Source organism: Asterias rubens, chromosome 11, assembly GCF_902459465.1.
Source record: "Asterias rubens chromosome 11, eAstRub1.3, whole genome shotgun sequence".
NCBI lineage: Eukaryota > Metazoa > Echinodermata > Asteroidea > Forcipulatida > Asteriidae > Asterias > Asterias rubens.
In genome coordinates this window covers 3,032,756-3,299,178 of record NC_047072.1, presented here as the reverse complement: position 1 = coordinate 3,299,178, position 266,423 = coordinate 3,032,756, and the positions used below count along the sequence as shown (strand labels likewise).

Genomic DNA, 266,423 nt, shown 5'->3' with positions numbered 1-266,423 from the left:
AAACTCTTCCTAACTTAGGACTAATCTTGGGACTTAGGACGAGTCCCAACCCTGCACTGTAGCATGCATACCTTAAGATTAATCCTGAGTTATTATACTTGTCCTAACTCGAGATAAGACGAGTCCTTACTCTTTGTGAAATCGACCGCTGATTCTGTAGAAAGTTTCCTGAAAATAGTCCAATGTTTCCAGGTTTTTTTAAAATGAAATTAATTGCACTTTTTCAATATATCTTGTTGAATGTAAATGCAAAACATGTCCCTTATTGTTGTGCCAAACCTTACTGTTAACAGTTCTGACAATCCAAGATAGTGGACTTTCCTCGGTTTTTAACATAACATAAATGACTCACATTTTCTCTCTCTTCAGCAGTGAAAGGAGTAATGAGAAATCCCCTATCCATTAATCTAAGGAAAAGTAATTTTTCATAATCTCCTGTGCGACAGTAAAATTTAGGATAGAACATGGTGGTACAGCAAACCAAATAATAATAACCATGATAATAATAATGACATAGAGTCAAACTACAAAAAAAGCTCGGGAAAGCTCCATTAAATACTTTCAGGTTACCACAACAATTGGAAATGCTTTCGTCATTTTCAGAGTGGGCGTGATTTAGCATTGAATTACTTGAGTCATTAAACTTCATGGAAGGAGGTCAATTTCCCTGGGGGTATTCAGCACCACTACCGGTTTGTGCTTCATCCAATTGAGACCGCAGTTTGGAATCACATTGAGATAACAGGTACGAGTTGTCGGATGAAAAGGATGTTTTATTTTAGCCTCTTTCTTTAATGGAGCTTTCCCGGCCCGTAATGAAATAATTATATCAACAAAGTATTTGCTATCAAATAAGTGCACGATTTTTTAATTTTAAAAGCGAACACATTTCTCACCATGTACTCTAACTAATAGTTTAAGAGTGTGATCACGCTGCATCGTGGATTCGTTGGAAAGTTTAAAACTGTTTACATTTCCCCCTTTTAAGTAAAGATGGGGTGAAGTAAATAAAGAGGAATGATGACTCGGAATTATAGGACAACGTTGTGTTGTCTTCTTTCATTGATAATTGTTCACGACGATGCCCCAGGAAAATCTGTGAGCCGTTGTAACAGGAGATTCTGCCCCCCCCCCCCCCCCCCCCCGGTGTTGTGACCCACAGCTACCGCGGCCATGGCTCCCGGTGAGCCTTATCATAGAGCTAGGATGTCCTAGCTCTATGGCCTTATTAACTGCGCCAAAGTTTTTAAACACTTACCAATAATAGGCCATAGTATGCAGGAAGTCAATTAATTAATCCAATGCACACTGTTATCTTCTGCGTATTTGTTGATACCTCGATCTTTTGATGCGCTACGATGTTGTTTGGCGGATCATTTATGGGTAGCCCTACCTTAGTGGCGTAAAGGAACACATTGTCTTGTATCGGGCGAGTTGGACTATGTTTAAAAAAACATTTTTGTTTAACTGAAATCGATATGGTTGGAATAATGATACACACAAACGTTCCTCAAAAGTGCGTGGTTTTCCTTATACACGGTCGCCGCCCTATGGAGTCAAAAACTTGCCTCCACATAATGGCGTGCCGTGTTAGTTCACGACGTATTATGAAAACCATGGAGGCATATAGATCCAGCAACTGGGGCGCTGTACTCCTTTTTTCGAAATTTTGACATTCTCGGTTACGACAGAGAATGTCAACATTTCGAAAAAAGGAGTACAGCGCCCCAGTTACTTGGTCTCGGAGGCATATTGGTGTGGATCATTATATTCTACTAATAATATTTATATTTTCAAAAGTTGCATAACCATTGTGTAATGTGCTGTACGTGACTACGATCAGCATTATGCTTGCCCGCCTTTTATAACGATTTGTCTGCGATGTTTCTGGTTTGGGGTGAATATAGGGGACTTTTGCAACTTTTAAAATTCCGCTAAAGGCGTGGCCCGAACCCGCCAAACAACAACAAGTTGTATCTAAATGCGCTGAAGAACTAACTGTGCAACGGATTAATTAATTAATTGTTTGCATACTATTTCAGTTTCCGACAAATCTGTCCATTCTTGTAAGTGTTAAGATACTTTATTGGCGCAATTTATGTAGCCCGCAGCTATACGCTGCTCAGCAGGCGGATGGACTCAAAATAACGAGCAGGATCCTGCGTGATGGGGAAGAACGCTAGCCCTGCGGCCTGCGTCTTTTTTTTTTACACCGCAGCGAGGGGTTTTGTACTCAGACTCCCAATTACTGTCTTGAGATGAGTCTACGTTTCTGATAGCGCCGTTAGCACTTGTTCCGTTTCGGAGTATTATTTAGTCTTGGTTCCAAGACCATTGGTGGTGCGCGGTCACACACAACCAACGTTCCGATTATGCACGGCAAAAACTGTACACGCTTGTAATGAACGAACGCTAGCGAGCGCTCTGTTTCTCTGATTTAGATCTCACCATGGTCTTGGTTATTTGCAACGACGGGTCTCAACTTTTTTATTGTTTTTCGGCAAATCTCCCCCGACTTTTCGGTGGAGCCAATCAGAGGCTGCGTTGCGGTGGCTCATGAATAATAATCAGTGTTGTGCATGCAGTGTACAATCATAGTGGTACAGTGCATGCAGTAAGTTAGACTTGTGGACAAGTCGTTAAATCGGCCCCACGCGCTGAGATAGTGGTCTCGCGAGATCACTGGTCTCGCGAGATCACTGTTCATTTGCGCGAACTGATGGCTCCCCGATTTCGACTCCTCATCCCCCATGGACAAGTCGTTAAATCGGCCCCACGCGCTGAGATAGTGGTCTCGCGAGATCACTGGTCTCGCGAGATCACTGCTCTCGCGCGAACTGATGGTTCCCCGATTTCGACTCCTCATTAACGACTTGTACAAGCTGACAGCGGTATGTATTCATGTATTCAAGTACGAACGCGGTATACCTTCACTGTTGCCGCGGAGACAATCGTGCAGACGAGTCCATTTTTATAAGAGGGTAGTAATAGTTTCTTATAATAATAATAAGACATTTGTAAAGCGCCTAATGCAAAAGCCTCTAAGCGCATTAAAGAAACAATAACATACACAATTAGAGAAAGATACAAGATACAAATAGGCAAATTACAAAAAAGAAGCTTTAAACAAATGAGTTTTCAACAAGGACTTAAAACATTGTAAAGTATTAGCTTGGCGAATATGCACAGGAAGAAACGGTGCGGCGTAAGAAAAAGATCTGTGGCCATAAACAACGGAAGAAGCTCTAGTAGCAGAAAGCAATGACTGTTGAGATGATCGTAAAGTCCGAGTAGGGGAATAATGATGAACAAGTTCAGATAAATAAGCAGGAGATTGACATGTTTGAGCCTTGAATGTTAACAGAAGAATTTTGTAAACTGTTCGAAACTTAACTGGGAGCCAATGCAATTGCATTAGTACAGGTGTAATATGGTGAGAACGAGGCAGACAAGAAACGAGGCGAGCAGCAGTGTTCTGTACACGTTGAATTTTAGCAAGATCTTTATCGGGGAGTCCATACAGAAGTGAATTGCAGGAATCAAGTCTAGTAGTGACGAAGGCATGAACAAGACGAAGAGTAGTTGCTTCATCCAGGTAGCGGCGAATTTGTGATATTTTCCTAATAGCCATGAGAGCTCCTTTGCAAACATTATCACAATGTCTACTCATGCACAATGATGAATCCATAATAACACCGAGGTTACGGGCAAATTCAGATGGTTCAATGACAGACTGGGCAATTTGTATTGTTGGCGGCGAAATCTTTTTTGCGAAACGAGATCTCAAAAATAAAATCTCAGTTTTTGAGTCATTCAAAGCAAGTTTATTTGACAACGCCCAAGATTTGACATCTTGAATGCACACTTCAACTTTTGCAATGACAGAAGCGCGATCAGCTGGATGCCGAAGACTTTTCCTGCCAGGCTAAGGAGGCTGATTCCCCTGTAGTTGGAGCAATCCAACTTGTCCTTTTTCTTGTAGATGGGTACAATGATGGCTCTCCCCCAGTCCTGTGGAATTTCACCTGTGTCCCATATTTTGTTGCACAGTTTGTGTATGATTTTAGTGCCTATTTCTCCTGTAACTTTTAGCTCTGGGGCTTTGCCTGTCTTGAGGTGTCTAATGGCTCGGTGAACTTCATCCAACAGGATATTTGGTTCTTCTCCTTCTTCCGGGATAGTTGGGATGGATTGAAGAATTGAGGTGTCCTCAGGGCTAGGTTTATTGAACAGATCCTCGAAACTCTCTTTCCATCTTTCCTTTACTTCGTTGTCCTCAGTGAGAACGTTTCCATGTTTGTCTTTGATGCTTGCCATACCAGTTGTGCGTTTCCCTGTGATTGTTTTAATAGTGGCGTAAATTTGCTTGGTCTTCATAGCTTCATGTGCATCGTCTACTTCTGTACACAGATCTCGCAGCCATTTGTCTTTGCACTCTTTTGTCTTGCGTTTTATTTCTCTGTTTAGATAGTTGTATTTCGGTTTCAGAGAGGCACCTTTTAAGCGTTGCAGTTTCAATATCCTTCACTGTCTGCTGAGCTCAATCACCTCGGTAGATATCCATGGTTTCTGTTGCTGTGGGTTTTTCTTGTAATGAAGAAAAAAAAGGTTACCTCCGGCTTTTACTATCTAGTCAAAAATAAAAATAAATGCTTCACACGACCGTACGGTGTACACTGTATGTGTGTACACTGCATAGGCCTAGTGAAGACGGGCTATCAAAAGACGTAATTTAAGTCCTTTTTTCATAAATAATAAAAATGTAAAAAAAATAATGGTTATAAGGTGACATACATAGAGAGTCGTTTGTGATTTTTTTGTAATTTTCGAGCAGTAATAAAGAAAAAAAGGTTACCTCCGGCTTTTACCATCTAGTCAAAAAGAATAATAAATGCTTCACACGACCGTACGGTGTACACTGTATGTGTGTCGCTGCATAGGCCTAGTGAAGACGGGCTATCAAAAGACGTAATTTTAGTCCTTTTTTCATAAATAATAAAAATGTAAAAAAAATAATGGTTATAAGGTGACATACATAGAGAGTCGTTTGTGATGTTTTGGTAATTTTCGAGGAGTAATAAAGAAAAAAAAGGTTACCTCCGGCTTTTACCATCTAGTCAAAAAGAATAATAAATGCTTCACACGACCGTATACGGTGTACACTGTATGTGTGTACACTGCATAGGCCTAATGAAGACGGGCTATCAAAAGACGTAATTTTTTTAGTCTTTTTGATAAATAATAAAAATGTAAAAAAATAATGGTTATAAGGTGACATACATAGAGAGTCGTTTGTGATTTTTTGGTAATTTTCCGAGGAGTAATAAAGAAAAAAAAAGGTTACCTCCGGCTTTTACCATCTAGTCAAAAAGAATAATAAATGCTTCACACGACCGTACGGTGTACACTGTATGTGTGTCGCTGCATAGGCCTATGAAGACGGGCTATCAAAAGACGTAATTTTTTTAGTCCTTTTTCATAAATAATAAAAATGTAAAAAAATAATGGTTATCAGGTGACATACATAGAGAGTCGTTTGTGATTTTTTGGTAATTTTCCGAGGAGTAATAAAGAAAAAAAAGGTTACCTCCGGCTTTTACCATCTAGTCAAAAATAAAAATAAATGCTTCACACGACCGTACGGTGTACACTGTATGTGTGTACACTGCATAGGCCTAGTGAAGACGGGCTATCAAAAGACGTAATTTTTTTAGTCTTTTTCATAAATAATGAAAATGTAAAAAAATAATGGTTATAAGGTGACATACATAGAGAGTCGTTTGTGATTTTTTTTTAATTTTCCGAGGAGTAATAAAGAAAAAAAGGTTACCTCCGGCTTTTACCATCTAGTCAAAAAGAATAATAAATGCTTCACACGACCGTACGGTGTACACTGTATGTGTGTACACTGCATAGGCCTAGTGAAGACGGGCTATCAAAAGACGTAATTTTTTTAGTCTTTTTCATAAACAATAAAAATGTAAAAAAATAATGGTTATAAGGTGACATACATAGAGAGTCGTTTGTGATTTTTTGGTAATTTTCTGAGGAGTAATAAAGAAAAAAAAGGTTACCTCCGGCTTTTACCATCTAGTCAAAAAGAATAATAAATGCTTCACACGACCGTACGGTGTACACTGTATGTGTGTCGCTGCATAGGCCTAGTGAAGACGGGCTATCAAAAGACGTAATTTTTTTAGTCTTTTTCATAAACAATAAAAATGTAAAAAAAAATAATGGTTATAAGGTGACATACATAGAGAGTCGTTTGTGATTTTTTGGTAATTTTCTGAGGAGTAATAAAGAAAAAAAAGGTTACCTCCGGCTTTTACCATCTAGTCAAAAAGAATAATAAATGCTTCACACGACCGTACGGTGTACACTGTATGTGTGTCGCTGCATAGGCCTAGTGAAGACGGGCTATCAAAAGACGTAATTTTTTTAGTCCTTTTTCATAAATAATAAAAATGTAAAATAAAATGGTTATCAGGTGACATACATAGAGAGTCGTTTGTGATTTTTTGGTAATTTTCCGAGGAGTAATAAAGGAAAAAAAGGTTACCTCCGGCTTTTACCATCTAGTCAAAAATAAAAAATAAATGCTTCACACGACCGTACGGTGTACACTGTATGTGTGTACACTGCGTAGGCCTAGTGAAGACGGGCCATCAAAAGACGTAATTTTTTTAGTCTTTTTCATAAACAATAAAAATGTAAAAAAATAATGGTTATAAGGTGGCATAAATAGAGAGTCGTTTGTGAGTTTTTGGTAATTTTCCGAGGAGTAATAAAGAAAAAAAAGGTTACCTCCGGCTTTTACCATCTAGTCAAAAAGAACAATAAATGCTTCACACGACCGTACGGTGTACACTGTGTGTGTCGCTGCATAGGCCTAGTGAAGACGGGCTATCAAAAGACGTATTTTTAGTCCTTTTTTCATAAATAATAAAAATGTAAAAAAAAAATGGTTATAAGGTGACATAAATAGAGAGTCGTTTGTGATTTTTTGGTAATTTTCTGAGGAGTAATAAAGAAAAAAAAGGTTACCTCCGGCTTTTACCATCTAGTCAAAAAGAACAATAAATGCTTCACACGACCGTATGGTGTACACTGTATGTGTGTACACTGCATAGGCCTAGTGAAGACGGGCTATCAAAAGACGTAATTTTTTTAGTCTTTTTCATAAATAATAAAAATGTAACAAAATAATGGTTATAAGGTGACATACATAGAGAGTTGTTTGTGATTTTTTGGTAATTTTCCGAGGAGTAATAAAGAAAAAAAAGGTTACCTCCGGCTTTTACCATCTAGTCAAAAAGAATAATAAATGCTTCACACGACCGTACGGTGTACACTGTATGTGTGTACACTGCATAGGCCTAGTGAAGACGGGCTATCAAAAGACGTAATTGTTTTAGTCTTTTTCATAAATAATAAAAATGTAAAAAAATAATGGTTATAAGGTGACATACATAGAGAGTCGTTTGTGATTTTTTGGTAATTTTCCGAGGAATAATGAAGAAAAAAAAGGTTACCTCCGGCTTTTACCATCTAGTCAAAAAGAATAATAAAATGCTTCACACGACCGTACGGTGTACACTGTATGTGTGTCGCTGCATAGGCCTAGTGAAGACGGTTTATCAAAAGACATAATTTTTTTAGTCCTTTTTCATAAATAATAAAAATGTAAACAAATAATGGTTATAAGGTGACATAAACAGAGAGTCGTTTGTGATTTTTTGGTAATTTTCCGTGTATTAAAGAAATAAAATTAACCTCCGGCTGTATACCTTTCTAGTCTAAATACACCATATTACTGCAGGGTTCATGCGTGGTGCGTGTACAGGCATGTACTCACCAACTACACGGTGCGTTTACACACACCTCCGTTTGTTTTTGAGGGCGCTACACAGTAGTGGTGTGACCTTGTTACTCTCAACACAAGTACTCCACACGACCAGTCGGTTCGTACCGTGGAGGCATAGTTTTCCCCCACCCAATGGGTACAGAATTGAATTACAATCCCCGTAAACTGCATAAGAGTCTTCCAAACTTCACTCTGAGTGTGTAAGTATTCTTTCTAAATTAAATATCACGCAATTAACGCAACCTCCGGCTACCTCCGGCTACCTCCGGCTACCTCCGACTTTTACCAACACCCAAGAATTATGATCATAAGCGCAGAGTTTGGTGGTTAAGAGTTCTGTGAAATCAACTTGTACTAGATCAAACATCAAACCACCGACCCAAAACAAAATTAAAAATCGTAATTAATTAACCACGTGACCCATATTTGCATATTTAATTGTACAAGGGGACAAAGTTGTTGGAACTTCCTGTTGATGCTGACATCATGAGAGAGTTGTGGGGCCCAATTTCTCTAGTATTTATTTTGGGTATTTTGTTTATCTGTTTCATTTAAATATATGGTTAAGTTTTATTTTACGCTAACTGTTTTTGTGTTTGTTCTTCCTGTAATTTTGAATTGTTTTGCCGCTACATAAGATTACACCCACTAAATAGAATTGCTTACATTGCTTTCTTCGTTAGAAAAAAGGGGGGAGGGGGTCCGTACTCGTTAAGGTTTGCTTTTTATGGGCCCCTCCATCCCCAACATGTGTTTTGCATTGATTTTTAGTTTTTGTTTTCTATTATTGTACGATTGCATTTGCTTGTACTAAATTATTTATTACCTTCTGTGTAGACTAAGCAAGTCTCGCGCGTATTTGAACTTGCGGGACCATTATGTTCCAAACCTTATGGAGTTTTACGTGGGACATTTTGTTTCGTCCATTATTTTAGTTTAACGTAGTTTATGACCATGAATATTAGAAATATTGTTGGAAATGTAATACTAGTTAACAAAACGTATACAAGTAAAATCCTTTCAACAAAAGAAATCCTACTTTCGGGATGTCGACTTCCCGAGATAAATTATCACAGGAAGACGACATCTTAATTTTAGGATGTCGACTTCCCGAGATAAATTATCACAGCAAGACGACATCCTACTTTTGGGATATCGACATTCCGAGATAAATTATTACAGGAAGACGACATTCTTCTTTTAGAATGTCGACTTCCCGAGATAAATTATCCCAGGAAGATGACAACTGACGTTTAGGATGTCGACATACCGAGATAAATTATCACAGCAAGACGACATCCTACTTTTAGGATGTCGACATCCCGAGATAAATTATGACAGCAAGACGACATCCTACTTTTAGGATGTCGACATTCCGAGATAAATTATCACAGGAAGACGACATTCTTCTTTAAGAATGTCGACTGTTTGTAGTTATAAGACTCCTTGGGGATAGGAGAAAAATTTGGAAAAACCGTGACCTCAACTTGACCTGTACTTCCGGGTCAACCGGAAGTGGGACCATATCTCAAGAACTACTCAACCGATTTTCAATTTGTTTTCACTTACAGACTCCTTGACATTAATATTGACTGTGAAAACTCGTGAACCCATGTTGCCTCTACGTCCGGGTGAACCGGAAGTGGGACCATACGCCAAGTACTATACAACCGATTTTCAATCCTGTTTGTCAGTTTTATCCTCCTAAGGCATTAAAAATAAATTTTGAAAATCCCTGTGAATAGTAGCTGTGTATGATTCATGGTTCGCTGAATAATAAACTTCAAGGGCTGACGACTGCACTTTTGGTATTGTCATTGTTAAACTCCGGTTCCATTGTGTGCTGTCTGTTACCCTCCACACATAGATTTTCTTGTGAATAGTAGCTGTGTATGATTCATGGTTCGCTGAATAATGTGGCAATAACAAACTTTTATCATTTTGAACTGAATGCTTGATTTATTATCTAGAGGTAAATGCTTGAGGCCAGTAAGAGTATTGTGCACGTACACCGTGAAGTTTTTGTTGGAAACCGTTCGCTAACAGCCATTTATGTTACCCTTTGAAATAAAATCAGAAAATTTATAAGTTTGCTTGTTGCATAAAATTAAATTGAAGATGATGCCTGAATTGATTTTTACAATCAGAGTTGGACTCTAGACTGACGTGTTGGACTCCTTGAACACTCCAAGTGGTTCAATAGGTAGTGCAATTCCAATACTTATGCTGATGTTCTCATTATGTCAGCATCAACAGGAAGTTCCAACAACTTTGTCCCCTTGTACAATTAAATATGCAAATATGGGTCACGTGGTTAATTAATTACGATTTTTAATTTTTTGGGGGGTCGGTGGTTTGATGTTTGATCTAGTAAAAGTTGATTTCACAGAACTCTTAACCACCAAACTCTGCGCTTATGGTCACCATTTTTCGCTTACTGTGTTTTTAAACATCATCGTGTCATGCATGCACACATGTTATGTTGGGCTAACAATTGAGAAAAAGAAAAGGCAACACTATCGATATAAAGATAAGAATCTAACTTAAATATTACAAAAAGAAATATTTTTTTTGTTTTGGGGGATAAAAAAAATATTTTCCCGCGCGCAGATTCGAACTCGCATGTATCAGTGAAGTAAGCGCGACTGATGACCACTAGGCTATGACTATGAGGGCCAATGCATCAATCGAGGGTTTACATGTACGTATATCAACAGAGGGTATTATGATCCGGCGAAATAATTATCGTGTCATGATTTTGCGAACATTGTCACTAAATATGAACTGCTAACGCCTATAACTATTAAGTAGGGTTGAAATGTAGTATTAGATGCCTTTAGGGGTTTTTGACGAGGACGTCGTCGTCGTCAAAAACCCCTATTCAACTACGCACGTTCGTCCACGAAGAAAACACCTCGGAGTCAAAATTTGACATTTTTTCACTCATTTCTCAAAAACTACAACACCACAGCAAGTAATATTTTATAACTATTATAAAGTAGGGTTGAAATGTAGTATTAGATTGCCTTAAGGGGGTTTTTGACGACGACGTCGATGTCGTCAAAAACCCCTATCTAATTACGCACGTTCGTTTTAACGAAAACCCATGCACAGTGTAATTGGTCCAGAACGCGGTTAGAAAAACAAGAACAAATTTAACGCACGTTCTAACGAAAATCCCAAACCTCCGTACTTTGTGCGTGTACAGAGTAACGTGTCCAGAACGCGGGTAGAAAACAAAATAGTATAGACTCCTCTCAAGAAGTCAACAACTCATTGAGGTACATACTGTGTTGTATTACCAAAGAGAATGTTTCACAATAACATGAAAGTGACTGCATCAAAATTACAAATTAAAAAATTCAAATGAAGACCACGTGGTTAATTAATGAAGAATTTTTACACTTTTTTGTTAGAGTAAAGCTTATGTTCTAAGCTTCAATTTGATATATGATTTAACTATTTTATCCTCATACTTTAGGAGTAGGGGCCTGAACAAAAACGCTGTACAAACGCTATGGGGTTTTAGGCGGAAACAAAGAATAATAATAATAATAATAAATATCTCGACGAAAACAACACCTGTTCCGATGGTAGGTCGGAACAGGTAATAAAAATAATAAAAATCTCGACGAAAACAACACCTGTTCCGACGGTAGGTCGGAACAGCTAATAAAAATCTCGACGAAAACAATAGCTGTTCCGACTGGATCGGAACAGCTAACTAGACATTAAGTGTTTGTGAACAAACACGAAGCTGTTCCTTGCCCAATGAATATATAACTGAAAGAAGGTTTCAAAAAAGTTGTGTAGCTCTTGTTATTTAAGGTCTTACTTCCCGGTTGACCCGTAAGTAAAGGTCAACATGGGCCCACAGCTACCAAAGATTAATCTGCAATGCCAAGGAGTCTATAAAATCGGTTGTGTAGATCTTGATATATAGCCCCACTTCCGGTTGACCCAGAAGTAGAGGTCAACTTGGGGTCATAGTTTTCCAAAGCTAATTATTTATTGCCTAAGACTCTATAACTGAAGTTTGAACATTAGTTTTGTACTTTTTTTAGATATGGGCTCACTTCCGGTTGACCCGGAAGTAAAGGTCAACATGGGGTAAAAGTTGGTTCAACTAATCTTGAATGCCCAAGGAGTCCATAACTGAACAAAAATTGAAAATCTGCTCTATAGTTCTTGAGATATGGTTCCACTTCCGGTTGACGCGGAAGTAGAGGTCAACTTGAGGTCACAGTTTTTTCAAATTAATCTCCAACCCCCATTTTCCGCTTACTGTGATGTGCAAGCTTGGAAAATAATGTGCGAACTTGGAAGCACACAAACAAAAGAAATCCCTGCTATAAGCAGTCTATTTCGCTTGACGTAAGCGCAGAATTCAATGCTTCTGCAGAGCACTGAATCGTTTTCATTAAGCAAGTTCCCATCATGACTCGACTAGTCGAACCTCAAACCTAACTCTGACACTTGCCGAGATAAAATACAGATTCTCAAGATTTGTGTCGCTATGTGCCGCAAAGGCAATATTAATTATGTTGCGAATGGGTGACTAGTGAATTTTACTACTCGACTAGTCGCACCTCAAACCTAACCACGACACTTGTCGAGATAAAGTACGGATTCTCAAGATTTGTGCCGTTATGCCTTAAGGGCAATATAAATTATGTTGCGAATAGTAGTAAGCAACACAACTGGTTCACCAAACAGGTAGTCGGGACAAATTTTTAATTATGTTGCGAATGGGTGTGACTAGTGAAATTTACTACTCGACTAGTCGCACTTCAAACCTAACTATGACACTTGTCGAGATAAAGTACAGATTCTCAAGATTTGTGCCGCTATGCCGCAAGGGCAATATTAATTATGTTGCGAATAGTAGTAAGCAACACAAATGGTTCACCAAACAGGTAGTCGGGACAAATTCTGTAGTCGATGTGTGGACACGATTATAACAGAGTAGAGAAAAACAGTAGTCGCAACTCAAATAATAATTTGTAGTCGCGACTTTAACACTAAAGCACACTAGTCGCCCCTGCCTACTTTTGTCACAAGTAAAGCACGGTTTTTCCTGCGAATGCAAATCAAATTTTTAAGTCACTGTTTTCGCAGTGAAAGTTTCGCAGGAGTTGAGGACAATTAGTCAACTGTAGCAAATTTTTTGATGCGAATTGTGACATGAAGAACACATTCCCGGCTAAGCTGTAAAATACGCTTAGCGTAAGCACAGTTCCCTGATTACGTAAGCGCTGCGATTCTTTCCTTTAAAAGCCATTGGCCCAGGACCAAACTACATAATAGCTTTTTAAAGGAACATTAGAGAATTGGTTTTTGCTAACAAAACAGTTGTTGGCAGTGTAAGCACTTCATGTAATCCACCATGTACATAGACTGACACACCTGTAGAAGTTTGAGATCGATCGGCCATCTGGGTCACGAGAGAATAGTGAAAAACCGATTACAAATTTTGCATTGCATGGATGCCAAAACAAAAATGAATAAAACGCTCACTGAGCGATAAACTCCAAACGCGAACTTAGATTATTTATTTCTCATCAAATATGACATTTCATACAGAAATATTTCAAGGGATGTTTTCAACTATCATCGTCATTAGACCGTGTAAGTTTTATGTAAATCTGTGATCTTCACGATTTTTGTTACTTACAAATTCTGTAACGATCCTTTCAACACAAAAAGCAACGTAACCATGCCTCATGTTCAAGTTGTGAATCCAGGTGTTCTGCTCAATTTCTGCAATTTTGTAAAGCAAAATGTTTTGCCTGTTTATTATAAGCAGCTCTATAAAACTGAACCACTCAACCACCAGAGAAACGTCAGCATAATCAAATCTCTGCTTTTGTATTCCTGTCAAAGAGTTTTTGTTTGTCATGGTCTAATTTCCGAACGTATAGCGAAATACTGGAATTAGTTTAGGCAAATGGTCCCCGGCGCGAACAAGGTGACTTTAACCGTAAATAATTCCAAATCCCGGGCGGTCTATTTTCGTCGTCCACGCTCGTCGCCTGAAATGAACCCGGTCCACGACGCACCATGCTCAGGCTTGTCAAATTTTGGAAACAAGTTGAGACTTGTGCTAGTCGGTGACCGTAAGAAATCTATGTATATTGAATAAAAAAACGCAATAACACCAGTCGAAAATGGGATAAGGACTTGGTCAAGTTAACAGTTTTACAATTTTGACTATTCAAATCAAGTTTTACGCCGTACCCATGATCTTTGAAAAAACTTCCCCGGAAATACAGTTTTTTTTAAATAATTACACTGTTTCTATAAGTTCTGATGCTTATAAAATGACCATCAATAAAATATATCTTAATCTAAAGCAATTTTGGGAAGTGTACAACATGTAATTTAATTTTAATCGAATAAATTATGTTTTGGAAAGCTGGGTTTGTTTACACTTCAAGAGCCATTGTGTTTGTGCACAGACACAAAACGTGCATTACATGACGTCATGGTGACGTCGTCCAGAATTTTATGTCGGAAATCACATTAACAGGACCTGACTAGTGTATAGCTGAAAAAAGTTTCAGGATCGGCGGTCTAATTTTTGAGATATGGTGTTAACTTGGTTTGCTAATTAAATATTCACAAGCTTAATTAAGGCTTATTAATTAACAATTTTTACATTTTTAACGATAAGAATTAAGCTTATGTTCTAAGCTTCAATTTGGTATAACAAACTCACTCTTTCGTATTATGGTTTAGGAGATTAGGCTGCCGCAAAAACGTGTACAAACACTATGGGATTTAGGGAGAAACAAAGAATAACTAGACATTAGGTGTTTGTGAACAAACACAAAGCTGTTCCGTGTTCTTTTGCTTTGATTATGTGTTAACATTACCAAGGAGTCTATAACTGACAAAAAGTTTGAAAATACTGTACAGTGTCTTGAGTTACGGTGCCACTTCATGGGGTCACGGTAAACAAGGCTAATCTCTAACGCCCAAGGAGGCTGTAACTGAAAAAAGTTAGAAAATCGGTTGTGTAGTTCTTGAGATATTGTGCCACTTCTGGTTGACCCGGAAGTAGAGGTCAACTTGGGGTCATGGATTTTCAAAGTTTGTTTTTAATACCTTAGGAGGATAAAACTGAACAAACAGGATTGAAAATCGGTTGTATAGTACTTGGCGTATGGTCCCACTTCCGGTTCACCCGGACGTAGAGGCCAACATGGGGTCACGAGTTTTCACAGTCAATATTAATGTCAAGGAGTCTGTAAGTGAAAACAAATTGAAAATCGGTTGAGTAGTTCTTGAGATATGGTCCCACTTCCGGTTGACCCGGAAGTAGAGGTCAAATTGAGGTCACGGTTTTTCCAAATTTTTCTCCTATCCCCAAGGAGTCTTATAACTACAAACAGTCGACATTCTTAAAGAAGAATGTCGTCTTCCTGTGATAATTTATCTCGGAATGTCGACATCCTAAAAGTAGGATGTCGTCTTCCTGTGATAATTTATCTCGGGATGTCGACATCCTAAAAGTAGGATGTCGTCTTGCTGTGATAACTTATCTCGGTATGTCGACATCCTAAACGTCAGTTGTCATCTTCCTGTGATAATTCATCTCGGGAAGTCGACATTCTAAAAGAAGAGGGTCGTCTTCCTGTGATAATTAACACTATTTATAATATTCATGGTCATAAACTACGTTAAACTAAAATAATGGACGAAACAAAATGTCCCACGTAAAACTCCATAAGGTTTGGAACATAATGGTCCCGCAAGTTCAAATACACGCGAGACTTGCTTAGTCTACACAGAAGGTAATAAATAATTTATTACAAGCAAATGCAATCGTACAATAATAGAAAACAAAAACTAAAAATCAATGCAAAACACATGTAGGGGATGGAGGGGCCCATAAAAAGCAAACCTTAACGAGTACGGACCCCCTCCCCCTTTTTTTCTAACGAAGAAAGCAATGTAAGCAATTCTATTTAGTGGGTGTAATCTTATGTAGCGGCAAAACAATTCAAAATTACAGGAAGAACAAACACAAAAACAGTTAGCGTAAAATAAAACTTAACCATATATTTAAATGAAACAGATAAACAAAATACCCAAAATAAATACTAGATAAATTGGGCCCCACAACTCTTGCTGGGAAAAAAAACATGTCGAAATATACCCGTGTTATCCATTAGAGACGTTTTGTAGTCACCTTGGTTGTGGAGCGAGGACGATTGCACTTTTGGTATTGTCATGTTAAACTCCGGTTCCATTTTGTGCTGTCTGTTACCCTCAACGCATAGATTTTCTTGTGAATAGTATAGCTGTGTATGATTCATGGTTCGCTGAATAATTTGGCGATAACAAACTTTTATCCTTTTGATCACCATCAGCCCCATGTATAATAAACCTTGAACGGCTGACGATTGCACTTTTGGTATTGTCATTGTTAAACTCCGGTTCCATTGTGTGCTGTCTGTTACCCTCCACACATATATTTTCTTGTGAATATTAGCTGTGTATGATTTATGGTTCGCTGAATAATGTGGCAATAACAAACTGTTATCATTTTGAACTGAATGCTTGATTTAAGCTAAACACCCTAAAGCTTCCATTTGATATTATTTTACGTGTTTAAAAACACATAATTAATTTGTAGGATACTCCTTTATTTTCCTACTCCTGCCGATAGGGGGCGCTCTTATGAGACATTTCAATTGCATGATTTCTGCACCGTAATGTCTGTATCTGACTCCGTATTTGTATGTGTACGTCGCAGAGACCAAAACTGTCACAAAATGTCAAGCTATAATTTCCCCTATAGAACACGGCCCAGTTTTATGGCTCTGTCTGCTTCAACCAAACTCTGCCCATTTATTATACAACCACCATTCTCCGCTTACTGTGCAGACGCTGAAATATCTGTACAATGAGTTCAAAGCAAAGGTTACATATGATAAGTTTCCCCGCGCACAAGCAAAAATATCCCTGCTAAGCTGTGAAATATGCTTTAAGTAAGCGATAATATCCGCGCTTCTGATGTGTCAATTCTTTGCTTACGCAGTGAAGCAGAGTCAAATTGGACCAGTTTCACAAGATTTCCCCTCATGTACTAACAATCTTTTTTGACTTTACATGTTTGAAGTGTAGGCCTTACCAAACCTACTTACAGGGCAAAATTACATGGTTCTCATGACCACCAAAGTCTGCGCTTACGATCACCATTTTCCGCTTTACTGTGATGTGCAAGCTTGGAAAATAATGTGCGAACTTGGAAGCACACAAACAAAAGAAATTCCTGCTATAAGCAGTCTATTTCGCTTGACGTAAGCGCAGAATTCAATGCTTCTGCAGAGCACTGAATCTTTTTCATTAAGCAAGTTCCCATCATGACTCGACTAGTCGAACCTCAAACCTAACTACGACACTTGTCGAGATAAAATACGGATTCTCAAGATTTGTACCGCTATGTGCCGCAAGGGCAATATTAATTATGTTGCGAATGGGTGTGACTAGTGAAATTTACTACTCGACTAGTCGCACTTCAAACCTAACTATACGACACTTGTCGAGATAAAGTACGGATTCTCAAGATTTGTGCCGCTATGCCGCAAGGGAAATATAAATTATGTTGCGAATATAAGCAACACAACTGGTTCACCAAACAGGCAGTCGGGACAAATTTTTAATTATGTTGCGAATGGGTGTGACTAGTGAAATTTACTACTCGACTAGTCGCACTTCAAACCTAACTATGACACTTGTCGAGATAAAGTACAGATTCTCAAGATTTGTGCCGCTATGCCGCAAGGGCAATATTAATTATGTTGCGAATAGTAGTAAGCAACACAACTGGTTCACCAAACAGGTAGTCGGGACAAATGTTGTAGTCGATGTGTGGACACGATTATAACGGAGTGGAGAAAAACAGTAGTCGCGACTCAAATAATAATTTGTAGTCGCGACTTTAACACTAAAGCACACTAGTCGCCCCTGCCTACTTCTGTCACAAGTAAAGCACGGTTTTTCCTGCGAATGCAAATCAAATTTTTAAGTCACTGTTTTCGCAATGAAAGTTTCGCAGGAGTTGAGCACAATTAGTCAACTGTAGCAAATTTTTGGATACGAATTGTGACGTGAAGAACACATTCCCTGCTAAGCTGTAAAATACGCTTAGCGTAAGCACAGTTCCCTGATTACGTAAGCGCTGCGATTCTTTCCTTTAAAAGCCATTGGCCCAGGACCAAACTACATAATAGCTTTTTAAACACAAAAAGCAGCTTAACCATGCCTCATGTTCAAGTTGTGAATCCAGGTATTCTGCTCAATTTCTGCAATTTTGTAAAGCAAAATGTTTTGCCTGTTTGTTATAAGCAGCTCTATAAAACTGAGCCACTCAACCACCAGTGAAACGTCAGCATAATCAAATCTCTGCTTTTGTATTCCTGTCAAAGAGTTTTTGTTTGTCATGGTCTAATTTCCGAACGTAACGCGAAATACTGGAATTAGTTTAGGCAATGGTCCCCGGCGCGAACAAGGTGGCTTTACCCGTAAATAATTCCAAATCCCGGGCGGTCTATTTTCGTCGTCCACGCTCGTCGGCTGAAATGAACCCGGTCCACGACGCACCATGCTCAGGCTTGTCAAATTTGGGGAACAAGTTTAGACTTGTGCTAGTCGGTTACCGTAAGAAATCTATGTATATTGAACAAAAAAAACGCAATAACACCGGTCGAAAATGGTATAAGGACTTGGTCAAGTTAACAGTTTTACAATTTTGACTATTCAAATCAAGTTTTACGCCGTACCCATGATCTTTGAAAAAACTTTCCCGGAAATACAGGTTTTTTAAAATAATTACACTGTTTCTATAAGTTCTGATGCTTTTAAAATGACCATCAATAAAATATATCTTAATCTAAAGCAATTTTGGGAAGTGTACAACATGTAATTTAATTTTAATCGAATAAATTATGTTTTGGAAAGCTGGGTTTGTTTACACTTCAAGAGCCATTGTGTTTGTGCACAGACACAACACGTGCATTACATGACGTCATGGTGACGTCGTCCAGAATTTTATGTCGGAAATCACATTAACAAAACCTGACTAGTGTATAGCTGAAAAAAGTTTCAGGATCGGCGGTCCAATTTTTGAGATATGGTGTTAACTTGGTTTGCTAATTAAATATTCACAAGCTTAATTAAGGCTTATTAATTAACAATTTTTACATTTTTTACGATAAGAATTAAGCTTATGTTCTAAGCTTCAATTTGGTATAAAATCACTCTTTCGTATTATGGTTTAGGAGATTAGGCTGCCGCAAAAACGTGTACAAACACTATGGGATTTAGGGAGAAACAAAGAATAATAATCATAATAATAATAATAATAATAATAATAATAATAAAAATAATAAAAATCTTGACGAAAACAATAGCTGTTCCGACTGGATCGGAACAGCTAATAATAATAATAACAAAAATAATAAAAATCTCGACGAAAACAATAGCTGTTCCGACTGGATCGGAACAGCTAATAATAATAAAAATAATAAAAATCTCGACGAAAACAATAGCTGTTCCGACTGAATCGGAACAGCTAATAATAATAAAAATAATAAAAATCTCGACGAAAACAATAGCTGTTCCGACTGGATCGGAACAGCTAATAAAAATAATAAAAATCTCGACGAAAACAATACCTGTTCCGACGGACAGTCGGAACAGCTAATAATAAGACTTGTAATGCGCACATATCCACCCTGCTGGCGCAGTAAAACCAAAAACAAAACAAAAACAAAACACAACACAAAGAAAAACAGACACAACAAAATTAGTCATTGAAAACCTGTGACATAAGATAAGTTTTGAGAAGAGACTTGCACAGACTCAAGTTACACATGACTGCATAATGGTCAGATAATCCAGGTAGAATAACAAAGTTTGAGACAATTGTTGGGGAGGTTTCACGAGTTATGACAAGGTCTAGGCAATGACCGAGACGATGAGTCGGCTCCTTGATATGCTGGGTAAGACCAAAAGCCTGAAGTAGATGCTTAAACTGGTTTGCATTGGTGTTGTGGACGTGATGATGATTTCCGATGGATGAAGCAGATATTCAAAAATCAAATTCTCAAACTCCCTTAGAAAACAGATGTTTTAACAAAATTCAACACTTTCTGCAAACTTTCAATTAAACAAAATATCTCTTATAATTAGTTGTTTTATTTTAAACAAAATCAACAAATTGGGTTACATTGTTACCAAAAATAGCGATCTTTTCTTGATTTGCACTTACGGCTTTCCATAGTTTTCCAATCTGGGTTGGCAAAAACTCGGGCTGTGACGTTGCAAAAGAAAGGTCTATAATCGGACCGATGGTTGTGTGTCGACCGCGCAACACCAATGATCTTGGAACCAAGACTACCGGACGGGTAGATATTAAGCTGCTATGAAGAAATGTGTCTCTCACGGGCATGTTTTCCGTTTGTGATACTCTCCCTGTGTGAATGGTGACTGTCCTCCTAAGACTATACCAATTATCAGGTGTGTACACAACAATAGGGTAACTTTCCGTATGGCGCCACCACTTTTTCACTCATTTTTACAAAAAGGGATATATCAATGAGGTAAATTAGATACTATATTATTTCATATCGAATGAAAAAGTGGTGGCGCCATGCGGAAACTTTTCCCAACAATATTTTATAAGGTAACTAATGTTCTTTTTATTTAGTGTTTGGCTCGTAATCGTAGCTAGCTCTCATTCTCGACTTGCCTTTGGTTTGTTCATTGGGCCATGGCCACGAAGAAGAGAAGAGAATAGATTGGTCAGTGGCTTGAACTTCAGTGGCTTTTGTAATGCAACACTGAGGAGAGCACGGAGGAGTCCAACCGAAACCGAGTACTGATAGTCTATAGGCTGTATAGGCTATGTTTTGGAAGGTGTTAGGACACTTCGCACCTTTGCCTGGACACTGTATTATTATTTTTTGCGAAGGTACGGACGGAGTGACTTTTGACACTTCGTATCTTGGACACTTAATTCGTACCTTTTTAAGACATTTCGTGCCTTTTACAAGACACTTCGTACCTACAGGATTTGTGCCTCGTTTCTGGATTTGTGCCTCGTTTCTGGATGTCTGCATCATTTCTGGATTTCTGCGTCATTTCTAACACTAAGCACTATTAAACTATACTCGGGGTCACATAGCCAAAATTTAATTGAGTTCAATAAAGACACTTTTCAATCAAGCAAATCCAGTAGGCCCTATATCATGTATATCGTCAGCGCTTTCACGAAGTAGCACTCACTGCTATACCAGCAAAAAATAACAATCCGAGAAAATGGCCTCTGACGTTGAACACTTTTTAGAAACCCGCCTCCTTTCAAAACTTCAAAGCCATTTAAATTTCTCAATGTAGATACTTGATGACTTGAACTTAACAATTATCCTTATTTTGACTCATTTGCATAATTATGAACACAGACACGAGAGAAGATCCGTGCTACTTGGTGAAACCTAAAAAGTGCGAAATACTTCTTTTTGTGTTTTCACGAAGTAGCACCCGCCTATACTACAACACAGCATTTTGTGTTACTTTATGAAACTAGGTAAGCGCGCGCGAGCTCACACAACTGCTGTGCTGCTTCGTTAAAACGTTTTTACCACACTTTGACTCGAGTGCGTGCCATGCATACAACGGTAAACAGAGGTTCGGGTGCTACTTTGTGAAAGTAAAAAATGCCACGCTTGTGCAAAAAGTGAAAATACTAATTAGCTTATTTAAAAAGGTAAAGCTGTCTGAGCTTTGAAACTTTAAGAAGTTGTAGGTCTTCATGCATAATATCAACAGAAATGTAAAAAAATTAAAATGTTTTTAGAAAAAACCTTAAGCACGTAGAGTGCTACTTCGTGAAAACGCTGACGATATAAACTTATTTTTAGATCAAGATTATAAACAACAATTTCTGAAACAATTATAGTGAAATCAAGTTAGCATTGATGTATCCGGCAGGATATTTTGCCGACTTAACCAATGGAGATGGAGATGGAGAAAACATTTAAAATCATTTAACCCCCACAAAGCTAAAAATGGAATTCAATATATAGGCTAATATTTTTGTGCCGAGAAAATTAAAACGTTTCATTTTCATCTATGGTAAGGCCCAACTGATACTTTCAAACAAAACAGCTAACAAAAAAATATATAAGCCTGAACGAAGTGATCATAAAATTGACGAATAAAAACTGTCGTAAATTTTGTTCTGTCAAACACTAAGCCCTGTAATTTCTCTGATTTGCAGTCTCCTCTCATACCTAATATCTCAACAACAAAACTCTTTGTCAAGCTTCCCTAACTTTTTTTTAGATTAAATGAGCACCCTAGTTCGAACATCATTTGTAAGTGATGTTTGAGAAAAATTTAGGGATTTTGCATGACGTTTGAGAAAATTGACAGAGTTCTTTGCAATTGACGTTCTGTATTTTGCTTAATCCACGTCGAACATACTTGAACATTTAAGTTGATCTAGTTTCCAAATACCAGCGTTCAGAAGGAAGTATTTCCAATGTTAATCACCTGTGGCTGCCTCAGGACTCACTTGTGCCCTGAGGAGTTTCGGTCAATAAATGTTCCCAAACTTATGAGAATAACACCCAACAAGGTGTACCCAAGAGACTAGTATTCGCAACTACTCTATCAAAAAGGTTCGAAACCAAACACAACAAACAGGACGCCGAGGCACTTGTCAATTTGTCCAGATGTGTAGTAGAGTAGAAGAGATAATAATCTGGAATTTAATTGATAACAAGGAAAACTAATAAGAAACTTGCATAAAGTACAACAATTACAACAAATAGAACTCTTTGTAAACAATGCTAAAACTGTGTTGCTTGAGGAAGATACAGAAAGAACTGGGTTGATTTGCTTTCCTCAACTTTCACTTTTAAGCTGTAAAATCTCTCTAAATACACTAAATTCCTTCTCTGGTGATGACTAATAAACAAGGAAAAGATAGCTTACCAAATTGGGGCCTTTGAAGTCCAATAAAGGTTGAATAACTTGAAGACAGAGATATTTTCTGTAGATGTATCTAATTTAACATGCTGCTTGTAATGAAATCACATGTGCAATAAAGATGGCTGCACTTTGTTTATGTGTTAAATCAATGAAACACTTGTACCCACACACAGCCTAGTGCCCCCATACACACATACAATGCACAAGGTCACTAAGTAAGTGGGATAGAGGTTGACTATTGGAACATGTAGCCGGCTCTTTCATTTGCATACTTTCACTAATTAACTAAAGTCTTGATTCTCTTTAAAGGAAACTTCTCTATTAGAATCTGTTTTCACTAGGAGGAAATATGAAAATACCTACATGTATTACATGAAATAACTCTAAAAATAAACTTCACTGCACACTATGCTGCTGCAGTGACATGGCTCTCCTAACTGCTCCTTGCAGTTAAACATCACTAATCAATCCAAAGAATTAACATAAATGTCCTTATAAAGTTCAAATGTTCATACTCTGGTGTGACATCTTCGTCTGGGTTAGGCTCCTTGTCGGGGACTTCTCTGGTCTCCTGGTTATCATGGTTTTAGGTTTACTGACCTTGATGTTCAGAGTCTTTAGTTGACAGAAGTAGAACCAACTTGTGGACTGGTCTTTCCAAGAGGGACGGAGAGTGCTGACGTTTACCCTGGTTATCAAGTGCTCCATCCGCCATGAGGATCTTCACCTTCCGAACACGTCCATCGATACTTGGAAGCGTCTCTTCAACACGAGCCAGGGGCCACTGGTTTCGAGTCTCATCCTTCTCCTTGGAGATAACAACGTCACCTACTTGCAGATTCTTCTCAGGTCGCACCCACTTCTGGAGGTGATGGAGGTGATGTAGAAACTCCTTTCTCCATCTTAGCCAGAACTCGTTGGCAAGATACTGGACTCGTCTCCACCATCTGCGGGAATACAAATCTTCTTGCTGGAACTTACCAGGCGGAGGTAGAACAATCTTGGGCTTCATCGTCAAAAGGTGGTTAGGTGTGAGGGGTTCAGGACCATCTGGAGAACACAAACTCTCTGTAGTGAGGGGCCTCGAGTTGACTATACACTCTACTTCAGTCATGAAGGTTCTAAATGCTTCATCATCTAGCTGACTTCCAGATTTGGTGAGTAGGGTTTCAAGCACATTACGAACAGTACCTATCTGTCTCTCCCAAACACCGCCCATATGACTGGAGTGAGGAACATTCATCTTGAACTGGATCCACTCACAGTTGTTCTCCAACAAGTACTCTTGAACTCGGTCCTGGTCCATATTCGCCAAAGCCTCTCTCAACTCATTCCGAGCACCTACAAACGTTGTACCTTGGTCTGAACGAAGTTGACGAATGGGGCCTCTACGACTCTGGAACCTACTTAGGGCATTGATGAAGGCACTAGCTGTCAAGGAGTTGACCGTCTCGAGATGTACACTGCGTGATGCCATACATGTAAAGAGAACTCCCCATCGCTTGACTTCACTCCTTTTCTCCTTGATATAGAAAGGTCCAAAGTAGTCAACTGCACAATAGGAAAAGGGGGGAGCAGGATTCAGCCTATCTTCGGGTAGCTCTGACATCTTCTGCGTCTGAAGAGAACCTCTCAACCTCCTGCACGTGACACACTTAGATATTAGGTTGGACACTGCCGATGAACCACCAATCAACCAATAACCACTCTGCCTTATCTCATTGTGGGTGATTCCTCTTCCCATATGATTCACCTTCTCATGATAGCGTCTTGCCAGCAACTCAGTCACATGACTCTTGCGTGGTAAAATGATTGGATGCTTGATGTCTCTTGGAATATTTGCTCGATCTATGCGGCCACCAACACGAAGAACACCTTCCTCGTCGAGATAAGGGTCTAGCCGATAGAGAGAACTGGTTTTCTTGATGTCGTTATTTCTTTCTCTCGTTACGTCACGGTCAACAATTTCACCTGTCACTTTAAGTTTCTGCAGTACTTGCAGCTCTTCTGCAAAGTGCTCTAGCTGCACAATTTTGACGATAGACTTCTCAGCACTCTGAAGCTCAATGACAGAGATAGGGGCCAATGGTTGTCTTTTAGCCTTGTGTAGCTTCACTCCTCTGTTGTACAACCTGGTTCTAAGACGTAGACATAGAGCAATAGCCTTGCATGCTCGGTGCCATCTGGAGAAGCGATCTAGTCGGCAAATCTCAAAGCCTTTCGGAAACTGTTTGGTGTCTTCTGTTTTGGTTGCTAGAACTGTCAAACTCCTTACATTCGGGTCAGAACTGTCTAATTTCAAAGTATCCGCCGGCTGCTCACACTGGAATGGGCCATCTTTCCACAGGAAGTCAGGACCTGACAACCACTTACAGTTCTCTACCAGTTGCTTGGCTGTCAGACCACGAGATGCTTCATCTGCTGGGTTGTCAACTGTATTCACATACAGCCAAGACTCTGGGTTGGTAGATTCTCTTATCTGTTGAACTCTACTGGCGACGTAGATATGAAATCTCTTTGCTTCATTCTTTACATACCCGAGTACAATCTTGCTGTCGGTCCAAAAGTATTCCTTGATGTGCTGGTATGAAAGCTCAGCTCGCAGGAACTCACTTATTCTGGCAGAAATGGTCGCTGCAGTCAGCTCTAACCTGGGAATGGTCACTTGCTTCAGAGGGGTAACTCTTGCCTTACCGATGACAAAGGCTAAGTGCGTACGGTTCTGTTCGTTCACCTGTCTCAAGTATGAGCACTGTCCATACCCATACTCACTTGCATCTGAGAAATGATGGAGCTCAATGGCCTTTACATGACCAAAGTTTCCTGGCTTGAAGCAACGGTTGATATGAAGCTTTTCCAAGAGGTGGATGTCCGAACGCCACTTCTCCCATACTGGGCGGAGGTCATTTGGCAGCGGGCTATCCCAGTCTAGTTGGTCTTTGCACATCTGTTGAAGTATCTGTTTTCCAATCAAGGTTACTGGGGCAACATAGCCATTGGGGTCATATATGGAGCTCACTGTAGAAAGGATTCCACGCCTAGTGAGGGGACGATCTTTCAACTCTATACGGAAGCCAAAGGTGTCATTCTCGACACACCACGTCACACCAAGAACACGTTCTATGGGTAGAGGGTCGACCTTCAGATCAAGATCCTTCAAGCCCTTAGCTCTCTCATCCTCTGGCACTGACTCCAACACTTCTCTTCTGTTCGACATGATGCGATGTAACTTCAGACCTGCACTTGCACATACTGCCTGGCTGGACTTGATGAGGGCAACTGCCTCAAGAACACTTGGAACTGACTTGAGACCATCATCCACATAGAAGTCTCGACGGATAAAGTTTGCAGCTTCTGGTCCAAACTTCTCTTCTCCATCGTCGGCTGCTCTCTTCAAACCGAAGTTTGCACATCCAGGTGAACTACCTGCACCAAAAAGATGAACTTTCATCCTGTAATCAATGACTTCTTTGTTTGGATCTCCATCTTCCCACCACAAGAAACGAAGAAGATCACGATACTTCTCTTCCACAAAGAACTGGTGGAACATACTCTTTATATCTACCATAAAGGCTACCTCTTCCTGCCGGAATCTACAAAGAACGCCAATCAGCCGGTTCATCAAGTCGGGTCCTTGAAGCAAATGGTCATTGAGGGAGACGCCTTCAAATCTCGCTGAACAGTCAAAGACAACACGGATCTTATCCGGTTTCTTAGGATGATAGACGCCAGTGTGAGGGATGTAATTAACTCTGCCATCATGGACACCCAAGCGATCTTTTGGAACCCTTTCTGCACACTCGGTGACAACATCTTTCATGAAGGTTTGGTAGTCGGTGAAGAGCTTTGGGTTTTTTCTAAATCTAGCCTGGAGTTGAAGCCACCGTTTCTCTGCTAATCTTCGGTTGTCTGGCATTGATAAGTTAGATGTTTTCAATGGGAGCGGCATCTCATAGTGGCCATCTTGTCTTCTAGTTGTCCCATTCTCAAGGATGCTCATGAAAGATTGGTCGTCGACGGAGTATGGCTGTCTATATGGACTTTTCTCTTGGAAGTCAGACTCGAGGGCACGAAGAACTTTCTCCGAGTCTAAGATCTCTTTTACCTTGGTGCCATACGCAAAGTGATGGTAGGTCACAGCCGTCGTTGTCTTATTACAAAAAGCCTCATGATTCTTCACTGAAGACTTGCATACTCTGCCGATAACACCCCATCCTAGCAATGACCTTTGACCGTAGGGGTCATCTTCTCCTCCAGCAACTATTTGTCTTGGACGAACGACGCTCGGGCAGTTGCTCCCTATGAGCAAGGAGATTTCTATAGAGGAGTCGTACGGCATTAGCTTTCCTGCAATCTGCTTAAGATGGCTCCACTGATTAATGACTTCTGTCTTGGGTATCTGGGAATGCTTGGCTGGTACACTGTCACGCTTGAAGCAGACTGGTAGCTTTACCACATGCTCTCTTTCAAGATCAAGTACTTCCAAACCAAATATACGATTGCTAGTTATGCATGCATTTTGTTCATGCATTGTTGTCAGCAGAAGTTGTGTCTCTGGTCCCTGCAGATCGAGCTGTTCACACAGAACTTTGGTGATGAAACAGCTGTTTGACTGGTCATCGAGCACTGCATACACCTTGGACTCTTTATGTGGATTATCTGCTGACCTCACAATAACTGGAATGATCATGCAGTGATCACCTTCTCCTCCTTGGTTGGGTTGAGCACATACTCTGGTGCAGTTTGATGTTCCTACATCACGTGGTTGAACTTCGATGACTTCCTTCTCGGGACTATCAGTTGATGGTTTCTTCGGGTCACGATGCAGACTAGTCAGATGCCTACCATTGCAGACCTTGCATGTTTTGCGGTTGCCACAATCCTTTACTTGATGCTGGGTACTCTCTCCACATCCCATGCATAGTCGCTTTCTGAAGAAGAAATTCTTTCTGTCTAAGAAAGACTTGCTACTGAAACTCTTGCAGTCTTCAAGATGATGACTTTTACTGCAGTGGGGGCATGCATCGTCTCGCTGACTAAGACTGGACTGGTCACCATGAACAGTTGTTGTAGCAAATGCTTGAGCGGATGCATTCGTGCCTTTCTTTGAGGTATGGCTACTGGTGTATTGACCACTTGGTCTGCTGTTCTCTCTGCCTCTGGATAGACCTTCAAACTCCGGCATGTTAGCCTTGTTTGCTGCTCTTCTGAGAAACTGATCAAACTCAGAAAAGGGTGGGTAGCTTGCTTCACTATGGTTAGCTCTCCAACGCTCTATCTTATCACGCCACTTGCCCTCCAGATGGTATGGTAACTTATCTATCAAGAGGATATTCTCACAGGCATAGTCTAGTACACCTAGACTCGGAGTTGTTGGACGAGCTGCCTCAACTTTACCAAGAAAATCAGAAAATTGTCTCAAACCTTGAGCATCTCTGGGGGATATCTTGGGCCACTGATGAAGCTTGTTGATAAAAGCGGTGCTCACAACGCTGCTATTACCATATCTCTCCGCCAATACATCTCTAGCTTTCACATAGGCTTCATCGGTACCAATTAGCATGTAGTGTTCCACCAATAGCTTTGGTTTTCCGCTCACGTACTGGTTGAGATAATTCAACTTGGTGGTTGCATCCAGGGGCTGGTTGTCTATCAATGCGCTAAATGAATTTCTCCACAGGGGGTATTGTAGGGGGTCGCCATTGAACACTGGGACAGAAATCTTTGGAAGTTGACTGGATATTATCAGCCGTTTATTGACATCATTTTGGATCATGCTGGCCTCGGTTAGCTGTGTGATGCACTTCTCTAGTGGTGATACGTTAGGACTGAATGATGTGGCATCTGGATTGAATGAGATTGATGCACTTACTTCATGATGAATATCATTCTCTTGCATCATCTGCTCTGGTGCCGAGTTTGACTTAGGCATAGACAGAACTTCCTTCATTATGTCTGCATCAACCAACGAACTTGCATTGACAGGGGAAGGAGGGGGAACTAAATCTTGTGACTGGAAGAATTTCTCAAAATCTTTCACCTTGTCTACCACGGGAACATCTTGTAGCCCATGCTCTGAAGTGACAATGTGTTCATTTTCTGCTTTCCAGAGGACATCAAGTTGTGCTTGCTTCTCAGCTAAATCTTTCTTCAGTTGGAGTTGATGTAGCTTTTCTTGTTGCTTGAACTGAACAATTTCTGCTTCCTTTTCTTGTGCCAATCTTTTCTTTTCTTCTTCCAATTGCTGAAGTCGTAGACGTCTTTCTTCCTCCATGAACACCAATTTAGCTTTGAGTAACGCCTCTTCCTTCTGGAGGTTTAACTTGTCTTCTCTTAATGATGAGGATGAGCTACACACTGATTGAGATCGTACACTACTCCCTTGTGGGGCTCTGCTGGATTTTCTGGAACTACCAGAAGTGACGGATGAATTTTCCATTCGTATCTGCTCCACTTGTTGCAAATACTCCATCTCTGATCGAGCATCACTCTCAAAACGATCCCAATCTGCGTGGTCCTTGTCGTGTTGCTGACTCAACTTATGAATATCTTCATCATCGGTCATCAGAGTAGACAAACTATCAAAAATCTCCTTCAGTTCATCCCAAATTACCTGGGCATGGCCAAATTCTCTCTTCCATGTTGTCAGACTATCAGACTCTCCTTTCAAGTAGAGAACTCTTCTTCTCTGTCGTGAGAGATCTGACCTCTTTGCATTATACTTTCTTCGGTTTGCATCCACTTGAAGGGATAGACCTTTTTCGGTTAAAGTTCTCTTTCTGGATGTAGCACCCTCTTCTGCGTTGTTACTTTCGTAATCGGAGGACATGCTTCACTCAATAAATATTTAATGTTCTCTGTCAACACCATCAACTTTCACCGTTTACTGGAGCAATCAGATGACTTGCTTTGATTATTATTGTTGTTGATTATTTCTTGATGTCGTTATTTCTTTCTCTCGTTACGTCACGGTCAACAATTTCACCTGTCACTTTAAGTTTCTGCAGTACTTGCAGCTCTTCTGCAAAGTGCTCTAGCTGCACAATTTTGACGATAGACTTCTCAGCACTCTGAAGCTCAATGACAGAGATAGGGGCCAATGGTTGTCTTTTAGCCTTGTGTAGCTTCACTCCTCTGTTGTACAACCTGGTTCTAAGACGTAGACATAGAGCAATAGCCTTGCATGCTCGGTGCCATCTGGAGAAGCGATCTAGTCGGCAAATCTCAAAGCCTTTCGGAAACTGTTTGGTGTCTTCTGTTTTGGTTGCTAGAACTGTCAAACTCCTTACATTCGGGTCAGAACTGTCTAATTTCAAAGTATCCGCCGGCTGCTCACACTGGAATGGGCCATCTTTCCACAGGAAGTCAGGACCTGACAACCACTTACAGTTCTCTACCAGTTGCTTGGCTGTCAGACCACGAGATGCTTCATCTGCTGGGTTGTCAACTGTATTCACATACAGCCAAGACTCTGGGTTGGTAGATTCTCTTATCTGTTGAACTCTATTGGCGACGTAGATATGAAATCTCTTTGCTTCATTCTTTACATACCCGAGTACAATCTTGCTGTCGGTCCAAAAGTATTCCTTGATGTGCTGGTATGAAAGCTCAGCTCGCAGGAACTCACTTATTCTGGCAGAAATGGTCGCTGCAGTCAGCTCTAACCTGGGAATGGTCACTTGCTTCAGAGGGGTAACTCTTGCCTTACCGATGACAAAGGCTAAGTGCGTACGGTTCTGTTCGTTCACCTGTCTCAAGTATGAGCACTGTCCATACCCATACTCACTTGCATCTGAGAAATGATGGAGCTCAATGGCCTTTACATGACCAAAGTTTCCTGGCTTGAAGCAACGGTTGATATGAAGCTTTTCCAAGAGGTGGATGTCCGAACGCCACTTCTCCCATACTGGGCGGAGGTCATTTGGCAGCGGGCTATCCCAGTCTAGTTGGTCTTTGCACATCTGTTGAAGTATCTGTTTTCCAATCAAGGTTACTGGGGCAACATAGCCATTGGGGTCATATATGGAGCTCACTGTAGAAAGGATTCCACGCCTAGTGAGGGGACGATCTTTCAACTCTATACGGAAGCCAAAGGTGTCATTCTCGACACACCACGTCACACCAAGAACACGTTCTATGGGTAGAGGGTCGACCTTCAGATCAAGATCCTTCAAGCCCTTAGCTCTCTCATCCTCTGGCACTGACTCCAACACTTCTCTTCTGTTCGACATGATGCGATGTAACTTCAGACCTGCACTTGCACATACTGCCTGGCTGGACTTGATGAGGGCAACTGCCTCAAGAACACTTGGAACTGACTTGAGACCATCATCCACATAGAAGTCTCGACGGATAAAGTTTGCAGCTTCTGGTCCAAACTTCTCTTCTCCATCGTCGGCTGCTCTCTTCAAACCGAAGTTTGCACATCCAGGTGAACTACCTGCACCAAAAAGATGAACTTTCATCCTGTAATCAATGACTTCTTTGTTTGGATCTCCATCTTCCCACCACAAGAAACGAAGAAGATCACGATACTTCTCTTCCACAAAGAACTGGTGGAACATACTCTTTATATCTACCATAAAGGCTACCTCTTCCTGCCGGAATCTACAAAGAACGCCAATCAGCCGGTTCATCAAGTCGGGTCCTTGAAGCAAATGGTCATTGAGGGAGACGCCTTCAAATCTCGCTGAACAGTCAAAGACAACACGGATCTTATCCGGTTTCTTAGGATGATAGACGCCAGTGTGAGGGATGTAATTAACTCTGCCATCATGGACACCCAAGCGATCTTTTGGAACCCTTTCTGCACACTCGGTGACAACATCTTTCATGAAGGTTTGGTAGTCGGTGAAGAGCTTTGGGTTTTTTCTAAATCTAGCCTGGAGTTGAAGCCACCGTTTCTCTGCTAATCTTCGGTTGTCTGGCATTGATAAGTTAGATGTTTTCAATGGGAGCGGCATCTCATAGTGGCCATCTTGTCTTCTAGTTGTCCCATTCTCAAGGATGCTCATGAAAGATTGGTCGTCGACGGAGTATGGCTGTCTATATGGACTTTTCTCTTGGAAGTCAGACTCGAGGGCACGAAGAACTTTCTCCGAGTCGAAGATCTCTTTTACCTTGGTGCCATACGCAAAGTGATGGTAGGTCACAGCCGTCGTTGTCTTATTACAAAAAGCCTCATGATTCTTCACTGAAGACTTGCATACTCTGCCGATAACACCCCATCCTAGCAATGACCTTTGACCGTAGGGGTCATCTTCTCCTCCAGCAACTATTTGTCTTGGACGAACGACGCTCGGGCAGTTGCTCCCTATGAGCAAGGAGATTTCTATAGAGGAGTCGTACGGCATTAGCTTTCCTGCAATCTGCTTAAGATGGCTCCACTGATTAATGACTTCTGTCTTGGGTATCTGGGAATGCTTGGCTGGTACACTGTCACGCTTGAAGCAGACTGGTAGCTTTACCACATGCTCTCTTTCAAGATCAAGTACTTCCAAACCAAATATACGATTGCTAGTTATGCATGCATTTTGTTCATGCATTGTTGTCAGCAGAAGTTGTGTCTCTGGTCCCTGCAGATCGAGCTGTTCACACAGAACTTTGGTGATGAAACAGCTGTTTGACTGGTCATCGAGCACTGCATACACCTTGGACTCTTTATGTGGATTATCTGCTGACCTCACAATAACTGGAATGATCATGCAGTGATCACCTTCTCCTCCTTGGTTGGGTTGAGCACATACTCTGGTGCAGTTTGATGTTCCTACATCACGTGGTTGAACTTCGATGACTTCCTTCTCGGGACTATCAGTTGATGGTTTCTTCGGGTCACGATGCAGACTAGTCAGATGCCTACCATTGCAGACCTTGCATGTTTTGCGGTTGCCACAATCCTTTACTTGATGCTGGGTACTCTCTCCACATCCCATGCATAGTCGCTTTCTGAAGAAGAAATTCTTTCTGTCTAAGAAAGACTTGCTACTGAAACTCTTGCAGTCTTCAAGATGATGACTTTTACTGCAGTGGGGGCATGCATCGTCTCGCTGACTAAGACTGGACTGGTCACCATGAACAGTTGTTGTAGCAAATGCTTGAGCGGATGCATTCGTGCCTTTCTTTGAGGTATGGCTACTGGTGTATTGACCACTTGGTCTGCTGTTCTCTCTGCCTCTGGATAGACCTTCAAACTCCGGCATGTTAGCCTTGTTTGCTGCTCTTCTGAGAAACTGATCAAACTCAGAAAAGGGTGGGTAGCTTGCTTCACTATGGTTAGCTCTCCAACGCTCTATCTTATCACGCCACTTGCCCTCCAGATGGTATGGTAACTTATCTATCAAGAGGATATTCTCACAGGCATAGTCTAGTACACCTAGACTCGGAGTTGTTGGACGAGCTGCCTCAACTTTACCAAGAAAATCAGAAAATTGTCTCAAACCTTGAGCATCTCTGGGGGATATCTTGGGCCACTGATGAAGCTTGTTGATAAAAGCGGTGCTCACAACGCTGCTATTACCATATCTCTCCGCCAATACATCTCTAGCTTTCACATAGGCTTCATCGGTACCAATTAGCATGTAGTGTTCCACCAATAGCTTTGGTTTTCCGCTCACGTACTGGTTGAGATAATTCAACTTGGTGGTTGCATCCAGGGGCTGGTTGTCTATCAATGCGCTAAATGAATTTCTCCACAGGGGGTATTGTAGGGGGTCGCCATTGAACACTGGGACAGAAATCTTTGGAAGTTGACTGGATATTATCAGCCGTTTATTGACATCATTTTGGATCATGCTGGCCTCGGTTAGCTGTGTGATGCACTTCTCTAGTGGTGATACTTTAGGACTGAATGATGTGGCATCTGGATTGAATGAGATTGATGCACTTACTTCATGATGAATATCATTCTCTTGCATCATCTGCTCTGGTGCCGAGTTTGACTTAGGCATAGACAGAACTTCCTTCATTATGTCTGCATCAACCAACGAACTTGCATTGACAGGGGAAGGAGGGGGAACTAAATCTTGTGACTGGAAGAATTTCTCAAAATCTTTCACCTTGTCTACCACGGGAACATCTTGTAGCCCATGCTCTGAAGTGACAATGTGTTCATTTTCTGCTTTCCAGAGGACATCAAGTTGTGCTTGCTTCTCAGCTAAATCTTTCTTCAGTTGGAGTTGATGTAGCTTTTCTTGTTGCTTGAACTGAACAATTTCTGCTTCCTTTTCTTGTGCCAATCTTTTCTTTTCTTCTTCCAATTGCTGAAGTCGTAGACGTCTTTCTTCCTCCATGAACACCAATTTAGCTTTGAGTAACGCCTCTTCCTTCTGGAGGTTTAACTTGTCTTCTCTTAATGATGAGGATGAGCTACACACTGATTGAGATCGTACACTACTCCCTTGTGGGGCTCTGCTGGATTTTCTGGAACTACCAGAAGTGACGGATGAATTTTCCATTCGTATCTGCTCCACTTGTTGCAAATACTCCATCTCTGATCGAGCATCACTCTCAAAACGATCCCAATCTGCGTGGTCCTTGTCGTGTTGCTGACTCAACTTATGAATATCTTCATCATCGGTCATCAGAGTAGACAAACTATCAAAAATCTCCTTCAGTTCATCCCAAATTACCTGGGCATGGCCAAATTCTCTCTTCCATGTTGTCAGACTATCAGACTCTCCTTTCAAGTAGAGAACTCTTCTTCTCTGTCGTGAGAGATCTGACCTCTTTGCATTATACTTTCTTCGGTTTGCATCCACTTGAAGGGATAGACCTTTTTCGGTTAAAGTTCTCTTTCTGGATGTAGCACCCTCTTCTGCGTTGTTACTTTCGTAATCGGAGGACATGCTTCACTCAATAAATATTTAATGTTCTCTGTCAACACCATCAACTTTCACCGTTTACTGGAGCAATCAGATGACTTGCTTTGATTATTATTGTGGCTGCCTCAGGACTCACTTGTGCCCTGAGGAGTTTCGGTCAATAAATGTTCCCAAACTTATGAGAATAACACCCAACAAGGTGTACCCAAGAGACTAGTATTCGCAACTACTCTATCAAAAAGGTTCGAAACCAAACACAACAAACAGGACGCCGAGGCACTTGTCAATTTGTCCAGATGTGTAGTAGAGTAGAAGAGATAATAATCTGGAATTTAATTGATAACAAGGAAAACTAATAAGAAACTTGCATAAAGTACAACAATTACAACAAATAGAACTCTTTGTAAACAATGCTAAAACTGTGTTGCTTGAGGAAGATACAGAAAGAACTGGGTTGATTTGCTTTCCTCAACTTTCACTTTTAAGCTGTAAAATCTCTCTAAATACACTAAATTCCTTCTCTGGTGATGACTAATAAACAAGGAAAAGATAGCTTACCAAATTGGGGCCTTTGAAGTCCAATAAAGGTTGAATAACTTGAAGACAGAGATATTTTCTGTAGATGTATCTAATTTAACATGCTGCTTGTAATGAAATCACATGTGCAATAAAGATGGCTGCACTTTGTTTATGTGTTAAATCAATGAAACACTTGTACCCACACACAGCCTAGTGCCCCCATACACACATACAATGCACAAGGTCACTAAGTAAGTGGGATAGAGGTTGACTATTGGAACATGTAGCCGGCTCTTTCATTTGCATACTTTCACTAATTAACTAAAGTCTTGATTCTCTTTAAAGGAAACTTCTCTATTAGAATCTGTTTTCACTAGGAGGAAATATGAAAATACCTACATGTATTACATGAAATAACTCTAAAAATAAACTTCACTGCACACTATGCTGCTGCAGTGACATCACCTCATCAGGTACCTTTTGGTTTTTTATTTGATGGACTCACGAACGTCAGTAAATAGCTGAAGTCATTTACTTGACTAACTAATTTGCACATCATTGCGCAGGAATCATGTGCGAATCGAGTGTTCCGTGAAAACATCGAGGGGGCTTTACTGCAAGAGGACGACAGAATGGGTATGTCTCGTGTCAAAGGTTAACTTACGGGCCGATCGAAATATTCTTGGACGTCACATAAAAACATTGACGAACAATGAACAAATACTTCGCAGGGAATCTTAAACACAGATTACTCTTATTGTCACTGTGTTGAAAAAAGTTTTTAAACATGTTCTAACCGTGGTTCTTTTTAACTTGAAAATTACCTAACTGAGGTGTTTCTTATTGCATCTTCTGTAGACAACACATCAGGGAATCGGACTCCTTCACCAGTTCACCAGCAACACCGGTGGTACCACCCATAAGACAAGGGGTTATGTCACCTGCACCACCACTAATCTCATCTATCTCATATCTTGCAGAGTCTGTGGTGTTTAATATACATGTAGGTGAAAAAAGAACTATACACTCAAGAGGCATTTCTACGGCCAGTCAAGACCCAAAAGCTGGATACATAAGACATCACTTCAATCTTCCTAATCACTCAAATTCTGACATGATTTTACAGGGCACTGAGGCACTAGGCAACCACAGAGAGACTGTTGGTTTGAGTAGGGAGAAACTGTGGATAAGGCGCCTTCAGATTCAACCCCATGGTCTGAACATCCAAGAAGGAACTTGACTAATAAACCTTTTGTTTTGCCGTCTCCTTTTTCCCCACAGATATTCCCTTACAGCCTGCGCCTCATTCACTAAATAATTACTTTCTTTCCACCTCTTCCCAACCTTGATATTGTCCTTTGTTTCCATCTTCTTGTGGTCAAGTCAGTCCCTTCGTTTCAACCCCACCCCGTCTGCCCCTATAGTTCGCAACTTGCTTTTTTTCTGTATACTTTCTAACCCCATTCATGTATTACCACTTCACTGCTTAAGTTTCACTTATTTACCTGTTAATGTTTGATGTGTTGTCGTTTAGCCTTCAAGAAAGACTCTGCTAGGGTCTAAACGTCAGGCCATTAACTATTTTAGCTGTTTCGTCGCGTAGGGCTGTGAAACAGCTCTTGTTTCGTTAAAGTTTTTGGGTTTTTCCTTTCTTTGTATTTTTCAGCCAACATTTTTTTGTCTAAGGGCTGTTTTGCAATGTTTCCATTTAGAGAATTGCAATGAAACTTTCAGAGATGATTCATGCAATTGTTCGCATATTGCAACTTGACGTCATGATGACGTTATCACCTGTTATGTGACATCATCTTAAAGTTTTCTATTTTAATTGTTTGAAAATTTGTATCAAATCAGCCACACGAGAACGTAGGTAACATTGTTTGCGGGATTGGGTAGGGACAAATTAGGTATTCATTTTATTTTGTGTGCGTGACCTCACATGACCTCTACTTCCGGTGGAAGCCGGCTGGAGGTAGTATCTAGTAGTCCAAATCCAGCCAGCAATGAGTAAGCATCTAATGTGTCACTTTGTATTGTTTGGGCTCTTGAGTTCTAGGCTAGAAAAGCTAATTTTTTGTTTAAAGGACACCCTCGCAAGCCTTAAGGTCACACATTTCAGGTTCAAATGTAGGTAATTTTTGTGGGTTATGCGTGTTGAGCTGTCCAATGTCCATTCATTTGATATACGTTCGAGTTGTCATGGCTTGTCATGAATGATGCACAATATTATAGCCATGTGGCCTGGCCTTTCCATATTTTCACCTTTTCTTTTGTCTGAGAATGTCACAAATAATAATATTCAGTGTTGCGTATTTCTTTAGGGCTAAGTTTCCATACTCATTCATTTAATCAACCCAAGTTGACGCGTTGCCGCATGTTTGAATCAGGCTCAATGTCTGACACGCCACACAACTCTATCCTGCATACGCTGATTAGCTCCTCCTTGTTGCTTACTCCTGGGTCTACGATAGGCCTAAAATACTTTATGGCTTCTTGGGTTTACAAGGTGCTGTGGCACAAAATGAAGCCAATCAAACCAGAAACACCTGAGGCAAACACCTTCTCTTTTCTATTAAATAATTTGTTTTATTGGAAGTTAGTTAAACCATGAATGTAGAATGATTACACAAAAATTTGAATTAGCCAGGACAATGTGGCATCCAAGAAGGAAATCTATAAGATAATAAACCCTTGTTTTTGCCCTCAACTCCATGCCACAGATATACTCCCTCTTCAGCCTACCTCATTTTCTAATCACTTTTTCTCAATCCCCCTATTCCCGGCTTTGATTTTGTCCTTTGTACTTTCATCTGTTTGTGGTCAAACCAGCCCCTGTGGCACCTTTTGATCATAGACCATTCAACCCCAGGGTCTTAGCATCCAAGAAGGAATTGACTGCATGTAATAGGCTAAACCTTTTGTTTTGCTGTCTCCTTTTCCCCACAGATATCCCCTTTTAGCTTGCGCCTCATTCACTAATTAATTACTTGGTGTTACCACAAACCTTTCCATCATAAATTACTTGTTTTCCCTCTTCCAGCAGCCTTGATGATGTCCAAACCAACCCCTTCCCTTCAACCCCCACCCCCTGTGTCTACATATTCATTGTTACCCCTTGCTTCTCTGTGTGCTTTTAAACTCCACTCGTGTATTTTCCCTTGCTGTTCATGGTTGTTAAAATGTTTGTCTTTTAGCTTTTAAGAAAGACTCTGCTAGGGTCGAAACGTCGGGCCATTAACTATTGTTTACATGTATGTACCATTGGTCCATTTGGTTAAAAAGTTGTTTGCCATCAGCTATTTCTATTTTCTCACTTATTAGCTATTTAAGCCTACCTGGTTCATGTGTTTTGTTGTCATATCCTTTGAGAAAGACTTCGCTATAATCAAAGTGTCAGACCATAGACTATTTTGTGTCTATTTTACACCATACATTGTTAGCTATCATTACGTGAAGGTCCTTTTGGTGGGTCAGTTTCAGCTAATTCTGTTTTCTGAAAGTTAATTTTAAAGCAAAGACCACTGAACACTTTTGTCAAAGTTTGTGTGGCATATCTACTAAACAATGTGTCAAGATGGTGACAAATAATTTGATTTCCCATTATTTGTCAGGTACCGGCTATTGAACTTCTTCACTGGTCAGACCATAAGGCTGAGGATGGCGTGTTCTTTTTCAAGATGGCTTATAATTTTGGTTTTACTGTTATTGATTGGTTACTTCCTAGTATTGCTCATAACTGTACCGAGCCGCTCTCCTTTAGAAGTGTCATCGGCTTCTGGACTTTATTCATCTAAATCATGGCCAGCTTGTGTAGGCGTGAATGCCACATCCAGCCAAAGTGAGTAAATGTGTTCAAATGTACTTGTTTTCCAGACTCAACTGGCAGTGTTAGTAAACATGGTCACTGGAAGTGACATTTTCGGTGCCGCTTTCTGCAAAGTGGCACTGTTCTCAAAAAGAAAGAATGTAATCACGCTATTATTTGGCTCCCTCATTATAATTTTGCTACCTGTCTCATCAGGTCCCTTCGTTACTTGGCCACATTCCCTGGACACTTCTTACGTGGACAATTTGTACTGGTTTTAGATTTCCAAAGTCAAAATGGCTCTTCTCAGAGCCCGCCCCCCCCTCCCCCCCCCCAAAAAAAAAAGAAGAAGAAGAAGAATAAGAATAATAATGTGTGTATATATTTTTACTTTTTTAAATAAACAATACAAAAATGAGGGGGGATATTATTGTATTGTTTATTTTGAAGGTGTGTGCGTTACTTGATTTGAAGGTGTGTGCGTTACTTGAAGGTAAATCACTGACATTCAACAGTAGATGGATGCGGCTACGTAGTGACCACTTTAATTGCCAAGGTACATAGTACAATATGACTGTCATCCTCACTAGGTGAAGTGACGGTTACATAGTTTATTCCAATTTCTTTTTTTTTAAACAGTGCTTTCCCCTTGAAATTTACAGATAGTATGGTTTTGTACCCAGTCAGTATGTCATTCCAGAAACAGACTACCAGCTTGCATTGGAAAACAAAAACAAACAAAGTAAGTGGGTAAATATTTATAAAATAAACATTTAACTTGTAATTATTAAAGGCAGTGGACACTATTGGTAATTACTCAAAATAATTATTACCATAAAACCTTTCTTGGTGACGAGAAATGGGGAGAGGTTGATGATAAAAAACATTGTGAGAAACGGCACCCTCTGAAGTGCCACAGTTTTCGAGAAAGAAGTAATTTTTCACGAATTTGATTTTGAGACCTCAGATTTAGAACTTGAGGTCTCGAAATCAACCATAAAAATGCACACAACTTTGTCTGACAGTTTTTTTTTCTTTCATTATTATCTCGCAAGTTCGATGACCGATTGAGCTCAAATTTTCACAGGTTTGTTATTTTATGCATATGTTGAGATACACCAACTGTGAAGGCTAGTCTTTGACAATACCAATAGTGTCCATTGCCTTTAAGTGAGCAAAGAAAGCCAGTTTAAAATATTGCTCTTTAGAGTCTAGTAGACTTTCACTCACTTACCAGTAAACTGCTAAATCAAAAGAAGGTATGAACAATTATAACACCCATAATAAATATTCTGCATTGTGATTAGTTTAAAGTGTCACAAGATATGTCTCAGTTTTACTAGAAAGGCGCACCATCGGCGGCATACTATACAATTAGAATATTGTATGCGCGGTACCAACAAGACGTCTATTTTAGCCTATAGCTGGTACATCAAAAAATAATGGCAAATCCAATCGGTTGTGAAGCTAGTCTGTGTATCAATAGCGCAGGCGCGCATGTGTGCAACTAGGATAAAAATAGTCGGTCACCTGTTTTAGACATGATTGCATTATTCTATTAATTTTGTGATTTGCTCCAGCTGTTAAAACTGTTGTAAATTATCGTAAAACATGATTGGGTAAAAATCCTCGGTTCGGGGTATGAATGGGGTGTTATTGACTGCTTTTTACTTGGGTTAGAACTATGACACCCTTCTGTGATTTGCTCACCGAAGCGTTCCATTTTTCACTACACATTTTGACATGAAGAGAAAAGTTCTTTTCTAAAACATAAAGCCATCCCAACAATTTTTCCAGCTAGTGGGGAAGTAGTCTTGAAGTCAAGACGGTAATTGTTAAATGCGGTGTGTAGTTACAGCGCGGTGTAGCTACGGGGGAACGATAACACCCTCGATCGATCTCAGTATGTCTGTGTCTGCCACGCACTACCTACAACTGTTGCATGTGTATAAATCGCACTGTGACTGTTGCATGAACGGCAGACAAATAGGCAGCGCCTAAAAGACTTGTCATCAAGTGTAGTGGGGGAGTCTAAGAAGGTACCTGAAAGACGTAGACTGACGAACCTAAAGGAGCATTTGCCAAACGGGAAAACAATCAGGTATTGGTTCAAATTTAAGGGCATGTTTTTAGCTTGTGCCAAGCGTCACTTACTTGTGTTGGCACTGCATGCGATTCATTGCGCCTCGATTGATGTCACGAACAGCGCCCTCTCGGGTCTGGCTTATTTTCAAATTTGTAAATAACATGGAAACTAATTTTGTTAAACCTTAGTTAATTGTTAATTCACATTCCACTCATCAAATTACATATTTTACTGACGTAAGCTTTATTTTGACAAAATACCACTTCCAGGTGACTTTAACATCCCTTTGTTTATTGTATCGACTGCGCTGTGCTGGACTGTTCATGTAGAAATTTTGGTTGCAACTGTTTTTCTTGTTTGCATCTGATGCAGCAGTTGTTGCTTTGAAAGCTTATAAGTGCAGATATTCATATATGTTGTTAGGAAGTCATTAAAGTTATACAGTTTTCTTTGCAATTACCTGACTAACACCGCTATCCACCACTCATTGGTTTAACATTATTTTGTTCATGTTGTTAAAGTAATACAGAAATAGATGATATTTTGCAATTCAAATATGTACTACTTATTTCACTTTTTCCAAAGGATACCAAAGTTTTCTTCATTCGTATTCCTAAAACTGGAAGCCGAACATTAGAGGATATAGTAGCACATCAGCTTCGACAGAAACAATACAAGATCTTCAAACTCCAGCCTTCAACGGTAACTATGAACTAAATGCACTGATCAAAGCTAGTGCTGCAGTCTACAGTTTCAAACAAAAGAACCTAGACTCCCTGTAAGGAGAGTGTGGACATCGTGCCATTTTTACATTATTGTGAGTTCTACATGTATCACCCCCATTCCGAAAACTTCACTGAATCGTCTTCAAGCTAAAATTTGCTCTTTGTCCACAAAGCACTAAATGGCAAGGCTCCCCCGCTATATCTAAAAACTACTTCAAAATTACACTACACAGGGAACCTTTGATCAAGTTCCATGCTTCTCTTTATTGAACCCAAGTCTCAACATTCCTGGGACTCTCTACCACTTAAATTTAGATCTTGTCTTTGGACCACGAAAATTAAATCTTTTCTCAAAATATATGTCAAAGGTTTTCAAGGACTAATTTAGTTGAGTCTGTTTTCTTTTGTTTGTTTTGGTTTTACTGTGCGTTGAACACCCAGCAAGGTGGGTATGTGCGCATTACAAGAAAATTAACACCAGAGCTTGAGTCCAGTGAGCTAAACCACTTGGCCATTATGACACACAGGTGTGTGTGAGTGAGATGTCAATTATTCTCGCTTGATGACTGATGTTTTGGGTACTTTTTGTAACACAAAACACAATGTCCACAGATTTACATTAAACTTACACCGTTTGAAGATAATGATAGTAGAAAGCGTATCTTAAAGTCACTTGGAAGTGGTATTTTTTCAAAATAAAGCTTTTGTCACTAATATATGTGTTTTGATGAGTGGAATGTGAATAAACAGTTAACTAAGGTTTTACAAAATCAGTTCTTATGTTATTTACAAATTTAAGAGTAGACCCCGACCCGAGAGGGCGCTGTTCGTGACGTCAATCGAGGCAGACTTTGCCTGTAATGCGTAGAGTAAACACAATTGCAAAGTACATGTACGGACCAAGTCGTGAGTTTGTACGTTTAAAAAAAAATTCTGGCAATGCCGACCAGGTGTATTGCTGCTGAATGCAGAAAAACACTTTTTGAAATGTACCAACTCACGACTTGGACGTACATGTACTTTGCAATTGTGTTTACTATACGCATTGCAGGCAAAGATTGACGTCACAAAAGGGGTAGGCGGAGTCAGCCCCCCAAACAACTTTATATATTTTTTTAACATATAAATCGTGACAAACAATTACTAAAAAAATTGTTTTATTGTTCGTAAGCATATACTCTTATGTTTGAAAGAAAAAAAATTATATTTCCAGGTGACTTTAAAATTTTAGTTGCTGAGATGCTGTAGTTTTTGAGAAATGAGTAAAACAATATCATGAAAATTTGTTTTTACATGCTGAAATAAATTTTGTCTTATGATAACCGAGACGTAAATTATGTTCATGACATTGTTTTACTTGTTTCTCAAAAACTACAGCACCTTAGCAAGTCAAGTTTTCAGGGAAGCTGTCTACTATCACTATCTTCAAACTGTGTAAGTTGAGAGTAAATCTGTAGACATTGTTTTTTTTTTGTCCTACAAAAAGTACCTATGGACCCTTTAGAGGAACGGTGTGTATTATATCTTCATTGAATACATTACTTGTACTGTGTTGATGGCAATTTCCTTCTGATGTTTATAAACCGTAGGTGGACGACAAAATACATTTCATCAACAATCAGAAGGGAAACTGCTTCTTTTCTGCACATTTTGGATATATCAACTATGAATGGTGAGTCTGCTTGGTGTTTTTCAATCATGGGTAGGTTCACAAGGTCGTATAGCTAGTTAAGCCCATAAAGCTAAACCCCTTCCCCATACACACAAGCTTGTATTGTATGCCTGTACCGTGGATCCCTATTGTCCTTCAGCTCCTTTAAATATCATCCTTCATACTTTGTATAAAATTCCTTGTTAGGAACCCCAGTCGTTAGAGTTTCCCATTGGAGACATTTAATTGTTTTAATTGTTTTCTCTATTTCCATAATGTAGAGTATATTAAAACACACAGTATTTGTTTATATTTATTTATATTTATTGTTTATGAATATATTTTTGTTTAACAAATTTGAATAATTTCAATCTACCCAGGCCAAGTCCCCCAATGGTTATCAGCCTGGTCCGTGACCCAGTGGAAAGACTCATGTCTTTATATTATTACGGCATGTACGGTGATAATGCGAACGCAGCATCCACACTCAGACATGTCAAATCAATGCGCTCTAAAATGGCACAGGCAATGGGTGGAAACACTACTGTACCGGTAAGGTTAAAAATTAAAAACTATAAGTATCTGAATTTTGTTTAAATAAATTTATAAAATAAAGAACGACATGCAACAATATTTCCAGGCATTGCTCAGCTGTGTGGATTCAGATTCTTAAACTGGGATAATAAACTATGGAGAAACATCTTGTCGTGTTTTATCTTGTTATGATCAAAATTAAAATTGAAAGTTAGATTGCCAATGTTCATCGAGAGTGTGTCTTGCCCACATTTGACAATATTACATGAGTTTTTGCAAGCCAATGAGGGACTTGTGGGACGCAGCTGACTTACCAGGTTAATCCATTGCTCTCGGTAATAGGTGAAAGCTCGGAACTAGGTAGACAATGGAGATTTACCATGTAAATCTGCTGCCTTCTTAAGTCTCCCACTAGAAAGGATCTTGTACAAATATTTTCATGATTTTGTTTATATAAATTAATTCATGTAATTACCAATGATGATGTTTAAAGACCCTGGACAATATTGGTAATTGTCAAAGACAAGTCTTTTCACTTGGTGTATCTCAACATATGCATAAAATAACAAACCTGTGAAAATTTGAGCTCAATTGGTCGTCGAAGTTGCAAAATAATAATGAAAGAAAAAACACCCTTGTCACACAAAGTTGTGTGTGTTTAGATGGTTGATTTCGAGACCTCAAGTTCTAAATTTGAGGTCTCAAAATCAAATTCGTGGAAAATTACTTCTTTCTCGAAAACTATGTCACTTCAGAGGGAGCCGTTTCTCACAATGTTTTAGACCATCAACAGCTCTCATTACATGTTACCAAGTGAGGTTTTATGCTGATAATTATTTTGAGTAATTACCATTAGCGTCCACTGTAAGAGCATTTTTATTTGAGCTATGAAGTAAAGAAATAAGTGGTCTTTTTTTCTAGACCCTGAGTGAGTGTATTTTGCAAGACCTGCCGTTCTGTACAGAACATAGGAGACTTTTTACGACCTTAAAGTTTTTCTGCGGGAACGATCTACGATGCAGGTAAATATCTCAGACTAAATTACTTTAAAAACAAACAAAAACAAGCTAACATCTCTGTACAACATACTGCAATCAAACATTACACAAACAATAGAGGGCGTTGTTTTATCAAGGCTGTTTTGTTCATAGACCTTTTCGCAAATACAAGTGCTCAAGCGCAGACTGTTGAATGAGGTACATTGTGGGATAGATATGGATCAAATTTGGATACCAGCTAGACCACAATGCACCTAATTCCAAGCTTTACGTGCGCACCCCAGTATTTGCGAAAAGGTCTATAGACCTCAAAGACACTGGAAACAATTGGTAATTGTCTACGCCAGTCTTCTCAATGCACAAAATGTGGAAATTTGAGCTCAATTTGTCAACGAAGTTGGGAGATAATAATGAAAGAAAAAACACCCTTGTCACACGAAGTTATGTGCTTGATGCTTGATTTTGAGACCTCAAAATCAAATTCTGAGGTCTCAAAATCAAATTCGTTGAAAGGTACTACTTCCTGAAAACTATGTTAATTTATCGGGAGCTGTTTCTCACAATGCTTGATACCATCAATAGTCCATCAACCTCTCCCCATTACTCGTTACCAAGTAAGATTTCATGCCAATAATTATTTTGAGTAATTAACAATGTACTCGTTCAAGTTTGATTGCTAGCTAGACCAGCATGCACCTCATTTAACAGTTAGTGCTTGCGCAATGGGTATTTTGCTACATGTGAATGGTCTTTTGGCAGCTTTCCTCTTTGCAAAAAGGATATATCAGCTCAGCGTCACTTCCGTTTGGCAGTTGGGCGATATCGATCACCTCTCGTCACTTACTCCGGCTGGTAGGGATGCAATGGCAACATGGATTGGCTCCCAATACATTGTAGTTGTTACTTTTATGTATGCTGAAAAAAATGTGTGTGCACGATCATGCTAAACTGCGCTATTAGTTGTTACAGCACCCTCTGGTTTGAGCTTACCTTTGTTTATGTTGCCATCTTTGGTGTGGCTACCTCACAAAATCAAAGAAGAATGAGAGTGAACCAGTTGCTGATTGAGTTGATGCCTCTTGAGCGGCTGCGAAAAGTTTATATTTATATTTTGGTTGACGACATCCAGCCAGTAGTAATGTCTAGGCTATCTTGTATAAGAGACCATATTTATTTTAGGGACTAAAATGACAGCTTGCTAGAAAAGCAAAATGTTTAAAGGGTTATGAGGTTGTCGACATGATCGAGCCTGATTGTTTGCAGGTTCCTTTAAATTAATGGCAATACAAACTTCTTTGGTTAGAAGAACAGCGATTCAACTCTCTTAATGAGTACATGTATACAGAATATTCATTTGTTAAAAACTTGCATTTACATAATAACACAATGCCAGAGAATCGACGACCAATCAGGAGACCACAAAAACTTATTGGCTGCGTCTATTCCAACATGTCCAAATAGGATATAATCGCTTCTTTTAATTGGCATTGCTCTGTACGAACAGTATGGAAATATTGACTGCAATGAGCGGCACAGTTAAAAATAAAGGCCCTCGGCGATGTCAAAACAATGATTGTGCTCGAAGCGAAGCTGAGGGCATAGGCCATGGTTTTGACATCACCGAGGCCTGTAAATTTTGTTTATATACCGAAAGAAACAATTCTTCTAATCAACTATCCTTACTACGGTGAATGATAGAATTACAAACAGTGAGTCTCTCTCAATTGCTGAATTAATGCCATTTTATAACCAAATCAAATGTGCCAGTATTCAGATGATTTGAGTTGTGCCGAAATCACTTTGGGAAATCTACACATATTTTAGAATCCTTTTACAAATGTGCTTCTCTATGCTTCCAACCAAAAGTAACTTGAGTGAATGGACATACAACCAAACCGTGAAAAACATTGATGCTTCACTTGCCGTGGGATTAACGGAGGAATTTGAGGACTACTTGCGTGTTCTAGAACAGCTTGTACCATCTTTGTTCGAGGGGTTGGTAACAATCTACAAAAAAACAAACTCTGTAGAAGGTTAGTGTTATATCAGATGTTTCAGGATTCAGCTTTTGGGATTACGGGAAGCCATCTTTTCTATGGTAGGCGTCTGCATCAAATTTGTTTCTATGGTAGGCGTCTGCATCAAATTTGTTTCTATGGTAGACGTCTGCATCAAATTTGTTTCTATGGTAGGCGTCTGCATCAAAATTGTTTCTATGGAAGGCGTCTGCATCAAATTTGTTTCTATGGTAGGCGTCTGCTTCAAATTGTTTCTATGACAGGCTTCTGCAACAAATTTGTTTTAATGGTGGGCGTCCAAATGGTTTCTATGGCAGGCCTTTGCATTAAATTTGTTTCAATTGCAAGCCCCAGCATCAAATTTGTTTTAATGGCGAGCATCTGCATCAAATCTGTGTTATTGCAAACATGTAGTCTCAAAGCAATAACAAATAATATATATACAGCCATGATTTTATTCTGTTTGTTTGTTGTTGTTTTCTTTTGAGCACTTGTTCATACATGCAATGATTTAAGGAGAAAAAAAAACACTGTGTGTACATTGTCCCTTTAACACCACTCCAACCCTCTCAAAGTTCAAACCCCTTCAAAAATGTCAAGAGTTGGGTCACTGTAATTTTAACATTATCTCATAATAATGTTTTTATGTAGCTGGAAAAACATATGCAACAAAAACGAAGCATCACAAGGAACCATTGACACCCCAGGCTCAGGAAAAATTACTCCACGTACTTCAGATGGAATATCGTATTTACAACTACATCAAAAACCGCTTTCACCAACTGAAGAAAGAACTTGGTGTAATTTAAAGCTTGATTCTTTACCTTTGGTAGTTGGTACCCACTGTCTGTTTAAAACCTTTCTAAGTGTAGATACATGTATATACCATAAAAGTAACCTGATCTTTCATTCCAAAGCGGCTAGCAAGTAGTGTATAGTGCGTAATGGAACCCATTTTCTGAAGATAACCCTCAGTCATGATTCATTATGTCTTTGATTGCACCGAAAGAGTGAGTTTTCTCCAAGCGTATAGTTTAACTATACTGGATTGGTCAAAATATCACAAGGTTGTTTATGTTTTAAGGGCTCATAACGAAAGGAACTATATATTAAACAGTAATCACAAATTTACATAATCGCTGTGCTTTAATAGATCTACTGGCTATGATAATGATCAGACTTGGAACTGCAAACTTAACAGTTGTCGTGATTAAATTAACTTATAACTAAAGAAGGCTTATATACATTTATGATTTGGTATGTATTATGTCTAGTCTTATGTCATGTGTTTTTATACACTGATATGAGTTTACAATTCTTAATCTTTTTTGTGTTTATATATTTGTACTATTTTTTTATAACAAAGGGATTAGATAAACGTGTGATTTGGAGATAGTGGGAAAAAGTTAACAAACATTAATGGGAAGACAACATAAAATAAACATAGCCTTCATTTACTGAGTGCTCCTGAGGAGTAATGAAAAACTACCCCCGCATCCGTTGGATCTACTTAAAACCGCACTTCCGTACGGGAGAAACAAGTACGAAACAAGAACAGTACATTAATTTGGGTTTTTACCCATACATCGATGTGTGTTAGCACTGTATACTCAGTACTCGGTATACAGTGCTAACACATCGGTGTATGGGTAAAAAACAAAATTAATATTCTTTATCCCTGGTGCAAATTCAACATCTATTATAAGTACAGTCCATGTACGTGTACAATGTATATTGTGAACTTCTCTGGCCATCAACGACGGACACGCTGTAAGCTTTTACTCACAGCCCAAAACTGTAATGAACCTCCATGGTTGGTTGCACCCTAACACAAGTTGGTAAAACTCGACCATTGGCCTAGTCTTTCCTTTAGCTTAAAGGCAGTGGACACTTGGTAATTACTGGTACTCAAAATAATTGTTAGCATAAAAACTTATTTGGTAACCAGCATTGGTGAGCTCTTGAACATTGTGAGAAACGGCTGTGCGGCACCATAATGTAGCCCGAGCCCTTAAGTGAGCCTGGACCTATATGTAGCTAGTCTTGATTCCAAGACCATTGGTGTTGCGCGGTCACACACAACCAACGTTCCGATTATGCGCGGCAAAAACTGTACACGCTTGTAATGAACGAACGCTAGCGGGCGCTCTGTTTCTCTGATTTCCGGATCTCGCCATGTCCTGTGCTCACCAAGGTCTAGGACATTTTGCAAATTGAAGGCGTGGCCAGACTATGTAAATTACTTTTAATGTATGCAATATTCAAATCACGTGACGAATTGAAGATGACTATTCAAACTAGATCGAGTCAAAGGTCAATATGATCGGCGCTCTATTTTTAATAATCTTTGCTCAAAGAGTAACTCCGTGGTCATTATAGGCCTATTAAAAGGAAAACATATATTTTAAGTATAGACTACCTATTCAGATTATGGATACGTGACGATTTGAAATCGTAAATAATGGTCAAAAATCGAACGTAAGATTAGCATTCAGAGAGTCCGTGTAACGGACGCTTGTATGGCCCCACGGCGTGGAGCAATCGGAACGTGAAATAAGCCTTGTGGAATATCACGTACCGCCCATGCCGTGTCTCGTGGGGGTTGGAGGTGTTAAATCCCGGGCGCTATGAACTCCCAGCTTGCGGGTGTCGACTCCGTTGTTTCTTATGATCGCAACGTTCCAATATGCTCCATTTTGATTCATGGCCCCCTAATTTTTTTTGTTATGAGTTTTCAGGTTATTTTGATGATGTCAAAACGTAGGAATATCGCATTTTGTTATATTGACAGTGTTATTGTGTGAGTAGCTTAAAAAAATTATGAGAATTTTTTATAAAAGGTTGAAATAAAAATAATGCTAAAACAAAATTCCCTCAAAGCATAATTTTGCCAAACAAAGTATTATTTTTTAATTCTGTGAATGAAGAGTTATTTTTGAGGTAATGATTAAACTGGGCAACTAGTGGAATTTATGACCTGACTATTCGCCTCAAATAACTGGGAGTTGAATAGCAGTAGTCGCCACCCGACAAGCAATCAAAATTCTCAATTTCTCATGAGTTGTTCCAAAAGATATTGTTACGTCTACATTCCAAAAAATATTATATGGTTACGTTCCAAGCTACGCAGCTACTCGGCTACGTTTACGTTCCAAGATACACTTAGGTCTACGTTCCTTCAAGTTACACTATAATATCAAAAGGTATGTTTTCAAGCCCGAGTCAAGCTACGCTTACATTCCAAGATACGCAGCTACGCTTACGTTTCAAAATACATTCTCTCAAAGACGCTTTTGAATCCCTCAAGATTTCCTTCCCCCAAGATTAAAAAACTTTCACTGTGAATAATACTACAGGGCCCACCAGTTAATATCTGTTTGGCAGAAAATACTGTACAAAATTTCTTTACTATCCAAAAATTTAGTTGGGCACTAGGCATAAGTCTACAACATTTCAAATTTAATTAAAAATTGGCTGGTAACCAGTTTCTGCTAAGCAATACTATATTGTGCTAACTATAAGCAAATTGTTTAGCCAATTTCATCAGTGTGGGCCCTGGCACGTCGGGAGCATAACGCCACGATCGCATTTCAAGCTGCATCATGGCAATGCAGTAGTCTGGATCTGGATATTATACATAGAAAGGTTTGAGGTGGTACCGCAAACCTTTCTTTATCGTATTTCCACCATGTGGCAAAGTTTCAAATCCTACTGATCTGGACATTATTATACTCCGATAAAAACATATACCCACACACACATGCAGAGTATAGCAAAAGTCATGCAACGCAACTACTGCATGCATTGTACACTGCATGCACAACACTGATGAATTATTCATGAGCCAACCGCAACGCAGCCTCTGATTGGCTCCACCGGAAAGTCGGGGGAAATTTGCCGAAAAACAATAAAAAAGTTAAGACCCGTCGTTGCAAAAGTTCAAGACCATGGTGAGATCTAAATCAGAGAAACAGAGCGCCCGCTAGCGTTCGTTCATTACAAGTGTGTACAGTTTTTGCAGTGCATATTCTGCTGGGACGGGTTAATTTTAAATTGAGGGAATACATGTTTGTATTATAAGAAATTTAATAAGGTGATACAAACCAGACAAAGATTGGAACGGTTTTCATAAGTTATTACAAACCGTAAATCTAAGTTGTTTTATAGCTTAATTTTAGGGGACAAAATTATTCATGGCCCTTAAAGTTGAAAGACGTAAACGTTTATATTCGGTGACAAGAGAAAAAAGACAAAGGATCTGAATGTCAGTACCATAATGCAATTAGAGTTACTTTAACAGGGATATATTTAATTACTTCTAGAATTATTTGCATTAAAATTACTTGAGAAGTGTATTAAGTTTCCATTTAGCTAAATTTGTAACAAAATTAAGCCTAAGTTTTAAGCTTTCGCAAAATAACGTGAAGTGTAGATTTATTCATGTCGCTAAATTTGTGACAGATAGTAGGCCACAAGGTTTTCCAGAGTCTTTTAGCTCAAAGAGTTTTATCTCTGGTTTTTAACCCTGGGCACAGTAAGTGGGAAAAGTTCCACATGGAGCAGCCTGAAGGGCCATGTGTGCAATGGCACGCAGACAATAAGAATGTCATTTGCATTGTAAATGTATGTGTGGTATACTGAATATCAGAGAATGACAAAAAGGTTGTAATACAATGTAATGAGTAAAAGTAATGAAAATGTAAAAATCAGTTGAATAAACTAGCCCAGCAGCAAGTTCGGCAGGCTCAACTCAATTTGGGTGTAAAATTGTGAAAATTATTATAACTAGACATTAAGTGTTTGTGAACAAACACGAAGCTGTTCCGTGATGTTTTGCTTGGATTATGTGCTTCATTGCCCAGGGAATATATAACTTGAAAAAAAAGTTTCAAAAAAGTTGTGTAGCTCTTGGTATTAGGTCACACTTCCCGGTTGACCCACAAGTAAAGGTCAAAATGGGCCCACAGCTACCAAAGACTAATCTGCAATGCCAAGGAGTCTATAACTGAAAAAGTTTAAGCAATCGGTTGTGAAGATCTTGATATATAGTTCCACTTCCGGTTGCCCAGAAGTAGAGGTCAACATAGGGTCACAGTTTTTCAAAGTTAATATTTATTGCCTTAGAGTCTATAACTGAAGTTTGAACATTGGCTTTGTACTTCTTGAGATATTGGCCCACTTCCGGTCGACCCGGAAGTAAAGGTCAACATGGGGTCAAACGTGTTTCACATTAATCTTGAATGTCCAAGGAGTCTATAACTGAAAAAAGTTTGAAAATCGATTGTATATTTCTTGAGATATGGTCCCACTTCCGGTTGACCCGGAAGTAGAGGTCAACTTGAGGTCACGGTTTGTCAAAAGTTATATTTTTATGCCTAAGGAGTTTATAACTGAAAAAAGTTTTATAATCTGTTGTATAGTTCTTGAGATATGGTCCCACTTCCGGCCGACCCGGAAGTAGGGGTCAACTTGAGGTCACGATTTTTCAAAATCAATCTCCAATCCCCAAAGAGTCATTAGCAACAAACAGTCTTAAAATCGGCTGTATACTTCTTGAGATATGGTGCTGCAAAGATTTTCTGATTGAATATGCAAATGAGGGTCATGTGGTTAATTAGTTACTAGTTGCCATTTTTCAAAAACAAATTAGATGCAAACATCACGACATCGTCTTCTCAGAATCTCCCCAAGAGTCCTCAACCCATACAGGTTCGCAGTGTGTTGCAAGAGCCATAGAGATGTCAGTATATTGATATGAAAGTGACTGCCCCAATTTATGAAGTACTACGTTGTACCCATGATGCCAAGATTCTAATTGATTAATTAATTATTAGACGAACATTGATTGCTTTTATGGACTGAAACAAATCTTATTAGAATCAGTGTATTTTTCTACACATAATATGATATTTAGGAAACTAATAAATAAATTATTTAGAAGTTATTGTGTTTTTGACCAGTTTAAAGTATAGATTTGAAGAGCCATTGTGTTTGTGCACAGACACAAAACGTGCATTACATGACGTCATGGTGACGTCGTCCAGAATTTTATGTCGGAAATCACATTAGCAGGACCTGACTAGTGTATAGCTGAAAAAAGTTTCAGGATCGGCGGTCTAATTTTTGAGATATGGTGTTAACAAGGTTTGCTAATTAAATATTCACAAGCTTAATTAAGGATTATTAATTAACAATTTTAACATTTTTTACGATAAGAATTAAGCTTATGTTCTAAGCTTCAATTTGGTATAATAAACTCACTCTTTCGTATTATGGTTTAGGAGATTAGGCTGCCGCAAAAACGTGTACAAACACTATGGGATTAAGGGAGAAACAAAGAATAATAATAATAATAATAATAACTAGACATTAAGTGTTTGTGAACAAACACGAAGCTGTTCCTTGTTGTTTTGCTTGGATTATGTGCTTCATTGCCCAAGGAATATATAACTGAAAAAAAGGTTTCAAAAAAGTTGTGTAGCTCTTGGTATTAGGTCACACTTCCCGGTTGACCCGCAAGTAAAGGTCAAAATGGGCCCACAGCTACCAAAGACTAATCTGCAATGCCAAGGAGTCTATAACTGAAAAAGTTAAAGCAATCGGTTGTGAAGATCTTGATATATAGTCCCACTTCCGGTTGACCCAGAAGTAGAGGTCAACATAGGGTCACAGTTTTCCAAAGTTAATATTTATTGCCTTAGAGTCTATAACTGAAGTTTCAACATTGGTTTTGTACTTCTTGAGATAAGGGCCCACTTCCGGTCGACCCGGAAGTAAAGGTCAACATGGGGTCAAATGTGTTTCAAACTAATCTTGAATGTCCAAGGAGTCTATAACTGAAAAAAGTTTGAAAATCGGTTGTATATTTCTTGAGATATGGTCCCACTTCCGGTTGACCCGGAAGTAGAGGTCAACTTGAGGTCACGGTTTGTCAAAAGTTATATTTTATGCCTAAGGAGTTTATAACTGAAAAAGGTTTTATAATCTGCTGTGTAGTTCTTGAGATATGGTCCCACTTCCGGTCAACCCGGAAGTAGGGGTCAACTTGAGGTCACGATTTTTCAAAATTAATTTCCAATCCCCAAAGAGTCTTTAGCAACAAACAGTCTTAAAATCGGCTGTATACTTCTTGAGATATGGTGCTGCAAAGATTTTCTAATTTAATAAGCAAATGAGGGTCATGTGGTTAATTAGTTACTAGTTGCCATTTTTCAAAAACAAATTAAAGATGCAAACATCACGACATCGTCTTCTCAGACTCTCCCCGAGAGTCCTCAACCCATACAGGTCCGCAGTGTGTTGCAAGAGCCATAGAGATATCTAAATACTGAAATGAAAGTGACTGCCCCAATTTATGAAGTACTACGTTGTACCCATGATGCCAAGATTCTAATTGATTAATTAATTAATAGACAAACATTGATTGCTTTTATGGACTGAAACAAATCTTATTAGAATCAGTGTATTTTTCTACACATAATATGATATTTAGGAAACTAACAAATAAATTATTTAGAAGTTATTGTGTTTTTGACCAGTTTAAAGTATAGATTTGAAGAGCCATTGTGTTTGTGCACAGACACAAAACGTGCATTACATGACGTCATGGTGACGTCGTCCAGAATTTTATGTCGGAAATCACATTAACAGGACCTGACTAGTGTATAGCTGAAAAAAGTTTCAGGATCGGCGGTCTAATTTTTGAGATATGGTGTTAACTAGGTTTGCTAATTAAATATTCACAAGCTTAATTCAGGCTTATTAATTAAAATTTTTTACATTTTTTACGATAAGAATTAAGCTTATGTTCTAAGCTTCAATTTGGTATAATAAACTCACTCTTTCGTATTATGGTTTAGGAGATTAGGCTGCCGCAAAAACGTGTACAAACACTATGGGATTTAGGGAGAAACAAAGAATAATAATAACTAGACATTAAGTGTTTGTGAACAAACACGAAGCTGTTCCTTGTTGTTTTGCTTGGATTATGTGCTTCATTGCCCAAGGAATATATAACTGAAAAAAAGGTTTCAAAAAAGTTGTGTAGCTCTTGGTATTAGGTCACACTTCCCGGTTGACCCGCAAGTAAAGGTGAAAATGGGCCCACAGCTACCAAAGACTAATCTGCAATGCCAAGGAGTCTATAACTGAAAAAGTTAAAGCAATCGGTTGTGAAGATCTTGATATATAGTCCCACTTCCGGTTGACCCAGAAGTAGAGGTCAACATAGGGTCACAGTTTTCCAAAGTTAATATTTATTGCCTTAGAGTCTATAACCGAAGTTTCAACATTGGTTTTGTACTTCTTGAGATATGGGCCCACTTCCGGTCGACCCGGAAACAAAGGTCAACATGGGGTCAAATGTGTTTCAAACTAATCTTGAATGTCCAAGGAGTCTATAACTGAAAAAAGTTTGAAAATCGGTTGTATATTTCTTGAGATATGGTCCCACTTCCGGTTGACCTGAAAGTAGAGGTCAACTTGAGGTCACGGTTTGTCAAAAGTTATATTTTATGCCTAAGGAGTTTATAACTGAAAAAAGTTTTATAATCTGTTGTACAGTTCTTGAGATATGGTCCCACTTCCGGTCGACCCGGAAGTAGGGGTCAACTTGAGGTCACGATTTTTCAAAATTAATTTCCAATCCCCAAAGAGGCTTTAGCAACAAACAGTCTTAAAATCGGCTGTATACTTCTTGAGATATGGTGCAGCAAAGATTTTCTAATTTAATATGCAAATGAGGGTCATGTGGTTAATTAGTTACTAGTTGCCATTTTTCAAAAACAAATTAAAGATGCAAACATCACGACATCGTCTTCTCAGACTCTCCCCGAGAGTCCTCAACCCATACAGGTCCGCAGTGTGTTGCAAGAGCCATAGAGATGTTTAAACATTGCAATGAAAGTGACTGCACCCAATTTATGAAGTACTACGTTGTACACATGATGCCAAGATTCTAATTGATTAATTAATTAATAGACGAACATTGATTGCTTTTATGGACTGAAACAAATCTTATTAGAATCAGTGTATTTTTCTACACATAATATGATATTTAGGAAACTAACAGATACATTATTTCGAAGTTATTGTGTTTTTGACCAGTTTAAAGTATAGATTTGAAGAGCCATTGTGTTTGTGCACAGACACAAAACGTGCATTAAATGACGTCATGGTGACGTCGTCCGAAATTTTATGTCAGAAATCACCTTAACAGGACCTGACTAGTGTATAGCTGAGAAAAGTTTCAGGATCGGCGGTCTACTTTTTGAGATATGGTGTTAACTAGGTTTGCTAATTAGATATTCATAAGCTTAATTAAGGCTTATTAATTAACAATTTTAATTTTTGTTTACGATAAGAATTAAGCTTATGTTCTAAGCTTCAATTTGGTATAATAAACTTACTCTTTCGTATTATGGTTTAGGAGATTAGGCTGCCACAAAAACGTGTACAAACACTATGGGATTTAGGGAGAAACAAAGAATAATAATAATAATAATAAAAATAATAAAAATCTCGACGAAAACAATAGCTGTTCCGACTGGATCGGAACAGCTAATAATAAAAATAATAAAAATCTCGACGAAAACAATAGCTGTTCCGACTGGATCGGAACAGCTAATAATAATAAAAATAATAAAAATCTCGACGAAAACAATAGCTGTTCCGACTGGATCGGAACAGCTAATAAAAACAATAAAAATCTAGACGAAAACAATACCTGTTCCGACGGACGGTCGGAACAGCTAATAATAAAAACAATAAAAATCTAGACGAAAACAATACCTGTTCCGACTGACGGTCGGAACAGCTAATTAGGATAATTTTGGTTTAATGTTTGTCAAGGCACGCTATGCGTGGAAAACAGACATGGGAAAGAAAGCCCATAATATTATTTCCATTTAATTTAAAAAAGCGTTGCATTGTAGTCTCCAATTCGAGCCACGAAATGACAGTTTACAGTACAAAACCCCTCGCTGCGGTGTATGGCGCCCCCTGTTGGACTGTTACTCTTAGTGTTGTTTTGATGTGAAAATCATGGAGGTAGAGTATGGGGCGCCGTTTGTCCATTAATTGTTTGACACTTTTAAGGCATGTTTTTACCATGGTTTACAGTAATTAGATGTAAACCATAGAAACTGTTGCCAAATCCTGTTATGGTTTACATACCAGTAAAGTATTTGTTGTGTATAAGTTTATGGTTTACAAACCATGAACATACAAAAAACATTTACAAATCGTGGTTCATAAACCAAGAAAATTCACGCATCTTAAAAACATGGTTAATAAACCATAAAAACTGAAGCATCAAATTCATGGTTTACAAATCATGGTTTATAAACCATGAAAATTGAGACTTCTAAAAATTATGGTTTATAAACCATGAAAATTGAAGAATAAAAATCGTGGTTTACAAATCATGGTTTATAAACTATAACAAATGAACCATAAAATCATGGTTTGTGACCATGGTTTATAAACCATGAAAATCGAGACTTCTTAAAAAACATGGTTTATAAACCATGAAAATCGAGACTTCTTAAAAAACATGGTTTATAAACCATGAAAATTTACACATCTCAAAAACGTTGTTTGTAAACCATAAAAAAATGTGCACTTACAAATCATGGTTTACAAACCATAAAAATGTGCACTCACAAATCATGGTTTACAAACCATAAAAAATGTGCACTCACAAACATGGTTTACAAACCATAAAAAATGTGCACTCAGAAATCATGGTTTACAAACCATAAAAAGTATGCACTCACAAATCATGGTTTACAAACCATAAAAGTGTGCACTCACAAATCATGGTTTACAAACCATAAAAAATGTGCACTTACAAATCATGGTTTATAAACCATGAAAACGTGCACTCAGAAATCATGGTTTACAAACCATAAAAAATGTGCACTCAGAAATCATGGTTTACAAACCATAAAAGTGTGCACTCACAAATCATGGTTTGTAAACCATAAAAACGTGCACTCAGAAATCATGGTTTACAAACCATAAAAAATGTGCACTCAGAAATCATGGTTTACAAACCATAAAAAATGTGCTCTCAGAAATCATGGTTTACAAACCATACAAGTGTGTACTGACAAATCATGGTTTACAAACCATAAAAAACGTGCACTCACAAATCATGGTTTACAAACCATAAAAAAGGTGCATGCACAAATCATGGTTTATAAACCATGAAAACCTATATGATCGTCTCAATTAAACCTCCTTCCCAATTCTGATCGGTTCCCATTTCCCCCATGCCACGTGCGAGCCAGCAATGATGCAATGCACCGTCATGCTGTGATCAATGCACCGTGTGTGTCATCATGCTGCCATAGCAAGCCTCCGACATTTTCTGTGTATTTTGTGGTGTATTTTGTATGTGATGTGACAATGGCCGACCAAACAACAAACATGGAAAGGCTAGTTGTTACGGCTGTAGTAGATGCCCTCCGAAGTACTTTAGTCGTTGATCACACGGTTCCGGCAGCCGCGGCAGGGGGGCCACATGGCATACTGTACACGGTGCATTCATAGAGCTATTATTGCATCAGCATTAGCCACACAGTGCATTGATCACAGCATTGCCACACACACGGTGCATTGCATAATTGCTGGCTCGCACGTGGCATGGGGGAAATGGGAACCGATCAGAATTGGGAAGGAGGTTTAATTGAGACGATCATATAGGTTTTTATGATTTATAAACCATGATTTGTGTACGCACCTTTTTTATGGTTTGTAAACCATGATTTGTGAGTGCACGTTTTTTATGGTTTATAAACCATGATTTGTCAGTGCACACTTGTATGGTTTGTAAACCATGATTTCTGAGTGCACATTTTTTATGGTTTGTAAACCATGATTTCTGACTGCACATTTTTTATGGTTTGTAAACCATGATTTGTGAGTGCACGTTTTTATGGTTTATAAACCATGATTTGTGAGTGCACACTTTTATGGTTTGTAAACCATGATTTCTGAGTGCACATTTTTTATGGTTACCATGATTTCTGACTGCACATTTTTTATGGTTTGTAAACCATGATTTCTGAGTGCACGTTTTCATGGTTTATAAACCATGATTTGTGAGTGCACATTTTTTATGGTTTGTAAACCATGATTTGTGAGTGCACACTTTTTATGGTTTGTAAACCATGATTTCTGAGTGCACATTTTTTATGGTTTGTAAACCATGATTTGTGAGTGCACATTTTTTATGGTTTGTAAACCATGATTTGTGAGTGCACATTTTTATGGTTTGTAAACCATGATTTGTAAGTGCACATTTTTTTATGGTTTACAAACAACGTTTTTGAGATGTGTAAATTTTCATGGTTTATAAACCATGTTTTTTAAGAAGTCTCGATTTTCATGGTTTATAAATCATGTTTTTTAAGAAGTCTCGATTTTCATGGTTTATAAACCATGGTCACAAACCATGATTTTATGGTTCATTTGTTATGGTTTATAAACCATGATTTGTAAACCACGATTTTTATTCTTCAATTTTCATGGTTTATAAACCATGTTTGTTAGATGTCTCAATGTTCATGGTTTATAAACCATGATTTGTAAACCATGAATTTGATGCTTCAGTTTTTATGGTTTATTAACCATGTTTTTAAGATGCGTAAATTTTCTTGGTTTATGAACCACGATTTGTAAATGTTTTTTGTATGTTCATGGTTTGTGAACCATAAACTTATACACAACAAATACTTTACTGGTATGTAAACCATAACAGGATTTGGCAACAGTTTCTATGGTTTACATCTAATTGCTGTAAACCATGGTAAAAACATGCCTTAAAAGTGTCAAACAATTAATGGACAAACGGCGCCCCATAGTACCTCCATGTGAAAATGAAGAAAAATACAGGAACATGGCGGACGATTTGAAAAACAGTTATACACTTCCATCACTGCTAACAATGTAAGTAAAGCTCTGTGACACCGTGACATTCGTGCAACTATTCTTGAAGGGATATGGGTTTCCCTGGTTGATCTTGGCAATTATGCAGCCAATTATAAGCTCCTAAAATCAGCATTCAAGGTCAAGCATTACTACATACATTTAGCGTTACTTATTAGTGCACAGAGGGCTACTTGCTTCAGACTCGCGTGCCTGGCAATGCGAGTGTACCATGTATCTTAGTTGCGATAACGTAACCCTCCGGCCTCGCGGCGCGCCGTCGGGAGGAGGGTTACGTTATCGCAATACAGGTATCTGACCTTCCTTGCTCTATGATCTGACTGTGTGTGCTGACATTTAAATTTAAGGTGGAGCGGCGGGGGGGGGGGGGGGTGCCGGTGACTTCAATGAACTTTTTATTAGTAATAAAATTATTGTAAAAATCGTAGTGTCAAAAAAAAGTTGAAAGATTCATCAACAACAGGTCCCAGGGAGGTACTAACATTACAATCATGTAAGTCATTTAAAGCCATTGGACACTTTCGGTAAACAGTATTGTCCAAGTCCCACACTTCGTGTATCATAACTTATACATATGTAATGAATAGGTACTAGATGGCCTTAGCTTTCGATCCAATCCGGACCTTCTTCAGATTATAGTATCTAATTTACCTTAGTGAGATCCCTTTTTGTAAAAATGAGTAGTGGTGGCGCCATACGGAAAGTTATCCCAATTGGTTGCAATAACGTAACCCTCCTCCCAACAGCCGCAAGGCCGGAGGCCTTGCATCGGGAGGAGGGTTATAAATGTTATCGCAACTAAACTGACAATAAACATTGACTTCCAAAAAAGGAGTATGTCAGCGCCCTAGCCCTGCCGTCGATTTCACAAAGAGTTAGGACTCGTCTTATCTCGTGTTAAGACGAGTAACTCGTCCTTACTTAGGATTAATCTTCAGGTCTGCATGCTACAGTGCAGGGTTGGGACTCGTCCTAAGTCCTAAGATTAGTCTTAAGTTAGGAAGAGTTTTGTGAAATCGACGGCTAGCCACACATGTGGGGCTTACAGCGCCCCAGTTACTGTGTCTCCTGCAGCCGATTTCACAAAACTTGACACTTTACGCAACTGCGTAAGTCCACTTGCACAATGTTGCGCAAGTGGACTTACGCAGTTTCGTAAATTTCATTAAATCTGCTGCTGGGCAAACGGATTATTACAGCACCCTCACTTACTGAGTCTGGGTTGCTGATGGCTAAATAGATTGCTTGAGGTTGGACCCCTCCTTTGCAAACAACCATGGTGAACTTTAGCCCAGGTTGGACCCCTCCTTTGCAAACAACCATGGTGAACTTTAGCCCAGGTTGGACCCCTCTTTGCAAACAACCATGGTGAACTTTAGCCCAGGTTGGACCCCTCCTTTGCAAACAACCATGGTGAACTTTAGCCCAGGTTGGACCCCTCCTTTGCAAACAACCATGGTGAACTTTAGCCCAGGTTGGACCCCTCCTTTGCAAACAACCATGGTGAACTTTAGCCCAGGTTGGACCCCTCTTTGCAAACAACCATGGTGAACTTTAGCCCAGGTTGGACCCCTCCTTTGCAAACAACCATGGTGAACTTTAGCCCAGGTTGGACCCCTCCTTTGCAAACAACCATGGTGAACTTTAGCCCAGGTTGGACCCCCTCTTTGCAAACAACCATGGTGAACTTTAGCCCAGGTTGGACCCCTCCTTTGCAAACAACCATGGTGAACTTTAGCCCAGGTTGGACCCCTCCTTTGCAAACAACCATGGTGAATTTTAGCCCAGTTTGGACCCCTCCTTTGCAAACAACCATGGTGAACTTTAGCCCAGGTTGGACCCCTCCTTTGCAAACAACCAAAGTGAACTTTAGCCCAGGTTGGACCCCTCCTTTGCAAACAACCATGGTGAACTTTAGCCCAGGTTGGACCCCTCCTTTGCAAACAATGCGAAATCCTACCAGTACTAGAGGGCCAGGTGAACTTGGTGTTGGCGCCGACCATCTCTTAAATATTAACAGCACAAAAAACATGTTTACAGTAACATTCAAAAAGGTTTTTGTTTTTGAAGATGTTTTAAATAAATTAACACCAAAGATATTCTCCCAGAAAACATTTTTCGAAGTTCTGTTGTCATCTTCAAACATTGGGTTGTTCGTTTAGCTTCCCTGGGTCGACCCAGTACGTTCGAATAGCTTTGACGGGGCTCACCCGGGTCAGCCCCCAGTGCCCTGCTTGTGGAGTGGGTCACTTGGGGGTGACCTGAGGGGCATGCCGTCACCACGGGAGGGCGAGTGTGATCATTCGTTTAGCTCTTGTCAGGGGCTCAGCCGAGTGAGCACTGCGGGGTAGACCCAGGGAAGCTAATCGAATGTACCCTGTATGTATATTACAATGCAGTATGCATATAAGAAACAATTCTTCACTGTTCCTCGAACCCGCTGCTGTTTCGTACAAAGCGCTGGAAATTGACCAAAGGTGGGAATGATCATGGTTATTTATACAGCGGTTAACAAAACTTGTGATCCCTCCGTGCTGTGCAGCCATGGAACATGCGTTTTTGTATCACATCACAAGGTTGGTTCTCAAAGAAAAAGTTGTTGTTGATCCTTTGTCCCTGTAGAATGCAGTTAAGAACCTTCGGAATTAGAGCACCCCAGTCTTTGTCCTATGTGTAGATATTTTGTGTTCCCTTCTCTGTTTTGTTATCGGTCTCCATAATGAAGTGAAATAAGAAATCATACGTGCATTTAACTTGTTGCTTGATTTCCCTGACTCCATACAGAAGTCTTCGCAGTGTTGTCAGCGTACTGCCACACTACATGTCTGAAGTAGAATGTATGCCTCCTCACATTAAGAGTAAATTACTTCATCTAATGTGTAAGAGAGGCCTTGTGACAGACGAGATAATTAACAAGGTATGACGCCCCCCCCCCCTGTCATTGAAGCAAATGATAGCAGACACAGCCCTTAAAAACTTTTTAGAAAACTCTCTCTTATTCAGACTACGGTAAATTTGTAAAATAAATCCTGATCCGGTTAAATTTGTTAAAGCTCTACAAGTCATGAGGGCTTGTGGAATTTACCCCCATTACGAGCTCTGGAATTGATCTAAAACCAAAAAAAATAATTACTTGATCAATGGACCGTCAGTTAAGGTTACATATTGCTAAATGACTAGAATTGTGCCAGTGATAAGTTAACAGAATATTGTCAGTGCAGGTTAGATTTAAGTTCAACTTTTTTAAAGCATTAAAGGGAGGGTATACATTTGGTAATTGCTCCAAAAATTAATCATGGCCATAAACACTTTAGTAAGAAGCACTCCAGCTGTTGATCATTTTGAGAAACAATTTATTTCAAAGGAATTTGATTTTAGAGAAATGTATTAATACTATTAAAAAACAATTCAATCTGAGTGCCTGAAACGATTGTGTGTTCCACTAGTTCCAATTCAATCTGAGTGCCTGAAACGATTGTCTGTTCCACTAGTTCCAATTATAGATTATTCCATTCATTTACATTTAACTGCTCTCAAGATATTCAGCAATATCACAAAAATGCTCCCAACAGGTTAGTTAAATTTTGTATATATGTCTGTAGGATTCAAACAATTGAACAGTTCCAAAAACCAACTTTGCCTTCAGTTCAAAGACAGCAGTTTGTGTTTATACACCTAGTGTTAATTTGTGTGCCCTCCCCCCCCCCAAAAAAAAAAAAACACCCAAAAAACCTAAAAAGCAAACATCCACTGCCAACCCAACTCAAGTTTAACATTTTGATTGCAGGTCATACACAGTGGGACAAAGGTTCTTAACCTTGAAGATTGTGATATCACAGATGCTGGTCTCAAAAGAATCATCTGCAAGAATTTAAGGAAGCTGGATTTAAATTCTGCCAAGGCAAGCAGGACTGAGATTACATCAGCAGGTAAAAACAACAATTAGAAGGACCTGGGTCTAAAAGCAAAGCATTTATAGTTTCTCATCTGCACGAAGTCCTGTCCTCTCATTTGAGAATGTACATTATACTGTTCTCAACCCAAACTGTTGGGCTTTTTTTTAAGACTGAGGCACATGTTGTCTTCAAACCTGATCGCCCCAAACCATCTTATATAGTCAGCACTGATTTGATAGAGTTGGTCCTGTACCTTCCAACAGATTGAGGGACCTATACTTTGTTTTTTTAAACCTGATCGTCCCACAGGAACCATCTCATGTCTTAGAGTGGAACGATGGAGTTGGTCCTGTACCCTCCAACAACCCACTGTAAGACTGAGTCTTACACCTGATCACTCTAACCAATCTCGTGTCGTAGCTCTGATTTCATGTAGTTGGTCCCGACCCTCAAACAACCCACTCTAAGCATGACCAATCAAGACCAAGTTCAATCACTTTTGTGTTGAGTTACCGTAGTGTAGGAGTATTTAAACTGATTTGGGATTTTCTTTTGCTAGAACACATTGGCTTTAAGGGTTACACTATAACTATAAGCTGTTGTCAGTAAAATGAAATGTTGGTTATATGACTCATCATATTTTTGTTCATCTTGATTCATGTACGTATGTGTGTAGGCCTTGAAGCTATTGCAGTCAGTTGTCCACTCCTACAGACTGTGTTCCTAAGACGCTGTCTCAATGTGACAGATGATGGAGTGATTGCATTGGCCAAGAGCTGCCATCAGCTGATTGAGCTTAACATCGGTGGCTGCCATCTCATCAGGGATGCATCCCTTCTTGCCATCGCTCAAAATTGTCGTATGCTCAGAAGCTTCAACTTCTCCAAGACAAAGGCAAGTCACACAAAGTTAATGTTTAGAAAAGAAACAAACTGCAGACTTGGGGAACCTTTCAATAGAATAATATCTAATAAATTATTGTGCGGTTCTAGTTCAACCCTGTTCCCAGTGATGAACATCTTGGTGCGCCATTTTTTCGAAGTCTGACTTTGATATTATACACCAAATATATTGCACATAGTCCTGTGGTTGTTCCATTCTGTGATTGAGACATTTGCAGAGCAAATTGTCCCCCTCATTACAACGAAACAGATGAAACCGAAGAAGAAAGGTACATGTATTAAAACAAAACAAAACTTCAGTTTTAAGATGATTTTTTTTTAACTGGGAAATGGAGGTCACATTGGCTAATGAACTATATGTACATGTACATGTAGGTAATGGTCTCCAGCTTTCTTGTTTGAATACTGAAAATTAAGGGTAGTCCGTCATGATAAGCTCAGACGTCTAACTGTACATGTATAAAGTTAGGATGACCGTGTAAAACATGGTTTATTGCTTTTTGTGTATAAATCACTCACACAACAATGTGGATGTGATGATCTGCTGGGCTCATACAATCCTCCTGGCAAACTCCAGTCTTACAATTCTAGCCTCCTTGTTGAGCCCATATCCAATCATTCATGGGGAGACCGATCTTTCTCACTTGCTGCGCAAAGTCTACAGACCAAATTTCCATCACAAGTAAAACCATCATTTTCTTTCAAACCTAACTTTGTTTTAAATTTCTTTTCTACATGACATGTGTTGAAATCGTTTTCTGGATGTTTCAAGCTTTGGCCAAAGTTTTCCTTTTGATTATTGTAAAGTACGTTATTGTTTGTATAAGTGCCACAAGCACTTAAATGTGGCTTTGTGCGCTTTATAAGTTTTCATTGTTTTGTGTTACTTGCAGGTGACAGATGAGGGAGTGATAAGTTTGGCAATGGGTTCATGTCAACAAACCCTGATGGAAGTCCACATGGATCACTGTATCCATTTGACCGATGACTCGGTTGAGGCCATTGCAAGTTTCTGCCCACAGCTTGCCATCTTAATTTTCCATGGTTGCCCATGTATGACAGGTGAATTTAAAGACCTAATCTTAATCCATTCCCTCATCTGTTTTCAAATTGTGCAAGGAGTATATCAACATTATTTTGCCCCTGAGCCAACAGCTTATGTTCTGGAACTCTTTGGAACTCTCCGCCTGGTGCACAATTTCCTCCATCCTACACAATCTAGACTGTTTTAAAGCCATTGGACACTTTCGGTAAACAGTATTGTTCAAAGGCCCACATTTCGTGTATCACAACTGATATAAAAAATAACAAACCTGTGAAAATTTAGGCTCATCGGTCATCGGAGTCAGGAGAAAAGGACGGGGAAAACCCACCCTTGTTTCCGCACGTTTCGCCGTGTCATGACATGTGTTTAAAATAAATCCGTAATTCTCGACACGAGAATTGATAATTGTTTTAATGTTTTCTCGAAAAGTAAAGCATTTAATGGAATAATTTTTCAAGAGAAGTCTTTCACCATTACCTTCTGTAAACCCTGTAAGTTATTTGTAAATCTGTGAACTTTTTTTTTTTTTTGTGCCAAAAGTGTACAATGGCTTTTAGAGCAATATCAATTCCTACCTTCACCTCATCTTTTAGGGAACGCACACGTTTGTTAATTACTCAAAACAAATATTAACTTAAAAACTGACTTGGTAACGAGCATTGGAGAGCTGTTGATAGTATAAAACTTTGTGGGAAACTACTCCCTCTGAAGTAACATAGTTTTTTGAGAAAGAGGTATTTTCTCACTAAAATAAGACTTCTAGCTAGAAGTCTTTTATTTCCATCTGAGAGCACACAAATTCATCCAACAAGGGTGTTTTTTTTCTCCATCATTTTCTCGCAACTCCGGTGACTAATTGAGCCCAAATTTTCACAGGCTTGTTATTTTATGCTTATGATGGGATACACCAAGTGAGAACACTGGTCTTTGACAATTACCAAACGTGTACAGTGCCTTTAATAATCCTTTTTGTAGCCCCTTGCTAAGAGCAATCTCTTTGAGTCCAGTGAAAGTTGTGAGCTACATGTAACAAACCTGTGGTTTTATAGCGGGTACTGGATTATGTTTTACAGATCGTTCCAGACTATCACTGGAGGAGCTTCAAGGACCTGGTTCAAATATGAAGCAAGTAACATGGACCATTTACTGAAATACAGAGTGACAACTTGACAAAAAGAAAACACAACTACCATTTATATTTTTTTTAATTTGATACCAAAGTGTACATATATACTGATTTTCACATTGACAATGAAACATTCACAGCAAAATCAATCAGTCAAGTTGTAACTTATCTGTGAATTTGAAGTCTAGAGAATGTCAGAAAGTGGCTTCACAAACCACATGGTAATAGCATCATACTTTGCAAAAAGAGTTCCTATCCAATCCACTTAGTTACTGAAATTGTACAAATTATCTGCGTTTTTATAACAATTTTAAAAAGACCATCCAGTTTATCTTTTGAATTACCCGAGTCGTTGGTCTCACTTTTTGTGGAGGTCTGAACCCAAATTCATGACTCTGCTAACTGGAAGCAGCGCTTACGAAAAGCAGGGAAGTTTGCACTTATATCAAGCGTATTCCATGGCTTAGATGGAAAGTTCTGCTTGTGCATGTGCAGACTCCACGTTACTAGGCATTTTTCACTTACACAGGTAGCGCAGAAATTCTGCGGGGAATGATGATTATGAGCGCAGAATTGGGCAGTAAGCAGAGCCATGAATTAGGCCAAGCTCTTACCCCTCATAAGGTATTATTTAAAAGCAAGAATAACAAAAATACTTTGAATGTACTAGGACAGCTCTTAGGCATGTATAGTGGCCGAGTGGTCTAGTTCACTGGACCCAAAGCTCTGGTGTTGTCAGCAGCAGAGTGTGGGTTCGAATCCTGGTTTTGACACTTGTGCCCTTGAGCAAGACATATAACCATAGTTGCTTCATAAAAAGTTGGGAAGGTATTGCATTCTGCTGTACCGGCCAGGCTCCTAGTGGATGACACCCATGCCTACATCCTTATGGACTGTGAAGAGGTAACCCTGTTTCAGGCCCAGGAGCAACCTGTGGTAATGTGCCCCTGGTCCCTGGTGACAACCGATTTGGATCGATAGCCCAAATCAGTTAAGTGTAGCCCTCAATTTGAAGTGGCCATCTGGCCTGGTTATGTCAGGCGATTCATCATAACAATAACAAAATAAATACCAAATTAAAAAACACCTTTTAAGTTGAGGTCACTCAATGCAGAGAAGCTTTTCATGAATTCGTTGCTCTCCTCACCCTTTTCATGTATTTCATTGAAAGAAGTTAATTGCTTCAGACAGAAAATGGATGCACTGGAAGGGTCACTGTGAGTACCTTAAATAGAAGAAAAAACAACATTTAATTCTAATTGTCTGAAATAATGGTTAAAAGCATTGGCACCATCAACCTGTACTGTGTCAACATTCTAAAAACACAAGTTGATGAAAGTGTCAATCAGTAACACTGCTACAAGTACAGTCTGATCCATATTCAGTCCCGATGCTTTGTTTTTGGGCAAGGGCAAGGGGAAGGGGCACAGAGGGGCTCCAAGGCATAAACAGAAACAGTTGCCTCCATGAATTGTTATGTGCAAGGTTTAGTAATTTAGTGTTAATGTGTGTACTAGCCTTAATCATTCACATTAACTTATGCAATAATTAATAACTTAATTAAAGGAACGTTACAGAATTGGTAAGTAACAAAAATCATGAATATCACAGATTTACATAAAACTTACACGGTCTAATGATGATAATAGTAGAAAACATCCCTTGAAATATTTCTGTCTGAAATTTCATTTTTGATGAGAAACAAATAGTCTAATTTCGTGTTTGGAGTTTATAGCTCAGGGAGCGTTTTATTCATTTTTGTTTTGTTTTGGCATTGATGCAATGCAAAATTTGTAATCGGTTTTCACTATTCTCTCGTGACCCAGATGGCCGATTGATCTCAAACTTCTATAGGTTTGTCAGTTTATATATTATGGTGGATTACATAAAGTGCTTCCACTGCCAGCAACATTTTTGCAGCAAAACCAATTCTGTGATGTTCCTTTAATTTTTCTTTTTCTCTGTTTATACTTGGTTGGTTTACAAGGTATTCTTTCGAAAATAACCTTTCTTAATATTTATGTTATCATTTATTTTTTTTACAAAATTTGTTGGCCCAATTATACAATCTAGTGATTAATATAATTATTTATTATGAATTTAAACCATTTAACAAAATTAAATAAAACCTATGTTCATATTTTTACAAAAATATCTAATTGATGCAGTTCTTGAAAATAGTGAAACTATTAAAAGTGCAGATAATGTGATTTGTTTTTTTTTATCATTATCGAGAAATAATTTCTGTGAAAGTCATGAGTAAAGAAGTCCTGTGGCTGTACATTGAATTATAAAACAGCATCCTGTTACTGCATGCTTGTGCCCTCCCTCCCCGCTTGTACCCTCCCTCCCCGCATGTACCCCCCCCCCCCCCCCCCCTTCCCTGATCGTATCCTATGCAGCGTGCAGTGTCTGGGTGAGAGATCCTAACTACCATGTATAGCTACAGGCCTGATTGCCTTAACGGGTCTTAACGAGCTATTTTTCTCATTACAAAAATCTCAGTTATGAGTTTTGGCATAAAGTGTATGGTTTCAAGATATCTTTAACATGAATCGGTAATTGACTTTAAAAGAGTGAATCGTCACTGTTTTCATAAAAAAAAAAAAAGTTAGAGGCAGTGGACACTATTGGTAATTACTCAAAATAATTATTAATTAGCATAAAACCTTTCTTAGAAATGAGTAATGGGGAGCTGTTGATAGTAAAAAACATTGTGAGAAACAGCTCCCTCTTAAGTGACATAGTTTTCGAGAAAGAAGTACTTTTCCATTAGTTTTATTTCGAGACCTCAGATTTAGAATTTGAGGTCTCGAAATCAATCATCTGAAAGCACACAACTTCGTGTGACAAGGGTGTTTTTTCTTTCATTATTATCTTGCAACTTCGATGACCGATTAAGCTCAAATTTTCACAGGTTTGTTATTTTAAGCATATGTTGAGATACAGCAAGTGAGATTTGACAATTACCAATAGTGTCCAAAGTCTTTAATCAACTTGATTTACATCAAGTTCTATCGTCACGATTTTGTAGAAACAAAAATACAAGTTTGTGCTTTTCGTATTTCTTTGATTTTGAGCATTTTGGTTCATCAAAACTAAGTGATTTTTGAGGCAAGTCTCTCTAGTACATCATCAATCATGTATCATATCTTGTATATATATATATATAAGTTATATAAGCGAGAAAAAAATGATTATATTCTATATTTTAATGTCAATTTCTTATAGATAATCTTACACTTTACACGCAAAATGTTTCATCTATGAATATAAGTAGTTATAATGTGAATGGTGTGATAGAATAAAATGTACAGCCGTTTTTCTGAATTGAGTTTGTGCTTGTTTTATGTTACATTTGGAAATAAAATAATTTTAAGAGTTTTATCAAACAACAGTTTCATTTTCTTGATTTCTGACTAAAACCATTTTACTGTTTCTGCATTAAAACTCTGCATATGGTTTGCAGGAGAGAGTAAATGAGTGGTAATCATTAAAAAAAATATAAAAAAACATTCCTAAAAGCCTATTCTCAACACTGTAAAGACACTGTGTAAGCATTGTGTAAGTCATCAAAGTGTTTCAAGTCCCTACACTCTGTGGACCTCTTTTGCTCTCATGTCCAAATCGAATGTAGGATGAAAAAAGTGATGTGGCAACTTAACGGTTTGGCCAGTATGTTCTGATTGTCTGAAGGAGACAAGTTCTCTTACATTTCTATTTCTACAACCACAGCATAACTTATTGAAACAGTAACCTGATACCAGTTCCTTTTGCTTTACCCCTAGGAATATTCGGAATATAGTAACTGAAACCTCAAGTTGGTTCACTAATGTTCTTTAATTAGCTGTAAATGTACAACTCTTGACTGTAGAATGAGCATATACACATCTATTGTATATTGTCATACCGCCCTCTTGTGACTAGTATTGGTTAGGCGTCACATGTAAACACTTGGCGTAAGTGGCCATCTTGGATTTAGTCTTGATACAATAAACATCGTACTCGTACTCTCAGTCAGAGTCTCTTGCCTATTATTACATTGACAATTTGCTTTCAGAACAGATTTGTTCACATGGGTCGTGTCTTAGCTGGGCGGTCTGGAGCAATGGTCCATGTGGGTCCGTGGACAAGAACTATAAATGTTTCACACTGCGAGGGTAGATATGGTTGATGTGAATGAATAGCAACCTGTGTGCCCATTTGGCTGCCGGTGCTGCATACTCCTAAGGAGTTGAGATAGTTTCAGGTATGCTGAGGGACTGGTGAACAATATAAGGTGCTTTGAGAGGCCCAACATAAATAAATACATTATTACTAATACATTATTAATATTATATCAAGAAACTTTCTAGCTTGGCCATACATTATGTGCACACAAATACAGAGACTTGCACTGTGGGAGAAAATACCCGTCCACAGTCGTCATCCATCATAGGAAGCTGCCCCTTCCAACTAAAGCACAGTTACCCCCTGGCCTGGACATAAGCAGGCATGGGGAACATGGAAGTCCCTCAATAAACTACGTACGGAGGTGGGACGATGCAAGACAAATATAAAGAAATAGGGGTATACCGGACGATAAGGACACCAAAATACGATTCACAAAATCTCTCTCATTGAACAACATCCACAAACCTCTAAGATTCACATAAATTCTAAATGCATTATTTATAGCAACCAACCTTATTGTCCTTGTTGAACTGCGCCCCTGCCTCGTCACTATTGACATCAAATGGGAGATAGATATCCATGTGGTAGAGGTTTGGGTGTGCATGAAGGAGGACTCTATCCTCCCCAAGATCCAGACTCAGGGTCTTGGCCGTCTTCTGTAACAAAGAACATCACAGGAAACAGCTTTAGTTGATAAAAAGAAAATACATTTGCGTTCACAAGGTCAGGGTGTTTAAGTCGGTCATCCCATACAACCTGGCCTTGAACCTTATTCTTTGATGGGTATGGATGCACTCTTCATTTTATAAATACTGTAATTTAGTTCCTGTATTTTAATTGCTCAATTCTGATTGTGAAGACAAGGGGTCTCAGAAAAGTGAACTTAATCACTACCGCCAATGATCCCATGGAGATACGACAAAGAATGAAGTTTCAGTTTTATATTTTGGAAACCCCCCGAGAAATATTGCAAGGAATAACCCAAACAATCTGAAACTGCAACCCAATCCATATACATGTATAAGGCCCGGAAGGGTTCGAACCGAGGCCTCGCAAGGTCCTACAGGTTGCAGGATGAGGAAAGATACAATTGCCATGAAAGTGAACATCAACATGGCTATAGATAGAGCTGGTGTACATTCTCTAAAGCAAATAAAAAACACAATGGCACATTTCCAAGGGGCAACGAGAGAGGCCGACAGTTTTGGCGTACGGCATGATGCCCGGCTTGCGGTAGTTCAAGGACCAACTGCATTTCGATCAAGGTGAAAATACATACAGACAAACACAGCAAGCCTAGCATCTATATCGTTTTCAGGTTTTTTGCCACAAATTTAAAAGTCAATACATTTGGGAGTCTTTACTTCTCATCAGACATAGTTTCTAGAGTTTCGTTGTAAGTTGTAAAATCGCCTAAACACAAATCTCTCCCGAAACACAAACACGTCCACCCCCACAAACATGTCCACCCACCCAATATTCTCTTGCAAATTCGATGACCAATTTTCACCTGTTTTTTTTTTATGCAGAGAGACTAGTGGATTTCACAAAGAGTTCAGTTTAACTTAGGACTAGTCCTGGGAGATATTAAAAAACCAATTCCCTTGCATGGGGGTAATTACATCAGCCAAGAGCGGAACAAAAAGGGCGGAAGAAGTAGAAAGAAGAAGTAGTTGAGAACAAAGGGAGAGATAAAAATTACTTTAAATAAGGCTGATGATTGATTTATAACGATGTAAATTTCCGCAATGGTATCTATCGATTAAAGCTGTTTCCCCGGCATCGAGGACTACACATCACTAACGTTTGCATGTAGTTATTTTCTTGTGGTTTAAATTATAGCAGTTTTTTACCACTGACCTTTGTTAGTCTGTGAAATTTCAGACGTGACTCTTTAAGGAAGTGTCCCAATTGCGACAAAACTGTCGGTGTTTTATCAAGCATTACTCTTCAAGTTATGACCATATAAAAAAGTACTCGGTAAAGAGTTGATTATAAAGCATTGTTAGAAGCGACACCCTTTGAAGTTATAATGGTATAGGTTTATATAGATAGAGGTAAATTTTCACCCACAAATTTTGATCTGAAAAAAAAAAACTTCATCATGAAGCCTTTCACAGGCATCTCAAAGAACAGTTATATGCAACAAGGGTGACCTCGAAAACGAATTTTTATTTTTTCAAACATGAGTATAATTATGTTTGGTACAATAAAACAATTTTTTTAGAAATTGTTTTTCACGATTTGTGTGTAAAAAAAAATATATATATATATATATATATTTTTTTGGGGGGGTTGACTCCGCCTACCCCTTTTGTGACGTCAATCGAGGCAGACTTTACCTTGATGCGTTGAGTAAGCACACGTGCAAAGTACATGCAAGTCCAATACAGGGTGCGTTCGTTTAGCTTCCCTGGGTCGACCCCGGTGTGTGACGGTTTTTTTTCCAGGACGTACGTGTGCAGATAATTACCCACGTTCGCCCTGGAAGAAAAAAACGCCACACACCGGGATCGACCCAGGGAAGCTAAACGAACGCACCCACAATGATCCACACAAACATGCCTCGAAATTGCACGGTTTTCCTTTTACCTCGTCGACTGACACGGTCGGCCATTTATGGGAGTCAAGTTTTTGACTCCCATCATAGAGTAAGGACAAAGTCCTTACTCTATGCTCCCATAAATGGCCGACCGTGTTAGTTCGCACAGTATAAGGAAAACCACGCAATTTCGAGGCAAACTTGTGTGGATCATTGTATTCTACTTTTAAAACATCTTTCCAACCATATGTGTTTTATAAAAAACGGTTACAAAAGCTTTTTATAGACCAACTCGTCCGATCCAAGGCAACGTGTTCCTTTAACCACTCAGTATGTTCATAAAACGACATGGACAATGGGGCAATCATTCGCTGACGATTAAACCTGTTCACAATTTTTCAAGAATTCCTGGAGACGATAATACAATACCTCAGCAAACAGAGGACGGATAGTCCCTATTCTAACCATAACGGAATTCCTCCATGTTCTAACACATTGTCCACAAATCCGTATGCATTCCTCTTGCAATATAAACCAAAATAGACTGCGTTTAAATGACGCCCATAACGTTGGTTTAATTTGCGATCACTTGACCAAACGACCTAATACAGCGTGAACGAAAATCAACGCTGAACCAACCCATCCCGTCTTTCCAAAAGGAATGCTCAGCGTTTCCCACGAACTGGTGTCCAATTACACCGCGGTACGTGTGTTGGAGCTGTTGCCTTGGTGGTAGATCAATTTCACCTTAGTCAAGAGACAGTAACAACGCCATTTCCTTCCTTGTTCGCGCGTTTTCACTAACACAACCGGTTTCTATCTGGAATATACTAGCTAGGTTTCTAAGTGAATGCAGCGTGCTTCATGAGTTTGGCTATACATACTCAGGAGAAACTAGTTGGTGCTATCTGAAATACCGTGTCCTTAAATTGTATATTGTTCCGAAGGGTCAAAAAGGAGCAAAAAGACGGTTTGACCAGGGCGAACCGTTTGTACGTAAGACTGCGTTGGGGTGATCTTGACTCGTCCGCGAGTCTGCTATAGTGAACTGAAACCACAGCTGGAAATGCTATGTAAGACGACCTCGTCGAGAACTGGTTGGCGGTCTTCTTACCACGTTGTTAATGAGTTTGATATAAAGTCGACAGTCCAGTAAAACCGTGGTGAGTAACACTCATTTCATGCAATAAGAATTGTACATTTTTACAGTCTCACACCACGAATGAATAATGGCTGGAAACGAGGGACCAAGTATTGGCAAGCTACTATAGTTTCCAGTCAGTTAAATTGCCCTCAATGTTGTTAAGTGTAGATTTTTGAAATACCACCTTTTAAAACGGCTTTGTTGTAAACAAGATAAATTATCAAACCATTGTTAAACGTGAATATAATGTGCCGGTGATGATTGATAGTGATACTTCATAGTTCCCTCGACTTCGTCTCGGGAACTAGTTTGTCAACTTCCAATACCTCGGGGGAGCTAATATCGACTATACAGTCACCAACAAACCATGTTATTATTAATTTGTATAGTATTGAACAAGTTTCAAGACTGTCCATTTATAAGACATGCCCCTCTTTCAAAAGAACAACAACCCTTGTTGTCGTTTCCTGTGGTTTCTTTGTTTGTACGACGTCAATGTAGTTGTTTTGTTCACCAGGGAAGATGGTATGGCAAGTTTACTAACATTCAGACTGAGGACTAAGAAGTTAAAAACAAAAGAAAAGTTGTCCGTACGTTTTTTTTGTTTTTTTTTTGCAATAATTAATGTGCAGTGGAAACAATGTTCAATGTTCACAGTCCCTATACTCTTTGTTGTTGTATCGGGATTTGGATGTTGTTGTTTGAGGGGTTAAAGGCAGTGGACACTATTGGTAATTACTCAAAATAATAATCATCACAAAACCTTTCTTTATTACCAGTAATGGGGAGAGGTTGATAGTATAAAACATTGTGAGAAACAGCTCCCTCTGAAGTGAAGTAGTTTTCGAGAAAGAAGTAATTTTCCACGAATTTGATTTCGAGACCTCAAGTTTAGAACTTGAGGTCTCGAAATCAAGCATCAGAAAGCACACAACTTCGTGTGACAAGGGTGTTTTTTTCTTTCACAGTTATCTCGCAACTTCGACGACCAATCGAGCTCAAATTTTCACAGGTTTGTTATTTTATGCATATGTTGAGATAAAGCAAGTGTGAAGACTGGTCTTTAACAATTACCAATAGTGTCCACTGTCTTTAAGTGGAGGGTAATTTAAAGACGGATTTAAAGACAGTGGACACTGCCAATCTGCTATTTGTAATTATTCAAAATAATTGTTAGCATAAAACCTTACTTGGTAACGAGCAATGGAGAGATGTTGATATAAAACGTTGATAGAAACGGCTACATCTGAAGTAACGTAGTTTTTGAGAAAGAAATAATTTTCCACGAATTTTATTTCGAGACCTCAGAATTAGATTTTGAGATCCCGAAATTAAGCATCAGAAAGCACCTCTGTGATTACAAGTGTGATTTTTCTTCCGTTTATTATCTAGCAACTTCAACGATCAATTGAGTTTAAACATTTACAGGTTTATTATTTTATGCACCTGTTGAGATACACCAAGTGAGAAGACTGGTCTTTGACAATTACCAATAGTGTCCAGTGTCTTTATAGAGTATTATTATTTTATTTTTCTAGAGTAACTTGCCAGTAATTTTTTGACAGTAATCAGAAAAGTAGCGAGTAATGCTATACAGTGCTAACACACATGTACGTATTGTTGGCACCATATTAACCATGGCAGATCACTCCATACTTCCACGAATAGTAAATCATTGGGTTTTGTTTGTGTGGTTTTTACTGTGGGAGGATGCATTGGATAAATCTAAATAAAAGACATCGTTTGAAAATAATTTACCCAAAAGTACTTTCTGAGTTGTTCTACGATAAAAAAAAAACACACTCCCAGGCAAATCACTTTTGCAATGCTAGAGTAGATTTCTTACCACTAGACCTTTGGTGGCTAATATAGGCAATTCGAGTGATAAGCAGCGGGTATTACAGACGTGATTGTTTTTTTTCCCCCTGTAAACTTGCGAGTTTAAACAACTGCAATTGGTGTTTCGGAGTTGTTGTTGTTGTCAGTATACAGTGTATATGGTCTACCGCACCTGTGGAGTCTGTCAGTGTTACTTTTTCCTGTCCGTGTTGTGTGATTCTTCCGATTTTCACGCTAACAACTACCGGATCTAAATTGACCGAGTCCGGGTTCCATGGAGTCTGACTACCCGTAAAGTGATTAAAATATTTGATTAACTTGGATTCTGCGCCAGTTTGAGCCATTTCTGAAAAATAAAATTATTTTGAGAATATATTTCTTGTGTCACTCGACTCCCTGGGAAAAGGTTTCTTAGGAGTGACCATAGAAACTTTTTCTATGGAGTGACGTCACTCCCTAGAAACTTTTTCTATGGAGTGACACAAGATTCTCAAAATAATATGTTTTTCTTGTTTCAAGAATACCATTTTTAGCAGTGCTCTGACTCAGAAATGGCTCAGGCCCCGAGAGACGTTTTAAGAGTGTGTATGAATCCTCCATAATCCTCATTACCAGCTGCTTTGATTATTGGTTGCATTTTGGGACGGGGTGGGGTCACAATAAGTGTATTATATATACCTTTGGGGGTGGTTTAAAATAGTGAGCTTACAGATTGACACAAGCCGATTCATGATAAACATAATAAACTTAACATTATGACCATGGTACTGTGTAACGGTTTATACAATGAGCAAACAGATTAACATTTTGAACTGTTTGATGCTATTAAATAAACAATGAAGGAGTGTTTGAATGTATAGTAATTTGTAATAATAGCATATTGGTTTTTCGTAAGAATACATTTTTAATGACCTAAATACAGTGAGGTTTGTTGAAAAAACAGTAAAACAGTAAGTTTTTTGCCATTTTATTTTTAACGATGAAAAATACATTTGCTCTTCGTTTTGCATGAAAATGTAATTTTCTGATAAAAACAGTTTCACTCTGAATTAAAAAAAATTATTTACTAATGCAGATTCCATGCACATTCTGAAAATAAATATAGCTTTGAGTGATTATTTTGAATTTTAACTTTACTTATCCTGTCAGTAATATGGAAGTATTTGATTGTATTAAACAGACTATGGAGACTGGTACCCGCAATGTGCGATTGTTGGAACCAGCCACCACACCCAACAGACGAAGCATGACCGTCGTGAGCTCCTTTAAGCACGGACATAATGGTCGCCGGACTAAACTAACTAACGGGCTCCTTCGCGCCATCTCAGACATAATTGAGGACACTGAAATCCTCAGTATCTCCCACTTGAACCAAGAGCTGCTCGCCAGGGGGCACAGTCTATCCCGATCTACCGTGTTCAGAGCGATGGAGATCTTGGGTATGAGGATGGACCGGGACAAGAAGAGATGGTGTATTGGTGGTTCCGGGGTCTCGTTGGGTGTGGAAACGAGGGTGAGCCATCTGAACAAATCTTCGGACGAGGTGACTGAATCAAGCTGTCTGCCGTCCGCAACGCCCCCAGGAGGAAGTTTAGACGAAACGTTGCTCTGCGAAACCGAGCGAGGGGCAGAAATTCACAGCACGGGGAAGTTACAGCTAATCCCATCTCAGTATAACCCTATCCGAACGAACCCTATCCCATCTAATCACAGCAATTCAGTGGGCTCAACTCACCAGCAAAATCCAAGGCCGTCAAACCGTGAAAATGTCCCCAAACTGAAACTGGCAGGCAGTATACAGAGTTACCATCTTGGAAACGCAACGGCTGCGGGGGAACGCGATTCGGCTTCATCCACAAAACGGTTCAAAACTCTCGATCAGCCTTGTCCAAAACGTTGCGGAGAAAGTGATCGCTGTACTAAAACCTCAGAACTCCACCGGGAGGTGAACAAAACGCTTATCGATGATGGTCAAACACCTTCAGTGAAAGACATACAGCACACGTACCAAGTATGGGGCAATGTACTTGAAAGTAAAAGTTCCGTAACATCGGTGATGCCACGGGAGACGGGACGGAGCATGAGCAGAAAGAGGAAGTCTGACTGCCCAGCAAAGATAACTCCAACTAGCTACGCAAAGATTGGGGCAGCCACGAAGCAAGGATCAAACACCGTGTATGGCAAGGATTCTAACCCACAGTATGGAGGACATGAGCAGGTAAGGCATAATCTAGTAACTTTGGAAGTAAATGTCCAAAGTTAATATGGATTTGCAAACAAACATAGAAACAACCCAAAAAATAAACCCATGTTTGATATTTCGAATGTTTGCAACCCTCCCCCAATACCCTAACACAATAGCTGGTGTCATAATAGAATTGATTAAACAAAATGGTATGAAAGAAGTGCAGCATATCAATTCACTAAAAAATATAGCAAAGGCCAGGAAATTAGTCACAACAAAAGTTCGATTGAAACTGAAAATAATGTTTTGTATCACATTACACAGTTTGAGGAACTTCTAGGAATTCTAAAGTCATCTTAAACCGAAAGTAGTACCCTGGTTGAAACAAGCCGAAAATGTATCGTTTTACTCGCTCTCTGCGTTTAAACTTAAAGAGGGTCAAATGTCAAATTCAGTTTTGTCATGCAATCATTCGTCAAAACATAAAGTCCTTTTGACAGGGGACTAAAACTTAAACATCTCCAACCTCACAATGAAATGGTGTACAACAAAACTGGAAATATTATGACGTCATTTGATATTAACAAAATGGATCTGAACATTTCATTACAAAAACAAATTCGTGCGTCGGTGAAAATTTTAATTAAATTTTGTTTAATTCTAACAAATTAAGGAATCTGCATCACATTTTCTTCACGGAAATATAAAAACACATTATTTGAAATAAATGCAACGTCATTAATGATGTTTTGGGACTGTACAAAACAAGCACTGAAAATGTATACATGTACATCAAATACAATTTTACACCGTTTTAACATAAAGTCAGAAATTGTTTTACCCCACTTTCATAAAAGCTGAATTTTACATTGGAGCCGTTATGTAACATCATACAGTGCATTGATTGAAACGCAGTGTGCACATAACGTAACGATAACAAACAACACGGCAAACACTCATTCGGATCAATTTGACAATGTCTGGATTCACCGAGTAATGCATTGGACATTTTACGATGAAGGTTGTGGCCTAACTGTATCAAGCGTTTCTTATCAGGACTCCGGACTGAAATGAAGTCAAAATAGTGACCATCCGCGTTTCCATGCAGTACAAAGACGGAAAATTTTAGAACATCAAAATGTCATTGCGGGTATCATTTTAGTATGACCGTTTTTGAAGACGTCACATACGTTTGCAGTTTCTTTATTTTTGTGCAACTTGTTTTTATCATTCTACGATTGCAAGTGGAAAATTGATTTACAAAGAAGAAAATGTGAAGCAAATACGGAGCCTACCTTAGTAAACTAACATTAGATTAGAAACATAGTCACTTTCAGGTTCAATAACAACGAAAAAGTGGAGGAAAAAACCCAAAACAATTTTAAAACATAAAGGGAATTTCGCAACAAAGGTCCTGATACTGGGAAGGGAAGTGCGCAAGTAATAACTTCGCGGAAGAGGAGGGAATTTCCCCAAGTTTAAAGAAACCACCGGTGTTAAGTGTATCGTGACCGGACAAACAAAAACACTCTTACTCCTTAGTCTGACATAGTTTTACGATGCATCGAGTCACTTTAAGTATACAGAAAATCTGAAAACATGTCTATTGTCTTTTTGAGAGGACATTCAAACCAAAGATTAAACAACGACAAGAAAATGCCTCCTCAAACGCTATTTATATTACAAAATTTATATGGAACAATGAAGTGTCCAATTATTTCGTCATAGAAAAATGAATGGATGATTAATGGGTTGTACATTAGCTGAAATGACGTACAAGTCACGTGACGACACGTAAACATTGGACGCGAAATCGGTTTGTTGTGTCACTTTGACATAATCCATGTACAGAATTAATCTAGACTATACATTTTACAAAATATGTGACAAAATTATCTGCCTTGGGTGAAATTGTTAATATTGGTGAAACAGATCCTTTTACGATTACCTCCTTAAAGGCAGTGGACACTATTGGTAATTACTCAAAATAATTATCAGCATAAAACCTCACTTGGTAACGAGTAATGGGGAGAGTTTGATAGTATAAAACATTGTGAGAAACGGCTCCCTCTGAAGTGACGTAGTTTTCGAGAAAGAAGTAATTTTCCACGAACTTGATTTCGAGACCTCAAGTTAAGAATTTGAGGACTCGAAATCAACCATCTAAACGCACACAACTTCGTATGACAAGGGTGTTCTTTCTTTCATAGTTATCTCGCAACTCCGACGACCAATCAAGCTCATGATTTCCACAGATTTGTTATTTTATGCATATGTTGAGATACACCAAGTGAGAAGACTGGTCTTTGACAATTACCAATAGTGTCCAGTGGCTTTACAGGGTCTATGTACTTTTTGTAGAACGAAAAACACAATGACCACAGATTTACACTAAACTTACGCAGTTTGAAGATAATGATAGTAGAAAGCTTCCCTTAAAATATTACTTGGTGAGGTGATGTAGTTTTTGAGAAATGAGTAAAGTAAGTCACGACAATAACTTTCGTCTCGGTGTTATTTTAGCATGTAACAACGTGATCACCAGTTATAAATGGTGATACATGTACCATAACTGGTAAATACGTTTTACATGTTAAAACTGAGACGAAAATTGTTTTCGTGACATTGTTTTACTCATTTATTAAAAAATACAACACCTCAGCAGGTATTATTTTAAGATAAGCTTTCTACTATCATTATCTTCAAACGGTGCGCGCAAGTCTAATGTAAATCTGTGGACATTGTGTATTTTGTGTTACAAAAAGTATCTTAATCCTTTAACACACCCCACAGCCCTGATATACTGACCATGGTTTATGTGTTACATCAGCAGGAGTACTTCAACCGTACGCCACAAGAGGTCACGCCAAACTTTCTTCCAACGTCCAGCGGGGTGCCATTGCTAACGGACGGTTCTTCTCAAGAAGTAACGACAAAGGGTACCTGCATAGATGGATCTAACCGAAGCAGACCGAGTAGCAGAGAGCAAGAGCCCCGCCACCTGCTTGAGATCCACACAAGAGGAAATGGCTCTGTGCAAATGCCAATGGAAACCCAGAGTAAACAAACCAAACCAGAGATATCCTCACATAAACCACAGTTCCGTAGAGTTGTAATACAGAACTTTCAAACACAGATTCAAAAGAACATGCTGGATGAGGAAGACCTCTGCAAAAACTGCACAACGTCCAACAGCCAAGCACCAGAATCAGCAAAAGCAGTTCAACGGGCTGACCAAAAACCTCTGGATATATCTCTTTTTCATTCACAGCACCCCAATACCGTTGACGACAAGTTGTCTTCGAATAGTAATTATGCTTCAACAAACGGCATGTTGAACAACGGTGTAGGTTTGGGGAAGAACTCCACAAGTCTAACATCTAAATGTCGAAAACTCAACCAGGCGCCGAAATTGCCACAACCAAGAAACGGCGGTCATGGACTCCCTTTCCCCTTGACAGAATTGTCTCAAATAGAAGGGTGTGACTCGCGACTGCAACCCGCTCACACACACCAGCCAATGATTCTGGACGTAAATCTAAAGCATCGACCTTTGAATCATGAACAAGCAAGTAGGTTTCTTCATATGGATGAGAGTGGAACACCGAGTGGTTTATCTGATCCTGAGGGATGCCCAGCTCTCACCACGAGGCCTGATGGAACCGACTCCCAGACGGCAAGGTTACATGCACTGACGTCTAGCCTAGCAGTCAAAACATCCAACAGGATGACTTCTCAGTCTCCAAGGTGGAGAAAGGATGTAGAGAGTGTAGCCCCTTCACGAAGAAACTGTCAACAGGTTCCTTCCCGACCCTCTACGGATATCACGCCGACTCGGAACACAACACGAGCCTCATCAGAATTGGTAAATGCCACGTTGCTAAGCTGATTATCATCAATCAAAACCAAATGTCATAAAATTCGTCACAATAATTTGTAATCTCTTTTATTGTCCAGGCAGAACATGAGCGTAGAAACGTCCACGGACATGTATCTTCGGATGCACACTCTGCCCAAAGCACACAGGACGATCCAACAAACATCAATGAAATACAATTTTGGGTAAGAATCATGCTCATTATTTAGTTATATACATGTATAAATAACGGGTGTTGCAGAGAAACAAAGCCACTGGAACTTCGGGTGTAACTCAAACCACATCCATTCGAATGTTTATTTTACTTGTTGATACTGCTAGACAACCTGTAATAGTTGCGTGGCTTCAAAGGGAGACTCACCTCCAGCTGGTATCGTTACATAGATAAAAGTGCAGGACTTGTACAACTCAACAGTTTGATAATAATAATAAGAATAATAATAAGAAACATTTCTATGGCGCTCTACAATTAACACAGCGCCTCACAGGAAAAACAAAATAACATAAGTAGAAAACAAAACAAAAGAAAATTACTAGAGGCTCTCAGTGGGGAAACAAAAACGTTTTGAGAGACCGCTTGAAGATCGAAGTAGACACTGCTTCTCTGACGTCAAAAGGCAGTTGGTTCAAAAGCTTAAAAGCTGCCTTGAAAAATTGATTGTCTTCAGCCTTTTTGTAGGAGCGAGGAACAACCAAGCATGTGACGTCAGAAGCAGAGCGGAGCCTTCTACGGTCTTCAGAATGACCAGTATTGTAGAGGATGAAGTTTTCTGTGAGGTATTTTGCTGCTTGACCATGAAGACATTTCGTTGGTGTATAAAGTATGTGCATCACTAATGCAGAAACAAATGACACCTAGGGTTTACAACTATGCGCTCTACAGGTCTTTAACTTGCAGCTAGCCATCGATCTTGTCCAGTGACAAGTATCTACTTTAATTAGTGAAAAATTATACAACTTATTATTTATTCCTCAGATGCAAGACATTTCTCAAAAAATGACATCTATGCAACAACAGCTCAACTACCTCACACAAGTTGTGACTTCCATGGTGAAAACAGAACCATCAAGTAATGGCCACACAAATGCAATGTCGCCCTCTATTGACCACAGAACAACAGATGATCTTGAGGAGCAGCAGGTTGATGGGTTTAGTGAGGCGGGTGAAGATGATGATGATTTGGAGGAGGATGGGGAGGAGGAGGAGGAGGAAGAGCAGGCTGAGATGCAGAGGTGGGGAAGAAACTTGCCGCTTATTAACACACCGGAGAGTGAAGGTACGGGAATACTTTAAAGCTTTTCTCATACAAACATTTGAAATGGAAGACAAAATCAGTCAAGATTGGAAGAAAACAAATCTTTGTTTAGAATCCGTCGTGCTCACACTCAATTATCCATTGTATTGGCTATGATCAAATAATCTCAACCATACTGTATTTTGAATTGTGTGGCTTTTGTTTGTTTTACTTCATATTACTTTGGATAGAAGGGAATTCCGCGATGTGCTTAAATTGCAACATTGTTACCTTATTGAAACGGGCATACATTACAATTGAAAGATTCCTCTGAAAATAAAAACACATGGATTCGAGCTTGATAAGTCTAAGTAACCGAGTTTCATTACTTCAAACAATTTGAACTGTTTCTAATGCACTATAAACCCCACTAGATATGATCAGCGCGTTGCTGTTGAACCCCCGCTGGGAGTCTCTGAGTCCGTTTGTTGGTGGTCCAAGGTTGGCAATACAGCTGGCAAGAGATTGTATCTTCGGACCTGAGGTCCTGATGAAGTCTACAGTGACTGGAAGAAACGGCATGAATCCCCTCCATCGTGATGGCATCAAGAAGATCAAAGGTACAAGGCAAAATCTCGGCCCAAACTCGCACCCTACCATGCACCCAACCCAAGCCCCCAAACCCACACCCCAACCCAAGCCCCCAAACCCACACCCCCAACCCATGCCCAAACCCCCAAACTATGCTCCCAACCCAAGCCCACAACCCAAGCCCCCAAACCCACACCCCCAACCCAAGCCCCCAAACCCACACCCCCAACCCAAGCCCCCAAACCCACACCCCAACCCATGCCCCCAAACCCACACCCCAACCCATGCCAGAACCCAAGCCCCCAAACTATGCTCCCAACCCATGCCACAACCCAAGCCCCCAAACCCACACCCCCAACTCAAGCCCCCAAACCCACACCCCAATCCATGCCCAAACCCAAGCCCCCAAACTATGCTCCCAACCCATGCCACAACCCAAGCCCCCAAACCCACACCCCCAACCCAAGCCCCCAAACCCACACCCCAACCCATGCCCAAACCCAAGCCCCCAAACTATGCTCCCAACCCATGCCACAACCCAAGCCCCCAAACCCACACCCCCAACCCAAGCCCCCAAACCCACACCCCAACCCATGCCCAAACCCAAGCCCCCAAACTATGCTCCCAACCCAAGCCCACACCCCCAACCCAAGCCCCCAAACCCACACCCCCAACACAAGCCCCCAAACTATGCTCCCAACCCATGCCACAACCCAAGCCCCCAAACCCACACCCCCAACCCATGCCAAACCTATTTACATGAAAACAAGATCAAACAATTGGAAGAAAAATTGCGTTTGGGAATTTTTAGATGTCATAACAATCTGCTTGTTTAGAAATGTAAATCGATGTTTAGGTAATTTTTCTTCCAATTGTTTCATCTTGTTTTCTCTGCAAAGTTGTAACAATCGCTTTTAATTATTTGACAATTTGAACATGCTCTTCTTCATACACTGTACATACTGCAATGTTTGGTTTTACACTATTTGGTTTTAGCTCAAATGTCTTCGAATTTTAAGGGCATTTATTTGTGTCGCTACTCCATGATAAGCTAATATTATACAGTTTGAATCTTTATTATTGTAGATTGCATGATGGAAATTTATGGTACGAGGTGCAGCCATGTTGAGTTTGAGCTACTGTGGAAGATGGCACGGGAGAGTCTCTCTCAACTGTGTAAGCGCATTCGCCGTCGACATATTGAGGTCATCGGACAAGAGGTGAATAGTCAAGAGGTCAATGGATATGATGTTGAGAATTATGGGATCATCAAGCCTGAGATGGAGTAGTAAACACTGTCTTTTCTTCACTTGGGGTTGAACAAAGGCGAATTGAGTGGGACTTGATTAACGAGCCAGGGGGCACAGGTGCAAGTTCAGATCTAGTCAATTTGTCTTTGTTCAAACCCCAAATTATTAAAATTTTACCCAGTCAGTTTGCATATGTGGTATATTTCTTTACTTTCTTGTGACACATGTCCATTGCTCTGTGACTCTTAACTTCTTCTCCAACCTCTTAGACCTAAAACGATCACCGAGTGCAGTCTTATTTTTGAAAAATTACAATAGATTGACCAGTAATTCTACTCACCACTCCAGGTAGTTTGATCTCAATAACAAGGAACTCTGGATGGCCTTCTGGTGGTTCTCTCATTATGATGTACTCTGGTTCAGGTGCAACTACTCTATCACTCATGCCTTCTACTTCCGTTATCAGGGACTTCTTAGGTTGGTCTTGAGGACTTCCTTGGTTCTCGTCATTTAGGGATTCTACCTCTAAGATCCGGGGCTTTGATTGCGTACGGATGTTGTGCTCACCGAGTGTCCCAAGACATTTTCTATTCTTCAGTTGCACCCAATCTTTGAGGAGATGATTGAAATTTATTAAAAAAAGAGTTCGAATAATAAATTGAGTAAAAAATATCCTGCTCAAAATAGCTAACTCAAGGGTTTGCATACAAAAGTTAATTTCTACAGCTTTGTTAATCTCCCTGGCAACATTTTGACATGCATAGTTTTAGTGGTCTCTTAGTGTATTTTTTGACAACCTACTTTGTTCTTCAGTTGTTAGTAAAAGATAGTAACTAGTAATTTTTTGACAACCTACTTTGTTCTTCAGTTGTTAGTAAAAGATAGTAACTAGTAATTTTTTGACAACCTACTTTGTTCTTCAGTTATTAGTATTAATAATAACTATTTACTATATAGTGCATTTTACAATTACATTTTTCAATAACCTATCAATGCGCATTGCATTAGTGCCCTGGTCATTGGGCCAATAACAATCCTTTAATTGTGGCGCTCCAAAGGCTTTTCAAACACAATATCAACCTCTACCCTCACAGTACACATTTACACCCTTGGGTGAAGAGAAGCAATTATAGTGAATTGTCTTGCTCAAGGACACAAATATCATGACCAGGATTCGAGCCAACACAGGATAACTAAACCACACAAATTGAATTTGATGCTCTGAACCGCTCGGCAATGACACCATAATAAAACGTTTATTGTATGCAACTAGCTAGACTTTGATTCAGCTTATTAAATTGGAAGGCTCTTTTGTAACTACTTACTTCTTTCAAGTTGGATATTGTACTTATTCTCCAGTCCCTCGAACACAACAGACATCAAGAATCCTTTGAACACATTGCTCTTTTGAACTTTTTCGAAGAAATCCGTGTTTATCATGACATCATAAGCAGTGCATCCTTTTCCAGCTGTTAACAAAATTAGAGATTGACCAAAGATGCATTAGTGTCAAGTCATTACTAATCATTCCAAATCATCTGAAACTCTTCAAGAAAGACCAAGTCTTGTTCAAATTTAAATGGCTGCCAAGCAGAAGCTGTACAGCATTTTGAAAAAAAGTGCCACCGTTTAACAAATTAACTGCGTTTTTATGCGTGAATAATTTTTTAGTATTTTTGATGTTGATGTTATGATTGAATGCTCAATATCACAAGGTCAGATAGCCATTTAAAGATGAGCGCTACATTTAACTGATGTATGCTTAGCTATCTGCTGCTACATGTACCTGGAGCAAGTTGACATCTACTCCTGGGGCCGAAACAGGATTAGCCCTTCACAGTCTGTAAGGATGTATGCATAGGTATCATCCACTAGGAGTCTGGCTGGTAGAGCAGAATGCAATACCTTCCCAACTTATTTCGAAGCACTTACAGTTAAGTGCCTTGCTCAAGGGCACCAGTGTCATGACCGGGGTCTGAACCCACACTCTGCTGCTGACAACACCAGAGCTTGGGTCCTGTGCATTAAACCACTCAGCCAAGTTACCCCACTAAGTATTATTTAGTTCTGGTGATGAAACAAGGATGCCTCATAAGTGAACTTATTTACTGTAGCTCTCAAGCCTGAGGAGACCTGTAAACAAGGGTGCTTGCTGTGTGAACCAGAAACACAGGGGTTAACCCCTACCCTTACACTGTAGCTCTCAAGCCTGAGGAGACCTGTAAACAAGGGTGCTTGCTGTGTGAACCAGAAACACAGGGGTTAACCCCTACCCTTACACTGTAGCTTGCAAGCCTGAGGAAACCTGTAAACAAGGGTGCTTGCTATGTGAACCAGAAACACTGGGGTTAACCCCTACCCTTCCACTGTAGCTTGCAAGCCTGAGGAGACCTGTAAACTAGGGTGCTTGCTGTGTGAACCACAAACAGTAAATCCCTACACTTCCACAGTTTAAGTGTTCTGGGTACCAATGCTAGTACACAGGACCTATGACTTCATTTCCCATCTGAAAGACAATGCAATTATGGTAAAGTATCTTGCTCAAGAGCACAAGAACCCACACTCTACTGATCAGAACCACCAGAGCTTGAGTCCGGTACTCTTAACTGCTGAGCCACCACACACCACAATAACGAGCACATCAAAGTTGTCTTACTTTTGTCCATCTCAGCATGGCCTTCACCGATACTAAGTGGTACCCTGTAGTCTGGTTCACTTGAATCCAGAATCTTAATCAGCTCTTCCTCTGTGATGTCATTAGGTGAAGGTAGCTGTTAAAAGGAAAATTAATCACATGTAAGATGATCTTGTCCATTCAAATACAATGTCAGATACAGCAGGTGATTCCAGTGCTAAAACAAGAAAATATAAATTATATTCACCATTTAAGAGTACACAGATTGTTGATAAACACTTTTTCATTTGGTATTAACTTTCGATTAAGTTCCAAAGTAGGCTGTAATGTAAAGACTAAAGGATGTTTAAATTAATGTGACAATTTAAAGGCATTGGCCACCATTGGTAATTACTCAAAATAATTAGCAGTAACAAGTAAGTGGGAGAGGTTGGTAGTATAAAACATTGTGAGAAACGGCTCCCTCTGAAGTGACGTAGTTTTTGAGAAAGAAGTAATTTTCCACGAATTTGATTTTGCGACCTCAGATTTAGAATTTGAGGTCTCGAAATCAAGCATATAAACGCACACAACTCCGTGGGACAAGGGTGCTTTTTAATTTCATTACTATCTCACAACTTCGATGACCGATTGAGTTAAAATTTCCACAGGTTTGTTTATTTTATGCGTATGTTACTTAGATACAGCAAGTGAGAAGACTGGCCTTTGACAATTACCAAATAGTGTCTGTCCAGTGTCTTTAAGACTTTGTTTGTGATATATTATCTTTGTCATGCTTGTTTAGAACTCACCTCTGCTGATTTGCAGACATTGATAAAGACTTTGGCATTACTTTCATTCCTTGTCTTGATGCAAAAACCTGGTTGTGGTTTGACAGTATGACAAACCGGTTCCTGGCCATGTTGGTTAAGACCTTGCATCTCAGCTGCCTACATTGAAGAACAAACATGGACTGTGTAAATGCTCGTGGAAATGCAAAAACACAAGCTTTTAAGGGGATAAAAAAGTGCCTGAAGAGAAGTCTTAAATAAGGGAATAAATGATTGGTGACAAGTTCTTATACGGCTGTGTAAAACCTGCAGAGTCGTGGCTTGCGATAAAAGCCTGAGCCAAAGGCAAGGACCTTTATTCCATGGTCCTGGCCCTGCAATGTTTTTAACAGCCATTTATGGTTAATGTAGTCCGACAAAAGTTGTCAAAATTGCTTACAATTACATGTGGCATTGTTAATAATATAATAAATTTTAAAACTGACTGTTACCGGTCATGTCGGTCTACGATGGTGAAGGCTCAATAGGAGAAGGATGGGAGGTTATGATTAACACAACAAACTTGCTTGACTTTGGAAGTAATTTGCAGTCCATTTTTGAGTTCAGTGTTACTGTTTAGCCGAAAAACCTTTGAAATAGCGCTTTTAAATTTTGCATGGCAAGACCATCACAATAACACATTTATTTACAAAACTATTGTATTACAATAGGACTATGAAGAAGAGCATTGAATCACTTCAGCTCAGTCAGAGTCAGACCAATCATTCAATTCATAAAATGAAAAAATACCCGTCAGTTTTTAGAAAAAACAGATCGCCCAAATGATTGTTACTCTCTACCAAGTCCACATTTCTACTATTTAGATTGGATAGACCTGTTATCATGGTTAGACCAATGACTGGGGCGCTAGACTCCTTTTTTCGAAATTTACATTGACATTAATGGTCATGACCAATAATCGCCTAGCTAGAGACTGAGTCACCACTGAGTCTAGGCGATGGTCACTGTCGTTAGTGTCACTCATCCTCTGTCTATGAATGTCAGACAACTCGTCCGTCGGACAACTCGTCCGTTCGGACAACTCGACTTTGAGACAACTCAACGGATGGCCAAGACAAGTCGACAGTTGAGCGGCCAACCTCCGTTACTGTCATGTTTACACAAACTTTCTTGTATAATTCCTGCGATTCTATAATATTGATCATTATTATTAACCAATTATAATTTATCACAAGAAGTGTGGTGTTCCAGTGAAGCCATACTTGCAGAAATGTCTGAGTGTTAGTGACTATCGCGAGACTTTGTGTAAAAAACAGACTACGAGTATGACCATGGTATGACTCTATATGTGTAGCCAGCTAGCAGTTGTCTTCAATTTATTCAAAACAAAAGGTTTAAAAAAACACAATTAAAACATCAAATAAGTAAAACATTATACAGCTCTATTATTAGAAGATTTACTTTTATTTACTTTATTACCAACAACAATAACAAGTCGATCATTGCTCTATAAGGTTTATCGCGATTCAGAACCGCAATGCGTTGTGGGAAGGGGTATGGGGCAGTTTGCTATGCGATGTATGTTGTCATGCGCGACTCCCGCACGCATCGCTTATATCTTTGTGTGGGTTCAACAGCGCCCTCTCTTGATATTTTGCTATTGGCGATAAACCTTATGGTACAAGCAATGAAAATGCCGCGGGGTCATGAAAAAAAATAATCCAAAAATCAATTATCCGTTTGTCCGGATGTAAACTCACCCACCATAATATACCCCTCCCCTGGGGAACGTCTTTGCATCATTGCCAAGTCGCTAGTCAGTACATCCCCACCCCCAGGCCGCTATTTACCCCTCCCGCCCCGCGCTGAGCCCCGTCACGGCTATCCGTCGACTTGTCTTGACCCCAAGTCGAGTTGTCTGACAGTTAAATCATCCGTCGAGTTGTCCGAACCGTCGAGTTGTCTGAACCGTCGAGTTGTCCGAACGGACGAGTTGTCTGGTCTCCCTGTCTATGACCACACACACACGCAAACAAAAGCCTAAAATAGGGCATGACATGGAGGCTGGTATATATGCTAGCCCACCTTGTTGAGCTGTAAATGGCTCCGCTTTTAACATCGGTCTCATCACTGTCTGTCGCCATAATGGCGACAGTGATGAGACCGATGTTAAAAGCGGAGCCATTTATTTACAGCTCAACAAGGTGGGCTAGCTTTTTAAGTATATGCGGACCCAATAATGACTATTTTTATTTTATTATTTTAAATAATAAAGAATACTATTTGTCGACATGTCTTTTTCTCGGCATTTCCTAAAATAGGAACACACAAATTGTGTACCCACAAATTGTACAAAACATTACGTCTTTACCTGCATTAACAACTTCCTATATAATGCTTCCTCGTCGACCGAATCACCATTTTCGCCAAGTTCGTTAGCAACGTTTAACAAACTTGTGTCAGCTGTGGAAGCCGCCATTTTAGATTGCGCCCTCATGTGGTCTGCGATAAAAAGTATTAAAGTCACCAATTATTTCAGCCTCCCGCTGCCGCCCTGTGGACTGGAGTTGATGGTTTTCCACTGCACTGGTACGGTCTTGAAACGTCTATTCCAATCGTTTATCTTAAATCCTTTACAAGCAATAAACCACCACCCTTCGGCCTGTGGTGTTTTCAAGGGTTGTCTTGATTTCATGATCACATTGGGAATCATTTTTTGTTTCGGCTGTAGGCCTATAACTGTTTTTTTTTGCACGGTGGGGTCGAATCGCCGAAAAAGAAAACGGATCCCCGGAAAGGGTTCTAAAAATAATGTGATCAAAGAAGAATTAAAATGCGACCTGCGAAGTTAACACGTGTCAGCGCAGGTTCAGTTCCAGACGGAAATGTGTTTTTTTCATCCAATGAAAATAACATTATTTTTATTTGATTTCAAAGAAAAAGTAGTAAAGAGAAAAAGTAAGATGAACTTGAAGACAAAAATAAGCAAGCATGATCGCAAAACAGCCTCAAGATAGTTATTGACATCTTCGAAGAAGTAGAGTACAAAACTTTACAACAGCTTGGGTGGGACCGAAGCATTGCTTTCAAAGCTTACAGTGCCTTCTCATCGGTGTAAGGCTCCGGGTCCAAATGGATGGAAATTTAATGTATTATCCTAGCATCAAACCTTAATTCAATTAAGTGATGGGAGAAAACGACACATTATGCGTATAAGTTTTGTTTTTGCGATTTTTATTTTAGTCGTTTGTATGAAATAATTATAGTTCCTCATGACGCAAGCTTGACTGCCACGCTATATCACGTTTTTTTAATTGTTTTTTTTTAATAAGAAATTAGATTTGAATTGCTATTAATAGTTTCCATGTTACGCTCTAGTGATTATGTCAATCAATGTAGTAAATAAATTAGCATTTTAGTACTGGTACTTTGCCTGCAAAAAATGAAATTAAAGATAATGCTATTTTGTATTTTTATGTCAAGAAGTGGACTGTTTTTTCCTGTAACAGTCAAATTTCTCACTTAAACCTTCGCACTGTGATTCTTGGTTAATAATAACATGCCACGATGTGACGAAAAACGTTGTCATGGCAACTTGATTCCTACGCTTGGGTAGTTGAAGAAGCCAGCCGTCCACTCAATGGCGGCTGGAATGTTTTGTTTGTGGACGAGGTTACGTAGGGGTCAAACGGTGTTATCTAACACGCGGTAATAATTGAAGGTCATGCCTGTGTGTGTGTGGTGTGGAGAGGGCTGTGTTACATGTGCTGTGTTATGGACACTATTGGTATGGTATGGTGCCTACATTGTGATGAGTGCGATTAGAATGCCCTTCCTCCATGGATAAAGTGAACAGTGGAGTTTCAGCAGGAGGATGTGACAATTAGACAGGCTGAATCACTATCTCATCTTGATAATTTATTTTGATCTTCAAAATGAAGAGAGCACAACATGCTGCTACAAACAGGAGGAAGCGCGAGAATTAACCAACTTCATTGTCATGATAATCCTGTTTGTTGGCAAGCGCTCGTCTACACAGCCGGCCCTGGTCCCTTGTTACTGTTGTGTCAATTACTCTACTCATGGAGGTAGATTTACTGTACATGTACATGCAGCCAGCCTTTCATCCGTGAATGTTGTTGGTTATTCTGAACAACAATGGTCATGTTGGAATACAAATACGGAAACACTCCATGAAATAACAAAAACGGGAAGTCGGGAACCTCTAGACACATGCTCAATGATTCACGGCCAGGAGACAGTGCGTTATTGGGGAAACCCCATGACATATTACACATGTCAAATCCGGTCCTGTCCAACCCGTAGGCCTATTGACCATCCTAAGACATACTGCTTTAGGAATTTGGAAAATGCAGTCGGGCGGCAAGTTATGTGTGTATGATTATTTGGAAATCGTTTCGGAGCCCTTACAAACGTGTTTGTTGTGAAAATACCCAAATAACTTTCTTAATAGGCCTACTATAGTCGCTATTCTCAGAATGTCCATTTCGTAAGCTCGAGTCGAGGAAGGTGAGTCTCACGGTCTATTCTACAAAGTACAAGTATAAGCAGGCCTTATAATCGTGGTGTGTAGGCCTATCCGGGGTCCTCCTTGTTGTACTCCCAAAGTATTTATAACCATAACTTGATCAGCTTGCTTCACACTGAGGCGATCTGTTCCAGACCTTATTTCGGGAATCATGTGCGGACGGATTGGGAATATCATCGGCTGGTTGCGGACTCGGAGACCTGGTAAATCTGACTTCGGTTTATCGGGAGGTGACATCTCGCTTTTTATCTATGCTCAGGTAAGAATGAGACAATTAAGGGATAACTTTCCGTATGGCGCCACCACCTTTTCACTCATTTTGACAAAAAGGGATATCTCATTGAGGTAAATTAGATACTATATATATATTATTTCATATCGAATAAAAAAGTGGTGGCGCCATACGGAAACTTTTCCCAATTAAGAAAACAGACCACCGCTGCATGCCTACAATGTCATCTTTGACAGGGCAATATGCCATTTCCATTTTGCAAAGTGCAGAATTGGACATTGAGTCAAATTTGATGTCCACCGTGCTCACTGGCCACTTTTCACCTTTTGTGAGGACTTTTGATTTGAATTGTTTTCCTTCTTTTTCTTATTGTTTAACCAGTCCCTTTGTGTGCTTTTAATGTTTTTAACATTGGAAATTAAAAATGCAAATGGACCGCAAACTTCACGGCACCCTGATTAATGTTTAGCAGAAGCATTGCTGCGTAAAAGTTAGCTTGTAATTAGCGTTATCCAAACGGGGCCCAATTCCGGATACCACATAACAATTGAATTTGTGCACTGCAGAGTATTAATTTGGGTCGGGTAGTACGAATGAGGGAGAAACATTTCAGTTATTTGGGGGTACTGCCATATTGATCAATCTATTTCTGACATTAAAATGACAGCCGTTTAAAGGCAGTGGACACTATTTTGGTAAATTCTCAAAATTAGCATAAAACCTTGGTAATAAGTAATGGGGAGAAACGGCTCCCTCTGAAGTAACGTAGTTTACGAGAAAGAAGTAATTTTGCACAAATTTGATTTCGAGACCTCAGAGTTTGAATTTAAGGTCTCGAAATCAAGCATAAAAGCACACAACTTCGTGTGATCGGGTGTTTTTGCTATCATTATTATCTCGCAACTTTGACCACCAACTGAGCTCAAATTTTCACAGGTTTGTTAGTTTATGCATATTATGTTGAGATACACCAAGTGAGGCGAGTGGTCTTTGACAATTACCAATAGTGTCCACTGCCTTTTAAAAAAGAAGATTTTTCTTGCTCTCTGATTCTATTAAAGGCAGTGGACACTATTGGTAATTGTCAAAGACTAGCCTTCACAGTTCGTGTATCTCAACATATGCATAAAATAACAAACCTGTGGAAATTTGAGCTCAATCGGTCATCGAACTTGCGAGATAATAATGAAAGAAAAAAACACCCTTGTCACACGCAGTTGTGTGCGTTTAGATTGTTGATTTCGAGACCTCAAGTTCTAAACTTGAGGTCTTGAAATCAAATTCGTGGAAAATTACTTTTTTCTCAAAAACTATGGCACTTCAGAGGGAGCTGTTTCTCACAATGCTTTATACCATCAACCTCTCCTCATTACTCGTCACCAAGAAAGGTTTTATGCTAATAATTATTTTGAGTAATTACCAATAGAGTGTCCACTGCCTTTAAACCTTTCCTCCATGTACCGAAGGACAACCGTTAGCCAATATTGTTTTTCCCATGGCATACTTCCGTGAAATTATTATATTTTTTTTCCAAATGCACAATTTATTTTCCCCATCTGTCCCCGAACTGTCCAGACCACTAATAAAAGGTATCTGCATACAAAGACAAGCCAACAATGTGGAGGCTTCTCGATTGTGCACAAGGGGACACAATCGGGTGCATTTTTTACAATACTGTTTTCTTGCTGTTATCGTTGCATTTGCACATTCCTATGGGCTGCAGCCCATGAATTTGCAAATGCAACAATTTCGAACTTGTTTACATAAACCATCACGTTTGTCTTCGAAACGGCTGTGGAGGTTATCGATCAAATTATTGTGATGTAAATTGTAGCCTAAATAAAACACCGGTGTTTGCACGCAAAGGATGTACCATGGCTAACATAATACGCCGCAAAGCCATTCGACTTCCTTGTGTATCGAAAGCTTGTCTAAGTGACAATTTATAAATTATACACAATCGTTATCAGTCGTGTCATACTGTTTCATTATCATCATGAAGGACTAAACGCTCGAGAGACAAGGAGTATCAACAAGTTGGTGTCCTACTCAGTGTGGCACAAGTATGGCCTGTACGCGTAGTGGGGGTCTTCAGGTGAAGCACATTATCGGGGGCTGTCAAGGTGAAACAAGTACTAGGGGCATACAGCTCAAACACTTATAATGTGGCAGTGTAATTGGGGGGGGGGGGCTTACATGTGAAACAAGTATTAGAGAAAACAGACACTTTTGGTAATTGTCAAAGACTATAGTTTTCACAATCGGTGTATTTCAACATATGCATAAAATAATAAACCTGTGAAAATTTGAGCTCAATCGGTCGTCGAAGTTGAGAGACAATAATGAAAGAAAAAACGCCTGTGTCGCACACGGTCACACGAAGTTGTGTGCTTTCAGATGCTTGATTTCGAGACCTCAAATTCTAAATCTGAGGTCTCGAAATCAAATTCGTGGAAAATTACTTCTTTCTCGAAAACTACGTCACTTCAGAGGGAGCTGTTTCTCAAAATGTTTTTACTATCAACCTCCCCCCATTACTTGTAAATTATCAAGGTTTTATGATAATAATTATTTTGAGTAAATACCAATAGTGCCCACTGCCTTTAAGGACTTTACAAGAGGAGACAAGGGCATTACAGATGGAACAAGTATCCTACTGGTGAAACAAGTAATGCATACATATGGAGATTATTTGATCTCGTTCTTTCCTTTGTCGATACAATACTTGTCTGCATTGTACAAACATTCATTTTAGATAAAGCAACCCTATCAAAATTACCACAGAAAAAAGTGTTCGTGGTCTCCAAATATTTTAAGCAAGATCAATGGACAGTTAATTGCCACGAGCTCATCTCGGATTTTAAATTCTGAATTCCTAATCACGTTATTATTTTAGCATACTAAATAATGGTTGTAAGATTTAGAAAATGTTACAAAATATTAACATGTACATTGAATAATTCTCGCAGATGTTTTATCCGACAGCGTACTCCTAAACATGAACTTCAACATTGACAACCTGCTAAATATAATAAAGTTCCATGATGTAGATAATGAGATTTTGTCATGCTGGTAGGCCCTTGCCTATAAAATAATAATAATAAAACATTATTTATACTGCGCCAATTCCAGGCAAACCTGTTCAAAGGCGCATGACATGAATGATACAAATATTAAACCATTAAAGGGAAGGTACACGTTTGCTAATTACTCAAAACAAATATTAAAGTCACCTGGAAGTGGTATTTTTTCAAAATAAAGCTTTTGTAACTAACATGTGTTTTGATGAGTGGAATGTGAATAAACAGTTAACTAAGGTTTTACAAAATCAGTTCTTATGTTCTTTACAAATTTAAGAGTAGACCCCGACCCGAGAGGGCGCTGTTCGTGACGTCAATCGAGGCAGACTTTGCCTGTAATGCGTAGAGTAAACACAATTGCAAAGTACATGTACGGACCAAGTCGTGAGTTTGTACGTTTCAAAAAAAATTAAAAAATGTTTTTCCCGGCAATGCCGACCAGGTGTTTTGCTGCTGAATGCAGAAAAACACTTTTTGAAATGTACCAACTCACGACTTGGACGTACATGTACTTTGCACGTGTGTTTACTATACGCATTGCAGGCAAAGTCTGTCTCGATTGACGTCACAAAAGGGGTAGGCGGAGTCAGCCCCCCAAACAACTTTATATATTTTTTAAACATATAAATCGTTACAAACAATTACTAAAAAAATTGTTTTATTGTTCGTAAGCATGTACTCTTATGTTTGAAAGAAAAAAAAAATCTATTTCCAGCTGACTTTAACTTAAAAACTGACTTGGTAACGAGCATTGGAGAGCTGTTAGTAGTATAAAACATTGTGAAAAACGGCTCCCTCTGTTGTAGCTTTTGAAATAGAGGTAATTTCTCACTAAAATAATAAAAGACATCTAGCTATAGAAGTCTTTTATTCCTCTCTGAAAGCACAACAATTCGCCCAACAAGGGTGTTTTTTATTTCATCATTTTCTGCCAACTCCGATGACCAATTGAGCTCAAATTTTCGCAGGTTTGTTATTTTATGCACATGTTGAGATACACCAAGTGAGAGGGCTGGTCTTTGAAAATTACTAAAAGTGTACCTTCTCTCTAAACCATCTAGGAAGTAAACAATCAAATTAATATAAAAATACACAGTGTTTAAAATGCAGAGATCCATAAAAATTAGAAAAAGAGACAACCAAAATTAAAGGCTCAAGTGAGTGAATGCAACACAGATCAAAGGCGAAATGAACAATAACAAGTAAACCATTCAAATCACATTACACATTAGAACTAAAAAATACAAGAGGAATACTAAAAGCAACGAAGCAGCAATAAAATATACAATACCATTTAAAAATAAAAATTCAGCGAGCAGCAAAACAAAAATTTTGAAATGAAAATGATGCCCCCAAAAATTAAAAGCTCAAAAATGAGGCAGGCAACATGATTTTTTTTTTAAACATTAAAAGCTTTCTTGAACGTTTTTAATTGGCATTTAAAAACATTTATGGAATCAATACTTCTGATGTGGCCTGGCAATTGGTTCCAATGCCTAGTACTAATATTACATTATACTATATTTTGACATGTCTGCAGACTAAACACGTGTTGGTGTCATAGAGCTATGGTTAGTGTGCATCATGATAACTCCTCCTTAATGATAACCCCGCCCCTCCACAATTCCAATTTCAAAATGCTGTCCTTTGGCAAGGGTTTACTGTTATTAAAGCTGCATTTTATTAAAATACAACAACCATTTCTATTATTTATGTGAGTGCTATCCCTCTAATATACCTGTGCCGTTTCTCCTTAAATGGGCATTCCACCCCGATGTGTGGCAGTTTAGTGCATCAATACATTATATCCCTTTGATATTGGCCCACAGGCCCAACTGTTCATAAAAACAACGGTTGGCATTAACATTTATACCCCACGCATTATGCCGCCATCGCTGAGGTCAAATGCGGGCACCCCATACCCCTACAGTTACGTAATGAAAACCAGACCACTGTGCAAACAACAAGTATATTATGCGATTTTTTGTGTGAATAATTTAATGATGAGGTGTAACAAACAATTTTTTTTTTCTTGATTCCAAAATGCAGTGGCCTGTCCCACAGACCCTCTTTCTTGCATATCGTGTCTTCATGGCATGCTACGTGATGACATGGTTGATGATGTCAATAGTCAATGCTGGTAACACTACTGGACTAGGCGGCTTCTTCGTCTTCTTAACCAACTGGTCATTCATTGTACTCGCTTTGTACTTTACTATTGCCGCCATCGGAACGGCTTATACTGTCTTTATGCGAAGGAATAGGATTGCATGTTCACCACCTCAAAGTAAGTCTATGCTTATTGGTAGAAACTCGATACGGAGGCTCAAAGGGAACATCCACATATTATTCAAAATTAAAAAGGCTCATTGTCTCGGATTAGGCAATTTGGGCTATAACAAGCGCCCTCATTGCCTCTATCAACAATTAGAGAGCGCACAGCGCACAGTGTTGGCTGAGCGTTTTAATTAGCCTGTCCATGAACCTATGCTAATTACATCATTCACGCATGTGCAAAGACAATATTGGTTCTCAAAAGCATAGTTGTAGACTAAGACAGCAAAAAAGCATTATGCGTCACGCCACAACGGCCCCATACAACAAAAAGCGATATAGACTTGGCCCCTGTCTTTATCCGCAAGGATAAAGACAGGTACCTGCTACTATACTCAGATCCAGTGATTCCATTGGATACAAAGATACCATTGGATAAAAGTGCAGTGACATGGGCTTTCCATAGATGCCCAAACAGAACACCCCTATCACGTCCGCCATAGAGTTGACTGCATACCTCACTGTGGAATGAATGTAGGTCAAAGGTGCATTTACAGGCCTGCTGAAGGCCAGTCTCTGGCGTTATTCACGAGCCTCGAAGTGTGACGTCAGATGTTCAGGCTAGGTGCGATGTTCCCTCATTGTGTCAACCAAGCGTCAGTGCGCACGCGCAGTGTGCAATCCACAAAAAGGGGGGGGGGGGGCATGACTTATTCGCTTATTACGCAAGTAAGATATGTCGGGAATAAACAAAACACATTTTATTGATGTTCAATACATATATAGGAAATAAATTACAGCAAAATTAACTGTTTTATTTTAATTCACTGCAGCATCCCTTTAATGTTAACTTGTCATAATGATTGTTTATTGCTTTCTACGAGTGTTATTATGTTTATACCACGAGTTCAGTGTTTTTAACAGAGGCGTTATACCTAGTGAAGGTAGACACAAGGTTATACCTAGTGGCGGTTTCATAGTGAAGGTAGACACGGCCTCAATTAATTCTTATTTGTTTCATTGTTCATCCATTCAAACCACAGCAACAGCAAACGAATTAACCATGCAGCCTCAACCATCAGACAGCAACGCTAACCAGTCAGTGTCTAAACCAACCACCGTGACTCCATGCGAAAACATCAACAAGCTCCCTATATATTTCAAGGTCACGTGGGTTCTACTTAATGTATGCCTGACTGCACACCCGATCATAACTATTATTTATTGGGGGTTTATCTATGACCCAGAGTTTGTCTACAACAACCAGGGTGGTGCTTACGGTGTGGCATTGACGGTGCACCGCCACGCCTTAAACACCATCTTCGCCTACTTGGATCTCTTTGTCTCAGCCACACCCATCAAGTTCTGGCACTTCGTGCACCCCTGTGCGTACAGTCTCCTGTACATAGCTTTCTCCCTGGTCTACTTCTGGGCGGGTGGGAGAAACCCATACGATGGCAACCCAGCCATCTACACGGGCATTCTCGACTGGACAACTCCCGCTCGTACAATTCCAATCTTATTTGGCGTAATACTAACCTTAGTGATGTTCCACTCTATCGGCTATGGATGTTATAGACTACGGGTCTACATTGGGGATAGATGTTTGAACGCAGGTGATGGTCACCGTAGGGATTCGCAGGTATTACATAACCAGATCAACATAGAATGCAATCCCATTGTTTGAGTGTTTTTATACGACATGTGTACAACGAACGTGCTCAGTGCGTTCTGATATAGACATCTTTTAATGATTTGCGATGCAGATGACGTCATTAAGACAGGCAACGTTAGATGTAGAACAAAATAATGGACACCGCACTGCACAATCTATGTAGGTAAAATTGACACCATTGGTGTTGTCACATTTAGTGTTGATACCCAAATGATAATGTTAAAAACACAAATGTACGTTGGCAAAAAGTTATGCTATTTTAAGACCCTGTCGTGTAAATTGTTTTGACACCCCTGTTTTTGCAGTACAGGAATACACTAACGACATTCTTAGCTTACTATGTTGTAAAAAATAACATTTTAACAGGGTGCTAATTAACATGAAAAGTTTACATCCATAGTTACGGCTTAGTAACTAAAATAACTATTACCAGTACTAGGGAAATGCCAACGGCAATTGCTAAAAATTAAAATGCAAACTAATTGTGTTAATAAATAACCCGTGCATTAAACTTTATATATTTTCCTTTCAGTTGACAAAGTAAGTTTTTTATCCTTTTAAAAGTTTCCGTTGAGTTTAACGTTAGATCAAGGTACTTAAAAAAGTAGTTTTCTTTATTTTCATCAACAGTTTATAGAATTATTATTATATCATTTGTGGGGGTAAAGTCCCTCAATATTTGCAGTTTATTGTTTAAAACAGTTCCATTAAAATGATCGTTAAAGCGCCCATTGTGTCATCTTTGTATTAGGGTGTTGGGACTATATTGTTTTATATAACAAGCTGATCATACTTTTCGTTTCGACTGTAAATACCATTAGGTTGGCAAAACAATTGTCAAAAAACACCACACTGTAAGAAATATGCGTATTTTCACGAATTCTGCAAAGTGAAGTATTCCGTAAATTTCGCCGTTATTTTACGGACTTTCCATAAATGCAAATATTAATTATGCTAATTAGCGTCATAACAATCGACTACATTTGGCTTTCATGGGGGACACAACCTTCACTAATCTGTAGATGTACAATGAACAGCTCAGGGCGTATTGATATAATAATTTCAGTTATTTAAGATGCAAATGATGTCATTAATTTTATAAAAAATATGTAAAAAACACATAAGGCACACCGCTCTGCAGAATCCTTGGTGTTAAAATTGACGTTATTGGTGCAATTGTGTTATTGTGTAAATATTGATTCTCCGTATCCATAATGTGAAAACACAATGGTGTCAATTTTAACACAGTTCTTTGTAGTGCAGGAACACGTGTGCCATTCTTAGCTTTATAAATTAAAATTAAAATGTAAATCAAATAATCATCAAACAGGTGCCAGTTTACATGACAAATTTACAGCTATTCGTGTATTATAATTACAGCTGAGTTAACAAATGATTACCAGTGATTAAAATGCAAAGACATTTTGTTGAATGAACCCATGCATAAACTTTATTTATGTTTCTTACAGTAATTGACAAAAGTTTATTCCTTTTAAAAATGTCAGTTGAGTTTAACGTGAGGTCAAGGTGCTTATACGTGTAAATTAATTTCCAGCTACAGTTGATGTGCTTTGATACCATTTAGGGGGAAAAGTCCCTCAAAGATTGCAAGCTTGTTTCTATAAAAATACAAAAGCTACTGACAGTTCATGTTTCGTTTTTCATCTTTGTCGTACTTTGGGATTTTTATTTATTTTAGTATGATTATTTCGTCATGCGTATTAGAGATGCCGTCGAAGCTTTGATATTGTTTTCTATACGGAAACAACATAGCTGAGCCTATAGACGTGTTATTTCATTACGTTTCCATGTGCCTTTATTACACATGGGGTAAAGACTCAAAGTTTTGCAAACCAATTTACAAACAGAACACTATAGGTGCATAACAAAGTTTCAAACATCAGATCATAACAAAGAATATACGTGTTCACAACCAACGTTCACCGCCCTTTAGACTTGTTGCTGTGTAACTTCTACAATTGAAATAGTTAACTTTCACAAATGAACTGCTGCTTAAATAAAGCCATTATACACTTTCGGTACAGAAACAAAAACAAAAGTTCACAGATTTACAAATAACTTACAGGGTTTACAGAAGGTAGTGGTGAAAGACTTCTCTTGAAATATTATTCCATGAAATGCTTTACTTTTTGAGAAAACGGTAAAACAATATCAATTATCGATAGCGAGAATTACGGATTTATGTTAAACACATGTCATGACACGGCGAAACGCGCGGATACAAGGGTGGGTTTTTCCCGTTATTTTCTCCCGACTCCGACGTCCGATTGAGCCTAAATTTTCACATTTTTTTATTTTTTATATATAAGTTGTGATACACGAAGTGTGGGCCTTGGACAGTACTGTTTACCGAAAGTGTCCAATGGATTTAACTTTACCATTGCAGTGCTGCGTAACCTTTACCATTGGCTAATTATTGAACATTTTGTGACAGTTAAATTTTGCGTATAACTGTTTAATACAGATAAGATATGAATTTAGTGAATTATGAACAATATCCGAAAGGTTCGGAGTTCACTTAATAAACTTAAATAAAAAGAAGTTGATTAAGCCAACACTTGCATGCAAACTATGGAATAAAGGATTAACAATTATTTCTAATTCTAATAAACTGTACAACTGGTATTTAGCACATGGCAGAACTAAATTCAAACACACAACAATCCGGATTACAAAACTGGTATTACAAAATACTCTACGATTTTTAAAACTAAACAAAAGGACAGGTTCCACGAACTGTGGATACGAGGTTGATTCTGAGTGTCCTGTATTTCCTCTTGCTCATGCCAACACTTATGAATTGAAGCCTCAACCTTCACTGTATCCATAGGTAGGATTTTCTGCGGGGAAAATATAATACAATTTGTAAAAAAGATTGGTAGAATTCAGTAGGAGTATTCACGTAATATTTTAATAATGCTACTCGGCCAATTAACTTTATGGTACTCATGTTGACGTCCTTCCTTGACACTCTACTGAAAATTAACCTGTAGGCCTAATCAAAACTCGACTGAAAAATCAATTAATTATGTCGTTGTCTTAAGTCGTTGTCTTTGATTGTAAACGCCTCTCTTAATAATCATGCATGACGTCATAATTCTTACCCAAAATGAGGTCATCTGCGCACGTCTGCCACCACTCGCAGTGGCTGCGCCTATGGCCTCGTTTTGGGTTAGAATTGTGACGTACTCGTGCATTAGGGAGGCGTATTCATGGTTGAGTGCGAGATAATAGGCTAGTCAGGGATAACTAAACCGGGAATATTGTGAGTGTGATGTATCCATTGGGACTAAAAACAAAAACACCCGGAAAACAAAACAAAACCCAAATGCATATTTAACATAAAATAATACAACAGCGCCCTCTGGAAGTTTTATTGTGATGCTTTTCTGAAGACGATCAGAGCATACTGTCCGAAACTCCGAGTTGTTACATCACAACTCATACGGCGAGATTTATATACGTGATGTGAACGCAAACCTTATAATACTAGATTTAACTCCACCATGCAAATCTTCACATCATGTACACGGTGACAAACCTTTATTACTGGATTGTATTTCACCCATTCAAAATGTTAAGTCCCATACAATCATGTGATACTGCAAACCATCTCCACGATATGCAAAGTTTCAAATCCTATTCATTGTGTGACTGAAATCTTCCTAGATTGCATATGCAAAGTTTCAAGATTATTTCAAATGCTTCTCGTGCACATGGTGTTACTGCAAAAATTGTTTCTGTGTCATGCAAAAATTAATTCAAATCCTACTCATGGTTAGGAAGAAACTATAATATAATAAACTTGGGGGTCTGCAACCATGTGTACATTTCTTATGTGTGGGAGTGTTGGAGATTTACAAATGAGATTTACACATGGTGTGCCCGAAAGTTGACTATGTATTAATAGTTTCTTCACATCTATCACACCATGCAAAGTTTCAAATAATACCCAAACTCTTGGTTTTACTGCAAACCTTACGAGATTGTATCTTCACCATGCACAGTTTGAATTCCTATTAAGTTGCATTAATTAGTAAACATAATGGTGTTAATCATGGAAGAGGACCTAAGTGACATAATGTCACTAAGGGTTAGTTTAATAGGGACATTTATGTGATCGAAGACACTACAAAGAAAGTTATGATTGATATGTATATGTATTATGGTAAGTGTTCATGCAATGTTTCGGTGACGGAATGGGTAGGATGAGGGCGTGTACTGAGACACAGGTGAGTATAGCCACGGAACAGTAACAGTACTCATAAATAGAACAACAATTTAAACAGACCTGTCTTTGATTACATACATGTATAGTAAAGCGGGAAAATCGCAGCAAGACTGCAGCAAATAACTTGAGAAATATAACGCCAAACTAATAATGAGCTGGTGAGATGCAAATAATTGTTTTCATCCGCGGAAAACGCCGAGTATACAATAATTTATCTGCAGCAAATGGTTGTTCAACTTTTTTTTCTGCTGATTATGTACTTGATGTATATACATCAATTACGGATTGGGACAGGGATGCTGCCGATCAAAGTTAAACAACGAATAGCACACACCTATGAACCTATGAGATGATGGCAACTTGGATGGTGTTAGTAATGGGGTTTAACGTATGACGTATGGAACAACACAAATTCATGTAGAGTAACAAGCTAAAACACTCCCTCAAAACTTTCAATTTTTATACTTCTATGAGAATTCTGACTTTATAAAAACGGTGTATAAGGATACAGTTTGGACTTCCAGATAAGTCTTCTCGTTAATACAAAACAAACAAATAAATCAATGGTTTACCCTTTGTATGCCATATAAGCAGATAAACCCACACCATTTGGAGCTATATGCAGGATAGAGCAACAGACTTATGGGGTAGCTTGTGAAGATAGATGCAGTGTTGGCTTCGTAGATGCCAATAACAACCAACACTAGGAACTAGATTGTACATAGCGTGCCGTACCAACCGTACAACTCAAAACACTGGGGGATTTTTTCACTCGGGGCAATACACGTATCAAAACCGCTTATTCGTTACCTGTAAATTTTACGGCAATTATACTTTGTGACGATGCTGCCAGGTATAACCATAACTATTTGTTTGTATACAATTTTTTTTATAGCAATGTGTTTTTTTTTCTTGAGGTTGATTCGTGTTAAAAGGTACAGTTATAGATGAATATATGATATTATTTAAAGACGGTTTGAATGAGCATGCGCATACACACCCATAACTGTTTTACCTTGTGATTTCGCTTTGTTTTTCGCCAACTTTAATTCTGTATACAAATTGCAACAATTATGATTTCAAAGAAACTTAATATTAAGATCTTCTCGCATATTATATTGATATAATTTTTAAGATAAAACATTCAACAGAACTGTAACGGTGACATGGGAAAGGAAAATACGTAACAGTGATATAAATGTAGCCCTATACTATCTGGGAAAAATGACATACAAATGCGGATCAATGACGAGCACATGTTACCAGATGTTACTGATTGTTTCCCGTTTGCCCTTTAAGCACTGCTAGATGTCGTTTTCAAGATAAGAAGGTCAATTTGAGTTACAACATGTCATATAGTGTCCGCAGAAATACTATAATATATGGGTTACGCTCACCCTCATCTAGATTACAAAATGGATGACGTCTTTTTTGAGCGTGTGAGATGATTCCAAAAGAGCTTACTTTTACAACCTTGATTCACACAGGCTAACTGTATAATGTAACGTTACTTTGTGTAAACATGAATTTCTCACCTGTGTAGGAGGATGAGACTGTGTTGATGGTTTTCCCTGTGTTGTTATTACCTTGCTTAACCATGTTAGTCCGGTTACGCGTCGATGTGGAAAACGCACCTACAGAAAAAGCAGACAGAAACCTTTGTAAAAATGTAGGTCAAAATCCCGAAATAACACATTAACTATACGTGTCGACCTTAGTGTACTGACTCCCCTATTCAGAGGCATCAACAATAACAGAGACACCAAGACGACGAAATCACCAACATATGCCTATAATGCACATTGACATACAATTGGTCCATATACTAGGATGTGATTACAGTCGAAGTGCTCTCAAACCCAAACTCGAAAAGACCCTGGGTACAGGTGACCCGGATCTTGGTATCCGATTGTTTTTTGGTACAATTGATCTGACCCAGAATTATTTTGGCAACTCAAGTTGACTTTGTAAATTGTAAATGCTTTGTATCAACGACAGGGATCCGTGTCAGTTAAACAATAAAATCTTTGTACATTTTATTTATTTGACTGTTTTCTCAAAATATTGCAACGCCCATCAGGCTAGTCAAAGTTCATCATCCTATAGAAAAAACCATTTCACAAAAAGGGGGTTCCAAAATAATTTAGTTTGTTGAGGGGCTAAAACATATTTGTTCTCGCGTATTCGTGCACAGAAATCATTGTATCAGGTTTACAGACCTACCCACATAATTCTCTGATAAAGTGGACCCATCTGTTCTTTGAAGCAGGCTATACACGACTTCCCATGCCAATCAAACTTTGTGGCACAATGTGGTGTCAGATAAAACCTTGTTGAATGTGTTTAACTCCTGGGGCTACGTCTGCACTTGAGAGTTAAGTTTGCATTTGCTATCTCTTCCTAACATGGAAGAATGATTTACGGACCCTTCCTATAATACGTACCTGACTTTGAATCGTAGGGTTCAGATGAGCAGGATGGGCAGCACACCATGACCCATCGCTTCCTGATATCTGGCTGAAGGAGACACTGAAACACAAACACACTGAACCCTTGCAGTGAGTTGAACGTAGCGAAGAGATAGTTGAAGGTTAAACTAGCCTCCCCTATGGCAAAGAACCCTAAGACCCAAGTCAATCCTAGGAGGAAGGTGATGCTGGCTGACGCCCTCAACTGGGCACCTAGGTCAAAGCGATTCGATTGGCTGATTTTGCTCTTGCGTAGATGGCATAGTTTCCACGTGACCGTGACGAAGACGAACGTGTTGAAGATGAGAACGAGGCAAATAGGAACAAGAAAGGCTACGTAGAATGGGATACCACTCAGCCAACAGCTGAAAGTAAACAAGTTGAAATCATGGATAAGTTATTATTAAATTACAGTGCACTCCCAAAATCAATGAAAACGCATATAATAGCCTATTGAGAACATACGAGGCTTAAAATTGATGATTGAGACATTTTGAGACATGATTTATCGCTGTTCGGAAATTATTTAGTGTGTAACACTCGATTTATTTCATCAATTTATCTCAATTCCTGGGGGATCGATCTTTCTCTAATGCTGGTCCTCTTCTTTGGAACAAACTTTCTCAAAACATCCGCAACTTATCTTCTTTGAGTAGTTTTAAGGAAACTTGTAAAACATGGTTGTTCACTCAAGCTCCCAAGCCCATACAGTTTTGTTCTGTTTTTCTATTTAGTTCTTGTAGTAGCTTTGTATTAATTAGACTTTTTTCTTTCTATTAAATTTCTGGTTTGATCGATGTCCCGATGTTTAACACTAAACACTCTTTTCTACTTTTGAAAAGTGTCCTCGCTCTACTTGCTTGAAGATTCAACTGTGATAAGAATACTGGAATACACGCTTACATGTCGTTGTTGGATCCGTAGTTCTGAAGATCTACTCCGATTGTTATACCAACAATCACCAGAGGTATACCTGAGTACCATGAACAAAAAAAGTAAATAAAAATTAGGCCTGGAATTTATTTGTTATTGCTCATAATAATATGCAATACCGTATTATCCTGAAGTTTGAAAAGAACGAGAAAAAGTATTTTTTTTATGCAAGTCGCCAGACACACACTGCCTGAAGGGTACTTCAAGGTGTGGGCATCAGGTTTTTTTTCAGAGGCCGTTGCCACCTACTCCTAGGGCTGAAACAGGGTTACCCCTTTTACAGTCCATATGGATGTAGGCTTGGGTATCACCATTCCGAAACCTGGCCGGTAGAGCAGAAATCACTAGCTCCCCAATTGTACGTTAGCAAGTGTCACGACCGCGGGATTCGAACCCACGCCCTGCTGATCAAACACTAGAGCTTGAACCCGGTGCTCTTAACCGCTCGGCAATGACACGCCACAGTATGGGACCTAGTCGAAGTCCCGGGTTTGGACCGGGGGGGGGGGGGGTACCAACCCAATTTACGAGGAGGTGCTGATATGCAATGTTGACATTTTCATAATTTCGAGTAATGGGAGAAATCTTGGAATACCAGTTCAGCGTAATGCCCCTTCCTAGAATAAATTCTCATGAAATTCTCATTCGAGATAAAATATTCTTAGGGAAACATTAACCCCCAGTTTGGGAGTAAGCAATATAACTTCAAGTAAAAGATGTAAGGGTAAACACTCAAACAGACATTTCGGTTGGTTTTATTTCCTGAAAGTTGGTGCTTTTGAAGTTTAAGTTTCCTTCCAATCAATGAAAAGCTATAATATACGTTGAAGTACGCCCTATTAAAAATAGAAATGACCCCATCTTTGGAAAGGGAACTTTGGAAAGAGAACTAGGCCTATTGCTAGTTCGTTGTGTGAAATCAATGATCACAAAGTCTCAATCTCATGGGATTTGGACAAGCGAGACCATCATAGACTCGCATCAACCGTCCACATCCCTCTCTTTCCCCATAAGTGGTGCACCTAGTGTCACTTACCCCATCCTCCAAGCATTATCTTCAGTATAAAGTGTGAATAATAAACCTCAAACACTTTGACCAGCGCCATGTACAGGTTGAAAGCTTGCACCGCCATCCACGCCATGGCCGCCAGCAGGGAGAAGTGGAGGCAGATGGCCATCGCTGTACACAGCTCGTCGATCAGGTCTTCTTTAAACTCGGCTGTGAGGGATCCGGCGATGAAGAACAAGTTGACCAGTATTAGTGAGATGACGAAGTTGACTAGAACTTTGGCACGCTTGTCTCCTCGAATATTCTTCCCACTGGTTGAGGAAATGAAATACTATTAACCACAAACAAACATAGCTAAATGATGTGAAATTAATTGAAAAGCAACATCTTAAAGAGTCACACAACGTACGCACTCTATTTAAATTGACATATAAGGGTAGAGTTGTTGTGTATTTATTCTTTACCCCAAAACCGATGTGTGTTGAGCACTGTTAGTAGTACTTTACCGAGCTACAAGCTACCCGGGTATCTAATAGGAGACAGTTCGATCGCATTTCTCCTGTACACACATCATTACTTACAATTTGAATTGACTCTCGGATATAACAATGAAACACCACCCATCCCAGTGCAACCCCATAACGAAAAAGGATAAAAAAAAAACAATCAAACAAGCTAACACCAATATAAGGAATGGTAGATGAGAGTATGATACTTACGTGGTTGTCTTTGATCTTGAATTTGGACTGAAATACATCAAATCAAAGAAGCATATTAGTTATAAACTGATCACAGACGGCCTTAAAAATAACTTTTTTTAAACAAAATGTTAAACAAAACTGGGCACATGGAGGACATAAACTTTCAATTAAACTTATGAAATATAAGACCTTCAGTGAGTGTTGGTAACAATGAGTCATGACACATGTTTTTGTTCATGGTTATGTACTTCACAATCGTCATTGATATCCCAGACTGGACTATCCATATTCTAGGTGGGTGTCATGTCCCAGAGTGGTGGACATGTTTTTCACTCATACTTCTGCACATTGTACAGACAAACAGCAGACCTACCAACAGATCCACCCTCTGAAAAGTGGATTCATCTGTTCTTTAATTTCAGCAGTCTTCCAAAAACTTTTTTTTTTCAACAGCCAGTGCTAGGTTCAGGGTCCCCCATCACCCGGCTAACCAACAGTCATATTGTGGAGCCAGCTAGTGAAACCTTACGACATGTGTAACTTCTTGGTTATATGTTTTAAAAGAAAACCCCGCACAATCGGACTGTTCAACTTACACGCAGCAGGTGTACGTAATTAGAGTTAACACCAGTCCTATGAGTGAAATGCAACATCCAGCATACGATATGATAGAGAGGGCGAGTTGGTGTCCTTCAGGGATGGGTTCGCCACTGTACACATCCTAGAAGGGTTAACACACAATCAAACAATTCACACAAATATTATAATTGTGTGGTTTTCCTTACTTGCTTCCTGAACTGTTACAGGCTGCTTTTTTGCACAACCAAATTTTTGGCTCAACAATCCCAAAGCAACCACGGAGGCAACATGTTCTTTCTGCAGATTTACATTGATATGCTATGAAAATGTCTACCAAATAATCTCATCACACAAAAGCACAAATAAAACCGCAAATAAAAAGACGAAATTTATGTAATAATATACAACATTGTTTCCTTCCAACACGTCTGTCTCTGCTGTCTTCCCTCGTACACAAGATATTATATGTTTCTCATTACCACAGGGCACTAACAGCCTTGCCAAGGTGGCTTTTCATCAGTATTATTAATTGTAAGTAGATTATTAATGTAATTCTTAGCTTTTCATAAACGCTGGAATCAGTTTGTGTGACGGTGGGCGTGGCGACAGTGGAATGACGTCACACTTATAAACAGAGTATCTGTACTCGCAAGATTGTATATAGAATGTGTTGTATTCATGTTCAATGATGACAGGGTGATGTTATTATACAGTGTGAAAAACACACGCAATCTTATTGAACGCATTTTCGTAAATCTACACACTCAGGTGGCTGGCGAAAGAATACGGTGAAGATGGCAAGGAACCAACGACACACTACATACTTGCACGTTAGTCTAAATATCATGATCCAGTGAGGGATTACTGTTCTAGTAGGATGATGGTTATTATAAACGGCACTTACCATCAACATGGCGAAGTTGGTTAGATGATTACATTTGCAGACAATGTTATTATCGTCAGAGTTATCGAGACTTTGGTAGCATCCATCATTTGACCAACCTCCCCTTCCATCTGGTGGTAAAGAAAACAGCAATTTGAAATTTTGATCGTGGGTATTAAAACCAAATTTAATTTTGTATCCCCAATTCCGAAGCAAAGGCCTACTGTACATTGTTGCGGTCCCCGTTGCTAAAAATATGGATTCTAACTGCCTGTCTATCATAGCTACTGGGCAATGTCGATAGTCTATTGGGAAGCATCTGTTATAAAAGATCGAAGGGTTCAAATTGTGCTTGTGTTTTTTCCCCACAAAATAGGCTACTCTGTTAATTACGGATAGAACAGTGATTTACACATAATTACGGATAGAACAGTGATTTACACATAATTATCGGTGTTGAAATAGTAACATGAAACATCACCAAAAATTTACATAGAGCAGGCGCGGATCCAGAATTGTTTTAACAGGGGTGGGGGGGAGAGGGTGCACCATTCAGAGTTATGTAAGGGGCTCAAAGCAATTGAACGGATGGGGTCCAGGGCCCCTGGAAGCTTTGAGCGTTCGGCGTTTGGGGGGAGAAAAATCAAATAATCCTTGTGCCTACATACTGATAAATAGACACACTTTTTATCAATTTCTGTAATGTCAACGAACTCAACAAACACTTAATCCCACATATCTGGATTGGTCTAGGGGCGAAGCCTCAGTGGGTGTCCAGCACATCTGTCTCAATCCCATTCACAATTTAAATCACTTTTTCATTTTCCTTAATTCGTTTTCGTTTATTAACATTCCCAGCATAAGGGAAAAAGTCAATATCGCAATACGAATGATTAAATCACTCACCATTCCCTTCCTCTTTCCAAAATACACATCTTGGATTATCTGCATCCTGTAAAAGGTAACAAGTGGTACAAACAGTAATGATAAGAGTTTGCACAGTTCTCTGACGGTACAGCAGTATATTTGACTGCGTCGATCGCAGTGCATTCAATCATCACAATTTATTCATTATATTTAAAGGCAGTGGACACTATTGGTAATTGTCAAAGACTAGCCTTCACACTTGGTGTATCTCAACATATGCATAAAATAACAAACCTGTGAAAATTTGAGCTCAATCGGTCATCAAAGTTGCGAGATGATAATGAAAGAAAAATAACCCTTGCAACACGAAGTTGTGTGCGTTTAGATGGTTGATTTCGAGAAATCAAATTCGTGGAAAATTACTTCTTTTTCGAAAACTATGGCACTTCAGAGGGAGCCGTTTCTCACAATGTTTTATACCATCAACCTCTCCGCATTACTCGTCACCAAGAAAGGTTTTATGCCAATAATTAATTTGAGTAATTACCAATAGTGTCCACTGCCTTTAAGGTAGTGAACTGCAGCAAAACAGCCTAATTACACTGATATTAGCCTAATAGGATAAAAGGACAACAAATACAAAACACAATCACTATTGTGTAGGCCTATACATGTACTCACAAGACACAGGTACGAATTGGGAGAAAACTTTTGCGAAAATAATTGTTGATCAAGAAGCCTGGAGAGATACAGTATGGCACTTTTGCAATCAGTAAAAAATCGTTTAAAAGATGCAAAAAAAGTCCAAAACAACACACCACACCAAAATGGACTCAGGATGGCAAACAAAAAGGGCAGCATAGATTGCAAAAGATTAAAAAAGTGAACACAAGCACAGTTGAAAAAGGGCGGCTGCCTTGCAACAGCGCCCATTAAATAAATCGTACACGTTGGGATGTTCTTCTCTAAATGAACTAGCCCATCTTATTTAAGACCAATAACGATTCATTGAGCAAAAAACTTCACAATTGTGTTAAAGTCACCTGGAAGTGGTATTTTTTCAAAATAAAGCTTTTGTCACTAATATATGTGTTTTGATGAGTGGAATGTAAATAAACAGTTAATTAAGGTTTTCAAAAATCAGTTCTTATGTTATTTACAAATTTAGGGGTAGACCCCGACCCGAGAGGGCGCTGTTCGTGACGTCAATCGAGGCAGACTTTGCCTGTAATGCGTAGAGTAAACACAATTGCAAAGTACATGTACGGACCAAGTCGTGAGTTTGTACGTTTCAACAAAAAAAAATTGTGTTTTTTTCCGGCAATGCCGACCAGGTGTATTGCTGCTGAATGCAGAAAAACACTTTTTGAAATGTACCAACTCACGACTTGGACGTACATGTACTTTGCACGTGTGTTTGCTATACGCATTGCAGGCAAAGTCTGCCTCGATTGACGTCACAAAAAGGGGTAGGCGGAGTCAGCCCCCCAAACAACTTTATATATTTTTTAAACATATAAATCGTGACAAACAATTACTAAACAAATTGTTTTATTGTTCGTAAGCATTTATACTCTTATGTTTGAAAGAAAAAAAAATCTATTTCCAGGTGACTTTAAGTTTTGTTCCCAACACATCACTGCACACCGACATCAATATATCACCTTCCCGACTTACCGTTCTGAATTTCCTAAATGTCACAGTCACGGGTTCGTCCAGGTCATGAATATTCAGATTTCCTACTGAACCGGAAATGACGACACTATTAATGACAGTGGTGTAATCTAATCGACATGATGTCGAGATGCAATCATTGACGACGCTGCTATTTGTGGAATTGGAACCCCCGTTCATCCCTGACGTAGTGGTGTCAGTAGTTTGAATACCATCGTCCCCACTTTCCTGCTGGCTGTCCTGGGTTCGATTCCTGTTTGACTCTTGAATAATCTGCATAAATTATTTAAAAACAACAATGACATATACATACCTGACATCACGTGATTACATAATATGCGTGCCTAACAATGCCTGTCTAAATGTTGTAACAATAAAACATAAAAGAGAAATGTCCTGTGAATCCCTCTCTAAAGAGACCAGCATCTAAACTACTCTTCATCGGTATTCTGACGTTAGTTATAGCAGGATAGTCGAAGCGTTGGGACCAATTAATAAATCACTCAGCGACAGTGAAGTTAGAAGCGATGGTTTGTAGGTACATGGTGGAGTGTTAGGGCCGCTGCCTTCTATACGCGCAGTTATCCGCGCACGTAACTGCCCCGAAGGGTTTAGGTTTCAATGACTACTCCAGTTACGTTTTCCCAAAAATATAAACATGGCGCAATTGCTCGAACTGACTCTATACCTTTTCTGCGGAAAATGCGCAGAATAGAAAGAGATCACGATGACATCACACAAATTCAAAACTGACAACCAAAACTATCACACCGCCGACAAAAATACCACACCAAAAGAAATATGAAGGAGCAAACAATCAGGGCCCAATTTCATGGATCTGCTTACCGTAAGCACAGAATCGGCGCTTACGGAAGCAGGGAATTCTGTGCTTTTGGCAAGCGTTAGCAGCGAATTTTGACTTCTGCGCATGCTTAGTTCACATTACTAGGCATTCTACGCATACAAGGTTAGCGCAAAAATTCGGTGCTTGCACGTAAGCGGGGAATCACGATTGTAAGTGCAGAATTCGGCGCTAAGTAGAGCCATGAAAGTGGGCCCTGACTGTAAGAGTTTTATTTCTTCAGAGAAAATTGCAGACTTTTAGTAAGTTTCACTTTTTTTATTTATTTTTTACTTTCAAGTCCCTCTTGTCTTGAAATTATTCCTGTATCAGATTAAACAGATTGATGTAAACGTCATAAATGCGCAAACAAATGATGACGTCACATCAACTAAAAGTAGGCCTAGTCGTTGCGCTAACTGTACGCCAACGAAACCTCTATAATAACGTGAAGTCCCTTCGATCCACTAAGCAACATTGTTAGCCTCGGCCGATTTCTACCTTCTATTCCGCCTACTAGGTAGTTATTAAAGGCAGTGGGCACTATTGGTAAAACAATTGGTAACAACTTTGGTAACAAGCAATGGAGAGATGTTGAATTGTGAGAAACGGCTCCCTCTAAGTAACGTAGTTTTCGAGAACGAAGTAACTGTACATTATTTTGTTTTCGAGACCTCATCATTAGAATTTGAGGTCTCAAAATCAAGGCATTTTGAAAGCACATAACTTCGCGTAACAAGGGTGTTTTTTTCTTCCATTGTTGTCTCACAACTTTGACGACCAATTGAGTTCAAATTTGCACAGGTCCGTTTTTGTGTGCATATGTTGAGAAACAGCAAGCGAGAAGACTGTTCTTTTACAATTATTACCAAAGGTGTCCAGTGGGACAGTCAGAATGGGTCTCTCGTCTTCCAAAGTCTACTGAGCGGCAGTGGAATAACAATACAAAGGTTTTCAAGAACTACTTACATCAAAAAATGTTGTCTTTTCGTACATGACAAACTGGCAGCGCTTGAGTTCATCCCCAACAGACTCTAGTAGAGAGTTAGGCATAAAGAGTGAACCTTTGACAATTTCATCCGGTGAGGTTGTGGTGTCATTTGGCACTGTCCCTTGGTTGTTAGCGGATGAGTTGGTAATAAGGTGAGGCTGGTGGTGAGAAATGTATTCACATAGAGTGAGAAATAAATCCATTTGGAATCAGTAGAAATTAGATATCAAAGTATCAACGTTCATTCTTTCATCAGTGTATGTGTAAATCTTAGTCTTGAAATTATTCCTGTATTTGTTTTTGTGGTTCGTCTTGGAGCTTTGTAATCAATATTGTGACATGTAGCTTTTCCATTTTTATCCTTTTAATTGACATATAAATATGGAATTGAATGGGTTGTTGATTTGTTCGGTTGTTTTTAATCTTAGATCTAGACATAAACAATAGATCTTCTATAACATGTGACAAAAATTCATTTCAATCAACGGGTGTCAGCACTTAAAGTAATCGGCAAAAAAAGAATTAGAATAAAGGGGTAATGCCCACGCAGGAAGAAGGATCCGTTTTGGAATACACAATCTGAGAAACATTTCCAGCAGAAACGATTCTCAGATTGATTTTTCGTTGAATCCCTGTTCTTTATAAGAAGTGAATCGTTTCTCAAAATGTAGTACATTATCAACAGCTGAAGTGCATAGTTAGTTATTATGGTAGTTACCTTTTTAACCTATTTTCTCCTTGTATAATGCATGCACTGTAAACGCATTTTCAATAATTTTGCCATAAAGATTTTTTTCGTCAGCACCTTTGATTGTATTTGGACGAAAAGTGAAGAAAGCTGGATATTTGGAACTTGACACTCTGAATTTAAGGCTTCAAACTTGAGGCCCAAGATAACACGCTCACCTGAGCATTTCCATTGGGCTGTCCCGATCCAAAGAATAGCAGTCCATTGTCCATGGGATCGTCGATGTCGAACACAATCACATCAACAGAGGGCGTTTCCGCAACGAGAAGATCGGACGAGAAGCGGACACCCAGGTTGAACTCGTCAATAGATCGTACAAGCCTAGAGAAAACAAATTATGAAGGATTGGGTCGTAATTTGGCAATGACGCGTAAAGAATGTGCAATTGCATCCGACAGTTTGATAGTTATGAAAATGGCACAATTCCACTAAAGTATAGAACCAGGGGTGGATTTCACAAAGAGTTAAAACTAGTCTTATCTCGAGTTAGGACCAGTTACTCGTCCTAACTTAGGACTAACCATGCAATTTGTATATCTCCTAGGACTAGTCCAAAGTTAGGACTAGTCCTACATTAATTCTTTGTGAAATCGACCCCAGGACCCAGAGTAAATGTGTAGTTTTTAGGGGCTGACATAATATATTTTCACCCATAATTATATTTCGTGCACTTAATTGTACATACGTACAGACCCAACCAGTAGCAATGTGAAAGTGGAGCCATCTGGGTCCAATTTCATAGCGCTGCTAAGCACACAAATTTGCTAAGCATAAAATTTCTTTCTTGATAAAAACAGGATTACCAACCAAATTTCCACTTTATGCATATTGCTTGTTACTGGTATTCAGCTGTTGTTTGCTTATCCTGAAAATCACGTGGAAATTTGGTGGGTAATCATGTTTTTATCAAGGAAGAAATTTCATGCTGAGCAAATTTTTGTGCTTAGCAGCTCTATGAAATTGGGCCCAGGTCTTTGTAGCAGGGTTGTCAAACAATCTGTGTTAGGTTCTAAGGCTTCCCTCGCCATATGCCATTCAAGCTGTTTAGCTTGTTTGGTGCCAGGAACCTTCCCAGGTTGCAATTCCTGGGATTACTACTTTACAAAGGCCACGGAGGATGGAGATTAAACCCTTTAGTGTAAAACCAGGATAGGCTTCCTACCTTGAGGCCGAGTCGTCATTCGTTTGACTCGCCAGGAGCTGTGGGCTTGGGACGCGGGTTAGTTTATCGATGGAGTCTAAAACGTTTCCAAACACCTCCTGATTATCATTTGCGTAGACGCTGAGGGCCCTTGCGAGATTCTCAAACGTGCTTACTGCGTTAGTGACGTCATTTGGCTTGAGAACATCCGGGACAGACGTGACGTCAGCTAGGGCCTCTGAGACGTTCACGGCATTCTCTGGTTGTTAGAAAAGTACAAGTTAAAATTATTTGTGTTGTGGCTGTGAGAACAGTACACGGTGAGGTATCAATGTATAATTGGTTTGCGACAATACCGTGCTAGCTGTGTGTAGGCTTGCTGTTACTGGTCATTTTTAGGTCTGGCATAGACTAAAGCAAGCTATTCGAAACGTTGAGATAACTTAAGAATTCACCCCGCGCGGTGAAATTAATATCGCTGAAGTCCTCTCGATCTACTTGGCTAAAGCAGCAGTTCCGTCCTACCTTCTTTAGCAGGACTGAGAGTCACCAGAATTCCAAAAAAATCTAGCTACTTTGTGCCAGTAGAGAAGTCTCCCGAGCCCAAAAAACTAATCCGCAGTTATTGGAATATTCAGCCATAGGGCAACTACCAGCTATACTGGTGTACCACAAACCAAAATATACATTGGAAACAAAAATGTATCTAGACTTCATTAAAATGCGAGTATCTCAGAAAGCTTTTCACCTCTGTCCACACTGAATAGTTAATACCTACCGCTTCCTATAGTAACATTAGCGATATCTTGTAGGATCATTGATGCTGTGGGACACCGTCTGGTATCAGGCTCTTGCCATGCTGCTTCCAGACGATCCGGACTCTGATCACTGCACCATACCAAATAGAAGATTGAATAAGATTGACACTTTTGTAACAAACTGATCAGCTCTCAGAACTCATAACTTCAATAACCTATCAAATCTTTCTGTAAATAATACTTAGCGTCTTGAGTACCTTGTTGGTAGATAAAACAAGTACGTGCGCTTTATAAGACTTTGATTTATCACGAAGGTGGATGGGTCATTCTTAGGGGTACTTAGATGTTGTTACTTTTGCACATAAGGGGCATACTATGGCCGTGTGCGAATTGGCCAGTACAGCTACGGCTATGGCTAGACTTCCGCGTCATCATCTGTTGAAGTATGGGACGTCCTTAGCAACACCTTTAGCAACATCTGTAGCCGTAGCTATAGCCGCAAATTCGGATATGGCATGAGATAACAAAGATCAAAGTGTGGCTTTGATCAGAAATTCCCAGGTTTCGGTAAGCTCATACAACTAAAACAAAAAAATGGTTTTACCATTTCCTTGTCGCCGGTCCTGCCTGTGCATCGTAAACACAGGGTACCATGGCAGCATCTCCAGCTGATGTCCTCGGCCAGCTGAACAAGCCAGTTTCGCCTTGTGTAATCTCCACCGGACAGAACGTCTCTAACGGGGCAGCCGTGGTGCGAGACGGCGTGGCTGGGTCTAAAGGGGAAGTAGAAAGGACAGGCGGCACGGTACTCGGATGGGTCGTTGCTGGTGGTTGGTTAGTGCTCCGAGATTGCGTATTAGTTGAAGCATGGGTTGAAGGCAGCGGTTTGGTTGTTGGTAAAGGTAGGGTAGGGGTGGTCGGTGGTGGGTTGGTGGTAATGATGACAAAGGGAGTGGTCAGGCTGGGAGTGGTTACAGGTAGCAGTATTGATGTCGTAGATGTAGGCGCTAAACAAAAGCAATTAGTATGTAAAGTATTATTAAAGGGAAGGTGTATGCTTTGTAAGCACTCGTAAAATCAACTATACTTGGTTAGGAGCACAGCAGCTTTTGATAGTATAAAGCATTTTGAAGAAAAAAAAGTTAGTTTTGTTATCAAAAGTTCCAAAAACCAAACACACAAACCAATGGGAATATAAATATGCAATATTCACCCAGTTCCAAATGAAATTTGAAAAGAAACGTCATGTCAATGGAAGTACACAGTATATCGAGATGTCAGTTACGTCTTGTACCCAGAGACACATTGCTATGCAACCAAGACAATGTCTGACTGACTATAACGAGTTCCGTGTCAATAAGTTAAATGTGACAGGATTGATAAGGATAACTTATTTAAAGCTAATTATATTAGGAACCGATCTAGATGAAAAACTTTCCAGCAATCATGAAAATTTACATAATCGAAATGAGTGAATTAAATTTTTCCAGAAAATGTGCCCTTCCCATCTACTTAAATTTTAACAAATGAATTCCTCTTTGAAATTAGTGGTGAGTTTTCTTTAAACCTAAATAATGCAATTACGAGCGAAGTGCCATGCATAAAGTCAAGCTGTAGACCATGACGTCTAGGTTGATGCACGATCAGTGCACTTTCATAACATCGCCATCAATGATGCGTTAAGTGTTAATAGTTCTCGTTTGTTGGACACTTACCTTGGGAAGATGGACCTGTAGTCGCTAAGACATTGGGAAACGGAAACTGATACCCATCTTGAGAAAAAAGGAGAGTATATAAAAACTTTATTGCATCATTGAGATTCTGGATTAAATCCGAGCTCAGTTTTCTCATGTTTAGTTGATTGCACCGAAAGAAGATGCATTGCAGTACATGTTTTTTTAAAGGAGACTCGTTTAAAGTTTATTGAGTCACCAGTTACTTTTTATCAATATTATTATGATATTAATGTTTACCTCCAAATAGTGTATGTTGAATTTTGTAATGAAATGTTCACATATGAATTGTATTGTTTATTATTATCTACATTTAACTTACTTAAGATGGCTGACTCTGGTCTGTTACACAAATTACCCTGGCAGCAGTAGTTACATACAGAGTTCTCAGTACCAGAGTTGCATTCATTCTGGTTGGCTTGGGCATTGAGCAAACAGGCATCAAGTTGCTCACACGCCTTGGTGATTCTAAACTCACCATTATTGAGTCGCACAGTATTCTGACAAACACTCTGATAACAAAATATAAATTCAATTCATGGGAAAATATTAAAACATGTAGACTGACGAGTAGATTTGCCGCCATGCTCTTCGGCACAAGGATGTTATGTTAAATATAGGACTGGTTTAAAGTTAAACCTTAAAGGACCACGTTGCCTTGGATCAGTCGAGTTTGTCTTTGAAAAGCGTTTGAAGCCGTTTGTTTTGAAATGCAAATTAAGGGGTGTAGGCTTGGTGCACAGTACTGGGTCAATGTGTTGCATAGGATCAAAATGGAATCGTAGCTTAAAACATGTTGCTTTTAACACTGATTAAAGGCAGTGGACACTATTGGTAATTACTCAAAATAAATATTAGCATAAAACTTTACCCGGTAATAACTCGGAGTAATGGGAAGAGGTTGATGGTATAAAATATTGTGAGAAACGGCTCCCTCTGAAGTGACGTAGTTTTCGAGAAAGAAGTAATTTAACACGAATTTGATTTCGAGACCTCAAGTTTAGAATTTGAGGTCTCAAAATCAAGCATCTGAAAGCACACAACTTCGTGTGACAAGGGTGTTTTTTCTTTCACAGTTATCTCGCAACTCCGACGACCAATCGACCTCAAATTTTCACAGGTTTGTTATTTTATGCATATGTTGAGATACACCAAGTGAGAAAACTGGATTTTGACAATTACCAATAGTGCCCACTGCCTTTAAAACAACATTTTATAGCTTTTATGTAAATTGCAAGACATTTAAAGGCAGTGGATACTATTGGTAATTACTCAAAATAATTATCAGCATAAAGACTCACTATAATTTTCACAGGTTTGTTATTTTATGCATATGTTGATATACACCAAGTGAGAAAACTGGATTTTGACAATTGCCAATAGTGCCCACTGTCTTAAATAGGAGAAAAAAGTTACGAGATGGATCGGTCATGGTTTGTCGAAAACAATGACTATGGCGTACGACGGAACACACTAATTGGTTTGTCAGACTGTCGGAGACAATGACCAGATAAGGGTTTGTTTGCAGGATGCGGCACAATGACCAATTTGACATATTGATTGTCATACACAATAGTGTATACCGGGGCGTAACGGTTCATAAACTTTATTTACCTCATGACACAGAAACGATTCCAGATATCATTCCAAATCAAAATAATGACTATTGTAATAAAATACATCCATTCTTACATTTGCCCCGGAACATAGCTGTGTTGCGAAGTTACACGCTCCATTGGTGGACGCTTGATCACAGAAATAACACCGTTGAACTGTAAGGAAGAAAACAAATCAAGTATATACTATTCAATAGTACAAAGCCAGTATAAATAAAACAATCGATTAACCAATATTAGTTTGATTTGTTCACTGAGTAATCACACCTAATGCAAATCAATTATTACAAATTCAAGCTACCAAACATTATGCTATCTATTACCCAACTGTATTACTGCTTTAATTAAAGTCGACAAGTTGCTATGTAGGCCTAGTCCCCAAAATGCTTTAAAGCATTGTAGTTAAAAATTAACCTGTTGACTGTTGTTACTAAAGCATTCAAGATTTTACTGCTTTCTTCTTTAAAACAACAACAAACAAACAGACAGACAAACAAGAGAAAACAATCAAACAAACACCCAAACAAACAAACAAACATACATACAAACAAAAACCCCAACACCCCAACTAAAAAACAAACAAACAAACAAACAACCCAAACTAAACTTAACAAACAAACAGGAATAATGTTGTATTTATCTTTACCAGGTATGCAGAAGGGAGCTTCACGGATAGTCTGTCGTTGTACAGACTCTGGGGTGTAACATTGAGCACCAGATACCACAAAGGATGTAATCTGTTTATTAATCAACCAATTCTTAAACCATAACAGATCACAATCGCACACCAGAGAATTGGAAATTAAATATCTGTAAAAGATACAAAATATTCAGAGTTACTGATAATTATTCCATTTAGTAATAACTTGAGAGTGTGCCTATTATATGTATTTATTTTAGTTGATTCCAATTTCAACAATGACTAGCGTATAATATGAAATACAGTTCAATAGAACCTGATTGTAAATTGAATAGAGCCGTTTTGTATTTTAGGAACCATGTTGCCAATCCATTTAAACGGAGCACCGTTAATACAGCACCCATGGGATGCACAGGGGATGACAAATTCCATACCCACTTTATAATACAATACACTATGAAGAAAATATTCAATTTGTTTACTTGATAATGCAATGCGAGGAGAACCAACTCAAATGAGGTCTCTTAAACATTGCTGCAACTTATTTTAAGAGATTTGGTATTGGTTGACCGTACCACTACAGTGAGAGGACTAAGTAGATTCTATGAAAATTGAAACTCACTAATGGGCCATTAAAAGTGAATTAGGAAAATGGCAGAGACTACACCTGGAAATGAATGGACGTTCAATAGATATTATATAACACCCAAGCAGATCTTTGCCATTTGATTGGAGGATTGTCCGTCACGTGATAGCAAATAAAAGTACCACTGCACGCTGAGTCACTCACCGTGCTTTTTCGTTCCATCCGAAAAGTACCATTGCACGCTGCCAGCGTGCAATGGTACTTTTCGGATGGAACGAAAAAGCTGAGTAAAAACATCACTGCGTGCGCGTGTCTTTGGTAACGCAGCAGTGTTACTGAATCAGTAAAATTACCACATGTAGCATTCGGCTTCTACAATTAAAAATTGTAGGCCTACGCATTGTTTGTTTTGAAAGTTGTATCTTTCAATTAAAATGACAAAGATCTACTTGGATGTTATATAAAACAAATAATGAATGTTTTTCATTCGTGCAATGGTGGGAATATGTTCATTCGTTGAAAGCTGGAATGTTCCATTCAACTCGGCTCCGCCTCGTTGAATGGAACATTCCATTTTTCAACTCATGAACATATTCGCACCATTGCACTCATAAACAGTCATTATGTGTATACTATACGACACCCCAAACATTCATTTACTCACAGGTAGTCAAGCTGATCAAACAGATGAACAAAGGCTGCATCGATGGTGGCAATGCTGTTACTTCCCAAATCACTAACAAACAGATACACACAAAAAGAAGAATACATTAATGTTGTTGTCAACTGAAGACAACACACAAGTCTTTAAAGATGCAATGCTTGTGTTTTGGCCAGAAATGGTATTCAAACTTTTGCGAGCGACACTTTGTCATAATATTCTGTGCATTGAGTCTAGTTAAAGATCCTATGTTTAAAGAAAACCACCGCTAGTTGTAACGGGGGAAATACCATTTTTCACATGTTCATTTTAAACAGCAATATTTAATTTTTCACTTTTGTTGGTAGTATATACTACAACTTTCCTTGAAGTCGTTTTCTCCTTATCTGTGAGAACAAAGTAAGAATCGGGTGCACACACCTAGCAGATCACGGGATGGGATAGAATTCCATAGCGCTTGTTGCTCAAACCCAGCCGAAAAGTGGAAGGGATGTTATTTTGCATATTCTTTGCTGCTCCTAACCAAGCGGAAAAAGGTGCGATTTGTTTGACCCCGTGAAACTCAAACTTGAACAACTATGTGCGCGATGTTGCTAGCAAACAAGTGGTGTTTATCAATTTACAACAAAGTTAGCCTCGAAAAATTAGATTCAATCATCAACTATACGGACTACAATGTAATTTGAAGAGAGAGAAAACAAAAAATGCAGTTTTTGATGGCACTTAGTGGACACTTATGGTAATTACTCAAAATAATTGTTACTATAAAACCTTTCTCGGTAATGAGCAACGGAAAGCTGATGGTAATGGTCTAAAACATTGTGAAAACGACTCGCTCATTAAATACATTATTTTGTGTTGTATGTATTTGTTTATATAATCAGATACTTACAGGTGCTTTAATTGTTGCAAAAATCTGAATTGGTTTGCGTATGCTGCTTCTAGACGTATGCGGTTACCATTCAAATCCCTGGAGTACCATGGAAACAAAGAAATGATTAGTCATCGTTATTTTTCTCAAAATACAGAAGAAAAGGTTACGTTTAAAACAATTAGTATTTTGAACACTTTAAAGAGGTAATAGTACAATGTAGGAGAGTAACTGCAAGTCCATTCATGTTTATCTTATTTGGGATTATTGTCATACCCGATGCAAAATTAACATCTCTTAAATCCTCGCAGTACCAGTGCGTTAAGACAACTGCTAGTAATGCAAAGCCCAACCCGAGTGGATTGGTTTTCACATAACTCGGGAAGTACTGAGTACAGAGCTTAAAACACATAGGTGTGAGGTAGCAAAAAGATTGACACTTGGTAACTTTAGCAAAAAGTACAGTTACTTCTTATTTATTTGCTACATAAACTGGAGGGGTTGATCTATAATACAACGAACTCTTACATCGTAAATTGATAGTTGTCTGCAATCATTTTTAGTAGAAAAGGCAAGGACGGAGTAGACACCATTACAATAAATCAAGAGACCCGAGAGTTGAGACTTGTGTCATATTTTGCATGTAATGTTGAGATGAATATCCCATTGTATGGAGTTGGGATAGGCGTATCAGAGGTGACAACAGAAGAATGTGCAAAGTATCGAGTCAATCGCAGTAAATAAAAATGCAAATTTATTAGAATGTCACAGTGGCATTTTAATTGGGTTGAGGTGCCATATCTATGTCACAGGGAACAAGAACGTCGCTCATAAGTTCACTTTTTTAGAAATTGGTGAACTATCGAAACAAATCTTCTTTGTCATAAATTACCAATTACAGACAAAGTATGTTCATCAAAGATAAAGATATGGTTGACATTTCTTTATTCAAATCATAAACTTACCTTTTCAGTCAAGCCAATTTGCCCTTGGTCATATATATAGCGCAACGAGTATGTTTTTCTTACTCAGCGCTTTATAAGATTGATTGAATGATTTATTTATATTTAATTGGGTTGCTTCACTGCAAGAAAACTACACAGTGATGTTTTGAATTAAACAAAGAACAAATTGTCTTACAATAATTCAAGGTTTTGAAGATTCTTGAAAGCATCTCGGTGAATAAGTTCACTGCGGATGACGTTGTTCACGAGGTAGCTAGACAAACAGAAAAATGAGCAACATAAAGCACAGTGATTATCAAGTGAGGGTAGGGGAGGAGTGGTATCGAATTACTGTTTTAAAGGGACATACTAGACTTGTTGACAAGTCGTTAATGGTCCCACGCGTTGAGATAGTCGAGTTGTGGCGGTACTCTCGCGAGATCACTGCTCTCGCGCGTACTGCTGGTGGCCCAACGTCTACTCCCCATTAGGGCCGTAGTCGTGAGAGCAGTTAGTCTCGCGGGCCAGCAGTCTCTCGAGAATACCGCGGGAATCGCGGGGAGAGTAGGAACGCTATCACCGCGACAGACATTAAACGACTTGTCCACAAGTCTAGGGTCATACCGGTGTGGCAGGAGGTTCCGTCCAATGGCAAACCATGGAGATAGCCGACTGTGTACAGATTACTTCTGATAGCGCCCTCTTTTGCCACATCCTCCTTCAGCGCACATTACATTTCCCGTATGGGAAAACAGTGGAGAACAGAATCTCCGGGGGGGGGGGGGGGTATTGAATATAAAATCAGAATATTATAAAGCACCTTGCTGTATTGATTATTAAGCCTCTATATGTCAGGTAAAACAATCATGGAATGTGGACTTACAGCTCTCGCAGATTAACAAGGTTTGCAAAATCATCAGCCCCAATTGCCTCTATCGAGTGGTCATTTAGAACCCTGTATGAAAGAAATCAAGAACACACTATTACATCCGGTATATATAATTTGCCAATTAAAGGATTGGTCCGTTATACCTCGACAGTTGACACCCCCCCCTCCCCACCAAGTGATCGGCTGTTGCAGTTTAAAAAACGAGTGTCTTGGACGGTTTCAGATGCCGATATTTTCATGAGCCGCCGAAATATTGCAAATGATAATAAAGGTAAAAAGAAGTGGAAGTTTGCTTTTTTTTTACATTCCTCTTCACCGTTCAGCTATTATAGCACGGAGGCCATTTTGCATAGATCGGCTCCAAACATTAAATAAATTGTTGTTAAGTATAGGTTTTTGAAACTGATGGTGGAAAATAACTAAAGATAGGTTTGTGAATATCTCCTTTTGGGTAGTAATGGTTTATGATCGACTTCGGGAGAATGCTGGACTCTGTTTATTGCTGAATGCTGCTAAACTACTTGACTTGAATGCGTGTTTACCGCAAACCTCCCTTAGTTACTTTGTTGATGTTGTTGTTGATGTTGTTGGTGTTGTTGTTATTGTTGTTTTGTTGTTTGTTTGTTGTTGTTGTTGTTGTTGTTGTTGTTGTTGTTAATGTTTTGTTTGCCCGGGGTGTGTCGTTCAAACCACGAGGTCAAACGGACATCTGTTGTTAACCCTGTTAATCGAAGAAGAAAAAAACTAAAAATATTTTATGAACAAAATTGCTTGACGTTTGTTTGTAATAATTATTTTCTTAAACCAATTAACAAAAAACTTCAAATTGGGTCAACCTGGAACCCCACCCCAATCTATTTGGTTCGGCTCGAGCCAGGTCACCTTTCCAAGTTACAACTTTGAAGAAATCGAGTCTGGTTTGGGTTGCGTTCAGATAATTATTTATTTACTGACAATTGCAATGTCATTAACTTACAGGATAACTGTGTCGTCCGGTATTCCAGGTGGAACCTCTAATAAGTCTTGCCCAGTGCCATCACAATCTACCCTCAGCTCGTTATTTGTATCGTACGTACAACGGCAGACAGGGTCCGCTACACTGCAAGCCGTTTGCCCCATGACGAGTGTCGCATCATACATGATTGCAACCACCAGAAGCAGCAGTCGTAATGAGTACATGCTGCATTGATGCTGGTTGGACATCAACATTGAGTTACGAGTTATCAACTATTTTCTGAAATAAACAAAAACGTTATTCATATTAAACAAAAAAATACATTAAATTGTTGACTAATTTATGGGCACCAATGACTGACTTATGTTTTCAGTGAAGTTTGTCCTACCGAATCTGACCGTTTCTTGCCTGTACCTAAAACATCGTGGTTTATGAGTGGATACCACACAAGAAAATCATTATCACTAGTGGGGTAGCTTTTCATCAAGACGAACAAGTAGTTTGTTCCCCAAATAATCATTCGAGATAAACCAAAAGACATCCTGGGAAAAAACTTGTCCCTTGTTGCCTAGAAATCGAGGACACATGAGAAGTGGGAAATTATTTCATGTTTTTTCCTTGCGCCTAGGCTAAACTTTTAACATAGAATTTGATGACCTAATGATGTTGTTGAAAACTAATTATGCGCAAGCAAGATAGTAAATGTGGCACCAATAACTGTTAAGTGAAATTTTTACTTAAATTTGCAAAAGCCAACACTTTTATTGTATTTTTTAGACAGCCAGTTCGATTTGTGCTTTTGTTAAATTGAAAGGCTGTAGATTGACCAGTTGAACACTTTAATCCAATCACCCAATCTAATCTGACAGAGCAAGGTCTGATGTAGAATTCTACCTCCATACACGGCATTGTTCCACTTCAACGAAAATCACAATAACAACTTATTAGTATGGCGAGATGTCCTTAAAGGCAGTGGACACTATTGGTAACTTCTCAAAATAACTATCATCATAAAACCTTTCTTGATTACAAGTAACGGGGAGAGGTTTAAAGTATAAAACATTGTGAGAAACAGCTCCCTCTGAAGTGACGCAGTTTTCGAGAAAGGAGTAATTTCCCCACGATTTTGATTTCGAGACCTCAAGTTTAGAATTTGAGGTCTCGAAATCAAGCATCAGAAAGCACACAACTTCGTGTGACAAGGGTGTTATTGTCTTTCATTATTATCTCGCAACTTCGACGACCGATTGAGCTCAAATTTTCACAGGTTTGTTATTTTATGCATATGTTGAGATACACCAACTGAGAAGACTAATCTTTGACAATTATTACCAATAGTGTCCACTGTCTTTAAAACCTATACTTATTCAGCCGAGAACGATATCACTGAAAAAGGTGAACAGTTTTGATTCGAGGTAATTGTTTCGCGCTGACCCATAATCGTTGTACAACTGAACAGGGTTAGTGGTACTTGTTGATGTAACCTTTCACTCCTTGGGGAAGCTGTTGTTAATACAGCCTTCGCCAAGTAAAGGCGATTTATGGCTGCACTCTCCCTCACCGTACAGTGCAAGTATTGTTATGGTAATATTTCCATTCCACAAGTGAATCTGGACATTTTAGAAATGTACTTAACTATTACAGCCACATGTACATTTGCATTCACATTACATTATAAATCCAACATCCACTTGTATATTTACAAACACATAATATTATATCAATAATCAGTTTACGATTGCCCGCTGAGTGTACGATGCAATAAAAGCTATATTGAGGCGGTTTTGTGTACCGCTCTTGAAGCTTTAAAATAACTGGATTTCCCCTTATTGGTTTATAGTTCGAGTAGCCTATTATCAATGATGTCCAACATCGCAATGTAGTTTCATATAACCCATAGAGAAGGCAGCCGACTGCCAGTTGTTATCATCGATACCAAACAACTTGAAATCGTAGACCATCAACTCACAATGTTCACAAACATGACCTTGTGCTTTCCAGGGACATTTCCTGACAAGGAAGTAGACTAAACATGGCCTTTTAACAATTTAATTACCCTAATATTGCTATAATAACAGCGGGACAAGCTTTGAGATGTGCGCCCTTTTTCGTAAAAGTTGGTGTTGTTGGGGAAAAGTCTCCCATAATACTCCCATTGTGTTGTTTTTTTAATCCCAGTTGTGTACGCTGTGAGGAAACTCACTGACTCTGTTGTGTAAAACATGCAAGGCTCTGACACAGTTAGGTCTACGTAACAGTTCGCTTACGGCATCGTATGGCACTGTGAAAGTGTCTATCTATATTTAGCATATTAAAAACAACGTCTGAATGTTAGCTTAGCAGCATCCAGCGTAACCAAACGACATTCTCATTATAGTTTTTTATTTCTTGTGTTTGTTTGTTTGTGTGTGTTGTTGTTGCTGCTGCCTGCTAATGTTGTTGTTGTTGTTGTTGCTGTTGCATGCTAATGTTGTTGTTGTTGTTGTTGTTGTTGGTTTTGTTTTTGTTTTTTGGGTTTGTTCTTTCTTAGGGAGGGGGCCCGAACTTCCTTCATTGTGCACATTTCGAAGTTCTTTTTGGGGACAAGAGGGGTGTTATGGGCAACCATTCTGAACGGTCGGGCGCATTGCCCTGCACCGCACTCTTCAATGCATCTTATCGTTTCAGCAGTTACACTATTATTTCCTTCAAAGTTTTCGACAGCCTACCATTGTGAGTAGCAAACTTTGTTATGTTAGTCTGAGATATTTGCTGTGTACACGACAGTGTGCCGCGCCGGATACTTTGAAGCCTTACACAGACCACCAGCGCCTATGTGTCATTCTGCAATCACAAAGAACAACCAAGTATCAAACATCATCACTGTCCAAACGTCATCTCTTCTCACGTCATCAACCAGTAACAATCGCAACTTCATTTCCAATGTTTGCCTGATGCAGGCGTTAATACTTTCAATTTAAATGGGATAGTTGCCTGAATAGGGACAGTGATTGCTGGAACATGGTTTTGTCTTGGGTGTGAATGAATAGCTTTAGGCGGTCTATCTGAGTACGATGACTAAACCCACCCTGATTCCACACTCGACCCGTGTCATGAGTCGGTTACCACCCATGTTCCGACACCCATATGTTCAGACAACCATTGTATATTTTCGAAACCCTAATCGTAATCGTTCATGTGAATCTTGAGATGTTTTTGGAACTTGGGATTGCCGGGACATGGGGTGCCGGAACATGGGGGTGTCGAAACATTGGGTTGTCGGAACATAAGGTTGTCGGAACATAGGGGTGTCGGAACTTGGGGTTTTCGGAACATGGTGTTGTCTGAACATAGGGTTGTCAGCAAGGGGTTCCCGAGTTGGAGCAGCACCGTTGAGCCCGGAAGGTTTGCGGTCAAACAGAACGTGTAGTGCTCAATGTGGCACAGAAAAATATTGTTTTGACCAACACTGGTAGTTATTGCTTCGTCTATATAAATTATATACAATAAATTATCATAACTTATTTATCATGTAGCGTTTATATACCCTAGTAGACAAGTGGGGAACATATACAACGAGACGTTTAACCTCATGTTTGCATCCATAAGTTGTATAGAGGCCGTGGAGACATAAAATAATTGTCCGAACATGTGACATCATATGCACATGAAAAGATGAATACATCAAAGTTACAGAATAACGATAATATGAGATGAGATGATAATGAGGCAATTAAGCATAAAACATAGGGATTACCTGGCCTTTCTCTAACGGTGACCTTGCATTGAGAACCCTTATTCCAAAAGTACCCCATCCTGTTTGTTGTTGTTTGCAGTTTCTCACTAGTGTATTGATGCATGTTTAACAGAGTCACAATAAAAGAAATTTAAATAACGCGTCATCTGTGGTAATATCTATCTCAATGATGTAAGTTAATCTATAATTCAAATGCCATTCTGAAATGTTTCAGGCCATAGAAAGATTTTTCGAGAGAACAATCCGTAACAGCTTAGTATAATGACGTCAATCCCACAGTATTCACAAGAAATATTGTTGATAAACGGGGATAAAGGAATAATATTTTGTGTGTAAAACTTTCCGCTTGGAAGTAATGGCACTATTAGGATGTCCCAGAAGTGCACAATAGTTAAAATTACTGTATTTAGCAAGCCCGAGGAAACCTGTGAACAATGGTGCCTACGGCTTAATATTGGCCAATGCATCCGAATCAACGCAATTAAAGGTGAAGTATCTTGCTCAAGAACAAGTGTCAAGACAGGGACTCGAACACACGCCCCGGGTCGGAAACACAAGAGCATTGAGTTATAGAGCATTGAGTTATAGAACTTCATCAACCAATCACAAACAAATTGCTAAGCACAGACAAATCTTGTTAACTATGAACACGTTGTTGATTCACGAACTTACTTTACTAAGCTGCAGAATTACGATAGCAGAAGATATACCCTCACCTTTAAAGTGATTGGCCAGCATGATCACTAAGCTTGTCATTTCACTGGTCCAATTCACATTTTTAACTGGTCCATATTTCAAATAAAATATGGAAGTTTTTCAAACTATAGTAAGCCAGTTGGACCAATTGGAGTGGATTTTGACTGGGGTTTAAATGGCACTTACTGGGTTTATCCAAACATATGCATACAAAAACAAATCTGTGTAAATTTTGACCCACGTTTGACCCAATTGGTCATCTAACTTGCAAGAGAATAATGACAGAATAATACCCCTGTTACACACATTTTGTGTGCGTTTAGATGCCTAAAAAGGCTTTAGGCCTGAATTCTATTTAAAATACTTAAGTGAGAAATTACCCCCTTCTCAAAAACTACGTTACTTCAGAGGGAGCCGTTCTCAATATGTGTTTACGATCATTAAAGTAAGTTTTTATGCTAACAATTATTTTGAAGAATTACCAATAGTGACCAGTGCACATTCACCCCATTACATTTAGACCATGGGATGGGTATTGAAAAGGCGCCTATTTTGGGGGTTCCGTGGTCCCCATCTCCAGACCGCATGAAATTTGACGCACAGGGGTTTGCAATGGTACTGAATCCGAATTTGGTTGTTGCTAAGCTCTAAAACTACACAGTTCGTGAACAGACCAATTTTTGGGTCATTTTAGGTCAACAACAGTATTTTTTGACAACCTCTGTATACACTGGGACTATTGACCAATCGTTCACGGCAGTGAAAGAGCCTTTTCCAAGTGTTTAATGTGAACGAAGTAAATTTTCCCCTTTTCTTTCGGATTACATGCAAAGGCCTACAACGAAAACCCATGATTTTTATTCATTGAACATCAAGTTCAAGTTGCTATTTGTTTTTCGTTGCTACGATGTGCGTGTGTTAAATTTTTATTATCACACGCGTGGCCGAGTTATGGGACGCAGACGCACTATTTTTTTCGTATTTCCACTCGCGCTTGTGTGATAACTTATAATTTTGTCGAACGAGCCTGTAAATCAGCATCCTTTTATTCAGGGGTTTGAAGAATTACACTGTATGTCATAACGGTACAGTGTGGGAACGAAACACGATAATGCTTCGAATGACGTCACCCACATCGCAGGCTTCCGAGGATTTTAGATCACTATTTTTCGCCGTTAATTGTTTATTTTCGGGATACGGTGCAGGATTTTCGCCAAGCAACAGCAAGAAATGGATGTTTTGTATTTTATTTCATACCTACATACAAAAATCGCGTGGTCCAAAAGTGGGGACTACGGTTTTGAACAATTCTAGCGATCATCCGATGGTCTAATTATCCCTTTTATCACAGAGTGACATACCTAGACCATTCCTAAAGACTTTCTCAGGGAATTCCGTATTTTCTTTGCAATAAACCACTCGGCCACGAAGCCCACAATCTGCCACAACATGTTTGCGATACTGGAACTATACCAGCTTACGGTGTTTTTGTTACCTATCTATCAAATGCGAAATACAGTCAGGTTATCCCTGGAATAGATACTACCATATATCTCATCCTCTGACAAAACTTGTTGTTGATAACAAATAGATTGAATTCCACTGTGTAACATCGCAAATCTCACGAAATGGTATTTATTACACGAAGCAGAGTTTCAAATTCTACAACTATAATACGATGAATCTGTCCGTAAAATATTAGCTTGATATTAACCCCCATTTGGGCACAGGAAACCGCAACGGTGTATGAGTATTATTAACAGCAGTAAAAGCCCGATTTATGTCAATTTGAATAATATGGTGTCAACCTTTTGCTTGTGTAATGGTTCAAATGATTCAACCATAAATACTTCTTCCAAAAGTGAAAGCGAAGCAAATTTTCTTTCGTCACAATATTGGAAAAGTCGCCCCAATTAGGCGTCACAAGGTCTGCTTTCGGGTCAAGTGAACCAGGCTTTAAAGACAGAGGACACTATTGGTAATTGTCAAAGACCAGTCTTCTCACTTGGTGTATCTCAACATATTATAACCAGTTAGGCTATGCTCTTAGACTATACGAAGGTACGCAATGACACAGGATTGATGGTTGAAGTTACTTTTAATGTACGACTGTTGGCGGAGGCTCTCACTGTGCTCAACTTGAAATTACACGGGTTTATAAAGGAAAGAGAAAGATGCTTTCTTACACAAATTGTAACCATATAAGGGATTGTTTCCTACTTCATTAAAGGGACATTTGAATAATTATACATACAGGATTATGTTTGGCTGGATTAAGAAGGGGGCCGTACTAAACAAATGAGAGTGTGGACGATTGCCCCATATTTGGACTTGTCTGTGCACTGACCACTACTTCTGTCATTGCTTAGGAATGTGCAAGGTGGTAGAGTTGGCCCTTCCCAGACTGGCCTCACACTCACTTCATTGTAATCACTAAGAACAATATGATATAGAAACACTGCCACCAGAATATTAATATTTTACATTAGTTTATAAAATGGCACCGGTGATATGTGCCCTCCCTTCGAAGATTAAGTCTCCCAACTTAAAAGGAAAGCAAATTCATATAAAAGCACATAAAGACAACAATAAGAGTAATGGCGTCTGAAATTAAGTTTTAAGGTAAATAGTACGTAAACAAAACCGTAAAAAATACCACAAATAAAATAAAATAAAGAGTGTGCAGTATAAGCAATCATGTCATGTCCTGGCCAGGATAAGTTCAATATGGAAAATTACAGTTAATAATAGGAATAATATCAAAACAAAAATTACGGGAAAAAAAAGTAAAGTTAATATAAACATGTTATATAGTAAGCCTAACTTACGTTTGCGTTTACCCTTGTTATAACGCTTGGTCTTGCGAATGTGAAATTCTTGTATCAGTTCATCAGGAATGTTATCCTCGGGTTCCCAAGTAGTATTATTGTACCCTTTCCATTTGACTTGGTAATGGCGCTTACCATTAATGATGGCAGATCGCCGTAAACTATGCACCACAAACCAGGCATTGTCATTGTGTGGCGAGTCTTCGATGGGTACTTGGGGATGTCCCAAGACAACAGGTGGTGTGGGTGGCACGCGACTGGTGTCAGATGGTATGGGTGCAGTATTAATATTCTCTTGGGGAGTTACACTAGTAGGTTCAATATTGTCAAATTGTTCTGCATTGACCTCAGTCAGGTTATCTAAGTTATCAGGAATGTGGACTGGTCTGTCTTTAGGGTCATGGTATTGCTTCAGCCGATTAGCGTGGACTGGGGACAACATGGGCTTGTTATCATCACATCGACGGAGTTTGTAGGTAAAATGTCCCCTCGCCTCGCAAATGTAATATGGTCCTAGCCATTTATGACACATTTTGGGGGATAAACCGACGGTCCTTTTTGCACAGTAAAGCCAAACTTTTTGACCCTCTGTATAGCTGGGAGTTTGTGACTTCTTATCGGACTGATCCTTTTATTTAGTCTGTGCAGCCTTTATGTTTTCTGTCGCGATTTGGCGGGCAATATCAAAGTTCTTCACGATGAGTTCAAGAGACTGGTGCTGACCTAGTTCCGTATGCGGCGTGGGCAAGATTGATGTATCAATCGGGAGACGACATTCACGACCAAACAAAATCATAAATGGGCTAAGTTGTGTTGATTCCGTGGCAGGCGTGCTTCGATATGCAAACATGATACTTGGCAGTAATTGCACCCAATCGGATTGGTCGGGTTTACAGTAAGCGTGTAATGACTGCCAAATGAAACTGTTCATACGTTCACAGCTGGCATTTGTCTGGGGGTGGTAGCTACTGCTGTTAATTTTAGTGATTTGGAAGATGTTGCATAACTCTTTGATCAACTTGGACATGAACTGCGTACCTCTGTCGGAAAGTAAGGAAGAGGGAGTGCCATAGCGACAAATTATTTCATTATACAAGATTCGTGCAACTTCCGCAGCATTTTGAGTTTTGAGCGGGAATGCTTCACACCATTTGGAAAAGGAATCAACCACTAACAAGACATACTTATACCCCTCGGAAGAAGTTTTCAGTGGCCCCAGTATGTCAATGTGTAATCTGGAAAACACATCACCGACGGGCAAGGGTCTAAGCGGGGCAGGTTTGCCATGGCGGTTGACTTTAACCCGCTGACAGGTTGTACATGATTTCACATATTGTTCAATTTCTGAAAACATTTTGGGCTAGTAATACTTCTGGCGGATGCTATCGTACGTGCGATCCATGCCTTGGTGGCCACCCAATAGTAAGTCGTGATAGGACAGTAATATGTCTTGCGTTAAACTTTGTGGAACGGCTAACTGTTTAATTTGTCTGTCAATCTTGTGGCCTTTACCTCGTGGGTAGTAGTAATGATACAGAATACCGTCTTGCATTATGAAATCTGGTGTTTCTGCTACTATCCGCCTTGCGAGACAAGCATCTGAGGGTAGGGAGCCAGAGTCTAAGTAGGCAATGTACTGATTCAACAGAATATCGGCTTGTTGTCTATCACGGATGTCGGAATGGTTGGAAGATGTAAGATCATCAAGTTCACTAATTGAATAGATTGGCACCGTATCGGTGGCATACACGAGTGTGTATTCAATTGTTTCAGACAAGGGCGTGTTCGCGGCTTCTTGAGTTTGTGGTTGGGAGTTAAGAGGTTCAGTCACACTGATTGGGTTGGGACAGCGGGGCTCGTCGTTGTATGTTCTACGCGAAAGGGCATCGGCATTACCATGAGAATTACCAGACTTATGGACAACCTCAAAGTCATATCCCTGTAACTGAATGGACCATCGTCCTAATCGACCAGTCGTATCTTGAATTGTGCGTAACCATTGAAGAGAAACATGATCCGTCTGGACATGAAACTTCTTATTAGCGAGGTATACGCGATAGAACTTTATACCCTCAACAACAGCCAAACCTTCTCGTTCAGTGATCGACCATTTCTGTTCAGCTTTAGTTAGGGCTCGGCCACCATACTGAAGGACGACTTCCCGACCGTCATCATTGGTCTGCGATAGGATATAGCCTATCGCGTAGCCACTGGCATCAGTGGAAAGAATGAACCCCTTGTCGAAATTAGGGTAGCAGAGGATAGGTGGCGAAATTAGCGCAAGTTTTAGCGTCTGAAAAGCCTTATCACAGGCTTCTGTCCATATAAACGGCCTGTTTCTCTGCAACAACTGGTTCAGTGGACAAGCAATGTTAGCATAACCTTTGACAAATCGGCGATAATAGTTACATATACCAAGAAACGTACGAACTTCTGACTGATCTTTAGGCACAGGGAATGACTGTATGACTGCAGTTTTGTCTGGATTGACTTTAATTCCTTGCTTAGAAATGACGTGACCAAGATAAGTAACTTCTCTGGCCGCAAAGCGACACTTTTGTGGTTTGAGCTTAAGGTTTGCACAACGCAAGCGATCGAAAACTGCAGTCAAATGTGTGAGATGTGTGTCAAAGTCTGGTGAGAAAATTATTATATCATCAACATAAACCAGAGCAAATTGCCAAGTTAAGCCCCGTAGTACTTGTATCATGACCATTTGAAAAGATACTGGTGCATTCGTCAAACCAAACGGCATTTTCTTAAACTGATAGTTACCTGTATGTGATGTGAATGCTGTCTTAGCTTGGCTGTCCGACTCTAACGGTATTTGCCAAAATCCTGTTGCTAGATCGAGTTCAGTGAATATTTTAGCATGAGATTCTCCAATAGTATCATATACATCGTCAGGGCGAGGCAGAGGGAAAGACATTGGCTTAGTCACTTTATTGAGGCGACGATAGTCAACCGCGAAGCGAAAATCACCATTTTTCTTTTTCACAAGAACCACTGGACTAGCCCAGGGCGAGGTGGATGGTTCGATGACATCTGCTTTTAGCATGTCGTGAATTTGTTTCTCAATTTCTGTTTTGTGAGCTGGTGAAGTTCGATAGAAGCGCTGATGAACAGGTTGCGCATCACCGGTATCTATGCTATGAAAATGCACATTCGTTGTACCTAACTCGGTAGTGTCCTTTGCAAAGACAGCTCTGTTTTGAGCCAAAAACTCAACGAGTTGATTTTTCTGGTCGAATGTTAAATCTGAGTCATTCAGGCTTATGTCCAAATCATCAAGTACTTTTGAGAGTTGGTACCGTTTGTGGCATGAACAGCATTTGATTTTGTGTCTCCTCGGGACTGGAATATCGTATGTGACTCATTTCCATCTACCTCAAAACTTTCGATATATGTGTCAGCCAGGAGTGGTTCCCAAACACCTACTGCTTGATGACGTTTGATCTCTATGTTACTGTCAGTAGGGTTCATTATTTGATACACTGTATGACCGTGGTGTGATTGAACAATACATTTGGCTCCAATTAACGTCTTATCCGAATACAGAGAAGGGACAGGTTCGATAATACCGTGTTTTGTGCTTGACTCCTTACACTTAGCTCTAAATATCGTTTGGGTTCTGGCGGGTAGTGTCATGTTACAAACCGCTCTAACATGCATTGTTTTTGTTGCCTTACTGGTTAAGGATGCAGAGTCTGAATCGTTAAAGAGCAAACGATTAGAATCAAACGATATTGATACCTTATGCTCTTGCAGAAAATCAACACCCAGAATAATCTCATGATTCATATTTTCTAAAATGTAGAAGGGGTGACTGAAATTCATATCGCCAATCGAAATAGGCAAGGTAACCTTGCCAACAACTTTAGTGACGTGCCCCGCAACGCCAGAAATCAGTGGCACGTCAGTAGGTCCCAAGGGGAATTTTGTGTCCGAAAAGCAGTCTGTGTATGTTCGTGTGGCGATACAAGATATGAGTGCACCGGTATCAATTAGAGACTGGCGAAATTGGGAGCCCACCTTTAATGTGACAAGATTGGTCCCACGTGAAATTGGTAAAACGTTGTTGATATGTGGGACCGTTTGGAACCCATCGCATGCCTGTTGATTTTGTTGGCCTAGTCATTGATTACCGATGTTTCCACTGGGGGAATTACTATGGTAACTAACAGGTCTACTCAAACATACTCTGGCAAAGTGCCCTATTTTACGACAATTTATACATTCTACTCCATTGGCCGGACATGATCGCCTATCTACACACTCACCCCATCCACACCAGTGACACGCCTGGGGCCGATTTCACAAAGCAATAAAATTCATCGCAAGACAATTTTTCAGTATCACCATAGTAATTTGTATTGTGACATCACCATTTTCATAGCAACTACGATTGATTTGCAGTTACGATCAATCTGAGATCTTTGTGAAATCGGCCCCTGGTCCTGCTGCTGGGCTGACTGCCGGGCTGTGTACTGTTGATACGGGCGGGGCTGCTTGGTCGCTCGGTAGGACTGCTGGGGCCGCCACCTTTGGGAGTACTGCCGCATTGGTGGTGGTTGCGCAGGGAACTGCGGAGACTGTTGCTTGGTGTAGCTAGAAGCAGGTCCAGCTGCAGAGATGGATGCAAGTTGCCCCTGAAGCGTTAGAATTTGATTGCTCAGTTCTTGCAACGCAGAGTTCACCTCTGCCGTCTGGGGTCCGGAACGCGTTGTTGTGGATTGGGCTAGACGTGCTTGCGTCACTGCGTCATCGACGGTGTTGGGGTGAGCCTTAATGACATGGCTCCCTATGTCCGGTAGCAGTCCTCTTATGAACACCTCCATACGTTCTTCGGGCGTTTTGCTGAGCTGACAACATCTTCTCTCAATATCAGCAACATACGCCTCCACTGTCTCGTCTGGTCTCTGCTTACGATCAGCGAGTTCTGCTAACCTCACACATTTCATCCCCTCGTGGGGTTGGTACTTTGCCAGAAACGCCTGCTTTAAACTTGGAAATGTGTTTGTGATTTCGTCCGGCAGGTCCCTGTGCCAATAGCTTGCAATTCGGTGCGGTACAGAGGCAGATTGCTGGCCTGTTGTTCCGGGGTCCATTTCTTTTGTTTAGAATATCTCTCGTATCTGTCTAGCCATAGCTCAGGGTCTCCAGCATCGTATCCAGAAAACTTTGGCACGATAGACTCAAACTGATTCGTTGATGACATTGTGGCTTGAGCTTGAGCAAGACTGCGGGATCGTGTTATCATTCAGGAACTGAGTCGGCGAATAATAACTCCTGTTCATGTACTTAAGAGTGCCCGGGTTCTCCACCAAATATAACCAGTTAGGCTATATGCTCTTAGACTATACGAAGGTACGCAACGACACAGGATTGATGGTTGAAGTTAATTTTAAGGTACGACTGTTGGCGGAGGCTCTCACTGTGCTCAACTTGAAATTACACGGGTTTATAAAGGAAAGAGCAAGATGCTTTCTTACACAAATTGTAACCATATAAGGGATTGTTTCCTACTTCATTAAAGGGACATTTGAATAATTATAAATACAGGATTATGTTTGGCTGGATTAAGAAGGGGCCGTACTAAACAAATGAGAGTGTGGACGATTGCCCCATATTTGGACTTGTCTGTGCACTGACCACTACTTCTGTCATTGCTTAGGAATGTGCAAGGTGGTAAAGTTGGCCCTTCCCAGACAGGCCTCACACTCACTTCATTGTAATCACTAAGAACAAAGAACTGATTATAAGGTGTATACGATATAGAAACACTGCCACCAGAATATTAATATTTTATTAGTTTATAAAATGGCACCGGTGATAATATGTAGAAAATAACAAACCTGCGAAAATTTGAGCTCATCGGTCATCGAAGATAGCGAGATAAAAATGAAAGAAAAAAACACCCTTGTCACACGAAGTTGTGTGCTTTCTGATGCTTGATTTCGAGACCTAAAGTTCTAAATCCGAGGTCTCCAAATCAAATGCGTGGAAAATTACTTCTTTCTCGGTTCAGAGGGAGCCGTTTCTCACAATGTTTTATAACTGTCAACCTCTCCCCATTACCCATTACCAAGTAAGCTTTATGCAAACAATTATTTTGAGTTATTACCAATAGTGTCCACTGCCTTTAAGGCAAAGTATACTTTTCGTTTATATCTTAAACTAAATGTAGGTATTTTCAATAAAAATGTGATTTTATTCAAAACGTACAGTGGCGTTTTCGAGACAATTTATCGCCGAAAATCCAGAGCGGTTGGGTCCAACCAGGAAGAATCTGGAGCTGGAAATCACAATATGAGAAACGTTTCCCACAATAACGTTTTTCACATTCAAATTTTGGGGACACAAATTGATTTCTTTTTCTATATCCACACTTGGACGTGAAATGGTTCTCAAAATGCTTTATCGAATGGTTATATTTCAAACCAAGAAAATTTTTGCTTTTTAGTTTAAGAGGGGTTACCAAACGTATCCCTTTCCTTTAAAGGCAGTGGACACGACTGGTAATTACTCAAAATAATTATCAGCATAAAACATCACTTGGTAACGAGTAATGGGAAGAGGTTGATAGTATACGGCTCACTCTGAAGTGACGTAGTTTTCGAGAAAGAAGTAATTTTCCACGAATTTGATTTCGAGACCTCAGATTTAGAATTGAGGTCTCAAAATCAAGGATCTGAAAGCACACAACTTCGTGTGATAAGGGTGTTTTTTATTATTTCATATTTATCTCGCAACTCCGACGACCAATCGAGCCCAAGTTTCCCAGGTTTGTCATTTTAAGCATTATGTTGAGATACACCAAGTGATAAGACTGGTCTTTGACAATTACCAATAGTGTCCAGTGTCTTTAACATGAGAACACACTCGCTTTGTGGCACATGATTGTGTAATGGCGAGTATAATGCAGGTTTTATTATAGTGCTTGGTCGCACCCGAGGGCGTCTCAAAGCACTCATTACTTTTTCTACAAGATACGGACCTGTGTTCCAATAATAAGACCCTACTAGTTACAATGTAGACCAGTACATCCAGCAAACTGTACAAACTGGTACTAGCAACAGGTGATACATTTCGTCAACCAGATTCATGACTGAAAGTTAATCAAAAACAGTGAACTAATGTCCGATTCCCAAATATCTCACGTCCACCCGTCATGTACGATCTCACGTCCACCCGTCATGTACGATCATAGAGTAAGGACAGATTGTGAACATTGTCATGCGGGTGGCTTAACCAAACTGTTTGTATAATTATGTGTTTGGTTTAAAACAGCACCATCTGTCAAAAGAAGACAAAAAAATACCTTCGACAAAATTCATGCCTGGCAATTATGAGAGTGTGTAAATGGCATAATGGGGGGGGGGGGACTTGTATGAACAAACCTAGTTGGATTTATCCGAGACAGCCCATCCAGCCTCCTCCCCAAACCAACCTCCACGCCCCTCAAAATAATCATAAATCGCCGCAAATTGGCAAGATTTGTTGCGTATAGAATAGACCTACCGGAACATGCTCTATCCGTTGATCTTTCCTGCAAACTTCTTGCTCCTTGGTTCGATAGCACATACATGCAAAAAAAAAAAGGCACAAGAAGAACTTACACCGTGTCGTGCCGAATAGACCTCAAATCTCTTCAACAAATATAGGCTGTCCAAATTTGCCCAGCGGTTGTCAACCAACTCTCGTAGTTTCCAGCAGAAACGAAACGATAGCCCAAAGGTTCACAGCTACGATGGTGCAATATTCATGTTAATAGCACAAAATTAAAAGAAGCAAGGAGAGCCAAGTAATGTGATAGCAGCATCAGTGGTCCTGAAGTATCTGTAGTGGAGTCTCATCTTTACGGAAATCCACTGTACCGAGTTCGTGCATATAAACAAACATACAAACCAAACTATTTCACTACTGGTGACCTTTGTGAACTTTGACACGCAGGCTGTCAGATGACCAGCTTGAGTCACGTTATGCAGAAGGGCCTAGCCTGTAATGACTCCATCACCTAGGTGTGGTGTGCTTGGCATCATAGCATGCAACATTCATCACAAAATGTACCTTTGCTAAAACCACACACACCCTAAAATAGGAATATTCCTTGTTTTTAAAGATTTGTTTTTGTCTTCCGTATTAAATCGGGCGTAGAACCTAATACAGTTAAGATGTCAACACCATGCACCATTCTACAACTGTAAGAAAGGAAAAGGCAACTAAAGGCTTTACTGAAAGCTTCAACTGGACTCAGACCCCTCAGCTGGTGATGTCCCTGCTCGGTTACTGCATTGCTACGCAAGACCAAAACAATGGTTTACAATTCTTCCGCGAGACGAAACAAACTGTGACGTCATACAGATCTAAAGAACTATTTGCACCGAATAACGATTAGTTTGGTTTTGTGCACGAGACCTGGCTACCCCCCCTGTCTGTCCCCTCCCCCTCTTGTTGTATGCGTCGGTCCATGCAATCATTGGATGGGCTCAGTTCATTAGGCCTGATTGTTCCCAATCATGATGAATGTTGTGGTTTTAGCTATGCACTCAAGCAATCCTTCTCATCCCCAATAGAATCAACAACATGATTGACGGATTTACATGACGGAGTACATGAGACAGGTTGTCACATCAGTTTCTGTTTGGAGTGCAGCAGCGAACTCTTCTCCTAAGGTTATTCTTTACATGTAACAGTGAATGGCGAACCCGACCATCGTAATGAAATATATGGAAACATTCCAAATGAAAAGTGATGTCAAGAACTTTCTCCTCACTTGCGTCATTTCATTTCAAGGCTGGTCGAAAAAAGGGAAGGACCTTGTAAACACAAGGCGTGTGGTGACTTTGTCGAGACCATTTTGGATTGAGCGTCATCACCAGAACTATTTAAACTGCGTCATCTATCCCTTTGCTGTTGGTGACAGTATCACAATAATAGAGATATAGACGTATGTAAAAAAAAAAAAAAAAAAAAAAAAAGATAAAATATACACAAAAAACTTACACGTTAGCTAGTCCAGGATTTCACGTTCCAGTAGAACCGACACATTTCTGGGTCAGGCTAAACCGTAAACTGGCCAAAGAGATCTGGATTCGGATTATGTGTCAATATGATCCTTTTCGGGTTATGTTGGCACTTATCTTAGGTCATTGGCCCAGCAACGGGTAAGGACACACAAGACATGTATTTAGAAGTTAAGATGAAGTTATCTTGTTGTATGCGTTTTCCTTTGGATACATAATTCCATGGTTTCCACTACTAGCTGTTTGTCCAATGGGGTGCACTTTGTGTTACAGTTTTATCTAAGTTGAACCATTGATTCCTATAACAATGGAAACATTGCTTGAAGATGTCCTTCATTCAGGCTTGTCTCTCTCCACATGACTAGACCAAACGTTGCGAAGGAGAGACGGGCAAACCATTATTATTGTGCTGTCTCAAAAAGCAATAATGCAATCAGCCGGGTCAAGTACTGTGTTGCATTTATTTTTTATTTTATCAACCTCAGCAGAATTGAAAACACACACCATAGAAGAGCAAAACCTAAGTGAACATTACACATTGTTGTGGGCGCAAGTATGACTAATGACAGCTTGCTCTCCCCCATCATCCCATTCCTAACTAACCACCTTCAAACAAGTGTTGATTTTACCAAAATGAAGCTGGCCAAATAACCGATTAAAAACTGTGCACTGATTAATCATATGATGTTAGTTCATTTAGTCAAACAAGGTAATAATGATAATTACTTACTGTTTGTTCACAGTAATTCACTGTAGTTTGCTCCTGAGTTCTGGCTGACAAACTGAGTCCCACAACACCGATTAACTGACCAATTACTGTATGCAGGTAATAACAGTCCGGCTCCGCACCGCTTCACCTGTATGTCGACTGGGGACACAAGTCAAGCTACGCGGTCACGTTGATCGTTAATTCACTTTTACTTTCTTGTTTATCGCTGTAGTGTAGCGATCAAACTTTCTGTTGAGTTATGAAGGATATTGTAATTCGGTTGAACTGTTGACAGACTGAGCCAGACTCTGCGTTATAACTGTTACAGACTCACTAGCTTATTATTGTATGGAGTTTTATTATACAATACGCGGAAGTACGTGGGGTGAATCAGTGTAGACGGTATTTGACTACCTCAAGGTCCTACCACCAATACGAGATTATCCCTTGTGCCAATGATCACACAACAGTGGCAAAATAAAGGCCGGCTTTCAAATCAATCGAAAGTTATGTAATCGGATTTATGAAGACCATTGGTCTTTGAATAGGTAATGTGGTCTGTATTAAGGATGAACACTCCATGAACACGGAAATGTTGTTCATTGCCACAAAACACCTGCGTCGTTATAATTATTGTTGTCAGATAAATAATTAGTCATAAAATTGTAACATTTTCTTTGAAATAGTCACTGGTTGATCCATCCCACATACAATAACATAACTATTATTTGGTAAAAGGATTAACACAATTGCCTACCGTTAAATTGTAAGTGAAAGTGCAAAGAAATTTAACATCTGTTAAATCGTTACGGTACCCACTGCTAATAAAATATAGGATTCGAACTGCCTCTAGATACCGGGCAATCTCGGTAGTCTAGTTTGAAAGACACTGCTGTAGAGTTGCAGTGGTCATGGGTTCGAATCCCACTGGAGTAATATGCCTGTGATTGTTTTCACAGAACTCGGGAAAGTACTGAGTATACAGTGTTAACTAACGTTGGTGTAAGGGTAACCAAACAGTTATCCCCATTCAACATTTTTTACAGCTATTAAACCAAAAACAACAGCGAAACTTTATAAAATATTGTACAAGGGGAATTAAATTGAGGGTTTTTAGGAATTATGATATAGGGTAATATAATGTAAACACCTACACAAACTAAACTTCGAGGGCAAACGGATCTGGATTTCCTTTCAAATAAATACCACACAACACTATTCTGGGATTGAAATGTATACATGCGTGCAGTATAAACAACACGCACGACACTCCACAGCACGGAAGACGTTCGGATCGGGTGTTAAAGGCCCTGTCACACCTTGACGTTTTAGTCCGCGTGTGTGCAGACGAATGCAAATTTCTCTAAAACGTTGGCATACGCTGAACTTTCGAAGGATTTTTCAAATTTGAGCGTATACAAAGCGAATTCATAACGAGTTAGACGTATGAATACTGCATTAGTAACATTATAGAACGTTTCCATATCGAATGCTTATAGCGTATTGCCGGCGTTCACAAATTAATGTCCTACGATAATCTAACTACTGCATAGCGCGCGGCAGGGTATTGCCGACGATCACATCTTAGTAACCTACAAAAAGGTGCCTCTTGACGATTGAAATAATATCTACACTTGACATCGTCGTATCCTCCTGCGAACCCAAATTGTATACACCGATTCCCATAAACGCTGCCGTCAAACGGTATAGCTGTAAGTTATAAACACGTTCAGTAAGTTCTGTGGTCGTCCGGGACACGTCAAATACGTTCGACTTAGGTTCAAATCACGTCACTCATATGTTAGAAATAAGTTTTGGGTACGTTGGTCATTCTCCCGACGTATTTCGACTTATGAGTTTACAAGTGACTTGTGTGAACGTTTGTCAACGATCGTATAACTTACCCACATTTTATGCAGCAACTTCTTTTTTTTTGGGGGGGGGGAGGGGGGGGGGGTTGCCTTTGCGTTGTTGAGTTGTTGTGTTGTTTGTTTAATCTTCATATCAATCATCCCCAAAAATTACATTCAAGTCTCGTTTAAGTTACGTTACTTTTAGATTTCGGGCTAAAATTAGGTCGTTTAATTTGTGCAATAAAAGGTTAGCATAATTGGATGATCTTATCAAACAAGGAAGGCTGTTATAACCGTAGAGTAAGGACAGAGATATAACTACTACATACACATGTGGGGAATCTAGCTTGACTTGAGCAAACCACTTCGAATGCCCACGATGTTCCACAAGAGGTCGCACTTGCATTTGTTGTTTGCCGGTTTGGCTAGTATAGGTCCCCATATAGACTTGCGGACAAGTCGTTAATGTCTGTCGCAGTGGCAGCGTTCCGACTCTATCCCGAATCTCAACGCGATTCCCGCGGTAATCTCGCGAGACTGCTGGCCCCGCGAGACTAGTGCCCTCACGACTACATCAGTTCGCGTGAGACTCTGTCCTCAATGTAGGTGGGGTGGATAAAACTGGAGGATGATAATTCAAAAGCTGCCACAACTGACAGAATATCTTGTAAAAAGTCCGCCCCCCCCTCCCTCAACCAGGGTGTCTGTTTTCCAACGAAATCTCGCTACAGAACAAACAACAACAACAACAACAATTCTTCGTGGTAGTTTTCTCCCCTAAATTGCAACCGTTATAGGTTTCGTTCCCCTTGATCATTGCTTTGTCGGGTACTGAGATCGAAGACCTATTCATGGTAATGAACCAAACTTGTTCGTCGTATTTTAGGGAGGATGGAACCTGCCGTGCTTTGAACGATGAATGTGGACGGAAAGTACGTCATGTGAAGCAATGTTAATCCTCGCATGGTCACTAGAGCGCCTCATTCAGATAATAATAATTTGGGGGGGGGGGGGGGGCTAATCGTCCTTACTCGCAGCTAGAGCTGAGTTGCGAAGGACGCGGCTACAACGTGTTCGAGAAGCAGGCATGCAAGGGCGCATTCAGCTGCCAGCCACATCAACCCATTATGACCACGGAGCACAGCCAAGATCGAAAGTGTTTGATTTTTTCCTGAGGGAGGAAAACCGGATAGTCTGGAAAACCCTCGTGGCACAGCAGAGAACCAACGCACAACTCAACTCACATATGGCCCCGACGGGAATCGAACCGGGGTCACCTTGGTGAGAGGCGAGCGCTTTACGCACAAGCCAACCGTGCCACCCAAAATATAATGAGACCAGTTGGGCTGGGCGAGTGGAAGAGGGCGCCCTTTTCTAAGTTGAGTGCAGTCCGTTGTAGTCTGGTTCCCAGACCCAAAAATCTCCGACTAGGCTCTGTCGAATTTAGGGTCCGGTATCACCCAAAAATCACGTGACCAAAAGGAGGAATTCCTCCTTTTTCGAAGTTATCCGAAATGTTCCGAACGTGTTGTCGTCGACATTCGGACAGTATCGTTGATGTTCGGTATGGAATCATAATGTCAGTCCTGTCGGCCGTAGATCCAGGAGTTTTTATGCCAGCTATTGTTATTTAAAGCCAATGCAAGTTCAAAATATATAAACCTGGGAAATCGCTCCGGGATCTGGTAAGTTTTCGTCCTCTTTCTTCAAAAATATTTTTTCAAAGGTGTTTTGACTCGAGTGTTAATTAGACATTGATTGAGGATTAAGTTTCATGATTTTTGAAAGTGGTAAAAATGACGCAAATCTGGTGACTAGCTGTCGAAATTATACGTGTTAAACCAGATTGTCGTTAATTGCCGATCAAAATAATCTCGTAACCCTCCGGCCTGGCGGCCGTCGGGAGGAGGGTTACGTTATCGTAACTAGTGCATACATGGTTTCCCTGGAGATGACCCCGACCCTGACAAGTTGCGTCATGCTCTGTTTTTAACCGTGGGTGATACCTGACCTAAGCTTTTTAACAAGAGACGTCAAGGAATCTTTGGCGATTTTAAGTTCCCCTGCCAGACTGAAAGTCGCAATTCTCGTAAGCCAAAAAACTTACTGGGCACTATTGGTATTATTGTCAAAGACAAGTCTTTTCACTTGATGTATCTCAACATAATACAAATTTATGTGTAAAACAAAATAAAAAAATAAATAAGTTTTTTTGATTCAATCGATCGTCGAAGTTGCAAGGGAATAATAGAGGAAAATCACCTTTGTCGCTCAAGTTGTGTGCTTTCAGATGCCTTGAATTCGAGACCTCGATGTCCTCCTTCCTTTTCAATTCAAAACGAGAGAATTTACTTCCCTCTCAAAAACTACGTTACTTCATGAGAGGGAGCCGTTTCTCGCAATGTTGTATACTATCAACAGCTCTCCTTTGCTCGTTTACTGCCAAGTATGGTAACAGTTATTTGAGTAAAAACTGAGTGAAAATAATGGATACAACTTGGGTACACATCGGTGGGTGCAGTTCTGGTTTAGAGGTCTGCGATATGAAGTGGGTCTCTAGTCTCATCGCTTCTAAGCAGTCACTCGAATTGTTTGACGACGGGCACTGGTCAAGTTTGTTTTAACAGATTTGTAGTTCACAACGTTGGAATGGGAGGGGAGGAAGAAGAAATAATTGTATACAGAACAGTTCAAACTGAAATGTATCTTTGAAAGTATTTAGGCCTGAAGAATTACAAACAGTTTTAAAACGTTTACTGATGTTTTTTGTTGGTGGAATTATAAATGAAAACATTTCACACAATAATCACTCTAGAAATCGGCTACCAGTTTCTGAGATTCATGGTGTTCGTTTGAAACTAACTGCCCATTTTACCCGGCTTGATGTAAACAAATTATGCATGTGTCCTACCTGGCGGGATTTAACAGCAGACTATAAAGTGGAAATGCTGCATTTTGTGTTGAGAAAAGTCTATTCTTTTGTTTTCCTTTGTCAAATGATTTGTTCACTGCACGGGAAGTACTGAAGGCCCTCTTGCCCTATGAAATGAGTGTGTCTTCACCCCCTCATCCTGGGTTTACGACCATTGCTCCTGCCTTACCGATTGGAATCGGATTTACCACGGCAATTCTCCATCTCATATTCATACACAGAATTGTTATCAATTTCCCGATACTCTTAACGACATCAGACACTGTGTAAACATCTTGATGACCAAACCCTTCACACATTCAGACACAAGTAAACAATACTCACGACTCACACGTTTCCAAAATTAGACTCTTCGATTGAATTTGATTTGACTTATTTATCCAACTCAACACACATAATTCAATGAGAGTGCTGGTTGAGCACATTCGTGTAGGGGCTCGTGAAAGGTTTGTTTGCTTGCTAGCGATTCACGCAGCGTTGAAGATCGTTGGTTTACGTAGATAAGGGTCGGCACTGAACGAGTACCTTAATATTTACGCTTAAACTCTATCCTTGAACAACAAAGGTGGACATTTTGCTAACAAAATTGATACTTCCGTTGCTCATTTGTGATCAAACAAGGTGAGCTGACCATACGCCTCTCTTAATATTTATGCATGAGGTACGTCACAATGCTAACTCAAAACGAGGCGATGGGCGCAACCACTGCAAGTGATGGGGGAAATGCGCCCATAGCCTCATTTTGGATAAGAATTATGACGTCATGCATAAGTATTAAGAGAGGCGTATAGTGACGAAACAACTAATTTCATATTCACTGCCTTACGAAGACAAGGAACAAAACAGAACAAGAGAACACAAAAGGTTTTCGTATAGGGGAATGAAAAGAACAAAAATATGTATCCACAGGGATGCGACAAACATAATGTGTGCTCATTTTTATGTACTAAGTGTTTTTCCTACTATACGAACAATACATTGTTTTTTAAAGCTAGCGTTTTACGGCAATCAAATTGACAAAAGTTTACATCTATGGTGGTGAATACGCTCTGGAATCAAGATATGGTACGACATTGGGAAATCATTATTATAAATTTGTAATGTATACGTCTTGTTTGTTCACAATTTGTTACACTTTGTTTCCCTAAATAATTTGTTACAATCCGTATCACATTTCTTTAAGGACACAGAACTCAAATTGCGACCAATCGCTTGAAACAATTTGCTCTTTAAAAACACTTGTCAGAGAGGACGTCCACTTGAAATATTTATCCATTGCAATCGAATTTAACAGCTTGTAATTTATAACACTCTCGCTTTGCCCAGCCATTATTGGAATAGATCGAAATTTAATTGGAAATGTTTAACTCTGGCAATAGTTTGGAGTTTGGTTCGAAGCTCAAGGGTGTGATTGGTGAGCGCGTTCGACCAAATTGCAGTTTTCTGTACGTGCGAGACTGCGGATTGTTACAAATCGTAATTAACTGAAATCGGTTCGTGTCGAGTGTTATTTGTTGTCCCTTTTTTAAACTGGTGGAAGCCACAGTACGGGGCTGGAACGATCAGGGTGGGACAAACTAGGAGAGAGAGAGGGGGGGGGGCTAATTAATTTCATTCATTTCATTTCGCCATTTGTTTATTTCTTTAATATTTGTTTTTGAAGGGAGGGCAGAGAACGTAGGTAAAGGTGCCTCAAATGCAGAAACTTTTGGGTAGAGATGCGCTGTTAGGTAAGTTCATATCAAACAGGAGTGCTCCCCATGTGCGTGATAACGAAACCGGTACATTTCTATATTAAGCAAATACTGATACCATTTATTAGGCATGATATACTTTTCAACAATTTATTTTCATAACTGATTAAAAATAGCTTTTTTGTGAAACTATCTTTAGTTGGGTTTGTGTTCACTGGTGTTGAAAGTTTGCTGAATCATGGAGGAAAGTAATCAAAAATCACAAGCAACACTTTTGTAAAAAAGAAGAGATATAGAGCTTGCAGGACTTGTCAATCAGCGCAAAATGGGTCAAAGGTCAAGATAACATACATATTTTAAGGTCACGGTGACCTACTGTTGAAACTTTGGGGGGGTAAAATGTATGCAATTCTAATTATTTAAAACCAAATTTGCATATGTGATGAAAATTTACATGGTTATGACACTATTTTTACCAATAAGGTTTTAGCAGATTTTAGCGGTCTCTGCTCTGACCACACAAGTCGGATTGTGCTCAAAATTGGTGTGCATTCATTGCTCTTTAGGACCTACAAGCACAGCAATTTTTATCAAAATCGGAAAACACGAGGTAAACAAGTGCGTCGGTCTGGGATGGTCTGACATGACCCATGAAACGATGTCATAATTTCGGATATCTCATACTCTTTAAACATTAAGTTTTAAATATGACTTGTTCTGTAGGTTATAAATATGATATCATACGTTTCTTCCTCATAATTGAAACCTATCCAGATAACCAGTTCGTGCCCAAAAGCTTAATTACTGATATGCTTCGTAACTCAGCTTGGCCTGGCCAGCTATACACCATGTATGTCCCCAGGGTTATTGCGAGTATAGGCCTAACTATCTCACTCCAATTACACTGTGTAAACACGTATTTTAGCGGTTTCGATGGTTTTGTGAAGATGAATGATTTGTCTGCTTGCATCATGTGTATACCCGTTGAAACCGCCTATATATACTTGAACTAACAACATTTAACGGGAATGCTATTTAAACTTGTTTATATTCTGGTGTGCTTGTCAGTTGAGTTTAGTTTCGATATTGTGTACACTGCTGGATGTTTCGTCATTTATCAATACAAAAGGGCCAAACCTCAAGGTTGTGAACAACTATAAAGAAACACTTCTGCCGCTGACGGCGTGCGTCAAAATGACAAGACTTTGACATCACGTGGGATGTGAACTTACAAGGTGTTTACACCTCTTGAAGTAGTTCTAGTTGTAATCAACACATCATGTATAATGTCATCTCAACCTCGATTTACAAAGTACATTAAAGTAGCATGTGACCATACAACGTGTTGTAAAGTGGGATGTTTTAGTACTTGAGTGTAACTTACATGACTAGTGTCGCCCCTTATTCCTTATTCGTGTCACCCATTAACCCATATCCGCCTGAATGTCAAGTCAAGCCCATGTAGCGCTTACATGCACTGCTGTATTACAATAAATAACCAGCTGCCTTGCAAATAAATAAATCCCAACAAGCTCAGTTAACCGTTAGGACATCACTTATATCCTCCCAATCACTCTATTTCTGACATGATTTTACAGGGCATTGAGGCACACGGTAACCACAGAAAGACTGTTCGTCGAAATGGGCAGAAATTGTGGATAGGGCGCCTTCAGCCAATTTAACCCCATGGTCTTAAACATGCAAGAGGGAAATGACTAATAACCCTTTGTCTTTCCCCAATAGATATCCCTTTTGGTTTACTCTTTTCTCTCACTCTTCCCATCATTGATTTTACGGTATTTTGTGATTCCTTCCCCTGAGGTCAAACAAGCTCCTTCCCGAACCCCCCTGTTGTTACTCTCCTCTTTGCTCATCCTCTTATTTCTCTGTGCCCTTTCTTCTCACATCATCTATTTTATGACTACTTTTGTTACAGCCGTAAACCTGTTTTTGTTTGTTACGTTTTGTTGTCATTTTGCATCTCTAGAAAGACTCCATTTGTTTGTATTAATACCGTTGGTAACATTTTCGGTTTTCGGTGAAGTAAAGATTAACTAAGATTTTAGTGTTAAAATTGAGACCTCTGATCGTGGATGGTGACCAGGTGAAATAGAGAACGAAATGTGATAAGAAAACATAACATGTTGTTTTAAGATTGAGACCGTACATGATGAAAACATTAAACTAATGTTTCCCCACTCATATTATTAGTAAAGGCAAAATGTGAAAAAAGACATTAACTTCTTGCTCATAACGTGTGTGTTCTACGATAGCAGTTCCCGCTGTTAGGATATGGGTTAAAACGACGGGCTTTGGTTGCAGAGTAGGTTTATTTGAAGAGTTCAATATTCTGATCTCAGAACCCAATCACACACAGAAAAAAAGAAAAGAAAAAAAAAAGCTAAACGTAGAAACGTTTTGTCAAAACGCACTTCTTAACTGCTCTCAATCACCCGACAGTGTGCATTATGCAAAATCTAGCAAATTCCCAGCCCCGCCCATTCGGAGTACGTCACTATAAATAATTTACGTATCAAGTACCAAGGCTTGATAAGATATGAAATGCTTTGGTTCCACGCACTAAAGGAAATAAAATGTTAGAGCTACAAATTACAATCTTTGCAGTAGTGTCATTTCTGACTAGCATCGGCTGCAGCTCAGTTTGAAAGTTGTCACCAATCCGGCTCCTGTGAAGAAGGTGACATTTATTAAGCTATCTTAAAATCGGTAAGTGGATCATCATTTTGGTTAGTGTGTAAACTGTTTTGATATTTGTATTTCGTAAAATGTTCGTGCATTTTAAAACAAATTCCTTATAGCAACAATCGAACCAAATGTTAGAGAGAATATTTTTTTTTGGAAATGTATGTGCTAATATTCCGACTACATCGAAAGCATAACAGGTCCTTGAATGGAAAAATTCTCTCCCTTTTAAGATATATTTTAAATAATATCTATTTTTTATAAACTACGTTTTCGGATACAGTAGTGTCACAATGTATTATACATTTTATAATAGTTGTAGAACAATTGTATCGATTTGGAAATTGTCTATATCATTTTGTTTTTAAGTTATAGATAACAGGTCCATCTTGAACTTCAAGATTTCATGTTTACTTGTTGGTTATATAGCAATTTGCAGATGTTTTCAAATGAAATTGTGCTTTATTTATGGGAGAACAAAGTACGAAGTGGGTGCACAAAGTTGAAGGGGATAGATTCGTTTTCAATTACTGCTAAAATCAAGCGAACACGAGAAATGGATAAAATGTGTATTTCCCTTAAAACTCAAACATAACAAAAATGTGCTATATATTGCCAACAAATTAAAGACAAATTTAATAATTTTGAGTAATTTTAACCCAACAAAAGTAGATTGATTTGCAAAATCTCGAGCATGTTTTTCGAAATTTGGTTGAGAAAATGGTTAAAGAAAAATGTATTGCCTTATAGTCTTGTAGCAATTTCCGGACTGTAATGACAATTTCAAGCTAAACATATTGAAAAATAACCCCAAAATACAAAAATGCAGTGAAGAAATTACCGGTTTAAAGAGTTTTTCGGATAAAATAATTGAATTATATCATTGCTTTCATGCATCGTATAACATTTGAACTGAGAATGGAACATGTAACCAATTATGTACATGACTAAGAAAGCAATACCTAGGTTATGTCTTTTGTTACCGTATTGGAATTTATCTTATTCAAACAACCTTGCTTGTATTCCAATTTTAGAAACAGACAATTTGGCTTTCCGCAGGTTGACGTAGTCACTTGTTACTCGTTTGGCGGTTATGGGTGAATATCTTGAATTCTTTGTTCGTCAAATGTCTACTGATAACACACAGAGATTTTCGATCTTTCGCAAAGTACAAAATACCATGACCTACTTCAATTGTCTGATTGTTGACACAAATCAATTTATAATTGCAGTGTAAACACAAGAACATATCAACGCTCGATCAAAATGCACTGTTAGGACACAAATATCTACCAATTGTTATGGTATGACAAGTCGAGGAAGAAAACATATCAAACGAACAAAGTTCAGCAGCAGTACTCAAAGTCCCTAAGTCGCCATTGGTTTTGACTTCCCGCATAGGCCAACGTGTACGTTTCCTGCTTTTGTCGTCTAATATTGGGATTTTTGTTCTCAGAAACGAAGGTCTAATGTGCAAAATGTTGTTAGTTTCATGATGTAGACCAAACCTATTCAAAGTGCACATTGATTATTTCCGTCAGATCAAACAGCCCACCATTAACCGAGACCTGCCTAAATGCACAAACTACAGGTAACCAAGACATTGAACGGCAAAGGGTAAGTCCTTGTTTCTGACATTTTGCAGAGTGTAACATGAACAATATGTAGCTGTTTCGTAGCGCAGTGTAGCGAAACAGCTCTTGTTTTAGTAATGGTGAGATCGTGCTGAAACTTAAATGGGTGTTCGATATTGGGAAGTTCTTGAGGAATGTTTTATGAAATGACATCATAATGACGTAATCATACACATTTTTATTATTTTTTTGTCATTGTAATTTTTTGTTTTTTTAACAGGCTGGATACGTCATAATAGATTTTCATATTGAGTAATTGAGTTAAGTAATTTTTGAAAGTTATTGGCGAAACAGCTTGGAATTCGTGGAGAAAATGCAATCATGTCTAGCTATAGTGTAGGGACCGCCCCCTTGTAAGATAAAAATATAAGTAGTTTATTTTCACCCCCCTAAAAATTTAAGAGCCTTTACACTAACCCACCAGTTTATCAACAGCCTAATGCTGGACCCCCCAGTGAGGAACAGCAGGTAGGGGAGTGATGTGGTTTTGTGTGTGGCCCACAGCCAGTCATATTCTGGATGACTGTGAGTGAGGAGACACAATAAAATTATGATCACTCCATAACTGGCTGTTTCATCCTTATTTTCAGGTATGTGGATTTCTATTATACTTTAATTAAAAGTTCACAGTACATAGCTCAGTTTAGCATCATTTAAGTCATTTTAATCTAATAGTAAAAGAGATATGTCTATTCAAATTTGTTCCAAGACTTTCACTTTAGGTCCATTGTTTTAAGCCCTATAGGTTTTGCTAAAAAGGTGGTCTAGAAAGTTCCATTGAGTAATAGTTTTCTAAAGTTAATGTTTTGTTCCCTATTGATATTTTGATTAATTGATTTGGGTATGTGAAACCCCATAGATGATTGATTTAGGCTAAATTTGTGTTCATTGACTTTTCCATTTACTTCCAATTGGTGAGGAAAAGTCATGATAAGTTTTGTAGATAAATACACTTTGGTAGTATCCATTGACTATAGCCACATACATGTATGGGTATAGCTAGGGCACACTTTGAGTCCACCCGCATTGGGTAATGCACAGGCTGGACAAGGGCTAGATATAGTCTGAGTGGCACCACAACAGATGGTTTGGTAATCAGTGCTATGCCCTAAGGCTATGGTCAGGGTAGGCCAGAGAGGTTTCCATAGGAACAGGCTGGCCAAGGACAAGTGGGTTTTCTTATGTTTTTCTTAATCTATCCAATTCTTTGTTTTTCTTTAGTCAAACCACCTTATGTTTTTCTTTGTGTCGGTTTATGACCAACAGTAGCAAAACTGAGAGTGTTTACATGATATGTGCTGCAGAGCTTGTGTGAATGATTGTTTATCACAACAAGTGGAGTCAAGTTGTTTTGACTTACATAAAGGTGTTTCCCCAAACTGTCTTGTAGATTAGAGTTTTAAGTTGTAGATAGCTTTTGTATTGGGTTTAAGTTGTTATAATGTAGTTATAAGTTATATTCTGGATGACTGTGAGTGAGGAGACACAATAAAATTATGATCACTCCATAACTGGCTGTTTCATCCTTATTTTCAGAACCCTCCCGCCCCCTTCGCCTGGGCCCGGGGTCTACATTTGGCGATCTTGCCAGGACAGGTGCATTTGGTAAAAGCAACATGCCCAACTAAATGGTGTGCGCCTGTTCTGGGACCATGAACTGCAGATGAAGAGAGACACGATACTCCCTTGTTAGCCAGTTGTCCTTCCCGGGTTTGAGATGACCACCCTTGATGCAATCCACACTATAGTCCACGCCCTGCTGCAATCTGCAACGAGAGAGGACCTGCTCCAGGTATGTGCTTTGGCCGAAATCGAGGGTGAGGGCAAGACCACCCATGCCCTCCTCCGCCAAGTCCGGAGGTATCTCTGTAGTGATGAAGTTGAAAAGAGGGAAGATGAAGGCTTTTCAGTTTTGCAGCGGAGCTCCCTTCGCTACACTCCGAGGCGGAACCAGTAATGTCTGTAGATCAGGACACACCACCTCCTGTAGACTCTCCCTCACCAACCCCTGAGCCAGACCCAGAACCTGAACCAGAATTGTCCGTGGATCAGGACACACTACCTCCAGTACAACCTCCCTCGACACCCCCCCCCCCCAGCCAGAAGCGCGTTACCCCACCTGGAACCGACAACCCCCTAGTGTCCTCACATACGACCAGATGGGAACTCCTACGCAGCAGTTTGTCGCTCCCGTTTTAGCATCCCCAGTGGACCCTAGATATGTTCCAGTGCCCCAGGCAAGCTATCCATTCCCACCAACCCTTCCAATGTATCCACCAGACCTTCACCCTGGACAGTACTTGCCAGCCCCAATCCAGTATTACCCCCAGCAGTATGGACAAGGATGGATGCCGATGTCAAGACCACCAGTCTCCTTCAATCCACTGATTCAACGACATTAGACCTGAACCAAATTGCAGTTGAACCACTTGATAGAGATTTACTATCGTTGTGCCTTTTGGAACTGCTTGCAATTTATTTGCAGTAAAATGCGTTACTTTTTACGGTACAAGAGTACCAGATGTCAGAAAAAGTGAAGGCCCGAATTCACCTTCACACCTTTCTTTTATCAGCTATACCCAATCATTGAGGAGATCGGTTGGATTATAGTTGGAGAGTTTCTCCTAGTGCGCATGTTTTACTTCCTCAAGTTCTGTTAGGTACTCACGTTGTTGAATGATTTTGAATGTTTTGTAAAGATAGATGGTACTTAGGTACCCCAGGCAGAGACACTAAAGGGATGATACGGGAGATAGGATATTTTCAAAATACTCAGGTAATCCATATTACTTTCACATAATGTATCCTTACCCGCTAGTTACAGTGAAGAGAGATTTTAAGTTTTTGTTTTGTTTTGTTCTTAATTAAAGCGTCTTTGATATACTTATGGTAGGCGGAAATTAAGTTTTGTACAGCGGACGGTTGTTGTTGTTGTTGTTTTGATACATTGCAAATGTTGGGACAACATTTAATTTTGCGGGGTAGTATGTAGGGACCGCCCCCTTGTAAGATAAAAATATAAGTAGTTTATTTTCACCCCCCTAAAAATTTAAGAGCCTTTACACTAACCCACCAGTTTATCAACAGCCTAATGCTGGACCCCCCAGTGAGGAACAGCAGGTAGGGGAGTGATGTGGTTTTGTGTGTGGCCCACAGCCAGTCATATTCTGGATGACTGTGAGTGAGGAGACACAATAAAATTATGATCACTCCATAACTGGCTGTTTCATCCTTATTTTCAGGTATGTGGATTTCTATTATACTTTAATTAAAAGTTCACAGTACATAGCTCAGTTTAGCATCATTTAAGTCATTTTAATCTAATAGTAAAAGAGATATGTCTATTCAAATTTGTTCCAAGACTTTCACTTTAGGTCCATTGTTTTAAGCCCTATAGGTTTTGCTAAAAAGGTGGTCTAGAAAGTTCCATTGAGTAATAGTTTTCTAAAGTTAATGTTTTGTTCCCTATTGATATTTTGATTAATTGATTTGGGTATGTGAAACCCCATAGATGATTGATTTAGGCTAAATTTGTGTTCATTGACTTTTCCATTTACTTCCAATTGGTGAGGAAAAGTCATGATAAGTTTTGTAGATAAATACACTTTGGTAGTATCCATTGACTATAGCCACATACATGTATGGGTATAGCTAGGGCACACTTTGAGTCCACCCGCATTGGGTAATGCACAGGCTGGACAAGGGCTAGATATAGTCTGAGTGGCACCACAACAGATGGTTTGGTAATCAGTGCTATGCCCTAAGGCTATGGTCAGGGTAGGCCAGAGAGGTTTCCATAGGAACAGGCTGGCCAAGGACAAGTGGGTTTTCTTATGTTTTTCTTAATCTATCCAATTCTTTGTTTTTCTTTAGTCAAACCACCTTATGTTTTTCTTTGTGTCGGTTTATGACCAACAGTAGCAAAACTGAGAGTGTTTACATGATATGTGCTGCAGAGCTTGTGTGAATGATTGTTTATCACAACAAGTGGAGTCAAGTTGTTTTGACTTACATAAAGGTGTTTCCCCAAACTGTCTTGTAGATTAGAGTTTTAAGTTGTAGATAGCTTTTGTATTGGGTTTAAGTTGTTATAATGTAGTTATAAGTTATATTCTGGATGACTGTGAGTGAGGAGACACAATAAAATTATGATCACTCCATAACTGGCTGTTTCATCCTTATTTTCAGAACCCTCCCGCCCCCTTCGCCTGGGCCCGGGGTCTACAATAGTTTTTTAGGGAAGTGTTTTAACAGGCGATAGTGCGCACCGACACGCGGGGTACTCGTTTTTTATTTTTTATTATTTTATTTTATGAACTGAGCGCAGTTTAAAAACCACTATGCTGCTGATAAAACCTCCGGAAATTGAGTCAGCACGCCTTTCAGTTCTCGATATTTGATGGACGTATGACGGTACTTTGATATAGCAATCAATTGAAAATTAATAACAATACAACCAAGAAATACTTGGTTAAAAGTACAGCGGATTTAGATAGTTTAAAAGCATTCTGAGAATAATTTCACTTTGAATTAAAGTGGTTATGGAAACATTAACCAGTTAATATCTTCCAATGGTCTGCAAAGCGTTACTACAGTAATCCGTCTCTCAGAACGTGTATTTCAATTACGGATTTGGTCTTCCTTCGTTGACTTAAATAATCGCTGCGGATTTTCGGTGATATTTCAAAACACGCGACCACATGTTGGTTGTATTGTTTATCCATATAGGATTAAAACAATTGAATGGTAAAAAAAATGAAGGTATAATGTGCCAGAAGGCACGTTACGAAAAAGTCTTCATGGTCGAACCTTCCTTGAAACATATATACATTTTTATGACATAATATGAAATACTTTTACTTAACATATATTTTTTTGACATTTGAATATAAACCAGAATATAAATCGGATGTCCTTAACTGTTTGCAGGAAAACTGCGTATAAGGCCCATGTCGTTCAATTTGTAACATTGGACACTACTGGTAATCTTATGACAATTGTTAGTATAAACGTACTTGGTAACGAGCAATAGAGAGCTGTTGACTATAAAACATTGTGAGAAACGGCTCCCTCTGAAGTAACGTAGTTTTTGAGAAAGATTACCTTCTCACTCAAAATAACAACACTTTAGCCAAGTCTTTGTGTAGATGACCAATTGGGCCCATATTTTCACAAGTCTGTTACTTTGTGCAATACCGGGATACACCAAGTGAGAATACTGGCCTTTGACAAGGTGTCCAGTGCCGTTAAGCTTAGCAACATGGAAAGTGGTGAATATTACAAACTGACTTTTATGAACATACGAATACGGGAAATGGCAGGGCAACATCCTTTTAGGTCAGTAGCAGTTCATGAATAAATTTGATTTAGTTTGAAATCTGATTAAAATAAAAACTAAACCACAATCAAATAATAACACCCTGTTCATATTGTTCATCAATTTGGACGTTTTACACGTCGACTTTGATTTAGAGTCATACTTTTTTCATTATGCCTTAATAGTGACATGCTTGAATGGTGATTGTCTATCAGTAAGGCGTTGACAACTTGTACAGATTTACGTCAACCTACATTCCCGTGTATGCAGAAGTTCAAACATGAAAAAGCAATCAGAATGCTGAATTTATAGCTTCATTTATTTAGGTGTTGTTATTATCTATAACGAAATATCGCAGCATTTCAGTCATAAATTAGGATTTCCGCAGCTATCTTGCAATTACGTGTCGGTGGTTGCTCAATGTTTTACTGGGTGAAATGGCCAAGCGATGGCACAGCCAACAACAAGTCACATCAATTGATAATTCAATAAATAAATAAATATAAGTTACTAATGATTTTTGGCAAAAACGCAGCCTGATTCACTTTCACGCATTTTCATATTACAGTAAGTTTGCCTTTTCAGTCTAAACCATTATTCAATTAATGATAGTTGAATTTGTATAGCATTTATATTGTATTGGTTTCGCAAAAACGGCATTAGGAAAGTTGGCGTGACCAGAGATTCTGCAAAAAGCTTCCGCATTTAGGCCGTTCAAGTGACGAATGGTTATCTTATCTTAATCGCACCAGCCAACAGAAGAAGAAAAAGGATGCTTATGTATCCTACCCGTGAAGTCGTCTGTGAAAACAATTACATGTAAATCACTCGGGTTGGATGATGCCTGTGAAATTTGTTTTGAAACAAACAAAGAAACAAACACCCCAACAAACAAACACAACAAACACACTGGTAACGCTACGGGGTTTCGCTTTCTTACTCTGGCGCCGCAACAAAGTAAAAACACAAACTGAGGTTGAGAGGCACTTCATTCTGGGACTCAATTAACTTCAAGTGTCTATACTGTGAAGAAGGTTCACGCACTGGAAATGAAGAGTAGATGTGAAGATTGATTAGGATCCAGTAGAAGGGAGGCTCAATATGCTTCATATGGAAGCCGGTAGTCATCTATCACATACTGATAAAACGAGTACCTCAGCGTTTTCTATGGATTAGAAATTATTGGATATTAATCATAAATCATTGAAATAACACTGATTTATTATCAATGCTGCGAGGAGCTTATACTTGGGTAAGGATAACAAATTAGAAATGGGTTGGAATATGACTGAGTGGTGAAAATACGGCTCTCCAACTAAGGCTGTAAATAATGCGGTTGTTCATTGTTCATTTAAAAATAATTATTATTTTAATGCCAGACCCTGGAGATTACTCTTTAATACATTTGAGTCCTTAAAAGGATTTAACTCTCTCTGATAATTAATATTAAAGCAAAATAAAAACAACATTACAGGTTTTCCCGTTCGGTTTCAGCAAAATTAAATAATTAGAACGCATTTAATTTGACGATTAACCCCTTTATCCGATCAAAGTAGGGTTGTTATTTAGCTACTATTACGTTTTAGTGAACACGTGATTTCGTTCTTCCAATTCAAGTACTTTTCAGCCATAGACTATTTCATGTACGGTACATGGCTGGTTCTTTCACCATAGCACCTTTACGCCGAATGTGACTGGTTGGATTATATACGATGAACTCTGCGAGCTCAAATGAATTTGACCACATTATTGCCTCACTCTCACCATCGAATGCTAAACACAAGTTTCACTCATAAGTTTCACTACTGTTGAATGCTTTGTCGACGGAGCTGTCACTTACAAACAAAGTTAATGAGCCGTGTGTAAATTGAAAACGTTTTTTTTTTTGCTGTTGGCGGGGAAACCCAACAAAAACTGAACTTTTAAAAATATAAATAATTTTCACATTTTTCCTCCCCGTTGTTGTCTTTTAGTTTATCCATTGACCTAAACCCCAATACCTCGTCGTATCCACTACTATCCGGATGTTGGTACCCGGCCTACTTCTATTACTGTGGCTCGTATGTGGACTACATGGGGCTATACCAGACGTATGTCAAGATGGGACTGGCGATGGTGGCAATGGTCAACCATGCGATTGCTGGAGGACATCCGACGGGAATCTAACCGTAGACTGTTCATATAGAGGATGGGTTTCCATCCGCCCCTTCCCCATCGACACATCGGTGTTGTAAGTTTCCTCCCTTTTAAAGGCAGTGGACACTATTGGTAATTACTCATAATAATTATCAGCATAAAACCTCATTTGGTAACGAGTAATGGGGAGAGGTTGATAATATCAAACATTGTGCAAAACGGCTCCCTCTGAAGTGACGTAGTTTTCGAGACAAAAGTAATTTTCCAGGAATTTGATTTCGAGACCTCAAGTTTAGAATTTGAGGTCTCGAAATCAAGCATCTGTAAGCACACAACTTCGTGTGACAAGTGTTTTTTTAATATCACTCATATCTCGCAACTTCAACGACCAATTGAGCTCAAATTTTCACAGGTTTGTTATTTTATGCATATGTTTAGATACACTGAGTGAGGAGACTGGTCTTTGACAATTACCAAAAGTGTCCACTGTCTTTAAAGGAATATTACAGAATTGGTTTTTGCTAACAAAATAGTTGCTGGCAGTGTAAGCACTTTATGTAATCCACCATTTATGCATAACCTGACAAACCTGTAGAAGTTTGAGATCGATCGGTCATCTGGGTCACGAGAGAAAAGTGAACACCGATTACAAATTTGGCATTGCATTGATGCCAAAATAAAAATGAATAAACGCTCACTAAACGATCAACTCCAAACAAGAAATTAGTTTGTTTGATTCTCATCAAATATGACATTTCAGACAAAAATATTTCAAGGGATGTTTTTTTATACCATGTAAGTTGTATGTGAATCTGTGATCTTCACGTTTTTTTTCTTCTTACAAATTCTGTAACGTTCCTTCAATTGTCATTGTACAAAAAACAGTAGAGTATTTGTGTTGTTGCGTTCCTGTGGGCCGCCTTTCATTAAAAAAACCCCGTTATTATCCCGCTATTCCCGTACCTTTTGTTTGGCAGAAATCTTATGCACAACAACATCACCCGGATCGAATATGTGGACTTTGATCGACTAGACCACCTTCAAGAGTTGTAAGTAATCGCATTCTTATCTGGGGTTTATTTTTGTATATATATAAATAGACCTTTTCGCAAATACCATTGCGCAAGCGCAAACTGTCGAATGAGTTGCATGCTGCATGGTCTAGCTAGTGATCAAATTTGATAGCTAGCTAGACCAGCATGCACCTCATTCCACGTCTATTGTGAGCGTACTGAGTATTTGTGATAAGGTCTATTGCCGTGGCATTCAAAACCAAAGCACGCCACCAAGAGGTTGCTGCTTAATTGCACCATGGAGGATTACACACATTAATAATTTTGCCGTTCATGCATCAGTGGTTTTGCAGCGGTTATATTGTACAATTTTTCTCCAAAGCCATCATACGGTGCCTTATTAACATACACCAACAAACTGACCTATATTTCCCGGAGGTGATGATTTCTAAATATTAAAATTATTATGAAGGTAATTTTTTCTGCCAGGATCCTGACTGGTAATGAGCTTCTATGCGATGACCAATTGGTGGACTTTAAAAGCTGGCTCCTTAATCTAAAGAGTGTGACGTCATCGGTTATTGTGACGGGTGCTCTTTGTGACAACAGCATATACAGTGGGCAGGAAGTCACCGAAGCAATGTTCGGTATTACAGGTATATACAAAACAAACTATAGAGAGGTTAAAGACAGGTAAACACAAACGAAATTAGACAGGCAAGCACACAAGAAATTAGAGGGGTAAGCACAGAAACTAGAGATGTAAGCACCGAAACAAACTTGAAAAGTAAGCACAAAAGAAATTAGGCAGGTAAGCACAAAAGAAATAAGAGGGGTAATCACAAAAGAAACTAGGGATGAAAGCACCAAAGAAACTTGAGAGGAAAGCACAAAAGAAGCTAGACCTCGAGGTATTAAGCACAACAGAAACTAGAAAGGAAGCACAAACGAAACTAGAAAGTAAGCACAAACGAAACTAGAAAGGTGCACAGAATAAACTATTTAGTGTTAACCCAAGGTCAAATGACTTCAGCTGTATTTTTATATCAAAACAAGCTTGCTTCACGTGGCCTGTAAAATCCCTTATTCCAAATCTACAATTTTAAAAATAAAAACAACCAAAAACATAACCCAAAGGCCCGGTATGATGTTGCTGCTTTTAGTGTTACAATTAAATTGCAGCTAACTTTGATTTCTGTTTTGTTTCTATTTTAAATATTCACACATTTAAACTACTAGTAGCCCAGGGAAGTACAAACGTTTAAAAACTGTCATCAACAAATTTTGTCTTCCACAATCCCCTGGTAAAAAAAAACATGACTTGTATTGTTTCAAAATATATGGATATTGTTGTTATATTTAACTACAGAACAATATTGTTATGCGTGTAATAATGCAACTACAAACGATGGCTGTACCTCATCTCAATGCTACCCGGTGAGTAAGTAATGACAACATCAAACCACGAGATGGTGAACACCTAACTGACGACCTAATTATAATGGTTCTACTTGTAACATGCAGAAACATTGCTATAATGTGTCCTAATAAATCAACAGTATACAGTCACACTTGGTTCATTTCACACTCGGTACATTGTATTTTGACGGGTAACCTTGTTCTGATGAGCAAAATGTTGTTGTGCTCTCAGCTACTTTTTACGCTTAAAACTTTCAAGAAGCGCTCGGGACGTGTTCGGATGCGACGTGGCATGTTGTCAGCCCATAAAGATTTTGTTCATGGGTCCAAAGGGTTTGTTTTGCATCCAGTAGGGCGTGCGGCATGGTCCATTTTGGGATATCATCGCATTACCAGTGTGTGTACGAAGTGGTTAAGACGGCGCTCACTGCAGGGTTTTTAAATAGCTCTATTAGCCGAGGACTCAATACTTGCCCCATGATGTATTTTAAGAATTTTACATCCCGTTAAGGTTGAAATTTCACCCAGTTTCACTCACACGTCACCCACTGTCCTACCACGAAACCTTTTGTCAGTTTTCTCTGGTACTATTAAACAGAGAACTACTTGCCAGAATGAAGTGATATACCAAGCAAACGGGGAAGTCAATATCAAGAAGACGTGCGAATTATCTAAGGACTGTCTGAGCTCTGCCGCCGCTACAAACGGAGAATCTTGTCGTCAAGTTGATGGTTCGACTTCAGTCTGCGTTTACTGCTGCCAAGGGACTTTGTGTAACAAAGAACTGAACACAATTAACGGTACATCCAATTAATTTTATTAAGACACATTTCCTGTCCCTTTCCATCTAGTAAGTAAAATCTAACCTCATTAGTTCTAGTTTTTGGAAACTTATATTAATTGTTAGCATAAAAACTTAGTAACAGGCAACCGAGAGCTGTTGATTTTATAAAACATGTGAAACGGCTCCCTCTGAAGTAACGAAGTTTCTGAAAAAAAACGTAATTTTCCATGAATTTGATTTTGAGAGCTCCAAATTAGATTTTGATGTTCCGAAATCAAGCATCTGGAAGCGCAAAACTTCGTGTGACAATAGTGTTTTTTCTTCCATCGTTTTCTTGCAACTTCGACGACCAATTGAGTTCAATTTTTTACAAGATACACCAAGTAAGAAGACTGGTCTTTGACAATGACCAACATTGTCAGTGTCAGCTTGAGGTCAACCATAAGGTCACTCACGATCAGACGAGCAGAACATCGTAACAGTGGTTTAAGTGCATTGTGCCTTCCATCCAGTCTCTCACATTTCTGGCAATGAAAGTGACCATTTAATCAGAGTTTGCATTGTTTTGGCAACCAAAGCTGAGTTTATGATTCATCTTTTTATTTTTCAGTGAACTACACATTTCCGTTCCGAGCACCACTTCCAGTAGCGACAAAACCCCCAAGCACTGGTGAGCTGTACAGAAATGGGTAGCAACGAGTTCTTAAACGGCCGTTTAGGACCGGCAGGGTCGTTGTCGTGTGATAAAGGCCCGAGCCAAAGGCGAGGGCCATATAGTCGCATGGCAACAACTCTGCAAGGTTTTAAACGGCAGTTTAAGAACGAGTCACTACTCTTGTATTCCCATTTATAACTGCCTTTTTGGTTAAAAGGCGCAATGAAGTAAGAAAACTCTGTAAAACTTATCCGTTTCCGTGCTTGAGCTCTGTACGTCCGTGTGTTGCATTGTTATGACTGACAGTTTCCGGATCCGTTCGTGCGCGAAGTCTTGGTGCAAGATGTTTCTCGTTTTCCTGTCACACACAGCGCGAGCAACTCACCGACAGCGCCCGCTTAACCCATAACGAGAAAGGTCTTGCACCAGACTAGCGCGCAGTATCCGAAAACAGCCGGGAATAGTGAAACTGTCTGAGGTATTTATGAATCATTGTTTCTTTACAGTATCAAACCTAGTGACAAAACGTTTTATTATGTGACAGGAGATAATGTTGCCCCCCCCCCCCTCTCCGGTGTGGCGGTTTCAACTTTCCGCCGTGTTCAGTTTTCCGAATGACCAAGTCATGCGATGCCTGCGCACAGCGAGAGTAGTAAATTTTTTGGTGCCGTATTGAGTCATCCGTGTTACTCTACCCCCGGTAGCTGTCTTGGCGGCGTCCACGAGTACAACGAGCGGCGAACGCGTGGATCGTATGAGAGAATTTGGTGTTAAGACCAAGCAATTATCCTGTTAACCAGTGGCACAAGCAGCGTGACCTGCTTAAAGTTGTACCCTTGAATACGTGTGATGGGGCAAGGGAATAAACAGAAAAGAATCGTAAAATAGAAACAATTTGGGGTCACAGAGAGAACTACAGTACTCGCCATGCCAGGGTACTCGCGGCGGTATTTTTGTCTGACTACGTCACCCGGAAAACTGAACACGCCGGAAAGCTAAAACCGTTCGAACAACGTGCTGAAATGTCCGGCTACGTCACCCGGAAAACTGAACACGGCGGAAGACTGAAACCGCCACACCGGACCATTCATAACCCAACAACTTGGTCACCTCTTACCGCCATACTTTGCCTTAAATTATAGAGAACTTTATCAACGGTGCAGTCATCTCGAATTTCTCCTACTGATATCAAAGTTACCAAACCGAGGCTGGAAGAATAAAAAACTAGCCTGGTTCCTAATTGCAAGACGATTATTAGCATGCATTATTGGTATTCATTACACGAGGAACATGACCAGGATGGAGGCAGAATGATAAAGGTCTATATATGCTTGATTACAACATTCTTCTTGAAACTTGGGTTTGAATCGTTTACATTTAAGCCTCATGCATATATCAAAATGTGGTCCTGCACTTTGCGCTGACCAGCTGATAGACCCTATGTCCAGTCGTTCCCATCATGCTTCACTACATCCTGAACATGATTGTATTCAAACCCACCTTGTAGGGATGTTATGGCTCTCTTTCAACATGACTAATAATAAACCCAATGTTCAATCGCCATAAAGAATCAATCGGGCTATGCTTCTCCGGACAATGGAACATTATCAGTTTGGTGTAGATAGGATTGACACGGTAACGGCCGTTTAAAGAGAGATTTGGTAGAATTTAACATCCCCACCAGATCATGGCCTCCGTTGGCTAGCCACCGCTCCATAGCTGGAGGTCATGGCCTCCGTTGGCTAGCCACCGCTCCATAGCTGGAGGTCATGGCCTCAGCTGGCTAGCCACCGCTCCAAAGCTGGAGGTCATGGCCTCAGCTGGCTAGCCACCGCTCCATAGCTGGAGGTCATGGCCTCCGTTGGCTAGCCACCGCTCCATAGCTGGAGGTCATGGCCTCAGCTGGCTAGCCACCGCTCCATAGCTGGAGGTCATGGCCTCAGCTGGCTAGCCACCGCTCCATAGCTGGAGGTCATGGCCTCCGTTGGCTAGCCACCGCTCCATAGCTGGAGGTCATGGCCTCAGCTGGCTAACCACCGCTCCATAGCTGGAGGTCATGGCCTCCGTTGGCTAGCCACCGCTCCATAGCTGGAGGTCATGGCCTCAGCTGGCTAGCCACCGCTCCAAAGCTGGAGGTCATGGCCTCAGCTGGCTAGCCACCGCTCCATAGCTGGAGGTCATGGCCTCCGTTGGCTAGCCACCGCTCCATAGCTGGAGGTCATGGCCTCAGCTGGCTAGCCACCGCTCCATAGCTGGAGGTCATGGCCTCAGCTGGCTAGCCACCGCTCCATAGCTGGAGGTCATGGCCTCCGTTGGCTAGCCACCGCTCCATAGCTGGAGGTCATGGCCTCAGCTGGCTAACCACCGCTCCATAGCTGGAGGTCATGGCCTCCGTTGGCTAGCCACCGCTCCATAGCTGGAGGTCATGGCCTCAGCTGGCTAACCACCGCTCCATAGCTGGAGGTCATGGCCTCCGTTGGCTAGCCACCGCTCCATAGCTGGAGGTCATGGCCTCAGCTGGCTAGCCACCGCTCCAAAGCTGGAGGTCATGGCCTCAGCTGGCTAGCCACCGCTCCATAGCTGGAGGTCATGGCCTCCGTTGGCTAGCCACCGCTCCATAGCTGGAGGTCATGGCCTCAGCTGGCTAGCCACCGCTCCATAGCTGGAGGTCATGGCCTCAGCTGGCTAGCCACCGCTCCATAGCTGGAGGTCATGGCCTCCGTTGGCTAGCCACCGCTCCATAGCTGGAGGTCATGGCCTCAGCTGGCTAACCACCGCTCCATAGCTGGAGGTCATGGCCTCAGCTGGCGAGCCACCGCTCCATAGCTGGAGGTCTATGCTGTATGTCATGGCCTCCGTTGGCTAACCACCGCTCCATAGCTGGAGGTCTATGCTGTATGTCATGGCCTCCGTTGGCTAGCCACCGCTCCATAGCTGGAGGTCTATGCTGTATGTCATGGCCTCCGTTGGCTAGCCACCGCTCCATAGCTGGAGGTCTATGCTGTATGTCATGGCCTCCGTTGGCTAGCCACCGCTCCATAGCTGGAGGTCTATGCTGTATGTCATGGCCTCCGTTGGCTAGCCACCGCTCCATAGCTGGAGGTCTATGCTGTATGATGGAATGAGACACGATCACCAACAAACTGACAACAAGATGAGATGAATATGTCATTGATAGATGCATCTAAACTTGACATTGGCGTCCGCGACAGACGTCTGCCAACTACCACGACTGTTCAAACGTGAATTTCTGCTGAATGGAAAAAAAAAATGGATCCTCATGCCCCACCCTAATTATAATGTGGTCGTAACAGCTCGGCACCAGTCTACTATTAAACAACATTGCACAACATTGTCATGTCAATAAGACACTTTACAGCCGGTAAAGCGGATACACTGATTTTCGACAGGTTTTGTTAGCTCTACCATTTCTAACATCAATTGTTATGGTTCAAATTCACTTAATTACGTAAACTGTAAACCGGTATACCCCGTTAAGCATGTTGGCAGCTTTATTTTATATTTTAGTTGGGGTCCATAATAAAATCGAACCGAGCTATACCTTTCACCAACACGCCGCCGTGGCTTGCACACTAATAGGCAAAGCACCCTACTTCAGACTATTGGAAGGTACTGGCAGAGAGTTTAGCAAACAACGTTCTGACAATATCTCTTATCATGGTGCGCTCAAGTAGATTCACGTCTGTGACAAATTAAACAATTACAAAATGTATCACTTAACAGGCCGGACTTAATTTAAAGTAAACACCACAAAAGGGCAATTATTTATGTCATGTTTTGGTTTAAAACCTGTTCTTGTATAGAAACGGCACCCATGACATCGTCATCACCCCTCGGCACGACTGAACAATCTACTATCCCAATCACGAATGATATCCCAATTACGAATTCGCCAGATAGTACGTGTTTTAGCGAAGTAACGCTAGGGGATACTGGTGTGATCACGTGGCCAGAGACCGGAGCGAACCAAACAGTGACAGTGCCGTGCCCGTACAATACTATTGGAGTTGGTATGAGCTTTGCTTGTAGGACTTGGTAAGCAATCCTTAGTTTGTTTTCTTATTTAAACAATCAAGTAATTGTTTTAATCTGAATGATGAGCAACAATAGTAACTTTGTGCGTCTTATTTCGTTGCATAATGTACTGTGCGTGGAAGCGCAAAAGAGTCATGGTAGATCGTTGTACTAAAGCCCCGTTTTATAACATTAGTTTGTATGTGAAAACCAGACAAAAACAAAACAAAACGACAACGACAACGACGACGGCGACGGCTACAAAAACAGCAACGAAAACGAAAATGAAAACGACAACAACAACAACAGCAGCAGGCAGCAGCAGGGAAGAAACAACAAGTTACAATGTAACAGGTATATGAACTTCACAATGTTTAAAACCACGTAGACAAGACCGACGTGTTTATCATACAATTATGTTCAAATGTAGACAGTAAAATGGCACACGGAAGATTGAAAGTAAAACAATTATTACTTTTTACTCGAACACTATAGTTTTTGGAACGCCAGTAACGGCCCGTCATTCTGGGAAGATCCCGATACAGATGATTGTTCGTCAGCGTCTAACGTTCTCAAAGAACTCATCAATATTCAAATCACCGAAGGTTGGTTCTTTGATTTATCTCATAACGACGGGAGTTTGCTTTGCTATTGGTTTGTACAAAAATACACATACAAATATATAATTTTGTATACATGTACATTGAATCCATATATAGTTACAGTTTGGTGCACCAATATTTCCTTCGAAGTTTTATGGTTTCTTTAAAGGCAGTGGACCCAAATAATTTTTGGGTTAAAACTTACTTGGTATCGAGCAATGGAGAGCTGTTGATAGTCTAAAAAATTGTGAGAAACGGCTGCCTCTGAAGTAACGTAGTTTTCGAGGAAGAAGTATTGTCACCAAGAATTTGATTTCGAGACCTCAGAACTAGATTTGGAGGTCTCAAAATCAAATATCTGAAAGCACACAACTTCGTGTGACAAGGCTGTTTTTTCTTTCATTATTATCTCGCAACTTCGACGACCAATTGAGCTCAAATTTTCGCAGCTTTGTTATTTAGTGCATATGTTGACATACACGAAGTGAGAAGACTGGTCTCTGAAATTCACCAATAGTGTCCAGTGTCTTTAAGGGAATATGATTGATCTGATTTACTTTAAGAAAATGTTTTAGAAGTATCATCTACGCTGGAATCGGTGACGTCATATCCGGCGTCACTCAAAGCCGATGACGTTACAAATGCTGTTGGTGTCCTGTCAAGTCTTCTGCGCACTCTCAAATTATACCCAGTAAAAGGGCGGGAGATCTTCCAGGACTCCATGGCAACAGCGTTTCAGATGACGTCAGTGAGATTGGAAGAACTCGTGAATAGTCAAATAATAAACAGGACCACAAGCAGGTTTGTCTTTATTATTTGTATTTGATATAAATTATTTGATAACCTTTTATATGACTGTAGAGTCACACACCGCGATTAAGCACTTCACACTTCCTGCTCTCAAAATGAGGGACCAATGCGCCTTTTCATGTTGATGTAGCCGACTCGGGTGGCGTCACGCATGCGCGTTTTTCTGCCAAGTGCACAACTCTATGGCGTTTGCCAATCAAAAGTGTTATACGTATGCGTGAATGTTGTAAGCGTTCACAAATTCAAACCGCAACAATTTCAGAGGTTTTTCTACATCAAAAGGCAGTGTTACATTTAGATCACAATACTTGCATATTTTAACTCAATATATTTTTTTGACACAAAATAAATCAAAACGTATATAAAATTATTTTAATCCTTCACAGATTGTTGTACCTTATCGATGAGTTTACAATTCAAGTACCTCTAATCAACTCCACACAGTTGACGTCAGAGTCACGTGCCGTTGACGTCATCATCGTCGATGCACGTGATCAAAGCGAGGAGAGCATCCTATTCGGAGGATCGCAATCGGGCGAAGATGACGACGTCAAGGTGAACACTTTATTGTTACTTTACTTTTCGACATTTTCCGTTCATGTTATGAATAAGTTCACTTTGATTGATTAAAGAAGAAAAGAAATTACATTTCTACTGGAATAACTAGGTAAACGTCTTTAAAGGAGTGCAGCTTTTTTACATCATCATCGTCACCTTCATTATGAAAATAAATGGCGCAAAACTTGAGACTCAAGATACTGTAGTTCAAACAGTTCGATCCAGATGTATTTACATGGTTTTCTAAAAACACTACAGAACTTGGTAAAAACAAATCGTCGGAGTCCTTTAAAAATCTATCAGTTAATTTGCACGCGCATTCAAGTTCCGTTCTCTCTGTGAGAGATCCCAAGCACATCGCGCAAACTACACTAGCAAACAAGCGGTATGACAGTGTGCGCTCGACGTCAAAATATGGTCCCGCGTGCGAAACAGGTTGGAAAATGCAATAGTTTCCTGGTGATGGCATGGCACAGGATTTGGGTTGAGTCGAGTCTACGGCTTTGCATACGTTCCTTGAAGTGGCGCAGAAATGCTCTATAGCGCCATTTTGCAAGATTTCTACCGCTATCACATGCAGTCAATAACCATTCACTGCTTTTTGTGTCTACTTTGCAGCCTTTTATTTTGAGAAACGAAACTTCACCAGGAAACGGAACGGACTTACTCGGTTCCATACACGTACCACCAATGCTACTGCAAGATGCAGGCGTGTACCTGAGTACATGTCAGTTCCTGCTTTACCAACAAACAACTTATTTCAATGTGAGTATCACTGTCCTTACTCGCTGGCAGACTTCATTACCCGAAACCCCTTAAACAAAATTACTTTGTTATGTGTAGCTATACTTTAGTTTCAAAGGCAGTGGATACTATTGATAATTACTCAAAATATTTATTAGCTTAAAACCTAATTACTTGGTAACAAGTAATGGGGAGAGGTTAGTAGTATAAAACATTGAGTAGTTTCCCCCAAAAAATAATTTGCCACGAATTTGATTTCGAGAAGTAATTTCCCACGAATTTGATTTCGAGACCTCAGACTTAGAACTTGAGGTCTCGAAATCAAGTATCTGAACGCACACAACGTTGTGTGGCAATGTTGTTTTTTTGTTCATAGTTATCTCGCAGCTTCGACGACCGATTGAGCTCATCAAGAGTGAGATGACCGGTTTTTGACAGTAAAAACTCCCATTAGCGTCCAGTGTCTTTAAACCTTTTTTGACCTTGGTTTCACAGGCTATCACAACATCAGTGGAAAGCCAAACCGACGGCTTCAAATCAACGTCTGATAACGTCACGGGCACGGTACTGAACAGTGCTGTGATCTCGGCGTCTATCGGGAATCTAACCTTAACAGACCTTGCAAAGCCTGTCAGGATTCACCTCCAAGTACTCCGAACAGTAAGTTTGGTAACAGTCGGTTGATATCGTGACGACCAGACCACTTGCATTGGCCGCTACCACGTGCACCAATGAAGAGCTATCATTGGCAGAGAGTCGTGCGCAGCGTGTACACGCATGCGTGTCCTGTCCACAAAGTGGCGGATAATGCAATGGGTCTAACTGTTCAATAAAACCACATTCGATATCTATAATATAAGTAGCTTAAAAACAACAGAAGGCCTCAATATTTAGTAAAATTTCCAACGTTGCATTATGGAGATAGAATCATTTGTGTAAAGAAAAAACTCACCCTGAACCGTGTGGTTCTTAAGAGCCCCGAGACTAATAACAACTCGACGTTTCGATGAGTATGCTATGGTCGTCTTCAGGAGACAGTTGGGTTTAAAGCAATTCAGTTGCAATACAACAAAAACCTGAATAAAAACGACTGGCGTATTTTAGTTTTCATTCAAATTTATTTTCTTCTTCCTTTATTTGTTGACAACAGCAAGGTGCTGACAATCCTCAGTGTGTTTTCTGGGATGTGAATGCGAACGGTAAGTAGATGTCTGGGTATTTAATTACTAAACTTTATGGATTTAAAAAGGCTGGCCAATAACAACATTCGAAGAGTCCTAACCACCTGTCTGTGATTCATCGATAGATTTCCAAGGAGGTTGGTCAACAGAAGGCTGCTCGTTAATCAGTGAGTTGACCAACTCTGAGACTGTTGTTTGTGAGTGTGACCATCTCACAAACTTCGCAATGTTAATGGTGAGTTTACTCATGCTTGAATCATTAGACTGTACATTACAACCATGCTTTAATTGCCAGCATGTGTACATTAATGTGACACAGTGGACATTACAGATTGGTGCCATCACCTTGCAGGTACTCTAATTTTTTGTGTTCTTGTTCTGTCATTTGACCGCTGTTGTGAGGTATTATGTACCAGTGTACCAATCTATATTGGAAGTCGTTGGTTCAAATCCCACTCCTAGTAAATTCTTTCTAACACCCAGAAATCTATACTATAGTATAGATTTTGGGGGTTGGACTACTATAGTGTGAAATGCCGCTGCACTAACAAAGTACTGTCAATGTACTGACCATGCTACCACTGTGATGTCACACTGTAGTTTTGTCATCGTGCCCCTGTGCTTTCACAATGCAGTATGTCATTGCAGCGCTGTCACTGTGCGCTCGATCACATTGCAACTAAACTGTCACTGTGCTGTCAGAATACAACCCCTTACTCTGTCACTGTTTTGTCAGCTTTAACTTCTTGCCACTACCAAATTGCTGTCTCGGTGCAATTCTGCCATCATGCCATCGTCACTGTGTTGTCACAATGCAACTCTGTATGCAATCGTGAGCAAAATGGCGCTCTCGGTTTCGCATCGGGTGCCATTTTGCCACTGACCTTATCATAGCGTGCAACACTTGTGTTACCATGGAGGCACTTGTACCTCCATGTGTACACTGTTCTTGCCTCATCTCTAAATTTTCACAATTCCTTCTATTATTATTTTCTTCATCAGGATATTTACAACAAAGGTGAACCATTGGATCCAGTACACGCCCAAATCCTGTCAGTGTTATCTTATGTAGGTTGCAGTATCTCTATCGTTGCACTGGCTTTGACCATCTTGACATTGGGCTGTTTCAGGTAAAATCGCGCATCCTTTTGATTACGTTTTACTTATGACCTTTATGCAATGACGTCACCCAGTCGTACAGCGATGACGGAATAATTGCAACGTACAGATTTGGACACATGGCACACATTGGCCAAATGCACAGCCTCCTTTGAACCCCAATGAGGTTGCTCTCCACATTAACCTCATGTGCATAAAGGTCATTTAAAAAAGAAAGAACAAAAAAGTAGAACTTTTATGAGTGAATCTCATTTGATTTTAAATGATCCTATTTATTTATTGCAGAGAAGAGCCAAAATACAGAGCTGATGGGAGGTAAGTGTTTTCGAGAAAAAAAATAGCCATACTTTTTTTTTACTGTATGATGGAAAGAGACAAAAACATTTTCTGTTAAAAAAAAGGAAGAAAATAAACAAACAAACAAACAATAAATAATGGGAGCAAACACGGATGCTGCATAAAGACCGAAAGTGGCATCCATCAACCACGTGCCTAAAGAAAATTTATCCATTGGACGCTCTCAACACCCATGATATGGGTACAATGTACGAAAGGCGCTCTCTCAGTATCATAAAAAGTAACTACAAATTTTACTAATATTTGGCAAATTCTTTAACTTTCAGTGGTTCGTTTAACACCGGCAAAAACGGGAAAGCGAGAGCCGATCGGCACACGAAAATCCTCGTCCATCTCTCGGTAGCGCTGGCTCTCTCAAACATCGCCTTTCTTGTTAATACCCTTACGGTTGAACTTGGCCTAGAGGAAAGCGTCTGCATCGGTATGGCTGCGGCTACTCACTACAGCTTACTAGCATCGATGGCATGGATGGCACTCGAAGCATTCAACATGTATCTGGCACTCGTGCTGGTCTTCGATAAATATTACAGCAGATTCATGATGAAGATGTGTCTGTTTGGTTGGGGTAAGGGCAACCAATTATTTGGGTTTTGGTCAGTGTTTATGTCTTGATGCTATGATAACGACACTCTTGGGCAGCTAGATTTTTAGTCACAATTTTTAGATTCAACATGGTAGAACAAAGTAATAATGTGAGCTACATGCAAGATTTTTTTTTAAAGTCCACGGTTTTATGAAATGAAGGTCAACACGAAAGGTTACTGGACACAGGAAAGAAAGCATAGTTGCGCAACACCGTGTTTCAAGAAAACTAAGCGTGAAGATTTGATCAGTTTGCTGCCGTTCATAAATCACATACAAAGAAGGTCAAATTGTGCATGAGAAAACACTTCTTGGGGTAATTCTAGCAACATAAATGGAACATTAATGTTACATTGTTTGGGTCATGAGATTGCTAGATGTGCCTTGTAGAAGGGCGTTATGCGATTCTTCCACGCACACAAATAATGTTGGGGGGGGGGGGTGGGGGTAACAGAATGGTTATTAACATCTATATGGTTATCAATTTATAATGACTTTTAAAAAATTAAAGAAGAGTTGCCAACCATTCAAAACCTACGGTAGTTGGTTAAAATAACACGCCCTCCTGCGTGGAAACTATTCTCTGATCCTTTTTCGTTTGGTTTCTAACACCACAGGTACGCCCTTTGTCATAGTGGCTGTAACATTCAGTATCAACTTCCCAGAGAATTACGGACTTTACAACGGCTTGTAAGTTCATTTGGATCTTTTCTAGACACTACAATGTATATTGGGTTTGCGGTAACACCATGTGTAGAGTTTGTTCGTAGAGAACTGTATTGCTTTATTCCACTACGGGAGACTGCTCAGTTCTGAAAAGAACTGTCCCGCCTTCTTTACCAGGGCGGATGGTATAGACAATAGGCTGGGACTACTTTAAGCTTATAGGATCGTGATTAACTGCACCACCGCGGAGTCAGTTCTGAATTTGTCTCAATCAACGTTTCGACTGGCTTGCTCTAGGCATCGTCAGGAGACGATACAAGTCTATGCTATTTTTGTACTAAAGGTCAATGAAAGTGAATTACTGGAAGAGCTGCCACATGATCAAAGTAGGCCCGTGTACATAGAATAACTATGAAATCTTGCCCAGTAGACCAGTTACAGCAGACGTGCTCATCTTCATTTATGGAAGGTGCGTGCACGTGCAGTGAGACTTCATAATGCAAGGTGCAGCCATAGGCCTACAGTTACTTTGATTAATACGTGGCAAATAAAAAAAGTGACGGTTGCTAATTATATTCACCATGTACATTTTTTCATCTATTATTGGTAATTCAAAAAAAAAAAAAAAAAAAAGTAGGTGGGTTATTTGATGCAGCCTGGCAATAAGTGTGTCTAGACAAATGTTAAGGTAACTCTTAATGGGCTTTTCTTTGATTGAATGGAAATCTTTGTGTTAGAAAACATTGTACATTGTGTGCCGTTAAAAAACTGTATAATTATCAACAATTATATCCTAAGCTTTATATTATTTGAACAACTTTCTTGTTTTATATGTTTTGTTCAGATGTTGGTTATCGCGCATTCCTTTCTACGCATCTTTCCTCGCACCCGTCTCAGTCGTTCTCCTCTTCAACCTCGTCATCTTCCTGGTAGTCACGTTGCAGCTTTGTAAAATGCGCAGGCGCAACATCAGCCAATCACGGCGCAACTTTGATCTAAGGGCGCAGTTCAAGGCGTGTGCGAGCATCACGGTCCTGTTTGGCCTCACGTGGTTCTTTGCTCTGTTTGGCATCGGTGAGGCGAATCTGGCATTCAGTTACTTATTCGTCATCTTCAACACGACACAGGGGTTTAACATCTTCGTATTCCAGTGTCTTCTCAAGCCGTCAATTCGACAACGGTGGATGAAGTTATTGGGAATGCAACATGAGGATATTAGTTCATCGACAAAGTCATCTGCCAGTTGTGGAAAAGGTATTTATAGATCCCTGTCACCTTGTCCACATCAAGAATTATATATTGGTAGTCGGGGACGTGTGCTTAGCACATGATTGCAAATAGTTTAATGCCCCTAAACAAAAACAAGGAAAACAAATCTGGGACCGAGTCCCCCCGTATGTGGAATGGTCCAGTATAGGATATCATGATATCATGTTTGCTCCCCCACGCATGGGGGAGCAAACATGATATCATGATATGGCCATGACATTACACATTGGACAGGGGTTAAGGTTATTAAATGATTGAGTGGCGGTCCCTGTTGGCAAAATAAAATAAACATAATTACGATACAAAAAATACCTAACATAAATGCACATAGGAAGATCACATTGTCTGCTGATATTTCCAAGAAAAGTTTTCATGTACAAATGTAAACTCATGCCACCTGAGGGAGAGTTGAGTTGCTGTAGGCTACTAACTATTCTTTCCATCAACATTTTTCCGGAAAAATTCGTCAGATTTTATGTGTTCTCTTCTATCGACCTCTACATTATTCTCTTAATTTAAACCAGATTCAAAGAATGAAGGAATCGTGAATGCTGCAGAGCTGTCTAAGATCTCGGAGCCGAATGGTATAGATAACCCTATCTGCAACGATCAGTCATAACTATTGAAGGCCTTATTGAATCAGCGTGCCAAGCGTCATTACCAATGGCAAACGTCGTCACTTAAGAGAGTCAAATAAATTAGTGAGAGTTTAAAACGCTAGGTGGCAGCAGACATTATCACTCGTTGATTTAAGTCGACTTTAAGATTAAACTTTATATTTTTGTAAGATTCGCACGACGAAGAAAGAAGGGATCATATGAGCGTGTGCAGTGTTGTTTCTTTCCAAAGTTATTAAAGCAACAATTGTGTGCGCAATAGGATTCAAAGGTTCAAACTGTCGAATACGATAGCTAAACTTGACTATTTTTGGATGGTGACGCCATGTGCAAGGGATCTATAGATGTATTGCACATTACGTCATTGACCGCATGATGTGACGTCTGACCACATTCTCTGATGAAAAACAAGGGAAAAGTGCAGACTTTCAGCCAATGGTAGTCTTTTACCACGGATCTGCAATGCCTTCAACTCGTGAGAAACTCATCAACGATGATGGATAATGCGATGGGTATAAGATGTATGTCCCGCACCCCACCAACCCGCACCCCACCTCACCAATCCCACCCCACCTCACCAACCCGCACCCCACCTCACCAACCCGCACCCCACCTCACCAATCCCACCCCATCTCACCAACCCGCACCCCACCTCACCAATCCCACCCCACCTCACCAACCCGCACCCCACCTCACCAATCCCACCCCACCTCACCAACCCGCACCCCACCTCACCAACCCGCACCCCACCTCACCAACCCGCACCCCACCTCACCAATCCCACCCCACCTAACCAACCCGCACCCCACCTCACCAACCCGCACCCCACCTCACCAATCCCACCCCACCTAACCCCCAAACCTCAACCCAAGAGCCAAAATCGATTGCGCAAGACGGAACCAAATGGCTTTTCTCTCACGTAAAAGGTTGTACCTTCGTTATTCTTATTATTCAGTTTTCAAAGGGTACGCCTATAACAATGTCAAAGGGAATATTTGAAAGGTAATACATTATTGTATTTTTTCCTTTTAGTTTTTGGTTAAATAAAACAAATAATTATGTAAGTTTGTAAATAATATTCAGATTGTATTTGAGACAAATGGAGAAGAAAAAATTAATAATTGCAGCTGTTAGATTCTAGTGTAAATAGTACCTCCCAAGCAAGGTTGTTAATTAATGATTTGGTCACAAGCTATTTGTAATTAATCATAAACAAAATAATTGTTCTTCTTAACAATATTGGAAAAGGAAACGCAAGGGTCATGATCATCGTTCAAAATAAATTGAACCAATAATAATCAAAACTGTGGATTGTGGTGTAAACTTAGTGATTAGCTAGTGTTAATATAGGTTTGGTATAATTATTTTAACTTAAATTGATCTATATAAAGAAGGAGGAAATTGGTTTTAATAGAATGTTTCACTTAATACTAAATTATATTAAAACAATAGCTCTGCACTATTGATAAAATAGAAACTCGGTAACTGGATCAAAGTGTCATGTTTAATTCATTAAACGCATCCGAAGGTTTATGCGTTATGATTGGTCAGAGAAAGGTCACATGGGTTGTATCAAGATAATCTATAATAAAGACAGCTATGACCAATAAACATAACAAGTATAAACGTGTGTGATAAATGTGTGATAGTTTTGTATGCACTGTGTTCGTGCGTAAAAATAACCGTTTTCTTTGTTTTTACTATTTTTTAATTCATTAAAGACAGTGGACACTATTGGTAATTGTCAAAGACTAGTCTTCACAGTTGGTGTATCTCAACATATGCATAAAATAACAAACCTGTGAAAATTTGAGCTCAATCGGTTGTCGAAGTTGTGAGATAGTAATGAAAGAAAAAACACCCTTGTCACACAAAGCTGTGTGCTTTCTGATGCTTGATTTTGAGACCTCAAATTCTAAACTTGAGGTCTCGAAATGCAATTCGTAGAAAATTACTTCTTTCTCGAAAACTACGTCACTTCAGAGGGAGCTGCTTCACACATTGTTTTATACCATCAACCTCTCCCCTTTATTCGTAATCAAGAAAGGTTTTATGATGATAACTATTTCGAGTAATTACCAATAGTGTCCACTGCCTTTAACAAGTAACATTCTAAAGCTTTAGAATTGTGCAAAGCACACTTTAAAAAAGGAGAGGCGTTATGTGCAGTTCTGTCATAAGGGTCTAAAAGAACAGGACGGGGATGGGGGTTGTGTGAGTATGTCGGATAGTGGGGATGGGAAGGGGGCAACAAAGGTGACTGAGTAGGCACTGTCCTGGCAATACTCTTTAACAAATTAATTAGCTATTTTAGAGAAACGCTGTGAAAGTAAACCACATGGGATTTGGTATGGTCTCGGGTATTACATATACCATCCCGTGACTATTTGGATGTCGTTTTACTTGCTGATATAATTCGATCTACTTTGTCTTTTGAGGTCGCTTTTCAAATATATAGGGGATGGTTAAAACAACCTTTTTGTTAATGTTTTGCATGAATCCTCAATACAAAATTGTGTGTGTGGGGGGGGGGGGGGGGTGGGGGAGATATCGGTCAATGACGTCATGTGCCTTGCATCTATTGGTAGAAATTAATTTGTTTGAGGGGTTTGGGGACAGAACCAAGTTGGGACTTCATGAAATAAACTCCAGACAGCAAATTCAGAAAAAAAGAGTCGCAAAAACAACGCTTGATAACATTAATTTTATTACAATAAAACTAGGAATTTCAAACCCAGTACAGGAATAAACTGGAGAGTGAGCATTCTGATGGATACAAGACAAAATGTCCGGATCTGAGATAAAGACTTACCAAAGAAATAGGACTCGAACTGTTAGAATTTTTTTTTTACTGTAAACCCCCCCCCAAAAAAAGGAATATTCCCCCCCCCAAAAAAAAAAAAAAAACAAAAAAAAAAAAAAAAAAAAAAAAACAATCACCACTGCTTGGAAAATGATCTCGGCGCAAAGAGGAACAGAAATAATATTGGTACTTTGGGAAATTTGCTTGAGTAAAAAGTCAATGAGATGGGAGACATTGGGGTAAAAGAAAATACCAAAAGGAGAGTTAAATGCCTACAAGGGTGCGACTTCTACTAGCTTTGCTCACATATGAAAACGGTATTGGAAACTTAAAGTTTTTCATAAGTGAACAAACTAGGTGTAACATGCCCTCCTTAGTTGAGCTTGAAATAAAACACAAGATGATGGTCGTTAAAGGCAGTGGACACTTTTGGTAAATACTCAAAATAATTATTGTCATAAAACCTTTCTTGATTACGAGTAATGGGAAGAGGTTGATAGTATAAAACATTTGAGAAACAGCTCCCTCTGAAGTGAAGTAGTTTTCGAGAACGAAGTAATTTTCCACGAATTTGATTTCGAGACCTCTGATTTAGAATTTGAGGTATCGAAATCAAGCATCTGAAAGCACACAACTTCGTACGGTGTGACCATGGTGTGACAGGGCTGTTTTTTTCTTTCATTAATATCTCACATACTATTAAGACACGGCTGAGTTCGGGCGGTGTGTTCTTGGCCCGAGTGGGCTGTTCTCACGCCCGAACGATGAACTCATGACCCGAGAATGATTCACTCGGAACAAGATCACACACCACCTTTCATCGGGGGTTTCGAGAACAACACTTTACAAAATGGCAGCACAACATCAAGAAAATAAGTAAATTAGATGCAAAATGGTTGAAAGTTGTCATCTCAAAGAAAACAATGAAAGTGTGGTCTCTTTTCTACTGTCGGGTTTCCAACTGTTAAAAAACATCCTATTTAACTGACGAACCACGTTGTCACATGACCAGTATCGAACCTCTTTTCGTGGCGCTTTTATCACATCGTCGTTTGAGCAGATAAACCAAGAACAGCGATCCGTCTTGTTCTCGAGCATCCAAGAACACACCGCCCGAATTCGGCCAAGAGTCTGGGCTGTTAATAAGGTTTTCTCAAAGAGGGCGCTATCAAACAAAATAATCTGCGGGGCGGCAGCATTCCCGTCCCCCCATGGTTTACTTTATTTTACCATGTAACTGCTTGACACATCTTGAGGACGAGTATGCAACGCACGACTACTTCGCATGCGGTGTAGTGTAGGGGTGTATACAAAAGTGTACATCACACTCCACTGGTATGTATTGTGCATGATGCATTCTGGATGGCCGCGGTAAGATTGAATGCATGCCATGCATGCTATAAATATATACACACAATCTGTCAAATGTGTCATTTATTTGTCATTCAGCGACGAGTTTTCTTTTTACTACTCTCGGAAAAGTTTCCGGATGGCGCCACCACTTTTTCATTCGATATGAAATAATATAGTATCTAATTTACCTCAATGAGATATCCCTTTTTGTAAAAATGAGTGAAAAAGTGGTGGCGCCATACGGAAAGTTATCCCTACTCTCTTCTCATACGATCTTTTGCAGGAGGCCAACAGGGGAGAAGGTAATGTAGACAGTAGTAGTAGTCCCACTTGTGTGGCCAAGGATAGCTGATTCTATCCTTGGCCACACAACAAGTGGGGCTAAGGCAGTAGGTGCTTGGCTCTATGTTCATGAAGAACACACTTTTCGGATGTTTCTGGATTTTGTTTCGTAATCGTATCCTATAAAAATAAAATTATCCCCCACCTATATTTAATAAATAAATCCTGCTTTCACTTTTTTATAGGGACCTACTACTACACTTCCTTGCATGCCTTTTTGTCAACTCCTCCAAATTTATTTAAAATCCAAAAGAGGCAAAGAACTTTAAAGAATACGAATAAAAGGGAATTTTCATAAGCTTTAGTTTATTTAGGGGGCCTACCCATTTCAGTATAAAAATTGAATTTTTGTCTGGGTGAAAAAAAATTCTTGGTCGGCTGCCATCTTGCTGTTTTTTTACAGCGCTTGCGCAACATGGACAAGGGGGGGGGGGGGCGCTTTCTTGCATATGGATTAGGGAAAAGTGTGGGCCACCATTTATCCATTGCGATTCGATATGAAATAATATATACCGGTAGTATTTAAGTTTCCTCCAAGAATCAATGAGGTGAGATATCCCTTTTGTAAAAATGAGTGAAAAAGTGGTGGCGCCATACGGAAAGTTATCCCGCGTGATGTTAAAAATTGATCGCTGACGTCTTGGGTCAAGACTAACCCATACCTCACCTGCCATCTGTAAAAGTGGTTGAGTTGACGGCAAGTTGACGGTCACAAGCGAGTTGACGGCACTAGTACTGTAGGACTGCTTTTTTTTATGCCAGATTGTTTACGGACGGACACTTGCTACATGTAGTTACTAATACTAGTGTTAGTAATACCAGTATACAAATATTGACTGCTTTGATTGAGTGCTATGGTTAAAACTACGACTCCAAAGGTGATCCTCGGAGTGTTCCATTTTCCCCAACCGAGGTATAACATTCAGTCAGGGGATCACCAAGGGAGTCGGAGTTTAACCATAGCACGAGTTAAAGTTGTCAGTATGCCTACATGTATTTGTTTTATAACAGCTAAACAGACTATTTATCATCCTTCTTACGCGCGTTTCAGATCCACATCACAGATGCACAACTGATTGGGTGTGATATAGTCGTTGGACTATTACACGGCAAACAATGCACTACACGGCTGTCGTTTCTAGTAAAACTAAGACATATCATGTGATGCGCTCTAAACCAATGAAAAGGCAGAATATTTGTAAGGGGTGTACAAATATTCTGCCTTTTCATTGGTTTAGAGCGCGTCACATGATATGTCTTAGTTTTACTAGACGGCGGCCGTGTGATAGTGCATCGTTTGCCGTGTAATAGTGCGTCGTTTGCCGTGTGATAGTCCAACGACTATCACACGGCGTGCAGTACCCAAACGTGTTTTTACACACCTCGATCCAATCAGTTGTGCATCTGTGTATTTTAAACACGCGTACGAAGATGATTAGTCTGTTGGGGGTGTTATAAAACAAATATTGACTGCTTTAACTCGTGCTATGGTTAAGACTACGACTCCTCGGTGATCCCCGGATCGTTCCATTTTCCCTCGGCTGTGCCTCGGGAAAATAGAACACTCCGGGATCACCTCGGGAGTCGTGGTTTTAACCATAACACTCGAAGCAGTCAATATTTGTATATTGTACGTGGTTGGTTAGCGCATGATTGAGGAAGGAAGAAATAAGCCCACCTCTTAAAACATCTGTCTCATCACAGTCGCCGTTACAGTAATGCAGTAATGGAAGAGACGTGCACCATCATCATTTCTTGCCTGGCTTCTCAGAGCTGACAAGACGTCATATATAGTTATAGATAAGATTTAACCCTCCAAAGTGAACAAAAAGCTTACATTATGGATAACTTTCCGTATGGCGCCACCACTTTTTCACAATTTTTTACTAAAAGGGATTCTCATTGAGGCAAATTAAAAGATACTATATTATACTATTTCAAATCAAATGAAAAAGTGGTGGCGCCATACGGAAACTTTTCCATAATAATGCCTGCTAAACTAAGACCCATGAAGAGTACTTTAAATTTCACTCTTGTAGTTGAACTGGCGGGACTCGATGATTGATGTATTATACATTATTACCAGAAATGTTTGTACCTATGTATTTATAACAAAACCATATTCAAAATGTGACTGAGTCATCACAAGTTATTGAACTGTCCCTTTTTGTGTTTTTCAGACTCTAAAGTAAGTACTTAGTAGGACTATTTGTTTAATGTTTGGTTCTCTTCAATTGTGAATTACATATTACACTGAACATTGCTGTTATTCAATTGTTAAAATACACTAAACTGCCGCTGGACTTGTCTGGTCACAATTTTACTGGCCCGAAACTAAACAACCAATCTGCGGCCCAGTGTAAAATTTTAGCCATGCAACTAGTTTTTTGTGTGAAAGAGTCTCCTACACATGTAGCTGATGCTGACAGTGTGTTTGCATGAATTATGTTCCTTTAGATAATAATATTAATATCACTGTGGGTTTTCAAATTGACAGATTATTGATTTCATAGAGAACCCCTAGCAACCAGAATCTGCTGAGCACTGCTCTGTATGTACAGCAAGAATGTCGGTCAAAATGGAAACAGACGCTGGTGACATCACAAGTGCAGTTAAGAAGATTGATGGTAAATATACATACCTCATTATAGGGTGAAGTATTCACCCTCAGTGGTCCGTTGTCTGTGAATGCCATTTACATGTAGAACACCTGCAGGACTGGTACAATTCTCTCCAAGTAGCTCTGCTGACATCACATTTGGATAGCAATGCCTGAATTTTGCAAATTGTTTTGTGGAAAACTGTATGCACATGTTAAGGGAACATGTGTAGGCCCTTTCACACTACTAAAAATCTCCATGTTGGACATGGATACGATCTGGATAATGTGCACTGACCTTTTCACACTACAACTTTTCATTCGGTTCGGATATGGCGCATTATCCGTGTCGAAACCAACCCTGCCCGGGAGGTGGGTTGATAAATCTCTATCCATGTCGAAGATTCCAACAGGGTTCAAAAGCCCTAGTGTGAACACCTCCAATTTAATTTTTGATCCGTGTTGAGTGTACGTGGCGCCATCCGCGCACACTACAGTTGTCCAGCGCGTAAAGAAAACACGCGTACAAAAGGCGTTGTGCGCATAAAAAGTAGCTGCGTCCCACTTCGATCCGCTTAAGATTTTGCAGTGTGAAACGGTCGGATAATACCCGGATTGAAAGTAACACATGTAACAAAAAAGCTTATTTCGCGCAGAGCTATAGTGTAAAAGCGAAGCTGTTTGTATCCGTGGTTAAAATTTCCAGAACCAACACGGACCCTATCCGAATAAGGTTCGACACGGATTGAAGGTCAATAGTGTGAAAAGGCCTTATGTAGCCTTGCACTGAGCTAAATCCATCACAAGAACCATTTCTGCCTTCACACTTACATGTACAACCGTCGATTTCACCAAACTCTTCTTAACTTAGGCCTAATCTTCGTCCTCGTATCCAAATACGTAGGAAGCATTGAACCTATCCTCCCGTCCTAACTCGAGTTAGGATTCATCCTAGAGTTTTGTTAAATCGGCTGCAGGTACCCAATCACTCCTGGGTGAAGAGAAGCAATAATAGTTAATCTTCATGTAAGTGTCTTGCACAAGGACACAAGAGTGTCATGGATTGGATTTGAACCCACACTCTAATAAGTCAGCCAACAGAACATGAATCATGCACTAGAACTTTCCTTCGTGACACTCTCAACAAACTTGTTGGTTAGATTTTGAAGTTTCACCATACTTGTTTTAAAATGAAACAGAAAGCAAGCAATTTTGTTTGTCTTGGAAAAGGAAATTTCATCCAGTGAAAGTAATGAGTGACAATTATTTATGTCGAGTAAAGATTGTTCATTGAGCCCAGCTTGTTTAATCAACAGATCTTGTGAATCAATTATGTCAAGAACAAGAAGAGCAGAGATGTGATCAGATAATGGACCAGCTGCTAGACATCTCACAGTCAATAATAGGGTTGGACACCAGACTACCACAGAATCAGAGTGCAGAAATACAGGTAATTCTTGATGCACAAAAACCCTGTCCTTGGTGGCATCAAACTAAACATAAAATCAAGTTGGTCTCTCACCAGTTTTTGTTTAAACCTTGTTAATGTATATGAGATGTTTTCGTCATGATCAAGCAGACCTCTGGCTTTACACTGTTACATGAAATGAAGACCTCAAACGCATGCAGTTTCCATATCATACATTAACTATGGGAGGCACATGCAGTAACTGAACATGAGTTAATACAGGCCTGCTCGATAATGATGACTTGACAACAATAAACTATAGACGATGTGACCTCTGACGTCACACGAAAACCATAACATGATTCGCGCGCATACCGCCGGGCAAAACTTTTGTGTTTTGGCAGCCAGCTAGGAAGTGTACACAATCTTACCATAACTTCGCAACTCGGTGCCCGGCGAAGCATGACGTATATCGTGTTTTGTCAACAGAGGGCGGTTTGAATGTATAGGTCACACTGTCTATAGCTGAAATGCTAAACTGCCTGCACCACCTTAAGCTCATAAATAAATGTACCATGTATTCATTGTCCCGAGGTAGATCCCAGAGATGGCTGCCTAACTATGAGTCTCCATAGGTCTCTGTTCCTTGCTACATTGTAGGTGCCCTGCTGCTGCCACAGATGGTATGTCAGTTTCATCACAGAAGTGCTTGATATCTTCCAGCCATCGATTTCCCGGTCTACATGTATGTGTACATGTACCTCTGTGTCTGCTACCTGCAATGTGACCTTCTTAGATAATTTTGGGGTATCGGACGCTGCCCATTCTGTTCGCATGCCCAAAATACTTTAGTTTTGTTTTCCTAATTGTAGTTGGAAGATCTTTGAAGAAGTGAAGCAGTTCACGTAGTCTTATATATATATAGAATGGTTTATTAAAAAATGTCATAAGCAGCCACGTGCTGAATTGCAACAATTTACAATAAAAAGGTGAAACAATACAAAATTTGATAAAAAAGTTATACAAATTACATTAAAATTTGACATTAGAAATTTCCTGATAAAAGAAAATAAGGGACATAACCAGTTTGGAAATAAAACAATATTACTTGTAGACAAATTGAAAGGGTAAGAACTGCAAAACTGCAATAATTATAGTGTGAGAGTTACTGAGAATTAAAAAGATTTATGAAATAAGGGACAGCACTATCTCTGAGTCTACTAGTCTTACATTTAGGCTGATATATCAAATTAGTTTTGCGATAAACCCTGTGATTTTTGGGGGGTTGGAGGAGGTGCGCGGAGTCTGTTTAGCAGTTAACTCTGAGGCAAATTTTGAACACAGTGACCTGCGTCGATTGCTTAGACTTGGTAAATTAAGAGACTCTAATGCACTAAGGTAGTCATTGTAAACATAGTAAACATCCCCTAAAATAAGCTTGATGACACGCCTCTGGATTCTTTCCAATTGTTGCACATGTTGTTGAGGTAGTGCACCATTCCAAAGTGTAAGCTGCATATTCAAGGAGTGGTCGCAGGTATCCTTTATAGATTGTTATGAGGTCGTCTACGGGTAAGGCACGGCCTTTAAGAACACGAATCATATGAATTCGACTGTTAGCTTGTTGGAGTATACTGTTGATATGCGACCCCCACTTCAAATCCTGCTGGATATGGACACCAAGTAGTTTAACGGTTTGCGATTGGGTCAAGGGATGGCTATTGATCTCCAGAGCTGGGGGTGGTTGGGGACTTCGAGAAAAAGTAATTTCCAGGGAGTTGCATTTTTGGGGATTGAGCTTCATGTTGTTAGTAGCTGACCATTGCACAAGGGAATCTATTGACTGTTGCATTTGTGATTGGTCCTGAGAGGAGCGGCATTCTATTAAGTTCAAATCGTCTACATACTTTCAGCAGAAGGTTGAGTTGTCGAGATTTTGGCATGCATCATTAATGACTGCTGAGAAAACAACTGGCCCAAGCCGAGTTCCCTGTGGTACTCCAGCATGCATATGGGTCCAGTTGGATAAGACTCCCTTATAGCGGACACACTGTTGACGATTAGTTACGAAGTTTGCTATCCATTGAACAAGGCACGGTTCAACACCTAGATGAATCAATTTGGATATGGCTTTGTTGTGGTCTATTAGGTCAAAAGCCTTGCTGAAGTCAGTTGTGACGAGTGTCGATGTTGGTACAAAGTATTCATCAGATCAATTAGGCAGTGTGTAGTAGAGAGTCCCTTTCGATTCCCGAACTGGCGTGGGTCAAGATGCGGTTCGAGGTCAAGTGTAGTTCATCTGGCGACAAAACCTTCTAAAACTTTGGCAAAGTGGTCTGTTAACGCGATTGGCCTCAGCTTATCAACCGATGCAGGGGAAGTTTTGGGAATAGGGATGATGACAGCTCTTTTTCAGACATCTGGAACAATACCAGATTGAAGGGAGGTATTGAAGATGTGGGCCAAGGGCGTGCTCAGTTCGCAGGCGTATTCTTTTATGATGCGTGTAGGGATGTTGTCTGGTCCTCCAGATTTGCCACGTTTAATGTTTTTCAGCTGGTGATAAACTTCCCAAGGATGGATAATTGGGACAGAGGCAGGAAGAGGTCGGTAGGCAGGTAACTCCTCCGCATTGATTGGTGGTAGGTCACTTGCCACAGAAGCAAACTGGTTTCAGAAGGAAACTGGTTGTTTATGCAATATCAAACAAATTGTTGGTCTCAATTCCTGGCACTTTGATTGGTTTGCTCTCTTTGTTTGAATAAATTGTCTAAATTGTGGGTCAACAAGAAGTTGTGTAAGGTCCAGCTGATTGAAATCACCCATGATCACTATACCAGCAAACTGATTGTTGGTGAGAATGGTGTCAATAGTTTCATGGAGATGGGCAAGCAAACGATCGGCGACAGGACTGTTTGGTGGGTAATACACTACCGCAACTACAGTGTGTGATATACCTAGTTCTTGGTAGGCGTGGATGATCGGGATTTTGATCATCCTTTACATATAGTGCAACACCACCACCGCGTTGAGCAATTCGTGATTTGGAGAACATGGTGTAACCGGGGATTGACACAAGATCAGATGGCAGATCCGATTTAAACCAAGTTTCGGTGATTGCGGCAATGTCAAATGTGTTGTCCACTGCAGTTGAGTACAATTCATCAAACTTGTTGTTTAGTGATCTCGCATTGCATAAATAAAATGTTGGCAGTTGATAAGGTTGCCTGTAGCAAGGGGTTGCTCTAACCTTTACAATTTGTCTCACATCAGAAATGTATTGGTTTCTGGTAACATCAATACGAACACGAGATTGTATAACTGGTATCCGGCGGTGAATGTGCGATCCAGCACGACGACCTCTATGCTTCTGCTTGCAGATTACCAAGTCACATATAGTTTGGTAACAACTTAAAAAAAGTTTGGACATAATAGATTGTTTGAAACTCAAAAGCTGCTCCTTCGAATACTTCAGATTGATCACATGATTCATGGTGATGGATAACGACACTGATTGACAAGTAGAAAATGATATGTCGACAATAAACGCCTATTCATGCACACAATGTACGTGCAATCAAGAGGGCAAAGTACATATGGAAGTTTGATAAAAATGTCTTATTTTACCCAATCTTGTATGATTTCACAGCCGCATTCCACTCACAAACATGGCTAGGAACAGCTCACGGCCTAATAAGATATCAGTTCAACAATAAAAAGGCAGACTCATCAAATGAAAGACGAATTAAGACTTACAAAACAGGAGCAAAAAAAGGGTGATGGCTGCAGCTGAACAGCGCCCTCTATGTGCTGCAAGGTCTGACCCTTCTGGTGACCCCCACATTTAATTCTACCAGATGTGTTTTTTATTCATGTATTTGTTTGATGTTGTTACCAAACAGCTGCAGAACTGTGCGGCATCGTTGTGGAACATCGCAGTGGCACGAAAAACTGGAGGATCACTGCACCAGGAGCTGGATGCTAAAGGTTGGTCTGGAAATAAACATAAAGCCATGTTATTCAGGGAATCAATGTGTGGTAAAGAGGTTTTAAACTAGTGGTTTAAACCCAATGAGGCCTGGTTCTTGATAATTTTACCTAGACGAAGTCAAGGTAAATTGGGCCTGGGCCTTCATCACATGGCAATTTGACCCTGCCGGCTTTAAACGGCCGTGTAAGAACTCGTCGCTACCCTTTTATTCCCTTAGTTATAGTGTTTCTTACCAAGTAAGTTTTCATGGCTATTTATTAATTTATTGATTTCTTCTGAAAGGTTTACCCTCTCTAAGTTTTGATTAAAATATGTAAATTATACAGTTGCACCAGCCCCCATCTATGTATACATGGCATCACTTTGTATACCTACATTATTTCCAGTTATTAAATCTGAACATGCATTTATTCACAGTACGCCACTTGGCTTGTAACTTGACGTTTTCCTTCGCCTCCTCAAGAGAGAACTGTGCTTCCCTCAAAAACCAGATTACTGTAAGTATTTTATTGTTTGTGTTGATTATTAATTTTAAAATTGAAAGTTTATTCTCTATGATGCATATTTATAAAACAATAAGTAAATTATTGTTTTGGGAAGATTCAATCCAGTATATTTACGCCTTGGTGACTAGTGTAACTACAGTTTTTCAACTACTCGGTTAATTGTGCAGCCTACTACAACAATTATTTTGGAAAGTTTGTAGATTTTCAATATTTTTTAGTAATCAAAAGCTGTCTTCGCCTTTACCCCAAAATGTGAGAACTGTGTCGTGAAATAATTTAAAGTCAAATTTGAAATTAAAACTGTTAAGATTTACATAAAACCAGAACGATAAAATGTAAACGGTTTTGTTGTGATTATTCTCAGATGGCAGGGAGAACCGCACGTGCATGGTTAGGTAAGGTCTGCAGTTTCCAACTTTTCCTTGTTTTTGTCTGACTTGACTTAGGAATAGAATTTGGAAAACAAATCCACAAGACTGCTGGGCGTGTAGCTCAAAACCTTTACTGGACCAGAGAATTTGTTACAAGATTGGAATCAAAATACTTCAATACTCACAGAATTGAAAGATTGTATTGATTAGTTTAAATTTAAAAGACAAGACCGCCAGACTTGTAATGATGTAAGTTTACTGACCCGCACTAACATCATTGGCTGGCTCTCACTATCATCACTGGCTTCAGGCCTGCAATCCAGTGTTAATTTTAAGCCCGGTTACTTCTAGGCGGTGAGAAGCAAGTATAGTCAAGTGTCTTGCTGAAGGATACAAATGTCCAGAGCGGGATTCAATTCCACTTCCCAATGACTCAGCTACCAGAGCTTGAGTTTGATACATTTTACTTAAAATCTGAGTGGCTGCGTCTACATTAGCCACCTGGTCAAATAACACAGAGTTAAAACCTAATCAGTATTTGCCTTTGTACATGTAGGAAGTTTATTCTTTCTCATATACATAGACTGTTCAATAAACAGAAAGGTTGTTATTTTGTTTTTCTTCATAGATTGCGAAAAACCTACCATGGCAGACCAGTCTTTAAGCTTAGCACTACAGGTTTGTATAGACTCAAACAAATAAATGCCTTGTTCAAGATACTGCAGTGTTTCTGATATGCAAATAATGTGAAACGCCTTTCTGTCTGGGGAGGGGGGACTGGGAAGAAAGGGGGTGACAAGGTTATCTAATTTACACACAGTCAATTAACATCTACCACAAAAATATAGTTTGTAGCTTTTCATTTGAACGCTTGTAATGAGTCAATCATTTAATCCCATGGCTTTCTTCCAAAACATGTTCTTTATGAACACTGGCCTTCACTCTACTGTATTTCTTTTCCACTGTGGTCAGAGCTCTGTATAGAGAGAGTTGCAACACAGAGTGACCAGTTTTCTTTGGTCATGAAGTTGGTGGACACCATTTTCGATCCAAATGCAACATTGCGCACATGCCTTTTTTGTCTAAAAGTGGCTTTCGTTGTCACGACTCTCCAAATAAACAGCTCTGATTGTGGATCACTCATGTCAAGGCCCTCTTGTGGCTGTAAAATGTACAATTATCTAATACACCACATTCTGTAAAAATACACAGTGGAAGTTCCTTGCTAATTTGTCTTGAAGCTAAAGCTGGGCAAGCTCTTGTCAGGAAACAAAACAATTGTATATTGACTTATGGGTCACTAAGCAAACTATTTCTCCTGAGAAAACTCTGCTTTTTGCACTGATTGGAAGTTGAATGCAGTGTTGCTTGCAGATGGCTTCTGACTGCAACTGTAAATTTTACATCAATAAAATACTATACAGGCATGTTGTTTTTGTGATAACTGAAAATAAGATTTGGGGGTGAATAAAGAAAAGGTTGGCGGGATTTAAATCAACGACCTCATGATTAACAGGCCGGCACTCTACTAACTGGGCTGTTTAGCCCTCATGTTGGTGTTCTATCTATTTTGTTATTTTCTTGCTCGGGGTGCCAGTCCACAGCCATACAACCGTTAGCTGCCATGCAGCAAGGGATCACATTCACACCCATGTTTAAGATACAATCTAAATGGCAATTAATAAACCACAAGGGAAACTGACTGTGTAAGTTTACAATTCCCATTCAGTTTCTCCTGTGGTTTGTTATCTGATAACTGAAAATAAGGTAAAACCATTGGAATTTTTGGTTTGTAGGGATTGGAGAAAATCCGCCGATTGCTCGAGACTTCTCCTGTAGGCTCTTCAGATGAGTGGATGGTTGATAAGCAACAACGCTGTCTAGAAGTAGACAGGGAAGCCCTTAGGATTTACTCTACCAAGGCAGAATGTGTAAGTATAAGATGTTAAGGGTCATCAGGATGAAAGGGTGAATGGCTTTAAACTGGGATGGTGGTGCTTTCTGCTCTACCAGCAGGGGACGATTTCACAAAAAGTTGAGACTAGTCTTAGGAGATATGAAAAACGTATGGCTAGTCCCAGGATGAGTAACTCGTCTTATAACTAGAGATAAGACTAGTCTTAACTCTTTGTGAAATCCACCCTAGGCTCCTAGTGGATACATGCTTGGGGACTGTGAAGGGTGTAGCCTGTTTCAGCCAAAGGAGTAGGTGGTGAATCCCGTTGGTGAATTCGGGTGGCAGTTGATTTGGGTCGGCAGCCCAAATCAGTAAAGTGTAGTAGCCCTCACCTTGAAGTGATCATCTGGCCTTTTCGATGGTTTTAAAAATTTCTTGGTTAAGTGTCTTGGTTAGGTGTCTTCCTTATACCTTGTTCACGCAGCTCCATGAAGACCATGCCGATCAGCCCAATCTCAAAACATCAAGTCGAGTATAATCGCCGTCACAATCGAGCAATTTGGCAAATTGAAGACTCCGCCCAACTTGACTGCTTCTACGTAGAAAGTGTTTCTGACTCGCTGTCACTACGATTACTGATGATTACACCAAGACCAATGTGGACCAAGTGGTTTTCTACCTCAAAATGGTGCTGCATTTTTATAACGACCACAGAGATCTCACCACGGTGCTACCACGCTGCTTGCAGGATAATGGCGTTCCCACTGCGACTTGTCTGGATAAATGTTGGCTACGACCCGGCTACAATTATTTTGAACATGTTCGAAATAAGCATGGGGAGAGCGTGCAGCTTCCCGACCAATGTTTGGAGATCCTCCCAAGTTTGGCCTGTGATTGGCCACGCTCTCGGCTACTTTTCCATCGTAGTCTATGTGTGAACGGGGCATTAAGGACACAAGTGTCACGGCTAGGGATTCGAACCCACACTCTGCTGATCAGAAACACCAGAGTTTGAATTCGGTCTCTTAACTGCTCAGCCACAACACTTCCTCAGTGAAAATGTCCTAAGTTCTAATCATTGAGCGTTTCTTTGCAGTCAGTGATGCAAGATGAGCACCAGGATGGACTCCAGTGGATGCAGAAAGCTGAAGCACTTCTACCAAAGCTCCCAAAAGAGGTATCCCACCCATCTTAATAATGAATAACAACTTTGCTTAATGATGAACAAATTACAAGTCTCTAACTTGTGTTTGATACCATTCAATTGCAAAACACCATTCTGAGAAAAGTGGGTCCCTACATTGTACCGGGGTGTTTCGATAATTCATTTCTCATTTTTTTTTTAAGAGCAAAATCTAGTGTGTTCATTGGTCAATGTTCGTGACATCACTGTATTGCAAAATATTTTGCCATACACATATAAAAAAATGGCGTACGCGTGTCAATAAAAATGGTCTCACAAAGAAATCACATAAACAATGACGCACTCAATGTTCTTCGAGTTCTATTTCTGTGGGTTGCACCAAAGTTCAATTCCATGTTACTTCTCAAGCCTGGAGTCACATCTTTGAGAGGGCAAAACCATCTTCATTTGCAAAGTGCACCTCTACAGGAAAATCTTAGAAGTCTATGAGAACATTTTAAATGGGCACAAAGGACCAGGGGCAATTGCCTCCGTTTAATTCCAGGCCTAAATTATTGTTGTGCATTCCTCCCTTACAAGTGCACCATTGGTTCAATGACAATCACTTATAATAGATCCGTCAAAGTTCTTCCTAAACTGGTTGATGTTTGAATGTTTTCCCCAGGCTCCCTTCTTGGCCATGCTGTGTTATAACATTGGATGTGATGCTTTGGAGAAGTGTAATTATGAAGCAATCGTCTCTTGGCTCAGGTAACATTTCTCACGTTTTTACATTTGTCTTCCTTTACCTTAAAGGCGTTGACAATTTTGGTAATTGTCAAAGACCAGTATTCTCACTTGGTGTATCCCAACATATGCATAAAATAATAGGTCTGCGAAAAGTTTGACTCAATCGGTCATCGAAAATACAAGAGAATAATGGAAAAACATCGCCTCTGGGGCACAAATTTGTGTGCCTTCAGATGCCTAAAAAAGGCTTCAAGACCTGAAGTCTTTAAATAGTTACTTGAGTGAGAAGCTATGTCTTTCTCAAAAACTATGTTACCTCAGAGGGCTCTGTTTCTCACAATGTTTTATACTACCAACAGCTCTCCATTTCGCATTACCAAGTATTTTTTTATGTTAACACTTATTTTGTGTAATTACCAGTTGTGTTCAGTGCCCAAGTGGATGGCCCATTGGAGATGAGATGAGATGAGGCCGCTTAAAAAAAACCAAAAAATACACAAACTTTAGCATAATGATCACAGCACCAATCATGGGTACACTTTTTTGTACAAAGACACAACATTAATAACAGATTAATATTGAGTAACTCTTTGCAGATCTTGTTTTCAACAAACTCAAGCACTTTTTATTGGTCATCAATTGTTTAATGATAACACCTTTGGAATAGCTGCTATGTACATCAATGGTTTTCAAACTGTTGTGCATAAAATGGAGAAAAAAAAAGTGTACCCATGATTGGGGCGGAACTCATATGCAATATTGACAATTTTCTCTTTTTAATAGGAGTGCCCTTTGTAAAATTAAAATGGCCTTGCCCTCTCAAAGATGATACTCCATGGTTGGACTTCACAAAGAGTTATCTCCAGTTAGGACGAGTTACTCGTCCGTTTTTAATAGCTCCTAGGACTAGTCCTAACTTAGGACTAGTCCCACCTCTTTGTGAAATTTACCCCTGGCCTGCTTAGATTGTACAGTTATATGAGCAAACATGACAGTTTTGATGTGGAGTTGAAAGTTTGTATGATTTGTTTACAGGGAGAGCTTTGAACTTGGTAAAGGCAAGTTCCCACTGGAGCCAGAGTTTCAGGTGAATTATGTTTGTCATGAATTCCATAAAACAGTAGACAATTATATAGAGAAGGTGTAGGGTTCAAATCCCCCTAAGGCTCCCATAGATACGCTCTGTGCTGGCAAAGAAACAAACTATGATACAGCGTTCAAGAGCAAAAAACGAAAACCGATATTTTGATTCATGATGGATCCTTCAGGCAACACAATGAGCCCTTCAGACAATCAGAGCATACTGATCGAAACGTTGAGTTGTCAAACCACCGGTTCTTTTCAGAACACTACTCAAAAGAGATAAAAGTGCACATACTGTCAATGCAAACATCACCTGATTAAACATGAACCCTTCCTGAAATAATCTGATACCCAGCTCTCCCTGATTCTGCAAACAGTTCCCTAAAAATGAACCAATCTTTCCACGTTCTGATTAACAAGTTTTAAAGTCTCCCTCATAATGAAACTTTGTCCCAGAAGCATATTACCCTGAAGTCACAAGTGGAAAATGGGGCATACAGGTATTTTGCTTTGCTTTTGCTATTGCTTTTGTGAGCAGTAAGAACCGGCTTTATATGTTGAATGTATCTCCCTGGTTGTGGTACAAAATATCCCTGATTGCAAGATGCAAATGTTGGCAGCTCTAGCCTGGCATGTGCGTAAACACTGATAAACAACTATATTGTTTATTTACGTGCATACATTCAATTTGCATATTTCTTGCAAAAGTCTAACAACTATGACCTTAACTAAAACAAGTTGTAAACTAAGACAAGTTGTATTTGTTGTTCTATCTAGGCAAGGACACTGCGCTTGCTTGCCAGTGCTTACTTAGACTGGGATGCTGCTCAGTACAGTCAGAAAGCTCTGAATGCTGTAGGCCTTGCTAATGCAGTAAGTATACATAGCTTGTCTTTACTTAATGCTCCTACAGTCTGAGCCTTCATAATATTCATCCTGGTTTTGAGGTATGCATAAACTATTCTAGCCTGAAATTGATAACAATGGAGTTCCACAAGTGCCACTCCACTTATCTAGATAACAAAATAGTTTATCTTGTGAAGACCTAAACCGCGAAGTTGACTTACTTGCATCATCTTATTTTACTTTGAGTAAGGGAGGCCATCTTTAACTAGCCCCCATTTAGCGCCGTAAACCCCCGGATCCTGGCGGTTTTTCCTTCACCACTTAAATGAGCTTATTATCTACAGGTCAATTCACAAAGCTACACTATGTCACACGAATATGCATGAGCTTTACTCAAACAGGCTGGGGCAGTGGCTTCAACAAAGGGACCAATTACCGGCACCTTTCTGCAGAGATCTTTAGAAATTGAGACCCAACACTTTGATTGCTCCACTTTGTTATGGCTGCTCGCTTCACCGGACAAGCCCTAATCTGCTGTGAACCATAGCCCAACACCTCCCAAACTTCTTTTGTTGTCCCATTGCTTATTCAGATGTTAATCCCCCTGGCAAGGGACTGGGGTTTTAATGAGCCCTTCCGCCAGAGCATGACCTCTTGGGCGCTGGTACATTATATTCATGATTTATGCAATCCTTTTGTAAGTGTTCACTGAGTTAAAATCCGCCGGGATCCGGCGGTTTACGGCGGAAAATGGGGGTTAGTTAAAGACGGCCTCCCTAAGTCGACTTGGGGGATCAAACTACAGCAAGCTGCTTGAATTAGCACCAAGGGTTTAATCCAAAACAATACTGTTTGGACCTTCTTAGGCTCCCATTTAAAGACGATACGACCTTTGATATCACATGTTTACAAAAGAGCCACAGAGCCTTGACTTCCTGTTTTACTTTCATAACTCTTGGTTGTATGTGGAAATTATGACACAAAATGTCAACTTTCCCATATGACCAGTGTAGTATCTTGCCTGCCAGACTAGCCAAAGAGTGTGCAAGGTCACACTTATTGTAAAAAAAGGTCACATGGTCTATACACCTTGGTTAAGAGAAGCAATTATGGTATTTAAAGTGCCTTCCTGAAAGACACAAGTGCCATGACCTGGAATCATCTAACTCTCAAATGACTCAACTGACACAACTTGAATTACGCAGTAGACTGCTTGGCCATGACTCACTTTCTGTGGACCTGGTTTGATCCCGCCTCGGACCAATCCCGCCTTTGATAAAGACTCTGCTTGGGTCAAAACAAGAGGCTATCAACTAAAACTATTCTTGTTATCTTTTATCATAATGAAGGAACACAGCCACCCATCCGGCTTGCACCTGAAGATTAAGATTCTTCTATGTACCAATGGTAGTGACAGCAGACTTAAAGGAGGTATGTAACGATAGTAAACTCTCATGTTATCTTAGCTCTGGTGGCCTTTCACTTTCGTAATACACTACAGTCTTTCAAAGCTTCAGAACTGATATCTTACCTGCAAGAAGCCACTAGTTAAGCTTGGGCGGTTCCTTCGGTTACCCGGTTCTACCCGGTTCCAAATTGAAAACCGGACCGGCGGTTCCACTCTTCTGTGGAACCGGGTACCTGCTTTTGTCGGTTCCGATTTTAAAAGACCGAGTCCCAACTATAAAAGGCTCTGTGGAGCCGATCCTGCGACGAACCGGCTCTAGAAATTGAGGCTTGATGTTGAAAGCGGTGACCGCAGATACAGTGTGCAAAGGCTTCAAGCCGACATGAGTATCAACTATCACGTGTGGCTGCATACACAGTGCACAGCCCCCTCCAATGCATAGGCATCTATACATGTATATCTCATGCATGATACAGAGTCCAAAGTCCAAATAGACAGCACGTTGTGATTGGCTGCCGATATATCCATATTCATAAAAGCTTGCCCCATGAACAAAACACACAGTACTGTATGCATGTACAGGCATGTACACTTGTATGTACAGAGACGACACACTGCATGCACTACGGACGTACTGCACTACGGATGTACTGCACTACAGACGTACTGCACTACGGACGTACTGCACTACGGACGTACTGCTACACAACGGACGTACTGCCGGCTAAATCAAAGACTTGTTTAAATGCAGGGAGAATAGGTGCTCGGTGGCACGATGTCTGATTGACTTGGGGTGGGTATTCTGGTATTTTCGTTAAAAATAGATCGGCTCCAATTGTGTGTGTGTGAGCTCGGGACCGATGTCTGATTAACTTGGTTATTTTCAGTTAAAATAGATCGGCTCAATTGTGTGTGTGTGAGCTCGGGACGGGCGGCTTATGTTTTATATTGAATTGGAACCGGGTATGTCTCAGAACCGAGCTTTTTTTCGGAACCGGAACCGAGCCCCAAATTTCTGGAACCGCCCAAGCTTACCACTAGTTTCAGGCCACAAATTTCACTGGATTGACATTCCTTGGCAGCATAGTCATATCTAGGACTCTGTATCTGTTAAAAGCACACAGGAAGAGTCCTGTATAGGGCGAATGTTCTCTATATATTCGTTAAGTTTCTTTTACCTTAGAGCTGTGTGTATACAAGACTGCAAATTAATTAAACCCTTAAAAAGAAGCCATTAACGATTCAAGGCCAGGCCATAATTTATGCGAAGCAAATTTGAATGTCACAGTGCTGTTTTCACAGCCAATGTTTCGCTAGAGTTGAGCACAAGTCAACTGTTGCGAATTATTTGTTGCAAATTTGTGACTTCAAATTTGTATCCACCTGCACTCACAGGAAGTATGAACTGGCCTTGAGCCATGCTTATGCTAAATAATTAGGGAATCAATTTAAGGTGAAGAGGTTTTCAACTTGTGGTTTAAACCCGCGCCAAGGCCTGGACTTGATAACTTTACCGAGACGAAGTCGAGGTAAATTATCAAGAACCAGGCCTCGGTGGGTTTAAACCACTAGTTGAAAACCGATTCAACACACTTAGGTCAAAAGGTAAAATAAATGCAAAAATTATAATTCTTCAATGATTTCTTTCAACACCACACCCCTCTGGCTATGAAATGGTAAGGCCCTCCGCCAACCTCAGGTAAACAACTCCTTATAAGGGAATGCTATGTGCGTCGCGCGTATCGTGTGATGTGGCACAACTGTTTCAGCCGTTGGTCTCGACCAATAGGAATGAAGAAACTGTCTTATAAGCGCTGTGTGTGATGGTGCAAGCTCGCGTGTCACGCCCATGTTATAATATGGAAATGTCAAAACCATGACTATGCCCTCAGCTTCGCTTCGGGCATAGTCATGGTTTTGACATCACCTTGGGCCTATAATTTCAACTGTGCCCCTCATAGCAGTCAATATTACTTTTATATACCAAATAATATAGATTCTTCTAAACTGATTGGTTAAAAGATTTCATGAACTGGGCCTTGATTTTGAAATGTATAAAGTGTATTGCTTCGTGTTTTTCATTTTGCATTCACGGGTAAAATATACCAATCCAACACCACTGGATAACAAACATAGTACAAGAGAATAGATGCCGCCGACAGCAAAAGCACAAAGCAGCTGATAAAATACGCCGTAAAAATCTTTGAAGACTATCCAAAGCTCATTAACAACCACATGAATCAACCTGATGTTTCTGTTGACGTAGATGAAATCTTGCTTCAGCCATTTTACGTTGCGAGTTTGGCATGAACACAAACAATTAAATTTCCCACACAAACAACTACGTTGAAAGGTCGTCTGCGAATAAAGGTCACAGCTATAGTTCATGTAGTTCGCGCCGTGACACGACGAACGTATACAACGCATCAAACACTTGCGCGACCTACATGTAGGAATACAGTGTGTTGAGACGGATCCATTATTTTCCAGGGTGGGCATAGTCGATTGACTATGCCCCGGGCATAGTCAATATGACGTCATCTTGAAAGAAAAAGCAGGCATATCTATTTCCATGACTCCCTTTTTAACCAATCAGACTAGAGGATTCTATATGTGAGGTAAATAACACTTTTTACTGGTGTTACATGTATATCATCCGTTCAAACAATTAACCCCCTGTGATGCCCTCTCGACCGATCAGAATGGATAAACTGTCTTAGGTATCTATGAATGTTCATTGTTAAATAAATTTAATCATGTTTGTGTTAATGATTCTATGAGTGCTGGCTGATGAGCATTGATTCATTCTGATTCTTTCATGACCAGCTATGGATGATCTGATGGGGCATAGTGACTTGAGTGTGAATCTGGCCATCCATACAGTACAGATGCTGGCTCAATATGATAAGTAAAGTGTTTCTATCTCTGTCAAAACATCTACTAAAGTCTGATTATAGGCACTGGACACTATTGGTAATTACTCAAAACAGTTATTAGCAAAAAACCTTACTTGGTAACGAGTAGGCCTAAATGGAACTGGTGAGAAACGGCTCCCTCTGATGTACATGTAATATAGTTTTTGAGAGAGAAGTAATTTTCCACGAATTTGATTTTGAGACCTCAGAAATAGATTGTGAGGTCTCGAAATCAAGCATCTGAAAGCACACAGCTTCAGATGACAAGGGTGTTTTTTCTTTCATTATTATCTCGCAACTTCATCGACCAATTGAGCTCAAATTTTTGCAGGTTTGTTTTTTTATGCATATGTTGAGATACTCCCAAGTGAGAAGACTCGTCTTTGACAATTACTAATAGTGTTCAGTGTCTTCAAAGCTGTCGATCATAGTTTAAACAATAAGGGCTAACCCATCATCACAACATTTTTTAGTCATGATTGGTGATGTTAGTGTTTGTATTAGTCGTAACATGGGCTGTCTAATTTGGCTGGGCAGTTCAAAACTGGATCCAAACTAGCGTCTTGGCAAATGTGGTAAAGCTCCCTTGCAGATCAAAAATGAGGCTAATTTGCATAATTTCTAGTTAGAAGTTCAGCGACGGAGTACATGTATGTGTATGGTTCGGAGTCGTATTACATGTATTATGTTTAATTTAACAAATCATTTTTATTTGAGTCACGACTTTCAGCAAACAAGATGTTGGTAGCACTTTGTAGAACTACAGCACTGAACTACAGCACAAATATGCGTAAGCTTTCATATCGACAGATTATCAGAAGCAATGAAAGGACAATCTAGTACGTAACATTTTCAAGGGTACGTCTTTGAAGATTATCCTATATGCCATTATCACTAGTTACTTTTGTTGTTGTCTAGTAAGCCTACAGTACATATATAGATAAAATAATGCATTGAGATCGTTACGTACCTGTAGCACAACGTTTAAAGGGTTTATTTGTGTAATTGATTAATTGTAGGCTGGACTTGAGTCTGAATTCCTGCAAGCGACTAACTGGTCAGTTCTCTGCGGACCCCAAAGTCAGTAAAATCTACCTCCAGCATCTACAGCTGTTGCTTAGCAACAAGATGATTCAAGAGGCCAAGCTTCTGGTAGAGGATTGCGTTAAAGGTGAGTCTTCTCAACGAATTTTAGTCACAACTATCTTTATTGTATAAAGGCCTGCAGGTTTGCGCCATCTCAGCAAACAAGGCTTTTCCTTCTTTTTCCTTATGTACATGTATGTTCCCGAAACCACTAAAAAAACACTAAGTTCTTGTTTGTGTCTCCACCAAGTTTCTCATTTTGTTGGTATTTATCAAGTATCATGTTTAGTTTCTGCATACATAACATGAATCTGTTTCTGTCCTTGTTTTGTTTCAGTCCAACCCACAGTCTTCCGTGTCAATGTTCAAGCTCTCAGACATCTTCACACCATACTATGGGAGCAGGCAGCAGAAGCTTATGATGTAAGGTTCATTTTGTTTACAAATATTGACAGCCTCGAGTGCTATGGTTAAAACTAGGACTTAGGCAAATAGATACTTGGGGGATCACCAAGTTTTAAACAGCTACTTGAGCGGAATAATTTAACGGAAATACTATTTTAACTTGTTTATTATCATTTGTTCACCATTTAAATGTAATTTTTGTATGTGTACACTTATGAATTTTTTGTAATTATCGATTAAAAAATCAGGCCCCAACCTTAAGGTTTTGAAAAACACTTCTGCCGTTGACGGCGTGATTCAACATGACAATGCTTTGACGTCAGGTCTGGGAGTTTGCTTTGTTATACCTCCACGCTGCAACAAAGCGGCTATACAAATCGGAGCTCCAAACTATGACGTACATGTAACATGAGTGACTATGTAACAGAGCTTTCCGCAAATCTTTCAGAAAAGTGCTGGATAAGGGTTTTCAAAATGATTGGTTTTTTTACACAGTTAAAATTTATCTATAGTCGTACGACTCGAATTCCTTATTGATACAACATTTTTTAAATGAAATTCAGCAATTTGAAATTTTCGTTCAAGCAGGTTTTTGAACCATTTGCAGGAGTCAAAGCAGTAATTCAAGCAGGTGTTTTAACCATTTGCAGGAGTCAAAGCAGTAATTTTGTTCTTTGTATTACACCCAATTATATTTTCTGCAAAGATGTCGAGGTATGGGCATAGTTTCTTTTATAGTACATGCACCTCGCTAATTTCTCACTAAAGTGTTGTTATCTGCGAAAGACTTCAGACCTGAAGCATTTCTTAGGCATCTGAAAGCACACAAATTTGTGCAACAAGGGTGTTTTTTTCTTTCATTATTTTCTTGCAACTTAGCCCGAATTGTCACAGATTTGTTATTTTATGCATACGTTGGGATGCACCAAGTGAGAATACCAAATGTTTCATTGCCTAGAAAAAATATTGGTGAATGGGTGGTTCAAAATAAATTTGGAAAAAATAAAAGAAACTTAAACATTGATCACTTTTGATGGCCCGTTTACCCACTTCAAGCTTTGTAATTCCCTCCTATTGTTAAGGTTTTCTTGCAATCACAACATGTGTAAGTCTGAAAATATAATTATACACTGTACATGTAACATCTATCTGTGTTATCCATATTGTTTTGATCAGTCAGGAGATAGCGCCAATGCTCTTGAATTGTACAACCAGTCATTAGCTCTCCTAAAAGGCACAGAGATTGAGACTGAAAACCTGGCCAAGCTTCAGAGAAACAGAGCATCATGTTTACTGAATCTTCAACAGATTGAACAGGTATGGACCTCAACAAAGACAATAGACCCTTCCCATGAAATATGTAAATTTCACATAGCGCGTGCGCACTAACGTTTGGCAAAACGAGGGAAAATCGCTGTTTTGTACACGGCTAATGGGTGCGTGACGCACACGCCATTGCGCGTCTGCTTAGTGCACAACTCTATGGTGTTTGCCAACCAACAGGGTCTATACGCATGCGTGAATGTAATAAGCATATTTCATGGGAAGGGTCCATTGTTAATGAGTTCAAGAACTGTACAATTCAGCCATGATATTCTTCCTACTACTTTAGTCTGCTTAGTGAAATAGTGAAACGTCTATTAAAGCCTACACCTTGTGTTTGTAGGTCAGAAACTGTTCCTACTCTTTTCCAAGGGCTAAATATCCTGCTATCCTGTAATATATCGACATGACTCTGAATAAAATGTCTAATTTTGTACACTATATCCCTTTCACATGACAAAGTCAAACTACACGTAGGGCCTTGGTCTCGAGTCTAGTTGTCTTGATGAAGGACGTTGGTCAAAATTAAACAGGACCTTTCACACAGCGCAGAAACCAATGTCCCGTGTCTCGGAACCTTCATCTTCTGAGGTGTCAAAGGTCAACATTGTTTATGTCCGTTTCACTGATATCTGTACAGCTAGAATAACATTGCTAATGTATGTGTTGGCTACCAACCTTTTTCCCGCACTGTCGTGAATCGCCCCCCCCCCACAAAAAAAAATATATATAATTGGTTTTAGTCATAACTATGACAAGAAAAACACGTAGTTGTGATATAAATTATGCTCCAAACATTCATTCCAATTACCAATTTCCAAGAACATTCAAATTACCAATTTCCCGCTGAAGTTTTTCTATGATCCGCGTCGTTCTCGATCATGAATCTTAAGGATCGAATGCTACTGTACTCCCAGAACTAAGAAGTTCGTTCCGCTATCATCTCATTCCGCTATCCTCATGAACCCTGTAGTTCCGGGAGTAGCCCTAAAGTGCTTGAATTTGATTTAAAAATATCAAACAATTTTGGGGAAAATCAAATGATTTTCGGCAGTGAACTTTTCAAAACATCTTTCAACGATCTTAACAACTTGCTCTGTAGTACTTATTGTATTGATTGGTTTATTTGTTACATAAAAGCTTCACAGGCGTCACAATTTAAAATGGTTTTAAAACCAAAATACAGGGATATGAAAGTAAAGCATTTGGACAACAACGAAAGCAAAACAAACATGGACAACAATGACAGCAGCTCAGACATGGGCAAAAAAGGCAACAGTCATGGACAACAATGACATCAACTCAAAAAAGGGAAACAATGACAGCAACTTAGACTGGACAACAATAACAAACACTGAGACAAGAATGAAAATCACAGCAAAACACACAATGAGAAATCAAAAAGCAGTATTAAACAGCATCACCTTAATTCTGACTGGGCTGTGTTGATCTCTTCAAGCTACGAGTAAGATACACTGTGACCAAGTCGGTTTAGAGTGTGTATCAATTCTACATTTCCTGTCGGTGATGTTACAGCAAATGGCAGGAGGATGTGCTTTGGTGGCTTCTCCTTTCCTTGAGTAAATGCATAAACAAAGTCTTGACCAAAGCTGTTGGCAAGTCGATGGACTCTTTTACTTGCCCCTTCTTTTGTAAGCATTCTGTACAGGAGCTGGAGGACTGATGCCGGAATATGGGCTGTGCTGTGCTTGATTTCAGGTGCCCATACTTGACCAACATGTTGCTGCTTAATGTCAGCTCTTATCTTCAAGGCAGCCTTGCTTACAATATTATCTGCATTGTTGTCAGATTTAAATCTTGTAAATCAGCCTGCAATGAATGGTTTCGTTTAGCCAGCTCATTGAATCGACAGGTTGTCAGGTACTTATCCTGCAAAGCATTTGGCACCCTTAATGTTTGCCACCTTGGGTGGTTCCAATATCTGGTCTGGCTCAGGGACTTAATGTAAAAACACCTAGCAAAGTACTGAGGAACCCGGCTTGGCGGGCAGACACATAATATAGGAAACAACCTCCAGTCGGGTGGTACACTAAAACTATGACAAACAAAACAAAAAGCAAGAACTCTGGCAGGGAATGCCAATAATGACAGAAAGTTAAATTCAAAATGGCTGACAATTTGGTTCTAAAACCACAAAAAGGACCAAACAAACCCTCCCCCAGAAGGAATATGCATTTCCCACCATCAAGGCAAGCCATGTAACACTATTTCATTCAAGTCTATATTAAATTGTTTCATACTAATGATTAAGCCTGTCCCAATGCACTGTAGACAAAAAGACAAGGGTGATCTTCTTGGCCAGATAGATGTAGTGGTCTACTACGTGTATCTCCAAATCTCTAGAACTGCTATTTTGAGGTTTTGAGTGTTGTTTCTCATCATTTCTTCATGTTCATGTTAATGCTCCTGAATCATTCCCTGGAGTTCCTCAGGGGTGTGACTGAAGATGAGAATGTCATCAGCAAATCTGAGATGGGTGAGGTGTTCTCCATCTGTCACGATCCCTTTATCACTCCAGTTGATGTTCTTGAAAACTTCTCCCAGGGCTGCTGTAAAGAGCTTTGTCTGACACCCCTCAGTATTGCAATCAAGTCAGTTATGGTATCGCCCAGGTGGACGATACAAATGTAGGTGGACTCTTGCAGTGGGCTCTTTGTACATACAAGATGTACTAGGTATCAAACAAAATGCATGAATTCACAGTGAAGGGTTGCAATGAATCATGTCATATCTGTATGTATAAGAGGGTTAGAGTTTAATGAGTGAGATGAATGTTGATCAATTCCATCCAGGCAAGGGAAGCAGTCAAAGAAGCTGAGACACAGGATCCAATGAGTCCGTTTACACAATACATCCTCTTCAAGGTGGCACTGTGGCAGTCAAATGAAGATGAAGGTAGGTCTAATAGTAGGATTCCTGTACATTGCTAAAATGCTAGAACCTATAACTTTACCAATGATATACTTTATTTCCACTCAATCAACCAATTATACAAGCATGTATGGTTAAAGCCATTATACACTTTCGGTAAACAGTATTGTCCAAGTTCCAAACTTCGTGTATCACAACTTATATAAAAAACAACAAACCTGTGAAAATTTAGGCTCAATCAGTCATCGGAGTCAGGAGAAAATAATGGGAAAACCCACTCTTGTTTCCGCGCGTTTCGCCGTGTCATGACATGTGTTTAAAATATATCTGTAATTCTCGCTAACGAGAATTTATATTGTTTTACTGTTTTCTCAAAAAGTAAAGCATTTCATGGACTAATATATTTCAAGAGAAGTCTTTCACCATTACCTTCTGTAAACCCTGTAAATTATTTGTAAATCTGTGAACTATTATTTTTTTTTCTGTACCAAAAGGGTCCAATGGCTTTAAATACAGAATAGGGAATTAAGTGGTGGGGGTCTCCAAAAAGCAAAACTTGTCTAGTTGAGACCCCCATGACGCGTGTAGACCAGGGCAAATTTCATAGCGCTGCTTAGCGGCCGATTTTGTGTTTACTGTGCAATTTCTTTTTCATAGCGCTGCTAACCGTAAGCACACGAAAAAGGCATGCTAACCTTCCGGTGCTTACCGCACGAAAATAAATGATGTCACAATGCAAATCCACGTTAAACACGCAATATGGCCGCCCAATTTTTCTGCTTGCCTGTGAAATACGCTAAGGATTATGCAAATTTTGTTGCTACAGTAAGCACACAAGTTTGCTATATACCGTTAAGCAAATCTATGAAATTGGGCCCTGGTCATGTTGTGGCCTACATGTATTAGTCTAGTTCCCTGTGACTGATGTTTGTCAGCAGGAGAGTGTGGGTTCAAATCCTGGTCCTGGCTTTTGTCGTTGATCAAGGTACCACACCTTATCATATTATATGCTTTGTATGGAATGCACATTAAAATAATACAGAGTCCTCATCGTGTATGAGAAGGGGCTCTTTGTTTCTGGTGTGGTGTGGTGTGGTAGCCAATTGCATCACTGTGCATACAATGTACTTACACATAGTGGGTGCACTGTGCATACAATGTACTTACACATAGTGGGTGCACTGTGCATACAATGTACTTACACATAGTGGGTGCACTGTGCATACAATGTACTTACACATAGTGGGTGCACTGTGCATACAATGTACTTACACATAGTGGGTGCACTGTGCATACAATGTACTTACACATAGTGGGTGCACTGTGCATACAATGTACTTACACATAGTGGGTGCACTGTGCATACAATGTACTTACACATAGTGGGTGCACTGTGCATACAATGTACTTACACATAGTGGGTGCACTGTGCATACAATGTACTTACACATAGTGGGTGCACTGTGCATACAATGTACTTACACATAGTGGGTGCACTGTGCATACAATGTACTTACACATAGTGGGTGCTTTCTTGGTTCACATCATCATTTCTTTTAAACAAATCTCTGACCTGATTGTTTTTCATTGTTTCAGCTCATGGAGTATCTAGTCTTAGGTACATGTAGGATACAAAAGCTATTGAAAACTTCTGTTTTATTTAAAGAGTCTCGTACTTTCACGGGCTGGATGCAACTTCCATAGATTGTGTTTCTGTTGAATCTGATAAAGAGCAGATTACATTGTTTGAACTAATAATAACAAATTCTTATTAAGCGCATTTCACAATAATCGTATCAATGCACTTTACATTAGTGCCCTGGTGATAGGGCCAATAACATCCCTGTAATGTTTCTCAGCTCCCTTGGGAGAAAACAGCCCTGAGCTGCCTGTAAAGCGCTTGTGACTTTTCATACACAATATCAACCTGTACCCTCGCAGGTACCCATTTATACCCCTGGGTGTAGGGAAGCAATTATAGTGAAGTATCTTGCTCAAGGACACAAGGGTCACGACTGGGATTCGAACCCACACTCCGGTGACCGCACCAGAACTTGAATTCGATGCTCTCAACCACTCGGCCATGACACTCTACAACAGAGTTGCTCATTATTTATGATTTGATGATAATTTGTTTTTCTTGTCTCGTTTCTTTAGCTACTAAGGCCATACAGAGACTCAGTGACAGTAGTAAACAAAGACAAGATGGAGATGGGATTAATACCAAGGAGACTGTACTCAACCTCATCTGCCTGGCTGCTCAAATGGCTCTCGAGGTAAGAGAATGCGAATGTGAATGCAATACGAATTTTGATGTCCCAAATTCAGCCCTGTGACGTAAAAATTTTCTAGTTTCCTATTCAACCTGTCATTGGTGCTAATTGGGGTGTTCGAAGTGTAATCCAATTTGAATAAACATAATAATAGCCTTGTTTTCCGTCGCTGTTGGTTGTCCCAGGTCTTCTCCATTTAACCTGAATGTCGTTAACTTTTAGCTCTCTGATGTAATTTTTGTTGTTACAGAAGAGTAATCGCATTGTTGCAGTGAGAGCCTTGGAGAAGCTTGTACAACATTCTGGTGATCAGCAGCAGGTCCTAACCTCACTAAGGTCAGTTGGATGGCACTTGGATTACTTCTATTGCCAGTTGAGATTATGATGTTATCTGTTAGATCACGGCCCAATTTCATGGCTCTGCTTACCGTAAGCAAAGAGTCGACGCTTGCGAAAGAAGGAAATTCTGTGCTTCTGTCAAGCGTACATGTATTTCATGGGTTAGCAGGGATTTTGGCGTGTGTACTCCACGTTAATAGACTTTCTAGAGCTAGCGCAGAAATTCAGCACTTTCACATAATCGGAGAATGGTGGTCATCAGTGCAGAATTCAGAGCCATGAAATTGGGCCCATGTGGTGTATTGTGGCAGAGCGGTCTGGCGCATTGAACTCAGGACCCGGATGCTGAGTCTAACACTTCATGTCAGATTATGTGTAAACAAGCAAAATAGTTTGGGGTAGAATTACGGTTGCAGCGTTCTCCCTTAAAATGGTCCGCTGGACAAATGCCAGTTAAAACACAAGAGGACCAGTGAAGCTTCCTTCTAGGTATATCATCTGGCTATCTCAGTGATAGAAAGCATCCAATTCTCATTTTAAAGGAACACGTTGCCTTGGACCAGTCGAGTTGGTCTTTCAAAAGCGTTTGCTATAAAATGCATATGGTTGGAAAGATGTTTTAAAAATAGAATACAATGATCCACACAAACATGCCTCGAAATTGCGAGATTTTCCTTTAACCTTGTCGATTAACACGGTCGCACATTTATGGGAGTCAATCATACATGGCCGACTGTGTTAGTTTGCAAAGCAAAAGGAAAACCACGCAATTCCAATGCAAATTTGTGTGGATAATTTTATTCTCCTTTTAAATCGTCCTTCCAACCATGTTCATTTTATAACAAGCGGTTACAAAATGCTTATTATACTGCCAACTCGTCCGATCCACGACAACGTGTGCCTTTAAATTACATTGTATGAACTAGAGAAACAGCTGACTGACTTGTGAAATAACAAGCGATTTTGTCCTGCTGGCTAGTCATTAAAAAACTTAAGGGCAAACCCGGGGTTGACCTGTATAAATACCTGCAATAAATTTGGAACGTCCCTGCTGTGCTTTGTTTCCTCCTGTACACAAAGGGACAAAGGGTGCTGTCAGCTGTGGGTCAAATCTTGTTTCTGGCATTATTCCAGACCTTCCTCTTTTTGTTAAAATAAGTTTTTAAAATGATTGATAGGTTGCCACCTCTTTTCATTGTATTTGGCATATTAAGGGCAAGTCTGATATTCCAACAACCATGGCCAAAAATGTGCCATGGTTTATGCCAAGGTTCGGGCCTACTTACCGTAGGACACGATGAACAAGGTTAATATACACTAGCGTAATTTGCCTATGTCAAAATATGTTTAAAGAAATATTTTAAAAATTCATACTATTTTCGATAAAAGGTCCGTCTTGCTCGACATGTGTGTAGCAAAATTATTATTAATGGTTTATTTTAATCTGAATAAAAAACATCCAAAAGTTTGACAACATTCAAATTTACAAAGTTTTTACAGAATTAAGAAAAATGGAATTAACAATAAACAGGCAAAAACTTGTTTTGGTATTCTTGCAGGTGCTTAACTCGTTTGCAGTTGACGTTCACTGATGGTAAAGACAATATGTGAGTGATCTCTTTTTCCAAGTTTTTCATATGGTGGTTATTAAAAATATTGCCTGTTTTGCTCGGGGTACTGATATTTTAAATTTTGTTTCTTGCAACCAATAGAAAAACTTGCACTATTGGTAATTACTCAAAATAATTATCAGCATAAACCCTTACTTGGTAACGAATAATGGGGAGAGGTTGATAGTATAAAACATTGTGAGAAACAGCTCCCTCTGAAGTGACATAGTTTTCGAAAAAGAAGTAATTTTCAACGAATTTGATTTCAAGACCTCAAGTTTAGATTTTGAGGTCTCGAAATCAAGCATCTGAAAGCACACAACTTTGTGTGACAAGGGTGTTTTCTATCTCATTATTATCTCGCAACTTTGACAACCAATTGAGCTCAGTTTTTCACAGGTTTGTTATTTTATGCATCTGTTGAGACACAGCAAGTGAGAAGACTGGTCTTTGACAATTACCAATAGTGTGGGGACTGTCCATTGTCTTTGAATAGCCTGAAATGTCTATGCCATGTTTACTAAGGGTAAACCGTGGAGGCAACTAATACCTTGAAGAGCATCCGATTTTGGATTTGTCATCAATAATCACCCAATAAACAAGAATCAACAATAAAACAAACTTTTGCAATTTCTGTGACTCAACATGAAAACAAATGGTTAAATCTGGTCCTCTATTAATGATTGTTACCTGTACCATTGAGTTTATTGGATAGAAAACTGCATTAATTTAACAATACCTTAAATTAAATAAGCATGTTTGAAATGTTGTCTTGCGTTATATTGCTTTTTTTCTCCTTTTTTTTGTCGGTGATTGCTTTGTTACATAATTCACTTTTTAATCTTTTCTTAACTTAATATCTAGCTTACTTTATGTATAACTTTATTTGAATATTAGTTACCCTCGTTGGTGTTGGTTTGTATTACTGTTTGGGAAAGGTTCGTGCGTTAGGGCTGAATTGTTACCTTGTTGTACCTTTATTCATCAGTTATTCTAATTGTTTTTGTAGTTGTTCTGTTGTTGTTGTTGTTATTGACATGTTGACCAACTTTATAGAAAAAAAGGAAACAAAATCATAACTTGTAAGTTTACTTGTATAAAATGTGTGTTCATACAGTTATAAAAGTTTGTTGTTAAATTTGGATCTTTACCATATTAGTTCTAGTTTTTGTTGCTAATTATTTTGTTCATACATATCTTTGAATTCTGATGTTTGCCTTTGGAAACTTTTAAACCCAATTGGACTTGACCCTTGATTTCTCTATATTGCTGTTTAAATCCAGGACAGAAGCTAGAGCAGTGTTAGCGTACTTGACCACAGGTTAGCCAGGATAGAACTGCTATTGAAGTCTTTTACATGCAACTCGCAGCTCACCAGCTTATTGAAAACATTACTGTTAAGTCTTGTTATTTTGAAAACACAAACATATAGGCCTATATTGTTGAGGAACTGAAGTTTTTTGTGCAAGTCTGATTCTTTATTGTGCATTGCTGGTATTGAAACCAAGGATGCCTTAAAGTGAACTTACTCACTGTATCTCGCAATACAGAGTTAGCGAGTTTAGCAGGGAATGTTTGTGCTTGTGCGCATGAGTACTCCACATTACGAGGCATGCTATCCTCTAGAAGCGAGGAATGGTGATGTGACCAATCACTGATCATAAATGCATAATTTTGTGGTGAACCGAGCCATGAAACTGGGTCCACACCTAGGAATAATTTGTAATTGAAAAACCAAATCTTTCTAAAATTAAATTTTTTTGGGATAAAAACTGATAATTTTGTCGATTACCACAAGGCCACATTACCTTGAAGTGCATTGATTCTCAAAATGGTTTTTATACTATCAAAAGATGCTATAATTTTTTTTATTGCCATTTTGAATTTTAGGAGTAGTTTACCAACGTATGCCCTCCCGCTTAAAACACAATTATGATTAGTTAGTTTCTAGACTAAATGTGTAGGTGTGGTTTCTTAGATTGCCTTTACATTTGTTATTGACCACATGTGTTCGTGATATTCACTGAGCTTTCTATTGATTTCCCTTCAGCCTACATTACCCTCTGCACTCAAGCAGACTCTGCAATGAATGACTCCGGTGTATCAAACATAAATGAAGCATCTTGGTTCATGAAGATAGGTGAGTTAATAACAAGGTTCATTAATCAAAAGAGGCAAAAGGGAAGCTTGTGTTGTCCAAAGTGGCATAACTGGGGTCAAATTCTAGCCATGGCTTCAGCCTATGTAGGTCTTTACACATGTACAATGGATGTACTGTATGGGACACCGAGTGAAAACCCAAATGAGCAATCCAAAATGGGGGTGTCATGGCCTAGTGGTTAAGAGCATCAAATTCAAGCTCTGGTGGTTAAGTCATCAGAGTATGGGTTTGATCCCAGTCTTGACACTTGTTTCCTTGAGTAAGATTCGTTCCTATTATTGCTTCTGATCACACACGAGTGTGAATGGGTACATATGAGGGTAGAGGTTGATTATGTGTATGCAAAAACTCTTTGAGCACCACAGTTGCCCAGGTTGTATACTCCCCAGGGAGCTGAGAAAGATTAAAAAGGAATGCTATTGGCCTAATGACCAGGGCACTAATGTAAAGAGCATTGAGACGGTTATTGTGAAATGTGCTACCCCATAAGAACTTGATTTGGATTTTTATGATGGAATTTAGAAAGCACTGAACAATAAAACGAGAAGACAAAGTGAGATTAATGTGAAATGATTCTCCTTTTGATGGCAGCTTGGAACATGGCCCTAGAAACAGCACAGAATTGTACATTGACTCATGAATTCTTCATCTTCTGTGGCAAGGTAAAAAAATCACTGAATGTTAAACTGAAATGATATTAATAGTCAGCTCTCATTACGTTTAAGACACCGCGTACGCTAAGTTTTTGAATTATTTAGACCTGCACTTAAATCATGCTTATGTTGCAACATGGAATGGTTTACAAGGTGCTGCAGCACAGTCTGAAGCCAGCTATGCTAGAGACACCAGGAGAAACCTCCTTCTCTTAGTGCACTGGGTTCTTTTACCCACATTGAACAACACACAAGACCAAGGGCTTAAGTCACATCCGGACGAAGCAATGTTGAAAATGTCTTGCTGGGTTACAAGCGTCACTACTAGGACCTGAACCCCCACTCTACTCATCAGAAACACCAGAGCTTTAGCAGATTATTTTCGTGCAATACTTTCAATGAAAACTTAATCAAAATATTCAAAAACAGCTATTTTAAATTTAAATCTAAATTTACAGGTCAACTTGGACCTAGAATTTTTCAGATTCTTTTCCTACTTTGAATCTGTATGTTGAAACCCGCCCTCTTAGGTACAATGTACATATCTTCATTTATTATTGCAACATGCTTTTTATGAATGTTTCATGAAATAGGCGAATACTAGAATACAAAGAATGAAGTAAGACCTACATGTACATGCCATGATCTCAATGTGGAAGATGTTCAGTTGCTTTATTCTGACAGTGAGCGACTTTAGAATCCTAGGTGGAACAGATTACCATTATTTACGTGTTTTTGAGCATGCACACATTTCCAAGAACAATTGTTATTTCTGGTAAGTCTACTGCCACCTAGTGTCACCAAAAGGCTCTCATTGCGGAAGCGCTGTGAATAAACCATCACGTCTTCCAAGAACCATCAACCCTAACCCTTACCCTAAACCATCACGTCTTCCAAGAACCATCAACCCTAACCCTACCCTACACCAATCACGTCTTCCAAGAATCATCAACCTTAACCCTAAACCATCACGTTTTCCAAGAACCATCAATCCTTGCCCTACCCTAAACCAATCACGTCTTCAAAGAACCATCAACCCTAACCCTACCCTACACCAATCACGTCTTCCAAGAACCATCAACCCTAAACCTACCCTAAACCAATCACGTCTTCCAAGAACCATCAACCCTATCCCTACCCTAAACCAATCACGTCTTCCAAGAACCATCAACCCTAACCCTTACCCTAAACCAATCACGTCTTCCAAGAACCATCAACCCTAACCCTTACCCTAAACCATCGGCGTCTTCCAAGAACCATCAACCCTAAACCTACCCTACACCAATCACGTCTTCCAAGAACCATCAACCCTAACCCTTACCCTAAACCAATCACGTCTTCCAAGAACCATCAACCCTAAACCTACCCTACACCAATCACGTCTTCCAAGAACCATCAACCCTAACCCTTACCCTAAACCAATCACGTCTTCCAAGAACCATCAACCCTAAACCTACCCTACACTAATCACGTCTTCCAAGAACCATCAACCCTAAACCTACCCTAAACCAATCACGTCTTCCAAGAACCATCAACCCTAACCCTTACCCTAAACCAATCACGTCTTCCAAGAACCATCAACCCTATCCCACCTACACCAATCACGTCTTCCAAGAACCATCAACCCTAACCCTTACCCTAAACCAATCACGTCTTCCAAGAACCATCAACCCTAAAACTACCCTAAACCAATCACGTCTTCCAAGAACCATCAACCCTAACCCTATCCTACACCAATCACGTCTTCCAAGAACCATCAACCCTAAACCTACCCTAAACCAATCACGTCTTCCAAGAACCATCAACCCTAAACCTACCCTAAACCAATCACGTCTTCCAAGAACCATCAACCCTAAACCTACCATAAACCAATCACGTCTTCCAAGAACCATCAACCCTAAACCTACCCTAAACCAATCACGTCTTCCAAGAACCATCAACCCTAAACCTACCCTAAACCAATCACGTCTTCCAAGAACCATCAACCCTAAACCTACCCTACACCAATCACGTCTTCCAAGAACCATCAACCCTAAACCTACCCTAAACCAATCACGTCTTCCAAGAACCATCAACCCTAACCCTTACCCTAAACCAATCACGTCTTCCAAGAACCATCAACCCTAACCCTACCTACACCAATCACGTCTTCCAAGAATCATCAACCTTAACCCTAAACTAATCACGTCTTCCAAGAACCATCAACCCTAAACCTACCCTACACCAATCACGTCTTCCAAGAACCATCAACCCTAACCCTACCCTAAACCAATCACGTCTTCCAAGAACCATCAACCCTATCCCTACCCTAAACCAATCACGTCTTCCAAGAACCATCAACCCTATCCCTACCCTACACCAATCACGTCTTCCAAGAACCATCAACCCTAACCCTTACCCTAAACCAATCACGTCTTCCAAGAACCATCAACCCTAACCCTACCCTAAACCAATCACGTCTTCCAAGAACCATCAACCCTTGCCCTACCCTAAACCATTCACGTCTTCCAAGAACCATCAACCCTAACCCTTACCCTAAACCAATCACGTCTTCCAAGAACCATCAACCCTTGCCCTACCCTAAACCAATCACGTCTTCCAAGAACCATCAACCCTAACCCTACCCTAAACCAATCACGTCTTCCAAGAACCATCAACCCTTGCCCTACCCTAAACCATTCACGTCTTCCAAGAACCATCAACCCTAACCCTTACCCTAAACCAATCACGTCTTCCAAGAACCATCAACCCTTGCCCTACCCTAAACCAATCACGTCTTCCAAGAACCATCAACCCTAAACCTACCCTACACCAATCACGTCTTCCAAGAACCATCAACCCTAAACCTACCTACACCAATCACGTCTTCCAAGAATCATCAACCCTAACCCTTACCCTAAACCAATCATGTCTTCCAAGAACCATCAACCCTTAACCTACCCTACACCAATCACGTCTTCCAAGAACCATCAACCCTTGCCCTACCCTAAACCAATCATGTCTTCCAAGAATCATCAACCCTAACCCTTACCCTAAACCAATCACGTCTTCCAAGAATCATCAACCCTAACCCTTACCCTAAACCATTCACGTCTTCCAAGAACCATCAACCCTAACCCTTACCCTACACCAATCACGTCTTCCAAGAGTCATCAACCCTAACCCTTACCCTAAACCATTCACGTCTTCCAAGAACCATCAACCCTAACCCTTACCCTACACCAATCACGTCTTCCAAGAACCATCAAACCTATCCCTACCTACACCAATCACGTCTTCCAAGAATCATCAACCCTAACCCTTACCCTAAACCAATCACGTCTTCCAAGAATCATCAACCCTAACCCTTACCCTAAACCATTCACGTCTTCCAAGAACCATCAACCCTAACCCTTACCCTGAACCATTCACGTCTTCCAAGAACCATCAACCCTAACCCTTACCCTAAACCATTCACGTCTTCCAAGAACCATCAACCCTAACCCTTACCCTACACCAATCACGTCTTCCAAGAACCATCAACCCTAACCCTACCCTAAACCAATCACGTCTTCCAAGAACCATCAACCCTATCCCTACCTACACCAATCACGTCTTCCAAGAATCATCAACCCTAACCCTTACCCTAAACCAATCACGTCTTCCAAGAATCATCAACCCTAACCCTTACCCTAAACCATTCACGTCTTCCAAGAACCATCAACCCTAACCCTTACCCTAAACCATTCACGTCTTCCAAGAACCATCAACCCTAACCCTTACCCTAAACCATTCACGTCTTCCAAGAACCATCAACCCTAACCCTTACCCTACACCAATCACGTCTTCCAAGAACCATCAACCCTAACCCTACCCTAAACCAATCACGTCTTCCAAGAACCATCAACCCTAACCCTTACCCTACACCAATCACGTCTTCCAAGAACCATCAACCCTATCCCTACCCTAAACCATTCACGTCTTCCAAGAACCATCAACCCTAACCCTTACCCTACACCAATCACGTCTTCCAAGAACCATCAACCCTAACCCTACCCTAAACCATTCACGTCTTCCAAGAACCATCAACCCTAACCCTTACCCTACACCAATCACGTCTTCCAAGAACCATCAACCCTAACCCTACCCTAAACCAATCACGTCTTCCAAGAACCATCAACCCTAACCCTTACCCTACACCAATCACGTCTTCCAAGAACCATCAACCCTTGCCCTACCCTAAACCATTCACGTCTTCCAAGAACCATCAACCCTATCCCTTACCCTAAACCATTTCGGTCTTCCACGAACCATCAACTCTTCCTAGTGATCATTACATGTACACGGTGTAACCCATGAAACCCTGTATACGGGGAGACCTTAAAGGTCCAACATTAGCTCCAGTATGTTAATCAGGAAGTCATTGGTTCAAGTCCTACTCTTGTAAATTTCTCTTTGTTCAACCCCAAATTATTCAAAGTGTCTAAAGTACATTACAATTTGTGATACAGTTTACTAAGCTGTGTGGCTGTGATCTCAGTAATCTATATCGTCAAAAGACATGCCTTCTGATGGCCTCAGCTGCTGCATTACAGATGGCAAGGGAGCAGCCTGATCAACAGGACAAGGTATAGATACATTTGTAACATACCCCTTACCAATATTCTACCTTTTCATTGGTTTAGAGCGCGTCACATGATATGTCTTAGTTTTGCTAGACCACGGCCGTGTGATAGTGCATCGGTTTGCCGTGCGCTACCCAGACGTCCGTTGCGTGTACGAGGATGATAAATTAATAGTCTGTAACCATTTCGGATTACATGACACTACATTAGTAAAGTTTTCGCAATCTGTATTCGCGTCGTCTGTGGATTGTAGCATTCAGGTCTGTAACTTAATAGTTCAGTTTTTAGAAATGTCTGGGGTGTTATAAAACAAATATTGGCTGCTTTTACTCGTGCAATGGTTTAAACTATGACTCCCGAGGTGATCCCCGGAGCGTTCTATTTTCCCGAGGCGAAGCCGAGGGAAAATAGAACGCTCCGGGGATCACCGAGGCAGTCATAGTTTTAACCATAGCACTCGAAGCAGTCAATATTTGTATATTATTGACTGCTGGAGGTGTTAGCGGAGCATTCTTTTCACCTGGGGGAAAATAGAACGCTCCAGTGGTCAACAAAGGAGTCGTAGCTTTAAAGGGTCTGGCAACTTTTTGTAGAACACAAAACACAATGTCCACAGATTTACAGTAAACTCCCACAGTAATAAAATAATGACGGGTGGAAATCTTCCCTTACAAATATTACTTGCTGAGGTGCTGTAGTTTTTGGGGAAATTAGTAAAACAAGTTACAAACATTATTTTCATCTCTAAAGATAAAAATTATTTTAGCATGTTTTTCACATTATTTTCTCATAACTACAACTTCTCAGCTAGTAATATTTTAAGGTAAGCTTTCAACCATCATTATCTTCAAACGGTGTTAGTTTAATGTAAATCTGTAGACATTTTGTTTTGTGTTACAAAAAGTAACCAAATCCTTTTTAATAGATGTTAAATTTGCATCGGGGATAAAGAATATTAATTTTTGGTTTCTTTACCCATACACCGATGTGTGTAGCACTGTATACTCAGTACTTTCCTGAGTCCTGTGAAAAAAATCACAGGCCTGTTTACTCGGGTGGGATTCGAACCCACGACCCTTGCAATTCTAGCGCAGTGTCTTACCAACTAGACCACTGGGATTGCCCGGTAGCTGGAGGCAGTTCGAATCCTATGTTTTAGCATTTTTGCTTTATCCCCGATGCAAATTTAACATCTATTAAATCGTTTGCAGTACCCGCTGCTAAAACATAGGATTCAAACTGCCTCTAGCTACAAGGCAACCTCGGTAGTCTAGTTGGTAAGACACTGCTCTAGAATTGCAAAGGTCGTGGGTTCGAATCCCACCCGAGTAAAATGCCTGTGGTTTTTTTCACAGGACTCGGGAAAGTACTGAGTATACAGTGCTACACACATCGGTGTATATGGGTAAAAAAACAAAAATTAATATTCTTTATCCCCTATGCAAATTTAACATCTATTAAATCGTTTGCAGTACCTGCTGCTAAAACATAGGATTCAAACTGCCTCTAGCCACCGGGCAATCTTGGTAGTCTAGTTGGTAAGACACTGCTCTAGAAATGCAAAGGTCGTGGATTCGAATCCCAGCCGAGTAAAATGCCTGTGATTTTTTTTCACAGGATTCGGGAAAGTACTGAGTATACAGTGCTACACACATCGGTGTATATGGGTAAAAAAAAAAAAAAAAAAAAAAAAGTTAATAACCAAATCCTTTTAACCATAATTTACATGTACTAATTATGAATAAAAGCAGTCAGCGTTTGTTTTATAACGCCCCCTACATATTGATCCTAGACGTTGAGGTACATGTACCTAGAAGCTGCTGTTGCCATGGGTGTATTACATTGGCTGCCATGGTTATAGTACATTGTTTGCTGCGTGCACAGCGCATTCGTTCGCGCGGCTTTCTAGTAAAAATAAGACAAATCATATGCCGCCTTGATCCAGATTGTATGATTCCCGTTGCCTGCCTCTTTTTCAGATCTCTGCCTTCAAACAGTGCCTTGACCATGTGAAAGCTTGTAGGACATTATCGCAGGAGCTACAGCAAAAACAAGGTACCCTGAGTTATTTAGTTCTTTGTAATGTCCACTGAGGAATCAAGATGATGGCTCAACTTCAAGCTCTGCTCACCTTGGAATTCTGCTCTTGAATTACCATTCTTCTATCACAGGGCAAGTGTGCTAGCTGTGTAAGCGAAGAATGCCAACATGTAGTAATGTGATGTAAATGCTGTTCTGTATTACTTTGCAATGGAAGCATGCGTGTTCAATGATGCACTGTCTTTGTGGTTATGCTTTATGTGAATTACAAATTTGTAAGGAAGGATAAAAACAATACCCATATTGGATGTGATGTTGCTACAGAATATAATTTCAGATTTGTATAGTGCACATACACTGCCTATAACAAGGCTTAAAAAGCGCATTTTACAAGATACAATGTGCTGGTAAGAGAGCTACGAAAAAGTAGGTTTATGAGGAGAAGAGAATAGATAAGTTTTTAATTTACTTTTGAATGTCTGGAGTGTGTTGGTGTTTCGAATGCGACTTGGTAGGGCGTTCCAGCATCGGGGACCAGCAACTGAAAAGGACCGGTCCCCTGCCCTTTTGTGAGTGGGAGGGATTGTTAGATTCTGGCTGGAGCGGAGCTCACTCTGGCCAGGCTTGTTTAGATTTAGAGACTCTGTGATGTATTGTGGAAGTACATTAGAGAGGTACAAGTTGGTAGAGGTACATCATCACCATTGTTATTATTCCTGAAGAAGAAGGGGTCAATGATTAAGCCATTCCCAAGCAACCCAATCCAGAATTTAGTGTGTGCCGGCCGTTTATTTCATTGGTAGTCGAAATCAACAGATTTTTACTCCCTTATGTTGTGGCAATTCAGCATGGCGTTCAAGGAAAATCCGGCTTGATTAAATCATTAAGGAACCCTTGTCCCTGTGCCATGGTCCCTGTGCCAGAAGGAATGTAAAAAATGTACGCCTCCTTGGTCGATCCCCATATTGCAAAAGTTGTTGCCGTTTAATGAATTAGTGAGGGTATAGGTCCAGATCACAACGGTAAATCCTGTTGAAGGTTGACGGGTCCAACCCTACCCGATTACGACGACAGCTAACCCTCCCACCAAACCTGCCACCATCATCTGCTTCTTGCTGTTCTTCCAGGGCATCAGGAATAGCTTGGATGTTTGCAGCAGGTCGTCCAGTTCTGGGTCGGCCGGATAATGTTTAGATTCCGACTTGTCCCAGTAGTTTGGTACTTCCTAACATTGTTGTAAACTGTTACTTGTGTTGGGCATCGAACGTTTGGGCACTCTGCGGAACCCTTGGAGCACTGCAGAGACTCTGTTAGTACAATGGCACTCTGATACCAAAAAGACTGTGAACAAACCATGTTGTACTCAAGCATAGAGCAACTAATGATGGGATGTACAAAGATGAGCATCAGTTTGATACCATAGCATGACATTCTGCTACATGTATTTCACATCATTGACATTCTGCTACATGTAGTTCACATCATTGACATTCTGCTACATGTATTTCACATCATTGACATTCTGCTACATGTATTTCACATCATTGACATTCTGCTACATGTAGTTCACATCATTGACATTCTGCTACATGTATTTCACATCATTGACATTCTGCTACATGTAGTTCACATCATTGACATTCTGCTACATGTAGTTCACATCATTGACATTCTGCTACATGTATTTCACATCATTGACATTCTGCTACATGTACTTCACATCATTGACATTCTGCTACATGTATTTCACATCATTGACATTCTGCTACATGTACTTCACATCATTGACATTCTGCTACATGTACTTCACATCATTGACATTCTGCTACATGTATTTCACATCATTGACATTCTGCTACATGTATTTCACATCATTGACATTCTGCTACATGTATTTCACATCATTGACATTCTGCTACATGTATTTCACATCATTGACATTCTGCTACATGTATTTCACATCATTGACATTCTGCTACATGTAGTTCACATCATTGACATTCTGCTACATGTAGTTCACATCATTGACATTCTGCTACATGTAGTTCACATCATTGACATTCTGCTACATGTAGTTCACATCATTGACATTCTGCTACATGTAGTTCACATCATTGACATTCTGCTACATGTAGTTCACATCATTGACATTCTGCTACATGTAGTTCACATCATTGACATTCTGCTACATGTAGTTCACATCATTGACATTCTGCTACATGTAGTTCACATCATTGACATTCTGCTACATGTATTTCACATCATTGACATTCTGCTACATGTATTTCACATCATTGACATTCTGCTACATGTATTTCACATCATTGACATTCTGCTACATGTATTTCACATCATTGACATTCTGCTACATGTATTTCACATCATTGACATTCTGCTACATGTATTTCACATCATTGACATTCTGCTACATGTATTTCACATCATTGACATTCTGCTACATGTATTTCACATCATTGACATTCTGCTACATGTATTTCACATCATTGACATTCTGCTACATGTATTTCACATCATTGACATTCTGCTACATGTATTTCACATCATTGACATTCTGCTACATGTATTTCACATCATTGACATTCTGCTACATGTATTTCACATCATTGACATTCTGCTACATGTATTTCACATCATTGACATTCTGCTACATGTATTTCACATCATTGACATTCTGCTACATGTATTTCACATCATTGACATTCTGCTACATGTATTTCACATCATTGACATTCTGCTACATGTATTTCACATCATTGACATTCTGCTACATGTATTTCACATCATTGACATTCTGCTACATGTATTTCACATCATTGACATTCTGCTACATGTATTTCACATCATTGACATTCTGCTACATGTATTTCACATCATTGACATTCTGCTACATGTATTTCACATCATTGACATTCTGCTACATGTATTTCACATCATTGACATTCTGCTACATGTATTTCACATCATTGACATTCTGCTACATGTATTTCACATCATTGACATTCTGCTACATGTATTTCACATCATTGACATTCTGCTACATGTATTTCACATCATTGACATTCTGCTACATGTATTTCACATCATTGACATTCTGCTACATGTATTTCACATCATTGACATTCTGCTACATGTATTTCACATCATTGACATTCTGCTACATGTATTTCACATCATTGACATTCTGCTACATGTATTTCACATCATTGACATTCTGCTACATGTATTTCACATCATTGACATTCTGCTACATGTATTTCACATCATTGACATTCTGCTACATGTATTTCACATCATTGACATTCTGCTACATGTATTTCACATCATTGACATTCTGCTACATGTATTTCACATCATTGACATTCTGCTACATGTATTTCACATCATTGACATTCTGCTACATGTATTTCACATCATTGACATTCTGCTACATGTATTTCACATCATTGACATTCTGCTACATGTAGTTCACATCATTGACATTCTGCTACATGTAGTTCACATCATTGACATTCTGCTACATGTAGTTCACATCATTGACATTCTGCTACATGTAGTTCACATCATTGACATTCTGCTACATGTAGTTCACATCATTGACATTCTGCTACATGTAGTTCACATCATTGACATTCTGCTACATGTAGTTCACATCATTGACATTCTGCTACATGTAGTTCACATCATTGACATTCTGCTACATGTAGTTCACATCATTGACATTCTGCTACATGTAGTTCACATCATTGACATTCTGCTACATGTAGTTCACATCATTGACATTCTGCTACATGTAGTTCACATCATTGACATTCTGCTACATGTAGTTCACATCATTGACATTCTGCTACATGTAGTTCACATCATTGACATTCTGCTACATGTAGTTCACATCATTGACATTCTGCTACATGTAGTTCACATCATTGACATTCTGCTACATGTAGTTCACATCATTGACATTCTGCTACATGTAGTTCACATCATTGACATTCTGCTACATGTAGTTCACATCATTGACATTCTGCTACATGTAGTTCACATCATTGACATTCTGCTACATGTAGTTCACATCATTGACATTCTGCTACATGTAGTTCACATCATTGACATTCTGCTACATGTAGTTCACATCATTGACATTCTGCTACATGTAGTTCACATCATTGACATTCTGCTACATGTAGTTCACATCATTGACATTCTGCTACATGTAGTTCACATCATTGACATTCTGCTACATGTAGTTCACATCATTGACATTCTGCTACATGTAGTTCACATCATTGACATTCTGCTACATGTAGTTCACATCATTGACATTCTGCTACATGTAGTTCACATCATTGACATTCTGCTACATGTAGTTCACATCATTGACATTCTGCTACATGTAGTTCACATCATTGACATTCTGCTACATGTAGTTCACATCATTGACATTCTGCTACATGTAGTTCACATCATTGACATTCTGCTACATGTAGTTCACATCATTGACATTCTGCTACATGTAGTTCACATCATTGACATTCTGCTACATGTAGTTCACATCATTGACATTCTGCTACATGTAGTTCACATCATTGACATTCTGCTACATGTAGTTCACATCATTGACATTCTGCTACATGTAGTTCACATCATTGACATTCTGCTACATGTAGTTCACATCATTGACATTCTGCTACATGTAGTTCACATCATTGACATTCTGCTACATGTAGTTCACATCATTGACATTCTGCTACATGTAGTTCACATCATTGACATTCTGCTACATGTAGTTCACATCATTGACATTCTGCTACATGTAGTTCACATCATTGACATTCTGCTACATGTAGTTCACATCATTGACATTCTGCTACATGTAGTTCACATCATTGACATTCTGCTACATGTAGTTCACATCATTGACATTCTGCTACATGTAGTTCACATCATTGACATTCTGCTACATGTAGTTCACATCATTGACATTCTGCTACATGTAGTTCACATCATTGACATTCTGCTACATGTAGTTCACATCATTGACATTCTGCTACATGTAGTTCACATCATTGACATTCTGCTACATGTAGTTCACATCATTGACATTCTGCTACATGTAGTTCACATCATTGACATTCTGCTACATGTAGTTCACATCATTGACATTCTGCTACATGTAGTTCACATCATTGACATTCTGCTACATGTAGTTCACATCATTGACATTCTGCTACATGTAGTTCACATCATTGACATTCTGCTACATGTAGTTCACATCATTGACATTCTGCTACATGTAGTTCACATCATTGACATTCTGCTACATGTAGTTCACATCATTGACATTCTGCTACATGTAGTTCACATCATTGACATTCTGCTACATGTAGTTCACATCATTGACATTCTGCTACATGTAGTTCACATCATTGACATTCTGCTACATGTAGTTCACATCATTGACATTCTGCTACATGTAGTTCACATCATTGACATTCTGCTACATGTAGTTCACATCATTGACATTCTGCTACATGTAGTTCACATCATTGACATTCTGCTACATGTAGTTCACATCATTGACATTCTGCTACATGTAGTTCACATCATTGACATTCTGCTACATGTAGTTCACATCATTGACATTCTGCTACATGTAGTTCACATCATTGACATTCTGCTACATGTAGTTCACATCATTGACATTCTGCTACATGTAGTTCACATCATTGACATTCTGCTACATGTAGTTCACATCATTGACATTCTGCTACATGTAGTTCACATCATTGGACATTCTGCTACATGTAGTTCACATCATTGACATTCTGCTACATGTATTTCACATCATTGACATTCTGCTACATGTATTTCACATCATTGACATTCTGCTACATGTATTTCACATCATTGACATTCTGCTACATGTATTTCACATCATTGACATTCTGCTACATGTAGTTCACATCATTGACATTCTGCTACATGTAGTTCACATCATTGACATTCTGCTACATGTAGTTCACATCATTGACATTCTGCTACATGTAGTTCACATCATTGACATTCTGCTACATGTAGTTCACATCATTGACATTCTGCTACATGTAGTTCACATCATTGACATTCTGCTACATGTAGTTCACATCATTGACATTCTGCTACATGTAGTTCACATCATTGACATTCTGCTACAATGTAGTTTCACATCATTGACATTCTGCTACATGTAGTTCACATCATTGACATTCTGCTACATGTAGTTCACATCATTGACATTCTGCTACATGTAGTTCACATCATTGACATTCTGCTACATGTAGTTCACATCATTGACATTCTGCTACATGTAGTTCACATCATTGACATTCTGCTACATGTATTTCACATCATTGACATTCTGCTACATGTATTTCACATCATTGACATTCTGCTACATGTATTTCACATCATTGACATTCTGCTACATGTATTTCACATCATTGACATTCTGCTACATGTATTTCACATCATTGACATTCTGCTACATGTAGTTCACATCATTGACATTCTGCTACATGTAGTTCACATCATTGACATTCTGCTACATGTAGTTCACATCATTGACATTCTGCTACATGTAGTTCACATCATTGACATTCTGCTACATGTAGTTCACATCATTGACATTCTGCTACATGTAGTTCACATCATTGACATTCTGCTACATGTAGTTCACATCATTGACATTCTGCTACATGTAGTTCACATCATTGACATTCTGCTACATGTAGTTCACATCATTGACATTCTGCTACATGTATTTCACATCATTGACATTCTGCTACATGTATTTCACATCATTGACATTCTGCTACATGTATTTCACATCATTGACATTCTGCTACATGTATTTCACATCATTGACATTCTGCTACATGTATTTCACATCATTGACATTCTGCTACATGTATTTCACATCATTGACATTCTGCTACATGTAGTTCACATCATTGACATTCTGCTACATGTAGTTCACATCATTGACATTCTGCTACATGTAGTTCACATCATTGACATTCTGCTACATGTAGTTCACATCATTGACATTCTGCTACATGTAGTTCACATCATTGACATTCTGCTACATGTAGTTCACATCATTGACATTCTGCTACATGTAGTTCACATCATTGACATTCTGCTACATGTAGTTCACATCATTGACATTCTGCTACATGTAGTTCACATCATTGACATTCTGCTACATGTAGTTCACATCATTGACATTCTGCTACATGTAGTTCACATCATTGACATTCTGCTACATGTAGTTCACATCATTGACATTCTGCTACATGTAGTTCACATCATTGACATTCTGCTACATGTAGTTCACATCATTGACAATGTGTGAACATGCCTAACAGTACCTACTACCATTTTATTTTGGATCTGACCCCTTTGACTTTTGTGCCCAAGTGTCACAACCCCGAGTCCCATGCACACTCATGCGCAACGCGTCCTCGCTTTGCTACTCAACAACCATACAAAATGAACCTAGAAACCTTTGTTTAGTAACTGAGAAATCATAACTTAAATTTATTTACACTATGTAAATCCAAACAAAGAAACATTGCTTATGAATCACAGTTGGAACTAATTAATCGTTTGCGTTTCCACTAACTTTACAAAATTAATTATGAGCTACAATATTGAATAATCCTTTACTCATACTAAATCCTACCACCATTAACAATCTTCACCCAAGGGCTGCACGATATCGGCAGGGTATATCTTTCCCATCGTCACTCTGGATTGGCTCACGAGACCCTGTGTCTTTACCCTGGACCTACGTCTACACTATCTCTTTTCATCGGTTGCCTTCCTTCCGGCTACGAATATAGGACTTGCAAGTCCGTACAAGAAGCCAGTTAATTCTGGATGCTAGGGGTGCGTCAGGCAACCCCAGGGCTCTTCACCCGGCTTGCTCCTCACTATACAGCTACCGCTGTCTGACTTTGGCTATCACCAACTCTGTGTCTTCCGACAAAACCTGTTTATAGGCTATCGCCTAGATAACTGTGGGAACTTGTTCCAAAACTTGCTCAAATTCGGATCATTTATATCGACTTTTGACTAGAGCTAACACTCTCAACCCTCCTTCATTGGGTCGCTCTCTCCGTCTGCCCCTCCGACATTTCCATCGGAAGCCAAACAAATCTTTCTTCTCCATAACTATTGATAATTAAATTCTACTGAACATGTATAAAACAAATTCCAACCGCAACCGGATTGGAGAATGACGCCCGTCACTTGTTGAATATTTAACATAACTTACTTCTACTTGAAACACATTCCAACTTTGCAGCTCTGCTGGATGACGTCATGAATAAGAACATAAATACAAAAATATCGCCCTCTTGTGACACCAAGCTAATTAATCTCTGGTAGAAGTAAATAGCTATGCACGCACGTACATGTTGTGTCCACTCATGCTGAACAGCTGAGGATTGATTATTTGGTAGAAATTAAAAAGCTAGGACCTTGGTCCATTAACACTTACATGAACATAGTGCCAAACATTTGTAATTAAAACAAAACATCGTTTTTATTAAGGATACATTTTGCTATACACCTGTATATTCCACTGCATTGTGCCACCAGGAACAGTGTTATGATGAACCCATTTTTGCATGCGTGATGGGGTCCATGGTGTTGTTTGCACCTATAAGGTGGAAAATGGCACCCAAGGGGAAATTGTATAATGACGAGAATTCCACACAAAAAATTACATGGATCTATGTTTTTTTCCTAATGGTAATTAATTGTTTGGTACTGAAGGCAATAATTGAAATCATTGTGGTACATGTATATTCTTGTTTTGTAGGGAGCAGTGGCAGTAGCAGCAGTAGTAGTAGAGACACGGCTTTAGCAATGCTAACTCTGTATGAGTTTGAAGCTTCAGCTAACCTAGGGAATACCCCAGAGCTTGAGAGAATCCTAGGGGAGGTACTGTCTAATCCTGCTACAGAGATCAAAATGCTGGAATCTATGGCTGGTAGGTTGGACAAATAGCCACTAGCATCAAAAGGGCACATTTATAAAATAAAATAAAAAACATTAGTGTGGGTAAAACCAACAGTAATAGTAGTAACAAGTTCTAATATAGCGCATTTCACAAAAACTGTCTCAATGCGCTTTCATTTTTATGTTTTATTCTTTCATTGGGCAAATAACATCCCGTTTATCATTCTCAGCTCCCCGGGGAGTATACAACCTGGGCAACTGTAGTGCTCCATAGGCTTTTTCATACACAATATCAAAATCTACATGTACCCTCACATGCTGCCATTTATACCCCTGGGTGAAGAGAAGCAAGTATGCATGTAGTAAAGTATCTTGGTCAAGTGTCATGACCGGGGTTTGAACCCACACCCTGATGAGCTACATGTGTACGTGTACCACTAGAACTTGACTTGGATGCTCTACCACTCGGCCAGGACACCCTATTGATGATGAAACCCACAAACAAAGTATACACTTGATTTGGTTTCCCTATTTTTTCAATAACTGTCTTGGGAAGGGTGTGCCAGTCAAGAAGCCGTATAACCATTAGTTGCCTTGTACCCAGGGATTACACCCAAGTTTACGATACAACCTGGGAAGCAGCAGCCAGGGATCACCTCAAGGGGATGCAAATTTTTGGTACAAATATCAAATGATAAACCACAAGGGGAACTGACAAGGTATTTTAATTGAACATAGGGGTTGTACATACATTAACATGTGTGTAGAAAAATTTACTTGACAATTAAAAAGTAGCTAAATACAAACATTTCTAAAAAAGAATTTACACAAATTAATTTGTAGAAATGTATAGGAAGCCCCTTGAGGTGATTTCAAACGTTGACAATTAGTGATGTGATTTTTTACCACTGGTGAATTGATTTGGGGGGGGGGGTAACCAATTGATATTAATTGTCGGTTTTTCGCTATTAAGCTGTAATTTAAATGTTTTAAAGCAATTTTCTCTCTGCATGCAGAGATTTTAATCGTTTTTACGCCCACATCAGATTGTAGAAAGCATAGAAAGGGCACTGAAGGAGGGATTGTTTAACATGTTTAAGAACATTGCAAATAGAAACTACAATTTTACTCTGGGCCAGAAGTGCTCCCCTAGAAAAGATGATGCACCTGAGTTTACTGAGACTGACTTTAGTTGTATTCTGTTTCAGCTCTTGCCTTGGAGCCCCCTTTCAAGGCTATCTCTGTATGTAAGAAGGCACTACAGGCTGTTATACAGAGATACCTACAGACTAATGGCATCGATCTCAATAAATGCAGGTTGGTAGTAACTTCTTATGACTAAGGGGGCGTGATAAAAGGCACTGCAGCCAATTTCACGAAACGCTATCTTGTAGGACGAGTAACTCAACCTAACTTAGGATGGGATCAACGCGCCCTAACGTCCATGAATACGGAACTCAAATCGTCCTAAGTCCTAAGATTAATCCTAGAAGCTAGAAAGAGTTTGTAGAAATCGGCAACTGGACACCTTTTGTAATATTGTGAAAAAAACCAGTATTCTCACTTTGTGTTTCCCAACATGCATGTATCAACAAAACACAACTGTGAAAATTTGAACTCATTTGTTCATCGAAGTTGCAAGAGAAATGAAAGAAAAACACACTTTTGCACAAAATTGTGTGCATTCAGAGGCTTAAAACAATTGCAAATGTAACCATACCAAGGCCAAACGCCTGTTGCAAGGGCGTGAAGGTGTATGGAAACCATTTTGTTCAAACCTGGGTATTCAATAAGTACTGGTGCACCTAGCATGGACTGGGAATCCCCCTGTAAACCAGAAAATGTACACAGCAACAAAACCATTTAACTTGATTTTTAGTTGGTAAAATTAATAATTATTTGTGTGAATGCATTTGCTTGCTTGATTAAGTAAGTGCTTCGAAAGTTTGTTTTCTCTTCCTACTTAAAGACACTGGACACCTTTGGTAATTTTCAAAGACCAGTCTTCTCACTTGCTGTATCTCAACATAATGCACAAAATAACAAACCTGTCAAAATTGAGCTCAATTGGTCATTGAAGTTGCAAGATAATAATGGAAGAAAAAGCACCCTTGTCACACGATACTTCAGGGAGTCGTTTCTGTCAATGTTGTATACTATCAACAGGTCTCCATTGCTTGTTACCAAGTAAGGATTTATGCTAACAATTATTTTGAGTAATTACCAATAACTAGTGTCCACTGCCTTTAGGTTTGTTTTCTGATGTTTTTGGCCCTTTGGAGAATCAGAACAATTGTGATTGAATAGCCTAAAATGTACACAATAATTGTACATGTAGTTTAGTCCAATGTACTCAATGAAAAATGCCTACTTTTACCAAGATCCAAATACCATGCGTGTTATCAGTGCTTCAAAAGTTTGCTTGATGAAGTTCGTTTTAAATGAAGCTCAAAATTCGGGGAAGTGTTGTCAAACCCGGTGACACCAAAAAGGAAGCAGAATAACAACAATGTTACAATTTACAGTGTTTTATTCCTTTTGTTTTATTTGAAGAAAAATAATAAGGTTGAATCAATGAACCTAAATCAATAATACACTCTAAATTGTACACATAAAATAGTGAAATACAGTAAACATAAAAGCAGGAAGGAGGCCAATTAAATTTGTTTGCTTGAGGTTAGCGACAAAAATAGGTAAAATAAAACCCTGGAAATCCTGAAATTGAATCTGACTCTTCCGTAGAAGCCTTGAGTAGTTAACAATGACCTGTGCCAAACCTTGACTGATGTGAAACACATTCATTGGAAATGAATTTTGGATCACATGTTCTTGATTCAAGGAAGATAAAATCAGTTTCCTTTAAACAAGCAATCCGCAAACTTTTAGCCAAGGTACCCCAATGAAATTGTCAGGACCTTGACTGCAACCCAGCCTATTGAATTGGCAGAGTCAATTAAAAAACAAAACAAAAAAAAAAACATGATTTTTTTATATTATTGATCAAAACAAAAGTTCATGATTTTTGTTTTTTTGTATGACAAATTGAATGTCAGGCAATCATTGTTGCTGAAAGGATAAACAAAAGTGTTACCATAAATGTTAGCGCTTTTGCCAAGTTCCACGAACTACCTGAATTTGGGCGACCCATAGTTTTTAAAACGGTGCCTCTGGCAAACCAACTGATAGAGATTGAGCAGCTGATTGCCTTAATTGTGGCATGGAGGAAGAAAAGTGGATAGATGTTACCTTTTTAGAAACAGCGCCCTCTGCCAACAGGCAGGTTCAAAAGGATTTCACCAAACCCTTCCTAACTTGGGATCCTAGCTAGGACTTTGAGTTAGGAGGCATTGAACCCACCCTACATTAAGCTATACTTTTCGTAACTTGAGATAGGATTAATCCTAGCGTTTCTTGAAATCTGCTGAACATCTAATGTTACACTATACTACCTACAAGCAGCTAGCGGTATCCTGACAGATGTACATTCATGTACATGTTCCTTTGGTCTCAAAATCATTTAACACAAAGATTCACAATCAATTTGCATCAAAGTAAACATAATATTACTGTACATGGCGAAGGATATCCAAACATTATGCACACACATTTTCTACTTCATTACTTAATATAAACCCTTACCATGAAGTATTTCATGGGAAGGGTCCATTGAAAGGCATGATAATTGAAAAGATGTTTAGGATCTGACTCAATAAAGTGAATATTTGAACATAACTTGTTTTTTGTTAATATATTGCACAGAGGTTTTATTATTCAATTGACAAACACAAGATTGCTGGACTTGTTTCGTCATGTTAACAGGCCCGACACTAAAATCAGTGGCCTCGATCATGCCTGTGGTCCAGTGTACAATTAAAGCTCTGATTCTGTATCAGTCTATTGTTTAGTACTTGGTTTAAAAGTCTGCATTCTTTCATTTCCTTTATTTTGTCCGACTGTGGTTTTGATGCTATCTACAGTGTGAGAGGCCCAAAGACCATTTCCTGTGCATAATGTCCGTTATTATCTCTAAACACTGGAAGGTTTTGTGTGGCCTTGCTGTATTTGTTTATTTGTATTGTTTTAGGTTTATAAGCAACCAATATCCTCCAAAACCGACTTTATCGGATTTGGTTGAATTCATATGATGGACTGATGTGATGCCTAACCACTAGGGGCCAGACATACGTAAAACTCAAATCAAAGTCTAAACACTCCAGGCTTGACGTTCTTTCTACTTTAATATGATTTCACATTGGTTTGCTCTCAGAAATATCAGGGAAATTGTTACTGAGTAGCCTGGAAACCCAAGTACACTTATTGTTTGCCACAGTGTTTCTGGCAGTGTTTGCTGAATACCACAGCACCTTCTAAACCCTTGTAAGGGAGTGCTACATAAATTGGTCTCAGTGTTTATAAGAATTAGTTGGTCCATGAAAAGCACTTGAAACGGTTTGTTATGAAATGCATTATATTTAACTTTTAAAACATCTTTCTAACCATACATATTTCATAACAAACAGTTTCAAACACATTTCATTGACCAGCTCGACCAATCGGAGGCACCGGTCCCTATAAAAATATGTCTTAAAATGTTTTTGTTTGTTGATCAACATACATGTATAGATAAACTGTAAAGAAGTAATGCAAACATTTTATAACTGAGCTGGTTGTAAATTTTTAAAAACAGTAAAAACAGTTATTTAAATGTCTCATGTTTGAACGTTGTATTTTTAAGGGCATCCTGGCAACCAGGCAACATGCATATATTTCTCTCAAATTGTGTTTTGTACAAGCAAAAAATTTCTCTTTTCCAAGGAACTCAAAACGAGATATTCACTCAGACATCATTCAAATATAACTCGGAATGGTGTTCTTGTTTTATTGCAGTAAGGCCATCCATAGTATGGTGGACTTGTGTTTACGCAGTGGTGTATCTTATGATAAGGCAAGCAGGGAAGAGGCATGGAGCTACTCCAATACAGCTCTCAGCTTACTGGAAGACTCTGAAAAGGTAAGATCAGATTAAACATTATTAAGTGCGAGTAGCGTGTCATGGCTGAGCAATTCAACAGGTCTCAAGCTCTGGTGTTTCTGATCAGCGTCGGATTCCAGTCCCAGATGGCACTTGTGTCCTTAATAAAGGCGCTCAACCATATTTGCTCTTTCCTTCAGATGGGACATTAAACTATAATATTGGCAAGATAATAGTTGGCCTTGTTGCCCCTTCAAAATTTAAGTTTCCCTTTGACTTCAAGATTTTCCAACAGAAGTGCCCCTGACAAAATAAAAAAACCGTCCCTGCCCTCTCCAAGATGAAATTAAAAAACTGGCCCTGCCCTCTCCAAGATGAAATTCCAGGCCTGACGGGCACTTTCAAACTACCTCATCAGAGCACAAACCAAACTAACTGCTGAAATGCTAAACAATTGACATCCTATAAGGTCTATTAAGGACATTATGTGAAATTGTTAAACATTTGGATGAACTTTTGTTACATTGTTACCTTGAATCCTTGGTACCCTGCACTGATCGGTATACATTTGGTAATTAAACCCTCGACTCCCTGTCCTAGATTAAAAATCTGCAGGCTTTTGTGGCAGACATTGTCAACTTGAAAGTGTCATTAACTCGTTCCTGTTATTGAATTGTCTAAACAACCGCTGACAGTTCTCTCTTCCCTCTAGTCATAACGATCATTATATCCTTCCTGACGGTGGTTTGAAAGCTTTGCAATCACACCACAATTGTGATTGCTTTTTCAGTAAGATATTAATCAAAGTATTGTTTAAAAATAAAACGCTATCTTCTTTTAGTTTGTGGAAAAAAAAATTGGATCTGCTTTGTGTGACCATCATCTTTATTACCTAGTGTTGGCATTCCATATCATATTCTGGCAGGCAGAACTTTACAGTTGACACAGCTGGACACTTGAGATTAAGGTTTATAAGAAACTCAGTATAACAAAATAATGTGATGCAGAATTGGCTTCATACTCTGATTAGAACTTTCCTAAATCGATGTTTGTATGGTGTGGATAAACAGAGATACTTCTGAAGTTGCCCTATTCACTGTCAAATTATGAACCCCACAGGGCGCTTTTCCTGAGGCTTACATTTATAAAAAGAATTTCTATACTTTTTTTGTTGCCTTTTTTTTTTCGCGGAGAACCAAAGGGTTTTTGGAAGTTTTTCATAGTGACTTGAGAAAAACGACAATCGCTCATGTGCACAAACAAATTTCCATTAAATGTGTGGCACAAGGATACCTGTCTTTGCTAATCTGAATGTTGCAATTTTGACTTTGAGGCTAGTACAACTGTAGAGTTTCATCAAAAAGAGTACAGCGCCCTCGTTAGTGGGTCTACCTCCAAACCATGTGACATCCTGAATATAGTTTGAGGAATTCAAATTTAGCATTCACTTATGACCAAACTAGGTGATGTACATTTACCAGACATCGTTCAAATCTAACCTGCAAGTGACTTTCTGCAAACTCATTCTTAGGGGTGATCTATCTCCCCACGCCATTTTTTCCAGCCTGCCTTGCTCGCTCGTAACTCCTGAAATTGGTTCATCTGGCACATTTTAATAATTTAAAGCCATTGGACCCTTTCGGTAAACAGTATTGTCCAAGGCCCACACTTCGTGTTTCACAACTTTTATATCAAATAACAAACCTGTGCAAATTTAGGCTCAATCGGTCATCGGAGTCGGGAGAAAATAACGGGAAAACCAACCTTTGCATCCGCGCGTTGCCCCTTGTCATGACATGTGTTTAAAAGTAATTCTCGCTATCGAGAATTTATATTGTTTTACTGTTTTCTCAAAAAGTAAAGCATTTTATGGAATAATATTTCAAGAGAAGTCTTTCACCACTACCTTCTGTAAACCCTGTAAGTTATTTGTAAATCTGTGAACTTTTTTTTTTCTTTTTCCTGTACCGAAAGGGTCCAATGGCTTTAAGGCCTGTGGCCGATCTACTCTATGTGCCCGCTCTAGTATGGTAATCCACAAAGATGCATTAAGTCAAAGAGCAACTGGTCCCCTCTCATTCTTTGATTTTGTGATATGTCAAACTGTATGCAGTTTAAGATGACCATGTAAAAACATAACTCATTTGAAATGGAATCGCGTCAAAATACTTGCATTTTCCCATGCACGCACAAAGGGACTACAAGTGCCGTACAAACGCTCAACAGTTTTTAACCTGTACACTGAAGCTTGGACGCAAAGTAGTCATTATGAGAGCCAATCAGCGATGTTTTTTCAGTAATGTACATGTACATCTCTACAGGGGTTAGTGAAGGCACGCTGCTCATGGTAACCTAGATTGGACTTACTGGGCCTCAAAGTTTTATCTTTAAGTTCACAGAAAGTATAGTGCAGTTTAAAGTAATATGCCTAAACCATAGACATGATTGATCTAGCTTACTGGTACATGTATAGCAGGCAAACTTTCTCTTGTTCTTTTGGCCAAACATGTACAGGTTAGTTCACAAGTCCAGGAAACTCTAGCAATAACATTGACCCAAACACAGTAAATTCAGAACCTCTCTTGAGGAAATAGCTAATGGTAGTTACTGATAAAGGCCTTGCTTTACTTCTTGTCCTCATGGTCACTGGTATAAACATCAAACATCTGTTATAAACAAATGTAACAATGCATAGTGTTGGGGGGGGGGGGGCTGGTCATCCTGAAACCCCCATGTTCTAATGGAACTGCTTGGCCATTTGGACTCCTTTGCTATATTCATCACAGTATAGTTTGCTTTTTAAAGGCAAAGTATTTGGTTTTGGGAACCGTTCAATTGTTTCAATCAGGTTTTAAGGCAGGTAGTGTTTTTAGGTATTGCAAAACGTTCGAATAGTGCAGAATAGTTTGTAAATGGAATTCTCCACCATTTTCGTAACCACATTACTATGCTTCAAAGTGAAATAATTCTCAGAATGCTTTTGCGAAAACTGTGGCAGGTTTGTAACCAAGTAAGTTTTCATTCCAATAATTTGAAGTATTACCAAACGTATACCTTCCCTTTAATGATCGACTGGATCTGTACTGTGTGGTGAACAATAAATTTGAACCTTAGCGCTACATGTAGAGCAGGTCTGTCTATGAAGAGACATGCCAAGTGGATAAGTACAGTGGCGGCGGGCCAATTTGTACTAACAATCTCGCTCCTTTGGCTGAGGGAGATATTAATTTATGAGGGAATTAACTTCAAATGCAAAGCACAATGTGTTGTATAGTACAGATAGTTATCACACAAGCATGACTGGAATACAGATTAATATTATAGTGCCTCTGCATCCCATATTATTGCAAGGAAGCCTGAGACGTTGGATATTATTTATTATATTAGTTTGTTTACACCTCCAACAAGGAAGCCTAAGACGTTGGATGTTATTTATTATATTAGTTTGTTTACACCTCCAACAAGGAAGCCTAAGACGTTGGATATTATTTATTATATTAGTTTGTTTACACCTCCAACAAGGAAGCCTAAGACGTTGGATGTTATTTATTATATTAGTTTGTTTACACCTCCAACAAGGAAGCCTAAGACGTTGGATGTTATTTATTATATTAGTTTGTTAACACCTCCAACAAGGAAGCCTAAGACGTTGGATGTTATTTATTATATTAGTTTGTTTACACCTCCAACAAGGAAGCCTAAGACGTTGGATGTTATTTATTATATTAGTTTGTTTACACCTCCAACAAGGAAGCCTAAGTTGGATATTATTTATTATATTAGTTTGTTAACACCTCCAACAAGGAAGCCTAAGACGTTGGATGTTATTTATTATATTAGTTTGTTTACACCTCCAACAAGGAAGCCTAAGACGTTGGATATTATTTATTATATTAGTTTGTAAACACCTCCAACAAGGAAGCCTAAGACGTTGGATATTATTTATTATATTAGTTTGTTAACACCTCCAACAAGGAAGCCTAAGACGTTGGATATTATTTATTATATTAGTTTGTTAACACCTCCAACAAGGAAGCCTAAGACGTTGGATATTATTTATTATATTAGTTTGTTTACACCTCCAACAAGGAAGCCTAAGACGTTGGATATTATTTATTATATTAGTTTGTTTACACCTCCAACAAGGAAGCCTAAGACGTTGGATGTTATTTATTATATTAGTTTGTTTACACCTCCAACAAGGAAGCCTAAGACGTTGGATGGTATTTATTATATTAGTTTGTTAACACCTCCAACAAGGAAGCCTAAGACGTTGGATATTATTTATTATATTAGTTTGTTAACACCTCCAACAAGGAAGCCTAAGACGTTGGATATTATTTATTATATTAGTTTGTTTACACCTCCAACAAGGAAGCCTAAGTTGGATATTATTTATTATATTAGTTTGTTAACACCTCCAACAAGGAAGCCTAAGACGTTGGATGTTATTTATTATATTAGTTTGTTAACACCTCCAACAAGGAAGCCTAAGACGTTGGATGTTATTTATTATATTAGTTTGTTTACACCTCCAACAAGGAAGCCTAAGACGTTGGATATTATTTATTATATTAGTTTGTTAACACCTCCAACAAGGAAGCCTAAGACGTTGGATATTATTTATTATATTAGTTTGTTTACACCTCCAACAAGGAAGCCTAAGACGTTGGATATTATTTATTATATTATTTTGTTTACACCTCCAACAAGGAAGCCTAAGACGTTGGATATTATTTATTATATTAGTTTGTTTACACCTCCAACAAGGAAGCCTAAGATGTTGGATATTATTTATTATATTAGTTTGTTTACACCTCCAACAAGGAAGCCTAAGACGTTGGATATTATTTATTATATTAGTTTGTTTACACCTCCAACAAGGAAGCCTAAGACGTTGGATATTATTTATTATATTAGTTTGTTTACACCTCCAACAAGGAAGCCTAAGTTGGATATTATTTATTATATTAGTTTGTTAACACCTCCAACAAGGAAGCCTAAGACGTTGGATATTATTTATTATATTAGTTTGTTTACACCTCCAACAAGGAAGCCTAAGACGTTGGATATTATTTATTATATTAGTTTGTTAACACCTCCAACAAGGAAGCCTAAGACGTTGGATATTATTTATTATATTAGTTTGTTTACACCTCCAACAAGGAAGCCTAAGACGTTGGATGTTATTTATTATATTAGTTTGTTTACACCTCCAACAAGGAAGCCTAAGACGTTGGATATTATTTATTATATTAGTTTGTTAACACCTCCAACAAGGAAGCCTAAGACGTTGGATATTATTTATTATATTAGTTTGTTTACACCTCCAACAAGGAAGCCTAAGACGTTGGATGTTATTTATTATATTAGTTTGTTTACACCTCCAACAAGGAAGCCTAAGACGTTGGATATTATTTATTATATTAGTTTGTTAACACCTCCAACAAGGAAGCCTAAGACGTTGGATATTATTTATTATATTAGTTTGTTAACACCTCCAACAAGGAAGCCTAAGACGTTGGATGTTATTTATTATATTAGTTTGTTTACACCTCCAACAAGGAAGCCTAAGACGTTGGATATTATTTATTATATTAGTTTGTTAACACCTCCAACAAGGAAGCCTAAGACGTTGGATATTATTTATTATATTAGTTTGTTTACACCTCCAACAAGGAAGCCTAAGACGTTGGATATTATTTATTATATTAGTTTGTTTACACCTCCAACAAGGAAGCCTAAGACGTTGGATGTTATTTATTATATTAGTTTGTTTACACCTCCAACAAGGAAGCCTAAGACGTTGGATGTTATTTATTATATTAGTTTGTTTACACCTCCAACAAGGAAGCCTAAGACGTTGGATGTTATTTATTATATTAGTTTGTTTACACCTCCAACAAGGAAGCCTAAGACGTTGGATGTTATTTATTATATTAGTTTGTTTACACCTCCAACAAGGAAGCCTAAGACGTTGGATGTTATTTATTATATTAGTTTGTTTACACCTCAAACAAGGAAGCCTAAGACGTTGGATGTTATTTATTATATTAGTTTGTTTACACCTCCAACAAGGAAGCCTAAGACGTTGGATGTTATTTATTATATTAGTTTGTTAACACCTCCAACAAGGAAGCCTAAGTTGGATATTATTTATTATATTAGTTTGTTTACAGTACACATCCAACAGCACCATTAGCGCTAGTAACAGGATAATTAGGAAAGAATAAGAAATGCTCAGTTTAGATGTGGGAGGAAAACCCCAAAGGGGAAACCCACATAATCACTTTAGTTAGGGACTTAAAACCCAATCCACATGTAAGGCTCCTGTCTTAAGTGAGATTGGAACTGAGGGCCACAGAGGTGGACGACGGCGAACAAACCACTGAGTCAACCTGATCCCTTAACCTGGTATGGGATGTACAATGTAGAAGCGTTACTTTCCGTATTCCATGTGTGCCGCGATAATGAATTCATCTTCAACCAAACTTGACACATGACTTAAATGAGCGTATTATTTTGATAGACCGTTTATATGGAAGGCTCGAGAGTTATCAGGATGTTTGTGGATTTAAGGATTTTACTTCTGATTTGCTTGGAAGATGAATAAGACTTGTCCTATGACCGGACTTTCATTTATCTATTTGATATGATGAACAACACCAGAGTGCAGCCTTTGGATTGGACGTTAAGCCCTTGGTCCTGTGTGTGTTGAGTAATGCATGTAATGAACCCAGCTGTACACTTATAAAAAAGAGAAGGGGTTTGCCCTTGTGTTCCTGGTTTGATTGGCTGCATATTGCGCCACAGCACATTCTAGATCTCTATGGTACAGGTGTACTACATGCAAAGGAATTGCTCTCATACATGTACTTCAAATGTAGCTTCACAATACCTTGCAGGAAAGTACCGAAAATACTTAAGCATCACTAAGTGATGCAATGTATGAGCGCACTACAAGAAGCCACTATTATTTATATTCTCAGCATCATGAGTGTACATAGTTTAGAGTGATGATTGCTGCTGTGGTGTGGTGAAAGTCACACTGTCTGCATTGATCCCCCTACTGTTTACTGTTAATGCACAATCCAATCTCTACTACTTGAGGCAGCTTTGCCCTGGGATGTGTGGTTCATGCTCTAGTCATGGAATCTGTCATCACCAATGAATCATACATGCCACAGTCTACCCATGGAGAGGTAGTGTCCATAGTTTACCTAGACTGGTTCCCTGTCTTTATCTGCAACAGACACTAGTCTTCTAGGCCAAATAATATCAGTGGGTACACTTGCAGTGATGTACTGTACATAAGTTTTCAATTTCTGCGTTGTGATTGGTCTACACCGAAGTGATGTAGTTTATAAGCTCCACAGCTGTTAATTGTACTTAAGATCTTCTGCATGTTCATAATATTTGTATCAAGTGTAATGTGTTTACATGTGTGCATGGGATGCAAGGCCAAATTTACATGTAGCAGGATCCCTCCAGGTGCTCAAGGCTGGTATCTAGTGTTCATGAGCCTCCAAGTGTGATGTTACATGTTCATGCTCTAGTCTACCAGACCAAACATGAGTCCTGCATTTATTTATCAACAAAACCAAGTACCGGTACAACCTAAAATGAAGATTATAAAACCGCAAATTCAAAAAGCTACAAATTATGTGAAGAAAAAGAAATTTGGACTTAAACAAAGGTTTCGGGTGGATGACCAAAACCCTTAATCAATTTTTCTAAAGAATTCATTGAGGCTTTTCAATTAAAAGTTAAATGTTTGTTGGCACATCTTCAAGCCAACAAATTAAAAAATAAATCTAAGTATTTTTATCAAATTTTGTTATAATACCTTACATCGCCAAAACTAGGGTAACATTTTAGGGGTGTGGGCACAACGGGGAGCACCATTTTGTCTCTATGGGGGCACTTTTGTTTTCTGTTAACACTTCTCTTAGACAAGCCCCTTTTCAGTGCCATTCATTGTAGTTTTAATAACATAATCTGACAACGGACGAGAGTGTAAAATTAAATATAATGTCTTCATGTAAATGGAGATAATAAATTTAAAAACATCGGAATGGCACACTGCGCTCAACCTCCAGTGCGCCCCGCTTAGTTACGCCACAAAGATATCTTCTCCTTAATTGATCATGCGCATCCACTTGGAGAAGGATCCTCATCTTAATTCCCCCAAATTGAAGCGTCTAGACATTCTTCATCGTTATCATCTTCTTCAGTTTGATCCAAATTGTTTGAGTATTCTGATACTGGATATCTCACTGATATATCTGAGGGTTTTTCAACTCCACTGAGAGAGGAAAAAGCCTCACTGAGGCCAACCATTAGGTGAAAAGGCTACTTAGGGATACGAAAAAGGTCCCTTTCACGGATTGTCAAATAATTAACCATAAGGGAAACTGTCTGGGTACATTTTGAATGATTTGCGGTTGAACAAAGAAAAATTGACTAAAGCTGAATTGGAACCAATGACCTCCAGATAACCATGCTGGTGCTCTACCAACTGAGCTACCCTTTGTTGGTGGTCTCCCTGTTTTGTTGACAACATCTTTGTTTGTGGTCACTCCTAAGCCATACAACCTATAACTGCTGTGTAGCCAGGGATCACACCCAAATAACGATACAACCTGGGACGCGGCAGCCAGGGGATCACCTCAAAGGGGATGCAGCTTTTCATTTCAGAAAATTAAGAATTGCAGAACAACACTTGCTTTATGCAGAGTGTGTTGGTTCTGAAAACAACTATTGGCTAAATAACTTCAACTGGGAATGTAACTTTAAGAGCAATATTTTAATAATGCAGCCTACAGACGAGATCTGATACAAAGTAATTGCTCCATTTCCCATCAGTGATAATTCTGTACAGATGGTCTGAGTTGTAGGAAGATGCTAATGTTTCTGAAACTCAATATTAAAATCAATTGAATTATCACCAACTGTTTGTTGTTTTATAGTTAAACTGATCATGTTTAATTACAATTCCATGAAACATTTTGAAAGAATTTCAATTTGGTTGTTTTAATTTGATATTTTTTTGTAAGTGTGTAGGTACATGTATATTGGCGATACTTAAATTTACAACTCTATCAATAAACAAGTGTTGCTAGTCATGGCAATGTGGTTTGCTTATTAATTTCAATAATTTTTTGACAACTTTGAGGATTCATAATCTGCCCAGCATTCATTTTAATTTTGTTTAAGCTTCCAAACCACTTTAGCATATTGCATATTATATTTGCCTTGACTTGCGGTCATTTTTAGTAACTAACCATATTAAACATTGTTCTCGGCCATTCCTTCATGCAATACCTTAGTTAAATGTATGTGACAAAAAAGGAAGATAGAGAGAAATCTATTTCAAAAAAAAAAAAATCATGCTTATTTTGACACGAAATTGAGAAATGAATTATCTGCAAGCTCTTATTTTTAAAGAGATAAAAGCTCATAACACAGTTTATTTTTTACCTTTCAAAAGATGAAGTGATACCTACCTCTAAAATCATAGTATCAAACCAATCAAAATGTCTTCATGCTTTGAGAAAATGAAGGCAGTGTAATTTAGCAATGACATGCAAGATGTGTCAAATAATGAGCTTATTCTGATCTTGGCAATCAAAATAAGCTACAGTTATCTGTGGATAACTAAATCAATGAGCTTTAAGATTGGATATGATCATTTGGGGTTTTGTACTTTTTATCCTGCATTTTTTTAACTGGCTGGGTAACAACTGCTTTTATATTCCATAGCTACAACCCTGTATGTTGAATACATCTTTACGTTAAGCTATCCCTTTGAGCTCATCATCTCAGAAGTGTGATTGATTGAGGGCATCATCTGATGATTACGGACAGGGGTCAATTTGTATGGACTGCTCCTAAGTTGCTTGAGGTTATTTCATTATAGTCTGATAAATGCAGAGGCTCCTTCCTGACTTGTTTCTATTTATAAATCACCAATCAAAATAGTAAAAAGTCAATTCTGGAATTATTGTGTGCATTTCTAACATGCTGACAGCTGTGTTTGTTGTGTTTCTTCAGTTAAACATCTTTGAGCTTACAATACCAAGCAGGCCTAGGACTAGTCCAGGGGTGGATTTCACAAAGGTAGTCCTAACTTAGGACTAGTCCTAGGCAATGCTAAGAGATAGGACCAGTCCTAAGTTAGGATGAGTTACTGCTCCTAACTTAGGACCAGTCCTATCTCTTAGCATTGCCTAGGACTAGTCCTAAGTTAGGACTACCTTTGTGAAATCCACCCCAGCCTTTATATTTTTATGAGATAATGTCTAACATCACATGGCCACTTCAAGGTGAGGGTTACATTAACTGATTTGGGCTGTCAACACTAATCAAATGTGATCAGGGGCATGTTGCTGCCTATGCCTGGGTCTGAAACAAAGGTCCCCCCCCCTTCGCAGTCTATAGGCATGGGTGTCATCCACTAGGAGCCTGGCTGGTACAGCAGAATGCAATACCTTCCCAACTTTTTATGAAGCAGTTATGGTTGTGCCTTGCTCATACATAGGCACATGTGTCATGACTGGGGATTCAAACCCACACTCTGCTGATGACAACACCGGAGCTTGGGTTCAATGAACCGAACCAAGACTAGACCGCATGGCCACGACGGGGCACGAATGATTTGGAAAAACAGTAAGCTGGCAAAAATGAAACACAAAGTTCTTGATATTATCTGAAAATCAGATTTCAAACAAGTTGATTTGTTACACTGTCAGAGTCAATGCAGGTAGCAAATGAAGTCTCCATATTTGTATCAATTATTTTAACAATAATAAATAATTGTGGCATCTTACAAGTTGTATATAGCCCACATGTCCGTCACTCGGTGACGCTCCAGGGCCCAATTTCATAAATCATGTAAGCACAAAAATGTGCTTAGCATGAAATTTCTTCCTTGGTAAAAACTGGATCACCATCCAAATTTCCATTTGTTGCATATTGCTTGATACTGGTTTTCAGCCGTTGTTTGCTTATCCTGAAAATCACATGGCAATTTGGTTGGTAATCCTGTTTTTATCAAGGAAGACATTTCATGCTAAGCAAATTTTTGTGCTTACAGGCTTTATGAAATGGGGCCCTGGCGCTGTAACATACAGTATTTCCTTCAAGATGTAGGACTACATGTATGTATGTTTGAATTATGAGGCCTAATTTTGATATTGTGGCGCAATTTGCTGCCGATCGGACCAGGAACACCGGGGCGAACCCCTTCTCTTTTCGATAAGTGCACTAGGTTCTTTTACATCTGTTACATAACACATGGGACCAGCGGCTGAACATCCCATCCGAAGGACGAAGCAATGGTGAAGTGTCTTGCTTAAGGACACAAGTGTCACGACTTGGGATTCGAACCCACACTCTGCTGATCAGAAACATCAGAGTTTGAATTCGGTGCTCTTAACCGCTCGGCCACGGCACCTCCACGTCTTTTAGGAAACAATCCAGGAGTAGAATTCTTGAAATAAGACTAATATGAAAGATATGGTATATCATGTTGAAAGGGCAAGGCCATTTTCATTTTGCAATGGGCACTTCCACTGCAAAATGAAGGGGTGCCAAGACCAGGGGCAACAGATGTCTGCAAAATCTTTAGAAGGGGTGCCAAGACCAGTGTCATGCCTTTGTGTGAATCCAGACCTGATATGATAAACATATTGTGATAGATGGTTTGTTGTGGTCAGTGACAAAACAACAAGATGGGAATTACTCCATTCTTCAAAGAAGCCATTACATTCCGTTTATTTGGCCCAGTTTGAATGACATTGAAACAGTTTAAAGGACACTAACATGTTTTAACGTTAAAATGTCTTGTTCCATTGTACATGTGCATGTATAAGTACATGCAGCGATTTAGATATGGGCCATCGTTATGCGTTTCCATTCAAACACTAAGTTACAACTCAAACAGAAATGTTTGACTTGAGTAACAGACTGTGGTGCATTGTTCTATATAGGGCCTACAGTCTATTTGATGTTCTAGTCATATTAATAAAAACCATGTAGCAATTACTAATAGGTCTTCAGACGGCTCAGTACTCTTGGTGCCATTGTTATCCCTCAATCCAAGCACATGGGTTGTTGAACCAAGTAAAGCTACAATCAGATGCACCATTTCAATTGCACAAAGTAACTGTACTGTCTGAGGTTTACAACATGTAATGTATCAAGGAATCTCTCCATGAAGAAACCAATGTGAACTGCTCACTGAAACATTTCCCTAGAACTCCAACAAAATATGGCCTAAAATAAAATAAAAATCATGTTTGCCATAAGATTTTGAAAAAAAAAACCACATTGGTAGGTTGGATCTTTTTGTTTAATCTGTCTTGGTCCCTCTGACATCTGCTCTGCAACATTGTTATAATATTAATTAAATATTGGGAAGTAAACTATTTTTTTTTCTTCGGTAAAGGTCAGGAAATTTTCATTGTAGTTTACCTTTTGAATGCTTTAATTATTTGTATTTAGGTCAGTTTCACTTTTAGGGTCTCTGCATTATTAGGGTTGGTTGCGTTTTAAATGTCGTTTTAAACAGCCCTTACTTTGAGTATCTATTTTTAACTGAGACCTCGTTGAAGTACGTATCTGTGGTTGACGAGACTTTATTTATTGTTTCTCAGGGAATTACAGAATATCCTGAAATGGAGATCCTATGGCTTCTGACTCGAGCTTGGAATACAGGAGTTCATCTGCTTGGGTAAGCCCCCCCCCCTCATACTATTGACCTTAATCCATGTCTGATTCTTGTTTCATATTGCCAGGGGTCGTCTGAGGTCAACTGACAATAACTACTTATTAATTGCTTATGGGAGATGGCGTAATCCTTTGTATTTATACATGTTTATTAATATTTAAAGACACTGGACACTATTGGTAATTGTCAAAGACCAGTCTTCTCACTTGATGTATCTCAACATATGCATAAAATAACAAACCTTTGAAAACTTGAGCTCACAATCAAAGTTGGGAGATAATAATGAAAGAAAAAACACCCTTGTCACACGCAGTTGTGCACTTTCAGATGCTGGATTTTGATACCTCAAATTCTAAATATGAGGTCTCGAAATCAAATTCGATAAACATTACTTCTTTCTCAAAAACTACATCACTTCAGAGGGAGCTGTTTCTCACAATGTTTTATATCAACCTCTCCCCATTACTCGTTACCAAGTAAGGGTTTGTGCTAATACTATATTTTGAGTAATTACCAATAGTGTCCACTTAATTAACTCATGTTTATAATGTCAGGTACCTTGGTTCTGTGATGTTTTTTTTACATTTGTGTACCCTTTTGCCTCAATTATCTAGATTTTTAGTTGTTGTTTTTACTCTCAGTTTCTTGTGTGTTTTAGTGATTCAGAAGCACCTTATTTATTCCAGGTGGTTTGAGAGATGATACCTCAAATACAAAAACTGCTGTTGTCAGTGGCAACAGCTCTTTCAGCTGCTCAGTCACCCGATTAGGTACCACTTATACCCTGATTGGGGCAAAGTGCCATCTAGGGTTGTCCAAATAAGGGTAATTTGGGTGGTGACAACATTTTGGTTTCCCTTTAAAGTTGCAGAAAGTGGTAGAGTCACCCAACTGGGTACCAATTGAATACTCTCTTTGAGGTAGAACGTCATCCCAGTTTGGGGTGTATGGAAGGACAATGCCCTTTGAACCAGTGTTGGCATTTTACCAAACAGAAATAGGTCTAGTCTCAAATAACCATTGGAGAATTAATGAAGATGTTTTTACCAGCTCCGTAGTACAATTCTGTCACTTTGAGTTTAAGGAAAGGCGTGGTTTGTATCATTCAGTTAGCTTTTGAGGATTGCATTAAAATGTTTTTGTAAAAATTACAGTGATTTGATACTGGTTTCTAGACTATCTTGAAAATCTCCTTTGTCAGGCTTCAAATTCTTTGAAGAGAAGTTCATGAATCAGTCACAAAGGGAGACAGCAATAGTCCACATTGTGTCCAAACCTGACCTGTACCACCAGTATTGTTTTGGTGGTGATGCATAAAGTCTGTGAAACCTCCTGTATTGTAACAATTGATAAATTGGAAACCCTGGAACTGCAAGCCATCTCTCAGGAAAGTTCACATTCATCCATTCCATCCCTGTAATATTTGAGTGTAACTTTGTAACCTAGTGTAAATTTCTAGTCAATTTTTCTTTGTTCAACCATAAACCTTTTGAATGTTGCTAGTATAACTGCAAAGACTTCTCATCAGTTAATGTTTTTTTCATATTTGTGCACAACACATCTAGCCTAAGTCTATCCTGGAATCTACTTGGTGTTTCTGTTTTCTTTGACAACATGTAATGTTGGGAATGTCAATTGGCGATCCAATCAATGCTGACATTTACCGTTTAACGGTACTGTCCCAAATTGAACTTTCTCAGAACAAATCATTGCATTGTAGGGAATGATTTCGTCCTGTAATTTTGCAAAGCAAAATATTGTTCTGCGTGCACTAAATGCGACTAGTAGCAAATGATGAATTTTGAGTAGGAACTAATATAATTTGTTACACATTTTGCTATGCGTGTTGAGGCTGAGCAGTGTACGCCTGACCAAAGCTCTGGTGTTGTCAGCTGCAGAATGAGGATCCTAGTTATGTCACTTGGGCCCTCAAGCAAGGGACTTGACCATAATTGCTTCAATAAAAGCTGGAAAGGTAATACATTCTGCTCTACCAGCCAGTCTCCTAGTGGATACCCTACGGACTGTGAAGGGGTTAACCCTGTTTCAGCTCCAGGAGTATGTTGATTTGGGTCGATAGCCCTAATCAGTAAAGTGTAGCCCCCCACTTTGAAGTGGCTGTCCGGCCTTATGATCAGATGTTAAGCAATATCTTATACAAAACAAAAATAAACAACTGTAAACAAAGTTTATAAAAAGCTTGTGTTTGTTGTATATACAAGGCCAGAACATGAGCTGCAAGCACTTGAAAGCCTTGAATGTGTCAGAGAAAGTGATTGCCCCTTTAACAATTCAAAGTAAGATGGTAAAACTATTAAAGACCATTTGTTTATTTATTTAATATTTGTGTAGTATTTGGGGTGATGTCTGATAATCCAAAGTCAAGGTATGGCCTTGGATGGGACAGCTGCTGAGTCAGTTGAGTGTTGAAATGGCTGCCAATTAAGGATCAAACTTCACATACTGTGTGAAATTTGGCTGACTCTGCCCTTTTTGTAGGAATTTATGTTTAATGTGATCAAGTTTTATAATTATTTTATTTGTGAAGTTCTGGGTTTGGAGTACATAACAATTGAACAGGAGACAGACTGGCTGGGTGACAATGAATGAGCAAAGAAATTTAATAAAACACTGTTACACAATTACTTTAAAAGTAGCTTGAAATTCTTTATGTGTTTTTGAATTCATGATAAGAAGGCTTTGGAATGTATCCAAAGTAATTCCTCCCGTCCTGGCAGTTGATTGTATTAGTTTGGATTGGTTCAAGTTCCTAGTTCAAGGCATATATGACTTCTGCATTTTGAGCCAATATTTGAAGGAGTTTTGCATCTTTGGTTTTGGAAGGGAAGTTTATTTCCATCCTTGAACTCATACCATCCAAATTTCAATGAGTTAATATTATTATTGCATCTGGGATTAAAACCTACATGTATGTATGGATGGTAAACAAATCATGAAAAAACAGTTTCACAGTAAAACGGTAATCATGTTAGTGACAAAACAGGGGGTTTGGCCTCGGCATGGCTGAACTAACTGCGGCTGCCCTACAGCGAAGTAAAATCACTCCTGCACCACCAGCCACACAACCAAGGAGAAGTGGACGGTTGTTGCGTCAATGGGCAGCAGCCTATAACGATTGATGATGAGACAAAACAAAGAAAAAATGTTGTTTCTCTTCTCAGGGTTTTGCAATCATTGACTCATATTACATGTAATGCACATATATATCAAAATAAGCAATGATGATTAACCAGAGACTGCTACGTACCTTATTGGTGACTTAGTATTGTTCCCATGGACTCATTTCTCTTGGAATTAGGAACTTGTATAAACTTTATAATCAAGAAGCTTTCAGATTGAACCTTGTGATATATTTTATATTCCCATATTCCATACTGTACTTTGGCTGTAAGAAAAGAGTTCTTCTAGAGTCACGTATCAAATCAAGTCTGAAAGCACAAGTCTCAAGTTGCATGAGAATCGATATGAACTAACCACTGGTATACTCCCTGAAAAAAATCTGTTTACGTACATAAATACAAATTTGTTTTTTGGATGATTTCAGAAAAAAACTACTTCAACGAATTTTGTTTCTCTGAAATTGCACAAAAAGTTCCCAGCTGTGGAATAAAAAAAGGTTAAAATGAGACAAATGGTAATTTTCTTTAGTAGTGCTTTTAAAACACAGTAACTACTACTACATAGGCCTACACAGTAACTACTACTACATAGGCCTACACAGTAACTACTACTACATAGGCCTACACAGTAACTACTACTACATAGGCCTACACAGTAACTACTACTACATAGGCCTACACAGTAACTACTACTACATAGGCCTACACAGTAACTACTACTACATAGGCCTACACAGTAACTACTACTACATAGGCCTACACAGTAACTACGTGTACTGAAGGCCTAAATTTGTTTCATTCTGGTTCTGTGCTTGTAATTTTGTCTTATAAAAGTGTGGAGCTACAAGCACTCATCTTGTGGATTTCTCACCTTAAATTGAGTCGTGTTTAAAGACATTGGACACGATTGGCAATTGTCAAAGACAAGTCTTCTCACTTGGTGTATCTCAATACATGTATATGCATAAAATAACAAACTTGTGAAAATTTGAGCTCAATTGGTCGTCGAAGTTGGGAGATAACTATGAAAGAAAAAAACACCCTTGTCACGTGAAGTTGTGTGCTTTCAGATGCTTGATTTCGAGACCTCAAGTTCTAAATCTGAGGTCTCAAAATCAAATTCGTGGAAAATTACTTCTTTCTCAAAAAACTAAGTCACTTCAGAGGGAGCCGTTTCTCACAATGTTTTATTTATACTATCAACCTCTCCTCATTACACTTTACCAAGTAAGGTTTTATGCTAATAATTATTTTGAGTAATTACCAATAGTGTCCACTGCCTTTAATACAGAGTGTTTTTTGTCAGCTTGTTTTACACTGTGAATTACATTTTGGAGCCAGTTCTAATTATTGTCAAGGCCGATCAAAAAAGACTGCAGCAAACCCAAGCTATGGTGTTTCTATTGAGCAGAGTAAGGGTTTGAGTCCTGGGCGTTAATCAAGACATCAAAACTATCTGCATCCTTCGAATTGGATTAAAGCTGTTGGTCCATTGTGTTGTGAAAAGAGCCCAGTACACTAACCTCTTAAACATTGTGTTTTTTGTATTAATGATAATTTTTCCGAGACAAAGTCGAGGTAGATTATCAAGAACCAGGCCTCTGTGGGTTTAAACCACTACCGATTTAACACACTTTGATTGATTCCCATTTATAAATATATTTTCGGTCAAAAACATCATAACTTTTTGGTTAAAAAGTAAAATAAATGCAAAAATTATAATTGTTCAATGATTTCTTTCAACACAACACCCCTCCAGCCATGAAATGGTAAAGCCCTCCGTCGCCCTTGGGTAAACAACTCCAAAGGGAATACGCGTTGCGCATATCGCGTGATGTGGCACAACTGTTTTAGCTGTTGCTCTCGACCAATAGGAAAGAAGAAACTGTCTTATAAGAACAGGTGCAAGGTCGCGTGTCACGCCCATGTTTCAACACTTGTTACCGGTCATAAACAAAGGTTTATACACACCCACGTGACCCGCTTTCCACCAATAGGAAAAGCAAAACTGTTTGAGGTATTAATGTAAGTTGCGGTTTAGGCTGCAGAATATTGCAATCATGTCCGTAAAAGCAGCTCAGAAATCCAGACTATGTTGCATCCATGGGAATCAAGTCAACCTAAATGAATGTACATGAGGAGCGCTGTACAAACCCAATCCTTCAGGTTCATAGTTACAGCTCTGGATGGTCCCTGGGAACTAAACCACAAACTAAGTAGATTGCCATAACCTGGAGACTTGACTCCATAAACATCTTGTATTAGCTGTCTATCATTGAAGGCATAACACTTGATCATCAGTCTACGATTAGGCAAAGGGTTGAACCAAATCATCACTCATCTAAACCATGAAATACTTGTCTTAATTTGTTATAAAGTTGTTAGCAATGTGTGTGTAGTTTGTTATTTACCCTCTCAATCCAAGGGTTGATCCACCGGGTTGGTTTCGAACCCAAGACCTTTGCCTTGCTAGAGCAGATGTTTTACCGCTCAAGACCATCATGCTAGCCTTGTGCCTAGAGGCAGTTCAAATCCTATAACGTTAGCAGCAAACAAACTAAATTATTTATCCCCAATGCAAAACATCTAGTTTAGTTTCACAGCCACAATAATACTTTACTGTCCCTGCATGAGAAATTCTTTGTCCATTTTTTGCATAAAAATACACCAATATAAATTACCAATGTAAAAAGGGGTTAAACAGCACAATGAAAGAATATTTTAGCTGAACCTCGTTTAAAATAAAAAGAACCTTCGGAAAAGGTTGTTTTTTATCTCCAGATCACCACCCCCACCCCAAGATCTTTGGATGTTGTCCCAACTTTTTTTTTTTCATACGAAAGGGGAGAATTAAAAAAAATTGAGGCATTTCTGCAGTCGCCAGAATGTCCTCTGTTGCCATTGTCTTGGCTGTACTGCCCCTCCCCTTGTCAAAATGGAAACAAAATTTTGTGTGCAAACTGCTACGCCTGAAGTTAGACACTACTCAACAAGCTTGTTTTAACAAGTAAGCAATTGCTCAACATTGTGGTATCTTTTACAGAACTTGTATTTTGTGGCATCAGTTACAATACTTGCACTACTATACAAGAGGAATGGTACACTCATTCATGTGTCATAGATTTATTGCACAGTGAATGACATACAGATGTTTTTACAGATAGGGTCTGATAATGCAGCATGCAGATATTAATATAATTCACTCTGTGCTTGAATGAACTCCTGGAAATAATTATAGACTTGTGTTACGTTGATTAAAGACATAGTCTAGTGTTCATTATATCTGGAAAGTTTCAGTCCATTCACAGTGTAGTTTTATGTGTCTTATAGGATTATGTAATTTAGCAAACGCTGTGAAAGACTCAATAATCACAAAAGTCTTCACTTGAGTTAGTGAAGATCGAGGTCTGGTAAAGGTTCTGGTAAAGCACATTCTTTACACAGCCTGGATCTTCACTAACCCAAGTAGAGACATTGTGATTGTTGATTGACAGTATTACATGTATAATATTAAAAAATTACTCTTCAATATGGTGGGATATACACTGTGCTACATCAAGTCTCACTGAAACAATCGTTTAGTCAGGATTCCAACCTGCAATTTCCATGAAATATAGGTTTTATGTTTTCTTCCGTTGGGCTGTGTACATATTTTTCCTAAAGGCTGTCCAGGACTCCTGTGGCTCACATGGTATACAAACCATTCATCTGAACTCTTGTACTATGTAATTTGTCCTATATGGAAACATACTGTCAGTAAGCGCATGTGTCACAACATGGAGGTCCTCCATGGTCACACCACGAGGACCTGTGAGATGAAGTTGTACATTTTGTAAGATAAGATAAGACAATTAAGTTCTGCCTGCACAAGTGTGTCTTTACCTTTAACATAGAGTTCATACCATTAACCAATTGCAGCAAAAAAATCCCCCAGCATGTTGAGGCCTTGGTCTCACCATACCTGTGATGTTAGCTGCAGTTTGACTGTCTCATACATAACATTGTCCAATTAATCTTCCATCATTTGTCTTCAAGCTGTAAGCTGTTGTGTAGGGAAGGTCTTATTGACTGTGGTCTATGGCCTCCACCACAACATCATATACAGCCCATTATCTCACCATGGAGGATTGTCTCACCATGGGCCAACATGCCTGGTTGGACCATGGTCACACCAGGGAGGTAGAAATAGACCTACCTCCATGGTCATACCCAGATTGGATTCAGTTTGTCAAGGCCTTCGCAATGTTCAATATGCCATAACAGCTTTAGTCATTCCTCTATGGTCAAGTGAAGGATCATTTCAGGACTGATATGTTTGCAAAAGTTCAGCAGTATAAATATTCTCAGATTATCTGCAAGTTGTTCTGGGCAGTTGGGCAGACACTTAGACCAAATGGACTAATAGGTACTTGTATCAAGAAACAGTCTTGAACTTGAGACAGTTATTTTCTTTGTTATTCTTGTTGTCTTGTTTACCTTTTACTATTTTGTTAAAGTTGATAAAGGATTGGTAGAGCTGACACAATTGGTGCAGAAAGCGTTGATGTCGTGTGAGATCAACCACAAGCCCTTCATGAAATATCGAACTGGTGAAAATTTGGGATTAATCACATATCGACTGTTGTGTGTTCTGAGGTTTGAAAATAAGGGAATAAAAGGGTAACGACAAGTTCTTAAAGGGCCGTTTAAAATGGATTACGCGCTTTTCACTGTTACTATAGCTATGAATTACGTTCCACGTGACAATCGTGCGCGCCCAACACGCGAAAGCCAGCTGGTTATAAACAGCCCAGCTGGTCATTATCAACCGTTTAACCGTAAACGTACACCCCCACATGACGCACTCTCCACCAATAGGAGTAAAGAAATTGTCTGGGGTACTTATGAATACAGTTTTCTCAAATGACTTCATTTCAGAAGGAAACATTTCACAGAAGAAAACAAAATATAAAAGTATGAACTTCACAATTGGTTAACCATCCAAGTAATACAATAATGGTTCTCCTCACCAATCCGGTATACATGTATACCTTTTAAAGCTGTTCCCAGCTTTATCAAGTTGTCATCTCACATCGGCTTATGTTTATACATAAGGCATTTATTAAAACAATGTAGTACAATCTAAATTAGCAATTTTTGTTAGCTGAGTAAATTATTAATATGTTTTGTTTCATTATTAACTGCACTAAATAATGACGAAGGTAGGGAATAGCTATAAAGCTTTTATAATATAAAGTATGAATGCAGCAATGATGTGTAGTGCAATCAGCCATGAGCAAGGACCGATCTATGCATCAGCTAATACTTGTACATGAACTGTGTCTAACTACCCTATGAGTATGACTGCAGTAGTGATATTAATGGTCACCGTTGGCTTCAGTCATGGTTAGACACAGGTGGCTCCACAGCTATGCATCTGCAACTAATTTGCTATGAAATTGATCGGTTAACCAAATTAATTTCTGATCACTGAAGAATCTACTAAGGTTGTGAGGGACACTGAAGCACAACTAAGTAACTTACCAGGCAGTTATTAACTGTCGATATGACAGCAAACCTTGACTTGACATAGTATTAACCACTTGACAAAATTGTATTAAAACATGCTACTCAAGGACTGTTTAGGTAGGAGAAACTGACTGTTTGTCTGAGTAGGGAGAAAATGTGGATAAGGCGTCTTCAGACCGTTCAACCATGCATAGTTTGAATCATCCAAGAAGAAAATGGCTAATAACTTTTTGTCTTTGCCTTCTCCTTTTCTCACAGATATCCTTATTTTTTAGTCTGTCTTATTCACATTTTAGCCCGCCTGTGGGCGACCTATAGTGAGTGTGAGAGTGTTTCACTAATAAATGTATTTTCTTATTAACTAATTTCTTTTTTGTTATTTCCGGATGAATTATAGTAGTGTGAAAGGGCTCTAAAGTCAACCTATGCACCCAAAAAACTTCAAACATTGAAATTTTAGTAAAGAGTGCGTTGAAAGTTTCTTGTTGAACAGCTCTATACATTCAATTTGGATCTTTGAACCATCTTGATGTGGCTCAGATAATTGGGTTCTCATATTTCCCCTCTATGATTTACATTTGTTTATTTATGACTACAATGGTTTACTTTATTTACAGTGGTGGACACTTCACTGATGCTGGAAAGTGGTGTGGCCTCGCTATGAAGATTATGCCTTACCTGACTACACTCAAATCAAACTATGATGAAAAGGTCAGAAACATTTCACATAAGATAACATACAAAAATTAACATGTAATAAACAATATTGCTTAAATCGTTTACATTATGTGACTGCAGCTTAATGCACCGATGAAAGAGGACTAACATTCCAACCCGTGGTCTTGATTTAAACGATAAAGCAATGATGTTTTTCAGATAATTGGTGCTTGTTTATTTCTGAACATAGAGCAATGTCCTTCATGTCCTTGCTCTATGTTCTGACCTGTATAGAGATTGTTGCAATCAAAAAATACCAACTGTCCCAGGGTTTTTCAAATAGTACTCCCTTTAACTAGCCCATGCTGGTACTCACTGGTGTCGACTTTATGATTAGTGAGCTTTCAGATTGAAACTAATTTCAAAAAAGCTTTAAAATAACTTTGACTTGATGTAACCATTAAGTTAGAAGTAACATACTTCAGTCTTGAATCAAGACTACTATACAGGATGAGATTGTGTTTTCTTTTCCCCTACACATGTTGGTAACAAGCTCTTCCTTGTTCTATCAATTTGAGAGGTGTGAAGTGCACACTAACAACACTTCCATAAAGCTTCTTGGCAGCTATTATATAACACCATAAAAGGCACCTGCCAGACATCACAATTCATCACCTCCAATTAGAGTCAATTAGAAGGACATCCTGAAAGCCCCCCCCCCCTACTCACCCTCCACAATTAGCCATGTCTGAAGAGGGTCCTCCACTCCTATCGAAGAGGTGTTCACACAACCATTATTATGTACACTACATCTTTAGATGGTGTCACCATCTTTGATTCAATGTATTATGTATACCATATACATTGTACAAGTACATCAACGTTCAGGAGAGACCCAAGGTGGGTCCGTGTCTAAAATTGATAATTAGCCCAATACCAACCATCATAGCAAATTTATGCTTTGACCACAAAGTGCACAATTTGTTACCTTAGCAGCTGCACTATATAGTATCTTTCAGAGGACATGGCCACTGCTCATGAGCAATCCATTCCAGCCTTTTGGGCATAAAATGAGGACACTTTCAATCATTCAAAATGAGGACACTCATAAGTTAACATGTAGGCCTACAAACTTACCCAATTCAATGTGCCTACCATGTCTCAAAAGGCTTTTGAGATAATATGCTGCCAGTGCCATGTGCAATAATTGACTTTAGTGCACTATACCTTTGTAATGTGTTCACCATACTGTATTAATTAAAGCCATTTCACAAGACAGAACAACAGCTAAATTTTAGCATGGTTGCAAAATTGTGTAAATATTTTAAATTAAAAATGTGTTTGTTTATAGTATTTCATTGCCTGGGTTTTATAGTTTCTATTGTAAGGCGCTGTATGATATTTCATAAAGGCACCATATAAATTCAATTCAATTCAGTTTATTGGTCCTACCATGGAGGGCCAGTTTCTTGCATTCGCCATACACAAAATAATTACACACTCAAAATAAAATACTGTATATAAATCAGTTTAAGAACATCTTGGCAGAAAGTATTAATGCAATTAACGTCTTGGCTGATCCTTGAGGATACAGACAGCCTATGGTTTGAAGGAGTTGAGGTTTTGTTTAGCACCAAAGTGAATGTCATTCTCTTTTTTCCTTAGTCTGATCATGGAGGAAGGAACCAGCCTCCATGGTCAGATGAAAAATTTGTTAGTACATGTAGATGGTCGATGTCACTTGTAACTGCCTGTGCTTTAGATAGAACCCTGTTTTTTGCAAGTTTTATCCTGGTCTATCTCTATTCCTAGGATTTGTTATGCTTCTTTCAAAACCCATTATTTTGATGTATTTATTAATTATTACTTGCAGCTGAACAGCAGCTACACCGATGTTCTCTCTAAGATTGAAAACAACAAACTGAAAGGGAATCTGGAAGAATAAATCCTCAATAGCTTCACAACTTCGGACTAAACTCAGATAAAGAAATCGACAGCATATCCTAAAGCTGTAATGTTATTATCAAGTGTTATTTGCAAAACAAAAACACAAGTGCTACTAAATACCCACATCTTCAAGAACAGTTTTTGTCTTTTTAAAAAGTTCAGTATTGCTTTAAAGGGAAAAGATACCTTTTTTGTTTTTGGGACCGTTTGATTGTTTTTGTTCTATATAAATGTAGATTATACAATTTAACCAACCTGTGAAAATTTCATTGCAAAAAGTGGTCGCATTTTTTTATTTTTAGTTTGTTCCACTCAGGAAGAAATATTCATAGTTGGAATATGCTGAAGTAAGTTTCTATTGTATTCTTGCCATTAATGTTATGAGTGCCTTCCAAATATATACGTTCCTTTTAAAGAAACTTGTATTGTAAGCTTGTTCTAACATCTAATGATGTTTAAATTGTTTGAAAGTTCTTTATGTGAAATAAATTGTTACATTTGGCTTTCTGAAGATAAGTTAGCTTTGCCAAATGTTATAGGCGTGTTGATTGTAACCATTGTTAATTAGGGATCCAAGCCTTTCCAGATTTCAAAGAACACCAATTTTGTTTTGGTAGGTTTGGAATGGCCTCTGATATCAATTGTCTTGGCCTTGGTGCCCCTTCAAAAGTTACCCATATACTTTGTCAGTGCCCTTCGGATGTTAAAAATGGCCCTGCTCCATCAAAGAGGAAATCCCATGCCTGTAATGGGGGTAGATGGCCTAATATATTGTCAACCAAACACCCTTCTCTTAATCCCATGCCTGTAATGGGGGTAGATGGCCTAATATATTGTCACCCAAACACCCTTCTCTTAATCCCATGCCTGTAATGGGGGTAGATGGCCTAATATATTGTCAACCAAACACCCTTCTGTTATCTATATCCGAATCTATATATGGAATTAGATCCCCAACGTGTCATCCTGAACAACATAAAAAAATGTGCAATATTTCATTCCCATTTTGGCCAGCAGGTGTTAAGACTCATCTAGCAGTTCCTCAAGGGAATTCATAATGCAAGCCATAAATAATGTTTCTTATTGGATGACAGTAGTGGTGTTTATCTTTGGACCATGCCAATTTAGCGATCCAGTGTTCCGTTTCAAGGTTTCTACTAGAACCCTGCAATCCATCATGTATCTTAGACACTTCTCAATCTCGTCCCTTCTCGTATTCCGTGATTTGGGTGATACATTACTGGTTTCAGTGAACGAGAGCCCATTCATGTCAGTCAAACCCATGATATTCAATCAATATTCCAAGTGATGGTTGACGCTTTGCATGGTATGAAGGATAAGAAGTAACTATAAAAATATAATAATATAATAATAAATTTGCGGGTATGATCATGTAATAATTCTCTTTGGAAAAAAACAAACTTTATTTACATGGTTGTACTCGCAAGTTAACTTTTATTTATTCCATAAAACGAAATCGTGCAAGTTGCAATAAAATCCGTTTCCAGAACATGATGTTGATTGTAATCTAAAAGTTCTGTACACAATCTAGTGATGTCTGAATTCCATCTTGTTTTATGTGAACGGATAAACTAATGTTGCTTATTCAGTCCCATGGACTTGGTGATTACTTTCTGTTATGTTAAAAATTAACATAAAAAGCAATGTTTTTGAATAAAACAAGTTTGTTCTCTTCCAATATCATAGCTGTTGAATGGTTCCAGTTTGTGTTATATTTGGCATATATTTTGTACAATAGCTCATCAACCTCCCCCTTTCCTTCAACCACACCCTGCTTCCGGAGTTTATACCTCTTTTCTATCTAGACTTGTGGACAAGTCGTTAATGGTCACACGCGGTGAGATAGTCGAGTTGTCACTGCTCTCGCGCGAACTGCTGGTTGCCGACTTCTACTCCTTGTAAGATCTAGAAGTCGGGCAACGCGAAGTAGTCGCTCAACCAGCAGTTTGCACGGAAAGCACCGCTGCAACTCGACTATCTCACCGCGTGGGACCACAAACGACTTTTCCACAAGTCTACCTCTTTTCATCTTGCTAAGATCTTGAGAGGTAATGGCTTTCCCATATTGCCTGTTTGTGTAGCTCTTCACAGCTTCTATCCACTAATGGACCACACAGTTTCCCTTGGGGCTTAAAATGGTTTCATTCCCCCTTGTCCTTGCGGGTTGTAATAAATTTAAAGCGACCATGAGTGGTTTGGATATGAATTGTGCATTTGGCTTTGGTTTGTTCTTTGTCGAGTATGAACACCGTTCTGTACTTGCATATGGCAACCATGTGCTATGGTCACTTTGCTAATCGTTGTCGTCTCTCGATGTTGAGATCGTACAGGTTGAAAGTTCCTTTGATCAAGGTCTGATTGGTTTAGAGAGTTGTGTAACGGTGCAGCAATGTAGATGAACGATCTTAATTACCACCATTCCCAATACTTCCAGTCGGTGGTATACCTCCCTTGTTTGTTATATTAACTATATTTTAACCATTCGTCGTGTTGGGGCTGCATGCATCTTAGGGGCATGCCACACGAGGCAATTTACGGGCAACCGGTTCCAGGCAATCTCCAAGAAGAAACAAATCTTTCACATTTCAAATTGAATCAATGTGTTAAATCGACTCATGTGCCACCAAGTGGTCCTACTCCTGTAGCATGCCCCGCAGTTGGTTGCCTGCAAAGGTTACATCGTGTGACAATAATTATTAGAGCGTTCGTGATTAGAGGGACAGTGCTACCCTATCGGATGTGATCAACTTGCTCTATGGTGTTAAGTAGACCTACTTGTATTTATGATCTTAGCTTACAAATACAACAAGAGTTGACACTAAAACTCAAAGTGCAGTAGGCCCTGACTTTACTTCGAGGCTATTGGCAGAAGCAGCATGCAATTCCTACAATTAATAATAATTTACAATTTACTGGAACTTTCAGAGAAGATAAAATGACAACAATTTGTTGCATGACACTTCCGTGCAATGATCATCGTTATGGTAAACAAGTTGAAAATGAGTTGCACTTTCATTATTGGTTTCCAACAGGTCTGCTTTACTCCGGCTGTGGTCATGGATTATGATTCTGCTGGCAAAGGGTGCATCCTGTTTTGTAAATGTTGCAAAATTAGGAAACCCCCTAACATATTTTTATTGGCCAACCATCATGTTGGTATTCAAGTATAACCTGTTTTATTTCCAAATACACTTTTGCCTCTTTTCACTCGCGACTGTTATTTCATGTTTTCCCTTTGTAGTTTGCATTGCCGTGACGACATTCAAGGCACTGGACACTTGGTAATTACTCAAATTAATTGTTATTATAAAAACTGACTGGGTAACGAGCAACGAAGAGCTGTTGTTGCATTGTGAGAAACGGCTCTCTTTAAAGTAACATAGTTTTTGAGAAAGAGGTATTTTTTTATCATTTTTTTGGCATTTAAAAGCAAACAAAGTAACGTAACAAAGGTGTTTTTTGTTTATTATTATCTTGCAAGTTCGATGACCAATTGTGCACAAATGTTCACTTTTTTTTTTTTTTACAACAACCAAAGGTGTTCAGTGCCTTTAAGTCATTGCCTAAGTAAAAAATAAACATAGTGCGTTTATTTATTTGAAGTGTCAGTAAAATAGTGCAGAAAATAAACAAAAACTGGCTGTATGAAAAGCCTGAGTCTATTTATGCACGAGACGGGATAAAATACATGATTTAGTACACTTGGGTCCAGCTCCGTAATGGCCAGCCCACTCTGGAAATGTCATGCCTGAATAACAATTGATATCTGGCCTGACTCTTGACGATGATGAGACCGGTGGGACGCTTGTTGTAGCCAGACGGACTGATAAGGGATGTAACACAAGACGCTATGAAGACAGACTGGAGCGTACAGGAGCAATACTAGAGTCATGTATACCATACTAAAACATGGATGTTTTATTGCAGTTCAGGCACCGTGCGCAGAATGAGCCAACAAATCATCACAACAATATTGCTCCTAGTTGAAATTGCCAAACAATAAATGAGACTTTTAAAGGCAGTGGACCCTATTTACTCAAAATAATTGTTTATTAAAACCTTACTTCTTAACGAGTAATGGGGAGAGGTTGATAGTATAAAACATTGTGAGAAACGGCTCCCTCTATGCAGTAATGTAGTTTTCGAGAAAGAAGTAATTGTCCACGAACTTGATTTCGAGACCTCATAGTTAGCATCTGAAAGCGCACAACTTTGTGTGACAAGGGTGTTTTTTTCTTCCATTATTATCACGCAACTTCAAAGACCAATTAAGTTCAAATTTTCACAGGTTTGTTATTTATGCATATTTATGTTGAGATACACCAAGTGAGAAGACTGGTCTTTGACAAGTACCAATAGTACTGTCCAGTGTCTTTAAAGGGAGTCGCTCGAATAAACCATAGATTTTTTTGAGACGTCTTGAGAATGTTTTTATGAAAGATTGCGTTAAACCACGGTGAAACCGTAAAATCAGACTGGTTAAAGTTAAGTGCTTTTCTAAGCAGACAAGCAGATGTTGTGTTCAGTGTTCTGTTCTTGCTACTTACCCATTATTTTGTGCGATTACACATCAACAAAATAGTCAAACATTAATTGTTTACATAGTATACAAATATTGACAACTTCTATAGTGCTATGGTTAAAACTACGACTCCCGAGGTGATCCCCGTAGCGTGGAGCGGTTCGGGGATCACCGACGAGGGAGTCGTAGTTTTAATTATATACATCATGTATAGAATCCTTAATCTGATTGGTTAAAGGCAGTGGACACTATTGGTAATTGTCAAAGACTAGCCTTCACAGTTAAATAAGCATAAAATAACAAACCTGTGAAAATTTGAGCTCAATCGGTCATCGAACTTGCGAGATAATAATGAAAGAAAAAAACACCCTTGTCACACGAAGTTGTGTGCGTTTAGATGGTTGATTTCGAGACCTCAAGTTCTAAATCTGAGGTCTCGAAATCAAATTCGTGGAAAATTACGTCTTTCTCTAAAATTATGGCACTTCAGAGGGAGCTGTTTCTCACAATGTTTTATACCATCAACCTCTCCCCATTACTCGACGTCACCAAGTAAGGTTTTATGCCAATACTTATTTTGAGTAATTACCAATGGTGTCCACTGCCTTTAAAAATGGAGTTATGGAAATAGCTATGCCCCCTTTTTCTACCAAGATGACGTCATAGTGACTATGCCCGGGCATAGTCAATTTACTGTGCCCGTTATGACTGCCCGTTATGAAAATAACGCAACCATGATATGTATAATGTACGACTAGTGTTCCGTGTCACGGTTCGACCTGTAGTCGCAGACGACCTTTCACCGTGTAACGGTAAAGCGGTAAATATTTGTGTTATAAACTCCCCAACATACTATTTATCATCGTCGTACACATAACGTCCGTACGCGCGTTTCAGATACACAGATGCACAACTGATTGGGTTCGAGGTGGGTATAAAGACGTCTAGGTACTGCACGCCGTGTGATAGTCGTCGGACTATCACACGGCAAATGATGCACTATCACACGGCCGCCGTTTCTAGAAAAACCAAGACATATCATGTGACGCGCTCTAAACCAATGAAAAGGCAGAATATTTGTGAGGGGTGTTATAATATACAAATATTGAGTGGAATGGGAGGAATATTATCGCAAGGTAAAATTTGGACTGTTCCATTTCACGAGGCGAAGCCGAGTGAAATGGAACAGTCCAAATTTTACCGAGCGATAATATTCCTTCCATTCCACGAATTAAAGCTACCCATTATTTGTTTTATACAACTGACATAACATGTAGACCCTTGTCATTTGATGTATTTTAAAAGTATAACATTATGCAAAATGATACAAATTACTGGTTCGGAACAAACAACCAAAAATCATATAGCGCCGCGTAGCGGAAACAATGCACAAATTTAATAGCAATCGGATCATAACCTTTAGCACAGGTGCTCCTTTAATTTAACAGCGGCGCCGCGGCGCTGTAATGCTCAAAACATGGGGAACAAGGATGATCCTAACTGTTGAATGGGAAATGCTATTCCCCATGGGCGAATAGGTCTTTTTGATCGCCGGTGCGGATGGGAGTAATAGTGAATGTCACGTGAAGTAAGTTCCACCAGTCAATTAATGACAAGGATCTGTATGTCAGTTATATAATATTAAGTATTGTACACTTGTGACGATAAGTTCGTAAGGCAGCCCACTTCAATATGTCTCATTATTAT

General features: G+C 39.3%; 9 protein-coding genes and 1 long non-coding RNA gene across 15 annotated transcripts; 7 read left to right on the top strand and 3 right to left on the bottom strand.

Moving 5' to 3' along the window:
- Positions 1 to 23,465: 23,465 nt before the first annotated feature.
- LOC117296627 lies at positions 23,466 to 34,716 on the bottom strand. Its single transcript, XM_033779649.1, has 2 exons — positions 29,815 to 34,716; positions 23,466 to 24,800 (listed from the first exon to the last, which is right to left on the bottom strand). The coding sequence occupies exons 1-2, from the start codon at positions 34,714 to 34,716 to the stop codon at positions 23,466 to 23,468; spliced, it is 6,237 nt and encodes a 2,078-aa protein (XP_033635540.1).
- A 4,112-nt stretch (positions 34,717 to 38,828) lies between these two features.
- On the top strand, positions 38,829 to 48,657 carry LOC117296315 (uronyl 2-sulfotransferase-like). Its single transcript, XM_033779163.1, has 8 exons — positions 38,829 to 39,049; positions 39,679 to 39,758; positions 41,688 to 41,804; positions 43,417 to 43,499; positions 43,859 to 44,030; positions 44,934 to 45,034; positions 46,877 to 47,043; positions 47,680 to 48,657. The coding sequence occupies exons 1-8, from the start codon at positions 38,869 to 38,871 to the stop codon at positions 47,835 to 47,837; spliced, it is 1,059 nt and encodes a 352-aa protein (XP_033635054.1). The 5' UTR covers positions 38,829 to 38,868; the 3' UTR covers positions 47,838 to 48,657.
- An 11,263-nt stretch (positions 48,658 to 59,920) lies between these two features.
- LOC117296779 (protein AMN1 homolog) lies at positions 59,921 to 67,714 on the top strand. The gene is made up of 6 exons (XM_033779826.1): positions 59,921 to 59,979; positions 62,764 to 62,896; positions 63,767 to 63,908; positions 64,552 to 64,769; positions 65,671 to 65,839; positions 66,896 to 67,714. The coding sequence occupies exons 1-6, from the start codon at positions 59,930 to 59,932 to the stop codon at positions 66,970 to 66,972; spliced, it is 789 nt and encodes a 262-aa protein (XP_033635717.1). The 5' UTR covers positions 59,921 to 59,929; the 3' UTR covers positions 66,973 to 67,714.
- Positions 67,715 to 67,792: 78 nt separating this feature from the next.
- LOC117296657 (PIH1 domain-containing protein 1-like) lies at positions 67,793 to 91,668 on the bottom strand. The gene is made up of 7 exons (XM_033779685.1): positions 91,561 to 91,668; positions 89,211 to 89,348; positions 88,441 to 88,555; positions 87,110 to 87,253; positions 86,125 to 86,393; positions 71,634 to 71,777; positions 67,793 to 68,173 (listed from the first exon to the last, which is right to left on the bottom strand). Exons 1-7 carry the CDS (start codon positions 91,666 to 91,668, stop codon positions 68,132 to 68,134), a joined length of 960 nt encoding a protein of 319 aa, XP_033635576.1. The 3' UTR covers positions 67,793 to 68,131.
- On the top strand, positions 74,352 to 86,202 carry LOC117296656. 2 transcript variants are annotated; one of them, XM_033779683.1, is made up of 8 exons: positions 74,352 to 74,826; positions 77,827 to 78,864; positions 81,665 to 82,696; positions 82,789 to 82,893; positions 83,685 to 83,985; positions 84,378 to 84,563; positions 85,621 to 85,754; positions 86,133 to 86,202. In XM_033779683.1, the coding sequence occupies exons 2-8, from the start codon at positions 77,830 to 77,832 to the stop codon at positions 86,139 to 86,141; spliced, it is 2,802 nt and encodes a 933-aa protein (XP_033635574.1). In that variant the 5' UTR covers positions 74,352 to 74,826; positions 77,827 to 77,829; the 3' UTR covers positions 86,142 to 86,202. The 2 variants fall into 2 exon arrangements, with proteins under 2 accessions (XP_033635574.1, XP_033635573.1); XM_033779682.1 differs by having other exon boundaries at positions 81,662 to 82,696.
- Positions 91,669 to 92,904: 1,236 nt separating the features above from the next.
- On the top strand, positions 92,905 to 102,435 carry LOC117296833 (protein rolling stone-like). The gene is made up of 3 exons (XM_033779906.1): positions 92,905 to 93,997; positions 99,100 to 99,337; positions 100,368 to 102,435. Exons 1-3 carry the CDS (start codon positions 93,890 to 93,892, stop codon positions 101,009 to 101,011), a joined length of 990 nt encoding a protein of 329 aa, XP_033635797.1. The 5' UTR covers positions 92,905 to 93,889; the 3' UTR covers positions 101,012 to 102,435.
- Positions 102,436 to 103,319: 884 nt separating this feature from the next.
- LOC117296769 (adhesion G-protein coupled receptor G2-like) lies at positions 103,320 to 145,040 on the bottom strand. 3 transcript variants are annotated; one of them, XM_033779815.1, is made up of 26 exons: positions 144,756 to 145,040; positions 127,761 to 128,018; positions 126,779 to 126,850; positions 126,092 to 126,169; positions 124,973 to 125,050; positions 124,084 to 124,155; positions 122,840 to 123,003; positions 122,270 to 122,349; positions 120,900 to 121,089; positions 120,560 to 120,616; positions 119,449 to 119,617; positions 118,865 to 118,974; positions 118,108 to 118,345; positions 117,104 to 117,266; positions 116,176 to 116,355; positions 114,369 to 114,638; positions 112,731 to 112,776; positions 111,846 to 111,955; positions 110,959 to 111,083; positions 110,381 to 110,407; positions 109,689 to 109,972; positions 108,623 to 108,692; positions 107,696 to 108,084; positions 106,787 to 106,885; positions 106,267 to 106,302; positions 103,320 to 103,860 (listed from the first exon to the last, which is right to left on the bottom strand). In XM_033779815.1, the coding sequence occupies exons 2-26, from the start codon at positions 127,991 to 127,993 to the stop codon at positions 103,829 to 103,831; spliced, it is 3,372 nt and encodes a 1,123-aa protein (XP_033635706.1). In that variant the 5' UTR covers positions 127,994 to 128,018; positions 144,756 to 145,040; the 3' UTR covers positions 103,320 to 103,828. The 3 variants fall into 3 exon arrangements, with proteins under 3 accessions (XP_033635706.1, XP_033635707.1, XP_033635708.1); XM_033779816.1 differs by lacking the exon at positions 144,756 to 145,040 and adding an exon at positions 142,619 to 142,667; XM_033779817.1 differs by lacking the exon at positions 106,267 to 106,302.
- A 10,851-nt stretch (positions 145,041 to 155,891) lies between these two features.
- LOC117296922 lies at positions 155,892 to 159,060 on the top strand. The gene is made up of 2 exons (XR_004519821.1): positions 155,892 to 156,140; positions 157,087 to 159,060. It is a non-coding gene; the product is annotated as an uncharacterized LOC117296922 (long non-coding RNA).
- A 3,831-nt stretch (positions 159,061 to 162,891) lies between these two features.
- LOC117296626 (adhesion G-protein coupled receptor G6-like) lies at positions 162,892 to 179,620 on the top strand. The gene is made up of 19 exons (XM_033779648.1): positions 162,892 to 163,097; positions 163,981 to 164,052; positions 164,506 to 164,709; positions 165,964 to 166,235; positions 166,830 to 166,889; positions 170,699 to 170,930; positions 171,405 to 171,514; positions 172,075 to 172,312; positions 172,708 to 172,876; positions 173,498 to 173,644; positions 174,119 to 174,283; positions 174,774 to 174,822; positions 174,930 to 175,039; positions 175,807 to 175,934; positions 176,209 to 176,238; positions 176,547 to 176,845; positions 177,480 to 177,552; positions 178,373 to 178,782; positions 179,322 to 179,620. The coding sequence occupies exons 1-19, from the start codon at positions 162,892 to 162,894 to the stop codon at positions 179,414 to 179,416; spliced, it is 3,069 nt and encodes a 1,022-aa protein (XP_033635539.1). The 3' UTR covers positions 179,417 to 179,620.
- Positions 179,621 to 183,475: 3,855 nt separating this feature from the next.
- LOC117296906 (testis-expressed protein 11-like) lies at positions 183,476 to 260,380 on the top strand. Of its 3 annotated transcripts, none has more exons than XM_033780012.1 (32): positions 183,476 to 183,552; positions 186,410 to 186,539; positions 187,828 to 187,961; positions 191,822 to 191,906; positions 192,328 to 192,407; positions 192,781 to 192,811; positions 193,416 to 193,465; positions 194,584 to 194,718; positions 195,781 to 195,861; positions 196,493 to 196,578; positions 197,593 to 197,644; positions 198,418 to 198,513; positions 199,836 to 199,917; positions 202,721 to 202,802; positions 203,829 to 203,980; positions 204,233 to 204,318; positions 205,477 to 205,617; positions 208,437 to 208,539; positions 210,673 to 210,791; positions 211,039 to 211,124; positions 212,687 to 212,734; positions 214,021 to 214,058; positions 214,788 to 214,877; positions 215,490 to 215,560; positions 220,042 to 220,158; positions 222,135 to 222,210; positions 231,080 to 231,250; positions 232,428 to 232,536; positions 236,107 to 236,230; positions 248,848 to 248,924; positions 258,187 to 258,280; positions 260,100 to 260,380. In XM_033780012.1, exons 2-32 carry the CDS (start codon positions 186,479 to 186,481, stop codon positions 260,169 to 260,171), a joined length of 2,829 nt encoding a protein of 942 aa, XP_033635903.1. In that variant the 5' UTR covers positions 183,476 to 183,552; positions 186,410 to 186,478; the 3' UTR covers positions 260,172 to 260,380. The 3 variants fall into 3 exon arrangements, with proteins under 3 accessions (XP_033635903.1, XP_033635902.1, XP_033635904.1); XM_033780011.1 differs by having other exon boundaries at positions 183,496 to 183,588; XM_033780013.1 differs by lacking the exon at positions 183,476 to 183,552 and adding an exon at positions 183,774 to 183,872.
- Positions 260,381 to 266,423: the final 6,043 nt, after the last annotated feature.

What these genes read in the sequence shown, in the direction of transcription:
- LOC117296627 (XM_033779649.1), bottom strand. Translation starts at nt 34,716, where the DNA reads ATGTCCTCCGATTACGAAAGTAACAACGCAGAAGAGGGTGCTACATCC. An exon ending in CGAGAGAAAGAAATAACGAC is followed by an intron (nt 24,801 to 29,814) that starts ATCAAGAAATAA and finishes AGAAATAACGAC; the next exon opens with ATCAAGAAAACCAGTTCTCT.
- LOC117296315 (XM_033779163.1), top strand. Translation starts at nt 38,869, where the DNA reads ATGGCGTGTTCTTTTTCAAGATGGCTTATAATTTTGGTTTTACTGTTA. An exon ending in GAATGCCACATCCAGCCAAA is followed by an intron (nt 39,050 to 39,678) that starts GTGAGTAAATGT and finishes TGAAATTTACAG; the next exon opens with ATAGTATGGTTTTGTACCCA. An exon ending in AAAAACAAACTCTGTAGAAG is followed by an intron (nt 47,044 to 47,679) that starts GTTAGTGTTATA and finishes GTTTTTATGTAG; the next exon opens with CTGGAAAAACATATGCAACA.
- LOC117296779 (XM_033779826.1), top strand. Translation starts at nt 59,930, where the DNA reads ATGGCGGACGATTTGAAAAACAGTTATACACTTCCATCACTGCTAACA. An exon ending in GACTGAGATTACATCAGCAG is followed by an intron (nt 63,909 to 64,551) that starts GTAAAAACAACA and finishes GTATGTGTGTAG; the next exon opens with GCCTTGAAGCTATTGCAGTC. An exon ending in TCAACTTCTCCAAGACAAAG is followed by an intron (nt 64,770 to 65,670) that starts GCAAGTCACACA and finishes TGTTACTTGCAG; the next exon opens with GTGACAGATGAGGGAGTGAT.
- LOC117296656 (XM_033779682.1), top strand. Translation starts at nt 77,830, where the DNA reads ATGGAGACTGGTACCCGCAATGTGCGATTGTTGGAACCAGCCACCACA. An exon ending in CACGAGCCTCATCAGAATTG is followed by an intron (nt 82,697 to 82,788) that starts GTAAATGCCACG and finishes TTTATTGTCCAG; the next exon opens with GCAGAACATGAGCGTAGAAA. An exon ending in TGGCATCAAGAAGATCAAAG is followed by an intron (nt 84,564 to 85,620) that starts GTACAAGGCAAA and finishes TTATTATTGTAG; the next exon opens with ATTGCATGATGGAAATTTAT.
- LOC117296657 (XM_033779685.1), bottom strand. Translation starts at nt 91,668, where the DNA reads ATGGCGGCTTCCACAGCTGACACAAGTTTGTTAAACGTTGCTAACGAA. An exon ending in CCATGCTGAGATGGACAAAA is followed by an intron (nt 87,254 to 88,440) that starts GTAAGACAACTT and finishes TTTTGTTAACAG; the next exon opens with CTGGAAAAGGATGCACTGCT. An exon ending in AGTTCAACAAGGACAATAAG is followed by an intron (nt 68,174 to 71,633) that starts GTTGGTTGCTAT and finishes CTTCTATTTAAG; the next exon opens with GTACTCACAGTGACCCTTCC.
- LOC117296833 (XM_033779906.1), top strand. Translation starts at nt 93,890, where the DNA reads ATGTGCGGACGGATTGGGAATATCATCGGCTGGTTGCGGACTCGGAGA. An exon ending in CGCTTTTTATCTATGCTCAG is followed by an intron (nt 93,998 to 99,099) that starts GTAAGAATGAGA and finishes TCCAAAATGCAG; the next exon opens with TGGCCTGTCCCACAGACCCT. An exon ending in TGCATGTTCACCACCTCAAA is followed by an intron (nt 99,338 to 100,367) that starts GTAAGTCTATGC and finishes TTCAAACCACAG; the next exon opens with CAACAGCAAACGAATTAACC.
- LOC117296769 (XM_033779815.1), bottom strand. Translation starts at nt 127,993, where the DNA reads ATGTTGATGTCCAACCAGCATCAATGCAGCATGTACTCATTACGACTG. An exon ending in AGCTCCCTTCTGCATACCTG is followed by an intron (nt 122,350 to 122,839) that starts GTAAAGATAAAT and finishes TCTTCCTTACAG; the next exon opens with TTCAACGGTGTTATTTCTGT. An exon ending in TACAGGTCCATCTTCCCAAG is followed by an intron (nt 119,618 to 120,559) that starts GTAAGTGTCCAA and finishes CTTCCCCTTTAG; the next exon opens with ACCCAGCCACGCCGTCTCGC.
- LOC117296626 (XM_033779648.1), top strand. Translation starts at nt 162,892, where the DNA reads ATGTTGGTACCCGGCCTACTTCTATTACTGTGGCTCGTATGTGGACTA. An exon ending in AGCTTTGCTTGTAGGACTTG is followed by an intron (nt 170,931 to 171,404) that starts GTAAGCAATCCT and finishes CGAACACTATAG; the next exon opens with TTTTTGGAACGCCAGTAACG. An exon ending in ACCTCCAAGTACTCCGAACA is followed by an intron (nt 174,284 to 174,773) that starts GTAAGTTTGGTA and finishes TGTTGACAACAG; the next exon opens with CAAGGTGCTGACAATCCTCA.
- LOC117296906 (XM_033780012.1), top strand. Translation starts at nt 186,479, where the DNA reads ATGTCGGTCAAAATGGAAACAGACGCTGGTGACATCACAAGTGCAGTT. An exon ending in CTTTAAGCTTAGCACTACAG is followed by an intron (nt 193,466 to 194,583) that starts GTTTGTATAGAC and finishes TTTGGTTTGTAG; the next exon opens with GGATTGGAGAAAATCCGCCG. An exon ending in ATGCTGGCTCAATATGATAA is followed by an intron (nt 202,803 to 203,828) that starts GTAAAGTGTTTC and finishes GATTAATTGTAG; the next exon opens with GCTGGACTTGAGTCTGAATT.